The sequence below is a fragment of the Pseudonaja textilis genome, chromosome 2 (assembly GCF_049901715.1).
Source record: "Pseudonaja textilis isolate UNSWEBS1 chromosome 2, rPseTex1.2, whole genome shotgun sequence".
In the NCBI taxonomy this organism is placed as follows: Eukaryota; Metazoa; Chordata; class Lepidosauria; order Squamata; family Elapidae; genus Pseudonaja; species Pseudonaja textilis.
Genome location: NC_141991.1, coordinates 228520161 through 228808518, shown reverse-complemented (window position 1 = coordinate 228808518; position 288358 = coordinate 228520161). Strand labels below are relative to the sequence as shown.

The 288358-nt window shown below is 36.9% G+C and overlaps 2 protein-coding genes, 2 long non-coding RNA genes and 2 pseudogenes across 10 annotated transcripts in view; 4 read left to right on the top strand and 2 right to left on the bottom strand.

The window, feature by feature from the left end:
* The window catches only part of CWC27 (CWC27 spliceosome associated cyclophilin), a 104024-nt gene extending 13526 nt beyond the window's left edge, over positions 1-90498 (top strand). The window contains exons 10-14 of one of the 2 annotated variants that reach the window (XM_026717199.2): positions 3485-3639; positions 61697-61800; positions 67261-67367; positions 69505-69608; positions 89307-90498. In XM_026717199.2, coding sequence (XP_026572984.1) covers positions 3485-3639; positions 61697-61800; positions 67261-67367; positions 69505-69608; positions 89307-89469 — 633 coding nt within the window. In that variant the 3' untranslated portion in view covers positions 89470-90498. Of the gene's footprint in view, positions 1-3484; positions 3640-61696; positions 61801-67257; positions 67368-69504; positions 69609-89306 lie in introns of both variants that reach the window. The other variant, XM_026717192.2, reaches the window with a different exon arrangement.
* Positions 90499-122502: 32004 nt separating this feature from the next.
* On the bottom strand, positions 122503-124831 carry LOC148127405 (uncharacterized). The gene is made up of 3 exons (XR_015742346.1): positions 124808-124831; positions 123354-123429; positions 122503-122603 (listed from the first exon to the last, which is right to left on the bottom strand). It is a non-coding gene; the product is annotated as an uncharacterized LOC148127405 (long non-coding RNA).
* A 2845-nt stretch (positions 124832-127676) lies between these two features.
* Positions 127677-138093, top strand: LOC148127404 (uncharacterized). Of its 3 annotated transcripts, none has more exons than XR_015742345.1 (3): positions 127677-128074; positions 135676-135839; positions 136952-138093. It is a non-coding gene; the product is annotated as an uncharacterized LOC148127404 (long non-coding RNA). The 3 variants fall into 3 exon arrangements; XR_015742343.1 differs by having other exon boundaries at positions 127677-128078; XR_015742344.1 differs by having other exon boundaries at positions 127677-128078; positions 136948-138093.
* Positions 135017-279827, bottom strand: ADAMTS6 (ADAM metallopeptidase with thrombospondin type 1 motif 6). Of its 4 annotated transcripts, XM_087927232.1 has the most exons (28): positions 273939-275169; positions 269193-269245; positions 268719-268855; positions 267545-267664; positions 254805-255146; positions 253677-254044; positions 243931-244099; positions 242146-242363; positions 240097-240180; positions 239375-239520; positions 223353-223396; positions 216869-216974; positions 212534-212680; positions 208613-208754; positions 195471-195578; positions 180583-180728; positions 177815-177878; positions 170690-170792; positions 169205-169338; positions 166957-167080; positions 166318-166398; positions 158236-158399; positions 156100-156238; positions 144087-144216; positions 142643-142847; positions 140787-140963; positions 139632-139788; positions 135017-137999 (listed from the first exon to the last, which is right to left on the bottom strand). In XM_087927232.1, exons 5-28 carry the CDS (start codon positions 254899-254901, stop codon positions 137890-137892), a joined length of 3363 nt encoding a protein of 1120 aa, XP_087783358.1. In that variant the 5' UTR covers positions 254902-255146; positions 267545-267664; positions 268719-268855; positions 269193-269245; positions 273939-275169; the 3' UTR covers positions 135017-137889. The 4 variants fall into 4 exon arrangements, with proteins under 4 accessions (XP_087783358.1, XP_087783359.1, XP_026573016.2 ...); XM_087927233.1 differs by lacking the exons at positions 267545-267664; positions 268719-268855; positions 273939-275169 and adding an exon at positions 278431-278987; XM_026717231.2 differs by lacking the exons at positions 267545-267664; positions 268719-268855; positions 269193-269245; positions 273939-275169 and adding an exon at positions 279786-279827 and having other exon boundaries at positions 254805-255042.
* LOC148127403 (E3 SUMO-protein ligase KIAA1586-like) lies at positions 152262-152970 on the top strand (annotated as a pseudogene).
* LOC148127402 (E3 SUMO-protein ligase KIAA1586 pseudogene) lies at positions 153008-154244 on the top strand (annotated as a pseudogene).
* Positions 279828-288358: the final 8531 nt, after the last annotated feature.

The window sequence follows — 288358 nt, the reverse complement described above, 5'->3', positions numbered from 1 at the left end:
GCTGAACTACCTTGTGTAAAAGCTTCAGTATCATTCTGGTAGTAGTTGTCCTCTAAGGTAACCCATTTCATTTCCTGTCATGGAATGTAAGATTGATGTTAGCCTTCCAGGATAGATAGACAGGAAACAGGACCGGCTGGATTAATTCTACTTTATTGTAAACTTATATTAATAGAATCTTGCAAGTCGGATAGTACTAATCTCCCACCACCTCTTTTACAGCCTTATAAGTTGGGGAAGTTCCTTTGTAACTTACTTTCTCAGTAGTTGTGCAGCTGTGGGCTATGTCCTCTTATCTGATCATTCCTTAGGCACCACTGCTTCCACCTTTCCTCCCATGTGAGATCATTCCCACAAAGCGTTACAGTGCTTCCACTTAGACATTGCTGTTTCCGGATTTCCAGATGCTGTATTCATTATTGCAGGAGATTTTAATCATGTAGATCTTCGTGTGGTCCTCCCTAAATTCTATCAACATATAAGGTGTGCAACTAGGGGATCGAACACCTTGGATAAGGTCTACACGAATATTGTAAATGGATACAGGGTATTACAACTACCACATCTGGGCCAGTCAGATCACTTGTCTCTGCTTTTAGCCCTGGAGTATATTCCTCTGAGAAAACAGGCGGGGTCGGTAGTCAAGACGGTGAAAAGCTGGCCAGAGGGAGCAATGGAGCAGCTAAAGGACTGCTTCGAACGCACAAACTGGGAAGTTTTTGATCATCCTGATCTCAACGAACACACGGCTGCAGTGCTAGGGTATATGGCACACTGTATTGATACTGTCACGGTGGATAAACGAATCCGGGTGTATCCTAATCAAAAACCTTGGATGACCGGGAAGGTTAGACGCTTGTTGTACGCAAGAAATAAGGCTTTTAAGTCTGGGAATGATCTAGATTATAGTGCTGCAAGAACAAACTTGAAGAGAGGTATTAAGCAAGCTAAGGCCGAATATAAGAGGAGAATTGAAGACTGCTTTCTCAGTAATAACATGAGGCAGGTTTGGCAGGGGGTTCAACAACTAACGAACTATAAAGGAAAAAAGGTCTCTTTGGATGGTAGTGCGGCGGTGGTTGAGGAGTTGAACAATTTTTTTGCTCGATTTGAGATCCATCAAACTGAAACTGTCCCTTTGCCATCATTTACTCAGCAGAGCCTCCCCTTCATTGTGAATGAGCAGGATGTGAGGCAGACAATGAAGGCAGTTAATTCCAGAAAGTCAGCTGGGCCCGACTCAATTCCTGGTCGTGTGGTAAAAGATTGTGCTGATCAGCTAGCTGGGGTGTGGACTGAAATTTTTAATCGATCCTTGACACAAAGTGTGGTTCCTGTGTGTCTCAAGGCTTCCACCATCGTTTCACTGCCTAAAAAGTTGCCCACAAATGGTCCTAGCGACTATAGGCTGGTGGCACTAACTTCTATCTTAATGAAGTGCTTTGAGAAGCTAGTTCGAAATTATATTATCTCCTGCCTTCCTGATTCCTTTGATGGGCTTCAGTTTGCTTACAAAGAAAACAGATCAATCGAGGATGCAATTATTACTGTGCTTCACATGGCCTTATCCCATTTGGAAACACCGGGGAATTATGTAAGAATGTTGTTCGCAGATTTTAGTTCTGCTTTCAATACCATCATACCGCACAGATTAATAGCCAAGCTCAAAGATCTAGATTTTCCAGATTCTATTTGTTTATGGATATTGGATTTTTAACAAATCGTCCACAAAGAGTTAAACTGAATGATTATATTTCTACTGTCAAGACACTTAGCATTGGCACTCCAAGGTTGTGTCCTTAGTCCACTACTGTTCTCCATTTATTCATCTGATTGCACAAATAAACATCCCAACAATAAGATAATAAAATTTGCAGACGATACTACGCTTGTAGGACTTATTTCTGGGGATGATGAGTCTGCATATCGGGATGAGGTATTACAGCTATCCCACTGGTGCAAAAATAATAATCTTCTATTTAACATTAAGAAGACCAAGGAGGTTATAGTGGACTATAGGAAAAAAAAGAGCAGATATTCAGCCACTGTATATAGAGGGAGTTCGTGTGGAACAGGTGGTTGAATGTAAGTATCTCGGGACCATCATTACAAATGACCTGACCTGGAGTACAAACACCGCTGCTTTAATTAAGAAGGCACAACAACGGTTGTATTTACTAAGGATTCTTAGGAAACAACAACTGGCTGAGAGTCTACTGACTATCTTCTATCAGAGTTCAATTGAGAGTATATTATCCTACTGTCTCTGTGTATGGTTCTCGAGCTGCACAGTGGCAGAGAAAAAGGCAATTCAGAGGGTGATTAAGATGGCCCAAAACATCATTGGCTGCTCACTCCCCTCTTTGGAAGAACGGTATAGGAATAGATGTAAGAGGAAGATATTTAATATATTGAATGACTCCTCTCATCCGGGACATCAGCTCTTTGAACTATTACCATTGAGAAGGAGATTCAGGGTATTAAGAACAAGGACGACTAGATTTAAGAACAGTTTTTATCCAAGTGCAGTTTTGAGTTTGAAAGCAGAGTCATAAGATTTTGTGGAATTTAATGGTTGAGAGTAATGGGGTATTTACATTTTTAAATTGTATAGAGATTATTGTATGGTCTGTTGTGTTTAATTTTATTTTTCTTTCAATGGTGTTGTCCAGTTTTACTTGTGGAAGAGCACCTCATTTCGTTGCACCCGCTTGCGAGTGTAATGACAAATAAATTCTTATGTCTTATGTCTTATGTTTGAGACTAGATGCCTTCCAGGATCAGGAATTTTAAGTTGCCAACCAAAAATGTTTTTATTTTACATTTGGAGATAAAATATATTTGCATCACTTGTTTTTGCACTGAATAATGTTTGGTATTAAATTTTAAAATGTCCTTGGTGGTAAATTCATATATACTTTACAGAGATGATAAGTATTTAAGGATATAAATAACATTTAGATTTGTTAACTTCTAGTGAAAAGTATAGAATACTTTGTTTTAGCTTCTGTATGGATCTCAGCAAGCAAATTCACTTGGCTTTCTTGCCGTTTGAGAACCCACAAGCAAAGAAACATAATTTCTTTTGGAAATGATAGCTCTTTGGATACATGCATCTTTTGGAGCTGAGAGTGTTGCAGTTTTTACTTGCCCACAGCATAATAACTGTGCAGGAAAGCTATGCTGTGGCATAGTTTTTAGAGATTGCTTGTGACAGTGACACACAATATCTTGAGCATTTTTATCAATGGTACCAAAAATATATTTCATTTATGTACAAACCTAATTATTTGAGAGGAAAAAAGCTTTAAAAGGGTTCCCCATTTTTATATTTTGGGGACTTTCATATCTCTATAAATAACTTACTCTTTTAGAAATATGCTTTTCTAACACAGTGGTCACCAGAAATAATATTTTTTGAATTGAAACCAAGCAGTTCAGTCGTATAAACTAAAATGTATGAATGTCTTAACAACCTGCCCAGGATGAAGAGGAGGGATATTGTGATGAAGATGATGGTCTTGATAATGAAGAAAAGAATCAGATGAAAAAACGAGTTGTGGAGAAGTTAAAGAAAAATACTGATGTACCTGTTAAAAAAATAACAGAAGGAGAGCAAAAGCAGAAGAGTAGCCGTAGGTGAGTAATGCATATCTTTTTTTAAAAAAAACACCATTTTTTTTATCTTTTAGACAAACATACACAAACACAACATAAAAACATCAAGCCATCTTCCACTTCCATACAGTGTGTCGGTTGGTTGCAAATTGTTTTGTGCATCCACTCCATAGTCCTCACTTACAATTACTTGTATATATTCTCATATTATCAATCAAATATTCCTAAATACATTATTATCATTGTTACTCAATCATTTGACTATACTATATCTATTCATATTATGCAAGATACTCCATATTTTTAAATTGATTTATCTTATAGTAATTCATATTATCATCCTAAATCCATCCCATAATTATAATATGATAATACATCTTTATATATTCTATATAGTTCTATTCTAAAGTTCTACATATTTCATTACCATATTTTATTTTCTAACCATTGATAAAACAAATCCCAAATCTTATAAAATTGTTTATTTTCTTGTTCTCTAATTTCAAATGTCAATTTACTCATTTCAGCACATTCTATTATTTTCTTGATAACTTCGTCTTCTGGTTTGGTATTTTCTCATTTTTCCAATTTTTGGCAAATACAATCCTAGCCTCTGTTAATACATTTACAATCAAATATTTCAATTCCCTACTATATATTTCAGGTAAAATTCCCAATAAAAATATATCTGGTTTCAAGTCTATGTGTTTTTTTGTCATTTTTTCCAACCATGTGTGGATTTTAGTCCAATATCTTTTAGCATCCGCACACATCCACCACATATGGTAATATGAACCAGGTGTCTGATGACATTTCAACATTTTTCAGATTTGTTCTTGAATATTCCTGCTATTCTTATTGGGGGTAAATGCCACCTGTAAAACATCTTATACAAGTTTTCTTTATATGCTGTTCACATTGTCATTTTATAATTTTGAGACCACATTTTTTGCCATTTCTCTAAGTCAATCCCATATCCAAAAATTTTCCCCCAGGCAATCATTGTTTCTTTAACTTGTTCTTCTAGCTTAATTTCTAATAAATATCCATACAGTTTTTTAATCACCTTATCATCAGTACCTGTCAAAATCTTATCTAAGTCAGTCAGTTTATCATAAAAACCTTCTGTTTTGGAATCTTTATCATATCTAGAACATATTTGTGCATATGAAAACCAATTCATCTTTATACCTTGTTCTAGTTTTTACCTAGATTTAAGTTCACCCTTTTCATTCAATATTTCACCATATCTGTTTGTTCCTTTTTATATGTTATAGGATAAGAAAATGTTTCAATAGTTGGTAGCCAGACTGGAATTTTCAAATAGCATTGCCTTTTAGTCTTCTCCCAGTTTAACAACAAAGCCTCTCGTATATAATGTCTTCTAAAATACCCCTGTACTTTAGCTCCCTTGTACCATAAGAAGGCGTGCCAACCTAGCAACAAATCATGTCCTTCTAATGTCAACAATCTAGTGTTTCTTAATGTTATCCATTCCTTAACCCACATCAGATTTGTAGCTTGATAGTATAACTCCCAATTAGGCAGGCCAAATCTTCCTCTTATTCTAGCTTCTTGCAACAGTTTTAATTTTATTCTCGTTTCCTTTCCCTGCCATATATACTTCAGCACTATTTCATTTAAAACTTCAAAATAGTCTTTCCCTACCCTCATTTGAATTGTTTGAAACAGATATAAACTTCTAGGTAATATATTCATATTATTAATGATAACTGTAAATTTTCCCATTTCGCCAAGTCTGTCGCAATCTGTTGTTTGCATTTAATATACTTATTCTCTTTAAGTGTGCTACACCTCACTGTCAAATGCATCCCCAAGTACTTAGCCTTATTTGTGACCTGGATTTTCAAAACATCCGCCAATTTTTCCTTTTGTCTTAATAACATATTCTTTGTCAAAATCTTCATTTTATCTTTATTTATTTTCAAACCAGCTACTTTTCCATATGCCTCTATATTTTCTATCAGTTTAAATGCTGTTACAGTCTACTCAATAATTGTGAGACATGGGAAATGGAAAAAACAATTTCAAGATAAAATCAAAACACTTGTGAATGGCATGTTATCAAGAGATGGCTTTGGAAAAGCTGATTCAATTTTTTATTAATTTCAGTGAATCAAAGCATGTGACAAAAGAAAGTATGAATAGAACTTCGGTGGGAGATTCTGCTGAAATTTTGTCAAATGTCAGAGCTATCAAAAGTTTTAAAGTTAAACAATCAAAGACAATTTTGAAAGTTAAATACATTATTGGAGTAAGACTTCATATGTGAAATAATATTTTATAGTAATTTTGATATAATTTTTATGTTCATTTGCCAAAATTGCTCATTTAGTGCTATACATATGAGTCTTGTTTATTGAGAATTGGGATTCTAGTGAGACAGCAAAACTTGCTTTTTACCTAATAGAAGAGAATACCACAATAAATCATAAGTATCTGGCCATTTAATTTTATATACACTGTTCTGCAAAGAAACAGACTGAATGGCTTTTTCCCCAGGAGGATGCTTTGGTTGCATTCTAGATTGAAGAGATTGAACTTTCATGACGTTGCATTGGACTTTGATTAATCTTTACAAAATAAATAATTTCTTTTTAAGATCCTGTTTCAAATCTACCTCTTGGTATCCCTCTTATATGTGATGTCATAGAATTATAGCATTGGAAGGGACCTTGAAGATCTTCTGGTCCAAACCCTTGCCAAAGACAGAATTCCTCAACTCCATCTTGGATAAATCTTTGGTTGTCCAGTCTTTTCTCCTCAATTAAGGGATCACATGTTCAAAAAGAATGTGGCAAAGATCATTTTGTTTCCTGTCACACACATTTCTTTTTAATTGTAGAAGCCTAAAGTAAAATAGATTTTTCCAATCATAAAACAAATGTTGTAGATATTCATAAAATATATTTAAAATGTTGTGATTGTGAAACAAATATTAGAACATGTAATTAGAATCTTCCTTTTTAAATAATCACCTATCAAAGCTTTTAGTTGGATTGTTGACCTGTAGATGGAGCTCACGTGTCGTATATTTATGGACAGCCACTGGCTTCATTTTTTTAAATTTGGTTTAATTTAATTTAAATTAATTTTACTGATTGTTGATATAACAGTCTCAACTTTAAGGATATAACAGTAGAGGTGTGCTAATTATGAGCCATAGATGGCAAATAAAGAATAAATCTTTTTTATAGTATAGAAACTGTAAAGATATAGTCTTTCTACAGAGAAAAATAAAATTCAGAAAACATATGAACATTAATTATGGCATAACCAAACTGTAATGATTAAAACTAATTAATAAGCTTTAGTTGATAGTAGATGATAATTAGTTTTTAATTAAACCGAGACAGCAGATTATATAGAAGCTATTTTCATTTGCATGTCTCAGTAAAAGAAGCCTTTGCATAATTATTGTTACTTCTTTCTTTAGTATTTCCAAAAGTCACATTTTGAAATAAATTATTTAAAAATCGTAATTTGTATTTCTAGAACTTGATTGAAAATAGTAGGGAAAAATCCACTGTAATAGTTTTACTTCATTTCCTCAAGATGACAAGCAGTAACTTGCTTTGCAGTAATGCCTCTCCGTAATGGCATAAATTTTTGGTCCTTTCCACAAGAGAAGCAGTGAATAACAGTGTTTTGTCTCATCTCACAGAATCCATCATACCAAATTCAGTGGAAGTTGATTTTTTTAGATCATTTTAATTTGAAATGGCAGTCTTATGCACCAGCCATTCTTCTGGTAACAGAGTCTATATGCTAACATGTTTTGTGTAAATCAGTATATTCTTTTATCTCTTCTCACTGCCCATTTTAGGGAGAAAAATGTTTGCTTTCCTTTTTTATATATTATGCATCATTTTATTTGTCTCGTTCATGTTTTTATTTATTTGCTATTTTGTAAACTAAAAAGACCTAATGTTTATAGCCATTACCCACATGACTTTGATCACATGTGCTGCTCCTTTCTGTACCTTTTTCATTTGTGGTATTCTTGTTGAGATTATTTGAACTATGGAAATTTAAGCAAAAGATTTCTCCCTTACAAAATCGTTACAAAAACAATTAAGGGTAAAGTCTCTAGCAAAAATCTTCCTATAGCAAAGTTCACTATTTTTGCTTGAACTTTTTACGTTTTGCAACATAGTATAAATCCAACTTTCTAACTATATATTAAAACAAAAAATAATAGGTAATTTATTTGTTATATTTCATGTTTTCAAATTAAAATCCTTCCACAGCAGTTTACAACCAAATTTAAACACTATAAAATAACAAGCTATTTCAAAATGTTAAAGATTTAAGTATGTCAAGATAGAATATAAAATCAGCATACTTTTGATGAAACAATTTTGTAAGGGAGAAATCCTTTGCTTAAATTTCCATAGTTCAAATAATGTTGGATCCATCCTTTGTTTTGAATAATCAATATCCCTCTCTGTGTTTTAGAGATTAGAGGAAAAGTTCATTTTTTTAATTTGATGTAATTAGATTTTGGGCAGAAATGTAGACCAAAAGCAGTTCTTCCCATGTCATACCCCTTCAACATTTAACAATTCTCATGAGATGCTAAAATATAATATTCTAAAATATGAATTTATTTAGTTATTCATTCATTCATTTATTCACTCATTTATGTATCAAATGTAATTGTTTATCAAATTTCTACACTGAGATTCTCATCCTAAAGTCAATATCTTCTTTAGGTGGAATAAGCAAAAGCATTATATTTGCACTTACGTTACTTTAAGTCTTGTCTCATAATTCTAGGCCATGCAAGATTTAACATGTAAAATATCATTTTTTTCCATATTAATGCCTGTCCAAATCACCCAAGGGCTCGATTGACTACATCAAATGCTTTGTTTGTGGCATAGATATTCTGAGACAATCTACTTGAAAATGTCCCTGATTAGGAGTTCTAGTTTAAGATAGTCTTCTTTGTCTTCATCTCAATATCTTCATTTGCTTGGAAATGAAATGGAAATGATTTTCCATTTATTGGAAAATGGTATACATTTTATCAAAGTGTAGTGGGAAAGTGCTTGGAGTTGAACTTTTATGTAGTTTTGCATGCAAATGAGACCTGTAAAGTTACTTGACTTTATTACTCTTTATTGCTCTTTTTTTACAATGAATTGTCAGACCTTGATTTCAGTCAGCATTTTAATTCACATTAAGCAGAAAAGCCTTGGCCTGAGCTCTCCATCATATAATAAAGTCATATTTTCTACTGTAGTCAGTAATCTCTTTCAGGGTTTTGATTTATACATGCCATAAATCTTCAAATGAGATGCTTAGAAATTTATCAGTATATATATAAAATGTCTCTTTTTGAACTGTTAAAAGATTCATTTCTTTTTTCTAGGATTGAATGGTTTCTTAAGGAGTAATACAAATCTGTAAAAGAGCACAGCTACTTTAATGCTTAAAAAGAGGTCCTATTTATGTACTCAAAGCACCTTTTTGGAAAATTTTGCACAGCCATATCAGTTGTACTTGTGTTTTTACAGAACAGTTTATTGTGGGAAACTTCTTAAACAAATTAAGTGATTTATATATTTAGACATACGTGTTGATGAGTTAAGAATAAGTTCATTAATTTCAAAAGCAGCTGTTGTGTACTTGATTTGCTGGATATGTCTGCCAGGATATGCTATTGCCAAAGTCAAAAGATCCCTAAACATGTGTTTCAGAATATGGTTTGAATTCAATAAAATGAATTCAACTAATTCAATTCCAGACATATGTCTTAATGTTTTTTTAATGTATGCTTCTTTGAGTTCAGTAGAAGCAAGACATGGATGTGCTTTTACAAAATATATAACTAGTTTATTTTGTTTGATGCCCATTCTTCCCCTGGGTCTTGGTTATTTATAGGTGACTTAATTCCTAGGCAATTTCTTGGCTGGAGTATCCTTTTATTTCCAACTCTTTATTGACTGATAACAGGGCCTCAGTAATTCTGTTTTATTATCTCCTACAGTTTTCCTGTCCTGATTTGTTTGCCTAGACTTTATGCCTCTTATTGCAGTCTTTAGATCTTTAAATAAAGCAAAACAAACAAAATCCTAGCTTAATAGAAAAGTTCCATTTACACTGACCTATACTATTGCAGGACATTCTGAGGGGAAGAAATCATCATTCACCATAATTGCTGATCCATAAAAAGGAATCTTTTGATACATTTTCTTTCTTTTTAGTTTATATATTTTCTTTAATTTTAATCATCAAGCTTTTCCTATCTTATTTTATAATTTTTCCAGTACATTGCTTTTCCATATATTTCCATACATTTTACTAAGCTATGAAACATGTTTCAAACAACAGTTATGAAACGGCTGTTTCTTCTAATGATTAATCTATTTTTTTTTTACCCAGTGTTCTATATTGTTTGGAGTGAAATCCCTGTACGGGAATTTCAGAGAGAAAATATTCTGCAGACATGTCTTGTTGATAGCTAAACTCACTCAGGCTGTAATTGATATAAACAAATGTATGAGCAATTTGTCCATTGAGTTGAAACAATTCATACACATGAACAAAATGGACTATGGAGATTTATACTGTGTGCTTCAATATTATTTAGATATGTTGTACTTTTGAAAATAGAAAAGTATTGAAATACAACAAGCCTTTGTAAACTGCAAAGATTAGAAGGTGTTAAGAGATTGGTTAGTGAACTGTAAGAATCTGGAGTTAAGGGTCCTTTTGTCTACAAACGATTACACAATTTCCGAGTTTGAAAATTGTCTTCTCAGTACAATGTATTATAATATCTAGAGAAGAAATGTTGAAATGCTCAGAAGAATTCTGGGTGCCCCATATATAGAAGTGGTAGGAAGAGGAGAATTATTTCCTGAATAATCATAAATGTTGGCAGGTTTAGTCTAGTGGTTAAGCACCAAGCTAGAAAACAGGAGACTGTAAATTCTAATCCTGCTTTCAGTATGAAAGCTGGCTGAGTGATTTTGGGCCAGCTACTCTTTCTCCCAGTTGTTATGGAGAAAATAGAAGGAAGAAGGAACATCAGGTTTCCATTAATACTTTTATTTAAAAATTTCCATGAATACTTTAATTTAGAAAAACTAGGTTGTTTTATAGAAGGTTTTATCATATTGCCCAATTCCACTATTAATTTCCAGTGGTCATTTCCATTTCAAAACATTTGATCAAGCATAAATAGACACAAAAACAGGACAGCCCTATATATTTAATCTATAGGATTATCAACCTACTTTGTTTGGTTTAAGTTTGGGAATATTTAACAAATTCATGTTTGTGGGCTGATTACATTTACAAAACAGGACAGTGTTGTTTTTTCATTTTTACTCTGTAAAGTCACTAGCTATGTTTTTGAGATGTTTATTATTTCAATTTATTTAAAAATCTGAGCTAGGTACTTATTGCTACAACAATATGTGATACTTTTGCTAGATCTATAGTAGGCCGATTGCTAATTTGTTAAAAAATGATTGACATTTGATCATAAACTCATTTTGGAATAGTCCTTTCAAACACACACAACTTTGGGAGGGACATACATGGGGAGAGGGGAGAAGAATGGGACACCCAACCAGTAACCCTGATGATTAATGGGCTGATAGATGCTACGAGTAGATTGCTTTCACATCCACTGCCATAAATCTGTATATGTCATAATCCTATGCACATAATAATGACTTAATTCTATTATCCTTTCAATATATAAAAAGGAAAATAGGTACATCCTCATTAATTATTGCCCAATGTTCTCTCAGTAATTGGCAAATTATATGTCAAATTTGTATGTTATAAAATTCTGGATTGTTTCATTCTGAGTACCTAGTTGCCCCATGCATTGTTCCTACTATTACGGTATATTAGCAATATTGTTAAGTATTTTGCTCTTAGACTTTCAGCCATGATCTTTTGCTCATTACCTCATATCTTTTCTTTTATATGCAAATGCTACAGCCATTCTCTATTACCATTAAATGCTGAACTGTATAGTTGCTTAGTGAGCAATCATCCTATTGCAATAGAAAATACGTTGAAATAAATTATTAAAAACACACAAAAATTTGGGTATTTTCCAGAAAGCTCCCAATCCCTCAGCTAGGGGATGATTAATGGAAAAATGATCTAGTAGATAAAAGCCTTCAAATAATTAAGCATTTATTTTTGAGTACTACCTGCTGGGGAAATCAAGTCAGAGAATTATCTGTAAGGGCCCAAGAAGCATCTCTAGCTATTACCAAATTTACAACTTGGCAGGGGAATTATTTTGTCTCGGCTGCCATTAAATTATTCAAGGTCAAAGTTTTTGGCTATGTTACATTATAGAACTGAATTTGCATATCTAAGAACAAGTCAACCTTGAATTCCATACAGTCTAAATTTTTAATAACAATAGCATGCATCCTGAATTTAGCGTCTAGTGTTCTAATATTCTTAGAATTGGGCTGCATTTTTTGAGGATCACACAAGATTATGCTGCCGGGCAAGTCCTTTGGAAGTGGGCTCTTTGGTTCATCTTATCTCGAACAAAAGATTTGAATCCACTCAATGAAGACAAATTGACCAAGGTCTATTGTACTTGGTCAAAATCACCCTAACTTAGCCTAAGCTCCAATAATTCTTTAGCAGACTTTAAGCAGGGGGTCTTGGACTTAGACATTCTGGTGGATATCGGTAACCTTTTCTATTGTTGTTATAGTAGAATTAAATACCCCCCCTTTTTGGGGGGGGGGGGGGGTGTTTCTCCCTAATTATTTTTTTCAAGATCATACATGCTCTGCCCCAAGAGGCTTTTTGTATGACCCAAGTCGACGCCTTATCCATCAGTATGACAACTGGAAGTTTTTATAATCTTCCATATGAAAATCATACTTGTATATGTTCATGCATAGCGGTTGTATCTAATATTGTCTTATTAAAATTGCTACTATATTTACATTGGCAATCAGAATTCATAACCCAAATTATTAGAAAATTTTAATTTCCCTCATGATGATGAAATAATTGTTTTTCTTTTAAATTACTAATTTTTAGATGTGTGAATGGCAATGACAAAATTTCTATCTGTAGCATTAGGCTATAGAAATCAACTGGTGTCTCCCTCACTAGTATTATTGATTTGGGTTTATGTTATTTTTATGCATGTATTTTAATTGCATATGCTTTAATGGATGTTGGTTTGGACTGTAAAGCAATACATTAAATCAATTGTTTGTGATAAGTGCTTGGCTCAATCAAATATAATCCTAGGTTGATGCTTGTCCCTTTTTGTACAGAGTCAATGTTTGCCTTCGTAAATACACAGTCTAGGTTTTAAGGTGTAATCTCCCACAGTAGACATTGTTCAACAGAGGAATAAACTGGTAGAATCTCTCTTCTTTTGAGATTTTGAAAAATATGTTTAGATATCGGTTAGAAATACTTTAGTTAGAGGATGCCCATGATTGAGAAGATCAAGTAGGTTCTTTCCTACAGTAATTCAAATAACAGAAATATTGGGTCGATGGTTTATACTTGATTTATTTATATAAATTGTATTCCTTTATTGTTTTTACAAATAACTCAAGACAGTGAACATATTCCCCACACATCCTTCTCCTATTTTCCTCACCCAGCTGACTTTCATGGCTAAGGCAGGACTTGAACTCTCCCGTTTTCTAGTTTGGTGGCTTAATTACTATAACAGTCATATTTTTAAAAGTCTGTTATAGTAGTTTTAACTATGTCAAATAGTGGATTCTCTGATAGCCTTTACAGGTTGGCTTACTGCTGTAAAGGGTTAGTCTTGAGGCTTTTCCAGTTATCTCCTGGGATATTGTTTTAAGTATTTGGCTATTCACTTGCTTGTCCAGTATCCAGTAGGTGGTGAGAGAAGCAGTGTTGACACAGTGCCAAGAGCTGATACTCTTATCAAATGGACACAAAAGTTTTCAAGAAAACATCTCAGGCCAATAGTAGCCTCAATTAAATGCCATAAAATGTTTGTACTATCCTGTTTTGTAAGTATGCTGCAGATTTTTAGAGATTTTAGAATATTAAACCAGATTTAAGTAATGCTTTAAGCCATTGTTTGCTTAAGCATGATTTATTGAATAGACAAGCTGGTTGGCTCATTCAGCACACTAAGCCAAAATGAAACAAGCCACAGTATGACTCAGTGTACCATGTGACCTGAGTCTTATTCTTTGAGTAAAGTGCTGCATACAAGATTTCTGACATAGCTGTTGTTTTGATGTTGGAAATCCCTGAAGTAAATCACAGAATAAACATACACAAACATATGTCACTTAGATGTTCAAGAAATTTACGGCTAGCTGTGCGTTCTCTGTCTGAAACACTGTGAAATATCAGTTAATTGCAAGTTACTGCATGTAGAGATGTTTCTTAAATAGACATAACTTAAACAGGCAGACAATTTGTGTGACAAGCAATATCATTTTTTCCTTGGTGCACCAATCACTGCTGCATAATATATTTAATTTTAATGTTTCTAACTTTATTCAAAATATAATGGAAATCCTATTTATTCTATTATAGGAGTTCTTAGAGGTCTATTATTGCTTGCAGTTATGATTAATTTTATTTGCATGTAGGCACTTGTCTTTAGTTATCAGTGTGGGAACACATGAAAAGTAGGAAACTTTCTGAGAGGTAACAAACATCTGAAAAGCATTGTCAAATACGATTTTATGCATGTTTACTAGAAATAGAGGACTGCTATGCTCAGTTGAGCAAGAACAAACCACTTCTAAATTTTATATATAATGGAATCACACATAATGACAGTTTTGCTGAAGCATGTGTCTCCTTCTGAAAACAAAGTATTTAGCATCAACTGTATTCAAAATCATTATTATAATAATGATGTTATTTCTATGCATCTTAAAACCCAGAAATCTTGGTCAGCCTGTATAATTGCTTGTACAGCACACTTCTTTTCTATTTTTTTCTTAGCAAGTAGGCAAGGTAGCTTAAAATAGAATTTAAAAGATTTTTTTTGTAAATTCATATTCTCATATAGTGCAAAACACAATGGTAACATTATTATATAAAGCTATTATTATTGCTCACTGGTTATTTAATCAAGCCAGGCTCTATGGAATATGTTATAAAGAAACAGCTCAGTAATTCAAGATGGGAAAAACTGAAACAAACTGAACATCAAAAGTAATTGTAAAAGTTTTTTTATATTTTACCTATTAAATTTCTATTAATATTTATATTCTGTTATTTCATTGACTTATATATTTCTGAGAAAGAAGAACCTTCCTTGGATTATGAATATTTGAAGAATATTTTCCTATTTTGCATCTTTAAATAATTTTCTCTGGGCCGTCTCTTAATCATCAAGAATATTGTATATGTCATTATTCAGAGAAACATATATTCTGACTTAAAAGTTCTTGTTACATTGTGTATGCTTTAGCTGCAGGATAATCTGGAAGCTATTTGTTATTTGAAATTCATGGTAACATGTAATCAAATGTTAAACTTTACATTGTGTGAACCTAAGCCATTGCAAAGACTAAGACTTATTCTGAACTAAACTGTTGTTTTTTTCCCTTTTGTTTTTGGAAGTGGCTCTGTTCTGGGACATGTTTCCTCTGCATCCTTCAGAATCAATTAGCTGCAGCCTGGGGCTAAAGGCCATATTGTTTTGTAGTCACTGTACAAATACAGGCCTGTGGGATAATCCCAGTTAAGCACTAATTAATAAAATGGACAAAAGAAAAGGGAGGAAAGATTAGCATACAACTAAAGTAAATAAAAAGAAAGGATGGTTAAGTATTTAAGTTCCAGGTTCCCTGAAACACATTCTGTCCTTTTTCTTTTTTAAAAATTTTTCTCAGTGTTTCAAATTTTCTTTCTGTATTTTATTTTCAGTCAAGGTCAATTGAACAGGAGTCCAACAAAGCAATTTCTAAATAGCCTTGGGAGATTAAAAAGTAGTGCTGAAAAATTCTATATTGTGCACTAGGAGAACACTCAAATACAGGGTGCTATAATTGAACAGTCTTTGATTTGGTTGCCATTCACTTAATCAATTCTATTAACTAAGAAAGGATAGCTATTGATCTTTTATAGCTGGCTTTAAAGTGTGCAAATAGTTCTGTGTATCTAATAGTGTTTAGGACATGCATGTATTCATTCATCAGATTTGTAGGCTGACCCAGTCTGGTATTACTTTGATCAGCTTAAAGCATACAATAATAAAATATTAAATACAAATAATTCATGGAAAAACCTGTTGAGAAAAACAATTTTGTATGCTGTGGGAAGTTTAAAAAAAATAGTTTCAGGAGGAGGCAGTGTCAAAAAATTTTTTGACATTGTTGAAGATAAAAAAAACTATGTGGACATGTCCATGAAGTCTCCAGGGCTAATAGTAGGCTCAAAGAACACTTTATTATGTTGTATAAAGCGTCTTTTTGTAAAAAAGGAAGTTTTCCCAACTGATTGATTTAATGAGGAGCCCTTCTGTTTGTGGAATAACAACATATGGATGAGCTTTACTGAATCAAGACCAATATTTTGCTAGTAACTACCAGGATTTCCTGGAGGTGTAAGGCATATATTTTCCAGCAGTCACAGATTTCATAACCAGTAGCCAGTGATAAATCTAACATTACGAAATTGTTAAATCAAATGTTAAAGTTAGATAGTTAAATAATGATGATCACTGCATCTAATTAATACATTCTGTAAAGATATGTTTTTTATCCAACTGATTTTGTTGGCTGACTCAAAGATCTAGTGTTCTGAGAAATGGAGAAAAACTTATTTCCATCCCATGTATATTTTTTATAATATATTTTCCTTATAAACTGTGTTTTTACCTTTTCAAAAAGCACCATGATGATTGCTGTTTTGAATTGAGTATCCAGAACTGTATGCATTCCAAATGGGATTCCCGTATGGGTTTGCATATGGGCAGTGCAATATATCAGCCTTGTTTATAACCCATTTTTAAAATAATTCCATATAAAAAAGGAGTAAATCCTTGTCTAGTGATTGTTGTGATTGTTACCTTGAAATTGTAGAATGATTTGGAGGATAAATGTGATTAGATCCAGACTTATACCAGTAAACCTGCTGTCCATTTCTTCTAATAGTGTAGCACCCCTTTGAAATACTATACACTGTGTCAGACAGTGAAGTGGAATAGATTGTTATATGAAGAAAAAGATTTCTTAAATCAGAAGGGAAGCAATTTCTTTTAACAGAACTAAACTCACAGAAAATTATTTTCCCTAATTTTCGGGAATTGATTCTTTTGTTCTGCCCTGCCTTTCCTAGGGTTTATGTCTCTAGATTCTGATACCGGGTCCCAGAAAGCATTGGTACTGGTAGAGATGTTTCAAGTTAGAGTTACATCATAGGTTGACCTGTTCTGGGCACATTCAGTAGATGCCATGGTGTCAGGGATGGGATTTTACCAGTTCAGACCAGTTCTATAGAACTGGTTGTTACGATTCTACACAGTTCGGAAAACCACCAAGTCGTGTTCCTGGCTAGCCCCACGCCTTTCCCCCACCCCTCCCCTCCCTGCCCAGTCAGTCCTTATCGTGCATACGCGACATCGCTGACTGCATTCTCCCCCGCCCAGTCACTCCTTAAGGTATTTCTTTTTTCTCTCCTCCCAATGATCAGCTGTTCTGACAATCAGCTATGATGGGATCCCCGTCACTGTCTTACCGCTTCACCCAGGAGGCTTCCCTGAGGCCCAGGAGACAAAAGAGGGCATGCTGGGGGGGAGAACTGCACACACACACACCCTGTTGCTCCATTTTTTGCCTTCCTGGGTGTCAGGGAGCAAAAACACCCCCCCCCCATGAGGCTTCCCTGAGGCCCAGGAGGCAAAAAAATGAAGCATGGGAGGGTGCTACAAAAAAAAGACACACCCACCCAGGCACATAGTGACACCCACCTACCCACACCCACAGAACTGGTAGTAAAAATATTTGCATCCCACCCCTGCATAGTGTGCAACATTTTCATTAGTCTGGGCAGGCTAATATGACAAAAAAAGTTAAGTTTCTGCTTCTGCCAATCCATTAATGTATCTAAATTTAAATCCAACCTATTCTTTTTATCTTTGTAACTGTGTAATATGTTTAATGTATGCCCAGATTTTTGTAGCCAAACAACTTTATTTGACTGTCAATTTTACTATCAATTGATTGGAGCAATGAAGGTTGGTGTTCTATAAAACTGGGGTAACTTGTCAAAATATGATTTTAAGTTGATGTGGGTCCCAATTTGCCTAGATAAGAGGCAACTAGGGAATTACATACAAACAACTCTGAACTTTTTGGAAGAAAAGTGGAAAGCAAGTGCAATTAACCAATAAAATTGAAGTACTTCATACATGATTTCTTTCCCGAAAGCTTCCTTTTGTCCTTTTTTCCCTTCCAAGATCTTCCTTATGGGTCCTAATGATATTACAATTAAGCACATATTTTGTTGGTGATTTTGATTTTATGAAGGCATACAGAAAGAACACCTGCGTTTTACTGTTCAGTGAAGCATGCTTCATTATGAAAATGAAGTACTTGCAATGTTTGCTTGACCCTCCAAAATCCATCCACTTCCCCTGTAGCGTCTGGTACACATTAACTTGAATGGTCTTTGTTCCTGAACATCTGGCAGTGTAGGAGTGGCCTGAAAGTGGTGGTGGGGAGAGACATTGATTTCCAGCGGGGCAGTAAAGTTGCTTCTTTAAGACATGTTACATTGTTGAGTCAGTTCCCCTTAAAACAGTACATTGTTTCAGCAATTCCTTTTTTCAAGATATTATTGTCGATATGTTTGGAAGGATTCTTTTTTTCAGTTCAGCTGTTAGCTAAACCTGAATATATGTATATGAATATAAGGGCAATAGCACGATTCCTCCTTTACTATACATTTTTTTGATATCTCTGGATTTGCTAAAATTCTTGAGGAAAAAAAAAGTCAGTCAAGTTCTTCATGATTGACATGGCCTTGAAAATAGACTATAGTATATTAAACACAAGCACAGATTGTTTAGGCGTAAAAATTCTATCCCAGCACTGAGATTTTTATTGGCTTGGCTTCAAAGCATGTTAATAGGTATAGTCTTGGTCTCAGACAAAGATTCAATTGTTACAGTAGTGTATTTCATCCTGCTGCTACTTGGCAAAGCTGGTGTACTTTCAAGTGAAATTTGTATGTGCACTTGTCTAGTCACCTGGAAAAAAGAATATTTAGTTGACCTGTAATAATGTAGCTAGAGTACTTGTAGTTAGGAAAAAAAGTATAATCCTTATTATGTTATTCCATTTTTAATTCAGTATCATGTGGGAAATCACTACAGTACTCTTGATTGTTTAGTTATACATTCATTTTATACTTTAGCTGGAAAGATTCAACAAAGGTACTGTAATTTCTCTTCCAGTAGAAAAGTATAGGAAGTTTGTACTATTGGATATATGTATAACTTGTAAGGATGCAGTTTTGTTTATCTGGATTGAGCTTCTTGATTTTTGTTTAATTTAATTACAAAGTAAAGCATTTCATGCTCATTCAGACCTTTTCATCACTTACCTCATCCATCAGTTTTATTGTTGGCTTTTTTGTTGTAGGAGATTTAATAGTGATTTTAAGAGATTACCTAAATAAATTTTGCTCAGTTTTAGACACTATAGGTATCTAAGGCATAAGTGGAAGGTTTAGGTTGCTGTCAGTTAATGAAGAAAGTGACAACCTTAAACTGGGCCAGCTAATATTTCTATAAGACGAAGCAAAGGTTATAGTTAGCTCTAACTTTGAAAATACAAACAAGAAGCTAATGGGAATGTGTAGACCACAGTGGGCAGAGAGTGGTTTTCTGTAGGTTTGTTAGGTGGACATAGGATCTATACTGCCAGCTAAGGCTGATAGTCAAAGCAAGATTACCAGCTTTATATTGCTATGCAGTATATACCAAGACAATTAAAGCAGTAGCCACAGCTGTTTTAATGAAAAGGAAACATAATAATTTTTCTCACTGTTTATTTGGCTTCAGGAAGTTGAAATCTAGTTAGATAATACTTGCTTTAAAAAAGAATAGGTTAGATCAGGGCTGTTGAACTCTTGGCCCACGGGCCGGATGTGTCACCTGCTGGCCACGCCCAGGCCCAGTTTAGCGAAGCGGGAAAAAGTCCTGATACATCACGTGACACAGCCATGATGATGTGAGTTTGACATCCCTGGGTTAGACGGTCTCCAAGGCTTTGTAAATACATTATTCATTAGACAGGCTATTTATGCAGATAGTCCTTGACTTACAAAATAGTCCGTTTAGTAACTGTTCAAAGTAACAATGACACTTTAAAAAGTGATTTATGACCTTTTTTCACACTTACAGTGGTTGCTTGGCAACTGATTAATATTTATGATGGTTGCAGTGTTCCGGGGTCATGTGATCACCTTTTGTAGCCTTCTGACTAGGAAAGTCAATGGGGAAGCCAGATTTACTTAACAGTGGTGTCACAAATTTAACAGTAATTCACTTAATAATTTTGACAAGAAAGATCATAAAATGGGGCAAAACTCACTTAATAAATGTCTCACTTAGCAACAGAAATTTTGGTCTCAATTGTGGTCATTAAGTTGAGGGCTACTTAATGTTAAATACTTAAATATTTAATACTTAAAGTGCAAAATGCAGTGGCCCGCATGGTTTACTCAGACCCCGGTGTGCACATGTATCACCTCTCCTGCAGGAGCTGCAGTGGCTGCCAATTTGCTTCATGGCTTGGGTCTGGTTTATCTGAGGAAACATCTCTTGCCAGTGACATCTACCCGACCCATTAGAGTGAGGAGGCAGGGAATGCTGCAGGTCCCACCCCTGAGGGAGATATACCTGGTGAGACCTAGAAGAAGGGCCTTCTCTGTGGTGGCTCCATCTCTCTGGAACATCATTCCCCCAGAGATTAGAATGCCCTCCTCATTAATACTATTCCAAAAGGCACTGAAGACCTGGTTTTGCCAGCGGGCCTAGGGAACCCAGAGAGGGATGGAACCCATCAGATGGCTAGTGTGACCCGCTGTCGTCTGGATGGGGGTGGTAGGAGTTGGTTTTTGTTTTGTTTTGTTTTCCCAAATTTTTTTCTATTGTACTTTACTAATTTATTTGATTCTTTTTGTTAGTTCTTATTGTTTTTATTTTTTGTTTTAAATATGATTTTACATTGTGTAAATGAGCCGCCATGGGCGAATAGGTGGCAATATAAATCAAATAAATAAATAGATACTTGTCTATACCAATCTCTAAGAGACCAGCACTGAAAAACTTGCTAAGGTATACTAACAAAGTCTGTGTCATGCCCAACTCTGAGGAATATGACTCAGGGGAAATCGTTCCAGATGTGCCAGACAAATATCAGCCTTAGGAACTGGTAAGCAAACATATAATTGAGGTGGACATTAAGGCTACCCATAACACCGTGCCCCTGGTCAGATGATGAAGATCCCAATCTTAGTCAACTTCCCAGTCCTTAGACGCACTGTTCACTTAAGCAGCAGAACAAGAATGATCAGTGTGCCTCCTTACCAAGCAAGAGCACTACTGCCTTAATTGGTTTCCACATAGCAACGATTCTACATAAGGATGATACTGCCAACCAGCAACTTTCTATTGGGAAAAGTCGATCCTAGCTAGATTCTGCATCGGAAGCTTGAAACCAATGCATCTTCAAACTCTGATTCCAAACTGGCTGATGACTTACCTGCGACCACCTAGAATCTTGAACTGTGACTTGACAACCTTACTTTTTTGCTGACTTGAACTTTTTGCAGGCAAGTTGCTTGTAAACTCTACTGACGTATGTGTGTAATGCATGCTGTTTGTAAAGCTTTGGTAATGTTCAGTAAACTGAAACTATTGCATGGTTAGGTTCTTTCCTACGTTTGAAAAGAGCAGGATACAAGCAAGGGTTTGTGCTTTTCCCCAGTCCTCCCTGAAGCCTCTAGATGCCACTTTCATACTTGCTTCTAATTTTATCTTTTTCATTGTTGTTACTTAACTGCAACAAAGGAAACCTTTATTTCCAAACTTTAATGGCAGAAACGTAAAGATGGCAGCCAAAGTCACATAATTGAGGTCTCACCTCTTTTTATATTCAATATGCATACAAAAGAAATGGAGCTTTAATCATACAGTTATGAGCACTGTTTTTGTTTCCTTCTCCACAAAGCAACTCAGGGAGAGGAGCTATTCATTTTTGAGTAAATTTGAAAGTAAATAAGACTAGAAACCTTATGCCTTTTCTATCTTCTGTATGCTGATATTAATTATCATGTATAATTATAAATGTAATTATTCCTTATTGTATAACTGGGAAGTCCAAAAATGACTATTTGTTGCTAGCAAATCAGTGCTAGTTGGAGCACTAAATTGCTGGCAGCTAAAAACTGCTTTTAAATGGGCACAGCACAGCCAAATAGCCTGAAGAAAAGACATTTAAGCAGGAAACTTTGCTTCAATTATTATTTTGGATACAAAGAAATAACCATTAAGTAGAAGAACTCCAAACCAAAGAGTTCAAGCTAAACTTGGCACTTGAAAACTCACTATAGTCAAAAGTTTGTCCAAAGACCCTGATTAAAGTAGCTTTCAGGTAAATGAGTGAAAAAAAAGGAATTTAATAAAAGTGAGATAAGGAACAATCTTACAGTAGTAAATCACACTATTGGTTCATATAGGCCATTGTTCTTTGACTTAAAATAAGCTCCAAGATCTTGGAGGGATAATAATTCCTATAACTTGCAATTATTGTTATAGATTTAATCTTCAATTCGATTCACAGTCTGGGACTGGTAAAAACTTAACAGTCCAAGTCCTAACCAAGGACATAAGAGCTGTTAAGGGAATGTTTGGATATATAGGCAGTTCCAAATAAGGTTATTTTTTTTTGCACAGTCAGAATATTCAGGTCTAATAAGTTCAAAATTTCCATGTACTGTCCTGGGCAGTCCTTTGGGTATTGTTGCAAGGGCTCCTTTTACTACAGATACAAACATTGATTTCTTCCTCCACAATTGCTCAACTTCAATTTGCAAATTATTATTATTAGTAGTAGTAATAGTAATGGTAGTAGTAATAGTACTAGTAAATGTAAATCAGTGTAAATTATATAATTTATATAAAGACATTATTACACAAATTGCAAAGGAATTTGGCTTTCTGCATTGAAGTCTAGAAATGGTGGTTTCACTGAACTGGTATCAAACCTGTGAACATATCAAACCTGGATTGTAGAATTTAGATGAGTTCTGTATAATAGTGAAAATTGTTTCTTTGGTGCCATTTAGTATTGTCTGGATTTTTTACAACCTAGGTATGATAGCCAGAACCAAATTATTTAAACCATAGTTTAAGTTAGTGTTTTCCAGGTTAAAGGATAGCATAGGATTCCACCATCACAATTGGATAATTACATAGAAAAAGTATGCTTATATGAAAAATGCATCAGTATAGAGCTTTTGAAATTGTTAGGATTGACCGATAAGCAGCAATATTGAACTCATTGATGAGAAAGCACCATTTCCTTTATGGGTGGTGGGGGGGGGACTTCTTCCAATCTTTGGAAGATTGGAAGTCACAATTATGTCACTGCCTGGTTAATAGGTTGCACCTGTTTTTTTTTTTTTAACTATCACAATCCAATAATCTCTAAACCATTCATTAAAAGGTCAAACGGATCAGGAAAGACCTCTGTTTACTATGGAAAATGATTGGATATTATAGCTTGGTGACCCTTTATGCTTGTTAAGTTTAAGCATAAAGTCCTTTTTTAAATTATAATGTGTTCTTATAATGTGTTTCTCATTCAAAAGCATTGCAAAATTATACAGGTTAAATATTTTTTGTTTAGTTAACAGTTAACATACCATTCTTCTCATTTATGTATTCCTGTATTTACTTACTAATAATTATTTAATTTTTGAGTTTTATCTTGTGCTAAATGAAGAAAAGTTAGACTGGTGCTCGGTATATGTTTTCTTGCTACTAAGGTGGCTAAATTGTTAAACTTAATGTCTGCAATACTTAAAAGAGTTTTCATGCAAACTGGGCATTTTGAAGTGGCAAAGGAAGGCAGTCTCTTCAGACCTTACACATGGTGTAAGGGAAACAGAGTTTCAAAAGAGTTCTCACACATATATGGTAAAGGATCCCATTGAGAAAATGGGCTGTCTCATCAGTTGCAGGTTCCACACCAAACATAGGAGTAGCCACATAGATACATTACAGTAATCAAAAGATAAAGTTAACACTGTGTGACCTGAAATAGCTGGATATCTGGACTTGGTGTAATATAGGAGATGATCAGGTTGAGCCTGACAAAGTGGTCCAATGTGTCATGAGTCCCTTCATGCCCACAAGAGATCTAAGTCCAGCCCACCTTGAATTCCTTTGACTCTTATCTACTGCCAAATTGTTTTGACTGTTAGTAATTCAGATTCTTGTAGAGAGCTTAAGCTTGCAATAAACCTTTATACTCATTTGAACTGCCTGGATCTTCTGGTTTCCCTGATGCTTGACATGTACCTATTGAAGTAGATAATAAACATCCCATGTCGCATGTGGGTAAACTTGCACAATATGCAACCCGCAGGGCACATGCAGCTCCATCAAACACTTTGTGAGACCCACAGTCTCTTTAAAAAAAAATCAGTAAATTCACTGCCAACATATGTTGCCACCACTACCCTGAAGAGATGCTGCTGAGCTCTCCTAATAGCTCCATGCGTCACAAAAACACCAGCTTCAACATTGGTGCCACTCCAGTAGCCAAACAGCTATACTCTTGAAATCTGTGCCTATATTTTTGAAGAAGTGCACCCCATTTGCAACAGATGGATGCCCAATTCCTGTACACAAGAACTGTCTTTCTCACAGAGACCCTATGTTGTCAAGGGTCACCTTTATATTGGCCTTTATCATGCCTTGCCTATGGATGTGTAGCCAGAATCCTAACTTCTGTCAATTTTGACCTTTTATGACACTAAATATATTAATGAAAAATAAGCATTCTGTATGTGTAACAACAAAAAATAGCAAGTCACCATTTGGGGGGGCCATTTTATAATTGTTCTCTTTTTGGACATGCTTATTTTAATTATTTAAATTGTCCAGTTTGTGGATGTATTTGATATGAATGCTGTTGAATTATTCTAATATTGAATTGTTTCTGTAATGAAAAAAATAGTAATGAAAGATGTCCTATTGAAATTGCTATTCCTGTATTATTTAATTTTAGTCACAAAATAGAGAAAACTAGTCTAATGTGATGATGTCAGCTATGCTGTGATTTTTTTTTCTTCAAATAAGATATTCTCATTTTCCCTCTCAAATATTCAAGATTCAAGAGAGACATAATGTTTTCCTCCACAAAATTCTTCTGGAACTACTTTAGTTTCTAGGATGAGAGAATCACACGAATCTTTCACTTTGTTGCTTAATTTATTACTAAAGTAGCATTTGCTATTCATTCATCTATTAATTGACCTTCAAAGTAATTAAACAAACAGAAGAACAATTAATGTTGTGGCATTTCAATATGTCCTAAATGATAAATATGGTATCATGAATAACTCTCCTGGTTTTCATGTCATGGCAGTGTTGGTTCAGCAAATATTTTTAATTTACAATGAGGACCAGGTTTTTTGATCTAAGTATTTATTTCTTCAGGGAATAATTAATATTGTTTCTTATTCTATGTTGAATATCTTATAACAGAAAGTATGCAGTTCTTAAACATCTTTATGGCATCTAATTCATTCTAATCAGTTGATTAACTTGTCTTGTATTTCATGTTTAATTTATTGGCATAGAAACCTTGGTTTGGTGGCTTCATGTTTTTCGAGACAACTAGAATGGTTGACCTTTTATAAAAATAAGCACTTCAAAGTAATGGCTCCTACACTTGGTTTTAATTATAAATATTCAAGTTGATACGAATAAATATGTGCTACATGCAGTGCAAGTATAGTCTGATACTATATCTGAGATACGTTAATGATAATTTTAACAAGATTTAAGGCTTTCCAAAAGATATCATTGTTAACATTTTTTCTGAAACTTATATATCACTTTTCTACAAAGGAACTAGGCCCAAATTGGTGATAGGCATTATTTTGTAATAAAATTATAACCATGTAAAATGAGAAGCTGACAATATTCAGAACTTCAACCAAATCAAAAACATAACCTTTCCTTGCCAACTTCTAAACAGTTACACAACTGTTTATATAATTGGCTTGACCTATCAGGTCATCTATGGAAAAATTCCTAATGCCCCATGTTTGAGAAGCTAAGAGAGCTGTAGCCAGGAAATGCTGCTTCTCAGTTGCTCAAGAGAATATTCAAAGGGGTTCGGGGGTTATCTTTGTTTCACATATCTTGAGGTTTTGAGTTTAATTATAACTGAGCTTTCTTATGTTTTTTATGAATACTGTTTTACATTTTCTATGAACTGCTAAGAATCAAAGTGATTATGATGGTATGTAAATTGAATAAACAAATAAATATATTTTAGCAATACATTTGTGACTTATAGACCAGAAATATTTTAAAAATTTGCCTAAGTAGGACTTTTTCAGGATCAGCATAAAGTTGATAACATGATTTATTATTTCCTTTGGCCACCCATTAATTCTATATTATTCAAAAAGAAATGTTCCAAATGTACTACAATATTTTGTTCCTTGAACAGGATTTTTAAGATTAATATTAGGTGTACAGTTGTATCTATTAGTACACACAAAATGAATTTTAAAAATCTATGTCCCAATTATGGTAACTTTCTACATTTCAGACCTTGGGTATTTTTGTAAATTCTACTTTCTGTATACATTATTTAGTATGATCAGTATGTATGTATATACATATTTATATATTTATCATACATATTTATACATATCATACATATTTATCAGCTATTCATACTAATTTAGGGAAATATATGAATGTTTAGTCTCAATAAATAGCAGTGATTGGCCAGCTTTCTTTGGTTTGGAAGCTAAACATGGTCAAGCCTGATTAGTAATTATATGTGCTGGAAGCTACACTAGAAAATCAAAAACAAATCCTGGGAAAAAAGCAGTGTTAAACTATTCTTACATTGCTGCCAGAAAACTCCGTAGACCTGTCCATAAAGTCATCAATACAGTAACTGAGATCAATTTGAAGGCAATTTTAATTATATGAATATTTAAATCATATAGTTAAATGGGTATCTATCTGGTGAGATAGCGGAGAAAGCAGCTTTGGAGCCGCTCTGTTGGTGATTTTATGTAATATTTTGTTGTGTGTGAGATGCCTATCTGATACTCACCAGTAGGAAGGCTGGACTGTGGATTTTGGGATTTCACTTCTTAGCCCAATCTAGACTTCCACTGGCTGAAGAGCTTGAGACAGAGGGTGACAATGTTTGCAGTTCTGTGGCATTGATCACACTTCCATGATGAATGGCCACTATTGAAAATTAGGTGGTTTTTTAAAATCTGGCGATGGGACTCAGAACGACCCTGACTGTCATTGTTGGTCTGCTGCTGGAGATTGTCTAAATCACTAAGGGCTGTTTGGGCTACTTCTTGGAATAGCTGTTTCCAGGTGAAGGAGGAGGCTGAGGACCAGGTCAGGAAATGCCAGGCTTTGTTTGCAATCATAATGAATTAGATAGCTTTGTCAGTTTTGTACCTCTACAAACGGAGCTGCTTTTGTACCTGCCCCCTTTTGTGGCAGCTGTTAGTTGTGAATGGTGTAGCTTCTGGTTTTGCCAGTCCCATGAGGGTCTGCTGCTGAAAAGACTTGCTTGGACCTGTTTGGTCTCAATGGTACAGAAGCCTCCATCCTTTTGCATGCCGTTTTCCAGTGGGACACTGGGGGTTGGTGGGGCGAGTGGTGACTGGGTGGGGGACAGGTTGAACTTCTGCAGTGGACCATCTTTCCCTATGGTAGACTTTCTGCCTTCTTTCCTTTGGCTCTGCAGGAGCCTTTCCTGACTGATGGTAGCAGGAAAAGGATGTCATGGATATGAGTGGGTGTGAGTGAATTTGGTGAGAGAAAGAAAGGCAAGAGTGGGGAAGGGAGCAGGTGAAACTGTCAGGGTTTTGTCAGCAGTTTTCCTTGTTTGCAGTGGGTCTGAATATGTTGTATTGATATGGGGGAAGAATTGCTTGGTATCTTTTGGTGTTGAGAATTGGCAAAGCTAAAGTGCTTGTGAATGTCTGGCTTTTCTCTTCCAAGAATGTTTGGTGAGGACAACCAACTGTGTTAGCCCACCTGCCTGAGTTCCTTGGTACCATTTCCAGGCTGGCAGTAGAGTTCCTCAGTATTCTGATTCCGGAGGACTTTGATCACCCTTCCCTGGGAATGAGATAAGGTGGCTCAGGATTTCTTGGTCACCTATCCTGGATCATCCATAACCCAACTTGGGACAGTGGTCACACTATGAACTTGGTATTCCTATTTCAGAAGTAGCATGGTAATCTGTAATTGGGGGAGCTTCAGTGTCCTCTCTATCATGATCAGCTTACTCACTAATTTCTGTTGGTTCTCCAGTGCCACTTAACCCACTGCACAGAAGTTGGATACGTTTGGCTGATCTGCCTCCAGTGGCTGATTTCAGAGAGAATTGGGGGTTGTCCCTGTTACTCTGCTGCATGGTCCATCTGAAGCCTTAGTTGCCACTTGGAATGAGAAAGCAATGGAGGCTTTGGATCAGATTGCACCCATGTGACTCTCCCCACTCAACCACTCTCCATGGTTTACAGAGGAACTGAGGGAGATGAATCAAGATGTCTGGAGGGCTACTGGCTCTCAACAAAGGATGATCTCCACCAAACATGGATAAGAACTGCTATTAAGGTCTACCTTATAGTAGAAAGGGTGGTGAAGAACAGTTTGCCGCCCTTGTTGCATCCATAGATTGCTGTCCTACAACACTATTTTGAATGATCCAGACTCTCCTGGGTAATGGATGACATAAAGATCACCTTACAGGGCATGCAGAGGTAGTGGCTCAATATCTGTTATTCAGAGTTATAGTCTTGTCATAAGTTCAGAAGAGATGCCTAGGGAAGAGTTATCTGTGAGTGATTTGAACCTGTTGGAACTGAGGAAATGGAGAAGGCCCTCAGAATTGTGAGTGTGGCCAACTGCTCCTTAAATCCATACATAGCTGGTTAAAGCAGCTTTGGGGTGTCCTGCGAGTAGGTCCTGGCAGTGGTTCATTCTTTTTTGAGTGCGGGAGTTGAATTTGCCCCTTTCTCACGAAGTCATTGCTGAACCCCATTATACTGGACAGTTTTCATCCAATTTCCCTTTGGGAGGAAGGTGATTGCATAACAGCTTCAGAGTGAGATTATCTAGATCCTTTCCAGGATATGGATATAGAATGGAAATGGCATTGGTCACAGTTATGGATGATCTCTGGTGTGGGCAGAATGGGGCTAGTGCAACTACCTTTGCCCTGTTTGACCTCTTGATGGCTTTCAATACCATGGGATTCTTTTGGATCAGCTCAGAAGACTAGAGGTTTTTTGCTGGTTTGCCTCCTTTTTTCAGGCTGGGCTATCTCAGAGACTGCCACTTACATCATCCTGCCCATCATATTTCCCAGGAAAGGCACACACTGCAGGTACCTTTTGCTAGAGATCCACATTTGGAAGGTCCCAGGAGACATGCCTTATCTCCTGCGGTGCCAGCCTTATGGAATGTTCTTCCCCTGAAATTAGATTAATGGCATCCCTTTGAATATTCTAGAAAGTCCTTAAAATCTGATTATGTGATCAGGCCTGATGCTCCCATATGGACTTACTTAGATGGCTCTATTGTTGAGGGGGGCATTTTTATTTTTTCCACAATTTCTTATGTTTCTGATATTTTTAAAGATATTTATTATTATGGTCTTTTATATTTTCACTGTTAATATCTTGTATGCTGTCCAGAGTCACCTTGGGTGAGATGGGTTGCTATATAAATTTGACTAGATAGACAGACAGACAGACAGACAGACAGACAGATAGTGTTCAGCCTTTCCCAGTCTGATACCTTAAAAACTGTTGAACTAACTTTTATCATCTTAGTCAGGCTGATTGATTGTGGGCCATTAGGTTACTGTCAACAGTTAGAGACTATATAGATCAATTTTCTCTGATGATGGTCTGTCCCTAAGGTGCTCATTCAGGTTTTCCAATGATGTACTTAAAGGTTAGGAGGAACAATACTTTTAGAGAGCATTATATAGGAAATACTAAAATACATTGTATATTCTTAGATGTGCTTTTGTCCTTTGGATGCATAGAGAAAACTATTTAAAAAAGAAAGAAAGCAATGATAATCATTTACATATCATTATTGCCAAGAAATTTATGTACGTACATGCTCCTAAAGTCACTAAGAATGAAGCCCAGTTTGAGTCTTCAATCTACACCTTTTTTGGAACAAGAGGTTGGACTTGACAATTTAAAGAACTTCCAATTCTATGATTCAAGCATACACACATTTTTAATAGTTTGGAGAAAGATAACAGATCAGCATTCCACAACCCTGGTGCCTTCCAGATGTGTTTGGACTACAGTTCCCAGCTGGCTGGGAACCAGGGGGTTACAATTCCAACCCATCTGGAGGGTATCATGCTGGAAAGCTGTGGTAGATTATATTCATTTTATAATGATAGCTATCTGTGGAGCAAAAGCAGAGGGGAAAAAAAGACATAATGAGCTAATCCAACATTGCACACAACATTGCACACAAGGCTATTTTCTTTTTCCCTCTCTAGCCGTAGCATGGTCTGGAGGTCAGCAGAAATCTGTAGGGAAAGGGGAAATACGATCTACGAATGCTATCCTTTTGTTTGATAGAAAAATACCATTGCATTTTTAGGACATCTGTTCTTATCATTTGCTATGGAATTGGTCAAGTAATCATGGTTAATTTATAAGGAGGATTTGGATTACTATGCTCTAGCTGCAGGACTTGTAAAATAATACAGTTGTATGATTGTCTGATAAATTAGCCAGTGGTAAAACTGTTTAAGAGAACATACTGAAATAAGATGCAACAGGTAGAAACCAAATGCTTTTCACTATGCCTGAGTCCTACTTCTGTAAAACTCATGCTACGTACTGCATTTAGTTTCATATGAAATATTGAATTACTTTCTACTATATACATCCCCAGAGCCCATCAGCTGATTATTTGATTATTTACAGTGTATATACTAGTTCTATTGATGGATGATAAGGTGGAAATATTTTCTGTGGGATTTGGAAAAGGATATGGACAAACCAATGTTATCATTGAATACTGTAACCAACAAATGATGCTGACTAGATGTCTGATTTTAAGATGGGCGGCTTCACTGGAGTCATTGGATAAGGAGAAAAGACACAACAAATTTAAGTGATGCATTGGTTCTTTGGCCACAGTCCAGGAAGATGTGTCATGTGAGACTTTGCTTTAATGTGATAGAGGAGACTTCTATAGTTCTGTGAATGGCAAATATGTGCCCATGACATTAACTCAAAGCATAACTTTTTTTTGAAGACATAATTCCGTATGTCTCCTGAAAATCTTTTAGCTTGAGACCCTTGGGAACAATATAGAAATTGATGCAGAGAGCATCAGGCAACAGTAGAAGTTAGTAAAACATGCATTTATAAAGCTGTGTAGTTGACACAGAGAGCAACAAGTGACTATTATAGCTCTGTTAAAATAGACAATATAATTTTGGTATTGTAGCATCCTAGATGGTTGAAATATTATTTGCATACATTTTTGTTTCTCTAGTGTATATGAAATCCTGCTTTTGGTCCTAATACAGCAACCTCAATGTGGGCTTTAGAATCTTCCAAATTGAATAATCTTAGATAATACTAAGCCATCCATAAAATTCCATAGACAAAACAGAAAGGAGGCAGCAAAATCTTTACATTTTCCCAGTAATACAACTTCAGCTAAATGATGCATTATTGGTTGGAACCAGTGGCGGTATGCTACCGGTTCGGCCTGGTTCAGGCGAACTGGTAGTAAAAAAAAAAAAAAAAGCCTCCAATCACCTGAGAGGAGGGGGAAAAGCCTCCAATCAGTTGAGAGTATAAAAGACCAAAAAGCACATGGGAGGCTGGGAGGGTTGCTCCTAGCTTTTTATTTCTTCATCCTCTCAGCTGATTGGCTTGTTAGGGGCGCACGCGTTAAGAGCGCACGCGTTAGGGGCACACTCACGAACGTGCAATTACCACCGAACCAGTAACGACTAAAGTAAGATCCCACTACTGGTTGGAACAACTGATCAGCAAGAGAAAGACTACTTAGAGGCTGTCATCACTCTGCCTCCTTGCCTTGTAAACTGGGCTGATTAGACTAGGAGTGATGACCTCACCTTCAAATCTCTGTGTTGCACGCAGTTCTACATTTTCATTCTCAGTACTGAATGCAGAGTGATGTACCAAGCACTAATTCCACAATAAAAAGTCTTTAGGTGAGGAGACCACATTTATTGACTCCTACATGTTAAGTAAAAACTCTAATGAGTTGTTCTTCCCTTCTTCCCTGCAGCAGATAAGTTGAAATCTCTCATAGTAGTGAGCCCTGGTTGTAACTGCATCAGCAGTCAGTGTCAGTCTGTTCACTGTTTCCTTGTTCTCAGATTCATTTCTTAAAACCAGATTCCAATCAAAACAGACATTTAAGTATATTATCCAATAAAAGCTTTCCTTCCTTTAGCATACTTACAAATAAGCTTGCGTATTGGCCAAGCTGCTGTTTGGACAGACAATGATCTTTTCCCCTCCTTTGAGATAGGTCCAGGCTGCTCTTGACTAGAGTCTGGCTAGCAACCATTTGAAGATGCAGAGTTTCAAAACCTGTTTTCTGTGTATGGTATCAAATAGCAAGTTAAACTCCTTTAAGAAACCAAATTGAAAATCGTCTTATGCCTGTCTTTATGTATTTAAGTGTATGCGCTAATCATGGATTTGTAGCACTGAGAAACTTCAAAGGAAGGAATGACTGGCCAGATGAGGTGTCAGCAATCTTTTCATGTGTCAAGTACTTTTAAGATAAATTTGCCAAAACCTCTCAAGATTTTAGTCCTTTTAAAAATAAAATCATTTTTAATTAATGCCATGCAGATTGACATCCTTAACCTCCTTAAATCCTTAAGCTGCCAACTTCTTGGCTAAATGCTGAGGAATGCTTCCTGGGCAGAAGTATTAGAAAGCATACTACAAAGGCTTTCCCATTTTCTTTTGTCGTTGGAAGCATCTACCACACCACACAGCATATTTCATAATGAAACCAATTGCCTTTTTAAAAAATCAAAATGCTTCCTTTCACAGGTTTATCAGATATCAATCCTATTATTAAAAAATATAGAGGGCATAGTGGTAGACAACTAATTATCTGTCAGGCAGATAATATACTGAAGATGTGCCAAATTTGATATCTAAAAAATTAACATGTTACCGTGTAGCATTTTAAACAAATACTTCCTTATCATGAAGGGCAAATATATATATTTTTATTCAGTTAGTGAATTTCTAAGAAATAAAAATTAAAGCCCTGATCACATTGCACTCATGTCAGGAGCACCAAGGCGCTACCAGGTTGAAAGGATTAGCTGGTGACATTACCATTATCCAGGGGCTTCTTTCATATTTATTTTATTTGGTTTGTCAATTGCTTACAAGATCATAGGTATAAGTGAAAACATAGTTATGAATACATATAAGAAAAATAAAAGAAACAATAGGACAGGGACGGTAGGCACGTTGGTCCGCTTATGCACGCCCCCTACAGACCTCTTAGGAAAGGGGTGAGGTCAATAGTAGACAGTTTAAGGTTAAAGTTTTGGGGGTTTGGGGAAGAAACCACAGAGTCAGGTAGAGTATTCCAGACATTGACCACTCTGTTGCTGAAGTCGTATTTCCTGCACTCAAGTTTAGTGCGATTAACCTTGAGTTTGTATATATTGTTCGCTCTTGTATTGTTATGGTTGAAGCTGAAGTATTCATTGACAGGTAGGACATTGCAATGTATGATTTTATATACTATTCTTAGATCGGACCGAATAGCCCCTGTAGGAGCTTCAGCAAAGGACAGGAGCTCACTTTGCCCCGTGGCAGCACTCGGGTCTCAAAAGCAAGCTTGCTGCTTGTCAAGCCAGTATCTTAACTATGTGAGCCACCATGCTCCCTGATGTGATTCTATCATAATATAGTTATGTGATGCGGTGCTGTAACTACAGTTTGTTGTCAGATAGATGTTAAATCTTCTATTGTTCTGAGATTACTCTGAAACCAGTTTTAGTTGAAGGCTGAAGCACCAAATGGTGATGCTTGCATGCAGAACAATAAATGAAAATAATTTTACAATATTTTCAAGAAATGTTATGATGTGAAATAAGTGTGGAACTACTACTGTATATTGTACTTATATTTTATATGAAAAGCATCTCAGTTTTTACTTTGTTTAAATATTTATATTTATTTGACAGTCCTAAAATTTCAGGACTCAAGGACATTTATATAAATATTCCATCTTGGTTAGTGTTTCTTAATATGGGATAAAATTCCTTCTTTAAAAAAAGGAACAACATTGATTCCATCCAATTTTCTATTAGTGGAATGTAAAATCCTTTTAACACCACCTAAACCCTATAATCTTTTGTTCAACATATGCACATTTATCAAGATTTCAGTGTAATGTGCAAAAAATGTACACAGCATAAATAAATGTACTAATACTGTACTGTCAAACTATAGACATTTGCCATTGTTTGCTTAGCTTGGAGTGAAGTCTATTGACCGAAATTCAGATCCATTTCGTCAAAAATCCCCTAAACTGAGGTGCGTTAAATTGAGGTTTTATATCATAGAGGAATTCTGACTAAAAAAGAGAATTTATGTGGATTCATGTTGGATCCAAGGTTTAGATGAGTAGTTAATCTAAAGGTGTTGTTTCTCTTGCAAGATTTGATGAATGGGAACCAATAGTGAAAAATAAAAAATTCATGTTTGTTAAATGTTTGGTCTAGGTCTAGGAAGTGGTGGAGTTGTGCATAGTAATGTGAAGAAGAATTGATGATCTGGGAAAACAAATGGTTGTTCACCTAAATCAAAACTGTATGACTGGACGGTTAAATATGAAATTGAATTTGTGTCTGTATGGAGAAGTGATAACCCAGGACCATGCCATTCTCAAAAAAATAAATTTTACTTGTATTATGTTTTGTGAAAACCCAAATAAAATTTTATTAAAAAAAAAACACTGTATGACTGGACAAAAGAAGCATTGATGGTCACTTGAAAAGTTGCCCTTTTACTTTCTCAAATAAAAAATTATCCGCTTTATTTTTGTTTATATTTTTATATCATTTGGGTGGTGGGGCAACAAAAAGGTATGGAACTAATATATTTTGTATATGGTCCACAATAATAAGGAAATAGGTTAAGAGGGTACTTTTCTTTCTCTTCCCAGTGAATTGTAATATAAATGCAATTTATGTCTGTGAACATAGTTTGATCCTAAGTTATAACTGGCTAGGTTTGCATGTTACACAAAACAATAACTTTGGTTTATAAATCTCAATGGCTGAGTTTGCACCACATGATAAGCCAAAGCAGATCACATTTTCGCTTAGCATAATGCACACAGCAGGCTAGAGATTGAAATTTTCAAATGCTACTTGGAAAAATGCCTAGGATTAGTTCTTAGTCCTGGAAAACATCTTTCAGAGTCTGCCTCTCTCTGGAGGTTTGATGTGGACAGTGGAATTTGCTGTTTATCAAAGTGAAGCTGTATGTTTGGACAGGTTTAGGGAACTACCCTTAATGAGTACATTTGTAAGTAAATTCAGTATTATAAAACACTTCTAGTAATTGTTCCTTTAAATTATAACATTACAATTGCTCAACCACTTGGGGATGATTTATTTGCTGGAATAATTTGGGCATTTCCAATTGCATAGTTTCTTTTTGTGCTTGTTGTCTAATAGTAATTGCAGTTTGGTCCAACTATGTGGCAGAGATGTATGTATTACCTGATTTTATATTGTGAGGAATTGTTATTTTTAAAGAAAAAGTATGCTTGTCTTATTAACTGTAATAAATTATCTGTCTACTCAACTATGGAAGATTATTTTTCTGTGCCAGAAGTCCATTCAATCCCATTTGCTATCTTATTATGTACCTTCTTAACTGATGCTGAGAAGATTAAATTATTCCTAAAGCTGGCAGCATTACCAAAAGGGTGATTAAAATTATTTAGGAAAGAAAAAATAATGATCAATGCACCTAAATATACATATCTGTTTGAAGGAGAATGCTTTTTAGTAATATACGGACATCTGGGAAAAACAATATTTTTGGTTGCTATTATAGAAAATTAATCTGTGGCTTTTGTATCTTGATACTTTTTTCCTCTGGAGTACTAAGGTTATTTTTTAACCTAATTTGCAGTTTTTCACTTGTAAAGGCTTTTGGAATATTTCCAATCTACTTAGAAGTTATTGCTATTCCTTATTATTTTCCCACCCGATTATAGACATTCTTTTTTTTTTTAACTAGAAGCTTACAAAATGTTTGCTTTGTTTTCAAAAAAAAAAAAAGAAAGGTAGTGGTAGAGCCTGGCAGAGAGATCAGTGGCTATATTTATTTATATATATATATATATATATATATAAATATATATATAGTGTGCTACTGGGAAGAAGGGGATCTGAAATTGTTCCCCTCTTCTTCTTCTTTTTTTTTTTTGCAAAGCTAGTCATAACAAAATGTTAAGTTATGCCATTCCTCTAAAATATTCCCAAATAAGAGGTTTTCCTGTATGGTGGACCAGAGCTTTATATTTCAACTTCTTTTTTATACTTTTTTCATTGGAAGTAGTTGCCCAAGCACTATGCCCAAGCAGCTTTGTTTTTTTTTTTCCTTAGAAAATATTCCATACTTCTTTATGATATTAGGAAGGTATTTTATCCATCTAAGGTAGATAAACCAGTCTGCTAAAAGTTCACTGAACAAATCTTATTGCAAATACCTATTGATGAAGATTGTTGTTACATACAAGAGGAGAGAAGATAAAGCTCTGTCTGGGTAACAGCGCCCTTAGAACATGGGTGTAAACTTGGAGCGTCATGTTGCTGTCACGTGACATTTTGTGACATTTTTCCCATTTGTGGAGTTGGGGTGGGTGTGGCATCACACACATCTGGCCCACAGGCCACCAGCTTCACATCCCTGTCTTAGAATTATAAAATACATTATCATTTTAAGCAAGTAGGTATAAAATTGGTACAAAATTATTTTGGGGATGATCAAATAAGATAATTTGATCCTGGTAATTTTTGCCTTAAAAATGAGAGCATGTTTGATGATCCATCTGTTTGTTTTCTTGGCTGTCAACAGTATTCTCAAGAGTTTTCTTCAACAGATATAAAAGGAAGAAATCTTTATTTAATGATGCTGCCAATTATTTTGAATATGAAATTGTACCTTAAGAATGTAAATATGCGTTCCTGGGTTTTTTATTTGGAAAATGATGATCCAACTTGACTGGGCAATTTTAATAGTTGGAAATTCCATGGGCAATTTACTCATCACAATAGGATGTCCTGCCGTAGTGCCTCAGTGATGTCACAGAATCTTTTTCTTTTAATTCAAGCATTGATCTAAAAGCTCACAAGAAGACTAAATGTTGGGTTTCACATTGGGGATGGTTGATAGACTAACAAAAGATCCCACCCTGTCCCCTTCTCATCCTACTCCTACCCTCCCCATCTTTTAGCTAGGTTGACTATCTGGATTTTTATAGTATCTTTTAATAGGGTAAGCTATTATAAAAAAATGGTTTTCAAGATGGCTGCACACATGGATGCTGCGGCTGACCGCTCCTTCTTTCAGTGTATGTTGTGTATGATTCTCTGTGTGTTTTGGATCCTTTCCTTGATTGAATCCTGTGGGGCAAGGAGCATCTATAGTTGGCAAGCCTTGTTACAAATTGGACTGAAATGTGAAAAGGCTATTACAGACGAATTTATACATTCTCATAACTTACCGAAGGAGGCAGCTAGCTAGGCCTCTGGGGGAGCCATGGATCACTATCACTGTAGGAAGGAGGAAGAGGAAGAGAGGATGCCATGCTGGGGTTTTCTTTAGGCTGAGTAAGTTTCCACACAAGCCTTCAATTCCAAGTATATTTCTTACCAATGCAAATCTCTGACTAACAAAATGGATGAATTAAGGCTACAGATTGCAAAGACTAAATTCCTCAAGAACTGCTGTGTTTTGCTAATCACAGAAACTTGGCTTCATTCACTCATTCCAGATACAGCTGTTGAGCTGGAAGGCTACATAGCTCACCGGCAGGACAGGAGTAGAGATTCTGGCAAGATCAAAGGGGGAGGTTTAAAACTTTATGTGAACAAAAGCTGGTGTATCAATACAAAGACTGTAGACAGCCACTGCTCCATAGATCTGGAGTATATGACTCAAAATGTAGACCCATATATCTTCCGCGGGAATTCAGCGTGGTTTTGATTACTGCAGTCTATGTCCCACCTGTTGCCAATACTACCATAGCTTTGGGATTCTTGTATAACATTGTTAGTAATCAGCAGAATAATTATCCTAATGCTGTGCATATCATAGCGGGGGACTTTAATCAAGCTGATTTAAAAGAAGCGCTCCCTAAATTCTATCAGCATGTTAAGTGTGCTACTAGAGGAGCAAACATATTGGACAAAGTATATACCAACATCAAACATGGCTATAAGGTTATACAGTTACCACATTTGGGACAATCAGACCATATGTCACTGCTTTTAGCACCAGCGTACATACTTCTTAGGAGACGGGCTCTGAATTATAATAAAGACAGTGAAATCTTGGCCAGAAGATGCTTCCCAACAACTTCAGGATTGTTTTGAGAACACAAATTGGGACATCTTTTACCACCCTGACCTAGAGGTTCACACTGCAACTGTTCTGTGCTGTATCAAACACTGCACAGATACTATCACTGTGGATAAACGTATTAGGATCTATCCCAATCAGAAACCCTGGATGACCAAGGAAGTCCAGAACCTCTTGCGTGACAGGACCAAGGCCTTTAGGTCCAGTGATGGGGCAAGATACAGTGTTACCAGAGCTAATCTGAAGAAAGGTATTCGGAAGGCCAAGACTGATTATAAGAGGAAGATTGAGATTAATTTTTATAACAATAACATGAGGCAGGTGTGGCAAGGGATTCAACAAATTACAAACCATCAACCGATCAATGTCATCCCTGCTGAGGGGGATGCTTCATTGGCAGAGGAACTGAATCATTTCTTTGCTCACTTTGAAGTGGAGACATCAGAGACAAATAAAACACAACTCCAGCCAATTGTAGCCCCCAACTCATTGTGGAGGAACAGGAGATGAGGAGCATTCTGAGGGCTGTGGACCCTAGAAAGGCTGCCGGTCCTGACAGTATCTCTGGCTGAGTGCTTAAAGACTGTGCTGATCAGTTGGCTGGAGTCTTTACTAGGATCTTCCATAGGTCTTTATCCCAGTCCACTATTCCATCTTGTTTGAAGGCTTCCACCATTGTTCCACTGCCAAAGAAGTTCCCTATCAATAATAACCTCAACAATTACAGACCAGTGGCATCACTCCTATCATCATGAAGTGCTTTGTGAAATTGGTCTGGTGGCACATCATTTCTGGTCTTCCGCAAACATTTGATAAACACCAGTTTGCTTGCAAAAAAATAAAACTACAATGGACACTATAGCCATCACTCTTCACACTGCTCTGACTCATCTAGAACTGGGGGGCTATGTGAGGATACTTTTTGTGGATTTTAGTTCCGCGTTTAACACAATTCTTCCACATAGATGACTGTCTCAACTTCTGGACCTTGGGCTTTCTAATTCAATCTGCCTTTGGATTATGGATTTCCTATCTGGCCCCTCATAGAGGGTCAGATTAGGTAATCATACTCTTCAGCCCTTATTCTTAATACTGGTACACCACAGGGTTTTGTGTTGAGTACCTTACTCTATACTGTTTATGTGCATGACTGCATTCCCACTCATGCTAGTAATACTATTGCTAAATTTGCAGATGATACAACAGTGGTGGGACTTATCTCCGGGGGGGATGAGTCTGCCTACCGAGATGAGGTTGACCAGTTGCTTTCGTGGTGTGGAGACAATAATTTGGTCCTCAACACCAATAAGACCAAGGAGCTTATAGTGGATTTTAGAAGGAACAGATCAGACATCCAGCCCTTACTTATCAATGGAGACCGAGTGGAGCAAGTGGGCAGTTTTAAATTCCTGGGTGTTACCCTAAAAGAGAACCTGACCTGGAGTACCCACATTGCAACCCAGGTCAAAAAGGCCCAGCAGAGATTATAGTACCTGAGACTTCTTAGAAAACAACAACTGAATGAAAAACTGCTGGTGACCTTCTACCACTGTACCATAGAGAGCATTTTAACATACTGCACCTCTGTATGGTTTGCTAGTTGCACAGTGGCAGATAGGAAAGCACTCCAGAGGGTTAATGTCATTGCCCAGAAGTTCATTGGTTGCCCTCTCCCCTCTTTGGAAGAGCATTATAGCTCCCGCTGCCTTAAGGAAGTTCAAAACATTCTCAAAGATCCATCTCATCCTGGGAATCCTTTTTTTGAACTATTACTATCTGGCAGATGGTACAGAAGAATAAAAACAAGCACAAATAGGCTGAAAAACAGCTTCTATCCCAGGGCAGTAGCTCTTTTGAATTCTGCTGTATAGTGCAGTGTTGGTGTGGTGTTGGGGTTTTCGGTTCAATGTGTGGACGGTGAAGGATGTGTGTTCATGTTTATTTTCATGGTCATGATGTGCACTGAAGATGGTGTTTGATTTCGTTGTACAAGGTGCAATGGCAATAAAGTAAACTAAAAAAAACTATACTGTCCAGAGTTGCCTTGTGGTAAGATGAGTGGCTAATAAATTTCACTATAAACAAATGATAAATCAAGAACATTAAAGACAAACCAGAAAAAGAGAAATATCCAGCTAGTAGGAATCTGACACATGAGATAAACTGGTTCAAGACTTGCTTGGGACAGTCAGGATACTGTAGCTTTTAATGCTGAATAACAAATCTTGCTACTGAACTGTTTGTAATCATCATTATGTATTCCCACAAATATTGTGCGGAAGCAGAGATTTACATTGTTCCGGGCTCTGTGCAGAATGCTGAATGGAGGACATATTTTGAAAACTCATATACATTATCATATACCTTCAGATACTCCAGAAAAAGTTATTTGGCCAGAATTCAGTTAGGAAATTTTTTTTTTACATCTAACCAATTACAATCCTTTCTGCAACTTAGACTTTTATTTTCTGCTAGTTAATTTCTTATTGGGACTCTTGATAATCTGTTTACCATGTGCATTAAGTTTGGGCACAAATCAAAAAATGTATTGTCTAAAATTGATTATAATGTCCTACTGTAAGAAAATTACAAGAGATTTGGTTATTACTACTTTTGTAAAATGTTGTACCTGCAAAAATGTGAGGCTTCTTATGCTTGTTTTTGTATGTATGTATTTTAAGTTTAATTTAAGAATTTTACCAGACCTCCTGTGAGTACTCTCCAGTGCTTTATTAAATTGAAAGGGCGTAGCCTTTGGCAGTGCTTTACATCTGCAGTGGTCACTCATTACCTGTACTGAAATACTTGTAACAGTGAATTAAAATAAAATTTCTTCAGGTAATATTTATCTAGACCAGGATTTTCCCTCCAGATTAAATGCCAACAATAATAACTGCCTTTCTTCTGTGTTTTATTCCAGATGTATTTATTTAAAACCAAATTCTATTATGGCTCTGGACTGTTGATGAATTCTGAAATTACAGACACATAGTTTAGAGATGTGACTTGATGCCAGAATCTTTTCTCTTGAGGGGCAGTTCTTTTTCATGGTTTTGGGCCACCTGGGACAACACTACTACAGATTTTTCTCCCCAGTGTGCATTGTTTTCACCCAATTTGCAAGTCTGGAGCATCCTTACTCCATTTCCTGGTCCAGTCTATAATCTTTATCAATCCTAGATTCATTGTCTATAAACTTGTCAATAGAATCATCTCTGGATGATTTGGAAAGTAAACGGTGCCAGTTTATTTGCACACATTTCTTTCTTCCCAATTTTGAATTAATCTGGCATTTCATTTTAGCTCTTAAAAGATTGCTGAGATTCCCTTGAGAAAACTGCTTTTCATTTACCCCATGGAAAGACAGTTTGATTTCCAGAAATTCCGTAAGGAATTGTTTTCATTCAGACATATGTAACAGCAAGCATAAAAGCTGTTGCAGGGGACCTTTGTTGGTGGATGTGTATAAATCTGTGAAATTCCCAGAGTATGTTAAATTCAAAGTGGTGATAATCTGTAACAATCTCATGTGGAAATACGTGTGTGTGTGTGTGTGTGTGTGTGTGTGTGTGTGTGTATGTATGTATGTATGTATGTGGTATGTGTGTTTACTCTTGTATATATCTCTACTCTTGCTATCTTTTTCAAGCCCCAGGTCACTCAGAGCCTGCAGAAATGTGAAAACATGTGAGTCCATCTAAAATATTTTAGAAATGATGATAATCTATTTCCTTTTTTAAAATTACTGGACCGAGAACTTCACCTGGCTGAAAAACGATGTCTTCTTCTGCAGAAGAATATATACTGTAAGCTTTGCAGACCATTTTTGTTTTAGTGGCCCAGAGGGACACTTTGGGAGAAATTGGAACAATACTCGATGGACTGGAAATTGTTTCTGTGGATCCACTGACTGTATGAAAACATAGATTACCCTTGATTTTCGTTTAAAATTACAACCCTTGATTTATGTTTAAAATTACAACAGACTTGAAAAAAGTTCCTTATGGCCCATCCTTGAAGTTACAACTACTGCATCACCCTCTGTCACACCACACAATTACATTTCAGGCACTTAGCAATCGATTCTCATTTATGACTGAGTACCGTGTCCTGTAGACATGTCATTGTATGCTTATATAATAAGCATTGTATGTAATGCTTATTGAATAAACTGCATTCAGATTTACAACTTATGATTCACTTAATGACAGTGAAGACTCACGTAACAACCATTGTAAAAACAGTCATAAAATTGAGTGCAGTTTACTTACACTCAAAATTTCAGACTCAGTTGTGGTTGTAACTCAACCCAAAGTTTTATCTTTTCATTTGAGAATAATAGTGATCTTCAGGAGCAATGAGGTGATGACTAGTATGAGAGAGGTTAAAGCAGAAGTGCATTTTAGCAAACCTGTTCTTTAAAAAAAAATATATATACCATATTTAATATTTCTCTGGTGACTTATTTCCTCTGGAGTAATATGGAGGGTACATTTAACATTTGAGGGGCGGGTCTTTTAGTATGTTAAGTCAATTTTGTGTATAATCTTAGGGATTTATGGAGCAAATTTAATTCAAACATTACAGATTTTTACAGAGCTTTTTGAAATTTCCAAGCGAGGTTCCCCCACTTTTGAACCATCAATTCTGTAGGTCAAATGCCACAAGTGACTGTAGCATTTTTTAGTAAAAGATATATACATTGTCATCTAAATTGTTAACAAATCACATTTTATAATTGATTGAAAAGTAAAATTTTTTATATTATTTCCCAAGAGTAAAAATTACTGGATGACAGTTTACCATTAGAGCTTCTGGAGGTTTTGTTTTCTCACATGGAAGAAACAATGTTGACTGAAGTCCTACTGTTTGTTATAATACTCCTCAGTATTGTGTGGAAGAGATGATTTACATCAGGGATTGCCAACCTTTTGGACCGCAGGGACCACCAAACTCATAATTTTAAATCCCGCGGACCACTAATATGAATTTTGACTGACAGTGCTTGCTGACATTGGTGGGAAAATCGGTCCCATATTCGAGAGCTGCAGTAGTCAAAGACTGGCCCATTGGTCATCCCAGAGCAGGTCCTCCATTCCATGGCAGGCGGTGCACCCGGGTGGAGGAGCAGCTTCGGGATGCCCAAAGGGCCAGTCCTGTGATTACTGCAGCTCTGGAATATGGGACCGACTTTCCCACCAATGTCAGCAAGCCACCCTGGGGTGGATTTTTCTCCCCCACCGTTGGTCTTACCTTTCAGTTCCAGCTCACATGGCTCTACTCAAAGTAAGGTTTGCGCTCGGCTGAAGGGTAGGGCCAGTGGATGGGCGGGCCATGTGGGCGGTGTAGCCTTATGTTCCTGTGCAGCCTGGATTAATTGCTTTGGTGGGAGGGGAGGGGACATTTCTCTGCAGACCACCAAAAATTTTTCATGGATCACCAGTGGTCCCCAGCCCACTACTTGGCGACCACTGATTTACATGATTAAATTAATCAAATACTATTACTGTATATCTCTTGTTTTACATACTTGTCTCCTATCTTCTATAGGCTGTTAAATACACTGCTCAAAAAAATAAAGGGAACAGAAGAATAAGACATCCTAGATCTGAATGAATGAAATATTCTTATTAAATACTTTGTTCATTACATAGTTGAATGTGCTGACAACAAAATCACACAAAAATTATCAATGGAAATCAAATTTAGCAACCCATGAAAGTGTGGATTTGGAGTTACACTCAAAATTAAAGTGGAAAAAAACACTACAGGCTGATCCAACTTTGATGTAATGTCCTTAAAACAAGTCAAAATGAGGCTCAGTAGTGTGTGTGGCCTCCACGTGCCTGTATGACCTCCCTACAACACCTGGGCATGCTCCTGATGAGGTGGCAGATGGTCTCCTGAGGGATCTCCTCCCACACCTGGACTAAAGCATCCCCCAACTCCTGGACAGTCTGTGGTGTAAAGTGGCGTTGGTGGATGGAGCAAGACATGATGTCCCAGATGTGCTCAATTGGATTCAGGTCTGGGGAACGGGCGGGCCAGTCCATAGCATCAATGCCTTTGTCTTGCAGGAACTGCTGACACACTCCAGCCACATGAGGTCTAGCATTGTCGTGCATTAGGAGGAACCCAGGGCCAACCGCACCAGCATATGGTCTCACAAGGGGTCTGAGGATCTCATCTCGGTACCTAATGGCAGTTAGGCTACCTCTGGCGAGTACATGGAGTGCTGTGCGGCCCCCTAAAGAAATGCCATCCCACACCATTACTGACCCACTGCCAAACCGGTCATGCTGGAGGATTTTGCAGGCAGCAGAACATTCTCCACGGCATCTGCAGACCCTGTCATGTCTGTCACATGTGCTCAGTATGAACTTGCTTTCATCTGTGAAGAGCACAGGGCGCTGGTGGCAAATTTTCCAATCTTGGTGTTCTCTGGCAAATGCCAAACGTCCTGCACAGTGTTGGGCTGTAAGCACAACCCCCACCTGTGGACGTCAGGCCCTCATACCACCCTCGTGGAGTCTGTTTCTGACCATTTGAGCAGCCACATGCACATTTGTGGCCCGCTGGAGGTCATTTTGCAAGGCTGTGGCAGTGCTTCTCTTGTCCCTCCTTGCACAAAGGTGGAGGTAGCGGTCCTAATGCTGGGTTGTTGCACTCCTATGGCCTCCTTCACGTCTCCTGATGTACTGACCTGTCTCCTGGTTGCGCCTCCATGCTCTGGACACTACGCTGAAAGACACAGCAAACCTTCTTGCCACAGCCCTCATTGATGTGCCATCCTGGATGAGCTGCACTACCTGTAACCCACTACACTTGTGTGGGTTGTAGACTCCGTCTCATGCTACCACTAGAGTGAAAGCACCACCAGCATTCAAAAGTGACCAAACCATCAGCCAGAAAGCATAGGAACTGAAAAGTGGTCTGTGGTCACCACCTGCAGAACCACTCCTTTATTGGGGATGTCTTGCTAACTGCCTATGCTTTCCACCTGTTGTCTATTCCATTTGTACAACAGCATGTGACATTGATTGTCAATCAGTGTTGCTCCCTAAGTGGACAGTTTGATTTCACAGAAGCGTGATTGACTTGGAGTTACATTGTGTTGTTTAAATATTTTTTTGAGCAGTGTACATTGGATGCATACTGTGAGATCTTTACCAAATCTACTAATGAATGAAAAGGCAAACCTGTAGACAGTAGCTTTGATGAATATCCAGTGTAAACTCTAGTGGTTTCTTCTTATTAGTTAACATTAATAATATATCATTAATATACAAGGCTTCTTGTTGTTTCTTTTTTTCATTTATTCTGGGAAGCATTTTGAAAATATTAAAGAAAGGGGTGTTGGTCCTACCTGAACGCTTCTTCTCAGGGAACCAAAGGGAGAATCCAGGATGGGTAGTCTCTAGTCTCATAGCTCTGCAGACCGAGTTGAAAAATTGAGGACACACCCCCTGGTAACAGTCCCCAGTTCTGAATGATGTCAAAGAGAATCCAGCTGCTCCTCGTCCTCTAACAGATAGCCTATTCGATACTGCGAGAAAAAAACATTTCCTCCCTACTCCAACCAGACAGAATACAGTGTAGGACTGGATTCTCCCTTCGGCTCCCCAAGAAGAAGCGTTCAGGTAGGACCAGCACCCCTTCTCCACTGAGCTGAAGGGAGAATCCAGGATGGGACATACCAAAGCTCGCTGATGGCTGTCCTATGGGAGGGAACTGGATTGGTCGGAGGTCCCCACTTCTACATGAATGCCCTGCAGGACTCGTCTTCCAAAGGACACCTCTGCTGAGGCAAAGGAGTCAATTTTATAATGTCTTATGAATGGGGTCACAAATGACCAAGTTGCAGCTCTACAAAAGCCCAGAACCGAAGCCTGCATTGTCCAGGTTGCAGTGGTCGCTGCACTCCTGGTTGAGTGCGCAGTGATTCTCCTGGGCACAGGAAGAGCCAGTAACTCATAGGCCTTCGCAATACAGGCTCTAAGCGTTAGATGGTGTCATCCTGTGACCCAAAGTTGATGGCTGAAAGGAAACAAACAGGGCTTCAGTCCTCCTAAAAGAGGATGTCCTTTTGGTGTATATGCGGAGGGCCCTCCTAACGTCCAAGGTGTCCCATTTTCTCTCCAGTGCATGGGTAGGCCCTGGACGGAAGTCAGGAAAAATCAACTCCTGTGAGCGATGGAATAAGGAGTTCACTCTGGGCAGAAAGGTAAGGTACAACCACAGAACCACCCTGTCTGCATGGAAAACACACAGGTCCTTTCTGATGGATAAGGCCGTCAACTCCAAGATACACCTGGCCAAAATAATGCCCACTAAGAATGACACCTTGCACGTGAGTAGGCGAAGACTGACTTCATGCAAGGATTCAAAAGGGGGAGAAGTCAGTGCCTGCAGGACCCTAGGCAAATCCCAGGTGGGGAAACGGTGGACCACCGGTGGCTTCAAATTAGTGGCTCCCCTAAGGAAGGCTTTTACCCTGGGTGTTGGGCCAGAGTGGTTGAGTCCTTGACTGAAAAAACCGAGGCCAAGGCAGCCACCTGTCTCTTCAAGGTACTGGGGGCGAGACCTCTGTCCAGCCTGTCCTGCAGCAACTCTTAACACATTTGCCACAGACATAGCAGTAGGTTCCAATAGGTGACTGGCACACCAGCCACAGAAAATCCTCCACGATGCGTCGTATATCCTGGTCGTGGAAGGTCTTCTGGCCGCCTGGATGGTCTGAATGACCCTTCTGGAAAACGACTCCTGTTTCAGGAGCACCCGCTCAAGCGCCAGACAGTCAACCAAAACCAGGCTGGATCTGGGTGCTCAATTGGGCCCTGGCTGAGGGAGATCCTGTGCAGGGGAATTCTCCAGGGTCTGGCAACCGACAGGCCCACCAGGTAGGTGGACCATGGGTGCCTGGGCCAGTAAGGGCTACCAACAGAACCTCCGCCCTCTGTCAGTACTTTTCTTTTTTTTAATAAAAGTTTTCACAAAACATACAAATACAAATAAAGAATCTTTTTTTGAGAACAGCGTGCCCCCGGGTTATCAATTCTCCATACAGACATAAACTCAATACATATTTATCTTATACATTCTAATACATATCTTACAACTATTTTCACAATTTTTTCAATAGCTTTTCCCTTTCTTTACTTCCTATAGCCTTATTTTAAATTAACTCATTCCTTTCTAAATTCAATTACATATCTTTTTCTAATTTTTAAAATCTTTCTAATCAATGTTTTTATACTTTCACCTGTCCTGTTTGCAATTTCATACTATCTTTTATCATAAAATAAATTTTCCCTGGAATTACTCGACTGGAGTGTAACACCTTTATATCTTTTTTCAAATCTTATTTAAAAATTTAAGTTACATCTTTACAGTTATAACATTCATTTTCTAACCTCTTTTATAACACATACCTATTTTCAATCGAATTCTGCTTGGTACATTCCCTTAAAATACACACTAAATTCTTAAAAGAAAAAAGTATATCTGTGTATATATGTATAACAATAGTAAATGGAATAATTACTCTATTCAAGTACAGCTCTGCCATTAATGTTAATAACAATCTTTTACATTTCTATTTTTTTTAACAAACATTACCTAGTAATATCAGTTGTCTTTCACTTTCATCTATATTTCATATTTTACTTATTACTGTCTTTAAATAAAAAAACCAAACAATAGTTATTAACAGTAGTCAATAAAGTTATTATTCTTATTCAAGTTCATCTTATCAACTGATAAAAATCTTCCATGTTTCTTTTCAGGTTTTTTAAAATGTTCTTTTTAAATCATTGAGAGCCTTATTCTCTTTACAAACACATATTCCACTACACATCAGTTGAATTTTTTTCTATCACTTTAATCATCTAACATATTATATAACAATGCTATCCCATGCACCCTTGCAGAATCCTCTCCTTAAATTAAATTTTAACCATTGTCTCTGTGTCTTTTAAATAGGTTTATACCTTTAATTCTTGTACGTTTTTCCTGTACCTCTATATCTTGTTTCAGTCTTTTGTAGCTTCTTTTCCTTTCCCCTTTCCCTCTCTTCTTCTCCCTCCCCTTTTTATTCCCTTTTCTATCTGATTCTCCCTTCTGTGATCCTCCCTTCTGCTTTTTCCTGATATTATGATTACTTTTCAAATTACTCTTTTTTTGGTTGTTGCTTCAGTGCTTAAGTTTTTAACTCCCTTTCCCCTCTTTCCCTTTTTTATCCCGCTTAAAATTGCTTGATCATTAAAGATGGCTTCTTTGTTGGCCCGCTCTTCTTGTTCTGCCAGCGTTTCTTGTTGTTTTTCATAGTTCAAGATCTCCATTTCTAAAAATTGAAATATGAAGCCAAAAGATCCTCTTCCGTCTTGTGCTTCTTCTTTTTGTTCTTTCAGTCTCATTTTTAACTCTTCAAGGAGTGATGCCATTTTAAAAAAATTACATAACCCCCAATTGATTTTATTTTATTTCATTAGGATCCTCCATCCAAAGTTCCAAGAATCATCCAATAATCCAAAGCTGTTTCTTGCTTCTTTTCTCACTTTCTCTTTCCAGGGGCTTTGTTATCTTGTAACAAAGTTTCAGTTATAATGTATCTTTTGCAAGCCTTGTTAAAATTCCACTATCAAATTTTTTTTTAAGTTCCAGGTGGTCTCCATTTTCCAGATTTCACCCTCTTTTTTCCTTTTTCCCTCCGCTGCTTTCTTTTTTTAAAGAAAGTTTTTAAATTATCCAAGAATCTTTTATCCCTTTGACACTTTATTTTCAGCTAGAAATAGCCTATTAATGTCAAAGTGGATTAGTATCAATTTCTTATTTGAATCTCTTCTTCTTAATGTTCCAAGTCAGTTAAAATTGTCGATGTTAGAGGAAAAAAAGCCAATTCGTTTCCTTTTCCTTTCTCTTTCGCAGCTTAAAATCTTTTTTAGGAATAGTATTAGTCTTTAAAATTCAGGTTCCAGGTACCTTAAATAGATGTTCTCCATGCAGCCCAGTGAGTCAAACTTTCTCCTTTAAACTTCCTCCTGCACAATCTTGTCCGGTCAGGTTCTTCCTTGAGGTGGCCATTTCTGACCATCGCTGCAACCCCTTTGGGAAAGGGAGTGATGGCCAGCTGAGGAGGAGAGATGAGGCTCTTCTCAACCCCGCTGATGGCTCCCCCTTCTTCACCACCTCTACGGGGTGGCTTCAGCCCTGAATCCAGGCAGCTCGGGGCGCTCACCAGCGAGCACGGATCAAAACCATGGACTATCACGATTTCGGTCCGTCACTGAAGAAGCCCAAACCGGAAGTCTGTCAGTACCTTTCTGATTGTTCCTGGAATCAAGGGAAGGGGAAAAGGCATAGAATAACCCTTGGGGCCACCTGCACCGGAAAGCGTTGACATCTTCTGCTCCCGGTGCTGGTGGAAAGAACCTTGGGAGCTGTGAGTTCTCTGGAGATGCAAAGAAAACCAGAATCGGATGGCTGAACCGTTCCGGCATCTCCTGGAACAGACTGGGATGCAGTTGCCATTCTGACTGGTTGTCTGTGGGCCTGCTCAACCAGTCTGCTTGCACATTGGAAACTCCCGAGATATTTTCTGCTCGTAGGGCAACAGGTGTCTCTCCGCCCACCTGCACAACCGAGTCTCCTCCTGCATTAGAGATCTGAAGCGAGTGCCCTCCTGCCGGTTTATGTGGGCCTTGGTGGCCACATTGTGAGAAAAATCTGTCCCCCCCCCTCACCTCCTGCCTTAGATCCTTGAGAGTTAAGCAGGCAGCCCTGAGCTCTAGCCAGTTTATGTTGTGTGTGAGCTCCTCCCGTGACCACCTAACCTGGACTCCAGGTGGGCCCTCCAACCATACAGTCTGGCATCAGTGGTGATGGTAATCCTCTGGGGCTCCCTGTACAAGCAACCCTGATCCATGGCTCGGGACTGCCACCAATGGAGAGAATGAAGAACCAGCAAAGGGACGTGAACCCTCCTTGGCGAGTCGTCCCTGCCCGCCTTTTGGTAGGGGAGCAGGAACCACTGCAGGATTCAGGCAGGAAGCGGGCCCTGGGATGATCCTGATGCATGATATCATCTTGCTGAGAAGTTGAGACAGCACGATGATAGGCGCTTCTCTGTCAGACAGGATCTGTGATGTGACGTCCCTTATACTGTCTCGACGCTGCTGTGAGAGAAAGACCTGGCCAGTTAAGGTGTCCCCAAATGCAAGAGATGGTTCGATGGTACTAGGTGGCATTTGTCCAGGTTTATCGAGAACCCATGCTCTCGAAGGATCCTGATTGTCAACATCATATCCTCCTATGCCTGAGGTCTGGAAGAAGATGCTATCAGGATGTCGTCCAAATAGCATAGAATCCTTATGGGTAAGGATCTGAGGTTTGCCGCTATGGCCGTCAGGAGCTTGGTAAAAGTCCGTGGGGCTGATGACAGGCTGAACGGGAGAGCCCTGTATTGAAAATGGTGGCCCCCATAGCAAAACCTCAGGAACTGACGGTGGTTGGGGTCTATGGGCACATGGAGGTAGGCCTCTGTTAGGTCTACTGAAGCCCCCCCCAAATCTCCCTCCCGCAGGCCCTGTAGGATAGAGTGGGAGGAGTGCACCTTGAATCTTTGATAGATTAGATGCCTGTTGAGCCCTTTCAAGTTGAGGATTGCTCGCCACCACCACCACCCGGCCTTTGGAATCACAAACCAAATTGAATAGAACCTCTGTCTCTCCGTGTCTCCAGGAACCGGCTGGATGGCCGAATGTCCAGCAGATGGTAGATCATCGATTCCATGAGATCCCTCTTTGAGGGGTCCCTTAAGATGGGGCAGCACACAACGGCACTGGGGGGGAGGAAATAAACTCCTGAGAGACACCTAACCATAAAGTTGTCAGGATCCAAGCATCCGTCGTGATCTGTTCCCAGAACAGTCCCAGACGGCCCCCTGTGGGAGGGGAGGCTTGGGTGTCACTTGTCACAAAGGTCTGTTGGAACCCCGAAAGGACTTTCTGTCATCTTGCCTCTGATGCCCTCTGATGGCAAGGGCTGGTCTATTGGCCTGAAATGAGGATCTTTGGAAGAAGGGCCTACTTTGATGGGGAAAGCTTGCCCCAGCTTCCCCCTGTTTAAAGGAGGGCTTTCTGTAGTAGGGTGGAGACCTGTAATCAAAACGCCTCCCCTGGGAGAGTAGGATCTTTCACTTGTCCCTGGTTTCCATCAAAGAAAGGGATCCAGGGCCTTTCCAAAAAGCCTCTCTCCCTTGAAGGGAGCAAACACCAGCTTCCATTTGTTTCTGGCGTCCATCTGCCAATTTCTTAGCCAGGTGAGCCTACATGCTGTTACAGATGAGGCCATGGCTCTGGAAGAAGTTTTGGCTGATGTGAGGGTGGCATTAGCTGTCGATTGAGCTGCAGCTAATATCTTATTTAAGTCCTGATGAATCCTGAGGTCCTCAGGTGGGATTCTACCATGCAGCTGCCGCAGTCATCCATTAAATAAGGTAGACTCAGACCCACTGGGGTGAGTGTACCCCCCAGGGACTCCCACTGCTTATTTTCTCCAGACAAACCTAATTCATTATAGAAAGAAAAAAGAAAGCACAGGTTCTATCTTTCTTAACGCTGTTGAAATGTGGGTAGTGCTTCATTTCCAAGAGGTTGTTTGATATTAATGGAAGCTTTACTATGTACCCCAAAAGGAAAGTCTACTTCTGAATTGTAGGTAAGTGAGGCGAGTTTGGAGCTATTCATGGATGAGGAAAATGCATTCTGCATATACTTGGGGGTATGTTTAACAAGACTTTGGCATTAATTTTATTATTAATATTGTTACAGCACAGATATACAGTAAATAGCAGAACTTTAGAAGATGTAGTTATAGAGAACAGGTGTATCTTATAGAGCCGTGGTAGCGCAATGTTTAGAATGCAGTACTGCAGGGCTCATTGCTCGCTCCAAGAGTTCAATACTGAGCAACTCAAGGTTGGCTCAATCTTCCATCCTTTCAAGGTTGGTAATATGAGGATCCAAATTGTTGGGGGAAATATGCTGATTCTGTAAACTGCTTAAAGAGGGCTGTAAAGCACTGTGAAGCAGTATATAAGTAAGTGCTATGCTATTACTATTGACCTTCCATAAAGTTTAGGATGGGTGGGTAGATCATTGTAGCTGAATATCTTGACTGTAACATATTTATGGGCAAGATGTTCAAAAATACCTTAAACATTCACTTTTCAGTGTTAAGTTATAGTGTTGCATCCCGTGAAGCAACATTTGAAAGAACAAAATAAAACCACAAGAAATGATTACCCACATGATTTAGCATACCTCTGAGAATAAATGCTCCAGTCTGGTTTACTGTGGCTGACTAAAGTACTGCAAGTCAATCTTGATATGAAACGAAAACCATTTTACGTAACTCTTATTTAGTCTGCCCCAAAAGAATTTATTTTGTTGAAGTTCAGCACGACTCTTAACAAGTTTGGTAAACCAACAAAATGATTTCATTTTGAAGAATTCTGCTAGCAGACTGCTGCATTCAACAAAGGCTGGCTTGTTTCACAGTGCGATTCTTCAAAACTTCTGGGCATCAGGCCCAGGCTTGGCCATTTACCTGTGTAATATATGACCAGGCAATCAGAAAAACAATGGAAGTAGGTTTGCCAATGTATAAAACTGGTTATCATGTATCTAACAGTTGAAAAACTGCAATTAAGGCATGTTATGTTTATTAAAGTGATAAAGATTTTATTTTTCCCTTTTTTTTGCCACTGTGCCTGACATTCCGTTGTTTTCCCCCCAAAAATGAATTCTTTCTTGTTTTTAATTAAATGCAGAAAAATAATGGGGTTCAGCATTTCTGGAGTAAAGAATATTAACTGATTCATAATATGGTGAAACCATATTATATAGATGAGCTTTACTTTGCAAATTAGCTATATCCCTCTTCAATCTACAGCATTCTACATTTTGTAAAGAATTGCCATTAAAAGAAATAAATTGTGTAGATTAGTTCTGAAATTAGCTCTTGGGGATGACTTTGCATTGAAACTGAGTAGTTCATTCAATTAATTTATACCTGCACCCTACTTTAATTATTTTAGGGTTGCTTTTATTGTCTTATTTCTGTAGGATACACTGAATGTGGAACATTTTTTCTGTGAAAAAAGATGCAGCAAGCCATTCACTAAGGAGGACTATAGGATAGGGTCAATTGGTGGTTGGTTAGACAACTTTGAATTTCTCTGTCTGTGTGCTTTACATTGTCTACAGAGGATGTGGTGACCTGTTGGACACCTGTATGACAGTTGTGAATAAATAAAAGTTGCTACCATTGTAAGGATAGAAGACATGAGAAGATAGTAATGACAGATGTTGCTTTTAGAAGGGAAAGTGAATGAGCACTCATTTTCCTTGCTTTCTAGCGTGTCTGTTTTTCAAATTCTTAGAGGTTCTGAGGAGAAATCAAATATTAGCTTAGTGTGAAGGAAGAATATGACATTTAGTTCTTAATACTGTGAAAGAAAGTTGGTTACTTGAGTAGCTCTATGAACTTTGCAACTTTAGTAGTAATTGCAGCTCCCCTATTCCAACTTCGCAAACTGGGAAGAATACAAGAACTTATCTTCAATAATAATATATGTGTCATAATAAGCCATGGTTTGAAGAATAAATGAGAAATGCTAGGTTCACACAACAAGCTTAGTTAAACCCAAACATTGTGTTATAGCTTTATGCGATATATGAATCCAGCTAAGTTTTAGAAGACAAATCCCAGTTATTTTGCACTTGGAATGCTTCTACTAAGATGAGAACACTTCCTGCAAGGCCAGAATGGCCCATTTTAATGTTGAGGCATTTTGAATATGAAATGTTTTGCACACCACTGCTGTGTATTCCCTGCTGAACTCTTGGAGAAAAGGAAGAATAAATCTAACAAATAATTACACACTTAGCATATTAAGCACACTTAGAATTTACAATAAATCAGATATGGACTATCTGTAGCCCTGTGGTTTTGAGCCTGCCTTGTAAATTTCAATGGCCAGAATTTTTTCCCATTTTGAGGCAAGAAACACATAAAACTTGGTGGAATTCCTAAAATTGTTTAAAGAAAGAAGAATGAGAAAACATATTTACTTTCTCTCTTAACAAGGGAAAAAATGAACTTTTTAAATAACAATGTTCATACCACTCTGTCTAATGTACCTTCCAAATGATTAATTTGGCCTTTCTTGCCTAATACTAGATACCAAAAGATGCAGAATAGCTCCAACATATATTTGGTAGATGACATTTAAAAGTGTCAGATCTGAGGTCGTGTTTTTATTCTCTCTTTTGGGTCTGATTAATGAATATTGAGCTGAAAAGTAGTAATTAGCTTACACTATCCAGCTACTTTTGTAATATAGCTGTGTATGAAAATTCTCTATGAATTGACTGAATAGTTGATTTGAGAATCAAGAAATCTCCTTTAAGTATTTGCATGTATTTGGTAGCGATAGATTGCACCTTTTTGCTATAGAACAAGGATGCCAAACTGGTGGCCCACGAGCCAGATGCATCAGGTGCAGGCCATGCCCATCCCTGCTTCATGAATGGAAACAATGTCGTGATAAATCACGTGATGGCAACGTGACGTGGTGAGTTTGACACCCGTACTATAGAAAAGTTTCCTGTATTGATATATGTGTAACTAAATTTTGAATAACATTCGTTTTATCACCTATGTCAGATTACCATTATCTTTCTGCCATTATTTCTAACATTGTGCTATGAAAAAAAGCTTTCATTGCATTACTTCAGTTGGATAAAGTAGATGAAAAGATGGGTGCCTAACCCCCTTTTTGTGCCTCATAGTGCAGAATATCTGGAATTAGACTCTAATGTGGGTTGACATAAAACCATGATGTTCATGGCAGCAGTGAAGATCTAGTGTCTTTTCCATTATTGCAGGCCCACAAAAAGGCTGAGCCTATACCCATCTACCCTTTCCAAGGCTATTGTTTAAGCAGATTTGGTATGTTTGTTATTAAGTCTGCAGACTGGAGAACATGAAGGGTATGCTGTTCAACACAGAATCATTTCCATCTGTTGTAAATTCTTGTCAGATGTTGGAAAACAGCAGGCAAAAGCTAATAGCAAGTGTTCTAACCAAGTACCAAGGAGAAGGTCTTTATTGTATAGATTCATATACTGCTGGAAATTAAGATGATTTTTTTCAAGAATGCTTGCCTAGTTTATTATATATTTATTTTAAAATGTTTGGATCATCTTTTAAAAAGAGAATCTATTCCATGGAACGAACTGCGCAACTAATTTCACATACTGCAAGGTTTAGGGCTTTGTCTTGCCAAATGGCTTCCAATCCATGAAATAGCTCCCAGCAAGGCATTTTTTGAAATTTGAACGGTTTTGAAAAGTAGTCTGCAGTATTGTCCTGGAGGTATAAGACTTCATTTCCCTTCTGCACCCTGAAAAGACAGGAAAAAATCGGAGTGCTAGAAATAGTTGCAATATTACTTCAGAAAACTAGGCAATAATTATTATTCAAAGCCATAATTGCTGGAATAATAATTGCAGTGCTTTAAAAAAACTATCAGACATTTTAAAAACCTGAACACAAATTTTAAATGGCGAAATTAGAGATACTTTCATCAATACAAAATATTCTTTGAACAGGACCTATGTTTGACTGTAAAATGATAATGTAAGATGGTGAAGGGAAAATTGGTGCCCTCTAGATGTTTCAGGCTCTTGCCAATGAATCTTTATTATTTGCCATGCAAGTTAGGAGTATGATGAGCTGGGACAAAATATTAGGCACCAGGTTCCCTCATCCAAAAGAACCGGCATTCAGTATAGGTTTAGGAAGAAGGCTGTTGTGTCACAAACGTTTGCCTGGTTAAATTAGCCTTTGTTCCAAGCAGTGAATGTAGAATTGGATGAAAAACCCTAAATTCTTGACTTAGGCACAAAATAGCAATACATTAAGACTGTGTGCAATGACTGCATACAGACCTAATTTATTTTTATTTCTGCTATTAGCTCTCTTAAAAATTGGCTTCCTGAAAAAGTGGCCCAACAATGGATTTTGGAAAAGTAGTGTATTCTATAAAATTACAGGGAAATGGTACATTTATACCAGCAGTCAGATTACAGGTATTGTTAGTAGATAACACCTGCAAAAGTAATTTATATTGCTTTTGTTTTACATTGGCTTCCTAATTTCAGTAGAAAGAAGACTTGCCTCCAAGGATCGTTCTGAATCTTTGTTAATAAAACACTTAATGATGAAAAGCAAATAAAAGAAGTAATATTTATTTGCCAAATAGCAAAGACAAATACAATCTTCAAGTTCTAAAGTAAATCTTCTTAGCCTGCCAGTGAATCTGAACTAGTCAAAGGTGAGACCTGTTGAGTAAGACATTCTGTCAGCAGACAGCTAGTAGAGATAATAAAGTCTGAAGCTATGAATATTAGGAGGATTGGGTTAGGGAGAGGTTTCATGCCCCAATCTGCTGAAGTCAGCCAAATGCACAACCTTGGTGGCAAATCTCTGTTAAGTGTGATAGGCAGGTAATGTAAAATGTTCAGCAACTTTTGCGGGATTTTGGTGTGAAATCTTAGCAATCCAGTTTCTGGGTTTATATTTTTGCTCACTTTAGTGTAGAATTTATTTGTGGGATCTCTTTGAGACAAATCTAGTTTTGGAGTGGCATAAGCTTTGCTCTACAATCTCTGTACCCATTTGGTAGTCGTGTTGGTTGGATATGGCTATTTGAAACTCAGGAAAACTTGGAGAGGGATATATTTTATATATACTATATACTATTTTTGTTTTGTTATGTTTTCTGCATGAGTCGTGTCAAGAAAAAACATTAAAATATGCAGTAACAGCACTTTTTGAATAATCCAAAATACTTATACTGTGGGAAATAAATAAGGTCTGTTTTGTAAAAATGTAAAAGCAATATACACAATAAGCAAGAATTTGCTGTGGCACTTTTCTTAGAAACTTCACAAGATGCATACAAGGAAAGGATTTGGCAATTTTTATTCTTAGATAATGGTAAGGGTTTAATCTTGAATTCATTACAATAATCCAGAAAATAGTGAACAGTAGACATTACAAATGTATCAACACACATATTACAGCTCAAACACTATTTTTTACACTTAAACAAAATATTCGCAAATAAATAGCAATATAATATGCTTCTTTTTCCCCAGGTAAAAGCCTCTGTCAATGGATGAGTTTTTATTAAAATAACAAATAAGATATTAAGATAGCCAGTGTGGTGTGGTAATTAAGATGTTGGATGGTACTGGTGAGACCCAGCTTTAAGTTTGCTGTCAGTCGTGTTTGTTGGTTAACTCTGAGCAAATTGTACTCTTTCAGCCCAATCGATATCAAAGAGCTTTTATCAATGAAAAATGGGAGAAAAAAGCACTGCGTACAAGAGTTCCTGATAAAAAGACAGCAGAGGTAGTATTCCACAAGTTCTGACCAGTTCTGGAGAACCGGTAGTGGAAATTTTGAGTAGTTCGGAGAAGTTGATTAAATCAATCATTTAAAACTCTACTGAACAATAGTTTAGTTTCACAACAGACACAAGTTTTCCAGTTAATTAATAATTATTTCTGCTATGTTTTAACTAGTAAGAAATGATTGCCTCCATTATTAAATTCTTATTATCATTTTATTTTCATATAATTATCAGTCTGTGAACTATATTTTCACGTGATTAATTTGTTCAGGGTAGAGGACATTATCTTTTAATTTTTGCACGTGCTGATGACTATAAAGAAAAAAGTCCAAGCTTTTCTTTCATGACATTTATCCTAAAATATTCACCTCTTAATCATGATTCCCTTTGCTTTAGTATTTCCAATAATAAAACAGTTCCGAGGAAAATACAATGAAATGTATAATGCTCAGAAGTTCCTGACTACATTTTTCCAATGTTTGTGCATTTAATGAAATATAGTTGAACTGGAATGATATATCCGATATATTGGTTTTGTACATTATGTTTGAGAGTGGTAAGTTAAATTTTTATGTATATACCTATACATTCTCAGTACAGAGGTTAATTTTTATAATCAACAGTCCCTGACTACCATCTCTGCTACTGGAGCAGGAATATACAAATCAAGTAGGTTCTTGAAAGGGGAAATGGGATAATAGTTAAGAAATTATTCTCTTCCAACATCTCAGCCCAGGAACACACTTGACTGGGGTATTTGTACAGTTAACAATCTATTCATCTTCCCAACATCTACATTTAGTTAAATAATTTTTAAAGGAAAGTATTTGTAGAGTTAATAATCAGTTTCCTGTACACCAGGTATGATTTTGATAGGGGAAATGAGTTAATAGTTAAGTGGCTTCTCTTACAACATCCCAAATTGAGAACACACTTGACTTAATTGTTTGTGCAGTTAATAACTGCTTCATCTTCCCAGGATCTATATTTACTTAATTAAATTAAAAGAAGAAAATATATTTGTATAGCTGATAATCAATATGAACTTTCTCTCCTAGTTAAACTATGAGTCCTATTGAAGGTATACTTGAAATAATAATAACCAAATATTCTTATTGTCTCAGAAACATCAAGCTTCAAAAGAGTGTACTAAACCCACTGATTAAATCAAGTAACATTTAATTGTTCTGCACAAAATATTAATTGCATGACAAATCATGAAGAACAGTCCCCCAAAATAAAAACACAACATTGTCAATAGCTACAATTTCAATTTTGGATAATTTTCAGGAAGAATTTAAGCAGGTAATTAACATTACAGTCCAATCAATGACATCTTAACATACAGGTAGTCTTTGACTTATAACAATTCATTTAATGACAATTCAAAGTTATAATGGCTCTGACTTATGACCATTTTTCAGTTACAATCTTTGCAGTAACCCCATGATCATGTGATCAAAATTTGACACTTAGCAACTGACTCATATTTATGACTGCTGTGTCCCAAGGTCATGTGATCATCTTTTGTGACCTGACAAGGAAAAACAAGGGGAAAGCCAGATTCACTTAAAAAATGGACTACTGACTTAACAATTGCAGTGATTCACGTAACAACTGAGGCAAGAAAGGTGGTAAAAACAGGGCAAAACTCATTTAACAAATGTCTCACTTAGCAGTACCAATTTTGGGCTCCATCATAGTCATAAGTCAAGGAGTTACCTGTACTTAATTGAGGTTGGTGCAAGCAGAATGAATTGAAAAATCACCATTTTCTATTTGAGTTGTGCTGTAAATACTTAATAAGAGTAAATCTACACTAATCTACAATATTTTCAAATCTATAATATTTGTAGATATGCAAATGTTGCAGTCAGCATTCTAAGAAAGAATGTTGGGAGTGCTGACATTTTGTTGAGATATTGGGACCTCCTCAGAGAAATGCAATTTCAGTGATTTCCTGTGGCTGGGGAGTGAGTGGTTTAAAGTCTGTGTCAATAAATCCACAGTGCTGTTTCACACCCACAAAGAAAAAGCAATGTTATCATGCATATGCAGTCACATGTATGCTTATTCAGAAGAAAAACCCATTTGAGTTCAGTTTGGCTTATTCCCCTAGTAAAATACACATAGAGCTTGCAGCATTAGATTTCTACCCAGCATTTTTTTCTTTTTGCCTAGACTGCTTAGTGACATCTCTTTTTATTCCTGAAAGTTATTATTTTGCCTCTTTGGTAATTAATAAAATATGCCCCTGATGTCATCTAAGGATAACATAACTTCTTATAAGTATTAAGTTTCAAATAAAATAAGAAATGCAAATCTTTTGTTTAAGTCTCATTTTGTCATTGTTGCTTTTATTTATTAAAATGAAGTTGAATTACCATTATGAAAACTTAGAGCAAATAGTTACAGTCAGAGCTAATCCTGGAATGTGCTGTGTTAGCTTAACCCCAGAGCACTGACAATGCCCTTTAATGCATCTATTATTTCAGATTTGGCTGCCTGCTCTTGAGTAATGCTCTTTAACTCTATAGTGGTAAATTCTGAATGAAATATCCCTGGATGTGAGGTCATTAGTTTACCTATAGAAGATCCCAGCATAGAATAGAGGACAATACAGAAGCCTCTCTATTGTATCCAACAAAATACCCTGGGGTTAACAGGATAGCTTCCCCATCATACCTGTATCCCTTCACTTTATAGCTTTTGTTGATTTTTTAAAATTGACTTTAAATACTGCTTTCTGTCAGATTTCATAGACTAGTTTGTAAATTCAAATATGTATACATACTGAAACCTTGGAGAACTTTGCACTAGAAAACAACTCTTAGTATTGGAAAGTAAAAGAGAGAACAAAATGATCACATAGTTTAAACATACATAAAATTTAAACTAAAAACATGACAGGTGATGATGAAGTGAAGACAATTTATTAAATGTATATGCCACCTGAGATTGCTGTTGCTATTTTTTTATTTGGTGCTAAAAGTTCATCTTTATTTATGAAAAACAAAGGCCTTTTCCTTTGGTTTTCTTGGTAATCACTAGGAAATTTTACTTCTCAATTTGGTTATTTGTAAATGAATTTTGGAATTGGAGTGCCAGACCATTTTATAAAAAAATCTTTGGAGCTATTGCAACCTATAATCCAAGGTTATCTTTCTAGGGGCAGATGTAAGAGGCATTCAGAGTATCCACTGGGAAATACTTATTAGTGTGTTTGATGATAATCCTATATTTAAGTAATGTGTTAAGTAGTCAATTCATAGGGATCAAAATGAAAGGTGTTCTAATGGTGATTGTAATCTACCAGAACAGTTGCTTGGTTGCTTCAGTTTAAAGAAGCAGCTGAAAAATTTTACTGTCTGGGATTTAGTGAAGTTCAGAACCTTTTATAATGTCCAGTTAAGATGTTTTCTTTAATTAATAGTTTGATTTACTGTTATATTGGAGTTTCTGCCTATACAATTTTTGAAATTGTGTAGGATGAAGACAGTTGACTTCAGTCAAACCTGACAGAATCTAATTATGATTATCATGTCTGAATACAGATTCATCAACTATTAATTTTGTGTCTATTTTCCTCTAACTTTATTTTTTTAAAGAAAATTGAATTTAACTAAATATTGTTCTGTGCAGTGAGGAACTACGGAAGGAAGTTCGCCAGTTGAAACGTGAACTAATAAAGGCAAAGCAAAAGAAAGAAGAAAATCCCTCAAAAGTGAAAGAGGATCAGTTTGAAGGTAATGATGAAGCAAAGTATCACTTCTTGCAATAGTATTCTAATAAATAGAATATATTTTTCTATAAAGCATGATGTTAAGCTATTAAGAAATATTGTTCAACTTTGTCTAATAAAAGCTAATTTTAATGCTGGTTTTCCCAACAGCTTATTCTATATGAGTTAGGTAAACTGAGTTTTGCCTGCCTAGAATTGTAGGTTTCAACAAACATGTATTAGCAGGGGAAGAGGAGAAAATTCTGTTAATTAAGTAATGATAGCTATCACTATGCTTTCAAACCCCTTAGGAGAGCATAACATTCTCATTTCTACTTAATCTGACTTCTTGTTCATCAGTAGCATGCTGGTACAGATAAGCCCAATTGTTTCCACTTTGCTTATTCCTTCATGCAGAAAGTAAAAACAGCAGGCCAGTTTTATACTAGTTTTTACAGGTTTACATATTTTGATCTGTTGCATCAAGAATATAGATCCTGGATATTATAGTAATAATTATGATAATGTATCTCTTCCTGATTTTGTTTGAGTAAAAAGAAAACTATAAGAATAAGCTCTACGCATTTTCACAGGGGAAACCTTTACCTTTATGTTCACAGTAAACCTAAAGAAGCCATTAACATTGTTATTATAGTTATATGTCTAACACATTGACATTATACAAGTAAACAATAAAGACTGGTGATCTTGTGCTATAGGAGGCAAGAAAAAAGGGGTATTCCAGCAGATACACATAGACTATAGTGTCTACCAAATCCAATGGAAATAGATACATGAAAAAGATAGAAACACTTCTATCATTTGAATTCTTAAGAAGCTAAAAAGGGACATTTCTGGCAACCAGCGGAAGAGAATGCCCAAAAGCACCGTATTGGATTATAAGCAAGAGAAATAAGGTTTAGTAAAGTAGTGGTGGTTCCAGGGTTCATGAGGGATTCTTCTCCAGTTATTTTGGCAATTCAGCTGGAATATCTGTTAACACTGGGCACAAATTCAATAGCACAGCCTTTTCCCATTTATGTACAGTAGTGAGGATATACTTGTTTTATTCTGTTTTTTTCTTCTTGTAATGGCTTGCCATAAATTAGTCTCAACTGCTTTGTTGACCTGGTTGATCCAAAATATGGTAGATTTATTTGTTTGCTTAGAAACCCCTCTAAATTATATTCCTAAACCATTCTTCTTGTGGCTTAGAATACAAGTGTTTGATTCAAATTAGCATCCAATAAAGCTGAATCCTATACAAATGAAGCTTTAAACAAATGTTCTATTCCTTAGTCAATTCCCCTTTTTTGTGCATTATCAAAACAACATCTCTGTGATGAATTGCAAAAATGTAGGGCAAAAGCAATTTGAGTTTTGGGAATAAAGACAAAGAGTAAAATTCAGCATTTGTAAAATCATCAGTTTTCATAACCTACTCTAGGCTGTGTGTGGGAGTGTGGGTGTATAGGTGTGTTGTGTGTATGGACCTGTGTTTATTCCAAGCTTCTCTCATATATACTTTTTTTTTCTGCCATCCATTTTCTATGTTTCAACAAAATCTGAGGAGAACTACCAACAGGTTTGAATATTGAGCAACATTTTCAGTTATTGTGTCTTACTATATTATGTCCATGAAAGACATAGAATGCTGTCTGTACAATTTATTGAAAGATAAAGTCAGAGATGCGGTGTCTTTTGGAGATGATCAAAGATAGGTGAGAAAGACAGAGAGGTCCCTCAACAAATTTTATTGATACTATTAAAAAAAGCTTGCCTTTTATCTCATACATATTTACAACGTTGGCTCCTGGCCACTTTTCTTGGTTTGCACCAAAATCAGAGCTGACTTGTTTATTCAAGCACAACCCCTGAAATTTGGGGAAATATTCCATAATCCATTAGATTGTGGAATAAAGCCCTGCAAATTGCATTTTTGTGTTCCCCGTATTCATATTACTTATAAGAATGTTTCAATGCCATCTTTAACCAGAACAAAGCATTCAGAATAATCTTTGTTAGCTGCGAGACTGTTTGTTATTCATACATTGGATTACTGCAATAATAGCAATAATCATTGCTATAGTTATAGAATGATAAATATCTGGATGCAAGTCTAATTTCATGCCAAATAACTGAAATGCTGCTTTCTTATTTTACAGCTTCCTTCCCCAAGCTCTGTTTTTATGGTAAAACCATTGTCCTGGTTTAAACATGCCAATTAATATATGGCGATCTATGCAGTTGCACAACCATCTACAAATATTTTAATGTAATAAGATGACTTACTCTTTTCAGTTATATATATTTTATGACTGCACATCCTGATACATTGTCTAAGTTTCTGCCATTAATTCTGCTATTGAGTTTGCATTTTATGAGTCCCTCGACTTCAAAGTCACTGTGATACATTTTAAAACTAAACATAATAGTATTTTTCCTAACAATCATGGTGTATTATTTCTTTGTTGTTGTTTTTTAAAGAAAATATTCTTGGGCCAGCAATAATTTCAGATTTTCTTTGTGGAAAAGAGTTGGCACTGCTTCACTACTTGTCAGCACTGTCCAATTAAATTATTACATATATGATGTGTATGTGAGGAAAACAAGTGCCTGAGGGCAGATCACAATCTGTCTATTAGATGCAAGCATATAGTACATGTTGTTACTGCTACTTGGTTACCATATTTTAGCCCATCAATAATGTCCTTCCTTTGAAATATGTCTGTTGTATAGAACACGGTTGCATTCTTACCCATAAAACTAGGAAGTAACAATGTTGTTAATTTTTTTAAAATATCTTAGGCAGTGCAAATATTTTAGAAGCAGCTTTAATTTCTACATTTCCATAGCAGTTAACTTAGAGATCAGAGCAGCAGAAATTCAAGTGCCAACAGTTTTTAAATATTTTGACACCTAATTTTATATTAGGAGGAGGAACTGTACTTCTCACTGTTGTATTCATTTTTGGTTTTCTCAGGTAAAATAACAGGATTAAACAGGAAAGCTGTCAATAGTTATTACTGAACATTAGATTGCAATAGTCTGTAGCTAAAAAGGCAAGCCCTGAAGGCAGCATCATTCAACAACCTGTAGACTAATCTTGGGCACTAAATAAAAGACTAATTTAGCTTAAGATAAAGTATCACTAAAAGCAGGAAATCTCATCTTGCAGATAAAGGAAGAAGGAAACATTTGTTTCTTATATGCATGATCTAGTGCTGGTTTTAATGTAACCATGTGATTTCCTTTTAAGTACTTATCACCCTTTTTAAATGAATTGCATTATATTACATTTGCATTTTTCTTATTTTTTTTAAATTTAGTTCCTGTGTGTGTATTATTGAACAATGACCTGTAGAGTGTACTAGATTAGAGAACTTTATCTTAAATATAATCATCACTTAGGGGACTCTTATTCAACCTTTAATTTAAGGTCTTTACATATTATCTCATTGATTTTGTTTGTACTGATAGTATCTAGCTGACAGACTACGTTAAACTTTTGTTACTATCTTTTCTTGCTTAGCAACTCCAATTTGGTAATTTCTGCTAACTGGCTGGCGAAGGGAACATTCTGTCTGCTGTTTAGAAATATTTAGACTATTTTCTCTAATAAGTCAAAACAACCTCTATTTAAGAAAAAAAAGAAAAAAAATGATTCAGCTAAAACAGCGAAAACAATTTCATAGCACCAGAACAAAGTCATTAAAACATTTGTCAATACTTCTTTAAATAAAAGTGCTTTTGAGGCTCATGAAAAATTGGCAAGTAGAGCATATAAAAGAATAGAGGATGGATTCTAAAATCTTCATAAGTGGAATGTACTTCAATTTGGATTAAAACCTGTTTTAGGATAGAAATACATTTGGAAACAAAAGTTAGCCTGTTAGATCAACACCATTGACTGAGTAGCTGCGTTTAAAAAAAACTTCTATACTGCCTCCCTGACTGGAGTTTGGATGATTCTTAGTTACAGAAGGTATTATTATACCAAGCTGGTAGCATTGGGAGATTTTACTAAGCTTCATTATTTGACTGCCTTGGGAGTGGTCTTAAGGGCAAATAGAAGTCTTAAGTCATTATTTATTCTCTTCATAACCATCCAACTCAATGAGCAAAAAATATTACTAGTAATATTACATAGTGCATATATTCCCTTCATTCCACCATGTATATCTATGTATATATTTCTATCTTGATAAAACATGAATGTAAAACTCATATGTGGAAATTTGGGGCCGGTTTATTAGCTGAAATTGTACTCAAGTCAGACAATCTGTACCACAGTTTGGCTGTTTGGCAAAGTTTTAGTGAAGTGTATCTCGTCCTCCAGTTTCCCTTTCCTTTTGAGCAGCACATATTTATCTTGGTGTGTAAATAGCATGTGAAAAAGATCTTGAAAGTAGGGCAAAAAAATATTTCCTAGGGAACTCAACCTGCAGCTACATAATAGACCGAGAAAGAAGCTCAGAAGGGACTCTCCCTAGCTTCTCAGGCTAGAAAGAAAATAGTAGGAGATTTGGAGTGTCAGACTTGTGAGATTCTGTTAATGTAGATAATATAATAAAGTATTACACTTTATTATATTAGCAACAGTTGGATGTGTTTCCTCTTTGGCTGGGAGAGAGAGTGAGTATATATGTGTGTGTCTGTCTGCCTGCCTGCCGTCTCTGGATAATATTGTCCACAGAACATTAATGGTTGAATTATTCTAGAAGTTCTAAATCAATAATGACTGTCTTTACCCTGATTGCATTCATTTGTTAATTGCCTGGATTTCAGTTTGTCAGATGCTTGTCCACCCCAAGGATAAAACACCCAGACACAAACTGATCAATATGTTATATGCAGTTCAGTGCTTTGAGACATGTACAGGTCTGTGCATTGGAGAAACAAAACAACCTCTTCATAAAAATGTATGGCACAATATAGGAGATCAAATCCATCAGGACAAGATTCGGCAGTCAATCTGCATTTGAAAGACAAAGGTCACTCTTTTGAAGGCAGCAAAGATGATATTTTGGACAGGGAGGACTGTTGTTTTGAAAGAGGGATCAAAGGTGCCATCTACATTAAGATTGAACAACTCTCTTTCAACAGAAGGAGAAAGATCTGATAGCATCTATCTCCTATTTACAAAACAATCCTTTCAACAGTTCCAAGAAGGTCCCACACCCATTGGCATTATTCAGGTGACCCTGAGTACACAGATAAACCTCCAAGTGGCCTCTAAGACTTTCAGAAAGAATGCAAATGAGTAGATAAGGAGTATAAATCCTATCATCCTCCACCATTTGATCAGATCTGAAGAAGCTTCTTGGATAAGAAGCTAAACATCTTCAGGAAAAAAAAGTCCAATTGCCTTTTGAAAAAGCACCTTTGGGACTAAGATGTATATGTAAAATGACTAATGTAAACTTAAGTATCACAATTATGTTTGAATAAAATGTGTGTTTTCTTTGGTTTCTAAATGGAGAAGAGGAAGCTGCTCCAAACAGCATTGTTGCAGAATATCTTGAAGAAAAGAAGAAATATGAAGAATTGAGGAAGCAGCAACCAAAGAAAGGAACTTCTCGTGAAGAACAGGTAAGTGCTATAGTTACTCAAAAAGAACAAAGACGTTCATTTAAGATCATATTCCATCTTCAAAAAAAGAATAGACAGAACCAAATTATTTAACTCCATTTCTACATTCACAGAAATATCTAAGACAAGTTTGTTATTTTACATTATGGAGGAGGGGGAAAGAGGGGTTTAGTTTTATTTCATCTTTTTCTTTAGAATTTAATTTGTGTGCTGAATGCTTACATTAATTTTAAAGCATATTAACAAATCTATAGGCTTGACGCCAAGCAGAATAGTGAGAGCAGAAGGCTGGAATTATTTGTTATACTTTTTAAACAGTATACTGCATCTTCACAGAGCTATATTCAAAACTTGTTTTATAGCTAGTGAAGGTGTTTTAGTAGAAGTCTACCTCTTTCAAAGCACACTCTAATGATTGCTGGTTTATAGACTCACGCTCAGTTCCTTCTTTTTGGATGTGTTTTGTTTGTGGTAATAAATTATCTTTCAGTGACAGACACAGTCACTTTCATCTCTGCAGCAGTGAGGGGCACCTTCTGAATACATGAGCCCTTGCTGGGAATATTTCAGTAGGCAAATATATGAAAACTTCTTTTCTTAGTTACAGATACTTTACAACTTACTTGTACCTGATTCAACACATGCTGCTGTTTATAGAGGAGAATATTTCATCAGACTAATAAATAAGCCATTGACAAACTCTCTCTGTTGGTATGTCCAACCTCTATGATAGGTCCATAGACACAGTCTCCAACAACCGCTGAATCCTCTGCGGACTTTCTGTAGTATGGTGAACAGATGCAGATATATATAGTAGTTAAATCCTACATATTGGATTTTTGTACACTTAATATGATTGTCGTTGGATGCTTTGTCACCAAGTACCAACTGCATTTCTTTTAAGATTTTTGCACATTGATAGCAATCACCAAGAAAACAAGGTGCTATTTATTTTTATTTTTATAATTATCACTATTTTGTCAGTTTAGTGATGTGCCAGTCTTTTAGGAATCAAGCAGGAATGCAGTTTTTCTCGCTGGGGAGGTCAGTAATGTCACACTAAAGTCATTCTGCCAGTGCTATTCATCTTTTCTGACAATATGTGGCCAGAGTATTTTAAATAATTGCAGTGGATAAGTTCTTTATGATTAGTACCTGTATACATTGATTGAATGAAATGATTATTCCTTTTGGAACATAATCAGGTGTTCCCTACCAACATAATTCAATGGGCAAATAATTCTGTCATAAATGATTTTGGGGGGGAACATTCCATTACTTAAAGATGTATACAAACCTAAGCTACACCGTATAGTATGTTTGTATTGTAAGGTATAGTTATAAGAAAACTATATAATCCTGTATAGACAGTGAACCTCTATGTGGCCTCAACGACGTTCATTGGAACTACATTCATTGAAGAATAATAGAGAAAAATTTATTTGATAAAATAAATACATTAAAAAATATAGTTCAGTATTTTTTTCAAAAATACAACACTTTACAAATTTTGTATTGTGAACACTAATACTAAGTAAGGCACAAAGTCTGTGTAGATTCTTAGTCATCCAGGTCATGGTTGTTCCAAAGGTGCTTTTTCAAAAGGCAACTGGACTTTTTTTTGTTTTTCCTTGAAGCTGTTTTGCTCCTCATCCAAGAAGCTTGTTTAGTTCTGACTGAATGGTGGAGAATGGAAGGATTTATATTCCTCATAGTCATCTGGTTGTTAGCACTCTTTCTGAGAGTCATTGAGGCCACTTGAAGGTTTATGTGTGCCGTCAGGGTCACCTGGATAGTACAAATGGGTGTGGAACCTTTTTGGAACTGCTGAAAGGACTTGTTGTAAACAGGAATTTGTGGTGTTGTATAACTCTCCCTCTGTTGAGAGAAGGCTGTTCTATATTAATGTAGACAGCCTCTTTGACCCCTCTTTCAAACCTGGTTGTATAAATTATATATAATTATATAAATATAAATCCTTCCATTCTTCACTCAGTTAGAACTAAAGAAGCTTCTTGGATGAGTAACAAAATATTTTCAAGGAGGAACAAAGAAAATCCAGTTGCCTTTTGAAAGAGCACCTTTGTGTAAGGCACAGTGTATAGGGCTTGTGCTAAGCATCATATTTCAATTTCAGACACTGGCATTACTGGATCGATTCAAATCAAAGCTAAACCAGGCAATATCAGAAACACCTGAAGATGAAGTACCTGAACCTGAAGTGGAGAACGATGAAGGATGGTGAGAAACTTATGAATTCAAAATAACCTTTAAGTATAAAATACGGAATAGAATTTTTTCCCCAAAATATCTTCAGGGTTTTAATTTTCTCCTGAATAACCCTAGCCTAATCATAAACAAATTTGTTTTATACAAGGATATTTTTCCTTAACAAAAAGAAAAAACTCCTCTGCTAAGGGATAGATTTCATCTCTACCTCCACTCTCAATAAACCTAAATAAGATTGCCATTCCCTTACTACAATTCCTTAATAGAATAGAAAAAACTAACTTTCCTGCATCAGAACTAGTGAAGCTTCTAAGCAAGTTTACCCTTCACACACTCCAATTAACTGTTACAAACTTAATCATACAAGTTGAATGATAAGGTTAAAATCTATCTTCTCCCAGTGGACTCCAGCAGAAACCAGGAGTCTGTGAATTCTAGTCCTTGCTTAGGCACAAAGCCAACTGGGTGACTTGAACAACTGAATCATTTCTTTGCTCGCTTTGAAGCGGAGACATCAGAGACAAATAAAATACAACTACCAGCCAATTGTAGCCCAAATCTCATTCTGGAGGAACAGGAAGTGAGGAGCATTCTGAGGGCTGTGGACCCTAGAAAGGCTGCCGGTCCTGACAGTATCTCTGGCTGAGTGCTTAAAGACTGTGCTGATCAGTTGGCTGGAGTCTTTACCAGGATCTGCAATAGATCTTTATCCCAGTCCACTATTCCATCTTGTTTGAAGGCTTCCACCATTGTTCCGCTGCCAAAGAAGTTCCTTATCAATAACCTCAATGATTACAGACAGTGGCACTCACTCCTGTCATCATGAAGTGCTTTGAGAAATTGGTCTGCCGACACATCATTTCTGGTCTTCCACAAACATTTGATAAACACCAGTTTGCTTGCAAAAAAATAGATCTACAGTGGACACTATAGCCATCACTCTTTACACTGCTCTGACTCATCTAGAACTGGGGGGGTGGGCTATGTGAGGATACTTTTTGTGGATTTTAGTTCCGCGTTTAACACAATTCTTCCACATAGACGACTGTCTCAACTTCTGGACCTTGGGCTTTCTAATTCAATCTGCCTTTGGATTATGGATTTCCTATCTGGCCCCTCATAGAGGGTCAGATTAGGTAATCATACTCTTCAGCCCTTATTCTTAATACTGGTATACCACAGGGTTGTGTGTTGAGTCCCTTACTCTATACTGTTTATGTGCATGACTGCATTCCCACTCATGCTAGTAATACTATTGCTAAATTTGCAGATGATACAACAGTGGTGGGACTTATCTCCGGGGGGGATGAATCTGCCTACTGAGATGAGGTTGACCAGTTGCTTTCGTGGTGTGGAGACAATAATTTGGTCCTCAACACCAATAAGACCAAGGAGCTTATAGTGGATTTTAGAAGGAACAGATCAGACATCCAGCCCTTACTTATCAATGGAGACCGAGTGGAGCAAATGGGCAGTTTTAAATTTCTAAAAGAGAACCTGACCTGGAGTGCCCACATTGCAGCCCTGGTCAAAAGGGCCCAGCAGAGATTATAGTACCTGAGACTTCTTAGAAAACAACAACTGAATGAGAAACTGCTGGTGACCTCCTACCACTGTACCATAGAGAGCATTTTAACATACTGCACCTCTGTATAGTTTGCCAGTTGCACAGTGGCAGATAGGAAAGCACTCCAGAGGGTTAATGTCATTGCCCAGAAGTTCATTGGTTGCCCTCTCCCCTCTTTGGAAGAGCATTATAGCTCCCGCTGCCTTAAGGAAGTTCAAAACATTCTCAAAGATCCATCTCATCCTGGGAACCCCTTTTTTGAACTATTACCATCTGGCAGATGGTACAGAAGAATAAAAACAAGCACAAATAGGCTGAAAAACAGCTTCTATCCCAGGGCAGTAGCTCTTTTGAATTCTGCTGTATAGCGCAGTATTGATGTGGTGTTGGGGGTTTCCGGTTCAATGTGTGGACGGTGAAGGATGTGTGTTTGTGTTTATTGCCATGGTCATGATGTGCACTGAAGATGGTGTTTGATTTCGTTGTACAAGGTGCAATGGCAATAAAGTAAACTAAAGTAAACTTGTGCTTGTCATTTTTTTTTCAGCCTAGAAGGCAAGCCAATTCTGAAAATACTGCCATGAAAGCAGTAGTCAAGGCTAGTGCGCCCAGGCACCCCTCCCACACACCCATCCATACACACATCACTACCAGTAACAATAGCGCCATCCCTCCTCCAGGTAAAATTGTGTATATCAGACCCAGACCATGGTTTATTTTCAAGAATATAGTAAGCCTAAAATAGGACAGGGACTCTTTTTCTGTTTGAGAGACATGATGCATTATAGAAAATATAGGAATTGGGAGTGCTTCCCATCAGTGGGTGAGATCATTTCTTTTTGTTTCCTTAAAAAAAAATCTCCCCTCACATACACATTCGTGCACCACTCATATAGTCAATTCTCTTTCCGGCTCCACCCCCACCCCCCACCCCCAACCATTGCTGATTTCTAAGCCATAGAAGGAATATTCCAGTGGACAAGAGGAAGAAGAAAACAGACAAAGCAAGGATTCTTACCATGGGCACATTCATTTAGCAACATATTAATCCTAGGGCTTAATCAGAGTTAGCCTGCTGCTGACAACATGCATACAAATAAAAGTTTGTTTTGTATACTCCAGATTAAGTTGCTTCAGGATTGTGTCTTTTGGAATTTCACTAACCTAAAAACTGTAATAAGCATGAAGAATATTTTGGTTGAGAGATTGGTTTGGGAAGAAAAAAATATTTTTGGATTCAAATTGTTCCTCCCCCCCACCCCCCCCTTCAGTGCCCTTAACTAGGTTGAGTGGCTGGATCCAATTGTGGCAACTTTGAAGGAATTTTTTAGTGTAGACTTCCAACCCACTCCTCAAAAACTACAGCAGTATGCTTTGAGATGATTTACTGAAATTGTGTGTGCATTAGAGAGAGAGAGGAAGAGAGAGAGAGAGAGAGAGATGCATAAATTATATGATTGTAAACCATTTTGTAGGGTATGGTTGCTGCTTTTATGGAAAGTGAAATCAAGCCAGCAGGCCTTGCACAACTGTCAGGGCATGTTATCTGAAATAAAATGATTGCCTGTAAGACATTCTTTTGTGTCCACATGAGTGGCCACACATTGAGGTATAATTTTCATTTTCTGTCAAGATAGAAGCCATTATCAATTTATTATATTTTCTTTTATTTGGCAATCTTCTCTTTCTGCATTTTTGGCTGAATTGTCCTGTTGGCATAGAATACAGCAGACATTTGGGTACTTTTCAGACGTATTTGACTTCTCGGTACAAAAACATTTTTTTAAATATTACAACTCTACTGTAAACAGTGTGTATGGTGTTTGATAATTACTACCAGACATTACTATTTTACAAGGCATTTGAGGAAACATTGTGAACAGATCTAAAGCAAATTTGATAGGGTAGAGTTTCATTCTAAAGCTTAAAATCTCTTGTTGGGACATACCACTGTCATCTGAAACTCAACAGTGCTTCTGTCTGCTTGTCTCCACATAACGGCGATACAATGTAAAATGCATATAAAACACAGGTCATAAATGCCAATGTGACATTTGTAGGACTGTTGATGGAGCCCTGTGAAAACCTATATGACCCTCTGCTACATGACACCTCTGGATTTGGCACAGCAATGGCATTTACACCATTTACTCATCATTTCTTGGCATTGGCTGACACTGAGGTGTCTAATGCTGATAAGTATAACAACAGCTAGTTTCATGACCATTATTAACAAGGTGCTCATGACACCTTCGGATTTCATTCATTTTTTAAAAAAAAATGTTTATAGCTTCAGTTATCCTCCTTTAATGTAAAGAGTTGCTTAATTTCTCAAAGAATTTTTAATGAAGGCATTTGCTCATTCACTGATGCTTAGCATATTTCCTGAAGGAGTATTGATTTAAGAGGTTTACATACAGATATAAGGACCTTGGAGTCCTAGTGGATGATCACTTTAACATGAGCCAGCATTATGCGGCAGCAGTCAAAAAAGCTAGTAAATCCATGGTTGTATAAACAGACATAGAATCAAAATCACATGAAATATTAGTACCTGGAAATACGGCTGGCATGGTTAATTGGCAGCGATATTATAAGTGCAGGACTATTTGGTAAAGAGTGCTTATGGGGACTATTGAAGGCTAATTTTTTAACCTCTGTTTCTAGTAACACCAATATCTGAAATGGAAATCTTACCACCTCTTAATGGTATTCCTGGATGATGATTTGATCCCACAGAATGTATTAAGGAACACTGAACATTGAGGCCGAGCTTAGCTGTACAAATTCAGATCTCTTGTGTTAGACGTAATCAAAGGATGTGCCTTGCAACATGCATTTCAGAATGGCAATAACTTTTTTCCTAAAAAGGGAAGAAATGGCTCTCAGTCTTTCCACTATTAACAAAAAACAACTATGAAGCAGAAAGCAGTTTAGTCTTGTGCCTTTTCTACTGCATCTTGTATCACTGGCATCATACAATCAATCAGAATAGAGCTGGAAGGGACTTCAGAGATCTTCTAGTCAAGCAGGAGATCCTATACCATTTCAGATAGGTAGCTGTCCAGTCTTTTCTTAAAAACCTCCAGCACCCACAACTGTTCCAGTTGTCCTCTCTGTTCAGAAGTTTCTCCTTAACCCCAAGTTGCTTCTCTCCTTGATTAGTTTCCATCCATTGTTTCTTGTCTTGCCTTCTGGTGCTTTAGAAAATAAATTGACCCCCTCATCTTTGTGGTCAAATAGTGAAGTAGTGCTAGCGTGTCATCTCTAGTCCTTTTCCCTAGACTAGCCATACCAAATTCTTGCAACTGTTCTTGGTATATTTTTGTCTCCAGGCGTTCAGTCACCTTAGTTGCTCTTCTTTGAACTTTCCCCCAAAAATCTCAACATCTTTTTTGTAATGTGGTGACCAAAACTGGATGCAGTAATTTCAGCGCCTGCCTTTCAGGGTAGGTCAAATCAGGAAATAGGAAATCTTTAAAAAAAATACCAGAACTCTGTAGATACAGGCTATAGTAACAGAATCTTGAAAGCCTGACATGATTTTCCCTCCCTCCCTCTTATACCAGAGAGTTAAAATGGAATCACTTTAAGCTTCCCTTTAGTATGTTCTACTTCCAAGCTTAAATCATGCTTTATTTATTTATTTTTCTATTTTACTTATTTTATTTGGTTTGACAATTGCTTACAAGATAATAGGTATAAGTAAAAACATAGTTATGAATACATATAAGAAAAATAAAAGAAACAATAGGACAGGGACGGTAGGCACGTTGGTGCGCTTATGCACGTCCCCTACAGACCTCTTAGGGAAGGGGTGAGGTCAATAGTAGACAGTCTAAGGTTAAAGTTTTTGGGGTTTGGGGAAGAAACCACAGAGTCAGGTAGAGTATTCTAGACATTGACTACTCTGTTGCTGAAGTCGTATTTCCTGCAATTTGGTGCGGTTAACCTTGAGTTTGTATCTATTGTTTGCTTTGCTAATCGTAGCATTCTTTTTCCAGTTCTCTGTACTCATCTTGTTTCAACAATGACCTCAGAAGGAAGATAGAACACACATGCATGTACATCCATGCCTCTCACTATTATCAAATATGTTGCACACATTCACAATGCTAAGTTGGTATTTTTAGCCATGTTTGTTGAAGGAACCATGATGATCTGGTTTGTATGCAGTATAGACAAGGTCACACACCACAGTATGCCCCCCCAAAAAGAAATATTTGGCTTAGTTCAGTGGATGAGCCCAATCACTGTGTACATATATATGTGAGATAAAGAGAAGGTAGGGGGAAGATATGTGGGCTCCTTTTTGCATGTCAGTTTTCACATCAAATCAGACTTCTGGGACATGAGCTGGGGCAAAAAGACATGCTTTGGTAGCTGCAGATCCTTGCTTCTGCTTTTGACTATGTTTAGCAGAACTATATAATAAAGAGTTTAGAAATTCTACAGATCAGAAAGGTCCAGAGTTAACATATTCCAGATTGGCAAAATAAGCTTCACAATTGTCTGGTATATGGAATGAGAATGTGTATTTTTTTAAAAAGTTGCAAACAAAGATACATTCGTTAATCCAAAATATCCTAGTCTGCTATCTTGAGACTCATGAGATGAAGAATGTGGGAAGTTTTTCACAACAAATGAAATAAGAATATCATGCAGCAGGAAATAGATATCAGTTTTTTCCTTCTTTCTCAATTATAGGGAGAGAACCTACCTTTTAACCAGCATATTTTCACCTGAATTTGGCAGTTTCATGCAATTGTCTGCTAGATGATTGAACATTTTTGATTATGAGGGTTTAATTTTTCTGTTTGGACCAAGATTGAGTTTGTTTGAGAGACTGTTATATAAACATATTCCACTCTGGAAGTGATTAAGCCAGGAGTTATAAAACCATGCACAACTTGATGTTTAAAAGCATTTTCTGGCTTTTCTCATAGTGGATAGTATCAAGTTGTTAAATATCTGCATTCCAAACTTAGATGTGCTTGATTGTTGAACATATCCTAAATCATTTACATGCTAAACAACCTGCTGCTGATTAGAATAAAATGTTCCAGGGGTTGACAAATGCTCTTATAATTATGAAGTAAACTTTTAAAAGCTGCCTTGATATTGTGTTGTTAACTCTGATAGTAACTTTGTCAGAGGGTGTCAAATGAAGTGTATTCTTTCCCACTTTAGAACTTCAAATCACAAGGCATAATTTGCAATAAAATAATTGGCTCCATTACTCAAGCAATTAGTAAATTGACAATTTTTATTTTGATCTCTCTAGCATACAAGCATCACAAAATAAATTCTTAATTTCTTAAAGAGTTTGCCAATCCCAGGAGGTCACCCAGGATCTACAGGAAAGGTCCTTTCTTATGTGGTATACCATAGTAAGTCTAGTGATTAAACAATATATCACAAGTCAATTATTCAAAATTGAAGAAGTTCTCAGCTTTAGGAATCAAATGTACTTAATGGTGTGTCCAATAAGAAGGCTGAATAACATGTCACTTCAAATTGTACCATCTAACATTGCTTCAAAGAGATTCCTTCAGGCCCAAAGGGTGGAAAAACCCAGATTAGCCAACACAATTTTCAAAGACATACGTTTTTAATGGGCACCATGTGTCAGGGTAATGATGATTTAATAGCTGACCAGCTGCTGTAATGCTGTAATGATGCAATGGTAGGAATGAGTCAGCAAGGTTATTTGACTGTTACCACTTTAAGAGTCTGTATTATAAGAGAGGCCCTGTTGGGGCATATCTCTCTCTCCATGTGTTCTTCCCTGCTGTAGCTACTGATTGATTGTTTGACCTTTGGTCTAGTAAGTGTATGTATATTCTTTTGTAGAGATAAACCACTATTTATTATTACAAACCTCTGCTTGATGTTACTGCTCCTGGTTGTCTCACATCGTCATACTGTGCATACTCTGACATCTTGGTTTAATCTTTCCAGATTCTCTGGCTGGTTCTCTGGCCTCACTTATATAATGCGTAAATTGCACTAATATCCATGTGGGTTTGGTCCCATTTGTACATGTAGTTAAGTCAATTTGTTAAGTCAAGGACTACCTGTAAAAGTTGGACATATATAATCCACCTGGACATTAGTGCAACTTTATATTATATAAGTGGTTCATTTAGTGACCAGTCAAATTACCATAGCACTGAAAAAAGTGACTTAAGACCATTTTCATGCTTATGACTGTTGCTTTCTCAGAGATCAGCCAGAATTAAAACTATAGCTCCAAAGCTATTACAACAGCACATATGTATCAAATTTATATCCACTGCAATCATGAGACTCTGCAGCTTGTAGTAATTAAGTATGTATATTAAACATCTACTGTAGGAGTAAAATCATAAAATGGAATTCAAAACATGCTACTCACCATACCATCAACACAGTGAGTTGGGACTATACCAGTATTTTTTTTTTCTTGAATCAGAACATAAAATGAGTTTTCCAGCTTTAATGCTATTATGGCCTTTTCCTCTTGTAAAAAAATCAACAAAACAAAAACAACTCATCACAAACTCTCTGACTCTGAATTTTATTTTGGGTTTTTAAAATACTTTTGAGCCTTGTTGGCTGAACATGGATAATACAATGCCTGGCTGGCCAAACAGTGGAAAAGTGTATAATTTGTGTTCTGAAACAAAAGCATAGACCTTATGCAATGTAGATAACTTTGTACAAATATGCTGATGATGTGCCCAAGTCTGAGGATAGTAATGCAGTTTAATGTGAGATAATGTGATATTTAAGAGCCCCTACAGAAATATAATAATTCTTATCAGTTTTTGATAGTTGGTGTGACAAATGCATCCTTATGGTTATTCTTTTTCAAAATGGCAAATCACAACTTTGAACATGTTTAATATACAATATATATCTATAAGCTTGCCTTTTATTACGTTACTCTAGAAAAATGTATCAATATACAATGAAACTCAAAGATCATAGGAATATACTGTAGTTTTTGCAATGCACTTATCTGTAGGATTAATCTGTTAGTGTTTCCTGTATTTTAGACCAATTCCAATGGAAAAACCCCTATTTTTCACTTTGCTTTCTTAAAATGGAAGCCAAACTTAGACAAAAGTTATATTGCTCTGCAATAATATGCAAAGTTAATTAATCAGCTACATTTCTATATGAACACAATCATTAAACTCACTAATTCACTTTATTTGAATTTAATCATAGGTATAAATCTATTTCTATAATTAAGTTTATTGTTCCCTTTTCCTATAGACTAAACATAGCCAGATCTTTTATCTTTGTTTTATAAGTCTAGCATTCTAAATCTTGTGTCCACTCAGTTCAATCTTGTACATTTTGTGATTTTTCCTTTAAAGATTTAAAATCCTCAAGTATGTGTAGTTATTAATAGGTTGGAACAGAGTAACGGTTTTAATCATAAGTTTTATATTACTGTATCTGGTCAGCCTTTTTCTTTTAAAATATTTACTTAAAACATTATTATACTGTTTTTCATTATATCTGATTTCAAAATGGTATACTGTAAAAAAATATATAATTCTGCATGAAAAAGTCCAAGCTCCTTTACTTAAACCATTAAAACCACTTGAAATTCCCAGATCAATAAAATATCTTATAATTGTATTGTATAACAATGAGGTCTTCTTGTTGTTGGTTTTTTTTTTAATAATGATTGTCATGCCCTCCCCCCCCAGTTGGAGGAAAACGAACAGCTGAAAAGGAGCAGGAGAGTGACTCTGTTGGCTGTGGAGGAAACTGGGGAGGGGCAAAGTCATGCTGGGCAGACCAGGGGAGAAATAGGACAAGGGAGAAGGGGGTTCAGAGGAAGACCAAGGCCCACCCCCTCTTCATCCTAGGGCACGCAGGGAAGAACAGAGAAAAACATGGGTTGTCTGGCTTATGAGGGAGGAAAGGGCCCTGATTCCCTTCATGAGGCATACCTGGGGAGGGAGTTTAAAGGAGAGGAAGATGGGTGGGGTGGTTGTCGGAAACAATTGTTGAGTTAATCTAGTGTTGGCTGCTGTTACGTGAGTTCCTGGCATCCTCCCAACTGGTTTGATTTACTGTTGTGTTACTTCACTTCTGGAACTCCATATCTTGCCTGCCGAAGTTATTACCTTATTTTGCCTTGTTGGATTTATAATCTAAAGTTTTCCATTTACAACCTTTGGATTGGAATATCTGCAGGTTCGTGGGAGAGTTTTTTTCTCTAGATCAGAAGGTAACTGGGACATTGGGGGCAAAGTTGGAGCTAATAAAGGGACCTCTACTTATTATCTGGGTGGGTGGCCTTTGTGCCACGCCCTGGGTCATCACAAATGATTATAGCAAAAGTTAATTATTACTATCATTTGCTTATTAGAATATTTTTAATGTGATTAAACATCATCAACTTAGGAATAATGGGAGTGTAGTTCAGCCTAGACAGCTCCAGTTTACTATCCCTACTCTAGGCCAATCTTATAGAGAAGCAATTTCATTCGTCTCTTCCACGTTATGATGTAATGATTATAATATTATTGGCTGGAATATTAACATATGCAATAAGAAGCTTCCTGTACTACAATTCCAGTACAACACTGACTGCTATAAGAAGCAAAGTGTTCTTCCAGAGAGAGAAAGAGACATAGAATGTTGCATAACATGGAACTCTTCTGCCAGAGCTGTAATTTTTATTATTTAAATACATTTCATGAGTCAGAAAAAGAGTTGTTTTTCTTGCATTTTGCCCAATCTGTGTTTTTTTAAAAATGGATTTTAAAATAGACTTTTTAAAAAAAATCTAACTTTTAATATTCTAGTTGTTTATTATATGGCAAAGATGAAGCACCATGGACATCTATAACATGTATACCAATTTATGCACAAGCTAGTAATCTTAAATATTTGTTTCTGAGACAATAATAAAGGCACATTGTCTTTATAATCCTCAGGGTGAATCTAACAGATTTTTAATTGTGTGCAAGAATTGAGAGCATTCAGTGAGCATAAATGAAATATTCTAGTGTCAGACAGATGTTTTTATTACAAAGCATGCCAGCCCATAGAACCAAGTTAAGTATGAGAACTTTATAACCAGGAGGAAAAACTGTTCCAACTGGAACAGAAACAGTGCTAGTGGATTGCACCTCAACCATAACAACTCTCTTTAGAGAGAACTGGGCCATATCACAACTCTAACATTGTATAGAAACACTGCTTGAGCTCTATCAATTTTGTTCTATAAAGAATTCCTTTGGGTAGTTATAGGCATTTCTTTAAAAATGTAGACCTCAGCATCACATATCTGGGCACTTCCTTCCCCTGACATCAAGGATTTTCCAGCTTCTGATCATAAAAGCCAGAACTGGCTACACTTAATAAGATTTGAGTAAAGGTCTCACTTCTTATTAATTGTCTGGGCCTGTTTATGGAAAGCTTTGCAACCCTCTATACTAATTCTGGCATTGTTCAAGTTTTGCCAGGTTCTCTGATCGCTAAGTTGTTTGCTACCATAAGCCTGTTCAGAGCTCTTGGGCCAGTGAAACAGCATAGCTAGGGTATTAGACTAATTGAATTATTGACCTACTCCAGTCCGAAAGTCCCTGTATCTTATAAGACGTATTTTGTAACTCTGTGTACATCATTCTGCTGTCTGGGATGACATCTGGCCTTCGCATTATCATGTCTCATATCCATTTGCACTACTGGCATGTACTTTTGAAAGCACTTGATTAATCTTCTTTATCAAAACATTTGAAGTATGTTTCTGTAGCAGTTTTGGGAAATGCTTTAAATATAGTGTATGTGTGAACTGTTCCTGTAAATGATAGAACAAAGGCATCATGTCCTCTGCTTCCCCAGTGGAAATACTGGAAGCATAAATCATAATGGTTTTATATACCTCTGTCCTGATGCTGTTGCAAAACCCAGTTGCTTTTTTATGGAGCAGGGTTGTGAGTTCTGATAGCCTGCTTTTTTGTAGACACATTAATATCCCACCAGACAGATTTTTCAGAATGTTCTAAGAGCAGAATGACCAATCTGGGGCCTTTAAAATTAGGAGGGGGGATTAAACTGTGACAGCAGTTTTACAAAGTAGAATGTATATTAGCAACTAGATTTCTGCAAAGAATGAAAGTTTTGCCTTGAGAATGCTGGGTGAGTGGGATTGCCAGTTGTTTATTCCCATTCGTCATTGGGGTTGTAGCACAGTAAATGTGCATCTGTACACATGAAAACACATGCAAATTGAATTAACACTGTTGAATACTGGCATTTTGAAGCTTACTCTCAGGTTCTATTCCTGAGGATCCAGATTATTGGGGGTAATATGCTGACTCTGTAAATCTCTTAGAAAGGGCTGTAAAGCACTGTGGGCAGTATATAAGTCAAAGTCCCATTGCTATTGCTATTAAATAAAGCAATAGTCTTTCTTACCTATAAGCAGCACTGGAGAAAGGGAAAAGAGTAATGGGTTATAATCAGAGCACATATTCTGCCTTTGATCTATTTCTTTATTTTTCTTGGGATATAAAAGCATCCTAAATAAAATTTGAATTATCTATGCCTCCATTGTAATTACATTTCATTTTTTTTACTAAAACACTGAATTATAATTACAGTAGAAGTCTTGTATTGTGTATACTGAAGGTCTTGGTCCAAACTGAATCGAAGTCTGGATGAACTTTGAAGTGCAGATAAAAGTGCCAGATAAAAATATAGACAATATTATTACACTATCTAAAAACTTCGATGAAATGTTTTAATACAGAGATTTTAAAGCAATCCTATCAAAATAATCTGTTCCCCATTATGATAGAAACAAAAAAATGTGATTTTCTCCCCCGCTGAGAAGGGCATTTTACTTGCTCACATGCAGTCCTTTAAGGAGTTTTCATTGGGCTATTTGTTAACCTTGCAACTTGGAAGGCATACAAATTTGGCAGCTTGAGCAATATAAAATAGGTTGGGGAAAGGCAGGCAAAGCCACTGGTAGGCAGTCAGTAAACAAATGAATGCAGAATAGCACAGTTGCCCCTGTTGGCCACTGTGTCCAAAAGTAGGACTTCCCAGGTCTTTCTTGCAAGGTTGATGTCTTTTGCTGAGTGAGAATTAGCTACATTCTAATTGTCATGTACATGTTCATGCACTCACATTTACTTTTCTGCTCTTGTATGTGCAGTTGCCTCCTTTTTCCTACAAGGAGAAGCATTTTAAGAAGCTGTCTCCCAAATGTTGCCATCTCTTTCTGATAGTTCTCATTTTGTTGCAGTTGGCAAGAGTGGTTGCATGCCACTTGACTGCCTCTGCGTACCACCCGTTGAGAAATATTGTTCTAATAGTCTTGGAAGTCTGGAATTTATTCATCCAGTTTCATTTCTTCAGAATTAAAGAAATGTGTAACCTTCTAGAGACCTCATTTAGACCTCAAGAGATTTGTGTGCAAATTCTCTTTAGAAATTAATTTTGCTGTTTTGAGTTTGGAGGCAGTACATCCATCTTTCTTCCATTGCTCCTGCTAATTAGACTTTTTATCACAATTTTGGTTTTGGACCAAAGTCTCTCTCTCTCTCTCTCTCTCTCTCTCTCTCTCTCTCTCTCTCTCTCTCTCTCTCTCTCTCTCTCTTTCTCTCTCTCTCGTGATTGATTAAGTACTCCCACTACACTTTAAAGTACATTTTAAGATTTGCAGGTCTTGTCTCTGAAGATTATGTTTGCAATCCACCAAGTACTGCCTCTGCAGGATCTTCATTTATTTCAATGAGATTTATTTTAAACAGAGGCTGCTCTGTGCAAAGGATAGGTGGAAGAACAAAAGAAGTAAGTGCATTCATAGCAGAAGTGATGTATTACTCAGGCCCTACTCATCTAATGCCTTTTAGCCCTAATAAAATAAGTTGCATACAAAGAGCTAGATCAAGGCCTTAATTGAAATATCTTGCAGGAGGTACCAATTTAGTAATGATATTTTTCAATTTAATTTCTACAGGTGTTTGTCCAAACTGGTGCACGCTTATGTATTTTTAAACCTCTTGATTCCAATGGAAATAGAAACACATAATTTTGCATAGAAACTATGGGAAACTTTAGACGTCTTGCCATGATTTCATTTCAATATTTATTGGGGGGAAGGGGGTGTTTCATGGTTTTCTTTTTATTCAGCTTTTCTTTGCAATTTGATAGTCAACATTTTGTCAGTTGTCTCTCTGTCAATCTTGCCTTCTCGGTCCCTGCTTGTTCTTTCATTCTTTACATGTCTTCCTTGATTTATTTTTCTTCTGGGTTACTTCTGTTTCTCATTTGTCCTTCCTTTTCTTATGCCACCCACTACACTGCTGGTAATGAAAAGAATGCCAGGGAGTTCATTCTTCCAGAACAGCTAACACTTCTTTTTTAGGTAACAAAATGTTAGTTTTGATCTGTGGAATCACTTAGCTGTTTTGTCTGTCTGCCTATTTTTGCATGCTGCAGCTTTAGCGTAAATAGAAAAAGAAGTGTTGCAATCTTTTCTTCTTGTCATTTGCACTTCTAACGTTACAAATAACATTGTTTGTGCTTTTCTTGGAAATATCCAAGTTTTAAAGGCATACCTTCTCACTGACTAGTATGCTTGAGAGGCCATGGCAAAGCCAAAACCTAATTTCTGTTGCTTTCTTTATAGACAAGCCCATGCCACAATCCTAGACACAATTGACTGCCTGGCCTCAACGAAGTGCTGACAAGAACCGAAAACTAGGGAGCAGGCAGATAATATGCAGCTAGTCGTTTCTTCTGGAGATGCAGAAAGAGGCAGTCTAGCAAATATCCTGAGTGTTGGCACCCATGGACTGGTGTGGGGTGTGTGCAAAAGAAAGCCATGTTTGCAGTCCTCTGCAGGATCGTACCTCATTGGAAGCTGTCTGGATCTCTCTCATCTGACTTGTACTTTTCATTGATCTAGGGAGATTAATAAATCTCCTGTTATGCTTGGGACTTTAAATCCACACACTTCTTATATGCCAGTGATGACTAACCTAAAAGTCCTTGCGTGCCAAAAGTGCATGCGTGTCTGCACCCATAATGCAATGCGCATGCAACCCCCCCCGTGCCACATGCCGCATGCCTCTGTGCATGCACTCACGTCTCCCCATGTGTTTCCCACCCCTGCGCATGCACGGCAGATACCCAACAATCAACAGGCTGGTGAAAGGCAGGAGCGCATGCGCAGTGGACCTGACCTGAGGCGATGGCTCATGTGCCGGCAGAAGTGACTCTGCGTGCCACAGGTTCGCCATCACCGTTATATGCCATACTTGAAGAAGAGAACATTGCAGGGAAATCGGCAGAAGTCCCCCCTTCCCCATCACCACAACATTCTTAGGACCTAGATTCTATGTAAGAAATACAGCTTTAAAGTCAAAACTTTAATAAACATTTTTTAAACTTTAAGAGATCCTCTTAATATATGCATTTTGGAAGCCCTGACAAAGGCTGACATAACGTTTTAAAAGCCATCTGTTTTTTTCATTATGCCTCATTGTCAGGGTGAATCTAACATACTACATGAAATATAGAGCTGATTATTTACAATAGTCATCTTTGGTGTACTTTGCAATATAATTAATCTTGCTAAACTAATTTGATTTTAAATATGGAAGTGATTTGTAGGTTTTCTCTGTTATCTGTTGCTTTGTGTTGTTTATCCTGGCATTGCACAAGGGGCACAGTTCTAACCAGCCTTTGTTTTATGGGTGTGTCTGTTTAGGCAATGCTTATGGTTGTGTCTCCAACTTTAATATACTTTGCGGGCACAAAACCTTTCTTGTTTATTGTATGGTCTTTGTAGTTTCTGTAGAGCAGCATGTTGACTAAAGTTATGCATCCTCCTGGCACTACAGTTATCATATCATCCAAAGGCAGACAATATTGGGAGGGTGGTTGCCTTGTATACACGCCCAGGCCATGTGACAAGAAATGAAATTCTTCCCTTCCTCCTCCCTCCTTTTAAATACCTCAATATTTGGCCAAATAAGGGTATTCACTAACTCTCTTTGAGAAAGGCAGACTTCTTCTGCTAGGCTTGAAATACACAATAATACAATTAACTTGATGATGTCACTTATATATTTTTAATGTTCTGGAAGACCCAGAAGAGCTTTGGTGAGAACCAGTGGTGGGATTCAAATTGTTTTACCACCAGTTTGGTGGGCGTGGTTTGGTGGGTGTGCTTTGCCTAACGCTGGCACGCAGCTTTCTCCACAGCAGCTGAGATCTGCAGCGCCAATCAGCTGAGAGGAAACAGAAGAGAAAAGCGCAGGGGTGGGTGAAAGGGCCGATCCTGCGCTTTTCTGTTTCCTCTCAGCTGATTGTCCAGCTGATCGTTGGCTTTTTTTTTTTTAACTACCAGTTTGGCCGAAGTGGGCCGAACCAGTTGCATACCACTTAGAGAGGGCTGTAAAGCACTATAAAACGGTATATAAGTCTAAGTGCTATTGCTATACCACTGGTGAGAAGGTACCAAGTTGAGGGAGTGAGGAGACTTGGGGGCTGTTCAGATCAACAGCTTCCAGCAGTTATAACAAGTTTCAGTTAAGTTGCCTATCCCTATTGTTATGTTTAAAATAATACAGCATTGTATTTGGCCTTAGTGTTTTTCCCTTTCTAGCATTATGCTGTCTTGGTATCTTACTTTCAGCCGAGGCAAATAGGGTATTATATTTCTTGAATTATAAGAGAGTATTAATAATGAAAACCATGGTAGAATTTTTAGAGATGTCAGCTCATCTTGTCAGTGATGAGCGTGTAAAGGATTTGGGGCATATTTGGCTTTATCATTTTGGGTTGATTGTTTTGTATCAGCAGAATGTATTTTGGGATGGTTTCTTCCTCTTTTCTTTCTTCTCTTTCTTCTCTATGCCTCTGCATTATTGTACAATCTTCATTTGATTGTTCCATCAGGTAAACTACCTGTTCAGGTTCTCACTCATTTAAGAGTTGTTTAATAGGTTAGGCTAGAATCACAAACCCTTGTCTTAAAATAATTTGTCACATATATATATATATATATATATATATATATATATATATATATAATTACTGATTTTATATTTCTTATTTATATTAACATATGGAGGAGGAGCTCGGATTTTAGTTACTCTAACTATTGCTGTTAAAAGTGAAAAAGCGATGCTTATTCTAAGTTGCTAAGATTTTAGCAAGACATATTTGGGGGAAAAATACTGCAGGTAACTTCTTTGTAAATTGTTATAAGTTGTACTTCTTGAAAAGTACAAAATGGAATTTTCTAAAAATCCTAACAAAATAAAATGACTAACCTATTTTGTAACTTTCAGTTTTATGTGTTGCAAAATTGGAACATGACCTGATGTAAACTTCTGGAGATAAGCCCCAGCTGCACAGTAATGTTTCTTGAAGTTGTACAAGTTCAAAAAATAAACATATGAAATGTCAGCATACTGACAGTGGATAAATACTGTAAAAGTGCCTTAAATACTCTGAAGATATATAGAAAATCTAGATTAAAAAAAAAAGATTTTGAGCTGAGTCTTCTCAGCCCTTGTTGAAGAGGAATGTTGCTGGAATGGTTACTGCTTAATAACTAAAGATGTTACTTAGCTATGCCAGGAAAGCTTGATTCTGTAGGCTTCGTTCTTCTGTTGAAAAAGTAATGATCTCAGCAAGAGTCCTGCTTTCTGCTTTAAACAGCTGTTCATTAGGAGATAAAGCTTCCTCAAGCATGCAGTGTTACCTGCAGAGTTTTCTGTATCTGGTTGAATACCCCGTCTTAGGCTGTCCTTCTCCAACCATGTGGCTTGCAGATACCCTGTGCTCAAATTCCCCTAATGGTCGGTCATGCTGGCGAAGGAACTAGAGAGGATGAACTCAAAAGCCTGTGGTGGGTACCTAGAGTTGGGAGAGGGTACTTTAGAAGGTAATTAAAAACAGATATAGAGAGCAATTCCCTCTTCTGGTTTTTCTCTCAGATTGCAACCAACATGATGGAGGTGCCTGAATCCTTACTCAATTGGTAATTTTTTTCTTTGTGCAAGCAGTTTTGCTTTTCATGCTTATATCCCTTCATTTTAAAAACCTTGTTTGCTTGAGCCCAACTCCAGTGGAAAGATTTTTATGTATGCATATGTTTCACCTACTAATAAAACGAGAGTTTATATGTTAATTTATTCCAGGTTTTCATGCATCTTGGAGCCAAAAAAGATAGGGAATACTCCCAGCAAGCTTATAGCCTTTATATCTTTGAAACTTGATTAAGTAGAGTTAATGCAAACATGGTAAAGATGGTTACGGAAATACTTGTATTAAGAAGCAATGTTATATTTAATTTTGTATTTCTAGACTACTCAATTAATCTGGATTTATATACTCATTGTATAATTGATTGTAAGGAATGTGCTCTAGGAGGTTTCTTTACCAGCTACAGAAGTCATGGCTTTCATTGGAGCATTCATGAGAAATGATAGAACAAAGCAATGTGATTAATAAGAGAAGCTGAAAGACATTCCTAACTGGTAACAGCTTCATTATTTTTAAGGCCTTTCTGAGAGACTTGGTGTCTTGTTATGGACGTGGCAGGGAAAGGATACTGTAAAATCCCCATACCCTCCCCACTCCTGGGGGAAGGTTACTGCAAAATCCCATTCCCTCCCCACCCCACTAACCTGCTTTCTAGCTCCGTTCTCCTGTGCAGGGCAACAAAAGGAGACCCAGCTGATCAGCTGGACTCAATGGGAGGCAGACAATAGATGGGGGCGGGGCCAGTCAGAGGTGGTATTTGCCAGTTCTCCGAACTGCTTAAAATTTCCACCACCGGTTCTGCAAAACTGGTCAGAACCTGCTGAATATCATCTCTGTTCACACTAAAAGTGATTTGCAAATAACCTCTGTGGCATGATTTATGCAGCCCTGTAAACTCTGTGAAATCATCATATAAAATTTGGCCTAATATAGGCAAGTATGAGTTATAACTTCCATCATTTTGTTAAGGCTAAAGATCGACTGTGAGGAGCCAACATTTCAATGAAAATTTCTTAAATGGGATGGCAGAGACAGGCATAATTCTATGCAAATTTTTCTGTTTCCAAAATTATACAATCCTCTCCGGTAATTGAGATTTAAAGCCTGAAGGACCACCAAAATATAAACTGATGTGGGGGACAAGCATAATTATCAAAAGCCATAAAAATGTTATGGTCACAGTCTAAATGCATTTAGATTATATACATTTGAGAATTGATTGTGACTCTCTTCTCATATATATTTGCTCAGGCAGACTTGGCCCTAAGAATAAAATCAAGCGGTCTGTGGGGGAACTTGGTTGAGATCAGGGAGAGAAAGTAATGGGAGGTGAATCGGCCATTGAGTACGCAGTCATAAATAGGGCTAGATGTCAAAGCAAAACAAAACAAAACACCAACAATACTGGATGGATATTCTGAAGCCAACAAAAATGGATATGGTGGTTTTTCATAGCAATTCCAGTTAATTGCTTGGAGCTTTTAAAATGGAATCTCCATTCATTTGATCTGGACTTTAACATATTTGGCTATCTTAACCTGTGTATGTATAGTAGACCTTGCAATGCTTCTGTGCCACCTCAAGAAAGCACTTTGTAACCTAAAGGGCCACACAGGCAGCTTCTTGTCTTCAGCACCTTAGCAGGAGCCTTTTCCTTAGTAAATCCTCCGGCTACCCTTCTATAGCTGATAATGCAATTCCAGGAAAAGCCATGGCTCCTTCAAGAGATTTTGGACAGGTACTACATTCAAGAGCCTGTGCACCTGGAATATGCTGCACAACCCCAGGATAAAGGTGAAACAAATTGGATGTATTCTTAGTTGGTGTTTTGTTCTATTTATTGACAAAAGAGAGAGAGAGAGAAAGGTGGCAGCGGCAAGGTGGAAGTGTGGTTTCCAAAAGAAAAAGGAATGAAATTCCTGAGTTGTTTTTGGTAGAAATTGTTGCAGGAGACACAAGAATTCAAATGTCTAATAAGGCAACTATGTTCCTAATTTTTACTTTCATTGTTAGCAAAAAAAATTTGTAAGATCGTTTATGATGTTCTGTGTGGAAATAAATTTGCTTTCAGTATCTAAAATTTATCCAGCTACTATGTTTTTTTTTTAATCTTATAGGATGTCACATGTGCTCCACTTTGAGGAGAAAACCAGAAAAGTAAAAGATGCAAGTGTGCAAGATGAAGACACATTTGAAATTTATGATCCTCGTAACCCTGTTAATAAGAGGAGGAGGGAAGAAAGCAAAAAGATTCTGAGAGAAAAAAAGGCAAGGAGATGAAATGAGTGGTAAAACTCACCAGATTCAGCTTGGAAAAGTACATCATGCACTTTCTGTCTCTGCAGAAGTTGGTGTCCCAAAATATATCACTTACAAGGTGTGAAAAGGAATCTGGGGTCTAATTTGGAAGCAGTGCTATCACCTCTGTTTTGTGAATTCTGATGTAAAATAAGCAAGTCTTCTCAGTAAAGTCCTTAGAGTCTATTTTTAGTCATTATTGTTAATAAATAGTTCATTTTCCATACTCTGTTCCTTTTTTATATATTTGCACTGTTAAATAGAGGATTTTATATTTACAATCTTCTTGGAACACTGAAAACTTTTTCCAGAATGTAGAACAAAAGGATTTGGCATTGGAAAAATAATGTTATCACTCCTGGTAACAAACTTGGACATTTAATGCTTGTAGACTTGGAGAGAACCAGCGGAGAGTATCAGCATGCTCAGGAAAACCCCAAAATTGGAGAATAATGGCAACAACTAAAACCTTCATGGAAGTAATAGACGACAAAACAAAAGTTAAAAATATCTAGGGTGATAAAAGATTGACCATGCTCTTTTGTCAGAACTGTACTTTGAAAGAAGTGTAGGAGAGAGGCACAGAGAGTATAGGATGACCAGTACTAATTAATAGAAGAGACTATTTGTAGCTCAGGGTTGAACTGTGAGGTCCTTGCTGCTCTCTTGGTCTCACAGATGTTTCATGATGTTCACTGTGCACTGCTGATGTTACCTAGTTGGATAATAAAGATCTGCAAAAAAATAACCAGACTCAGAGAGCACCAAGGACCCTGAAGAAAGACTAGTTCTAATTACATAACTTGCAAGGCTCTTGCAACTCATTCTGTAACTGCAATTTCATTTACTGTTCTTATTTCTGATGCCAAACATAATCTGTAGTACAGTGTGTGAAAAGGATCACAATCTTCATTTACATCTGTTGTCTCATATATTTGGAATCAGTGGCTTACCGTTTTGATCTTAATCACTTTGGAAGCAAGCTTCCTCACTAATAAAAAATTTCTAATATGCATGTGTGTGCAGAAGTATTCTTGAAAAGAATCTCCTCATGTCTTCATTATTTAAACTGCAATCTATGATATTGTTAGCAATTCCACTTTAACTTCAGAACTATTTGTATGCCTTGAAATGAAGACACTGCATTAGAACAAAATTAAAGTGTAACAAAATTAATAATCTGGAAGCAAAGGACCAAGAATGGAGGAATACAAAGATTCAGCAATATTTGCATTGATGCTTCATATATTGTGAACTTTGTGAACTTTGGCATAATTAAAACAATGAGCAGCAATCCAATCAATCTCGTTCATAACAAAAGTCCAAGAAAAGTCCTTTATTAAATTCAGTTTTAAAGATGTTAAGAAATTATTGCCTAATAATTATAATACTGAATTCCTGAATTATTTATTGAATTATTAAGACTCTGAGCACATCAGAACACTTACAGTGAAAAATATGAGTGGTCTTGAGTAGTTTCTGATCATTTTAAATGAAGACTTCCAGTTTGTTGTTCTCAGTATAACTTAAAACAAATGAAGTCCAGGAGTAAGTGGGACAACTTTAATGGAGGAAGCAACCAAGGTCATTTTAAAAGCCCAATTGCAACACTGCTGATGTTGTTTTTAGAATGAGTTCAATAAGGTATAGTAACTTTATCAGGCTATGATAACTAAGTTTCTTGATAGGGTCTGACGTGTCACAAACATAAAACTGTCTCATCATGTTAATATGGCCCAAGTGGCATGGGTTAGTTTAGTGCTGAATATTGTTAAAATATGCTATATAATCTCGCTAAGATAACACACCAAAAGAATGGAGGTGTGAAGAGAGTCCTTGTAAGAGGTTGTCATTGTCCCCAGCTTACATGTGAGAGTACAGAACAGTTAACAAGCGATATGTTCTTAAATTGTCATTCACAATAAGACAAACTTCTCATGCTTCTAATTTGCTATTAAGGTGCAGTTACAACAGACTTTCTTAAAAACAGCTTTCCATCTACCACTCCACATTAATGTGTAGTTAAATTATTCTTATAAATGAAAATAGAGCACCACTGTTTATATAAAAATCCAATATCAGATTATTCTCTTCTACAGGGGGATGCTTCTGGTTCTAAATGTATCTACTTAGAGATTAACTTCATTGATACTCTTCCAAATTATAGATAGAAGATAAGGCTACCATGACTTCCTTGGCTAGCAATTAAGCAAATGAGGCCATTTTTTAAGTCACTCGATAGTGAGATGGGTGGCATATAATTTTAGTAAACAAATATTTTTGTATAAAATTTAAGATCATAGCCACACAGATCTATCTCTTTCTGGATATTGCTAGTGGGTTGGCAGGGCTGAAAGTCTAGAAGATTTATCCACAAGATTTAATAACTACTGTGAGAATGAACAGTTCTGGTGCATTAGCTGGATCATTTCTGGATTTTGTTGCTTGTTTTTTTTTATTCTCAGAAACCAACAATCCAACAGAGCAAAGTGCAAAAAATACATGTTTAGGATTAAAGGATTAACTTTCTTGCAAGCATATTTCGAGTACAGAAATGTGCAGAATCTGAACTGAAATAATCTCGCTCAAGAATTCCCCCCTTCTTATTTTCAATTATTAATTTAATTTTAGAAAGAAATGTTTACTTTTGGTTGCCACTGGAAACTTTAAGAGATCCAATATATTCCAAAATGTCAACATCCTTTGAGTGAGGAAAGGTAAGTCCATGGCAGCTTACTTTACAGGCAGATATACCCATAAAATATGTAATCCTTAGCTGACATGCACAGCCTGTCCTAAAATCTATACCAGATCTCTTTACAAGGCAACCACATTTATCAGAAGGACATCCAGGATTTATACTTTCTAAACTAGGTTTTTGTTCAGTCATTTCCCCATTTCTAAGAATCAAACTTTTAATGCCAGTACATATATTGCTATTTCAAATAGAACCAGGCTCATCTGAAAGATTTTAAAAAATAATTTTCTACTCTTAACATGATTCAGATCTCTCTCTCCCCCACCCCACAACATCATCGGCTAAAGAAAAGAAGAATTGGGGTGACCTGATAGCAGTTTTCCAGTATTTGAGGGCTACCACAAAGAAGAGGGGGTCAAATTATTCTACAAAGCACCAGAAGGCAGGACAAGAAACAACGAATGGAAACCGATTAAAGAGAGAAGCAACCTAGAATGAAGGAGAAACTTCATAACAGTGAGGACAATTAACCAGTGGAACCAGTTGCCTTCAGAAATCATGGGCACTCCATCATTGGAGGTTTTAAAGAAGAGGCTAGACAGTCACTTATCTAAAATAGTATAGGTTCTCCTGCTTGAGCAGGGGGCTAGACTAGAAGACCTCCAAGCTCCCTGCCAACTCATCATTTTCAGTGCCTTGGTTTTTGTAACATCTTCCCCAAAGACACGTTCTGGAAAACATGAAATTTTGTGCTGAAGGACGAATGCTATGTTAGTTTTTGGTATCTAAAAATCCGGAGGAGCCCGCTAGCTCCTTTTCAAACTATCCCATTTTATGAAACAGCATAAGCTTTCCTGGTTCACAAAAACTTGTGCCTTTTGTAATTGTTAGCCCGAAACGGTGCTGCTACCAGTCTTGCAATGAACAGATGAGAATTATTTCATTTGGGCTGTCCTTCTGACACAATATTTTTTTTCTGATGGAAGTCATAACAAGGACCAGGGGGTTATTTTATTTATTTTTTAAGTTCCACAAGACATTCTCTTGCTGAGGCGACCCCGTGTGCATACGAGACTGAAGACAGTAACACCCCCAAACCCCATCTGTTTCAGGGAAGCATAACTCTAAAATCTGGCAGCCTGACCAATTTCCTACTAAGTGTGGAATGAGCTCTTGCAGAAAAGCAGTCTAACAGAAGTGCATTTCAAGAGTTTCTTCTCTTGCAGCTGACAAATAATGTTTATTGGGATTCAGGGTGTAATGAACATTTACTGCATCACTTTTAGCATCACACTAGAAGCCTAAAATGTGGTCTATAATTACAGCCAGATTAGTTGGATCTGAGATGAAAAAAATATAGAACAGTTTGTAGGCTCAATTCTTGACTGTTAGAGAAAGAAATTTTTCCAGACAGCTTGGCAATTCTTAGCTTTCATGGAATGGACAGGAAGAAGTGCTGTGTGAGTGTGCGTTGTGTTGTTGGTTTTTTTCAAATGCTCATAAGGTATATTGGTACCATTTCTTACTATCTGAAATAGAAGAAAGAAAATATGTTCCAGTTTGGCAAAGGAGTCACATGCTCAAAGACTAAGTGATAAAAATGACTGCCCACTGTTTTTTATTTATTTGGTGCCCCTGAATTTTTGGCAATAGGCTGAAATATTTGAAACTATTTGAACTTTGAAACTAGTCTGAAAATCCTGTAGTAAAAGTTCTTGTCTCTCATTGGGGTGGGAGAAAGAAATAAAAAGTATAAGCTCCAGACAATTTGGCACCATAAGAATAAAGAATAATGCAAAAGTCCTGCTTTACTAGAAACCTTTACGATAAGCAATTTGAAAAACAAACCATTAATAAAAAATATTTAGGATTGTTTTCTATTCTGCTGTAACTTTGCAGATAGTTCCTTCATAGGTCAATATGTTAGCAATTACTCAGTAGTTCTATCCTCACTGTCACATTGGAGTATTCTGTGTCTCTGAATTATTCAATTATTCTTATCTAAATGTACGTTCAATATTATTTTCAGATGTGTAGTCAAGATGCACAAGCACATTCCCTTAACTGTTACCCTAGCTCTGTCCACTCTTAAGCACAGGGTGAATTATGTATAGCTATGCTTTCCCAGATTGCTAATAGTTTAGATTAACAAAGATCTAATAGTTTAGGTTTATACATTGTACAGTGCAGTGTGATGATTAATCATAGTTTATTGAATTAATCCTATTCACTTGGGTTGACATTGAGTGATTCATTGATGTGCTATCAGTCATTTTTGACTCCTAGTAACTACCTAAATAAATAGATTACAGTGTGATTTATAGATAGATTCATCAATTGATAAGTAGATATGTGATGGTAGGTACGTAGGGATAGATGATAGATAGGTAAATGGATGAGATAGATAGATGCATAGATAGACGATAAAAGATGTAAGTTAAAATCAAACTATTTTATGACTTAGCAGAGCATAGTCATACTGTTTTAATGACTCAAAAAATATTAATAGAATGGAATTGCAATGCTCATATAATAAATACGTAATGCTCAAGTAAACAACTCAAGCATATCATAGCTTACTATAATTGCCTAGATTGATTTATCCAGGTTGGCTGACCTAACACTAGCACTAGCACTAGCACTTAGATGTATATACCGCTGCACAGTGCTTTACAGCCCTCTCTAAGCAGTTTATAAAGTTAGCATATTGCCCCCAACAATGTGGGTCCTCATTGCACCAACCTCAGAAGGATGGAAAGCTGAGTCAACCTGAGCCACTCAGAATTGAACTCCCGGAGTAGGGGTGGGATGCAAATATTTTTACTATCGGTTCTGTGGGCGTGGCTATGTGACTGGGCGGCCGTGGCTTCTTTTTTTGCAGCACCCCCTGCACTCCATTTTTTTTTTTTTTTTGGCCTCCTGGGCCTCTGGGAAGTCTCCAGGGAGGCCATTTTTACTCCCAGGAGGCTTTCCTGAGGCCCAGGAGGCAAAAAAATGGAGTGGGGGGGCACCCCTCTACACTCTGTTTTTTTGCCTTCTGGGCCTCAGGGAAGCCTCCTGGGCAAAGCAGTAAAACGGTGAGGGGGATCCCAGCACAGCTGATCATCAGAACAGTTGATCATCGGGACAAAAAAGAAAAAAGAAAGAAATACCGGTTCGGCCGAACCAGTATCTGTTTTTTACTACCAGTTCGGCTGAACGGTAACATTTTTACTACCGGTTTGCCCGAACCTGGCTGAATCAGTAGAATACCACCACTGTCCTGGAGTGAGCAGCGAGTTAGTCCTGCAGTACTGTATTCTAACCACTGTGCCACCACAGCTCTACACCACCACTAGTTAAAAAAATGAGATTAGGTAGTTTTTACTTTAGCATGTTGTGAGACAATAGATATTGTTTCACATGATCGTCACAGTGAACCAGTTTGTAGACAGTTGATCTTTGGAGTAAGGGCCTGAACCAATCTGAACCGGCAGAATCCCACCCCCGCTATTATCTTTAAAGGTTCTATAAGATCAGCATCCAAAGTATTATGATACCAACACATACACACACACACATCAATGTGATCCAAAGAGCTTTGCCTACAGTGCTAAAGATTCACTCACAGTCCCAGTGTAGCTATTATGCTTTCTGGATTGCCAGCTCAATTGAGGGACTGATCATTTTGTTGGCTTTTCAAAAGTCTCCTTCTGAACAGACTAGTAATATTGAAGATTATAGTTTTTTAGTAAGAGTAGTAATATGTCATCATCCTAGGCATCTTGTAGAAGCTAGAATGACATCATGTGATCAAATGTCATCATCATGTACTTCAATTACTCTGCCTCTCCCCAAAGATGCTCACATCCTTGCACACTTTTCAAAATGATGCTTCCTAGACATTTTGGGGCCAATTCCCAGAATATCACATCAGCAAGCTTGACTCCATAGAAATTTTAGGAGCTGTAGTCTCAAAACAGCTCAGTTTGGTAAGGTAGCTTCTTCATTTCAGACATTCCACATTTCAATGCATTCAATTTGCCTTGAAAACAGGTTGTTTTTCATGATCGCAATTTATCCAGGGTCTACATCTCATATCTCTCTGCTAAAAGCAGCAACAGCTTTGAAAAAAAAAATCTGCTCAGACCATACACTTGATCCTTTGGTTTCTTAATGTTTTCTTTGACTTCTTTATCACTATGTAGTAAGTTAAACTAACCAGGAACATCTGCAGAGGGCTTCATTGTAAATGTACAAGACACCACTGACAGGTCAGTCTTTGTAATTGGCATGTGTGTATCTTAAATGAGGTGCCACTGACTAAATATTTTTTTCTGAAAAAAGACATGACATGGGAATGATATTTTGCAGAAAGGACCATATCTGCCATTAACCACTAAATAAGATGGATGTGAGGTACCTTGAAGTATGGAATTCCTATGAATTTGGTGATAGCTCTTTGATTCCCTCCTTCTAATTAGGAATGCACAGAATGTATCAAAACTTGAAACTGATTAAATCTGTGACAGAGAAATCGATGTGCTTCTCCCCGTATGCCTGACCTTCAACATGCACACCGTCTGCCAGTTTCTCTACATGTCAAGTATTCTCATGGAGGACATGTATATGTAATGGCATCAACGATATGCCTGTAACAACATCACAATTCCAAAACACTCTCTTAAAAAAATGTGTAAGGTTCAATAACTATTTTCTTTTGACTTATGATGCAAATACGGATGTTTGCATCACTTGTTGCAATAAGTTTATTGTTTTTTAATTTAATAAATTTGTTTGCCACCCTTCTCACTACAAGTGACTCTGAGCAGCTTACAATATTAAAGTTGACTGACATGCTGTACCTAAAGTTTGAAATAATATTATGCCCAAGCCTGTCCCCCAGTCCTTTTCTCATAAAGGAAACTTCTATTTATTTTGCCCCATTCTGGGATCTTCTAGAATTTCTTCAGAATTTCTTTATGCATGATTTCTGAGCTAACTTTCTTAAATGGAAAGGGCCGTTGCTGTTCATTTCTGTTATGTGTATCCAATAACCCAGAGGCGCTCCTAGCTAGCTCCTGCATGCATGATCTGAACAAGTCTCATAGGAAGAGGGTCCATGCAAAGTCTTTTCTTGATATTAAGTGAAGCATGAAAACTGGAAGGCTGCAGAGATATAGAGACACTTGTACATTGAAAGGCCCTCACATAGATTTCTCAGCTACTTGGTAACCAAATCTTGTGTAAAATAATCTTGCACAGACACTTAAGACAAATTCATCAAATTATTCTTTTGCAATGAAACAAAAAAAGGCAATTTATTTTCTAACAGACTCAATAAAAGTGGTTGAAAGAATGTAAAAGAAAAATTAAGAACCCTTTTAATTGTTAACACTTTGCTCCTTTATTTCATTAATGACATTTTGGCTCCAAAGAATTTCCAAGGTAACTTACAATCAATCAATCAGTCATCAATCAACAGATATAGATAAACTTAGAGTATTTTTAGATGATATTTCAAAGTTATTAGGAATCCTTAAATAAAAATATTTCCCAGTCAACAGATCCAGGCTGAATGATTTTGCAAGGCCACTAGAAGGCAGCAAAGAAGTAGCTTTTTCTGTATTTTTCTTCTGCCATCTAGTGCAGAGTTTGCCAACCTTTCTGGAGTGGGGGGGAAGGGAGGAAAGAGGGTATGATTTTGTGAAGGGGCACATGCATGTGTGCATGCATGGATGTGCACCTGAGAGTACGTGTGATGGTCATGCCGCCTGTGATGAGGTTGTGTGAGTGGGACTGCGACTGCCCATGACAAAAGTTGGGTCACGAGTGCCCACAGCAACACTCACCTGAGTGGGGCTGTATATGCACATAGAGGCACGTGGCCCAGTAGTGATTAGCCTGGTAGTAGCCTGTGACCCATAGGTTGAGGACCCCTGACCTAGAGATGATATGTGCATATTTTTGGAATAGATTTAGTTCATAGAAGCTACTGTGGGGAACACAACATCACGGATGGAAAGTTTATAACCCTAACCCATACTACCACCTCTTACAATAATAGACAACACAGTATCAACAGTAGAGACCTTCAAATTTCTAGGTTCTACTGTATCACATGACCTAAAATGGACACCTAACATCAAAAAGTCATCAATAAAGCACAACAAAGAATGTTCTTTCTGCGCCAACTCAGAAAGCTCAAACTGCCCAGGGAGCTGATCCAGTTCTAAAGAGGAATGATTGAGTCTGTCATCTACACCTCTATAACTGTCTGGTTTGGTTCTGCAACCCAACAGGACAGACACAGACTTCAGAGAGTAATTAGGACTGCAGAAAAAACAGTTACTACCAACCTGCCTTCAATCGAGGACCTGTATACTGCACAAGTCAAAAAGAGGGCTGTGAAAATATTTACAGACCCCTCACATCCTAGACATAAACTGTTCAACTCCTTCCCTCAAAATGATGCTATAGATAGAGCACTGCACACCACAACAACTAGACACAAGAACAGTTTTTTTCCCCGAAAGCCATCACTCTGCCAAACAAATAATTCCCTCAACCCTGTTCAACCATTACAAAATCTGCACTACTATTACTATTAATCTTCTCCTCACTCCTTACCACCCATCCCTTCCCACTTGTAACTGTATGACTGTAACTTTGTCACTTGTAACCTTACGATTTATATGGACTGTTTCCTAGTATGATTGATTGCTTATTGTACCCTATGACTATCATTAAGTGTTGTACATTTTGATTCTTGATTCTTAATGAATGTATCTTTTCTTTTATGTATACTGAGAGTATTTACACCAAGACAAATTCCTTGTGTGCCCAATCACACTTGGCCAATAAAGTATTCTATTCTATTCTATTCTATTCTATTCTATTCTATTCTATTCTATTCTATTCTATTCATTACAGGACACACAACAGGAAACCTGAACATTGAAACTAAGCCAGCCAACCGTTGCTTGGGTTTGAATCAATCTAAAATTATAGCAATGGATAAATGCATTGGCCAGTCTTATTAGTTGTCAGAACTGTATTCAGCCAATCATGTGCTGTAGGTGTTCTAGTCCTCTGGAAAGTTCCAGCCTAAATCTAACAGCTCTAAATAAGCAATTTTCTATGTTGGTGTTTCATATTCTACTGGTCCCATTGTATTACTGATCATCTACTTCTTAAGTTCTTCTAAACCAACTTAATTCAGATAAAGTTCTCAGTAATGTATTTCTAGTCAGCTACCCTAGCTAGTGTAAAAGAGATTGTTGGTTTCAAATGTATATTTCATGTTGCCATTTCTCTCAACTATTATTCTCTGGCTTCAATCATGTAGAAAGTCATTATATTATAAAGCTTCCACTACTTCCAAATCAGACTCTACAGACATGTGGAGTCTGATTTGGAAGTAGTTCTCCTAAATGCAGCAGATAGAATGGGAATATTTAAGACTTTAATTGACAGGCTTGGAGTAGGAAACAAAAATTAGTTTGCCAGAGATTGAATACATTATGCGGGAATACATTATGTCCAGATACTAGCCAAGAAGACATTTTAGAAGGCACTAACTATAAATGCAAAGATGTTCAAAACTGCTGTTATTTATCTGCAGTTTATTTCATCTTTCAAAATCAAAATTTTTCACTCACTCCTTTAACTTTTACCATAGTGCTGGGAAAAGGTTTGGCCTGGGCATCTGCTGTCCCCCAAATTCAATGAGATTGCAGGCCCTTGTAAGAGGATGCTTGTCCTGACCTAAAAAGCACAAAGCCAAAAGCACAAAGCTGGCTCCATGTCCCAGTAAAACCCCTTTTATTTAGTTTACAGTGAATTCCTCTCCAGCAAAGTCCTGGCCAATAGTCTTTCAAGATATTTCACAATTACAGACCTTTATCAGGCTTGGAGAACTGCCAGGCCAATATATTTCACATGCCACACTGTAGCAGACAAAACTTGGCAAGAATGTGGGAACAGATCTTCACCCAAATGAACCAATCATCTCCTGCAAAACCCCACTCCTCTTTCGCTCCTCTTTTATTCCCTAATGGAGGGGCCATACACTGCCCACCTGTGGCTTTACTCCCAAGTCGACCCTTGTTCCTTAACTGCTCTCTTCTTCTGTCAGCTCTGTCCATGTGCACACTGGGAACAGGCTCCAGCTATTCTTCTGCCTCACTGATGTCCAACTCTGAAGGCAGCTGATAACTGTCGGATGGCCCTGGCACCATCTCTGCCTCTGATGCAGACCATTCATCAGAGCCTACCCCACACTCCAGGACTGGCCCATGTTCCTTCCCAACCTGTTCACTGTCCAAATCTGTTGCCAGCTCTGCTGGCCACTGGTGGGCCACAACAATGCTGAAAACTTTTAAAGTTTAGTATTACTTACTGAACATCTCATAGTAAAATCATTGAGATTATAGGTAATTTCAATTTTTTGGAGAGAAGGGTTCATCACATGATGATGCTGAGCCTGAAAAGCTTCCTACCAACGTGAGACCATGAAAAAGAAAGGAACCCATGGCAGAATGAGAATTTGAATTTGCACCTTGCCTACCCTAATCCATCACTCTGGTCATTATACCAAATTTGCTGCCTGAAACAAAGGATTTCATTGAATAGCTTTAACTCTAAGGCTGAAGGTTCTTTGGGTGCCATTTTTTTTTCAGCACTAAGCAGTTACCTTTTTATTTTCTCAAGGGATCTTATTTTGTTTTGTGCTCAAATTAATTGTATCTCTTCTAAAATAGTGGAGACTACTTTCATTTTTATGGAAATTTTAAAGGATTTACATTATGTTGTTGAATGCTGCATAATCTGAAAACCTGCTGAATAAAATAGACACTCAAATCAATTAAAATAACATCATCAAACATATGGCTTATCATCATGTATCTCACTTACAAGCAAGAGAAATCTTGCTACAGTTGAGCACTTCTGAAAATTCAAGCTTTTTCCAGCCTAAAGATTTAATGCCTCCCCAACCCACCATTTGCTTTTAAACTCATTCTACGGACAGGGGGTTGGACTATACATGTTCCTTTTAAAATGCTACTGTTCATGAAAATGCATGGGCAGATAAAACAGGTATTTTTATTGCTACTGAAAATATCCCAGATTCCAGTCTACCTATATGCATGCATAATTAATTTGGCATACTGGGATTGCGGAGGGATGATATTAAAAAACATTCCCTCTTTATAAGAATATTTCACGCTAAAAGTTGACATTGGATCTATCATTACCAAATCAACAGGTTATAGATGGAATATCTCAAGAAACAAGCAACAAAAGGAAAACCAGCAAGTTTCCAACCAAATGAGGATAGCAAATCTGGAGAAGGGTATTCTCAGCCAGTCCTTGAGTACTGAAGATTTGTCTTTAAATGAATCCAAACTCCAGCTCCTCTTTAGGACAATGATGGTTTATTCAATATAGTATCAAACAACAAATACTCCAATCAGGCAAGAATGGCTAAAAGCCAGACAAGGTCAGAGTTGGGTTTGCTCCCTTTCCTTTTATCACCATTATCATGAGACATACTCTACCACACCCAGGCCTATAAGCAGTTCTAATTCTGTCCACCCCTAACCCATTATCCCTAAATGCTATTAACCCTATAACATGTCTACATCCCTACCCTACTCTGACCCTCACTAATTGATCCCCACCTGGTGCCACCTTCACCATTTTTTAACCTGTCCTAATTACCACCTATATGTGCTCCAACCCACTTTAACAATATGCACCATATCAATAGCCAGTTTCAGCAGCCCTGTAGTTGTTGCAGAATCCATCCTGCAGCCCCACAGTTGTTGCAGAATCCATCCTCAGCTCTGCTGAGCCATTCCAAAGCCATCTGCCAGCACACAAGCAGAAATACAGATCTGGCAGCAGCAGAGATAAGGTGACATGGCCAGCTGACTTGCTGCGAGGCATATTTGGAGCTGATGAGCTGTGGGTGAATTGGGAGCCCAACAGGTATAGTGTTCAAGAGACTGGAAGAGGTCAGCATACATATAACCAACACACACAAAAAGATGACTTAACAGTGTGTACGAACCATCATTGCTGATTCATGATTGATCATTGAGAAAATTTTAAAAAAAACACCAAAAGAAGTCAGTCTGTGCTTCATTGATGATAGAAAAGCCTTTGGTTGTATTGATAAAATCAAGCTGTGCAATATTCTTAGGAAAATGGGAGTCTCAGAGTACTTAGTGAGAAACCTAAGAAAACTGGGGAGGAAACTATAGTCATGAAAGAACATTTCCTTGGCTACCCAAGTCTGGCTCCAGGGTAGCAAAGGAAGGACACAAAGCTATATATTCCCTTCTATTTATTCAACGTCTGTACTAAATGAGGGAGACTGAATTGGAAAATGAGTATGGTTTAAAAACTGAAGGAAGAATATCCAATAACCTGCAGTGTGCTAATGGCATTATTTCTAAGAGTTGAAGATGTGAATGATCTGGAACCTGTAGTAATGAAAATGGAGGAACAAAATGGGAAAAAATGGGACTAAGCTTAAGATGAAAAAGATCAAATCAATAACACCAGGTATGGTAATCATCCTTAGAAATGACAGTGAAAACAAAGATTAGTAAAGGAACTAGCAGACAAGAAGTGCACAAAGACTAGTATTGGTTAGGATAGGAATGAAAGCCCTGAATGATGCTAGGCATAATGTGTCTATTCCTATGAAGATCAGAACTATGCAGCCAATTGTTTTCCCTATAGAAAGCAAAAATTGGACTTCAAAGGAACAAAATAAACTTTTTAAAATGTTACTATTGGATAAAATTCCTGAGAGCACCACACATAGTGAAGAACACAAATGGATCATAGAACAAATCACTTCAACATTCTCACTCAAAGGGGAAATGACCAAGCTCAAAGGTTTTGGACACATAACTCATCAATACTCATTAATTCTAATATTCTAATATGATAAATACAACTGTAAACATATTTACAGTTGTTTCTGATCCCTTCGTCTTAAAGCATTAATCACTTTAATTATATCTACCATTCACCATGTGCTATTAATTTCTTACCAAGAGATTAATTTTCTTCCAAATGTTTTTTTTTTTTTTGGTAGGAACCTGCAATTATTTTTTAATCTTTAAAAATTTAAAAGAATTCATATCCCCAAAATTAAGAAAAAAATCTCAAACTATTTAAAACAGGCCTTAGGAAATATACTCTGGAAACTTCCATGCAGATAAGAATGACAAATAAGATAACCTAGCAGGCATAGCTGATAACATGACCTTACATTTTCTTTCTGAAATTCAGGAATGAATGTCTCAGATGAATCAAACACCATTCACATGAATTGGCAAAAGGGAAAGTTTCAGGAAAGAGAGGATTTCAGAATAGGCCCATAAGGAAATAGTACAGAGGTCCCCAAACTTGGCAACTTTAAGACTTGTGGACTTCAACTCCCAGAATTCTCCAGCCAGCTGGAGTCCACAAGTCTTAAAGTTGTCAAGTTTGGGGACCCCTGACATTGAACATGATTATGGTACATCTTTAATAAGCAAGACACAGCTAAATTTAAACCTCAGATTAAATGTTGTACCTAATTTATGGGCAAAGAAATAAGTATTGACTTTTCTAGGGAAAGGAGGAATTCTCCAACAAATTCCCCAGACATTCTTATGGAGAGGTTCCTCCCTCCACAGAGAGGGATTGTCACCTCTGAAAAAGCTCAGGAGAAGGAAAACTCCTATGACGTCATCTCTTGGGCTTTAGTGAGATTGTGGGAAGCCAGGGAGAGTATAAACTACATGAGTGTTGTATGTTGTAATCAGTGGTGGGATTCAAAAAAAATTACTACCAGTTCTGTGGGGGTGGCTTGGTGGGCTTGGCTTGGCTTGGTGGGCATGGCTTGGTGGACGTGGCAAGAGAAGGATACTGCAAAATCTCCATTCCTTCCCCACCCCACTAACCTGCTTTCCAGCTCTGTTCTCCTGTGCAGGGCAACAAAAGAAGATCCAGCCAATCAGCTGGGACTTGGGAGGCAGAGAATAGATGGTGGTGGGGCTAGTCAGAGGTGGTATTTGCCAGTTCTCCGAACTACTCAAAATTTCTGTTACTGGTTTTCCAGAACTGGTCAGAACCTGCTGAATACCACCTCTGGTTGTAATGATATCTTGCACAGTCATGGTCATCTTGTAAGCCAACACTGCAACAGTACCTTACTAATCTATATTTTTTCCCCTGAGATTCTCTTTGCCTTTAAAAGGATTCCAAAAAGAAATGATCTTTTATCACAGCAACTGAAATCTGAAATTGGTTGGGAAAAACATATAAAACATTCCAGTCTAGGATTGACTAAACTGGAGAAATGACTGCTATTCAAGGCGGTGAAAGCTGAAGGTTCAGATGATCGTGGCAAGTGGCAAGATGAATGCACTGCGTTTAGGGTTATCTATGGGTATATAAAAATATGCTGTTCCAGTGGGATCCTGGATTAACATCTCATTATAACTAATGACAATCTGGCTGGAATTTAAAAATTTGCTATTATTATCAAATTTACTGGTATTTTGATGTCCTGGAATGTTTTCATGTTAAGTATCTTGTGGGTTTTTGTAAATGTGGAAAGGCAGGATATATAAATATGGTGCTGAATAAATAAAATTGATTATGTAAATCTGGGTTCATGGTGGGCTCTTCACATGAGAAAACAGGCTGAAAACTACAAATAGGCTGTCAAAGATATAAATCCCCATCAACTGCATACTTTTAAAAAATGACATTGTCTCTCATAAGATGGTGAATGAAACAATTGTTGATTGACTAATGATAAGTAAAAAAGCTACTTGGAGAGCCAATAATAATACAAAACAAGAAATAATGTGTAGCCTATCACAAGTATTCCCTTTTCACTCATTGATTATTGTATAGGGAGAAAAAAAGCAACAGATTTAATTAGAAAAGTGCTGTGTCCTTTTTCTGTCTCCATATCTGGAATAAATTGAAATGTGATCCAGATCAGAGTTAAATAAAAAGTAAAACTAAAATTAAAAAAAATACATCTATAATGCAAATGGACAAAAGTTATACAGCAGCAGCTATAATTCAAAATTTGTTTTAAGAAAGTTTCCATTTCAAAATTTCTCTTAGTTTTCTTTTTAAAAAAAATCATTGGGATTATTTTAAACTTTTGAATCAGCAGTGGTCTTGATAAGACTATTTTTTTTTACATTGTTTCATGATGAAACCCAAATGCATTGTTTGGTGAAATTGAATGATTATATTGAATAATGAGACAGAGAAAGAGACAGTGTTAAAAGGAAGTGTGGCAAGCCAGAGAGAAACTTACCGCTTGTCTGAATCATAAATGCCTTTGATACACTGAATAATCCTTGACTTTATTTTCCTTTAACCTCTTTTGTAAGCGGAGCGCCAAATATTAAGAACAATGCATGAACTCTAAACAGACGCCTTTGGGCATTATGTGAAGATAGCGCCTCTATTTTTAAAGAAAAAATGTGTTCTGAAATATGTTCATTAAAGTTGTTTTTAAAAGAGGATTTTGCATGCACATTTTCTTTCTGATGTTTATTATTATTTTTTTATTGTCTTCTATTCAATTGTGTCTGATTCTTAGATACTGCCTGGACAAATCCCTGAAGTTGTCTTGGCAAATTTTTCTTCTTCTTCTTCTTCTTCTTCTTCTTCTTCTTCTTCTTCTTCTTCTTCTTCTTCTTCTTCTTCTTCTTCTTCTTCTTCTTCTTCTTCTTCTTCTTCTTCTTCTTCTTCTTCTTCTTCTTCTTCTTCTTCTTCTTCTTCTTCTTCTTCTTCTCCTTCTCCTTCTCCTTCTCCTTCTCCTTCTCCTTCTCCTTCTCCTTCTCCTTCTCCTTCTCCTTCTCCTTCTCCTTCTCCTTCTCCTTCTTTTTTTCTTTTTCAGAAGGGATTTGCCATTTCCTCATTCCTAGAACTAAGAAAAAGTGATTAGCCAAGGTCACTTAGCTGGCTTTGAGGTCCAAAGTGGAACTAGAATTTGATTTATTGCACTTCAAACTCTACAATTCCTTGTTCTGAACAGTATATGTGATGATCCGGGGCATGGCACAAAGGCAACAAAGTGGATAATCAGTAGGAATCCCTTTATTAGCTCCAACTTTGCCCCCAATGTCCTGGTTACCTTCTTGGCTGGAGAAAAACTCTCCCAGGAACAGCCTTGGGCTGCAGAAAATCAAGTCCAAAACGTGGTCAACACAAACTGTAACTGTAAGTCCAATCAAGGCAAAATGAGGTAATTAGTCCGGCACGGTAGGAGCAAGAATTCCAGATGTGAAGACTTGGCAATAACTTCACATAGTTAGGAAGATGCCAGGAACCGAGATAACCAAAGTCAACACAAGATAAACTCATGCTTGCTCCCAGCAGCTGCCTCACTCAGCATGCATTTCTTTTAAACTCTCTTCCCAGCTGTGGCTAATGAAGGGAATCAGGGCCCTTTCCTCCCCCGTAAGCCATGCAACCCATGTTGCTCTCTTCTCCATTCCTCTCTGGGTGCCCTAGGATGAAGATGGGGTGGGCCTAGGTCTTCCTCTGAACTCCCTCTCCCTTGTTCTACCTCTCCCCTGCTCTGTCCTTTGCCTTTCCCTAGTTTCCTCCATAGCCAATGGAGCCACACTCCTACTCCCTGTCAGCTGTTCATCTTCCTCGTCAGATTCAGACTCAGACAGGGGCATAGCAGTATATCTCTTAATTTTCTTCCCTTGCATTTTCTGTCCATTTCAAGGTAGATTGTTGTAAGCAGAGGTGGGCTGCACTTTTGTTGACAAGAGGCTTACTGGTCACTCACGCATGTTTGCTTCACTCACATTTGCCACTTTGGGGCTGAAACTCAGCTTCAAACAGGCAGCTAATCAATTCAGGCAGCTCTGATGAGAACAGCAGGGTGGCGTGGAACTCACCTGGGCAACCTGGGTGGGGAAAAATTAGTTATTTAGGGAAAGCATAGAATAATGCGGGTGGGTGGGCCCAGCCAGAGATCACAGCTAGGGGCTCGCTCCTACCTAGCTGACCATCCAGCAGCCCACCACTGGTTGTAAGATAAGTACCTTAGTTTGCAATTTGTTGCTTATCTAACTGTAACTGTTGAATAAAGATAATAATTAGCTGGGTCTTTGCAATAACAATCAAACCACTTTATACCTTAGGACGGGGGGTCAAACTCATGCATCATGCACTGTCCACGCTCACCCCCCATTTAAGCAAAGGGGAAAAAAGTTTCAATACATTACGTGCTGACAATGTGTCGTCACAAGTTTGACATCCCTGCTTTAGGAAGTTGTATGAACTGTTAGTGATTTATCTAGTCATCAAGTTAGTTTTGTGGCTGAGTGAAGGATTTGAAATAGGACTGAAATGGACAGAGGGACCACCATTTTTGGAAATAGCATATAGAGAGAATAACAGAATAGACAATAGCATTTGCAGCATTTTTAAAAAATCTGATGAGATAGGAGTTTTGGAGGACATCAAAAAAGGTATCCAGGGACACGCTGATGTTGACAGTATACTCTACTCATTTATTGTAAAAACCTAGAACCTCACATTTCTGGTTTAGAAGTTTGATCTTCCTCAGCCTATAACTAGAAACAGAGGGCAAGTGATATGACATCATTTATCTCCAGTCTACAACAGAGTCCTTTCAACAGTTCCAAAAAGGCTCCACACCCATTTGCTCTACTCAGGTGACCCTGTCTGCAGCTGTCTGCAAGGAATATAAATCCTTCCATTCCTCACCATCCAGTCAGAGCCGAAGAAGCTTCTTGGATGAGAAGCAAAATGTCTTCAAAGAAAAACCAGAAAGTCCCGTTGCCTCTTGAAAAAGCACCTTTGGGGCAACCATAACCTGGATGATTGAGAATCTCCATAGACACATTCAAAACAGATCATGTCATCTCAATTTGGGAACCGTTTTCAAAAAACCTCAATTTTAACAATTTTCTTAAATAAAGTCAAGAAGGGTCTTGTTTAGGTATCTAGAATTTGCAGTCCCAATAAACTGAAGTCTACCTGCTGATTAATGGTAACATGGTTAGGATGCAAATATTTTACACTATTTTTTAACTCCACTATTAGCCAGGAACTACAAGGAAGGATCACATTTCAGAAATTTTGTTGAGTTTAGATGGATCAAAATAACATTAAGATGCATGCTTTAAAAAACAAAAAGATGGTATGGTTTTGATTATGCAGGCACAGCCATCACCCTGACTTTTATTATCTTTCCTACAGATAGCTCTGATAGCAAGTGCTATGTGTATCCAAGAAGACAAAAAGGTCTCTCCACTGCACAAAATCTGCTATGCTCTACCTTTTATTATCTTACAAAGCAAGGCAAAAGTCAACTGAAAAATTATCACCTATGCCTTCTGTTTAAAGGTTGACTGTCTCTAAACAACATATGAATCATATTTTAATAAGCTTTCTCTTACCTACTAAATAAGAGGTTGGGATGTTTTCAATGGCATCATGCTCAAATAATGTGTTTGCTTTCTTCTTTTAAATAGATATAAATTTTGTACCTGTATGCTCTGTAGAGAGTGCAAGCTGCTATGAATAATTCCAGTGTTTTACTGTTTCTGGTGTTCAGCCTTGGTTTTCTGATATGAAAGATACCAAGGAAATCTTTAGACTAGGTCAGCGTTTCTCAACCTCAAAAACTTTAAAATGTGTAAAAGTCTGTAGCGATTCTCAGTCATCCTGGTCATGGTTGTCCCAAAGATGCTTTTTCAGGAGGCAACTTGTTTTTTCTTTTGAAGACTTTTTGCTTCTCATCCAAGAAGCTTCTTCAGCTTTGACAGGGTAGTGGGGAATGGAAAGATTTATATTCCTTGCAGACAGCTGGTAAGTGATTCGAAGGCCCTCTAAAAGGATGCAAATTACCAGCTGTCTGCAAGGAATATAAATCCTTCCCCACTATCCTGTCAGAGCTGAAGAATCTCCTTGGGTGAGAAGCAAAAGGTCTTCAAAAGAAAAAAAACAAGTAAGTCCAGTTCCCTCCTGATAAAGCACCTTTGGGACATTTAAGATGTGTGGACTCCAGCTCCGAGAATTGCCCAGCTGTCTAGACAACGGAGCCACATTTTGCTCCTCCACATTCTTTGAATCTGTATAAAGCCCCCCAAAGAAAAGGTTGTAGGCCTTGACAAGAGGTAGTGCTGTCGTGGGTTTCTTTTCTGAAACCTGGAGAAGGTTGTTAAACTCTTTTGGGCATCTGACTACGTGATTTCTGACCTTGCAAATTATTCCATTGAAGGGGACTTAACTGACTGTCATACAATTTAGCCTCAGTTGTACTTCAGATAATATTTTTATAGGGTCACTTTGCCAAAGTATGTCTAGCTTTCCCAAATGACAATATTTTTTAAGCCAAAGGTTTCTCTTTGGGGATGGAAATGTTTCAGCTACTGTACAGTTTAATGGGCAAAATAGTCGAGCTAAGAAAACATCATTTGTAGCCGAAACTGTTATATATATAGTGCATAATTAAGGAGCACAGACTGATTATTGGAAATGTGGCCTAACAGAGGCCCCAACCAGAAAAGCCACAGAAGCAATCAGCTCCTGGATTTCTCTAGCCAATATTATTTTTGGAAGATTTCATCTTAACCAGAAATATGAATGCACAACTGAGAAACGCTTCTGAATATGATGGATTTCTGGATATTAAAACATAGAGGCCAAGACCCCAAGATTGGGTTGCCTATTTAAAATCAATATAAAAAATACATTACTTTGGCTTCTCTCCATGCTCCCAGGAAGGAAGGCAATGCAGCAGAAAATAGGCAGGTTGACAAAATTAAAGCGCCTCTCCTCCTGCTTCTCCAGTCTCAATTACTCAATTACTTCCTCTAGAAAAATGCTTGATAGTATACAGTTGGACAAATTGGTGTTCAGTGCATAAGCAAGGGGAAACATCCAATTTCAGCAGCAGAACAGCACAGGATCGATTCAAGATTGAATCTATCTGGCTCTTAAAATAATTATTTTACTTGGCTAAAGCCTAAGGATTTGTTGTTATCTACCTGTTGCTCTAAAGTGAAGATGGCTACTATCTGTGATCATGTCACAAAGCTTTGTGATGTCTCTAAAGAAGCTAGCTGGCTGTTGTAGATTCGGTTGTGATGAGATGCTCATCTCATGGACAGGATAAACAGGGAAGGAATATGTGGTGGTTGGAGCAGGAAGTATGATTTCTGGAAACATAACCTGTGTGAGATTGGATGTCTATAGAAATTCTCGGTCATCTATAGTGGTGAATAGCTCATGAGGGTAAAGGTTCATTCTCTGAGCTTGTGGGTTGGTTTCTGAACATTTCATTATCAGGCTAGATCACATCTTCAGCAAAGTTTAGGGGATGTCAGTGTTCTGTTTATAAGGACTTAGGTCAGGGTGTGTCAAGTGAGGGTCTTGTGACAGGTTTTGTGATGAGTGAGCTGTGAGTCTTTTGATGGGTCTTGTGATAAGGGTTAGGGTTAATTCTCAGTCATCCAGGTCATGGTTGTCCCAAAAGGCAACTGGACTTTGTTTTTTTTCCCTTGAAGACATTTCACTTCTCATCTAAGAAACTTCTTGGAGCTTCTGAAGAAGCTTCTGGAATGAGATGAGAAACATTTTCAAGGAAAAAACATGGGATTGGGATTGATGACTCAATATAGAGCAACACACTGAGGGAAAAGGTAAGTCTGTTTCTTGAGATCCACCAAACCAGCAAAACATGTTTATAATAGAATAAAATAACAAAAGTTGGAAGAAACCTTGGAGGTCTTCTAGTCCAATCTCCTGAGGATGGACTCCAGAATGAGTCTGAAAACTAAGAAGACTCAATCTCTGGTCCCTGTGACTGATCCAGATCAGATCCTGCAACCTTTATCCTGGGACACATACATCTGCCTTCATTCATGAGTAGCTAAATTACTCTTTCAGCAATAGCCCAGGAAGACTGAGGCAGAAGATACACTGCAAGGAAGGAAGGAAGATTAGCTATCTCTCCCTCAGCCGCCTTGCTCCCTCCAAAGGCAAAGACACCCTACTATTAGACATAGTAGTTATGGCTAATTGAAGTCCAAATATTCTGGAGGAAAATATAAGAACTCACTCAAACTCTTATTTATTAGGATAAGCCAAAGAGGAAAGGGTGGATTCCAGTCACAATGTTGCTATGATTCCAGTGTTCATACAGGAGCAAAACACTCCTATATGCTGCAGGATGTGGCTGTTCTCAGGGGCATGTTTTGAAAATCAAGAGTTTCAAGTGTTCCCAGTGTCTACAGATTTATTGGGTTACTGCAAACAAGATGTGATGAACCTATTTTTCTATATTTCCTAGGTTATATGATTAAAAGCTGTTGCATTTTAGGGGAGGCTGCCTAAATTATAACCTAATGCTTTTATCACTACAACTGACTGTCACCCTTGTGAGTGATTGATTCCAGAAGACCTATGAGGCAATACCTGTAGATAGCCAATTCTGTGAAGAACTTACATGAGAAGCAGAATGTTAGACTGAAAGTTATTTTGATGACTTCAGCATGTAGACATGATGTTGTTGGAAAACAATGTGCTTACGATGTTGTTGGGAAAACATCTATGTGGATTGAGGTTACATCTCCTGGAAATTCTTTTGATCCACACATATTTATAAGATCCTCTGTACAGCTTGTGTACAAGTTCAACATGAGCTGTATCATTCCACCAAACAGCTAACATTAGCTTTAGGCTGGAGAATTTAAACAAAGAAAAGCTTGTGTGGAGTAAAAGAATTAAACACTTTCATCCATAGCTTCAGTACTAGGGAGCATTTAAGGTTACATTTGAATACAAATATTTGGACATCCAATAACAGATCAATATTCAATTGCAATGTATACTTAAGTATTTTCAGACAGCAAATATTAGTTTTGATTTCATCATCTGAAATCAAAGGTTATTTAACTTTTCAGACTGAACTTTAACTTTGGTATAGCTACTATTGATTTTGGCTAGATTGTATTCACAGGTTTATATCTAAATTATGTTGGTTGCATTTAGTTTTTACTGAAATCAGTAGACAGGTTAATTCATAATTAATCTGTTCTGCTGATTTCATTGGGACCAGCATTCAACTAATTTGCTACAACTCATTAACTGTGACTTCATGAGATTATCAATAGGATTATTCCTGAATTTTCTGGAGCAAAAAAAGAAACAAAACCCAAAGGACAGAGAGGGAAGGGTAAAAACCTGATTTTTTTTTAAATACTTTTTTTTTCTCAGATCCATTTTTGATCATTCAAATTTTTGGGGCTTGAATTATGGAGTAGTATTTTAAGGCAACTTTAAGTCTTGTGGACTTCAACTTCCAGAATTAACCAGCCAGCATGTTTTAAAGTCTATGTCTCATTTTAGTTTACAATAAATCACAGTCAGATGATTTTGAATTTTAAACCAACCCCACAATATTTTTCCATCTCTCACTGAAATCTCTTTTACAATATGAAGGTTAGTAGTAAGTTTGAAAGCTTATCAACTTTTCTTCTTCTTCCTTCTTTTATTATTATTTGGTAGTTATTCCATTAAATCATTACACTGTTCCTTTTGGATTTTCTTTAATAGACCAAGATGACAACTTTCAAATTTTGGCCAGAAGAAATAATCATCTTATTGAGTTACATATTGTGGATAGTTGTGCAATTATAAAGATAAATGAAATTTGGGGATGAGAAAGTGGTATTTTGACGAAGACAGTAAAACTGGAAAATAGTCACCGTTACAATAATATAGATATAGATATATATTCCAAAAATAAAGGGCTAATATACAGACAAAGGTGCGGAGAATTTAAGAGCATAGAAAATGAGCTGACAGCACAGAAAGAAAATTCACAGAGAAGCTACCTCAAAGGCAAGGATGCAGTAGGGGAGAGATCAAAGTGGAAGTTGACTTAGTGATAGATGGGTATTTTGTTGAGAGTCTGAATGATTTCCTCATGTCAGAGCACACAAAAGGAACAAAGATAAGAGGCCTAGTAACTCAGGCTTGTTTTCCTAAGCTTTGGGGAGTGAATTGTTGAAAGGATTTTCCTTCCTCCTACAGTAGATAAGGAGGTAATTAGAACTACTGAAAGCTAACAAAGTACCAGAACCAGGATATTGAAATACCAAATCACAAGTAGCAGCCAGAGACAAAATATATTATGCATGAAATAGTTGTAACCACAGAATGTACATGTGTGTATGTGTGTAGTTAAGGTTAAGCAAAACAATGCTAATAAGGGACTTTGCAAGTTTTACATCAAGAGTGGACAAATCTTCAGTAGGAAAGAGTTTGAAGGCAGGAAAAAATGGCCAAGGGCAGTAAGATATTAGGGTTCCTAGCTTGTTCAGGATGGTTGAGTGTTTTAGTCATTTGGGTGTGTTAATATTTCACAAAGGTTACACATCTATTTTGCTTTATTTTCTGCTGTAAACTAGTAGGAAATTGTGCCCTTGGGTTTTAGTGTTTTTCAGCTGCTGAAATATAGGAGTGAAATTCTTGATGGCCTTGTGATTTGGCAGATCCAGGAGTTAAGATCAAGAAATAATTTTTCAATTCCCACCCCCCTCGTTAGAACACTGACAAGAAACTCCCCCAGAGCTGCTTCAGGCAGACATAAATAAAAGTGTAGATGAAGACACTTTCAAATCCACCAACACAAGACAAAGCCTGAATTGTTTAGTTTTAATCCCATCTTTTATCTAGGATGGACCACAACATGGCTTATAATAAAAATAGACTCAACACGAAAGTCACAATAAAATGTTATAAAATAACAAAGAATGATTAAGCTTGCTGCATTGAATTTGTCAGCGCAGAAAACATTTCCCCAACAGGCCTGATCCCTCTGTGTCCTGGCCAAGTGGACAGGCTCCAAAAAAGAGAGCCACCACTGAAAAAAAGGCAGATTAACTCGGTGGAGAACAAACTGCACATGTGTAACTCTGTGTCTATTAGAGTAAGTAATAAAACATAAAAATAAATATTTAAACACAAAATATTTAATCTTCCCTCTTTTTTTCAGCTGCTCTGTGGGGAATAAAAGTCTATTTTGTTGGAGCACTATTTTTAATACTGTTTTCATTGGTTTTAAAATAATAACAGTTCTTTGAAAGAAATGGAAGTCGTGGGCATTTAGACCAGGGATGGGATTCAAATTTTTAACAACCGGTTCTGTGGGCGTGGCTTAGGTGGTGGGCGTGGCTTGCTGGTCATGTTATTGGCTGGGTGTGGCTAACTCAATATCACTCACATCGAGGCACTCATTTCCTCCCCTGGCCTCTCATGATTGTGGGGATGCTGCAACAGTCGTAAGTGTGAAAAATGGTCATAAGTCATTTTTTTCAGGGCCACTGTAACTTTGAATGGTCACTCCACACAAGCAAATTACCAGCAAAGGAGGAGAAAAACACTCCAGATATGTTCTTGAGACAGGAAGTCTAGTCCTGCCAAGAATGTGATAAGGGTTAATGGAGAGGCAGTTTCTGTAAGCAACACCAGAGTGTTTTCTTCCTGCCTTCCTTACAGAATTAGGCCAGTAATTTCTTCTAACAACCGGTTCTCTGAACTGCTTAGAATGTTAACAACCAGTTCTAGAGAATAGGTGCGAACTGGTAGAATCCTACCCCTGATTTAGACCCTGTTACCCACGTCACCTCCAAAACCATCAGCAACATTTTTGTCCTGCTTAATCTGCCAAAGTCTGCACCACTGTCATCCTTAAAATTCTCAAGAACCAATCCCTATCCCTCTAGCTAACCAATGGAAGAACACATCAATTACTTCCAGCCAGTATCTTACTCAGTTTTGCAAGAAGGAAAAATACAGAACCTAAAAGCTAATAGCACTTCAATTTCAGCAGAGGGTGGAGAGATTTGAGAGGTGGTAAGGCAAGTGTTCTTGCCAGGGCTTATCCCTCTGGGAGTTCAGGATGCAGAACTATTCTCAGATAGGTCTTTCCGTTTCTGCAGTTGAGACAAAAAATAATAATAATCAGCTCCAGCAGAAAAGAACTGCAGAAGGCTGGGGGCATCTGCAGGTCAGGGTCAACCATGTCAAGATGCAGCTTGCAACTGGACAATGGAAGCTTCACCTACTTTTTGTGGGCCTTGTCCGTATTAAAGACAACATTGGGAGAATCAAGCAGAATAGGATCAGCACACACTCTGTCTAATAAAAAGGCCCTCAAATCTAGATTCAAACGTTTTAAAAATAATGTTTGACTTCATTTCTGTCTCACTCAAAAGAAAAATGGAGGCATTCCAGAAGTTGGCAAGCTGTCATTCAAAGAAGCTCCAGCCAGCAGGACTGATTGCTAGCCAGTCTGAAAGTTGTGTTCATTGGTTTCTGAAGAAAAATGGGATTGCTGTCCACGTCCTCCTTTAATTGCATCTTTAAAAGATGCAAACCTTGGCTGCCTAATTTGGTAAATGAGCACATTCCTTGGCATTTTCCCTGCTCCCTGCTGCCCTACCTTCATCTGTTCAGATTCTTTTAATTAAAGTCTCACTGGGAAACTAGCATAACAAGCAAGCTATTAATTTTGAAGAATAATTTCAAGTTTGAAGATCTCTCTCTCTCTCTCTCTCTCTCTCTCTCTCTCTCTCTCTCTCTCTCTCTCTCTCTCTCTATATATATATATATATATATATATATATATATATATATATATATATATATATATATATATTTCAGGTAAGGAGAATGGCTTTAGGACAATATTGTTGTCTTGGTCTCCTGATATATTAGTATTTTGTAATTAATCATCTGAATCTGAAGTTCAAGTACTTTGGCCACCAAATGAGAAGAGAAAAGTCATTAGAAAAGACACTGGTTTTAGGAAAGATTGAGGGCAAAAAGAGAAGGGAAGATGAGATGGCTAGATAATGTGATTGATGTGGTAGGCATGGGTTTGGATGAACTCCAGGAGACAGTGGAGGAGGTGGGGTCTGGTGTGTTGTGATCCATGGGATCATCGAAAGCTGGGCATAGTGACTGAGCAATAATTAGCTATGGCTTAGTAGGACTTTGCATTCAGATCAGTATGATGATGCTCTGGGATGCAACATGATGAGAGCATCTACCTGCAACTTATTAAGGAAGCTGTGTCTGAATATGACTGAATCTGATGGAAAAAAGGCCTAAAGGAACTATTTTATAATAACACTAAAAAGATACTTGAAATTCTAAATTTGCCTGTTAGCAACAAATCAAAATAATCACCAGCACTATCATCCTCATCATAGCCAGTCCCATTCCACCATTATTATTGTTGTTGTTGTTGTTCTTGTTGTTTTGTTATCTGTATCAGTACAGGTATTTTATTGTCTGGTAGATTTAGATAATTTTTTTGAAAAATGGGTAGAAGAAAACTAAACCGGAGCTAGCTACTGGACAGCAAAAACTACAGGTAAATATATTTTAGATTGTATCAAGGCAGAACAGGGCTGTCAAACTCCCAGCCCATGGGCCGGATGTGTCACGTGCTGGCCATGCCCACACCCAGAGGGGGAAAAAGTCCCGATACATCGCATGATGATGCTGTGATACCATGAGTTTGATACCTCTGGGCCAGAATGTCGTTGGAAACAATAGTATGCAGTTAAGGCTGTTTTATTTTCATCAAGTTCAAATTCATTCGAAAAATCTGTTACGCGAGGAATGGCTGATGGTACTAGAAAACAAAAGTGGCAAAGAACAAGCTGGATTAAAGAAGTTACTGATTTAAATCTAGAAATCTTAAATGAAATTGCAAAACAGAATTGAGAGAGCCTTTGAAAATCAGATGCAATTGAGCAATGAAGACAGAAAAATTCATACTGCTATGTTGCAGAGTGACATTTGGGCAAAGAGCACACAGCTCAGCAGAATGCTTGATCTTATCTTTAAATTCATTTCAGTAATAACTCTTGTTTTGTTCTGTTCTCCTTTGGGAGGGTTCTGGCTCATCACATTCTCCAAGGCCAGGTCAAGTCATCCCGAGGTCATCTTAGCCTAGGGGAAAAGGTGGAGGAAAAAGGACATCGAAACAACCCTTAGAAGGTCTACACACAGACAGGTGTGGAATGTTTCAATAGCTAAGGCTAAAAACAGGCCTATAATCTACCCATTGCTTGAGGCTGCAAAGCTATAAGGAGAGTCTTGCCAATTATAAATGGGGAGGGAGCGGGAGAGGAATCAGTTTCTTCTACTTTAAAAAATGAATTAATTTGTGTACTGACCCACCATTATTATTTTTTTTCAAAGTAAAAGCAGCATGCATGCCTGATTGACGGCACAGATAACTGGAGGAAGGGGGAAGAAAACATCAAAAGCTAAGTGATTAAAAATGTCACCTCTCCACACGATGCAGTTGCTGTAGCTAATACAATTTTCTATATAGACAACGCTAAGTCTTCAATTATATGTATTCTGTTTAAAAAGTGGCCTTAGGGTGTAATAAGATGGAATTAGAATTTAATATTTAAAGATTTACATTAGGATTAAATTGAGAACAGCTTTTGGCTGTCTGTTGGCTTTATTATATTACCGAGCTGCTATAGTAAGGCTCAAATTATCCTACTGAAGACCCACTGTGCGAAGACATAGCTTTCTGGCGAGGACTTGAATGCTGGCTAAGGTGGAATGAAAGAGGATAACCAGCAGCAAAGTGGATGGATGGACTCGGTTACACCTGCAATGGGAGACTTGAAAGATCCAGTTAAAGATTGTTGTGGGAAAATCCCTAGAAGCAAACTAGGTGGCACATAATTACACAAAAACCACTATGGTGCAGATTTATTATTAATAATGTCTCTCTCATAGACAAACTCAGCATCAAATTATTTCAGTGGATATAGCTCTGCAGATAACAAACAAATCTGAAACAGGAAAATAAATTATGGCAATTACATTTTTTACTTTGCTTTTTTTAAGTCGACCATGTGCCTCATGAAAGCTCACTAACAGTCTGTATAAGGTCATATCCTTATAAAGTTGTCATCTCATTGCCAGCCTGCAGCTGAGGCAGCCTAGAGTTAGTTTCAGAAATGTTTTCCTGGAAGTGGTTTTCCCTCTTATTCTACCCCAAGACCTTTCCTATGGGCAAAGTAGAGCACCTTGTGATGGCTCCATCTGCATTGGCAAGCTCATTTTCAATGGGCCCATCAGGTCTGCTCTAGGAAAGCCCTCTCCCCTCTGAATGTTGGGCAATGCACCTCATTGTTGTTTTGGTCTGTGGAGAACTGAAATTCCAACTGAATTTTAACAGAACTATCAAGCCACAAACCTACAGAGTATTTCTGCCTTGGAATAAGAATACATATGCATACTCACACATATTTTTCTTGAGAAACATCTCTTTCATTTATACATACCAAAACCACTCTCTCATATTTCAACTCTTCAGTAACAGCTTCATCTAACTTGCATAAATTTGGATAACCACTGATGGATAGCCCTCACCCCAAAAATGCAACTCTTGGTTGCCACATAATAGTAAATAGGTTGATTATCCTTTGGCAAAAAAAGAAAAAAAAACAATTGATTGGGTGGAGCACCCAGAGTATACAAGCTTTGCCCCACACATGTTTTGTAGGATGATTAGTGGTGCCATTTCTGAGAGTTGGTGAAATTGAAGGTTCAGCTGGGTAAAACCACCAACTCCTGCCCTTACAGTATAGATGTTGGACAGCAGCATAGCAGACACTGTTTTGATTACACTCTAAAGGCATATTATAATCAGAAGATGTGCTACTGGATTCCTTTTTTTCAGTGTATAAAATTATAATGGACAAGAAACATTCTATAAAATAAAAAAATAGCTAAACATCAGTGGTTAGCTTACCTAGATGTGCTAGAATTTTTCAAGGAGATTGTAAAATGAAATCAAGAGAAGATTTGATAACAGAAGGATATCCTTGTCAATGGTTTTCTTCAATACAATTAATAGAAAAGTTTGAAATGAATAAAAGTCTTATGGTTTTGGACAAAGGAAGAAATAGAATTATGTACTAAAATGACCATGTTATTGCTAAGAAGTACACACTTTTACTGAAATCCGAGACAGAAGAACAAGTGAAAGAATGTATGATAAAATGGACTAAAAATTTTGGCCATAATATACAAGTGGACTAATGGGAAAATAAGGGAAATGTGAACAACTTGAAGGGACAATTTATCATGTTTGCTGGACATGTAAAAAAAGCCAGAACATTTTGGATAGAAGTCCATGCACTAATTCAGAAGATTTTAAAGGTTAAAGTATAACTGAAACCAGAGACTTTCCTCTTGAGACTAATGGACAGACAACTAGAAAAAAGTTACAGAATTTTGTTTTTATATATGATAACTGCAGCAACAATATTATATGCTCAAAAGTGGACTGTCTGGACACTATCTACAACAGAGAAATGGTTGGTGAAGATGATGGAACTTGCAGAGATGGCAAAATTAACCTCTTTAATTAGAGAAAAAACAATATCTACATTTATGGTCAACTAGAAACCCCTTATACACTATTTGCATGAAACAAAAAAATGCACTGAAGATTTATGGTTTTGATGATATAAAAAAATAGAGAATAGAAACAGTGAGGATTTTTTATATTCAGATTTAGAAATAGTTTTGTAAATGTAGTTATGTATGCTGCAAAAAAAATTGGAAGCTTCTATTTTTTTTCTTTTTGATTCTTTCTGCACTTCTTCCTTCCTTCTTTTTTCTTTCTTTCTTTTTCTCCTTCCTACTGCACTTTCTTAATTTTTGTTAGACTGATGTGTTCTCTAAAACTTTAAAATTATTATTATTTAAATATATAATGTATCACTTTTTGGTCTGCAAAAATCAAAGAGCAATGTAATGAAATATAGGCAAATATTGGAAAAACAGCTTATGTAAACCACATATGCAACAGTTGATTTGATCTTGCTGTAGCTTCTTGAAACTCACTCTTAATGTGCTGATTGTAATCAGGAAGTCAAGATTTAACTTGTGTGGCCAAATGTGATGAATATACCCTAAGGTTATGGTTCCACAGGTGATTATTTGCTCATGGAACAACTGTCTCCTTGTCTACTATTGGTTGTTAAAAATATAACTACAGGATTAAGCAAACACTGGTTACTAAAAGGAAGAATTAAGGAGTATCCCTCTGGGGAAGACAGGTCAAACTTCTAAGAGCAAACTATTTCTCTTTGTTAGATTTTACTCCTTGAAGCTTCATCTGCTAAGTAGCCACATTTAGATTCATTCAATACTGCTCCATTGAAGTCAGAGAGAGGGACTCTACCATCTTATAAGTCTCTTGTCATAAAAAGCCTTCCCAGCTTGTTTCTTCACTAGTTATCCTGAGAATTGTAGTTCACAACACATCTGGAGGTGCCAGATTGAGTAAGGCAACATGGGACAGAATCAGGCATTGGCAACAATGAACAAATATGGGCAGCATCCTATTGCCTTATGAGCAACCTAATGTTTGCCAATAGTAAGTAAGTGTAATAGTAGGTATTACAGAGAGTCTATTTTGTGTTGTAGTTAATGACAGATAACTAGAACAGACAGATAACTTTAGCAAGACAGCTAACTGGGTTACTTTTCCCTATCTGCCTAAGAAAATGGTTGCAAATGAGATCTGAAAATATTGCCAAGAAAATTGCAAGCATCTGTCCATGTTTGGAGTCAAGATTGATTTGGAGGCAGAGAGGGGGGAAGGGAGGGGGGGAAGAAGAGAGGAGAGTGGAGAGAAGAGGAGGAGGAGAAGAGGAAGAGGAAGAGGAAGAAGGAAGATGGAAGGAGAAGAAAGAAGTAGTATTACACCAAGCACCACTATGGATCTACTTTGCTCTGGTCTGTGGGTTTGCGAATATGTTATAGCTGCATATAAGCTTTTGGTCTTGTACATTTATGCATAAATAAGTAGTTTATTCAACCAAATGTTCTTGCACAACACACTCAGCACAGGTTAATTTAAGGCTCCACATGTCATACAAACTTAGCCTTTAACTTTGGTGTTAAAATAAAATAGGACAATGTGCTTTGTGCTCAAGACATAACCAATTGATCTATTTCCCACCAGAAAGAAGAAATATTCCCTCAGGTCATAGAACTGCTGAGAGTATTTTAACATCAATACTCACTTAAGCACTTCAGGTCCCATTGTCCTGTTCCAGAGTTGCCAATAGCAAGGGAAGCTGTAGCCCAAACATGTAGTGTGTCAAGGTAATCTATCTCTCTGGGGTATTTTGCTCTTTTGTTCTTTTGCTCTGATATAATCACCTTCTTATATAGTAAGCTAGTGCAGAAAATCTTGTGTCCTTCCTGCTTATTGTATATGACTTGGGAGAAGCAGCTATGATTTTCTATTAAATATAGGAACATACATTAAGATTGCAGAAAATGTATCAACTATAGATAATGTTTGGGAATAATTATTATCCCGAGTTATCTTTCTTTCCAACACATTTGGGCTAAGAATCTTTGTAATCTTTAGCAATTTCGACTCCACTCTCATCTTCGCTCAGATGCGCTAATCAGAGCCTTGAGATTGTACACATACTTTTAGCCTCTATTATTTTCCTTGGAAATTATCCACACTCATATCATGTCCAAAAAAATGTTTAAATGGCTGTTACATGCCCCTTGGTGATGTTCCTCTCCTTTCTTCCCTTATTATGACTTATTATGACTATCACTAAGTGTGGCATCTTATGATTCTTGATGAATATATTTTATTTTTTCTTTATGTACACTGAGAGCATAAGACAAATTTCTTGTGTGTCCAATCACATTTGGCCAATAAAGAATTCTATTCTACTAATTAAAGGTTTTTTTTTCCCTTCAGGTGTTTTTTCATGCTAATTTTCTTTTCAGCTGAAGGGCAAAGATTCAAAGATTCACCCTTGCTCTTCTACCACCGTATTTGGCCATGTAATATTTCCTTTAAAAGAAGAAAAAACTTCAAGTCAAACAGAAAACCATCGTCGAAATAGCTCATGCTGCAGTTGCAGTTTCTTCTTGCTGGGTGATAACACATCTTGAAACAGGATATTTATAATTTGTTAAGTTTTGCATTTATCCTCCCAATCCTAAAGTATAATGGCTATCAGCTAAGAAAACAGTGAAGTAACTTGAAGCATCATGGAGAGATAAAGAAATAATTGGAAACAGGAAGGAACTTCATCTTCCAAACATCCTGATACAATTCTACTTTGCCAAACAGCTTCCTGGAATCCAGGAATTCACAGGGGAGCCTAATTCAAGCACTCTTTGGATTCTGCTGTTTTTCCCAAATTTTCCTGCAAAGCTTACCTTAGATTTCTACACAGATATTCTGCCTGGTATACTAACATTAAGGAAATGCTGTTGTTGGATGCAGCCAGTTAATGTGGACAAAACGTGTCTCTGCCTAGTGGGAAGGAGATACAGAGGTACAAATGAAGTTTTCCCTTATTTATTTTGTTTCTGCAATTTACAGCGCACCAAGTCTCTTGACATCTGAAGAGAGATAAAGCCTTGATTTTTATCTTCACCACATCAACTGCTCTGTTAGGTTGAGCTGAGAGACAGGAAAGAGTCAGTGGCCTAAAGGCATCCAACAAACTCCGTAGTTGGGTGGAAAGTTGAAGCCAGGTCAACCCAACTAGTTTTTTTCTCCCCCGGCTAAACATATATATGGTTTTTCCCCCAAAAATATCATGGATTAATCATATATTCATGCTTTTAATTGTTGAGGTTTTTTTAATATTGCAATTTTATATTAATATATCAGTTATTATAAGGAAATCAAGTAGGTCATGTTTTAATTTTTTCCTTTAAGTGTAAGAAGTAAATAACACTTAATTGGGAATGAGACCCAGTTTGTTCATTAGGTTGTAGAACTACGCTCCTGTTTGAAAATGGAACTTCCCAGTACCATTTTTAGGGCTATAACCTAACTGCATGTAAAAATTACATCAGGCAATGAAAACACATTAGACACGTGCTATTGGACTGGGATATTTTTAATTCATTTTCTTTCCATTTAGAAATGTTTGTCCCTCCTTCCATGCTTCCAGGAGCCCAATGTTGCACGAACCGCTTAGATTTGTTTCAGGAAATAGGGATTGCATTTAAGCTTCCCTGCCCCTCTGTCACTTTCCTATAGTCATAACTTTACCTGCATAGCTGCACCCAGATGGGCTGCTTAGGAATTCTTCCAGGACATTGACAACTCCTTTCTATTATTCCCCATTCTGTAAATGAGGTGACAGTAAGATAGGCAGTGAATAAATGTAAGAAATGAAATATTTTTATAAGTCCTATTCAATCATATCAAAAACAAATGGTAAAACATTGGATTGTGATAATTTGGAGGGAAACATGCAAAATAAATATTTGTAGAACTGCTTTGATAGGCAACCATAGTTCAGACATTCATCTTGAGCTCATGCTTTGGTTCATATATGATAGAAATCTTCTTTGAGGGTTTCCTCCCTGAAAGCCTCAAATGACCTCCCCATCGATTGGAATAAAAAAAATCAACAACAGTTCTTTTCTTTTTAATTTGGGGCCTGGGTCAGCTAATGTTAAGAGGTGCAATAGCACTTTAGAGAAGTAGTTGCAGAAGTTGTGGAAAAAATGCATAATTGATAAGGTAGTCTGAGAAGGCTATGTTCTTTGGCTGATAAATTCACTACTATTTAGCACAGAGAGGGCCATCATATATATGTTTACAGCATTGTACTATGCAGTACATTGCTGCAAAAGTGTCCTTCCTTCTTATAAAAAATTTAGAAACTAAATCCTTTATTTTAGTTAGTGTAGGGGATTGGATATTTTTTCAAAAAAATTTGCTTCACATCAGAGGTTAGAGGTAATTTATTAGGGTACATTTAAAAAGTTGACTAACTGAAGCACTGTCTGAAATATAAATGTCTCCAATTTTGCAAACATATTAATTTAAAACAATACATTATTAAAAATTCTGCACAAAATTATGATATATGCATGATTTAAAAATATTTCCATCTGTTATTTCAAGGGAATTGCAAAAGTTGCTTGATAGGAAGCAAAATTGTATGGTTTAGAGTCCTAATCACAAAAAGCATAAAACAATAATGCATTTGTAAAAAAACCTGATGGTATGAACTGAAACTGAAGAAAAGAAAGAAAAAAAGGAAAGAAGGAAGGGAGGGAGGGAGGAGAAAGAAGAGAGGAAAGAAGAGGAGACGAGAGGAGAGGAGAGGAGAGAAGAGAAGAGAAGAGGCTTCGTAAAGCCCTCGGTTGACTCCTTTTCACTCACAGACTTTTTCAAAGAAGGAAGAAGATATTCCAGTATGATGAAAATGAAATTTATTCCAGAATAAACATGTTTGAAAAAAAATCCCTCTTCAAGAGGCATGTCTGTAACAGCAGTTCTCAATTCCAAGTGACACTGTAGTGATTTTCACTCCTAACGGGGAAACAATATTTCTAAAATGTCTTGAGCTTGGAATAAATTTAATTGTCAGCATCTGGATTTCCCCTCTTTGTCTGTTAGTGGTTATATCTTATATTTGCGGTTTGTTTTCCAATTATGGAAAAGTTTCAAGTATGTATCAAATTGGCTAGAAAGAGGAAAAACACCATTACAAGGATCGAGAATGTTTCTGAAGCTTTGGAATCTGTTGACTTTGGTTTGGAATGCAGTGGACTCCTGTAATAGCATAAGTGGCAGACTCACTCAGTATCTCTGAAGTCAACCCACTTTGGCCTGGATTACTACGTAGTCTGAGCTGAAGGCAGAACTAGTTCTCAGAGAATGTTGCCCTTGGTTTTCTGTGCAATATGTATGAATACAGGATGGTAATTCGGGGGGGGGGAGGGATTGTGAGTGTGAAAGAGCTGAAGTCAGGTGTGGATGTGGTACAAATGATTGGGTTGCTCAAAAAAACTGAAAGAAGCATTTGTAAGTGTAATAAGTACATGTAACAATATTTCAATCACTATGCAGTGCTAAATAGACTAAGCAACAGCTCCCACAGAAATACAGGGATAGAATCCATTTTGTTCCCTTTTCATTCATTTCAGTCAAGAGAAAGTATATCAATGTTGTAACTTCTGCCAGATTTTCCCACTGAGTTTCCAGACCTTAGAATAGCATTGTATATGGCACACATCATTAACCCCGCTAAACCAACCTATCACCCTCAAAATAATACCAAATTGTCAGTTTTGAAATAAATTTCAGGTGAAAGCTGCATGGTGTCTTAAATGTTTTCCTAACTAGGAAGAAGCAAAACAGAGTGGAAAAAGAAAAGAAAAAAAGGCAAGTCTGCTTCTTGTGCACATTTTAGATTTTTTTAAGTGACTTCCTTCTCCTTCCCTCCTTTCCACTCCATGTATTCCTTGTGGAATTCATACTGTCTGAACAGAGTTGGAAAAAGGCACTCGGCTTTATTTGCAGAGAATGAAGACGTCAGTAGATCTATAGTCTATTAGACTGACCCCTAATTAGAGCAAGAAAGTGGTGATGCTGGTTAAATGACACTGTGTGTTTATCGGTTTATTAAATTATGCAGTGTGTTACTATTCTACACCACTAATCCTTGCAGACCAAGTGGTGTTTCTTCTTGGACTGAAATTGCAGCAATGGCACAAAATGTTTATGCTGACATAGAATCATAGATGTCCAGGGTGAGAAGTGATGTTGGAATCCACATGTCATCAAGAAAAAAAATCTGTGCAACCTTTGCTTAAACCCTCTCCCACCTTGTATCTTTAGGAAGCAAGGTATTTTAGATTTGTGACTAATAGTATTATTTGTAACATCCCATTATTAGAAATAGCATTATTTAAAACAGGTATTTATTCAGCCAACTGAAGCAGTTTTCAGACTTAAATGAAATTTTTAAGAGTGCCAGAATCTGTACTGAAGAGATATTCTTCTATCTTTGTTGAGGTTTCTCATCTTCCAGAATCCTTGACCATGCTGAGCATCTCCAAAATCCAAAGAGACAATCTTTCATATAGATGTTCACCCTTTACATTTGGAGGACTGCAACATCTATAAACTAGAATTTCCCCTCCCCCTCCAAAAAAACACTTATTTTCCAAATAAAACAAAAATTATTTAACATCTGAACTATGACATTAGACTGGCCAATCAATTCCATCTTGTACATACTATTTCACATTGTATTAAGTTGATTCATTCAAGGACTAAGTTATGTTCTGAATACGTATTGTGCTTCTCTTTGTCAGCTAGTCTGAGCAATGTTTTCATGATGTGGCTTGGTGACTATAAAACCCTTGTTTTATAGGGCTCCTTGTTTTCAAATGTAATACTCTGTGCTTTTTATTTATTTATTTAATTTTATTTATTTAGTTTGTCAAGCATGTATAAGAAAACAAGCATAAGTATGGCCATAACATACAAACTTATAAGTATAAACAGGTATAAGTATATACATAATAAATGAGTACGAATAAATGGGAACAGTAGGACAGGGACGGTAGGCATGCTGGCGTGCTTATACAGCATTTTCTAATTAAAAAGTGCCAGCTTTTAAAAGCAAAATACGATGCTTGAGGACACGTCTCTTACGTGTTATTTTTCAGGTTGTTATATATGTTGTATGTGAGAGCTAAAGGAAAAATCCTAGAGAGGTAGAAAAAAGCCTCCAATAATTTGCAATGAGTAAAGGAAGTATGAGAGTGTAAGCGTTTGAGGCTGATCCTTGGTCAGTAAAACCTGGCTGTGCCTGACTTAACTTACAGTATTTTAAACTGGTAGAAAGGTACTAACATTTGTGCTGATATGATTGGGGGGGAAATGGAATGACATCTGTTTTTATGCTTCTTTCTGAAGATACTGTTTTCTTCTGACATATGATTTTTCGAAACAATTTTAGAAAAGTAAAGGAGAAAAATGAAATAGCTTCTAGAGAGTTGAGATCTCTAGTAGTTTATATGGCAGCTTGAGATTAAAAAGCAGCATATGCAGGAAAGCATTTCAAGAACCAGGCACACATTTAAATATACTGGAAAAAAGCTTCTTTCAGAGAGGACATCAGAAAGAGAAGAAATGTATTCCCTTTCACTTTTATGCATCATTTTGCCGTCAATATTTCTCTTTCCACACAAGAGTCCAAATACTAGCCCACCATAAAGGTTTATTTCTCTCAACTGCACAGCAGTGTGATTCTTGAAATACACCATACTGTAAGAAGTGTGTATATACCCCATACCGTCATTCCTTCATTGTAAGAGTGAGCCACTAAAGCCATACCTAGCCAAAATAAGCCTCAACTATATGAACATGCTTTATGCCTGCAATGCAGTTAAAAAAGAGGCAGGACATTAATCATGCAGTCCCAGTGGTGGGATTCAATTTTTTTTACTACCGGTTCTATGGGCATGGTGTGGCTTGGTGGGCGTGGCTTGGTGGGCGTGGCAGCAGAAGGATACTGCAGCAGAAAGATACTGCAAAATCTCCATTCCCTCCCCACTCCTGGAGGAAGGTTACTGCAAAACCCCATTCCCTTCCCCACCCCACTAACCTGCTTTCCAGCTCCATTCTCCTGTGCAGGGCAACAAAAGAAGACCCAGCCGATCAGCTGGGACTCGGAAAGCAGAGAATAGATGGGGGCGGGGCCAGTCAGAGGTGGTATTTGCCAGTTCTCCGAACTACTTAAAATTTCCACCACCGGTTCTCCAAAACTGGTCAGAACCTGCTGAATACCACCTCTTTGCAGTCCCATATACCATCTCGAGTTATTTGACACTCTCCTGGGATCATCTCAGCTTCATGACCTTGCTATATTCCTTTACTAGAATCCCCGACAATATTGTCTTCAAGTGATTGCTTAGATTATTTGGGCAGCCAAGAAGTGAGATTGACAGCCCTAAACTGATTAGGTTGGTAAGTCTTTGATTTGTTTTATCCCATTTCCTTCTAAACTTCTCCACAGCTGCTTCCTTTAATTCATTGGTAAAACCATCCAGGATATCACCCAGAAATAAGATCCAGGGCTAATCCCATGGTTATCTAAGAAATTGGAGTCAGCAATCCTCTTTCCAGAATGAGGTCTGGGTTGCTAGAGATAAGCCTAGAGATAAACTCAGAAGTAAACATACTGTAGTTTTAGCTCATAGGGGTATCAAATAGGTCAGAAAGAAATGTAAGTTACTCAAGAGATATTCTAAAATGGGGTGTCCAACCGTGGCAACTTTTAAGGCTTGTGGACTTCCACTCCCAGAGTTCTTCAGCCAGCTTTATCTTAAAGTTGTCAAGATTGGAGACCCCTGTTCTAAAACACCCGTAGTACAAAGGAATCAGAGATTTCTCACTTTGATTGGATTTCTCAGGACATTTCTAGAATAGGCCAAGTTTCCATCTGCCCTAACAAGTTAAAGGCTAGGTCGCATTTAATGCAAACTGGGTATTAAATGGGAGTCGTGTTGTGGTCCCAGTAATTCCTGATCTTTTCACATTTGAATGAATGTGAGAACAACTCCCTGCATGATTATGATGGTCATAATAAAGCAGGGTCCCAGCTCTCGTTGATAGTAGATTCTTATATATAGAAGGACACAGAATAGGTCAGAGGGAGCACATAATACATTTGAAGATTGGCTGAGACTACTGGGAGTTGCAGACCCTCAAATTGGGGGAAAGCTGCTCTAAATTACATTTCTTTCTTTTTTCTTTTTCAGGGGGCAGGGGAACCTGAGGTATTTTGAAATCTTTGGCTACAGCCATTAGTCAGTTTCCAAAGCAGTAGCAAAGAATTATAGACAATGCCTTTGGTAAAGCAATGTTTCTCAACCTTGGCAGCTTTAAGAAGTGTTAACTTCAACACCCAGAATTCCCCACCATTTAGTTAGCTGGGGAATTCTGGGGATTGGAGTCCACTTAAAGTTGGGAAGGATGAGAGACCCTGTTTTAAAGGGTTCCAGAAGATTCTGTTGGAGTGTTTGCTGATCAGTTGTGTCTCAGCTAATGATGTTGGGAGGAAATGATAGATAACGAGGCCCACACAAAGTTTTCCTAAGGTTATTTGTATGTTTGTTTTAGCACTGTATGTACATATAAGGAATTGTTAAACTTGCAGTGTTTTCCCAATTTGGCCATAACATAAGTCACCTATTACTGACCACATCCAGCCAAAGAATAAACAAACATTTTACTGCCGATAAACTCCTTTCCTTTAGCTTTTGAGTCTGTGAGACCAGGAGTTCATTTGGATCATGTATACAAACTGGGTAACTGCATTCCTGACTCTGTTCGGTGCCATGATGCTTGCTAATTTCCAAAACAGCACTGTAAACAATGACAATTACTGTCCAGACATTTTCAAACACAGCAGGGTACTGGCTCAGAAAGTGATGGAAACCCTGAAATAATATATAAATATTTTGAAATATACTGTAAATCAAATATGTGCACTGCAAAATAGGAGTGGAATATTTAGTCAGCCAAAATACTTTAATTAGGAGACCTTTTCAGTGCTTATTCACCAGAGAATTAATCAAGCTGTATACCATTTATTACTGAAATGATAAAATATGCTTCAAGTGTTTACAGTAGTTATATAACATATGTTCACAAATAGCAAATAGTTCACAAATTTCATTTTATAGAACTTGGATTCTAGTCCCCTGATAATTCCTGTTGCTCATCTTTGGACTTATTCCATTTTGGCTGGATACTTTTAAAATCATGTTGTCCAGAACTGCAGATATAACTTGACCAAAGTACAATAAAGTAGAACTATTACTTCTTTCAATTTGAAAACAATTAACTTATGTCATTCATAAGCCCATGCTTAACTAACTTGCTAAATGTACAAACATGCCATATTTTATACATTTATCATTTGTAACAGGGCAAAGTAACCTGGCTACCCAAATGTCATTTCTTTTATTCATCAGTTTTACAGAAAAATGCTTACAAGCATGATTGGTAGCAGCTGAAGTGCTGAAGAGGGCACAATTAGTTCAAAATTAAAAGCACATTTGCTGAAGGAGCTGGTACCTGTTGTAAGGACATTTGCACACCATGTTTCGTTCCAAAATCATTTCACTTAACTCCCTTGACACAGAAGAGGAAGGATTTTTTTTTAAAAAGAGCAACCAACCTTTCTGATGCTTTGTATGCCTTACCCAACAGAAATGGGAAATAGAATTCTTCTCAATTTCATGCACACAAAATCCAGCCAGCATTCTCCCTAAGATACCAGGAGAAGTCAAGCAAGAATGCTTGCCAGTGAGGAATGAGAACATCACAAGCTTGGCAGTGTTTCACTACTGCAAAAGAAAAAGTGTTTTTGTGTTTTTTTTGGCAATTTGGTTTACACCTCAATTCAACTGGAAATGAATGGACTCAACTGCCAAATTCATCTAACACTATTATATTACAGCGGAGCTGTATTTCAACAGGTATTGAGTCCTGGGATCACATGAAATCAGCTGATCAGCTACATTATTTTTATAAGTAGTGAGAAAAATTCTGCTTTTCCATTTCTTATCATGTATCCAATTGAGCAGTGGAGTGATAAGACTCTTCGATTAGCATAATGGTGCATTGCATCAATTTATAAAATGCTTGAATATCAGCTTTATTCATATAGTACAGTAGCTAGTTAACAGGTAGGATGTGTACCAAATACTGAAGCCAGATACAGCAAGTCTTTATAATCACAAATAGAGTTATTGGCTTTGGGTCAAAAACAACCATCAGAAAGTAGACAGAAATTCATCTCATAGCTCACTGGTAGCACTACTTCCAAAATCCCATCCCTGGAATCTCTAGTTAAAATGATAACTTAAATTCATAAATCCAGATTAAAGTGGGTTTTGAAGTATTTGATGAATAATCTCGTTCTTATGGTTCCTAGTAACATTAAGGCAGTTCTCTTCTAATTCACCATCCTATTATAGAATTAATATGAACCTTTATCTTTCTAGCTTCCCCTCCTCCTCCTCCCAGGATGGCTTAGAATTTCAAAAATATCACATCACATTTTAGGAATCCCTGCTAATAGAGATAGGTGCTTAGATAAATATCTAATCTGATTGCTGGATTTATGGCTGGATTTAATGGAAGTGAATGCATACAAGGATTTCATTCACTACAGTCAATCTGAATAATGATTTTTCAAAACACATTTGTCTTCATAACATGACAGCTGCATGAAACTGCTGCTGCGGGACACACAAGTTTGCTTTAAAACGTTTTCACATCAAGGGCCTTGAACATTTTTGTATATAAATACTAATAAGTTCTTTCTACTTCATAAATGGAAAAAATATAGCAAAAGTAAAATAATCCAGGCCTTCTGGTTTAAGGCTGTTTTTCCTAACATGGTATTTGCCAAAGATGATGTGGCTCTAATTCTCAACAGTTTTGTTGTCTGTGAATTCTAGTTATAGTTTTAATGAATCTAAAGAGCACCATATTAGAGAAGTTGTGGCTAAAAACAAATAGCTTTGAGACATCGATCATTATAATTAAAATGTTTGGAAAGATAAAAGCAATGCCATGTCTGTATAGATATATATTTCACCATCTACTTTACTTTATAGTCCAGATATATAGCTAGACAGTTTTACAGCCATAGAGAAAATACAGATAGTCCAATTAAGATCTATTTTGCTTACTCACTATTTGAAAGTATCACTTTGATTTGGAATGCTCAACTTCACATATCAATGTTACAATTATTACTGGTACTAAGGAAGCGCAATAGAAAAATAAAGTAAATTACAAGAGTGCCCCCAATACCAACAAAACTGGTAACCAAATGCCACATGTTGATAGGATAGTTTGAAAGAGATCAGCTTTGTTCAAGGAAGCTATTCTCTAAAGTAGAGATGACCAAAAACAAAAGCAACCAAACAAGAACATTGTATCTCTTCTAAAAAAATTATACAAAAGAATTTAAATATGCCATGCAAGTCTGAATGTAGATGTACATTTCGCAAATGTACATATAAAAATATTGACTGTTTCTCTCTCCTTTTTTCCTGTTTAAAAATACTTGTTGATTAAAGATTATTATTTTATATTAGCTTTTGTGTCACAGCCAACTAAAAATGGGAAACCAAGCTTATTAAAAAAAAATCTGCCCACTGTATATTGTGTAATTCGGGCCAACTTTACACAGAATAAGTTTGAGTCACGATTTACTATAGAGAAGTTTAAAAATGTAAATGTGTTGTAATTACAACTGATCTTCATGTGTTATATTGGTGCTTATTTCTTATTTGTCTTCAACCCATTTTCACTTATATGTGGGATCCTTGGTGCTCTCTGAGCTTAATTGTTTTCTTGCAGATGTTCCATTACACAAACTAGATATATATCATCAGCACTGAAGTTGTTACCTAGTTTGGGTAATGAAATGTCTGCAAGCAACCAACCAAGCCCAAATATAAAAGCCCTCCTTTTATATTTTGTTTTAAAATAACAATCTGATCTGCAGATGAATAGTCTGTAGTTACTGTCAGAAGTCACTCCAGTGAATTTTAGCAGTAAGAGAGGGGGATTGTTGTGACAGTATTGACCTAGATTTAACACTTCACCAACCTATTCAGAGATGACCTCTACATAAAGATTTGCCACTCATTTTGGACTTGGTACAATATCATTGCCCTGCTACCATCATTGGCCTCCAAAGATCTTCCTAACTAAATTGGAGCTTCCAACCAATAAAGATGACACATCTCCTGATTTAAACATTTGTTAAAGAAGAATCAAGAATTTTCTATTAGAAGATGTCAAAGAAACATAAGAACATCTTAAAATATCTGTAGTAGTGCCCCTGCCTTCTGGAATAAGGTCCTCCCTAAGATCTGTATGGATCCCACCTTGATGGATAGTTACTCAAATCTTTGGGTAGAAGGGATGACATTCCACTGTTTGCAATATTTTTTGTTTTGCTTTGTTGTTTGGATTGCCATTTTGTACTTATTTATACTTATTCCAGTTATTGTTCAAAATTTTGTTGTTTTTATGTTACTCTCATTGTTGTGAGACATCCAGCAATGTGTGGAGTTGGGTGACATCCAAGCTGAATAAATAAATAATAAAATATAATTCTAGGAAGGGAAAAACATTATGAAGAATAAACTGGTTATATGGTTTTGCAATTTGTTTTTAAAACTACCAATTTAAATAATTTGTTAAATAATATAGGCAAATTCTATGCAGGTTTACTCAGACTAATGTCCCAATTGTAGGAGATGACCAGGCTGAGCTTGAGGGAGGGGACAAATCAGTGGTAGTATTCAAATAAAATTGCCACCGGTTTGCTGGGTGTGGCTTGGTGGGCGCTTTGCGCATGTGCACACACTTTGTGTGCACATGCACACCAAATGTGCACTTTGCACAGGTGCAGAAGCATTTGCGCAGGCACAGAGGCGTTCTAACTCATCTCCTGCAAGCCTGCACGATGCTGGTTGCTGCAGCAGCTGCCACGCGGCGCTATTCTGCACTGCGCAAAGCAGCTGCACTTTGAATTCTGGCCATAAAAGTGAATATGGGAATCCAGGCAGGCAGGTGGGTCAAACACAGAGCAGTGGAAAGAACCAGTTCTGTCTCTGCTGCTCATCCCCGCTACCAGGTCTCCAGAACTGGGCAGAACCGGTCGAATACCACCACTGGGTCAAATGCATCATCAGTCATGAGTTCCAGGGCACCTGCCAAGAGATCTAAGTCCAGCACACCTTGAATTCCTTTCTATTCTTAACTCCAACTAATTTCTCTTGACTGCTAATAATTCAGATTAATATCAAGCACTAAGGAAATTAGGAGATCCAGTAGTTCAAATAAGTAGTTCAGATCTTTATAAAAAGCTTAAGCTTACAATAAATCTTTATATACATTTGAACTGCCTGGTCTCCTGATTTACCTGGTGCTTGACACCAATGTTATCAGTATGCATTCAGATCCTATCTTAGCAAAGAAAACTTTAAAAATCAAACTGGTAAGGTTAAAAATGTCAGGGGTTGTATCTGTAATCTAATAACTACAGTAATAGAAATAGAATTGAGGAAGCAATAGAATCAGGCAAGATAAGATTTTCAACACAATGCTTCAGTATTTTTGCTTTGTGTAATATTCACTAATAATAGGAAGCACCAGCAGTCAACAGAAAATAAATGGAAAAAGAAACAAAATGAAACTTATTTTAGTAAAGTGAAAGTTAGAAATTAATATGCTCTTCAACTATTTCAATCTGTATTTAGTGAAAAGATAAGACAACTTTAGAAATAATAATATCTCTACGCCAACATTACAGGCATCTCATGGGTGGAAGTAGGGGAATGTTCAATCACCCAAATTTCTTCTCCACAGTACCATCTGTCTCCGATCCCATCATTCTCCTGACAGTTTAATTACCATTTACACCAATGTTTCTCAACCTTAACCAAATTGCTGTGGAATTCTAGGAGCTGAAGTCCACACATCTTAAAAGTTATTGAGGCTAAGGAATGCTGGTTTAGACTGCTAAATAACTAACCAAACAAACCAACAAACAAAATCTCCTGAAAGCAATGTGATCAGAGTCCAGAAAATGTTTCTAATATGAATTAACTATAGTCTACATGGGAGTCTTTTTGAAATAGATTGGAAGGAGCAATAGTTGGTAGTTTAGTTTACTGCATTGCATTTCCATATCACACCCAAAGACAATCATAGCCAAGTACTGAGACAGCATAGAAACATTACTTGATGTATCTTTAACCAAAAAGTAAATATACTTTCAGAAGTGCTTTCAACAATGTAAATATTTGTGCTTGCAAAATTCTTGCACAGACATGTCAGTGAACAGATTGTTACCATAAGGCTCATTCTTAAAAGTTGCATTTTTTATTTTACTAAATTATCTGTGTTAAAAACAAATCTGTGCCTGGTGTGGATTTTACTGCATTAAGTATTACAAGTAGCAGAATGCATGACATGTAAGAACATGTGTTAGACAACACAGAAATAAATTAGCATATAATTTACAAAAGCAAAAACAATTATAACAATGTAACAGTGTACCACATAATACTGAATATAAAACAAGAAGCAAATAATCACAATAAAATAATTCATTTTCATTCTGAATTGTTAAGGAAAATTTTGTTATCCATAGCATCAATGAACCCTTCTAAAAAAAACCCTGGATGTATACTTTGACTGAATTGTACTGAGTCAGATAGTTTTAACTGGTGGCATTGCTCAATGGAAAAACCAACAGCACATTGTGTTTAATATCTGCCCCAGAACTGTTAGTCTTCCCATCTTGATGCAGCCTATACGAACATCATATTCTCATTATTTATGAATATAATACTTGGTCTATTTCATCATAATTACATAAATGGCTGTTGTGTAGTAGCCACAATGGCCTGTGCTGTCAGAACAAATGATTTTTTATTCAGAATTTTACTGGGATGAGACATTATATATATATATATTGGTCCATTCATAATTCAAATACATTCTGTGTTTTTTTTCCTTTTAGCAATGCAAGTCAAAATTGCTCCAAGGAAAGAGTTTCTTAAATTCCAACTCATTGCTCTTTTTACACTTCAAAGTAAACATTGGACTCCCTGGTCATCTAGCACCAATGAAAGAGCAAAATATGCTTGCAAAAGCAGTCTTTGCAAAGGCAATGTCCTAAATGAGGTAAGAATAAATTCCACCATTTCTTGCTAGTTGAAAAGTCACATTAAGTAATAAATATATTGATGTTTCAGAGGAACCAGAGGATGTTATATTGTGGTATCTTACCTGGAAAATGTCCTCATGACAGCTATCTCTTCTATTATACCTTTGCATAATCAAGGCATATTGGCACCAATATATTTTCTTAATGAACAAATATACAAAGTAATTTACCCACTTATTATGTTGCTCTCATGCCTACATATTAACTCCTAAATGTATATAGTTTTCCTTCCTCAGTATTCATTCCACTAACAGTTGTGTGCATTGCAACTGAGCAGTAAATGGCTCCGGGTAAGGCATGATGCCAAAAAGAAATTCTGCTCACGTGTATGTGGAGATGACTGTCAAGAGGTAGCAACTGACAGGAGCTTGGTGGTTATGGTCTACAGAAAACCCTACAGAAGGATTGTCAAGATTTCTGCATAGCACAATTCTCTCCCCCCTCGCTCTCTTTCTCTTTCTCTATTTCCTGTTAATTCACATTAGTTAAGCATCATTCAACACATTTGGCTTACTGCAGTTCATTAAATATATTGACACATTTAGATACCATAACATGTTAAAAAACTTGTCTCATTAAGAATATTATTTTATAAAAGTGCCATTTAACTTCTAGTATTAATACAAGGTGGTGTTGGTGTTCACATCATCATCTCAATTGCACTACAACAAAGGAGGCAAACTGGTCACAAAAGCACATTCATCAAGGACCTGCTGCAAACTGCAAGTGTTCAAGTACAATATAATAATATAAACAAGTACCCACTTTCCTTATCTCTTTGTTGTGTCACTGACAAAGAAGGGAATAGGAGTGGGGGAAGTATGGCCTTCAGGCTTAGCTCACAATGGATTTTGGAATCTGTTTAATCCAAGGAGCTTGGCTTCACATTTAAGTACATTTCAGAATATTATTAGACTGATATAGTGAATATAAGAGTTATGGCACTCCAACTTAAAATATTTTATCAGTTATGTGTTTTTGGGTTGTTTATTTTGTAACTGTCCAAAAGTGAAAAAACTCATATTTTCTATTCTTTGTATTTTCTCGTTCTATTGTTTCATTGAGGAAGAAAATGAACACCCAGAAGAGTTTCAGCATGATTATTAGAAGAGACTATTCTCCGCTATGCAGCCAGTTCATCATTGATAATTACACAGTAATTAGTTGCTACAGAGATGCCTTTCTGTAACTGAAGGGAGAAATGGTGAATTTGAGAAGATTTGTTTTAAGCATTCTCTACATAAGTACTGAAATAGTAGTAAATATGTTCTTCACAATTGGAGTATGAATACATTCCCTTTAGTAAAAATCCTGATTTATTTGTAAAATGGCAAAATGGCTATAAACCTGCAGCACATATTTATTGTTTGATGCAATTAGGTAATAAATACCTGATGCATTTTTCATAGCTTTATATATGGCTCACTGCAATCCTCTGGAAATATGGATTATCCTTTAAAGAATTAGATGAAACAAAGGAAAATACGTTCGTTTTACTTTGGATTTATAATTGCTTCTAAAATAATATTCCCAAGCCCACTTCTTTACCATAAGTTGTGGTGCTATATAGTAAGATAAAATAATTATTAATTATAAGCTATGATAGGGTTTTTAAAATTCTTCTTTACTTCTATAGATGACCAAATCATAAGAACAATATTAAATACAAATGGATTCAGTGTCACTGCTAGGTCCATAATAACAATTATTTTAATGGTCCAAGGAGGTAAACGGGATTTAGCTGAAAGTACACATATGTTCGCTATGTACTGGGTATAGTTTTCCGTTTTGGCATTGCCTCCTTATACTGTGTCCAGCACTTTGGATGAATAAATCCCACTTCACGGAAGTTAAAATAACTTTGCAATTCTGTCAGCTGGAGCTGACCAGTGGTTATATTTTCCACAGGGTGATGAATGTAGACTATCTGACTGGTTGCACTGTGCAGAAATCTTAGATGGACACATTTGCACAATGAAGCAACAAGGCACTTTCAGTTTCTGTGGGTCAATGTCCTTGGCAGGTCTTGCAGCACATCTGTCTGAAGTACGCTCGACTGCAGAATTTGAACTTCAGCACCAGTGGGCAATAAGCCACTTTGTTCACATCTTTGCATTCTATTTGAGATACACAATGATTATATTGTTACATAAATTTAAAAGATGCACATTGAAAAACAAATATCATTGAATAAAATGCTTCTTATACTTATTCTACTAAGCTTACGGTCTACAAAATAATGTCAACATTCAGAAAGGGGTTTGGTCAAAAGTTTATTTTCTTCAAAATCCATTCCAAAATGAATATTTCCACATGGCTTATGGTCACAATCTTTGAATCAGATTGAAACAAAGCTTAAATATATATACAACTGCATTTGCTGAAACTCATATTTTGTAAACTGGCTCCATTCAGACTTTTTTGCTTTTTTCCCTACTGAGACTGCAAGGTCTTCTGTGCAAGGCCCAGCCTCTTGCGTATGTTTCTTTGTAGCACTTTATATACTCTTATACTATTAAATAAGTAAATAAATAAATCTCGAACTAGATTTAAAGAATAGGTAGTCATCACTAAAGAAGCTTTGGATTCATGCCACCAGAGAGAACCTGCCATTCAAAAGAAGAAAACATCCTATTTTCAATTCGGTACATCAAAGCACACCAGAAATATCTTGTTGGATCTCAGCCAAAATATATCAAGCCCATTTTTATAGTTCTGTCATAACAAGACATAGAATGAAGGGCAGGTGCATGAAAAATGAGCCAGCATACTGAGAAAGGAGACAATAAGCTAAAGGTAGGATATAGCTAAGGGTGGGTAAATAATTTGAATCTGATTGCAAATATATTCTTCAGTCTTGGTTAAAACCAATACAGAAAAAAGAAGCTGAGGGAAGACACTGTTCTGGCTAGCAGGTGGACTGAAATGTCTTCTATTTAATTATGACCCACAGTTATCCTGAAGCAGATGGAAGAACATTTGTAGAACATATTGTTATACTGGAAAGAATGTTTCTAACAAAGTCCACACATTCTTATTCCCTTTCTGATCAAAGTGATTTTCAATTGACTTCTGTGAAATAATTAAATCTGAAAAACCAATTTTCAGCTACTAAAATATTTTAAAAGACAAAGCAACCAAAAAATTAACTTCTGTACAAAGACCAATAAAAGAACAGCAAAGCTATCTTGATTTTATGAATGCCTGTTTTAGAAATTTATAATATTTTAAAGTATTAGATATACTACACAAAATACACACCGGTAACATCTCACTTTGAAAAACAAAAGTAATGTCTGATTATTTAAAGCACTGTCTGCTCCCTAGGGCTAAGAGACAGTGATTGGCCCAAGCACTAGAATTCATAGTCTTTCAGTTTCTCATCTGGCCCTTAACCACTGATATTAAAATGCTGTAATTTTCCAGTTAAATGTTTAACAAGAGTTATAACGGATATTAAATGTGATGAGTTGTCATTGTTAGATAACCAGATATTTTGTTTATATTCATTTATGAGCTAAACTTGCCAAAGATGAAACTGATAATTTCCTCTGTTTCAAAATAGCCTATCATTTAAACTTAAATTTAAAAAAAATCTTTAAAAGAAATTAAGTCAACTGGAGCATGGATTCCAATGGGAATCAAAGAAAATTCTAGGGCACCAACCATGCTAGGTAATAAAATTCATTCTGAATATTATGATTTATATTAATATTTTAAAATGATAACATTAGCAAAAACAACTTTACCTTCTGCATTAGAGACAGGGGTACTGTCACATTTGCTCTCACACTGCTGCATTGATGGAGGCCGAAGAGTATCAGGGCAATCACTGGAGCCTTGTCCAGTATATGAGAGACATTGCACAGTTCTCATCTGTTGTCCAAGACCACACTGTGCAGAACACTATGTCAGAAAAAAAACGAAAAGGAGGGAGGGGGAACAAATGTCAAAATAACTTTAAAAAAGCAGTAAGATCCTAAACTTACTTACAATGCTTGTGGAAACACTATATAGGACAGTGGTAGAAGTCTGATTAGAGCTACATTGCACAATGTAATTCAGCCAGTGTAAAGGTAGTTCTTAGTTAACAACACAATTGGGATTGACATTTCTGTTGCAAACGATGCTGTCATAAAGCATAATATTGCATAACTGCACTCACTTCCAACACTTCTGGCTGCCATCATTAAGAGAATTCCATGCTTTTCTTAAGCAAGGACATCGCATAGCTACCATTTGCAACCAAAGCTAGCTATGGTGGGCAAACACAACTGTTCTTATTAAAAAGGGTAATGACTGGAAATAAGGAAATGGAACCTCCTGCATTACTGGTTGATAAGAGAAGTATCCATTTAACAGGCAGAGTTGTTTTTTGAATTTTTTTTTACTATATACTGGCTAATAGCTGTCACTGAAAACAGAGTCATGCAATTTTGCTACTTTATTTTGTTGACATAAGAGAGGCAAATGAGATGGGAAATGTGCTGTTTGTTAGTAGATACATCATAGACACAATTTAATGGATTTTTGAAAAATGTTCTTTCCATTGCAAACAAAAATGATCTATTGTACCAACTATTGTACTATGGGTGCAAGCAACAGTTATATACTTATTTCACATGGTGACCATTTGGAAGCCTCAAAGAATATCCTTTGAATATGGCAATGTGAAATAAAAGGAGGCTTTTCTTCTTAAATCTATTCCTGAGGTCTGTGAAGTCATACCCAAGTTTTTTCACCTAAAGTCATTTGAGGGAACCATTATAGAAGCCGATGAACATATATATCAGTGTAAATTTATTCGTAAGTGTTGTATGTTAGTTATTGTTGCAGAAGACTCACAGATCTAGTCCTTGAACTTCAGTACCACTTTAGACATTCAAGAAGCCTGCCTACATTACCTGTCCCCAGTCTCCTGTGACCCATCGTGGTGGAGGACACCTGCCCAAGCTACAGCGCATGCGGACAGGAGGCTTGTTTTCTTCTTGGCAATGTGCAACTGGAAATGTTCTTGAAAGATCGCTGCTTTTGCAGAGAACAATACGATGCTTAAAACCAGGTCCACATTTTGGAGTACACTATAAGCCAAACACACACATGATTTTTAGAATCAAATACTTTCAATTATGAAAAGCTGAAAACATTAACAACATAGCTCTATTAAAAAGGAAAAACTACAGTATATATTCTAAAGTTTGCAAACAAATTGTAATATTAAAAGTATTCATTATCACTAACATTTTGGATATTGTGTCATAATTGCACATACTGTAAACTTGAAAAATATTTTAGAAGTTTTACATCAAATGAAATGGTTAATTCACTTGTAAGGCACAATAACATATCAACAACTCTGTACACTGAAGTATGTTATTTAATAGGTAAAATTAAAACTTTAAATCTAGATTGACACATACCATTTTCATTGGTTTTATTATCTATAAAAATGTTGTAAATCATACAAGCAAAGCAAAGTGTCTGTTCTATGGATTAAAGAGTAAAGAATGGTGAATGACATTGCTTTGCATCAGTTTCAACTTATTTCATGATAAATTGAGATTTTGGGAAAGGGAAATGGAGAAGTACCAATACTTTAGGTCATATCTGTGTTTTTTATAGATGGAGAGTTTAGAATTTTAAGTATTCTTTAAAACCATAACTTTATGTACTAATCTGTCTGCTGATAGAAACTTGGAAAGGTTTGAATAAGGATAAAATATGTGGGGTAGATGGGGTCTCATTTCCAGTTAAATAAGGAAAGAATTACTAGTTGGGAATAAAAAAAAATTCTTGCACTTCATTGCCCTGCACTTCCTATTCTCATAATTCTAACTCAATATGCAAAACAGACACTGAAAAATAAATTAACACAAATGTAATGTTACTATAAATTGCTCAAGAAATGTTCAGTAAAAGAATAATATGGAATTAAATAAATATGTTAATTCAAATTCATTAAATGTACTATTTAACACTGTGCACAGAATCAGCTCTTTTGAATTAATATTAATATCGAATTTAGAATTTGGATTATCAAGTTAAAAGAATCCATTTTTTTCAGTATGGAATAACAAGCTTCTCAATTTTTGTTTGAATACTAAAGGAATATAGCTGAAAGAGTATTGGCTAGTAAGACTCCTCATAAAATGCCAGCTACAAACTACATACAGGAAGTCCTTGTCAGGACCAGAAATTCTGCTGACAGGTGAAGCAGTTGCCTATCAGTGAGTGATGCCTGATTTTACTACTTTTTTGCCATGGTTGTTAAAATTATTGCAGTTATTAAATGAATCACAGGGCCGCTAAGTAAATTTAAATTCCACCCCCCCCGCATTGTCTTTTCTTATCAGAAGCTAACTGGAAGGTTGCAAATGGTAATCACATGACTCCAGGATGCTGTAATTGTCATAAATAGATGATACTGGTTGCCAAGCACCCACATTTTGATCTCATGGGGTTGCTGTGACAGGTTTAAGTACAAGGACTGGTTGTAAGTTGTTTTTTCCAATATTATTGTAACTATGAACAGTTACTAAATGAACGATTGTAACTTGAGGACTATCTGTAGTTCCATTTTAGTTTTACATTAGGATATTGTGCAATCCCAGACTATGCATGATTTACAGAAGACAGAAATGTGCTGGAAGATAATCACATTTAGTAAGTTAGAGTAGCAAGTTAGATACATTGTAATATATCCTGTTGCAGTATTGATAAGTGTAAAGTGGATACTTAAGGAGTTTTCAAGATCACTCACTTCTGACCAATCTAAAGGAACCCACTGTGGGGGGCAAGATTGATTGTTACAGGACTCTTTTTCAACTGGGTGATGTGTTAAACAATGAGTACTCTCCAATGTCTCTTCTTCAGAAGGTCCAATCTTCCTGATACATAGAACAGTTCGTGATCTCGTTCCTCCATCACAGGTCTTACTGCATTCTGACCAATCGCCTATAAACCATCTATCAAAAGAATATTAGAAAAAAATTATTAATTCAAGAAATGAATTTATTACTCCATACAACTTGAATGTGTATAACTGAAACGATGAGAGAACTACATACTGCATAAAAATACTGTATATAACAGTTCTGATTCAATAAATCAGAATTTTTGCAGTTTTAGTCTCAATTATATAATGCTGGCAAATACAACTGAGGAAGAAATTAATATATTTTACATAATATAGCTTCCCAAGATTTATTCTAGTGCTTCCTATCCTGCATTAAATTTATTAAAACAAGAAAAGATCTGTCCTAGATGGTTATTCTAGTAGTGTGCTAGAAGATATATCTCTGTCTCTGCCTCTGCCTCTGCCTCTATCTCTATCTGTCTGTCTGTCTGTCTATCTATCTATCATAATCATCATCATTTTAGCCATTGTCTATTGACTGCAGGATGAAGTCTTCTTCTGTATGTTTCCAACCAATATGGTCCTGAGCTTTCTTTTGCCAATTGGGCTCGCAGTACTTGCTGATGTTACTGATCCATGTTGTTTTAGGTTTTTTCATGGATGCTTTTTATCAAGTGGGATCCATTATGTGACTGGTCTTCAAAGACAATCCTACAAACTATATCCTGCAACAGTCTCATGTGGAATTTAGATAAGCATATTACTGTTCCAGAATGGATCACAGAAGTTGCTAGTAACGAAATCCACCTAGCTGACTTTCTAGAGTATTTGCAAGGAGATAAGCTGTGGGGAACAGTGAATTCTCAAAAGTTATTTTAAAAAGTGCTAATTAAATTAGCATTAAGTTATTTATATTTTATTTATGACTAATAAAATGGCAGGTCACTTGCATTAGCAAGCCACAAAAATGCATAATTTCATTCATTCACTGAAAAGTTATATTCAGAGCTGTGGTGGTACAATGATTAGAATGCAGTATTGCAGGCTAATTCTGCCAACTGCCAGCAGTTAGAATCTCACCAGCTCAAGGTTAACTCAGTCTTCCATCCTTCTGAGGTGGGTAAAATAAGGACCCAGATTGTTGGCGGTAATATGCTGACTTTGTAAACCGCTTAGAAAGGGTTGTAAAGCACTATGAAGCAATATATGTTTAAATGCTATTGCTATATATATAATAATTGTTGGTTGGATTCTTAATTCAATTTTGTACTAATTTCCCTGTGGTCCCATTGCAGTAGTTTCAGTCTGGATATATAAATAGCATGGAATAGAACAAAGAAGTACTTACTCAGGTGGACAAGGCTCAGTGTTGCAGGCTCTTTGATTTTCTGGTAGTTTACTATCAGGATCACAGTAATTGTTCTGGACTACAGAGCTGTCATCTAACCTTTTGCATACTATTTCTTGTTTCTGCATACCTTAGGAAGGAGTAGAATGATATTGGTTTTATTTTCCCCCTGATTTTAAACCAAGCAAATCTGAGACCCTGTAGCTCAGTTAAATCATAGATTATAATCTACCCTGGATTCTCTGGCTTTCATGATTTTACTTTCTTGAAGGTATACAAAAGGAAAAATTCAAGTATCTGCTAGATGGTTGTCAGCAACATTCAGTTCTAGAGATGCCCTTTCCTGTTTTATCAGTTAAATTGTAAATTCAATAGAGGTGCAGCTTCTATACCTTCCTTTCCACAGGTGGGGTTTCTTTTCTTTTTTTGCAATTTAAAGTTGATTTCAGATATCTAATTCTTACACATTCGTCAGTAATTTTATTTTTTATTTTCTTTAATATGATTTTGATTAATTGATTAACTGATATAGATGTCACCAATTACCATGACTTGTCTCGAAGGATATTTCAACACAATGTGTATTGGTACATATATTTCTGAGATAATGATTTCTTAATCAATATCACTATAGGAAGATATTTTCATTTGTAAAAGTAAAAAAATAAAATAGAAAAACTAAAACAATATTTATCTTAAAACTTGAGTTTCTATTAATGTCAATTAAATGGTTGGATTGAAAAATATCAAAATCTATCTTTAAAATAATTATGTTTAAATGAAAAAATAGTCTTTCAATACATGAGATCAATTAATAGAAAATGGAACTGGGAGAATCTGAAATAGGTTTTTTGGGAGAATCTGAAATAGTTTTTTTGATAAAATATTTATCCGTCTTTGCTTTGCCAAATAATAATGTAACTCTATTATTACAAGTTCTTATTTTAATATTGTGCCAATATATTCTTAGTATTACTTCTAATATCTAAAACTATCTGAAATAATAAGAAATCACATTACTTCATGAATTTGTTTTGGGATAATTCTTTTGAGTGTCTTAAAAAACTAAATGGATAGTTTTCAGCAGAGGAATTACACAATGTTAATATTTTAAATATTCTTATTTTTCCTAACGTTATTTGCTAATATTTCAATAATCACAGCAGGTGGCAGTATCTAGCTGGCCAATATTGAAAAGCTAAGCAAGGTCAGACCTGATTAGAACAGTTATTTTTCATATAGGAGCTATTTATATAACACAGATTTGTTCCTAATAATTAATAGAGAAATGATGTCTATATACCACAAAGCACAAGGATGTCAGGCAAAATTAAAGATGTCAGCCACAATAATGGATGTCAGCCACTTAGAAAGAGTTGTTGTACTACTTGTCAAGTATGATACTGGTTCTTTGGATGATAACTATGAACGGGTAAGAGTGTGTCTGTTAAAACTAACATTAATACTTGGGGTACGATGACTGATACCAGTGGCTCAGCATGCTTCCAAGAATGTAATAGTCATTTTAGAAAAACAGCCAGATCAATAATGGGAGCCATATATCAAGCAGTGAAACAACTCAGAATTTAGACTTTTGCGCCAGTACTAAAACAACCAATAAAAAGGAGACCAATTTTGGATCCAAAATCTATCATCCGTTAGAATGGCCAATAAAATAAAGCACTAGATATTGTTTTAATTTCTTTAATCCAGACTTCTGTGAATTTCACCTTCAAAACAGAATCCCAAGTAGTAATTGTTTTTTCAAGTACAATACTTAGCTGAGAGGGCAGCAATAGCAGTTGAGAAGGGTTGATTAATTCAAAATTTCAATATCAGTAGTTTTATGATATTGGTAGCAAATGGGACTTATCCTTAATATAAATGCCAGATCTTATAATGGGATTCACCATTGCAAAGCCAAACACTGTATATTTTATTGAAATATATTCCCTCTTTAGATTCTTGAAAATGAATTAGTTGGTATTGATAGGACTGATAATATTGAAGCTAAAGTTATCAGTGCAAATGGTTAATTTAATAGTGGCTTTGGTGTTTTTAAGGAAGTATTATATGTAGATGCTATCTTTGTAATGGTTAATATTTGAGCACAGAAGTATCAGACTTAATGCTTAAAGCATTCTTCCCACAGCAGATTCCACCAATGGGTGAATTTATTATGCCATGTCTGTTTGGTGAAAGGTCTGGCAACTGACTCAAGTGTTTACAATTAAGCTCAAACACAGTACCATAAAAAGTATCCCTCTGGTGGAATTAATTTTCATATCTATGAAGTAGGCATTAGAAGCATATATGATAAAGCACAGGGAGGGATCCAATACTCCACTACATAGTCCTGTGATTCTATCATACAAAAATTTTATCACATAATTGCTATTATGTTGCTCTCAGAAATATGCTAGGACTTCTGAAATATAAAATCAGATTATGGAACATAATTTCTAAATTAAATTGTTGCCCTTCTCAGAAACGAATGGAATATATCATACCAGACCTCTAAACTTGTACAATCTTGCCCAAATAAATATATGATGGTGTATAGTTAAACAAGACACTCAGCCCCAAAGTTTGGATATGTCATTGTGGCTGGATATACAGCTTCAGTTCCCACATGGAGTATCATTCTGGAAAATATCTTGCATCACAAATTGTTTGATTGGAAGCAATCTTTTCACATCTTATTTATCCAATTTATATTTAATTTTATATTTAATATTTATATTTAATGATTTGTGTGTAAAAATATTTTTCTCAATCTTTGAAATTTTAAGATGTATGAACTTCACCTCCCCAACCAGCATGCTGGCTGCAGAATTTTGAGAGTTGAAGTCTACACATCTTAAAATTATCAAGAATAAAAAACACTGAAAAATCTATCCATCTATCAATTTCTTGTTTTGTCTCCACAAGAATATTGTTTTGTGGGGGACCAACGACTAGTTACAAACCATTTCTGAAACCATTGCCTCCTTCCCAAGGCAAAGAAAGTGACTAGCCCAAGGTCATCAGCAGGCTTTGTTCCTAAAATGGAACTAGAACTCGTGGTCTCATGATTTCTGTCCTGATACTGTATCTACACCAAAGTTGCTTTCATGTAGTATAGGTAAATGTGTAACTATTTTATAATTTAATCTACAATGTTTTATTATATAACTACAATAAAGCCAACAAAGAATAAATTTTAAGAGCAAATTGCTAACAAAATATCTTTAGGTTTGTTAGAAATAGCAAACAGATTAAAGGTCTTGTGGCCCGCTGACAGCTAGTAGATCTGGCAGCAGAGTCGGACAGTGAGGAGGTTGGGGAGGAACATGGCCGAGACCTGGAAGCTGAGGAAGGCTCAGACGAGGGCTCTGCGTCAGAGGCAGAGATGGGGCTAGGGCAGCCTGGCAGTCATCAGCTGCCTTCAGAGTCAGACAGCAGTGAGGTTGGGGAGCAGCTGGAGCCAGTTTCCAGCCTGCACATATGAGCTGCCAAAAGAAAAAAAAAACAATTACAAACTAAGGGTTGACATGGGAGTAAGGCCACAGTGGGTGGATGGTGAATGTACCCTCCCATAGGGATTAAAAGAGGAGCAAAAGGGGAGGAGGCTTTTGCGGGAAACAATTCATTTGTTGCAGCAGTGTGAAGATCTGTCTGTGCCAAGCCTTTCCTTGTCAGCACTGCGTTTGAAAATATTTACTTGGCAGCTCTTCAGGCTAGATAAGGTCTGTGCTCCTAATTAGACCCTTGAAAGACTGTTTGCCAGGCCTTTGGCTGAATGTGTATGCAAAAAATTCACCTTTGTTTAATAAAAGGAGGGTTGCCAGGACAAAAAGTCTGCTTAGTGCTTTTGGGGGAAGCCTAGGTCAGAACAAAAGGATTGCTCAGATTAATATCAAAGTGGCAGAGTAGTAAAAAGAAAGACAAGCAGCTTACAGAGAATCTGAATCAATTACTTTAACATATACTGAAGAAGAAACTGAACTCAGTCCCAAAACCTAGATAATAACCACATAATAGTTATTGTAGTATACTCTTGAATTTAAAACAATCTAGATTTGTCAACTTGCACTAAAACCGATCCCTCAAGCAATGTATATACTATTTATTATTTAGCATATGGCATACAATGTCAGGAAAATCTACATATGCTAGACACAATGCAGTCCTGACAGCCTAGATTGCCAGTTCATTTTGTTCAGGGCTTGTGAGCCTATTGCATGAGGTGGTGGGGGGAAGTGAAGTAGCTTTACACCAATTAACTGGCTTAGTACTCAGGTTGTTGGCTCTTCCAGGCACCTCTACTGGTCTTTTCCTCACCTTGTCTTGTGCCACGATGCATCATGTCCACCACTGGCTTCCATTTTCTGCACATGTGAATGCAGCTAAGTTTTCCCCACTAAAGTGGTACCAATTTATCTAGTCACAATACTGCATGCTTTTCAACTGCTGGGTGGGCAGGAGCTAAGGATCAAGAGAAGGAGCTCACTCCATCTCATGGAGCCAGAGTGCAGACCATTTCTTCCCAGCAGTTCCAGTGTCATTAAGTCACTGTGTCACCGTGTCCCCTATATATACTTTGTGTGTCTGTCTATCTGTCTGTCTTTCTGTCTACATACTGGCCAGAACTGTGACCCAAAGCTAATATTAATGTACCTACTTTCAATTACTCTTATTCTCAAGTAATTATTCAAAAGGGCTGCTCTACCTAATCCAGTGGGTCTTCTAAATCCAGTCCTTTCATGCAAACTGAGATACAAGCTACAAAAGAAATCATTTAAGTAACAAAGAAATGAATCAATGGATTTCTTAATGCTAGTTCAAGCAGAAAGAAGCATCTGTATGGTCATTCCACGGTAAGTATTAATCAGCTTTGTAGCTGTTATTCTGAAATCAATATATTTAAGATTTCATCTCCTCTTCACTTTCATCAGGGTTATCCTATTACCATGCTTTCAGGAAATATAAGCTCAACACTTCAACAGGGAAAACAAATAAAACAAAACTCTTCTCTTCCTTTTATGTAAATACTTGCATAAAACAGAATGACAAATGGTTCGATTTTAAGACAGAAAAATAAAAACAAAAATAAAAAACACTTGATAGAAAACCCACAGCTATTAGCACCTACACAGATAGAGGAGTAAGAACCAGACAGCAATCCTTATTGATTTATGCATTTATTTAAAATAACTTTTCACTTCAGCTTACTAGAAAAGATAATACAATTTATAAATTTAAAAATACAATACCTAGATGAAAATACTTATTAAAAATAAGGAACAAACAGAAATCGGGAGATAATTAGTGATTCTTGGCAGAGAAAACAAGGAGGGAACATTGTTATTGCTACTGGAAAGGACTAAGGGAAATGGTTCAGGCAACAGACTAATCTCTTCAACTCTTAATATAGCATAGACACAAACACATGGTGGTATAATTGGAAGGACTAAAAGGACATGTGTTGACCTTTTTCCTCACTCTCCCAATTTCTCCCTGGCAGCTTATTCCCTTCAATATTCATTTTCTGTTGTTTGGTTTAAGAAAAGATGAGAGAAACAGCTTTTTGAAGTGAAAGTATATTAAAAAGAGATAGTAACCAGGGGAACCATTAAACCCTAGAGGGAACTTGATTTCTAATTCATATTTCTATTTCCATTAAAAAGATATTATATATATTATAATATTTAATGTAATGTATATTACATTAAAAGGCATTAAGAAGATGACATGCTTAACAATAAACACGTTCTATTATGCCAGGCTTAACAGTTACTTACCTGTACATAGGATAAATGAAGACATTTTTTATAAAATCAGTGTAAGAATTGGCTGACAGGAGGAATCCTAAAGCCAAATAAAGCAGACAATCCACAACTGCAACAGCCACTACTTAGGACCAACGGTCAGAAGACTGGTAGAATGCATCCATGAACACCAACCAGCAGTCAGAAGACATGATGAAGACTCTTTATTTCACAACATATTGACAGACTTAACCATAGATTCACTTGGGAAATTGCGACCATCCTAGACCAAGCCAATTCCAAAAATGCTTAGGGAATTTCTAGAAGCCTGGTACTTTGACAAATTAGTCTTTAATAGATACATAGATATAAACAATATCTATATCAGAGGTGCTATTCAACCGGTTCACACCGGTTCAAATGACCCGGTAGCAAGAATTTGGCGTGGGTCACCGAAGTGGTAGCAACTTCTGGCTGGCCACGCCCCCAAATCAGTCCAGTTGCTCGACGGTCACTGCTCACTTGCTTGCCCCACCTGCCCTCTTCTTGCTTGCCCCAGCCACAGGATGCTCACCGGCCCATCCCAGGCCCACCCTATAAAAAGGCTTTGCCATGTGATCCTATCGCTTGCGCATGCTAGTTTGCTCTGTGGCTTGCCTGCCTAAGCTGATTTGAGTCTACTCTGAATTGAGTCTACTCTACTCTTCCGCAATGGAACTTCCAGCCTCCTCCTGTCTACAGGACCAGGTAAGCACTGACTCGCTAGCCTCCGCCACATGGCACCGGCCCTGGCCCTGGGCTTCCCAAACCCCTGGCTCCTTTCCACTGCCTGGTCTCAGCCCTGGGCTTCTGAAACCTGGGACTGCTCCTTCCTGCCACCCAGCCTCGCTCAGGGCTTCTGGCAGCCTTGGTGACTGTGGCCAACATGCTGGGCCCCAACATAGGTGGCCAAGCTGCGGTGATTGCTTGTGCCCTGCTGCTGAAGCCCCAGAATTCCTTCCTGCTGCCTGGCCTCACCCCAGGCTTCTGGCAGCCTCCGCCAACCATGGCCAACAGTCCAGGACCTCGTGTAGCCAGCCAAGCCACTGCAATTGCTTGTGCCCTGCTGTCGAAGCCCCAGCGCTCCCTCCTGCTGCCTGGCCTCGCCACGGGCTTCTGGGAGCTTCCGTCAGCCATGGCCAACAGCCCAGGACCTCACATAGCTGGCTAAGCCACAGCGATCACTTGTGCAGTGGCCACTACCCGTTGCGGCCTCCCCCAAGAGCTCCTAAAAATCCTCAGAGGTCCTTGCCAGCCACAGCCACAATCCACGGCCTGGCATAGCTCCCGAAGCTGCCATGGGTCCCTTGTGGGGCAGCCGCTACCCATTGCAGCTGCCTGCCCCCACTGCTGGGCTTCAAAATGCCCCTGGAGCTCCTTTCTGGCCACAGCCTCAATTCGCAGCCTGGTGTAGCTCCCCAAGCCACCACAGGTCCCTTGTGGGGAGGCCGCTACCCGCTGTGGCTGCCTGCTCCCACCACCGGGCTTCAAAATGCCTTGGAGCTCCTTGACAGCCAGCCAGGGCCGATAGGTCTTGGTCTAAAGTAACCCACCTCCCTCCCTCCCCCAGCCTCAAGCAAGCACCTACTTGTTCAGACTCCTTCTCCTGATTCCTGAATGGCTGCTGCTGACCTGCCTCCTGCCTTGCTTGTACTGCTTGTCTCTGCATCCAGCTCATTGGCAAGCAACTGATTCTGCCTGCCTGCTTTCTTCAATTGGGTAAGTGGCTTTTTTTTTCATGATTTAAACCAAGGGTGTCCAAACTTGGCAAGTTTAAGACTTATGGACTTCAACTCCCAGAATTCCTAAGCTAACATGATTGGAGTAGGAATTCTGGGAATTGAAGTCTACAAGTCTTAAAGCTGTCAAGTTTGAAGTCCCCTGATTTAAAAAAAACAGTGTGTTAATTTTTTTTTTAAGGAAATAGTCATATAAATTTAGCTGCTTTTCTATTTTTAGAAAGCAGCTGCTTTGTGAGATTGTCATTGTGTGTATATGGAAGTTCTTTTAAATTGTGTGCAATGTTATCTGCCTATAAATTAAAGCTATATTGTTAGATTTTTTTCAGATGTATCTGCTTTTTGAGTGTGTGTGTGTAGTTTTCAGTTGTGTAGGGAGTTTTGTGGGTCTGCTTCCAATCCAGTCATGTTTCAGTGTGACTTTTCAGTTGTGTAGTTGTGATAACATGTCCTAGCATTTTTTGATGTTGATGCTTGCAGCATGCAGGAGACATTTTACATGAAGTCCAGCTGCTTTTATGAGACAAGCAACTTTAGTTTCTGAGATAATTAGTAACAGAGATCCCTTCTGTTACCTTAGTCCTCAGCTTTCAGCCACAATCGAGTCCAATCAAAGCACAGTATTGTTTTATGTCTTTTGCAGTAGGATGAAAAGACAACAGAGTTTGACTGCTTTCTTTGCCAAGAAACCAAGAATGGAACAATCAGAATTAGACACAACAAATCCACAACCGTCAGGGTCACAAACAGCACTGCCACCAATTGAACGTGGAGAAAACAGCAAGTCAATTTCCGAAACTGAAAGCCTTCCTGATCTTCCAAATTGCTGGACATTGCAGCAATATAGAAGTTATCAAGAGACGTATGAGGGGCTGGTAGTTTCAAAGAAAAAAATAGGTTGTAAGTACTGTGCAAACAAAACATGACTTTGCAGTACAGAAAGGTGTTCATGTGTCCAAGGAGTGGAAACATTTCAAGATTGAGGTGGCAGGGACAATTAAAGAAGTTCAGCAAGCTTCTCTTAGGAAAAAAATGAAAGAACACTTTACATCTAAAGCTGATGCCATTTGTAGTGATAACTTAAAACAAGGGGAGCAGGATGCTATAATGAAATCAGTAGATAAGATGTCTGACAAATATTTATCTACTACTTGTAGATTATTTTTGACAGTTTACAGTCTGGCACAAAGATGTAAATCATTTTCAGACATAGAAGGACAGGTAGAATCGCAAACTGTAATGGGTGTAGATCTTGGAGTAGGATTGCATTCACGGTGAACTGCAGTGAAAATAGTTGATTTCATTGCAAAAGAAATTAAACCAAAATGTTTACTAGCATTATTGAACAGAACCTGAAAATATGTTTAATTATTGATGAAGCCTCAGTGCTATCATGCAAATCAATTGTGATAGTTTTCGTAAAAGTTGAGGATTCAGATAATCCACCAACAATTTTTGTTTAGCTTGTTGAATTGGAAAAACAAGATGCATAGATAATATGTTCTTCAGTTTTGGAAAGTTTACATAATGTTGGATTTACTACAGACTATCTGCAAAAAAATTAATAGCATTTTGCTCTGATGGTGCCAGTATTATGCTTGGAAGAAAATCTGGAGTGAGCAATTTGCAAAACATCATAACATCATAATATGGCACTGCTTAAACCATCACCTGCAACTTGTTTTAGGTGTCTCCATAAAGGACATTAAGCAACTGAATCATTTCAAAATATTTCTTGACAAGATACACAGTATTTTCCATAAATCCTGTATGAGCCAAAATGAACTGTTTGAAATATCTAAACAACTTGGAATTGAAACTGTAAAGATTGGTAGAGTTTTGGGACCAAGATGGGCGGCCTGTAGTTTAAGGTCAATCCTAGCTGTATAGCATGCTTATCCAGTGCTATATCAGTACTTTCATGCAAATGAAAAATACTCTGGTATGGCTGCCCATCTTGAAAATATATATTTTAAAAATGATTTGGCATTGATGATTGATATTCTCAATGAAATATCTCTTCTGTCAAATGCACTGCAAGGAAGAAATACTGGCATCATAAAGGCTGAAAAACTTGTGCGGAGATCAATTAAACCATTTGAAATGCTCAGACAGTGAAAGGGTCCCTATGAAAAAAAAAGGTTGATGGATTAATTACTTCAGAAACCTTCAAAAATATAAAATTTGTACAAAATCATCGATTTGTTGGACTTCCTTGGGAAAGACTTTTGGAAAGCATCATAATAAACTTGAAGAAAAGACTAATGGATTGTCAACATTTAGAAACAGATAGCCAATTACAAGACACCACAGATAAATTATGATTTCTCCATTTTTTGGAGACAGATTACTGGAACATTGAAGAAATTGTAGTTCCATGGCCAGAAGCTGAAGAGCAATTGCTTACCTTTAATGAAATCTTTAATTATAAAATTAATATCAACAATTATAGAGATTTCATGGAAAATGTTTTAAAAGATTCAAAGAACTATGCAATTCCTGACAATATTAAAAAAGCTAAATATATTGTCAGAACAATTGCTGTAAGTTCAGCAGAAGCAGAAAAGGGTTTCTCAAAAATGAACCTCGTATGTTCAGAACAGAGAAGTCGCCTAACTATTCTGACATAACCAACCTGATGACCATTATTGTGATTAGCCTACCTCTAAAAGAATGGAACCCTCTTCCTACTGTCACAAAATGGTTACGAGCACATCATCACACACCCAATGATCCGAAGGTGAAAACTAAGAAAAGTGCAAGCGAGGAGGGCACTAAACACTTTTATGTAAGTATTTGTGTGTACCTCCTTTACTGTTTGTGTGTACTGGTTTTATTCTTATTTAAGTAGTAAGTGCACAAAATTAAACACTTAACAAAATATCTTCTTTCTGCAGATCATTCATTGGGGCAAAGAAGTTGGTGACATAGAAGACACACAGCACTTTTATTATTCTTATGTAAGTGTACCTCCTTCATTGTTTGTGTGTACCTGTTTTATTCTTATTTAAGTAGTAAGTGCACAAAATAATAAACTACCTTTTTTATATCTTCTTTTTGTAGGTCATTCATTAGGGCAGGGGTTCCCAAACTTGGCAACTTTAAGACTTGTGGACTCTGGGAGTTGTAGTCCACAAGTCTTAAAGTTGCCAAGTTTGGGGACCTCTGCATTAGGGCAAAAGAAGTTGGTGACATAAAAGACACACCATACTTTTATCCTTCTTATGTAAGTACTTGTGTGTATCTCCTTCATTGTTTTGTGTATTTGTTTTATTCTTTTTTAAGTAGTAAGCACACAAAATTAAAAACTTAACAAAATATCTTCTTTCTGCAGGTCATTCATTAAGGCAAAAAAGTCAGTGACATAAGAAGACACGCAGCACTTTTATCATTCTTATGTAAGTACTTGTGTGTACCTCCTTCATTGTTTGTGTACTTGTTTTATTCTTATTTAAGTAGTAAGTGCATGAAATAATAAACTACCTTTTTGTATATCTTCTTTTTGTAGGTCATTAGGGCAAAGAAGTCAGTGACGTCGACTTGGCCATGCCCAGCCAGTCACATGACTGCCAAGCACGCCACCAAATAAGCCACACACACCCAATCACATGGCCCCTAAGCCACATCCACAAAATAAGCCACATCCACTGAACTGGTAGTAAAAAAAATTAAATCCCACCACTGATCTATATATTATGTAAAAGAGTCTATCAACAAGGGAACAAAAAGACCAAAATTAGCAACCAGCAATCAGACGAGCATAGATTAACATCAGACTAGCAATCAAGTAAACAATATCCCAGTCAAGGAACTGCTAAACAAGCCAACAATAAACAGCCCAACCAAAAAATCTCTAAGACCACCCAAAGGTAAGTCACTAGAATATAAACTGAGAGCAAACTCCACCCCTTACTACTACTGATGATCTTACCTAGTTTGGGTAATGAAATGTCTGCAAGAAAACAACCAATTTCAGAGAACACCAAGTACCCTTCATTTCAACCCTGAGTTACAAATATTCCCCAAAGCTTCTTGGATGAGAAACAAAACGTCTTCAAAGAAAAACCAGAAAGTCCAGTTGTCACTTGAAAAAAAGCACCTTTGGGACAACCATGACCTGGATGACTGAGAATCTCCATAGACATTTCCCTTTATTATTACAGACAACCCACTTATGAACCGACTAACTCCAGTACATACTGATAGTTAAAACTATAGAGTTTTACTTACAGTATTGGTGGGCTTATTTTATGGTACAATAATAGTATATTAGGATGGGCTTATTTATATTTTTGGGTTAACAAAGAAATAAACATTGTGCCCCTCTCCAAAACTCAAGAAGTAAGAATGTGGGTTGTACCCCATTTTTTGTTAACAATAATGTTTCTGTTAACATAAATAACATATGTTTCCCTTTATTATATTATAAATATTTCATATATTTCTACTTAGCTAATATTTCAAGATGGTTAGAAGCTAACTTACCTCCAGCGCAAGTAGCAGAGCACTCTGACCAAGGGAGGTGATTCCATGTGAAGCCAACTTCATTGTCACCACTGCCAGTACGAGAGATGGGAACATTGAATTTATACCTTATCCCCAGATTTTGCTCCTGTAGTAAAATCTGCAGTTGAAAATAACTGGTTTTATCATTAAAACACTTTGGTATATTAATACTGTATATTAACAATTAGTTACTTTCAGTTTGACTTTTGAGAAAAACTCAAACGCATTCAGCCTGGGGCCGTGTGTTTGACACCCCTGCTTTTTGCTTGCCTGGGCTGCATTGAGTGAAGAAAACTTATATTGGGCTGCATATAAAATATAACACATGATATTACTTATAAAAAAATCATAATAATTTTTAAAGTTTATAATCTTGTGGGGCGACATTATTAGCTGTCCAGGACTGTATGTGACCCACAGGCTATGGGTTGGATATGACTGCCTTAAAGAGTGGCAGAAAAAGAAACAACTAGTATATACATACAGTATGTTTATTGCATAGTACCTAAACTTGACAATAGAATAGAACAGAACAGAACAGAAGAGAACAGAACAGAACAGAACAGAACAGAACAGAACAGAACAGAACAGAACAGAATAGAATAGAATAGAATAGAATAGAATAGAGTAGAACAGACAGAGTTGGACGGAACCTTGAAGGTCTCCTAGTCCAACTGCTCAGCAGGAAACCCTATACCATTTCAGATAAATGGTTGCCCAATCTCTTCTTAAAAACTTCCAGTGTTGGAGCATTCACAAGTTCTGGAGGCAAATTGTTCCACTTATTAATTGTTCTGTCAGGAATTTTTCTAGTTCCAGTTCTAGGCTGGAACATAATAATGTTCCAGCAATGTCTTGAATAACATATACCATATAAAAATATTTGTATTTTCTACTTATGTTACCATAGAATTATACTAGGTTTTAAAAGATAATCAAATCCTAATTGATAAAGTATATAGTAGCCCTTGTTTAACAATGGTAACTGGAGCCAGAATTTATGTTGCTAAGCAATGCAGTCTTTGAGCACAACATCATGTGACTACATTGCTTAGCAACAGCAATCCTGGAAACCTTCATTGCTATTGTTAAGCTAAGATTGGGAGTCATTGGGAGTTCAGGTGGCTTGCAAGCAGGCCAGCAGGCAGGTAAGGCTTGGCAAGTCCAGGAGTGGATTTTGCTGGGTGAGGGATGGTGTGCAAGTGGCCAGCATGATGTGGCGAGGCCTGAAGTGACTGTTGCTCGACACAGGAGAATGTGCAAGTGGCCTGCGAGGTGCACAGGCAGGACACTAGGCTGGATTGCTGCTGAGACAAGTGACTTACCAAAGTGATTTGAAACTTTCTCTGATGGCTTTCCCCTTGACTTTGTGGGAAATGTGGAAAAGGTGTTACATGACTACGGGATGTTGGAATGGTTGTGAGAACCAGTTGCCATGTGTCCAGATTGCAATCATGTGACTATGAGGGATGCTGTGATGACAGAACTTTTAGGATCAGTTGTAATTTTCCTTTTTTATCACTGTCATAATTTTGAGCAATGGTTGAAAAAATTGTCAGTATGCAAAGACTACTGTGTTCAATATTTCTTTTATTTATATTGAAAACAAAACTAGATTATATTTCTAATACTCTGGGATTTTTCAATTTTAATTTAAGTGATATGATTCTTATCTTCCTGAAAATGAGATGGTATTCATTTCTGTCAGCTCTGTAGCAAAAGAAAGTGATATATTATGTTATTCCCCAATTATATCCAAATTGCTTAACAGATTAGCAGAGACTAACTGGAGACTATTGATAGGAGTGAGTGACAATACGGTTAATTTCAAAACAATATTAACACTTAATATAAATTTGACAATACCAGATAAAAATGATTATATTTATATTTTAGAAACCTCAGTTGGCTTAGAATTAGATGGATACATTTCAAAACAGCATAAGTCTATTATCTAGGAAACACTATTCAAAAGCTAGAGATAATGCAATGATTATAATACAAACAATATTTTCTGAATGAGGTTCTAAGTGGAAAAGACTCTCATGAGCAACACAGAAGGCTAGATTACCTCTTCGATACACAAACAATAACATGAAATAGTTTATACTTTACCATGACTATAAGGTTTTCTGAAGTAGGGCCCAAAGCTTCCAAAGATTCTGCTTCATCAGCTGGTCTTTTGTAATGGAAAGCTGTTCCAGCAACATCAAATTTTCTAGGCCAATCAATAGTCCAGGCTCCATTAATATAATAATCATCATCCTCAGTTTTCAAAGCTTAAAAGAGTATAAATGGCATGAAGATAGAAATAATGTATAAGAACATTCATTAAATATCAAAGTAATATGAAGGAAAATGGAATTATATCATAGAAACCATAACTTAAGAAGTTGCTTGCTTGTTGTGACCTTGTTGGAAAATGAAATGTACTTTATTAAAGTTCTTTTTTTAAAAAGGAAATCCTCTACAATGGAAACCAATGGCTTCACTTAAGGGGTCTGATGGAGGAACCAAGAGTGGTATACAAACCATCCTAAATTTAAATTGTTTACAATTCAAAATAACTGCATTTGAAGGAGTTGCATTTTGCTTTAAGCAGAATGTTTTGATCATTCTGGAAGTGTTTCAAGGTTAATACTAAATTTTCTGCTATTTATTGTAATATTTTAAAAATTGAATCAAATTTGTAAATTAATCAGTATTGTAATTTTGACTACTAAATATCTTAAGAAAATATGCTATAATCAGCTAACTAGTTCTAGTTTTTATAATGCAGAATACTCAAATCATATGGATGAGGAAGAGATGACTGCCTACTCCACATTTCAATGCTTTTTTAATGAACAATTGCCTTCTGACACTGCAAAAGGATTTGACCAATAAATGATTCAAAATATAGATTTTTTAATCCTTATATTTAACATAAACAGTAGAACCTCTTGTCACGACCATAATTTATTCCATAACTTTGGTGATTTCTTCATCTTCTAATGTTTCATCTTCAGGAATTTCTGGGTCAGGGGTCATGTTTGATCACCACCTGAGTATGTGTTCCTGACCAGATTCAAACATTTTGTGAATATTTTGGTTGGAACCGATTTGGTCATGGTCAGAAGTGTTCATGATTAGAGGTTCTGCTATATGCTAAAATAATTAGTTCAACAGGAAAATAAAATTATAAAATTAGTTTACAATCAGCAATGTCAATAGAATCAGACCATCAATTAGAGAAATATATGTGTGGCCAGTGGGTACATCTGAGCAACTTCAAGATTGCTTTAGGAGCATTGAATGGGCACTGTTTGAGGAGGACAATATTGATACTTACACCTCAACAGTACTGTTTTATATCAAAAGCTGCATTGATGTTGTCACTACCACCAGACAAGTACAGGTGATTTCTAACAACAAGCCCTGGATAAATAGAGAAGTGTATCTTTTATTAAGAGCTAGAAATGCTGCTTTCCATTCTGGTGATGCGCTACAGTACAGCGAGGCAAGAGCTAAATTAAAAAAGGGCATCAGGAACACTAAAGCTACATACAGACAGAGGACTGAACATCATTTTGAGACTTAGGACTCTCGTTGAGTATGGCAAGGTCTGTGACAAATTATGGGGCAGAGAAACAAAAATAGTTTGTCTAGGACTTCCGGTTGTCTTCCTGTCACGTCAGAGTGAAATCCGCGATCACGCGAGGTTTCTTTCTGTGCTCCCTTGTTGAACCAGAACCACCCTGGAGGGGTGGTGAAGAAAGGAGGATCCATTGGAGGGTTGAGGGGAGCCACATCTCCCCTCGTCAACAAGAAAAAAAAACCTCTGAATACGAGCTGCAGCGGTGACTAAAAATGGCCACCATGAAGACAGGAGGCAGTCCGGGAAAATAAGATTGTGCTGGAGCGGAGAAGTCATGAGCGAAGTGTGAACCAGGTGCAATTTATGGACATTAAGGTACCCCGGAGTTAAGAAATAAATTGTTAAAAAAGACTGCAAAAGTAGCGACCAGAGAGAGAGAGAAGGAAATTGGAAATAGGTGAAAGTGGCTTAGCACTTTGAAAAGAACTAAATTGAAAGAGGAAGTTAGAAGAAAAAATATTAACTATAAAAGACTTGCAATTAAACTGGCTAAATATATGATTTTGGCACTAAACAGGCATAACTAAATGCTGAAATTGAATGTGTTAAAAAGAAATAATAGCTAATAATTGGAATTACTGAATTATTGGAATTTAAAAGCCTAAAAAGGGAAAGATAGTGAAAAGAAAGGGTGGAACTTGAACATAACAGAAAGCACCACCTAATGGTAAAGAAAAAAATTCAGTGACTCTTTGAAAAGTGCTTGGTCCTTTTTAAATTGAAACTTGATAATAAAATAAGAGGAACTTGTTATAATAATATAGAAACCCTGAAAACTGGAAAAAAAACCAGAATATTATAAAGATAAAAAAGAAGTGCGAAGAAATTACCCTGGAATTATTTGGTGACTTTGGAAAAAATTGAAAGCGGAATTAATGGAAGGAACCTGGAAATAAAGATTTATGGACATTATTGTTGGAAATAAATAAATATTAAAGACGCTGGTTGAAATAAATTACTGGACAATTGGATCAGACTTAAACATTAAAGAAAGGGAAAAATTAAAATTAAAAGAAGTGAACAAAAATGGCAGAACTTTGTGTGGAAATAAAATTGGAATTAAGAAGCATAAAGGAAATGATGCATGAAAGAATGGATATGTGCAGTATTCTATTACAAAAATTAGAAATGGCGATGCTGAAGAACAAAGAAGAACAAAAAGAATCAGAAGGGAAGGAGTTGAACAAAGAAGAAGCCAGCCTAAACAAAAAATGGAACAACGAGCATTAAAAACAAAGGAAAAAAAGAATAAAAATTAAAGTTTGGAGGTTTGAAGGAATAATTAAAGAGGAATTATTTGGAAAGTCAAACAAAGAAAAAGGAAACAGCAGAAAAGGGAATTACAGAAGAAAGCTCAAGAGAGGGAGGGGGATAAAAACTGGAATAACAAATGGAGGGGAAAAATAAAGGAAAAAAAGGGGGAATAAGAGAAAGGACCAGAAAATAAGGGGATGTAGAAAGCGAATAAAAGGAAATGAAATTATACAGTTAGGAGAACTAGAGATAATGGGTAGATAAAGAATAGGAAAGGGGATTCTGCAAGGTAATGTGTTGTGATATACAAGAATATAGATTTTAAAATTGAAAAGATTGGAACTGATATTTTTATTTGATTTTTTTTAAGGATTACTGTTAAATCATATGTAGACATACCTGGAATAAATGTGAAAATGGGAGATTATGATAAGAATACTAATTATACTTAATAAAATGAAGAATAAAGTTAAAATGAGGATTGTAATAGAAAGATTAATATTAATTATGAGGATTGTAATAGAAAGATTAATATCAGTTTCTATAATTAATTGAATAGATTAATACATTTGAAATAATTGACTTAGAATGTAATTGATGGAAAGAATACTGTGCGAATCTGACTTAATATACAGTATATATGCATATGTGATATGTAGTAGTTAGGAAATTATTGTTATTAACCCAGAATGTGATAATTAAAAAGTGATTATATTGTGGTAAATTTTTACTATGAATTAAAGGGGAGTAAATTGAAGAATGTATAAGACATAAGGGTGGTACACTAGAATTGATAATTAAAGGGGGGTAGTTATTGAAGTATTAGAATTAAGATGAAACTTACTGAATAATGAAATAAAAGTATGTAATAAAATTACAAATGTGACAGATAAAAGTATAATGAATATCAAAACAAAATTAGAATTTTAGGTAATATTAAAAAATAAGACATGAGAATACCTAAAAAAATGAAATAAGATATGAATTGAAAATGGGTAAAATAAGTGTGATGAATATAAGAATATTTGAGAAAATTAACAGGAAAATGGGAAAAGTAATGATATGATATAAAATTGAATATGAAAGATAAATATGTAACTAAGGTCATGTTTGTATTGAAATGTAAAAACCTGGAACCACATTGTTCACCAAAAGAGATGGTTTTGAAATATAAAAATAAAAAAATTATTAAAAAAAAAATAGTGTGTCTAGCTGTAGTGATTCTTTGGCTGAGCAGCTAAATCAATTCTTCAGCCATTTTGAGGTGGAAACAGGAACGACTATCATTCCAGCATCTATCACTGATAGTATACCACTAACATCTACCATTGATAGACAACACTTCTACTGCAGATTTCTGATGTGAGACATGCTTTCCAAAATATTAACACCTGAAAGGCACCTGGGCTAGATGGAATTATGGGATGAGTTGTTAGAGACTGCGCTGCAGAGTTAGCTGGAGTGTTCACAGATATTTTCAATCTATCCCTGTCACAGTGCTCTATCCTTACCTGCCTGAAGACATTCATTATAGTGCCAGTCCCTAAGCAGACAGTAGTGGTATCTCTCAATGATTATAGACCAGTAGCTTTAACATCTGTGTCATTAAATGTTTTGAGAGACTGGTGTTGAACTACATTAAGGCTAGTCTTCCATCTACTTTGGACCCATACCAATTTGCATATAAGAGTAACAGATCAACTAATGATGCTATGTCTATTGTTGTCCATACTGTATTGAATCATTTGGAACAACAGGGAACTTACACAAGGCTGTTATTTGTGGGTTATAGTTCTGTCTTTAACACCATTCTACCCAACAGGTTGTTTCTTAAAATGTCCAATTTGGGTATAAATCAGAAGATTTGTTTGTGGATAAAGGATTTTCTGACAGATAGGCTTCATCAGTAAGGATGGGATCTCACCATTCTTCTACTCTGATACTAAGCACAGGAAACCCCCACCCCAGGATTGTGTGCTAAGCCTCTTCCTTTATTCCTTGTACACACATGACTGCACCCCATTGTATAACACCAACACAATTGTTAAATTTGCGGATGACACACAGTGATGGGACTCATTTATAAGAACAATGAGTCTGCTTACAGAAAGGAAGTACAAGGGCTGACACTGTGGTGTAAAGAAAATAATCTTACACTTAACACCAAAAAAACCTAAAGAACTTATTTCTCCTGAATTGACATCAGGAGGAAGAGAGATGTACATTTACCATTGTACATAAAATAGTGAGGAGAAGGAGAGGCTTGGTAATTTTAAATTTCTGGGCACTTATACCTCGGAGGAACTCTCATGGACTATGAATGCTAACATGCTTGTAAAGAAGGCACAGAAGAGGCTGTACTCTCTGAGAATGCTCAGGAAGATAAATCTATCTCAGCATCTACTTCTGTCCTACTACCACAGCACCATTGAGAGTGTCCTGACATATAGCATTCTTGTATGGTATGGGAGCAGCTCTGTAGCGGACAAAAAAGCTCTATAGAGAATCTTTAAAATTGCCCAGAATATCATTGGGCTCCAGCTACCAGCCCTGGATGACATCCTCGCATCTCACTGTTTGAGGAACATTCTCAGAGACTCTTCCCATCCTGCTTACAATCTTTATGAACTGTTGCCTTCTGGCAGAAGATACAGAACAGTTAAGACTTGGACCATACATTTTCTGAATAGTTTTTATCCCAGAGCTATAATTGCACTTAACAATGAACTTAAGGACCACCATCAGTAAGCTGCTGGACAGTATTACTTGGCCTGTTGTGTGGATGCTTGTGTGTTTTTAGGAGGTGACAATTTTGTTGAGTGGGGAGGTGTTTGGGGATTGTCATATGTGTGCACATGTTGAGTCTGGTCTCTGGATGTTATGTGAATTTCATTGTATGTATACTGTCTATATACGTACAATGACAATAAAGAATTCAATTCAATTCATAAATTTATACATTTAATTGTTTTAAATTCAGTATCAAGTTTACAAATGACTCTGCACCAATGTTAGTTTTAACTTGCTGGAAATATTTCACAATAATAGCAGAATGCAATGCATGTTTTCTCAAAAGTGTATGTTGAATGAGAGTAACTCTTGGCTAAATATACATGGTATAATGGTATACATTTATTTTTCAAATACATCTTGTTTTTAGTTATTTTGTGATAATCCAACTACAACTTTTCTAATATTTTGTTTGTTTCAGATTCTTTCTATAATGAAATAACTATAGACACTAAAATAATCAGTGGGCTTCTTTCTCCTCAAAAGTGTCATCGCGTTACATGATTCTAATTAACAAACTACTATATCCAGGGGTGGGATTCAAAAATGTTAGCAACCTACCTGGTTGCTGGGTGGGTGTGGCCATGGTGGGTGTGGCCTAGTCGACCTCCTGCACCTCGGTGCAGAGCCTGTTTTCACTCTCCCCTGGCTCTGAAAGCTTTCATTGTGCTTCTGGGAGGGTGAAAACGGCCTCCCCGGGCTCCGGAGGCTCTCTGGAGGCCAGAAATGGACCCGTTTCCAGCCTTCCGGGAGGCCCATTTTTCACCCTCTGTGCAGGCTCTGTACTTATCTGGGATCCAAAATGGACCATGTGGGGTGGGGTGCAATTTGCCGGTTCCCTGAACTGGTCATAAAACAGCCATAAAATTAGCTACTGGTTCACCCAAACCAGGGCGAACCGGTAGCAGCCCACCCCGACTATATTACTTGGCAAAATAACTTTGTGGAGGGTGTTTGTATGTGAGCAGTATTTCAGTATTTCAAAAGGAGGGAGGGAAGGGACAGCAAATCTCAGGAGGTTTTCTCTTTTTTTTCTTGATATCCTTGATATCACTCCAGTAATAAGATAAGACGCTTTATCTGCTGTCATATTTATATTGGATATGAGCCAAAATGCCTGTACTGAACTTGTTATTTTCCTCTTCAAACAAGAATTTATTCTTGTTTATTCTTGGCTTTATGATTATGGCTTATGGGAAAATTAGCAAGTTAAATACAATGTTTGAGAAATCATAGATAGAAGTTTTAGTTTTCTGAATTCCTTAGTAACTTTCACTAATATCAGAAACCAGGTAGAAGTAATTAAACAGAATTTCCATCTACAATATATACTTTCTTACTCCTAATACACCAAACAAGGTCATAGAGCACTGTTTCTCAACCTGAGGAACTCTAAGATGTGTCTTCAACTTCCAGAATTTTCCAGTCAGCATCAAATCTACTTATATGTTTGCTATCCAAAAACACTAGAAATAAATTAATTAAAATAATAACTTCCAGAAACCTCTGGAAGCAAGAAAGTAATACAAAGTTTGTCTAGATTTACTAACATTACTAGCTCTTAGTTTTAAAACACTGACAAAATGCTCCAGAGAAATCATTATTTCATTCCTACAAAGAGGAATTCCATTCCATTTGAAATAGAAAGAGACTTATAACTAATCCATATCAATGTAGCAAATAGCAATGATTCCAAAGCAATAACATATTTCAATATATCATCAAACACAAAATCATCTGGCTAAATACATAAATGACATTTGTATTACGATATTGTAATGCATGTTTCATAATTTAGCCCACTCCTATCTGATTCTATTTCTGCTATAATGATGGAAACAAATGCAAGTTAAAGACCTTGCGGTAGTTTGTTTTTTAATAATAAAAGCCAGTTAGAAATTTTATGAATAAAACTGTGTGTGTGTGTGTGTGTGTGTGTGTGAGTGTGTATTTAATGTATGTAGTTTTTGTCTTCAGAACGATAGGTATATACAATTTGGATTGAGAACATGGACATAGAGATGAAAGTGGATATAGATGTGTTTCTTCCCCTTTACAGTGGCACTAATGGAAGTTATTTTCCAAGTTTAACACAAGCTTTCAATATAAATGTTATCAGAGCCACAGCAAGAAGAATGTTAACCCCTGTCTTCAATAATATGTCTCAATCAGGTTTTCATAGTGTCTCTTAAAACAATAACAACAAAAAACTCCAGCCATTTATATATTAAACCACTTTGCTGTAGTGGTTAAGGCATCAGGCTAAAAACTAGGACAGCGTAAGTGCTAGACTCTCCTTGGACAGCATTGGGCTAGTCACTTTTTCTGAGCTCTATGAAAATGTCAAACCACTTCCAAAAGAAACCAGTCGCCAGGTGACAACAGTGACTTGAAGGATTAAAAAAAAAAGTCAGTGCAGCCAGTGCAACACTATTTATATGGAATCTATCTGAGAGCTATTTAAACCCGGCAACATTTATGAGATTTTGCATTAAATCATGAGATCGTTAACTTACCAATATAGTTTTTTGACACTGCCACTTCTTTGATTTCAATATGAACAGAACCTTTAGGAATTTGAACCACTTCCATGTAGCCTATAAGGTAATCAGGACAATTTTTTCACTGATAAAAGCAACAGTTTACACTTTTAATTTTTTTTAATAACTAACGCAATTAGATAGCAAGAATTCAAAAGATCTTAACATTATTTCTTGTTGCAGTCAAGACAAAGAGACCTATAATTCCATTACAATGATGTAAATATAAGAAACAAAAACAAAACACTTTACATATTGCTTTCATTTGTATGAGGAGTAGTTATTGCATTACAATTTTACAATGCATCAGAGAACAATAGATAATGGACCTGGGAATTATATAAGTAAATGTATCTAGTAAGTACTCTAGAAAGAGTGTACAAGAGTAAAATGGCAGCATCCAGGTGGCTATTACCTGATCTATTTTTAAATAGTTGTCAAATAATAGTAATACAGTTTGTGACAATATCCTAACACCATCAAACAACAATATCTGCCTATTCCAGGTTCTTGAGGAGGATTCATTGTGGGTAAAAATCCCAAATCCAGTTTAAGCATGTGGTTGACTGTACAATCAACAACAGCAACAACAACAATATAACCTTTGAGACTTACCACCTCTGGGCAGTGTATCATTGAAAAAACCTTCAATAGCTTCACATGTACTCCCATCACCACCACATACCCGACACCTGTCTTCTTTAGCGTCAGATCCCAAAATATTGTCACATCCAACACGCTGAAAATAGGTACAGACAGAATAACTATACAATAAGGGAATTTCTTGTCTCTTCAGTTAAGTTGTAAATGTTCAAATTAACAGCATTCTTAATTTATTAAAATCATTGCTGAAGTTCTTCCTTCTTTGTTGAAAGCAATTTTATTCATTCAGCTAGAAGTACCATTCTTTATTTCTCTGCTCTGTTGTCCATATATTCAAATCTAAACAGTTTCTCACAATATTTGGAAGGGCTATTTAATATCACACTAGTATGAATTAGGTAGGCTAGGTAGGTAGAATTGCCTCTTAAATGTCTAGTTGACATGATCACAAAAATAGTTCACAAAAATATTCTTTTTCTAGTCTCTTCTTACACGTTTTTATAACCAGTTAACCTTAGGATTGATAAGACTTTTTGTCATATAATCCCTGAAATACTTTTAACATATTGTTTGCAATTCTCTTTCATCTAAAATGAATTAAAATTAAATTCCTTACAATTAGGCAAATTATCCCTGTTGCATTTTTATAATCTGTCATAATTTTTTTTTTCATTTTCTGGTTCTGCTAGTAGGTGATTTTGCAAGATGCTGCCAGCTAATTGGCTTCTCAAAGCTTTTCCATTTTAAAGGACAAAGATCAAATTCAGGGATTTCCAGTTTCTGAGTTGTCTGAGATGGCTGTTTCCATTTAGAATGTTGTTTGCTTTTCCTCCCAATTGTCTAAATCATGTAAGCAGTTTTATAACACATTTATAGAGAAACTTGAGATAACTCTGGTTGGAAATCTCATTCACTGCAGTCCATATTTAGCAGAGAACATATATGAGTATAAATAAGAGTATTTAGAGATAGATGCTTAAAATATAATGTAACAAGGACATTTATTAAGGAAATTGCATGATCTAATAGAAAGATTGGACCTTTAAGTTTTCTATCTTCATGGCAAAAGAAATGAGAAGGGAAAAACTATTTTCCTGTAAAAAGTAAGCCGAAGGGCAAAGTTCAGGAGTATAAATCAGATTTCTAACAGGGGTGGGATTCAAATTTCTTACCAACCGGTGCTAATTTGTGAGTGTGGCTTGGTAGTCCTATGACTGGCTGGCCATGGCTTGCTGACTGGGCATGGCTTGGTGGTCATGTGATTGGCTGGGCATGGCTTGTATGTAAATATTATAAATATTTATGTAAATATTGATTTTTTTATAAAAAAGAGCAACTTTTATCCAAAATCAGGCAAAGCAGACAGCCAGATTGAGTTGCTCATGGAATCACAGATTCATCCAGAGATCTATCTTTCTGCAATCAGCTCCCTGAGTCTGTCACATAAAATTTGCTTGTAAACAAACTCACAAAATTAACTCAAAACACACCATGTATGCAAATCCAACCATTTCCTGCTTTCTAGCTAATCTAAATCCCCTGGCACAGCAGAACAGCTGATGGCCGAGGGGAAAAAAAGGAAAAATAGCAACTTAGCAGGCAAGTTTGATGGCCGCATGCCAAGTAAGGAGTGAGTGGGCAGGGCGGGTCCAGCCAGTGGCGTGATTTGCCGGTTCTCCAGCAGGTAGAATCCCACCCCTGGTGAGAGTGCGTTTTGCATGTGTGTGTAGACCATTTCCTAAAAACCTCAGCTGTGCTGCCCGGACAGCTGACAAGCCCTGTGCAAGGGTGTGCAGCATTTGAAAATCCTCTTCTTTCCTGCTTTTTCAACCTCAGCTGTGTTGTGCAAACAGTGTCGTGCAGACAGCCAAGAACCCAGGTAGGTGGGTAGGCCAAACAGAGCAGCAGACACCGAATTGGTTCATTGTCTGCTGCTCTTCAGAGCTACCAGTTCTATAGAACGGGGCCAAACCGGTAGCACCCCATCACTGCTTTCTAATCAGGAAAGAATAAAGCAGAGAGAAATAATTAAGAAGCAGTTGCTTCCTTGTTATTTCTTGTCCTATTGGCTCTAAGTTTTCTATAAAACAAATGAAGTAAAATGTCAGTGCTTCTGGAACTGTAGTTCCAATAGATTAATAAAGGAATTTTCTTGACAGCTGTTTCATTAGAGGATGTTGCGGTATAGAAATATTTTAAATTACTTTTATGTAATGTTTGAAATATTTTATTTTACTTGTGTAATGTTTATGTATTTTACCTTGCATTCTCCATTGATACAAATATCCAGGGAATCTGCATTGCACTGTGTTCCATCTATCACTGCAGGAGCACGTTCAGTATAGAAGTTATAACCTTCTGCTAAACAGTTTAATGCACATGGCTTAACCCCACCTAGACAAAAAAACATTTTAAAAGATCAAATTCCAAAGTTTGAAGTATTATATACAATTTAATATTAATCTCTTTTTTTTCAAAAATCCAGTTGATTTTTTTCAACAGTTTTTCAACAGATTAATGAAGCTGTAGGATCAAGACTAATAAACAGATTTCATTAATAGAACAAGACCTAAATATTTAACAAGTTATTAAACAGTACTAAATATTGCCTTTATGGCATGGACTTTTCAGATAGATTACTGAGTTCCAATAACAATACTATGCTTCGTTTGTTTTACAGCTTATCCAGACAATTGTTTTAACATGTTTTCCTCAGTCTGTGTTGTGATACAAAAAAAAATGTACTCTATCTTGACAGCCTCAGTTACAAGGCTGATAAGTGGTATTGGCAGCCCTTGACTTATAGCCAGTCACTGTCTAACTTACGCTGAGCTCTCCAAAAAATTTATTTCACTTGATTTGATATGTAGATGCTGATCTTCCAGAAACTCTAGGCAGCTCCCATTCAAAGATTAAAAGATCCAAGTGAAAATTATCTGCATGCATGATTCAGTCCTATGTGAAGTTCAGCAAGAGTGGCCTTTGCCTCTCCAACGCCAACAAATCTAGCATTGCACAATCAGATATGACAATCTGCAATAGGACAGTTCAGGGTTATGCAGTACTTCAGAAATAATTTGAAAAAGGATCTTCAAAGTACATGGAGGGGATGTTATTAGAACATGACACATGCCTTCAACTCTTTAAAGCAACTTCATCTTTTCTGATATCAAATAACTACCTTCTGAAATTGCTACAGCAGTGACAGCTAACCTTTTCAGCACTGAATGCCCAATGCCCGCATGCGCGCATCCCCAAAATGCAATGCACGCACGTCCCCCGTGCATGTGCCCCACCCCATGCATGTGCGCATCTCCCTGACATGCACCCCATCCCATGCAGGTGCCCCGCCCGCTTGCACATGTGCCCCGTCCCCCACACATGCATGGCAGAGACCTGAAGACTAGCTAGCCAGCAGGAGACACACACACATGCACGATGGAGCTGAGCTGGGGCGACAGCTCACATGCCCACAGAGAGGCTCTGCATGCCACCTCTGGCATACATGCCATAAGTTCGCCATCATGGTGCTATAGGATCCAAGGAAAAGAAACAACTATTTTAAAGTTCTGCTCATGCCCTTCAGCATTCTGAAACAGCTTTCTCATATCAAAGCTAAAAGCCCTTTAAAACCCTGGTACATATATCCATATTCTCAAGGTCCTCTTGGGAGAAATTAATATCCTGCCATCCCTGGGCAGGACCTACAGCCTGATCATAGCTAAGATTACAGAACTTCACATACCTCCTGTATATGGTTTCCAGTTGTAATATTTTCCTCGAAATGGCATATTATCAAAGTCTGCACACTGTTTTTCTCGAAAATCACGGACTCCAAGAGGACATGGCTAAATAAAAACAAAAATGAAAAAATGATGAACTTGAAATTTAAATATATACATGAAGTGCATTTTAATTAAATATAAAACAGTTATCATAGATGCAAAATTAACAGCCTTTTTAAGCAGACTGAATGTCTTGCAAGCTATCACTAACTTATAAAATCAGTGATGTGATCTATTTTTCATTTTAAATAAGGGTATGGTTTCACATAGTCTTTTTTATAAATTAGTCTAAAATATCAATGAATATACTACTTTAAAAATACAGCTGAGTCGTTAAGAACTCAGGATCTCGTTGTAAAAACACATGTAAAATGTTATACCTTTCATCCATTATGCATGTATCCTGCATAAACGAAAGCCATGGTGAATTTAGTGGGTTTACTCAATATAAAATAGTAACAAATAGCATGTTTATTTCATATAAGAAAAGTACTGTATCTAGTAAATATGGACTAATCCATATATGAATATCTATAGAAATTCAGCAAAAGTGTCTACTCTTATGAATAACTTTGTTAATGTGAAATCTGCTGTATCTAAATATATCAAGGAAAAAAACAACATTAAATTTGAGCAGCTTAATACTTCTGATTCTGTGAGTGTGATGACCCGTAGTCTCTCAAAATAACCCCAAATCCAAAACATACATTAAAGTCTGGTAATGCCTTCAATTTAACTTCACTGTTTTATTAGGCACAGTTTAAAGTCACAAAAGTAAATAATGAGGCAAAAGGAAAACCAAAACAAACCGCATTGACGAGAGTTCCGAAGCAAGCCAAGATGATTAATCATACATTCTAGGAAGATAACCAAGGAGAGTCCATGGGAAGAATGCCAGCAAAGATAAACCTCTTTCAAAGAAAACAGTAAACTTTGACTCCAGAAATTCTGGCTACACAGTTACAAACTTATATACATAGCTCCCAGCTGCAAGCCACGAGGAGGATCATGATAATCTCCTCCTGAGTAGACCTCGCTTTTCCCTGATACTCTCCTCCCTGTGTGACCTAGGATGGATAGGGGATGGGCCTGGATCCTCCTCTGATTGCTCAGCTGGCCTCTGCCCTTCCCCAGCCTCCTCCACCACTTCTGGAGCCACACTCCCACTCCCTGTTGGCTGTTCCTCCTCTTCCTCAGAGTCAGTCTCCACCAGGGGCATGACATTATCGCCCCCCCATGGCCCCCTCCCCCAGGAGCAGGCAGACGAGGATGTTGAGGAAACCAAGTGTGAAAGTCCTGGACAAAATGAGGAGCATGAACATCAGTGGCATCGACCCAGGTGAAGTCCTCTGGTCCATAATCTTTCCATGCCACCAATTACTGAAATTGGCCTCGCAACTGGTGTGAATCTCAGATTCTATCCACTTCGTACTCTTCCTCTCCCAGAGGGGCTACTGGGGTCGGCTGTGATGGAGCCGGTCTATGCAGACTGTCGGCCGAGGCAGGGACTAACAGGGAATGATGAAAAATAGGATGGATACGCATGGTCCGTGGCAGGGAGAGATGATAAGCCAAAGGATTGATCACCGCCTCAACCGGAAAGGGTCCCAAGTAACGGTGATCGAGCTTTTTCGATGGTCACGTCGTTGGTAAGTATTCAGTAGAGAGCCAAACCCAATCACCTACCACTAAAGGCAGAACATCACAACGATGTTGGTCTGCAAACCATTTATAGTCCTCCTTGGCTCTCTCTAGTTGATCGTGGACTATGTGGTGCACAGCTTTTAACTCCTGCAAGAACGTATCCACTGCCAGAACTGGGGAATCAGACGGGGCTAAAGAAAAAAGTCATGGATGAAACCCATAGTTAGCAAAGAAAGGGGGCACATGGGTGGATGCATGTTGAGCATTGTTATACGTGAATTCTGCCACCAGCAGCACTTCCACCCAATTGTCTTGTTGAGTATTGCTGAAACACTGGAGGTACTGCTCCAAAATAGCATTCACTCTCTCTGTCCCCCCATCAGTTTTGGGGTGATGAGCAGAAGACAGACACGTCTGAACCTGCAGTTTCACAAGTAGGGTCTGCCAGAAGCAAGCTGTAAATTGTACCCCCAGATCTGATACCATGCAGTCTGGTAACCCATGCAACTGGAAAACATGGGAGATAAACAATTGAGCCGTTATCTTGGCCGATGGAAGACCTGCACATGGAATAAAGTGAGCCATTTTAGTCAACATATCCACCACCACCAAAATGGTTGTGGCACCATTCGATGGTGGTAACTCAGTGATGAAATCCAATGAAACTGCCCCCCACGGTCGTTCTGGTGTGGGCAAAGGCTGCAAGAAACCAGGGGGCACAGCAGGAGCATACTTGGCTTGGCGACAGATCACACAGGACGCCACATATCCCGACACATCATGTTTAAGTCTCGGCCACCAAAATGTCCTAGAGATGAGGTGCAGTGTTTTGAACACCCCAAAGTGTCCCGCCGCCGGACTATCATGACATTGACGTAGGATAAGGCCACAAAGAGGACCTCCAGGCATGTAAATGCGATCACGGAACCGCAGCAGGTCCCCAATATATGCCCAAGGAGTCTTTTGTCTCCTATTCTCGTCCAATTCTTGACATCGAGCTGCCACAAATGGGTCCTAACACTGTGCCTCCTGAATCCTCACTCGGAGGTCCACAGGTTCCTTGGTGGCCACAAACCGTTCCAACGGAATCACCATCCAGGGCAAGATTTTATCCTCCCTTCGGGTATACTCGGGCTTCTGAGATAGGGCATTGGCACGTTGATTCCCTCCACCTGGAACATAGGCCACCCTGAAATCAAATTGAGCAAAGAATAAGGACCATCTCACCTGACGCTGGTTCAATGTCCGAGCTGTACAGAGGTGTTCCAAATTGTGATGATCCGTCCAAACCTTGATTTGGTGATGAGTCCCCTCCAGATGGTGCCGCCATGTCTCAAAAGAGACTTTAACTGCCAATAGCTCCTAGTCCAAATCGTATAGTTGCGCTCTGGAGCCGACAACTTCCGGGGATAATAAGCGCACAGAACAAGGTGCCTGCGGGATCATAGGCCTGGAGGAGTACCACACCAACAGCCACATCGAAAGCATCTGTTTCCACCACAAATGGCTGGCCTGGATCAGGGTGTTTGAGGATAGGCTCGGAAGCAAAGGCGACTTTCAACGCCTCGAAAGTTGCCTGCTCCTCAGCACCCCAATGGAACTTCTCCCCCTTCTTGAGCAAATTAGAAAGGGGAGCAGTCAAGGCAGCAAAGCGGGGAATAAATGTGCGGTAGTAGTTTGCGAACCCCAACAGTCATTGCACATCCTTAACCCACTGTGGAGGTTCCCACATCTGCAATGATTGTATCTTTTCCGGGTCCATTTCCACCCTGGCAGGTGAAATACTAAGAAGTCAATCGTGGTTTGTACAAACTGACACTTCTCACACTTAGCAAACAGGTGGTTATCACGCAAACATTGCAACACCAGCCGCACATGTTGCCAGTGTTCCTGCAGGGAGTCTGAGTAAATTAAAATGTCATCTAAATAAATGACATGAATTGATCCAACAAATCATGGAAAACATCATGCATGAAATGCATGAACACAGCTGGGGCATTGGTTAATCCAAAAGGCATCATGGTATACTCAAAATGCCCGTACCTCGTCCGGAAAGCTGTTTTCCACTCGTCCCCTGCACAAATGCAAACCAGATTGTAGGCCCCATGCAAGACCAACTTCGTAAAGATCTTAGCTTGACGAAGCCGCTCAATCAGTTCAGGGATGAGGGGAAGCGGGTACCGATTCCTCACTGTGATTGCATTCAACTTGTGGTAATCACAACACAAACGTAGCTCCCCCGATTTCTTTTTTACAAAAGCACTGGTGCAGCCAATGGGGAGGTAGAAGGCTGGATAAACCTTTCCAGAGGTTCTTGTCAATATAATCCTGCAACACGGCCAACTCTGGTTCCAACAGGGAATATATCCGACACACCGGCAATTTTGCATTGGGCAACGAGTCGATTGGACAGTCATACGCCTGATGCAGAGGCAACTGGTCCACCTCCTTCTCCCCAAACGCATCAGCAATGTCCACTAACTCCGCAGGTAGATCCAGGTGCATGGGCGTAGCCACACTTCCTGCACAGGAGCGCAAGCAATGGTTGGTGCACTTCCTATCAAGGAACTGCACAGCTCCAGACGACCAGACAATCTGTGGATCATGGGCCTGTAATCACTCCAGACAATCTGTGGATCATGGGACTGTAAAACCCAGCACCACCAGAAAATGAGGCACTGCGGTAACGTAGAACACGGTTTCCTCTACATGCTGCCCAATATGCATGCAAAGGGTTTGGTTGCAGGAACCACAGGTCCCAAACAAAGGGGCCGACCATCAATCGTCTCTACCATTACTGGTGGGGACACTTGTTGCTGAGGAACGAACCACTGCTCTACAAAATGAGCATCCATGAAATTGGCTGTGGCCCCTGAGTTTGTGGCCCCTGAGTCGACCAAGGCTTGGATCTACACTGTTCCCACACCAGGCATGAGCACACTTGCTGTCAGCACAAGATGCTTCACCAATAACAATTGTGGTGGAGATGTCAAAGGTGGCGAGGATGGCAAGGTTGGTTAAGATGGTGGGCCTAAGGACTTTACACCCTGACCTACAGACCCCCATAGGCCAAGCGATGCTCATTTTCTGCCACCGCAGGCGTCGCTGCTGCGGATGTCTTAACAGGACACTTGGCCTCAAAATGGCCTCAATTGCCACAATAGAGGCATAAACCATCACAACGACGTCTATCCTTTTCTAATTGAGTCAGGCGAGGGCAGCCAGCCCCCAACTGCATGGGTTCCTCCAAAGGCACTTCCACCAAGAGTGCCGTCTTGCTGGAAACAGATACAGTCTCTGTCCATCATCGCACCCGTCACTGCTGAAGTCTAGCATCGATACGAAGACACAGATGCATGAGCTCCTGAAGGGTGCGAGGGCATTCAGTGTGTGCCAACTCATCTAGGAGCTCCAATGACAAACCCTCCTGGAAATGGTCTAATAGTGCTGCCTCATTCCACTGTACATCCTGAGCAACCATCCAAAAACTAGCAATATAATCCATGAGTGAGCCACACCCCTGCTTCAACTCTCTCAAATGTCTGTTTGCTGTTTGGCTTCAAACAGGGTCCTCAAACATGGCCTGAAACTGACAGCAAAAATCGGCATAATTGTCCAAAACCTGGTTGGGCTGGGTCAACAGAGGCATCGCCCAACATGCTGCAGAGCCTGACAACAAACTAATCAAAAACCCGACCTTATCCTGGTCAGTGGGAAAGTCCTCAGGCCGAAGGCTCATGTAAAGCTGGCACTGCCCCAAAAATGCTGGAAATTGGGCCAGCGAACCATCAAATTTATCTGGCACTGCCACTGGGCATTTTCGGCATGGTCGGGCAGCTTGCATTTGTGCCACCTGTGCAGTCAAAAGAGCCACTTGCTGGCTTAATTGGGCAATCTCTGCTCTGAGCTGATCCATGGTCACCCCACAAAAAACAAAAATAAGTTGAAGGGGTGGCTGGAGTCAAAATGTGATGACCTGTAGTCTCTCAAAATAACCCCAAATCCAAAACATACATTAAAGTCCGGTAATGCCTTCAACTTAACTTCACTGTTTTATTAGGCACAGTTTAAAGTCACAAAAGTAAATAATGAGGCAAAAAGAAAACCAAAACAAACCGCATTGACGAGAGTTCCGAAGCAAGCTAAGATAATTAATCATACATTCTAGGAAGATAACCAAGGAGAGTCCATGGGAAGAATGCCAGCAAAGATAAACCTCTTTCAAAGAAAACAGTAAACTTTGACTCCAGAAATTCTGGCTACACAGTTACAAACTTGGAGGAGGATCATGGTAATCTCCTCCTGAGTAGACTTCGCTTTTCCCTGATCCTCTCCTCCCTGCGTGACCTAGGATGGATAGGGGATGGGCCTGGATCCTCCTCTGCCTTTCCCCAGCCTCCTCCACCACCTCTGGAGCCACACTCCTACTCCCTGTTCTTCCGCTTCCTCAGAGTCAGTCTCCACCAGGGGCATGACACTTAGTGATCAATATATGTGATAGAGTACTGGTATTATATTGACTTGGCTCCAACAACAAGCTGCTATGCTCTTGTCAGTTGAAGCTTTATCAATTTCCCATCTCAGGGTTATATAGATGACGGCTGTATCCATATGTATTCAGGATTTCCAAGATCTCTCTGGACTACTTGAGGGAGATAGGAAAACTATCATTTGTTTATTTATGGCGTTTTAGCTTAAATTTCTTTTATGTTTCATATAGTTTTGTTGTTGTTGTTAAATTAAACTCTGAGGCAGTCCAAAAGCCGATTGCTAGGAACTGGAACAAAGCACTTTACTGCAATTGAATATTTTTCCATCTAATAGATATCAGGTCTTCTGTTTTAATAAATGATTCTGCTTCTCTCAGTTTTAATAACAAATATGTAATCCATCAAAACAGCAAATAAAAAATCTACACAGTAGAATTTATTTACATGAGGCCCCAAAATGAAAAGAGTCAAAGGAGGGAGAAAGAAAATTACTTTGTTTTTGAGGTAAATATGTAACCAATAAGATTCTGTTTATGAATATTTAGAATTTTAGGGAGTAATGCATTTTAAATTACAAAAAGAATAGTGAATGCTGATACATGGCTAATTTATTTCAAGTAAATCATTTCACTTTAGAACACCCAAATATAAGAGTTTGATATAAGATGGGTTGCTATATAAACATTTTAAATAAATAGGCAAATATCTTGGTCTTCAAATGACTTTCACTTCCCCATTGGGAACCAGGGCAATGGTGATGTCATTGACTAATACCCCTCAAGCTAGAAGTGCCTTGGTGGCTACCTCCGGGTCCCATCAGCTGCCAAACATCTATTGTTTCTGATACAGCAGAGGCTTTCTGTAAATCACCATATGCTAAATAAATAACAGAATTCTTACCAATATACAGGTACATTTGATTAGATTTCAAGTTAATTTTGATCTACTCACATCAATGTTACAAGAGCGATATCGTTTCCTTTCTCCAAGGCAATATTTTCCTCCACCAGAAGGTCTGGAAGAAAGTGTTTAAATTTTATGAATATACAAAATATATGTATACATAGCCACACACACACACACACACACACACACATATAATATTTTTCAAGAACTTTAGACTGGACCACTATTAATATAGATGGCAAAAATATTCATAAATGATTTTAAACTTAAAATATTTTATTCAATATTTGTTTCTGGGTTTATCACTATTTTAAAAATGTAGAGATACTTATTTTTCTTCTAATTAGTTAAATTATAAACACCTGAATTCAGCACCAGTAAAAGTCTGTAATATTGACAAAGAAATATAGTTTATAATGTTCCATTTCAACAAGTTGTTTCATTTAGACCTATTTACTTGCTACTTCAGGAAATGTTTAAAATTAATCATTTTTAAAAAAATATTTTCTATTAAACAGCACTGCTATTAAAATAAATAAGAGGTTATGTATATGAGCTAAATGCCTTATACATTGATATTGCAGTCTCTGAAGACCTCAGTTATATATCAAGAAGAAAGATACATTTTATTTAAAAAGATGATTTACAAATACATTCTCTGACTGGGTATCGGTATACTGAATATAACTCCTAACTGTTAGGCTATGGGCATTAGTAAGTGGGTTTGAAAAATTATACAATGGTGCAATGGTATGTAAGAATAAACTTGGGAGACAGGAATAAGAGCCACAATCAGGACAATGGTCAGAAAAGTGGCAGCCTAGCCTGCCGAAGGAATGTTGGTGGGTCAAATGTCTCAGAAGAGACCTGTCCTAGTTTTTTGGACTGTAAAAGTAATGGGGGGTACACTTGCAAGATTCGTTTACTGTAACTTTGTAATAAACTAGAGCAAACTTCTTGGTGTGCTTCTTCTCTAGACTACTTGAAAGTTTTTTTCTTCCCTGCCATCTACACACAAAGTCAATGGAGAAACCAGCAGGAAGTCAGAACTTTCAGTCACATGTGGTCTTCACTTAATGATCCATATGACTCACTTAATGACAGTAACTGGGACTTGCCAAAACTGCTCTTGCTAAACAAGTCATATGATATTGTGGTTTATGACTGAATCACTTAGTGATAGAAATTCTGATCCCTCATTAATCAAGGATTACCTGTATTCAAGAACAATGGCACCCAATGTTTGATATCAGAGACTGGTTTAGGAGGAAAACAATTTTTCTTAATTTTATAATATTTTATTAGATTATAGAATAAAATACAAAAATACAAAAGCGAATAGTAGGACACAGTGTGGAGGAAAGAAAAGTGAGGAGGGGAGGGGGAAAAGAATAAAAAAGTGTTGACTTCTGACTTTAACATCAAACCTCAACTTTTTACTTTTCTATAATAGTATGAACTAGCCATTTCTATAACAATAAATCTATCTAATCAGAAAAATCAAAGTTTCAGCTGACAGAAAGCATGTAAGGCACACAATATTTGTATATTTATTGTCAATATAAATAGCCTATCTATATAAATCCTTTTTAAATTCTCGTTTTCAGCATTTTGTGCTCTGTAACCTCCTGGTCTGAGTTAAATTGCCAACGACTAAGTTTCACATTTTATAATTACCTCACAAGTGTGGTATGGAGAAACATGGGAATTACTGTAATATTTGTATTATATAATTATACATTCTGGGCATAACCAGAATTTCCCAATTATTGCAATTACTGGAATTTAACAACGCAGTTTGCAAAATAGTTTCCCTATTAAAATAAATCTAGAAATGATTATAAAAGATGTGAGTAAAAGAAACATGTTATATGAATTAGCTCAGTAAATAAAGTTATTTCACATAACATTTTGGCTAGTTTTTGAGGAATCACAAAAAAATATGGAAAGAAAACTTTTTAATGAAATGATAAGAATAAAACAGAAGATATAAACATAAAGTTGGTAAATAGCAAAGGTGCTGAACAGAAACAAAAATGCATGAAGATAGCAAGCTTTGCACATAATTATGTAAAATTCAATAAATAATTATCAGCTCAGTCTGGCAATTGGTGCAAGGCAACCTCATGTAGAGGCCAGCTGCAAAGTTCCCATAATTCTTTCCATACTAAGAAAAAGTAGGAAAAGATGTTGGTCTGAAAAGGTTTGTCAAATACTGTATTTATCTTTTTATTCTTTCCAAGTCCACAGAAAGTTTGAAATTAATTAAGTATTCTGCTTTAGGATAATTCTCTAAAAACTGATTAGAAACGGATCAAATTGTATGGCAGGAGAAGCTAGGAGTTGAGGAATCAGCCAGATGCACCAGGGGTCTAATAAGCCTCTTAGATGAGAAGCGAAACATTTTCAAAGAAAAAAAAACAAGAAAGTCCAGTTGCGGTTTAGAAAAATCATCTTTGGGACAATCCAGATTTCTCCAATTCTTTGCAATGGGAGAGGCTGTTGGGTAATGTTGATGTTTAATATTTGAGAGAATCTACATTAAAAGGAATTAATTAACTCTGAGATTTAAAAAATGGAGAAATAAATTATCTGTTAAGTATAACATGTAAAATCTATTTGTACTACATATAATCAAACATCAAACATTTGAAAGTATGTAAAGAGTAATATTTTTCTACGTGTTTGATATGAGTTTTTGTTTTAAAAGTAGATTGATATAGCACAGAAGCATTTTGACATTTTTAATCCACATTTAAAATAATTTCCAAATATGTCTCTTTTGCTGGCGATGGCTTACTTTAGCTACTTACGCTGGACTGTCACAGTGCCTTATGGATGATGAGACTCCTCCCCCACAGGTCCTACTGCATTCTCCCCAAATGGACCAGGGACCCCAATCTCCATCTATGCTCTGAGGCCAAGTGCCAAAAGGGACACATTCTCCCTGATAACACCACTGAAAAGATATCATAAAAAACAAAGAATTAGCTTTTGATTAATAAAATATTCAAGACAATTTAATGTATGTATGTATGTATGTATGTATGTATGTATGTCATTCAGCTTTGTTCGGGTATTTTCCCACATCATTGTAGTTGTGCTTTTAAAGTTGTAGCAACGTTTCGGCAGAATCTCATCTGCCATCATCAGGCTTCTGTTCTGATGGCAGATGAGATTCTGCCAAACGCTGCTACAACTTTAAAAGCACAACTACAATGACGGGAAAATACCCGAACAAAGCTGAATGCCATACATGTAAGTACCGCGAAAACTTAAAAAACATATATATATATATGTATATATATATATATATATATATATATATATATATATATATATATATATATATATGGATCTTTGGTTGTTCGGTTTTCTCCAGCGTAAGATTCAAGTATCTAGGCAACGTTTCGATGAAGTCTCATTCATCATCTTCAGGCTTCTGTCTCCGGCTCTGTGCTTCTCAGAGTAATGTGAGATTGCAGCTGCTTCCTCCTTTTAACTGCCAGTGGGGTGGGACTTGATTGGGTGGGGGCTTGGCTGTGTTCTGATTGGGTGGGGTGTGTTCTCATTGGTAGGGGTTTGGCTGTGTTCTGATTGGTTGGGGGTTAGCCGTGTTCTGATTGGTTGGAGGCGTGTTCTGTTCAGGTGGGGGCTTGGTTGTGTTCAGGTTAGTCTTAGTTGCTGGGGGATTAGAGCTGGTGGGTTGTGATCTTGCTGTTTGGCTTCTAGTTCGTGGTCCTGCTGCATCTTCATAGTGGGTGTCGGTTTGCTTCATGTATGGCTCAGAGGGGTTTGAAGTGGGTAGTGATGCAGCTGCAGTGCAGCTTCTGGTCCATGGTCGTGTCTCATTTTCTGAATGGGTGGGAGTCTGTTTTCTATATGGAAGTGTGGTGGTGGCATCTTGTGTGGCTCTCATGGGTGTGGGTCTGGTGTCCTTCTTCATGTTAGGTACTTGTCTGTTCATGAGGGCGGGTTTCCAAATGGCTGGAAGGCGGGAGGTGTCATCTCGTTTGTTCATGCTGTGTGGGCGTTTTTCTATCTCTATGGCTTCTCTGATTATTCTGCTGTTGAAGTGTTCGGTTTTGGCGATAGTTCTGGTATTTTTAAAATCAATTTCATGTCCTGTGGCTTTGAGGTGTTGGACCAGGGAAGAGGTCGTTTCTTCTTTTTGATTGAGTTCTTATGTTCTTCAATGCGTGCACTTATTCTTCTGTTAGTTTGTCCAATGTATGTGGTAGGGCAGGCAGTGCAGGGGATTTCGTATACTCCTTGGTTTTCTAATTCGATTTTGTCTTTGGGGTTTCTTAGGATGGTGGATATTTTTCTGTTTGTGCAGAATGCTGTTTCGATGTTGTGTTTTTGGAGGATCTTGCTAATTTTGTCTGTAGTGCCTTTTATATATGGGAGGAGGGCTTTGCCGTTTTCTTGTTCTCTGTCTTGGATTTTGGTTGGGGTTTCTTTTGGATTAGGTGGGTAATCTTCTTTCTTTGAATCCATTGGCTGTAAGTACGTTGGTGAGAGTGTGTAGTTCGGTTTTTTGGTGTTGTTCATCGGCTAAGCATTTTGTTCTGGAGATGAGTGTCTTGGCTACGGAATTGATCTGTGCTGGGTGGTGGTGTGAGAGTGCATGTAGATAGCGGTTAGTATGTGTTTTCTTCTGGTAGATGGTGTGTCCTAGGGAGCCATTGGATCTTTTGTATACCAAGACATCTAGGAAGGGAAGTTGATTGTTGGCTTCTGTTTCCATGGTGAATTGTATTTTGGGGTGTAGGCTGTTGAGGTATGTGAGGAAGTTGTTCAGTTTTTCTTTCCCGTGTGGCCAGATTATGAAGGTGTCATCTACGTATCTGAGCCAGAGTTTGGGTTTGTGGTCGTATTTTTCTAGAGCTTGTGTTTCAAAGTGTTCCATGTAGAGGAATTTGGCCAGACCCCACCACCTACCTAGAAAAAACTACCAAATCCAAAATAAAAGCCTCCCCCATCAGTGAAGAAATCCAGCAAGGAATCATGCCCAGAGAAAAATCATCCAGATGCCCCAAGCTTTATGGTCTCCCCAAAATACACAAAGAAGGAACCCCACTCAGACCAATAGTCAGCTCCATAGGCTCACCTCTACAAAACCTGGCCAAATTCCTCGCCAAACAACTACAACCCTATGCAGAATCCATCAACTCACACGTAAGAAACTCATTCCAGTTCATCGAGATCATAAAGAAACAAAACTTACAACCTAGCGACCTACTAGTAAGCTTCGATGTCATATCCCTCTTCACCCAAGTGCCAATAAAAGAAGCCTTGACAGCCATCCAAAACAAATACAACCCCCCCAAGCACATCCTAGATCTAACCAACCACTGCCTATCCAATACATACTTCACCTACAATGGACAAAAATACAAACAAATAGAAGGAGCACCCATGGGATCACCCCTCTCACCTGTCATCGCAAACCTCTACATGGAACACTTTGAAACACAAGCTCTAGAAAAATACGACCACAAACCCAAACTCTGGCTCAGATACGTAGATGACACCTTCATAATCTGGCCATATGGGAAAGAAAAACTGAACAACTTCCTCACATACCTCAACAGCCTACACCCCAAAATACAATTCACCATGGAAACAGAAGCCAACAATCAACTTCCCTTCCTAGATGTCTTGGTATACAAAAGATCCAATGGCTCCCTAGGACACACCATCTACCAGAAGAAAACACATACTAACCGCTATCTACATGCACTCTCACACCACCACCCAGCACAGATCAATTCCGTAGCCAAGACACTCATCTCCAGAACAAAATGCTTAGCCGATGAACAACACCAAAAACCGAACTACACACTCTCACCAACGTACTTACAGCCAATGGATTCCAAAGAAAGAAGATTACCCACCTAATCCAAAAAGAAACCCCAACCAAAATCCAAGACAGAGAACAAGAAAACGGCAAAGCCCTCCTCCCATATATAAAAGGCACTACAGACAAAATTAGCAAGATCCTCCAAAAACACAACATCAAAACAGCATTCTGCACAAACAGAAAAATATCCACCATCCTAAGAAACCCCAAAGACAAAATCGAATTAGAAAACCAAGGAGTATACGAAATCCCCTGCACTGCCTGCCCTACCACATACATTGGACAAACTAACAGAAGAATAAGTGCACGCATTGAAGAACATAAGAACTCAATCAAAAAAGAAGAAACGACCTCTTCCCTGGTCCAACACCTCAAAGCCACAGGACATGAAATTGATTTTAAAAATACCAGAACTATCGCCAAAACCGAACACTTCAACAGCAGAATAATCAGAGAAGCCATAGAGATAGAAAAATGCCCACACAGCATGAACAAACGAGATGACACCTCCCGCCTTCCAGCCATTTGGAAACCCGCCCTCATGAACAGACAAGTACCTAACATGAAGAAGGACACCAGACCCACACCCATGAGAGCCACACAAGATGCCACCACCACACTTCCATATAGAAAACAGACTCCCACCCATTCAGAAAATGAGACACGACCATGGACCAGAAGCTGCACTGCAGCTGCATCACTACCCACTTCAAACCCCTCTGAGCCATACATGAAGCAAACCGACACCCACTATGAAGATGCAGCAGGACCACGAACTAGAAGCCAAACAGCAAGATCACAACCCACCAGCTCTAATCCCCCAGCAACTAAGACTAACCTGAGCACAACCAAGCCCCCACCTGAACAGAACACGCCTCCAACCAATCAGAACACGGCTAACCCCCAACCAATCAGAACACAGCCAAACCCCTACCAATGAGAACACACCCCCACCCAATCAGAACACAGCCAAGCCCCACCCAATCAAGTCCCACCCCACTGGCAGTTAAAAGGAGGAAGCAGCTGCAATCTCACATTACTCTGAGAAGCACAGAGCCGGAGACAGAAGCCTGAAGATGATGAATGAGACTTCATCGAAACGTTGCCTAGATACTTCGAATCTTACGCGGGAGAAAACCCGAACAACCAAAGATCCACATACAAATACCCGCGAGAACCTCAGAAAACAAATATATATATATATATATATATTGATATATATATATATATATATCAACTCCGCATATGATGGTTTCTGTGGGGATGTATTTGGGAGCGACAGCAAAGTTGAATCCTTTTGAAAGGACCTTGGTTTCAGCTTCAGTGAGGATCTTGTCTGAGATGTTGTGCAATGTTTGTTTCATGTGTGGCTGTGGGGGAGGGGGAGTTGGTTTCTGGCATTGTTGTAGTTTCCTGAGTTTGTTGGTGTGTGTGTCTGTCTTGAGGGTGGCCTGTGTTTCGGCTCTCCAGATAGCGAGTTGCACTGCAGCTGCATCACTACCCACTTCAAACCCCTCTGAGCCATACATGAAGCAAACCGACACCCACTATGAAGATGCAGCAGGACCACGAACTAGAAGCCAAACAGCAAGATCACAGCTCACCAGCTCAAATCCCCCAGCAACTAAGACTAACCTGAGCACAACCAAGCCCCCACCTGAACAGAACACGTCTCCAACCAATCAGAACACGGCTAACCCCCCAACCAATCAGAACACAGCCAAACCCCCTACCAATGAGAACACACCCCCACCCAATCAGAACACAGCCAAGCCCCCACCCAACCAAGTCCCACCCCCACTGGCAGTTAAAAGGAGGAAGCAGCTGCAATCTCACATTACTCTGAGAAGCACAGAGCCGGAGACAGAAGCCTGAAGATGATGAATGAGACTTCATCGAAACGCTTGCCTAGATACTTCGAATCTTACGCGGGAGAAAACCCGAACAACCAAAGATCCATATATATATATATATATATATATATATATATATATATATATATATATATATATATGAGACCAACATTAGGCATCAACATTCGTTGCACTGCTAACATATATAAGTTTTATTTGATTTAACCCTGTTTAGTTATAAGTGCAGGGAAATGTTATTTGTTTTAATTTTTCTCCAACACTGAATCATAAAGTCCTAACATATGTAAAAAATTAATAAGCTAGCATTTTTCAGTTCATAAACAGCCTTACTATCTCTTGTTAAAATAAACTCCAACAGATTTAAAATCATATTTAAACATTAAGATTCATTCTAAGAGTGTTAAAACACACCTGTATTCAGGCTGCATTATTTAACACAGGGCTGTCAAACTCCCGGCCTGTGGGCTGGATGTGTCATGTGCTGGCCACACCCATACCCGGTTTAGTGAAGGGGGAAAGTCCCAATACATCACACGACGCCACCATGACAATATGAGTTTGACACCCGGCTTAACAGAACAACAAAGAAAGCTTTTCAGTTAAGAATCTTTGTAAGAGCTCTTTACTATAGGTTCTCCATTAAAAAAAAGCATACTGAAATAGAAGTGATGTTACAATGGAAGATAAACTATTTCATTAACACTTATTTTGGGAACATAATAAAAATAATGCCAAGACACTAGAAGCAATCCAAATCTTTATATATACTAACTGGCCAAATTTTCACAGTGTACATGATTATCTGGAGTGAAATATTAAAACAAATATCATCAAAGTTTTAAATCTGATTTTTGTTATTAAAATTATGAGACATTAGGTTACATAAATATATTACTTAAACTAAATAACTTATTCACATATTAAGCAAAATAATAAAGTCCTAATTTAAAACAAAAATCTACCTGTTTTATTTTGCTTAATAAAATTGAAGGCATATGCATAAAATTAAACATATCTTTTTCCTATGAAAACAGTATTTTGCATTATTTGTCATACCTATATGCATACATACATTACACAATTCACCTTTTGAATAATTTATAAGCATAAAAAAGAAGAAAACAATAAAATAAGTGTATAAACAAGAAAAGGAAATGTAGGTGAATCTAACGTCATTCACTATATCTCGACATATGTTTTTGTTTTTGCAAACCACTTTTGCCATATATATCCATCATGTAATGATATTATGCAGTGTATTATAGTGTCATTATAATGTCACTGAACAAAGAAGACAGGGAGAAATCCCAAATGCCAGTAAAAAAAAGTTTTTATTTGTCTGAAACATTTTGAAAAATGCATTTCCGCCCCAAAGATCTATACGAATATCATAATACAAAAAGGACACTAAAATGATTGGTGACAAACATAAAATATCTTGAAACAGAAAATTCTCATGTATATTTAAAACAATTCATATATATCTAAAACAGATACAAGAAGCCATATTAGAATATTTGTAAAAATTATGTTAAATTATAGAAATAATATATTAAAGGTAGAGGATCAGTAAGATTATTCTATCTCTTCTTATATTCAAGATGCTGGTGATATCATTAAAAAAACAGATATACTGGAAACTTTCCATGACCTGAGCCATCTAGTGCTTTAAAGTGATAATCGAATTGCACTTTCTAGTGCTTGGAGCTAAGAGAGAAGCAAGAATACCAGAAATCATTAATTGATTCCTGATTTTCACATCATATCTCAATTGTTCCAAATTAAAAAAAAAAATAGTTCCAATATGTGGCATCCTATATATGCAGGGCCCCAGAAACCTTTGGGTAATCCTGGCTGTTATGATAATCATAAATTCTTGTTCTGCTTCCTCAATTGAAATCTCCAAGTACCACAACATTCGGGAACTCCAACAATAGTTCTGCGATGAGGTGCAGCAAACACGGATACGGCTGTGAAGCAGGCACAATCTCCACTTATTTTACACATCCACATTCGTTATCTTCAGCCTTCACATCCACATCCCTTATCTGCGAAACTGTGCCACTGGCAGCTGCAGGGTCTTGTGCATGCCAATCATCATTCTACCAACTTTATTGTGGGGCTGAAGCTGACCGAATGCCTGCTCTTAAAAGAGTACATTTCTCTTTAATGAGGACTGATCTCTATTAATTAGGATCTCTATTAATTTTTATTAATTAGAGTCTGCCATTCCCCAGATTCACAATTTCCTTTTGAAATTTGTCTCTTCCACATTCTTTTATTATTTTTTATTATTTGAATCTTTCATAAAAATTCATATTTCTTAATATAAGCTATTAATGAAAATATTGAAGAATACTGGAATCTGATCTGCAGCATTTCAATTGATACCTTATTCAGTGTTGATAAGGAAATGTTGAAGAGTATAATTCAAACTAGATGTAGACCCTCTCAAATCAATATGACATTTTTCCTATGGGTCAAGCTATTTTCTAAAGCTCCTGTAGGTCAGACAAGGAATAATGGATGGAAACTGAACAAGGAGAGATTTAACCTAGAAACAAGGAGAAACTTTCTGACAGTGAGAACAATCAACCAATGGAACAGCTTGGCCTCGGAAGTTGTGGGAGCACCATCACTTGAGACTTTCAAGAAGAGATTGGACTGCCATTTGTCAGAAATGGTGTAGGATCTCCCGCTTGGGCAGGGGGTTAGACTAGATGATCTACAAGGTCTCTTCCAACTCTGATTATCTGTATCTGTATCTGTATCTGTATCTGTATCTGTGTAACTGTCTTGTTTGATAGAATGTCCTCAAATGGTATTCAGGAACGCCAATGGTGTTCCTGAAGTTAAAATAGGTCTACAGCACTAAAGGAGTTAGCTGATGGAAAAATGAAATAAAATTAGTATTTCAAAATCTGATCTTAATGCATTCATGTTGACTTTGTGTAAATATTAAGAGTTGTCCAACATGGTAACAGATGGGTCACCTTATGGTATGATCCAGAAACTTCTGAGATGTCAGATCACAATGACTGATCAATCATTTCCCCCTTTTTTCTTTTAAAGATTAGAGCAATATTTGCTTTGCCTTCCTTTCACTGTCTAATAATTGAAAAGTTTTCAGGGTTCACCATCATTTGCAACTATGATTCAATAGTCATCAAAGACTAGTCCAAATCACAGGCTACAATTTGCTCTGCTGCTGTATAAGCAGAGAATGCTGATCAAAACCGCAAGTGCAATCTCATACCCAAAGCAAAAGTAAAATTGTCATACTATAGCATGATATCCAGATGTGCTGAATAATATTTGGCTAATATCCTATACTTGCTTTGGCTGAGAGGATCCAAGTGTCACAGAAGAGGGGAACAAATTACACATTTAACAATATTTCTGAAATACGAAATAAGGTATCAAGTAACCATTAAATAATGCCAGTCCAAATATTTGAATCAAGTTATATACTCTCCTTTTAAAATAATGCATCAAATCAAACCATTTTAAAAAGATGTACATTTCAATCAAACGATCACCATAATAACTTAGAAATATGGGAGTGGGGGGAAATTTTCAACGATCTATACATACACATTGGCCATTTTAATCCTCTTACTAATCCTTAATAGTTGTTTCTTTTCTCCTTATAATTATGTGATGTGAGAACATCCAGTGCTCTTTGATTCCCTGAAGGGTGATAAGGATTAGCGTAGACTTAGTTCTGCTGTCTAGTCTCAGGACTATCACTAATTGAAGATGAATGTATTTTTTCCAAGTTGATCTTGATTTTGCTAAAGTTTTACTAAAGAATTTAAACTGTCTAGTTTACAAGTATGGTCAAATGTCTGGTTTCTTTAGTAAGCAATTTGAATTTAATTCAAGACAAATAAACAAGAATAATCAGAAAGTTGTGGGATTCAGGGATGGAATTAGCTATCTCCAAATGACTCATATTTAAGCAACTGGCTCTAAAGTAAATGGAAATGTGTCATAGGATGCATAGAATAATGAGGTAACTCAGATTGCTCTTTTGTCAGTTGAATTAAGTCAGAATATATATAGCACAGAAGATGTATTCGTGTCTTATACTATTGCAATTAATATTTTTTTAAAATAACTAAGCTACAACTTATCTGCTTGAATTTTTTTCAACTTTGAGAGAAGTATCTAGTGCTCCGGTTTCTGTCCTGGGTCCCTGTGCTGTCCAACATTATCAATGACTTGAATGAAAGAGTTGAGGGAACACTTAAACATTTTGCAGATTACACAAAATTGGGATAGTAGCTAATTCTTTAGATGAAAGAGAGAAGATTCATAAAAGTCCAGACAGGCTGAAATGAATATGATGGAAAACCTCCAGGGGAAATGTAAACTGCATTTTTGTAGGAAAAATGTAAGTCACAAGTATAGGATGAGATAAGCCAGGTTTGGCAGTATTTCATATGAAAGGATCTGGTTTTCCTTGTTAATCACAAGTTAAACATGAGCCAGTACTATGATGCAACCAGTAAAAACCAGTGATATATGGGGGCAGGGTCATTAATATGAAAACAGAATTCAGGTCATAGGAAATAATTATTCTGCTCTAGTCTACCCTGCACAGCCTCCATTTGGTATACTGTGTCCAGTTAAGCATATCTTCCATCACGATCTATTAAACAACTAATTTTACAAAAAGAGGAGTTGAATTGAATATGACATAATTTGCTCATGACAAATTTATGTTCACTCTTGTTAACTATTGCATTCCTATCCAAGTGCTAATAAATATTCTGCTTAATGATCTGTTTGGGGACCTTGCTCAACTGACAGGATTTTATTTTGCCAAGTTGTTGTCCTTCTCTTTTTTGAAGATAGGGATAATGTTTGCTTTCCTTCAATCCTCTGGGATTTTCCTGTTCATCATGAATTTTCAGAGATTACCCTTAGTGATTTACAATAATTTCCATTAGTTTCTTCAGTAACCTATTCATTCAAATTAGCTAAGTAATCTTTTACCTTTTCCTTGTCTATCCTGAGCTGCAGCTCTTCCTTCCATTAGTGGCACAATGATGGCCAGCTAAGGCTTCCTTTCTCTTCTGAGAGAAAACAGATGTAGAATATAAGTTAAGACATTCTGCCTTACTGCCATCACCGTTACTAGTTCGCTCTTGCTACTGTATAGACTTTCTCCTTTTTCTTTTATTCCTGACATATATGAAAAGTGCTTTTTGTTTTTTTGTTTTTGGGGGGGCATTTCTCACAAGCTTCAGCTCTTTCCTCATTAGGTTTTCTATCACAATCTACAATTTCTGGCAACTGTTTTGTATCACTTTTTTGGCCGTAGTGCCTGACTTCATTTTCTATATATATATCCCTGTTTCCTTTTATCATTTTAGAAAGTTCTGTGTATATCTCCACTGTTTTCTTTAAATATACTCCATTTTTCCTTTTAGTATGAATTGTTTGAAGTATACCATCAGTATCTTGCTTTGCTCTTCTGAATCCAAATATGTATCTGCTCCCCTGTACAGTATACAGGTGAAACTTGAAAAATTAGAATATCGTGCAAAAGTTCATTTATTTCAGTAATGCAACTTAAAAGTTGAAACTAATATATGAGATAGACTCATTACATGCAAAGCAAGATAGTTCAAGCCGTGATTTGTCATAATTGTGATGATTATGGTTTACAGCTCATGAAAACCCCAAATCCACAATCTCAGAAAATTAGAATATTGTGAAAAGGTTCCATATTCTAGGCTCAAAGTGTCCCACTCTAATGAGCTAATTAAGCCATAACACCTGCAAAGGGTTCCTGAGCCTTTAAATGGTCTCTCAGTCTGGTTCAGTAGGAATCGCAATCATGGGAAAGACTGCTGACCTGAAAGTTGTGCAGAAAACCATCATTGACACCCTCCATAAGGAGGGAAAGCCTCAAAAGGTAATTGCAAAAGAAGTTGGATGTTCCCAAAGTGCTGTATCAAAGCACATTAAGAGAAAGTTATGTGGAAGGGAAAAGTGTGGAAGAAAAGGTGCACAAGCAGCAGGGATGACCACAGACTGGAGAGGATTGTCAAGAAAAGGCTATTCAAAAGTGTTAGGGACTTTCCGAAGGAGTGGACTGAGGATGGAGTCAGTGCATCAGGAACCACCACACACAGATGGATCTTGGGCATGGGCTTCAAATGTTGTATTCCTCTTGTCAAGCCGCTCCTGAACAACAAACGTCAGAAGTGTCTTACCTGGGCTAAAGAAAAACAGAATTGGTCTGCTGCTCAGTGGTCCAAAGTCCTCTTTTCTGATGAGAGCAACTTTTGCATCCCATTTGGAAACCAAGAACCCAGAGTCTGGAGGAAGAATAGAGAGGCACACATTGCAAGATGCTTGAAGTCCAGTGTGAAGTTTCCACAGTCTGTATTGATTTGGGGAACCATGTCATCTGCTGGTGTTGGTCCACTGTGCTTCATTAAGTCCAGGGTCAACACAACCCTCTACCAGGAGATTTTGGAGCACTTCATGCTTCCTTCCGCAGAATGAGCTTTATGGAGATGCTGACTTCATTTTCCAGCAGGACTTGGCACCTGCCCACATTGCCAAAAGCACCAAAACCTGGTTCAATGACTGTGGGATTACTGTGCTTGATGGGCAGCAAACTCGCCTGACCTGAACCCCATAGAGAATCTATGGGGCATTGCCAAGAGAAAGATGAGAGACATGAGACCGAACAATGCAGAAGATCTGAAAGCCATTATTGAAGCATCCTGGTTTTCCATAACACCTCAGCAGTGTCACAGCCTGATAGCTTCCATGCCATGCCGCATTGAGGCAGTAATTGCTGCAGAAGGGCCCCAAACCAAGTACTGAGTATACACGCATGCTTATACATTTCAGAGGTCCAATGTTCTCTGTACAATCCTTGTTTTATTGATTGCATGTAATATTCTAATTTTCTGAGATTGTGGATTTGGGGTTTTCATGAGCTGTAAGCCATCAATTATGACAAATCACAGCTTGAACTATCTTGCTTTGCATGAAATGAGTCTATCTCATATATTAGTTTTACCTTTTAAGTTGCATTACTGAAATAAATGAACCTTTGCACGTTATTCTAATGTTTCGAGTTTCACCTGTATTATGAATAACATGGTCCCTTTCTTCCAATGTTCAAGGCACCTTCACTTTTTCAACCATTACCTCCCAGTCAATAAGGATTAGGTGATTTCTTCCATCTTAAGAAGAAATTTCAAATGAAATTGTCAACAATATTTTCAAAGTTTTTTCACAGTGTCATTAATTCTCATGTAAATATTTAGAAAGTATGAGTAACAGTAGATTAACATACTATCTGCAGTGTCATACCAGGTCTGTGTATACTAGTCTCAAACTGTCTGAGCAGGGAATCACATGTCACAACATCTTTTTCCCAGAGTGGTTCTTGGTTTGTTTGATCCACTGGGGCCGGTATATTTTCCATTTTGTTACATGAAGCCAGAACTGGCATGCTCAGGTAGTCATGAACTCTCTTCAAAAGCAGCAGCTGAATATCAATAGTTGAATTCCAGTATTATCAAATGCCTTTTGAACTTGTTTCTTTGGGCTACATATTGTACTTCCACCAGCCTTCTTTTTTTATGTTTTCTGGTATTTTCCTTCTCTGCCTTTCCTGTGAAATTTTACATCTCCTGGCCAAGAATTTATCACTTTCCATGATGTGTTTTAATTAAAAATTAAGACCTTTTACTTTTTTCCTTTAGCAAGGACACAAGTTAGTACTTCCAGAATATGTCATCTTGGATTTCTTCAAACAGTACATACCTTGTAGATCATCACTAATCTTCCTTTGTTTTCCACGTTGATTGATAATTGGCAATTCCTTGCATAATTCCACATAAAACTCCCCAATTTGCTAATTCAGGGATCTTACTCTCTGGGGAACTGGTTTCCTTATATGTCCTTTGAAACGTCTTCAACTAGGTCAGCAGCAAGTAATCTCCAGTCACACACAGCCAGCAGCAGCAATCAGTCAGCCATTGTAGAGAAAAAGGAAAATGTATACATGCAAGCCCCTTTTGCCTAGGCAATGGAGCCTACATATGTCCATCAAGTTCATCTTCCTTGCTCAATAGAGTATAGTCTCTATTTCTTTGGTTCTTCAACTTTCTTCTTCCACTTGCCCTCTTTCCTTTGACTTGAACTCCTACCTAAAACTCTCTTTTTTTCTCTGCTTTTACCTACACTCAGTGACTTAAAGACATTATCTTCTTCAACATGGTAGGAAACAATTATTATTTTTATTTAAATAACTATATAATCCAAAAGAACAATAGCATCTTTGAAACTAGATTTGTTTTAAAAATCTGAAAAGGTATGTAATATTTTAGCAAAGCCCCAGGATTGCCCTTGCATACATTTCCTAAAGTCTAGGCATGAGAAAATGCTAGCACCTTACTCTCATTCATGTGTTACATATATTGTATAACATAGAAACACATAAAGTCAGGATTGTCTTGCTCAGCTTTTTATTTGAACATCTACCACAAGTTAATCATATAACAATAGAATGTACGAATTCCTTGACAAAACCCTCAAATGAGAGTGAATAATGTTTCCTCATATAATAGTTGATATTGCTTCACTGGAGTCTAAGATTATATCATATATAGGTACTCTGGTTTTTACCTCATCTGAATTCAACATGCAAAGCATGCTTTTTAATTAATAGATGTCATTGCACATATTTGTTCCATAGAATCAGACCAACAGAATCAGTATACTGAGAACACTTCCATCTTTGTAGAAGTCTACTCTTTTAAATGAATGGATGTTTACACAAATGCTTCAAAGGAAACCAAGTGCTTTAGCTCACTTCTGCAAATATGTGGAGTGCAAATATCAAGTAATAATTCTGGATGCTCTAAGATTTTCCTCATATTATTTAGAAACAAATATTCTGACCTACCCAAACCTGCCAACATTCCCTCTGCCTACTTAGAAAAAATAAGCAACACTCAAGAAAGCTTGATGCATTAAAAAATAGAGAAAAACTGCAAAATTGTGGGAGTCAAATTTATAACAAGATATATTGCGGTTAAGAATCAACAGACAAAATAGAAATGCATGTTCATGCCTTACTACTACCAGAGTAGTTGAAACTTGTACATGCATAATAATGGAAACACAGTGTTGTTACAAAGGGCTAGCAGTCACTGCATTTCAAAATATCAGTTTGATACCTTCTTCTGCATACAGTTTCTATTCATTTTCTTCAATAAATTCAATAGGAATTTGATGATTTTCAAGGTTCTGTTAGAGAAAAATGTGATGGTGTGTCTGTGTATGTTTTGCTATTTAGTTAAATACCATGGATTGGTATTTAAATTACATTAAATTAAATCCAAATTACAAGGGAGATAAATTGTTCTGGACCATTTCATTTGAATTACTTAATTTTTTCCCCCCATAGCATCACACATATTGGAAGAACATTATAAGGATTATGCTTTCAGAACAAAAGCATGGAAACAAGCCCCAGCTGAGAATTCCTAGATAGTATTATCTGTTTAGCAATAGCAAGCAATAGGACTTAGACATATATTGCTTTACAGTGCTTTACAGTCCCAACAATTTGGGTCCTCATTTTACCCATCCTGGAAGGATGGAAGGCTGAATGAACCTTGAGTCTTGAGAGATTTGAACTGCCAAATTGCAGGCAGCCAGCAGTCAGTAGAAGTAGCCTGCAGTATTGTACTCTAATACTTCGCCACCGTGGCTCAATAAAAATCACATAATGAGACCACATCAAAATATAAAAAAAATTATTTAAGATATATATAATTAAAAAGTGAATGAAAATGAACATTCCATTTTGTTGGTGCTCTATTTATGCTTATTATTTCTTACATAACATTTAATAATCCTCTTTGGCCTTCTGAAACTTTCTGTGCCCTAAAGAAAATTAAGAGACATTTAAACTTACCCCCTTTTCAATGCTCCCAGTTTGGCAAAGAGTACCTTCAGCTGCTGGAATACTGTTGGTAACACAGCGATTACTTTTGCTGAGACACCAAAGCTCTCTACACACTTCCTGGGAAAGAAGGCAGAAGCAAGTTGTTCAGAATAACTGAATAATAATGCTCCTTAAAATATATTTGTGTTGAAAGTCCAAGATAGTGTTCTAGATGCATATAAAAAAGAAAAGAAAAACAAATTGAAATGAATTTTAGAATATTTATTAGAATGGAATAACTCACATTTTAAAAAACCAAATTATATTTTTTCTGAATTCTCACATAATAAAATTGTGGAATTGTTCCCTATAACCCTTATTAGTAGTGCTATACATTACTTTTTAGCCATGTGCAGAAAATCCTCCACAGAATAATCTCACAGTGTAAATGTTTCATTCATCACACACAAATCCCAAAATTGGTTGTGTGATTTGGCCCTGGATCCACAATATTCTACAAACAAATGTAATATTATGAACATAAATCTTCAAGTTTATACAAAAATAACTTTTCTTCTAGGAGATTATTTGCATGATTCACCACCACTTGTAGGAACAGGAAACTTCCAGGACTAGAATAATTAATTGCCAATGGGATTGAATATTGCTTTGTCAGATAATAACTTAATTTTTTTTACTATATTAGATGTAGAAACCACAAATAATTTCTTAGCCAGGCAGAACCACTTCATCTCTTCTCTAAAGGTGAAATTTAAATCAATCTTATTTGACTGAATAGGGATTATTTTAGCCTCACAAAATGAAGAACATTCTTTCATTCTTCTGGATACAAGTCTTCTTAATTCATCATCCCTAAGTATAATAGGATACTTGGGAAACCCAGCTCTGATAATGGAAGTGAAGTAATCCACATAACAGTTTTGAAGATAGGAAAGCATTGCAAGATTCATATCTGGTCAGAATCAATCCTACTGACCATTTCCTGCAGATTTTCCCAAACAAATTTAAAAGTACTTCAGAATCTTGGTGCACTAGTAAATTTGAAAAAAAAAAAGCCATTTTCTATTGTGGAGGTTCACTATTTATTATTTCATTTCCAGTAGTAAAGCTTTTGGGTAAAAACTACCATTGAGGCCTTTTTTTCATGATGAGTGAAACTGGAATAGCAGCTCTTCTATTCATTTCAATCCTAATTTAGTCACACAGAATTCAAAAGGTATTGAGTAATATACAACAACATCAAGGGTTCCTAACTAAGGTTACCATGTTACAATTGTTTGATCCTCTCCCAAGCTGGCACCTCCTCTAGGATGGCATAAAGTGGTGGTGAAAATTTCTGGGAAAGTACCATTTAGCTATTGTATAGGAAGGCCACCCAGGAGATTGGCTGCCTCTTCTTGCCCAAGGCAATCTCCAGAAAAGATAAATGAAGCAAGATATGATGAAGGGGAGGAGGTTGGAGTGGGAAATAGGCCTGTGGTCTGCATGGAACCTGCAGATTAGGCATCGGTCCAAGGATTCCAGCAGAGTTAGAAGAGGGGGAAGGTGAGGAGGGTTGTTACAGCATCCTTGCAATTAGCCATAAGAGCTGGGGGATTGCCAAGTGCCTGGATTTTGTTCACATGGCTGCAGGGTGCTGCAGTGGCCATAACTTCAAATACAGATCATAATTCCCTTTTTTCAGTGCCACTTTAACTTTGAACAGTCACTGTATGAACTATTAGCAATAGCACTTAGACTTATATACTGCTTTACAGTGCTTTATATCCCTCTCTAAGTAGTATATAGAGTCAGCATATTGCCCCCAACAATTGGGTCCCCATTTTTACCCATCTTGGAAGGATGGAAGAATGATTCAACCTTGAGCCTGGTAAGATTTGAACTGCCAAATTGCAAGCAGCTAGCAGTCAGTAGAAGTAGCCTATTATTGACTATTGTAAATCAAGGACAACTGAACATACTGTTCAGCTTGCTTAATATCATATTGATAATTTATTCATGAAATTCAGCATGATGCTCTAGATTTATTTAAAACACTCTACTGAATATTTTATTCAGTGCAAATAAAAGAGGTAATAATGATTAATGAAAGCATATTTCACTGTATAATTTGTGTCATTAAAAGGAAAATGGGGATATAATTATGCCCTGACTCTCAAGCTAGTACTATCACTGATATCACTTTTTGATAACGTGACTGACGAGAGAGTAAAATGTGTCGTTAGCACTCATAATGTAAATATATATGGTAACCTACCACATAATATACAATTGCTGATAATTATTACACCAATGTTGTATGGCCTTATGACTAAGACTATTAATTTGCAGAAAGTGATAAATTAGTGCAGTATTCCCAATTAATTAACAGCACAATCTAATTCAAGCTAAGTTAAATCTTTCATTTCCTACCAATGTACTCAATTCAAAGGGCAACACTATCGTCAAGACAAGTGAAGTTCAAAGGATAAAGTAGAAACATGGTCAGTATGAAACAACAGATTAAGGATTCCAGCAGTCAAGTGCAATACAGTTTGACGCTCATGAGGCTTTAATGGAAAGCTTTTTTCCTGCACTTAATAGCATTTGAATGACATCTTAAATGGACATGATCTCAGCTTTTGACCAAGCATAGACAGTGTCTTATCAGCCCTAATTACTGAGACTGAAACTTCAAGATCACATATCCCTATGAGATTATCCTTGCAGATAGTGGATTTTTCCTTTCTGTGTTCTTGCCTCCTATCTGAACTCAATTATGTTTTTATAGGATAGATGGTTCAGTATCACATTCAAAGTCAGAATTTATGGGAATTGGGAATGAAGTAATGCTATCTGAATAAGTCTTTCAATGGTGTCAAGATTCGTTCCATTTCTATTAGCATGCTGTTAACAGTGATCATGCAGCAGATATTGGTTGTATCAGTTTGAAACTACAATATTATAGAAGTCCTTCTCTATTCATTTTTTACATTCTTTTTGACAGCATATGCTAAATCATTACATAATATTCCAAAAATTGGCCCTATATCAGATATTTAAACTACCACTATAGAAATAAATTATAATATTTGATGGATATGACATGGTTAACCTGAAAAACAAAAATTGTATACAACACACATTAAAGGTACTAAGAACTGCAGAAAATGATATATTTAATGACATTGCCATTTTGGTTTTTTATTTATATTACAAACAAGATAACTTCTGGCAAATCATCCACCCATCTATATTTCTGCTTATGCACTCAAAATATTTTTTACATCATCATATAATCCAGTGCATCAGAAAATAAGCAGATAATTGGGAAAGACACTCAATTTATTAACATTTTTGCTGCTCTTGCAGATATTAGTCAATATATTTCTTTGTTATTTATGCACAGGACATTAGCTGAATATTATGCATATTTATTCATATGACAATAATTATTTTAAAACAGTAGCTAATTGAATGCAAATATGTATAAAATAAGCTTAATTACTTTACAACAGTTTGATGTAGTGGTTAAGACATCAGATTGGAAACCAGGAGACCACGAGTTCTAGTCCCACTTTAGGCATAAAGCCAGCTGGGAGATCCTAGGGCCAGTTATTTTCTCTCAATCCTAGGAAGGAGGCAATGGAAAACCATTTCTGAAACTTCATGCCAAGGAAACTGTGTGGACTTATCCATCTCTGAGAATCGAACAAGATTGAACAGAAGAAGAAAAAAATCTATATCTACTGTTCCAAAACAAAAAAATTCTCAGTTTTCTATCTCATCTATCCAGCAAAATGGATGAGATTTTAGCCTGCATGGGGCAGAATGGAGCTGCATCCTGCTTCATCTGAATGATTGAGGTTTTCCCAAATAGCTTAACTTGCAAGTTAGATAGCACAGACTGAATCTTTTCACTAAAAGCCTTCATTTCTCATTTATTTCTATCTTGCCTCTTGCAGTCGCTTGCATTTGCAAATTGGTCTGTGAAGATGCCTATAACTGCAAATGAAGAAATTCACTATATTCTATAATAATGTTTCTTGTTCTTTTATGACTGCAAAAGCAGAATTCGTAATAAATAAAAGATATAAAAAGAAATATTTTAGAATATTTCAGATGAAAATACTAAAGAATTTCTGTTGAAAAAAACTGATATTTGGTATCAAAATATTGAGAACTATGGTACATGTTCAACTTGGCAATACTGAGTACAATAAGCAAGATTGGTTAACTTATTATATTAAAATAGTGTTTGCTCACAAAAGCATCTATGTAACTTGTAAGATTTTAATTGTCAAATGTTAACATCCAATTATATTTCTTGCATTGTCTGAAATATTATATTTGATTAAAAAGACCAATAATTACAGTTATTTCATTTTTCCAGTTGTCTTACTATTGGCTATGTTTTAGTATAATCAGACTTGACTGAACTCAGAAGTGGGAAAAGTGGCTGCAGATACCAAAATATGAATTGTTGAAATAGAATTTGGTTAAAATAATTACTTTCTGATTCAAATCAGTGCTATTATTTCTCAGGATGGTGGTCCTTGGTAAAATAGAATAGATGAGATGTTTAATAATCTATTTGGGAAGTCAATCAGATTTTAAAACATCTATCAGGTTTTTTTTTACTACTCTAGTATTAGTTTAATTTGCACATAAGAAGATGGATTACATTATATTGTTATATTAAATAAAGGGGGACTTTATTTAAGGACACAGAAAAGATAATTCTTGCTATGACATATTTTAGCTTTTAAATTCAAGTATGTAAATAATATTACAAATATCCTAAAAATTCAATTCAGTTGAAATCAATATTAAATATTACATTTACTCCATTTTGATATCTGATTTGAGAAAAACAAAAAGTTTTAAAATTTATATTTACATTAACCGATAAAAGTAAACATTAAAATAGTTATTATTAGATGCAACTTTTAATATTTTTGTATTTTCTTTAATTGGTAAGAGAAATACAGGATAATCAAGTATCTGCATTGTATGAGAAAATAAAGCATTACCTGTTTTTATTTATTTTAGCTATTATAATTTTTAACAATTAAATTGCTGATTTACATACATGTAAGATACAATTCTAACTTCAAGTAACTTCAAGTGGTCATTAAGTGACCAGTCATAAGTTGAGGACTCTCTGGAGAATAGGAATACCTTCATAGTTAGGTCATTCAATAGGATTTTTTTGCCTGCAAATTATTTATACAATCTGTATTGTAACACATGCTTGTATTAACAATAACAATTAACAATAAATTATTAAGTTTGTATCTCAATTACATACTTTCATTCAAAACTATACTATTTAGATTTATTCCAAAATGAGATTTAAAAGGTTACTTTTGTGCTGACTTTGCCACAGATATATTGCATTGCATTATTAAAGACATAACATTCTTGAATATTATTCTTTCTCACTTTTTGCCCTTCCTAGGTATTTTTTTTTAAATAATGCATCTGCTTGTTAAGTCATACATTCAGTTCTAAAACATTTGGAAGCACGAAAATGAATTTAAGGATTACTTCAAACATCCTAATTGATTCGCCGTTTCTGTTTTCCTTGACCTTAGATCTGAAAATTATGTAGCTGCAAATTTTTATGTAATGATAAGTTGAATAACCATGGGAAACAGGGAGAAGAGACACTGCCAAGAGGTCAGATAAAAGGCAATTTAGCCTGCAGCAGGAATGTGGGCAGGGTAAGTAAGCAACTCAGAAGGAACTCTCCCAGGTTCCTTAGGCTGTAAAAGGAGGGGAAGAAATGTATTTTTGACTTGCAAGGTTGGTGTCAGTCTTGCAAGGTAAATCAGACAGGAAATACAGTTGAGCAAATTCTACTTTATTGTAAGTTTACATTAACAAAATCTTAGAACTGGAGAAGGTTCCTTCTGAGCTGTTTGCCCTGCCCTTATTCCTGGTATGGACTAAATTGCTTTTTATCTGATTGTTTCCTTGGCCAATCTCTTCTCACCATCTCACAAGGTCATTCCCATATACCATTACATTTTATATAGTAATCAGTTTTTAAATCTTTTAAATTTGTACTGAGACATCTTGAGCATGCTAGAGATGGGAAAGTAGGACACAAAATAAATAATAAAGAAGTAAAAAAAAAATATCCTGCCTTAAAATGTGTAATTTAAAAATATTATCTTCTATATGTTATATTCTGAGAATAAAGGTTCTTTTAAAAAAAATCTGAATAAATCTATTAAAATCATGAATTAGTTAAAAAAAAAAATCCTTCCAAATATTCCTTGGAAAATCTCTTCAGAGTGAGTTGGGTTCCATTCCTGTAAGCCTTATTAGAATTTCAGAAAATTAATATTTTTCTAGTATTTTTTGTGTCAACAAAAAGGCTATTCCAACACTAATGAAATTATCAGTTAGTCATCTATAAATAAAATAAATTTGTGTTTTGCATCAACTCTTGGTCATTGCTCAGTAGATATTGTAAGAATATTATAGAATAATTAATTGGAAGCAAAATGTAAGTCAGAATTCATTAAATGGTACAAAGAATATATATTCTTTAACATATGAAACCAATACTCACTAGGATATTTTCATTTTATAGCAATATTAACAATTTTATGCACATTTTTTAGGAAAAGACAAGTTTAGAGATGTTTAAAATAATCATTGTGATTTTGTGTTCATGAATTTGTATTATTCCCTAAATTTAAAACCCTAACTTTGATTACATATTACTTTACCAATAACAATTCAATAGGACTTTGTTTAATAATCTACCATGGAAAAATTTGAGTAGCCTAGAAAGATGAGACCCAGAATGAAAATGATCAAGAAATCTTACATTTTCAAATTAAAATTTTGATTCACTACTGCCATTCTAAGTAATTTTAGCCTTTGTTATTTCCAATTTCTAGTAGAAATTAACTCACTGTCTTCAAATGGATTTTAATCCTATTCTCTAAGGAATTTAGTTAAAAATTATTGTCTTGAAGAAAGCAAAATTTGAAATCTAGAAAATCAGCTCAAAATCAGAACCTGCATTTGTGCATGTAAAAACAAACATTTCTCTGAGAAATATGGGCAATTGTAGTCAAAACATAAACTGAAGTTGTAGCCTTTCACAAGATCAAGACAAGATAGATCACAACCTGTAACGGTGTATCTTAGGGCTCCATGACTTCAGTTTGGAATTCGGAAGCTTGTATTTGCAGTAAATTAAAGAAAGCTGAACCCATCTAGAGAAAAAAAACAGCAAATCAAATTATCTTCTTTTTGCTTTTATGTTATATATTGTGGAGCCTCTTTCCATAAGTCATGCAGAATTTTACAAGTAGGTATATTAAATAATTTCTAAAGCTCCTGAATAATATAAATAATATAACAAGACCCCTCCATTTATCATTATTTGTATGATGAACAACATGCTGTATTATTTCCCATATGTAAAGTTTTAGCATAAGAGAAAAAGATGTACAAATGTTTTATTCACAATATTAAGAAAATAAGAAGAGAAATAAATGATAAAAACATAATATCATTGGAAAATTATTGCAGTTTACTTTTAAAATATCTCAAAATATTCCTTCAGTATATGCTAATATTTAATATGCTGCACCTCTTGATGAGCATTTGTTAAAACAGAGCATTAAAAAAAATACTTGGATATTATATTTCCAATTCAGAGCTGCAAAAATATCCAGCTAGTATTTTTCCACCCTCAGTTGTTTCATGCTGTTAATTGTGTTTTATATATATGAGGGTGAATATTAAAGATATATGAACCTCAGTTAGATTCAGATAAGCACCCAAAAATCACAAATCTTAATGCTCCATTTTCATAAATGCTCATTATGAAGCGATGCAGCATGTTGTCAATTCATACATGCTGAAGGTTTTATAGTATCTAATTTAAAATTCCAACTAAAAAGAAAATCATATTCTCATCTTATTTTCCTATATATTGGGTGCTTATCTGAACCTTAGCAAATCTGTGAATCTCTCAGCTTTTCTTTCTAGGCCCTGACTTATTATAACCTTCATCAACTTGTCAACTACCATCTGAGACCTAGCCTGCATTATAAGCAACCAATCTTGCTATTGTAATCCAAACTGATGTGATCATTATCAAAATTCTTTTTCTGACCCTCAAATATCTATGCAGTGTATCAGTAGACCTGATTGGTCCTTTCAAAGATAGCTAAGAGAGGAGCAGTAGTGTAGACTGAAATTCTTTAGTGCAATCCTAAAGTTTAGAGACAGGAAATAGAAGATAAATAGGAAAAACTACTAGGTATCGTCAAAGAGAAGTCAAGACATAATTTTAATTAATACAATAATTTTAGTAGAAATAGACTTCAAAAATGGATCTATAATTATTTAACTATGTAGAACTGACAACAATTTTCCCAAGGAATTGAAAGCACTAGCCAGAAGCAAACAATGCCAAAATCTAGGCTCTCCATACCATTTGTAGGGGAAGAGGCAAAGGAAACCTAAAGAAGTCATATGACAATTTGTTCAGAGGGTGTGGCCTCAACTTTATTGGTTACAGCTAAAATGAAATGTTGGTACAGCATCCAAATATCTGCATTATCAATTTCCCTGTTGATTGGGTAACTTCTACTGTCCAAAAGCCAATAATCAGAGTAGCAATATAATATAAATTTTTCAGCTGCTCATTTGTCATTGATCAGTGGAAAGAGTCTGTCTTTTATGTTTCCTTTATTTTCTAGAACCATTTGGCTTTCCTCTGTCTTAGACCCTTGCTAGAAATCCCTAGTCCAGAATCACAAGGTCTTCATAATTCTATATCACCACCGAAAATCTGGCCCAATATCCCAGATATCAGCACTGATTTCATCAAAGAAAATAATGTCACCATCAATTATCAATTCATTTAAAAGGTACCAAGCATGCTCTAGCAAGAATGGGAGTTACTAAAAATACTTTGTTCCTTCTTCTAGTTATGAAAATGATTCAGTGGTAGATTGGATACAACCCTTTGTTTTATTTTAGAATACATCCCTGTCTATCTACTAGGGTTTGTGGATGCAAAATCCATAATGTTCTCACTACGTTTAGCAACTGAGGCAAGAAATATTGGCCAATGATATCATATTGTACTCTGACAATAAAAGTAATAACAACTTCCCTTTTGACCATTGAATTAAAAATATATAAAGCTGTTGTGTTCTAGATTTCTGTGTGATCATTTCTCCTTTTCTAAATATTTGATACATGTAGGACTTTATAAGAAAACTAAAATCCAGAGGCCAGGAATGTTTCTATCTATCAGCTCTAGTTTAGAGAAACATTAAAAGTCTTTGAAGAAAAGATATAGCAATCAGTACAAAACCACTGGCTTAGCTATGAAAGGAAAGAGGAAGAAATTCAAATCTAACCTATCTCGATTCTCTTGGGTATATAAGGAAAGGAAAGGGAAACTCTTGTCAATTTTCCAATAAACAATTCAATGGTAAAGTAAGCTATAGTAGTTCGTTTGGAGAGTGTTTCCTCACCTGATCTATCTCAAATGGCTAAGAAGTATTCAGCAGTTTTCAGAATATTTTTACTCATGTTAATTATGTAGAGAAGAATGCTTTCAGGGATAGCATGCATCTCCATTAATAAGTTTCATAATTTCCCTTGCTTAGGTGGCACTATTGTACTGAAATTACAAACAATAACAAACATATATAAAACATCTGACATTTATAGATCGTTACAGGATTAGACTGTATTTCTGATTTCACTACAAATAAATGTATGTTTATAAAAATATATATCTGAATAATATATGGAGGTACACACACACAACCTGCCAATGGTCTATGAAAAGTACCATGAAAGAATTGTGAAATAGAAATACCCAAACTCTATTGTCAACTTCAGTACTAATTGCAAAGATTTTACAGATAGTCAAAAGTACAATAAGAAGTCAACCATATGCATAAAGTACTTAGTTCTAAAAATATATTTCACATCTCAGCTTTAAGTCTGTAAATGTAAAGCAAGCAAAAACAAACACATTTGTTATGAGCTGATAATTCTGAACCCAATTTTTCTACCTTTCACTTCAACCTTACCAGGTCTATAAAAAGGATGCTGTTTAACCAACAGCACCACGTGCAAAATCGGGCCAAGGTTCATCTCATTTAAAAAGCAGCAAAATGCTTGTATAAAATCTGGAGTAATTCTTTCATTTTGTTTCTGAAGTGTGCATGAACAGGCCTAATGAATAAAATGATATACTAGCATAGATGGGCTACAGTTTTTTATTTTTATATTTTGTTACATTGAAGTTATTAATTGCATTCCTCAAGATCATATCATTTCATGTATTTTTTAGAAATTTATTTTTTAGAAATTTAAAATCAGTAAATAACAGTTATAGCAGCAGTGCTGAAAGTACTGGTTGCTCCTCAAATCTCCAAATCCTGCATCACTATGGAGTAATCCAACAAAAAGCAAAAAGAAATCATGAATATTAGCTATAGTACAGGTAAATTACGTTATGTATTCAACTATTATTCCTGGGGGGGAAAACTAACTATGTGGTTGTTAAGAGACAAAAACAAAGTGATTATGCAATCAATCAACTGTTCTCTATGACGTTTTCATGGAGATTTTACAAGGAGTGAAGAAGTTCTTGTTATTCTCAGAAATTATGTCTAAATAACACAATCCCTGGCAAGTTATATGATACAGTATTTTTAATTTCTATATTTCTGAAATAAACTAAGTTCGTATGCTTGTCAAAATCATTTAATTAAAATAGAAGCTGAAGCAATAACAATAAGAAAAAAGACTCAGCAAGTAAATATTTAGTTTAAATGTTCATCAGTAAATTCTAGTACACAAAAAGGGCTTATTTATTTTAAATTGCATCAGATGGATAATACAGATTTTGTCTGGGACTAAAAAACTATGAAGCTGAAGCGGAAAATGCCTTCTCAAGGAAGATTGCATAGCTGAGAAAATACTGCCAGTACAACCTCCTCTATTATTCATATAAGCAATATTTCAGATGGAGACAATGACATTTAAATGTACCAATTAATCTTTGGCCTTAATTTGTGGACAGGAATATACCTAGATACCAAGTCATTTAGATATCAACATATGCAATTTGCATTGGGCATATACTGTAAATGAATAAACAGCTATTAAAATCCTTTTAAGATGAGCAAGATATGTTATGAGGGAGCTGTTCCAGTGCAAATTTTAATCATTGTGGTTTGTGCTGAAACTTCCCAATTCATTTAAAAAAATAATGTAATGTCATTTCAAAATAATGAATAATGTCAAAACACGAAGAACTCCAGGAACTGACCACTAGTCTCCATCCTAAGTATTACTTCTACGTTTCAGACAGTTGGCAGAAAACCTTGAATAGAAAGGTAGAAAACAATAGCTGAAGAAAAATGGCATTGGTCCTTGCCACATAAAACTCTGCAAAAAAGAATATAATCTTTTCTATCCAACTATAGAGAAACTATAAATCTCTTGGAAGAAGGTAACTATATCAGCCTGCAAATATCCAATCAAGACAAGTTACCATTCTAATGTGAGTTGTTTTTGTACCAACATCAGTTAAGGATTATTTTTTAATCTCTTATTAGTTTAAAATTAGTTAAGAAGGGAAGGTGGTATAGAATTCAGAGCCAAGATAGTGCAATACTTAACAGGGTCAATCTAGAACCTGGAATATCTAGTTTAGATCACACACTATGCATGTTATTGGGTGATCTTGTACCAACTATGAATTTTAAAATCTTACCTATCTACCAAATTGTTGAAACGATAAAATCAGATAAATGCACTATTTGAGAAGCTAATAAAAAGTCTATTTCAAAAAGATAATAGATATACTGCTGATTTTTCAATGTCAAACATATCTCATGTTGATATTTCATGAAATAAAGTCAAATGACTGCACCTTTCTATTATTAAATATACCTAAAATGGGATAGCTAAGCGAAAAGAGTTTATGAAAGTATGTGGACATTAAAAGAAGAAAAACAGAAACAGAAGCAGAAGAAAGAAGAAACTTAAACAGAAACAATACAGGCTTTTTGTTGAAAAATCAAAAACTAACAGTTAGTCAGCCAACCACAAAAAAACTTTTAAATCCATTGCTATATGAATTGCCAAAATTCATCCCAAGAATAATATTGTACTTATCACCCTAGGGATATTAAAAATGAATTCCTTTTGTACTGTGGTTCTAAAAGAAGTGATTATTGCAAATGATTAGGTAAATTATTATATGTAGTTTTTAGACCTGTCAAAACACTATCGTTCAAAAAACATTTTATTTAAAAAGTATATAAAATAATATGTAACTTGGCAACAAATCTACAAAATGCCATTTTAATACTATTTTCATATTTAAAACCTACTGGTGACAGAATCATTGTAAATGATGTTTTAGCTTATAAAAACCACTAGATGCTATTTCAAGCTGTTCTTAAGTATTAGTAAAATAATACTTTGCATTGATGATTTTTAATAACCTAACTGTATTTGGATGTTGGTTTTTAATGCATGTGGAAGAGACTCAGAATTTTTGAATGGCATTTTCAAAATAAATAAAATAAACAATTCTTTTATTAAAGAATGAGATGGAATACATTCACAACCCAACTCAATGATAATAACTGTAATAATGAGTTCAATAAACTAATTATTGCAGTGGTTAACTAATAATGGTAATCACACAATCACTAATAATAATGCCATGACAGAAAGCAAAAAAGGATAATACATAACATAATTAAAACTGTTTACTATACAAAATTGTTTCATATTAAAGAAAGATGTATCCTGAGGTTTGTATTTAAACATTGTCATTAAACCTTATTATTAGCAGCATTTCTACAGGTAACTGAGTGTTCTGAGTTAGCTAGAACTCTACGATTACCCAACTGATTTTGAGGAAAAATGCTCAGTTCAAACATTTAGGTATAGAATATATACAAACAACTCAAGCAAAAGATGCAGCATAAAAAACTGATGTGTCTTATTTGAAATAACACAATCAAATTACTAGCAGAAAACTAGTATGTGTTAATAAACTTTATGTGTTAATAAACCTTTATGTCAGGATGAAATATATATAAGTGACTACTTGGGACAGTTAATATAGTATAAGGATTTAGAGCTCTTACCCCGTATTTACACTGGCGTGATGTAGCTCCATATTGGAAGCGACACTGTTCATCAGCATCATACACCTGACCTGGGGCCACCACAGGATAAAGAAAATCACGCTTGGGAGGTTCATTATCAAGGCAAGTACCACGGCCTGAACTGTGCAACATAAAAAAAAAAATCCAGGAATACTATTCTTTAGTAAAAAGGTGAAATATTTATATGATCTGAAGAAAAATAAATGTCCTAACCACATTTACACCTATGTAAATACATGTGTATTATAGATAGAAGAAATGCCTTCCTATTATGGATCATTAATTCATAACTTCTCATTTGCAAGTTATTCATGAAATGCTATTTTGTGTACCCATCAAGCATGTCATGTATGTCAATGATTAGTAGTTCACAGGATATCTATGGAAATTCTCAGTCATCCAGGTCATGGTTGTCCCAAAGGTGCTTTTTCAAGAGGCAACTGGACTTTCTAGTTTTTCTTTGAAGACGTTCCCTTCTCATCCAAGAAGCTTCTTCAGTTCTGACTGGATAGAGGGGAATGGAAGGATTTATATCCTTGCAGACAGCTGGTCATTTGCATTCTTTTAGTGAGTTGTTAAGGTCACCTGGAGGTTTATCTGTGCCATCAGGGTCACTTGAGTGGTGCAAATGTGTGTGGAGCCTTCTTGGAACTGTTGAAAAGACTGAGATAGATGATACCATATCCCTCCCCCTCTGAAGAAAGAGATCTGTTCAATTTTGACTTAGATAGCCTCTTTGACCCCTCTTCCAAACCAGGAGTCCTCACTGTCCAAAATGTGGACTTTACTGTCTTCAAAAGAGTGGAGATAGAGAGCTGAATCTAGTCCCGATGTGTTTGTTTTCCTATTGTACTGCACATACCACATTGCTCATTTTTTTCTGGGTATTTTATCTTTGGGATGGACAAGCTTCTGCTTTAGGGTATTCTTGGGTTTGAAGTGTTCACATATGTTATGTTGGCTGAAAATTCTCCTGAGCTTTTTCAATATACCTGAAACATATGGAATGACTACATTATCTGTTATGGAGGAACTCCTGTAGGGTCTTGAGATTTGATGAAGCCCACTTGGGATTTCCACATGTTCTGAGGGCTTCCTTGATATGTTTTTGTTCTTTATCATCTTTGCTGGTAGGCAAGTTTTCAGTTTGGTGATGTAGAGTTCTGATGACTCCTATTTTGTGTTCCAGTAGGTGGTGGGAATCAAAATGTAAATATTGATCTCTGTAAGTGGGTTTTCTCTAAATGTCAATGTTAAGACTTCGGTCTTACTTAATGTGTACCTCACACTCCAGGAAGGTGAGACTATTTTCCTTAACATCTTTCTGTGTGAATTTGATGTATCTGTTCACAGAATTGATATGTTTGGTGGATGCTTCCAATTCCTATGTTTTGATCTTGATCCAAGTATCATCCACATACCTATACCAGTGAGTGGGTGGAATTCCCATCATCCAGTCAGAGCTGAAGAAGCTTCTTGGATGTGAAGCAAAACGTCTTGAAAGGAAAACTGGAAAGTCCAGTTGCCTCTTGAAAAAGTACCTTTGGGATAGTTCACAGGATTTTTTCTCTTTGTAGATAATGTCAAATAAAATTTATTTGTTGAAGACCATCAGTGAATTCATGATCAAACTTTGAACCCTAACTTAAATTCCACATTTCCTCCAAACTTTATGCACGCTAAGAAAAGAAGTGTTTAAAATTCATTCATAAGTGCAGATTAATACTTTTTAAAAACTTTCAATGTTAACATTACTTTTGTGAACATTTGAGTAACTTCAAGAGTTATTCATGTGTATATTTATAGTAGTTAATTAGGTAAAATTACTCAGCATGTAGATGAGCTCAATAGATGACTGACATAATTCCTACTTATTAGCTCTAGTTAAATGAAGGTTTATTTTGTGAACTTATATTTTAAAGACCATTTTAAGCATAAATGGGATAAAATACATATAAGGAACAAATCTTTTTGAAGAATGCAGATATTTTTCTACATAACTCAGTTAAAAAACTATTTCATTTGAGGCTCAAAACTAAACCCTTAAAGAGAAACATCTTGTCCATATATTTATGCAGAAACAACTTGTGGCCACAATCAAATACACGTAATGTACAAAGTAATTAAGGAAGTTCTGAATGATTGACAATCATCCATCTGACCCCAAAATCTTGCCATAACAACATAAATGGAAATAAGAATAGTTCTCAACCTATAAATCATATATAACAGAAATGAATAATAAACAAAACTAACCATTATAATTAGCTCTTCAAATAATCTAACATTTGCAGATGTCTCATTACCCAACTGGGTAATATAAGATGTTAGGTAATGAAATCTCTGTAAGCAAGTAACCAAGCTTAGAGAACACCAAGGACTTCTCAGTTCAACTTATTGGACCTATTAAATATTCTCTTCTGTTGGAATATAACATTTCTACAATAATTCTTTCAGGTGAATTTATTTGACTGCAAAAGGTAAAAACGAAGAAGTAGTGATAAACCGGGTTCAAGTACACATATAACATATTACTCAACTAACCAGGGATCTGATACAACAATCTACTTTGAGTTACAGAAATTGGAGCCAGGGTATATTTTGTTAGGTAGCAAGACTAAATGAAACTAATGATATTCCACTCCCAAAAGGATTTTCTTTACAATAACATAAGTTATAGCAAGTAGGGGAAAGTTACATGTTGTTGCTACTATTATTAAAGAATCATAAATCCATAATGGTCTATAAAAAGGATCTAAAATAGATATAAATTTATCATTTACCGTATTTATCGGCGTATAACACGCACAGGCGTATAACACGCATTCCCTTTAAGAGGGAAATTTCAGGAAAAAAATATGCGGCGGGCGCAGCGCTGACATCACGTCACGACGCTGCGCCGCCGCTAGGCACTATTGGGAACGGGATCCCTTAAAGAGGATTCCGCTCCCTGGACATCGGCGTATAACACGCATACATCATTTGCCCCCTATTTTCAGGGGGAAAAAGTGCGTGTTATACGCCGATAAATACGGTAATTAATTTCTATTATTACCAAAGGTCAAAACATACCTAGCCATTACTTTTTTAAAAAAATGAGTTCCTGGGTGTTCTTTTCTGTTTTTCTCACTATGTTGTCTTCAGCTCTATTTCATGCTTTCCTGTCTGCCCTGCCTCCTTCAGCCTTCTCCTCCGTCTGTTTTCTTTTATTATTTTATTAAACATTTATTAATAATAAATGTTTAAGGAAAAATTATATTTTCTAATGATGTAATTTGGACTACTTATCTCAAAGTACACAACACCTTTTCTATTCTATTAATAAATTCAATTCTGTCCCCAAAATCAATGCTAAATTAGAAATAAATTTTACTAAAATTTTCTCCACATGCATCTTTTATCAAACCTTACAGAAGAGAAGACACTACACACATTTGCTCTGGTCAAATAATAATGATCATATAAAACGCTAAAGTCAAATGTCATTTAATCATATGAATGAAGTAACCATGTTAAATAAAGAGGCAAAACAAGTTTTTCACAACATGACATATGATGTCTATATATAGTGAGGGCAGAATAAAAGTACAATGACATCCAAGACCTGAAGATGGAGTTCTTGCATTATGATGGGTAGCACTGTCAGTATTAACATTTAATATGTTTATCCTAAATGATATCTTGTAGTGATTCCTGTTTTCTACTCCATTCTATTTTCTGATTTTGTACAGCTAAATAGTATGAGCAAATCTTGACAGTGCTGATCATCCACTCTGCATACTTTTCTGGATTGGGTCTTATGACTACACATTGTCTAGCATTGTTATTCCCACTAGCAAGGTATAAATATGGGTGAATTCCCCTCCTCCAAATGTATAATTGCTATGAGAGAATACTTACTCTAAAAAACTGGTGATATAATCCCTACTGCAGGTTGACCATGAGAAGGGGTTGGTGTTTGCTGTAATGTGAGCTGCCATAAGTTTTGCTGCTTCATGACCTTTGGTCCCACAAGAATTTCCAATTCCATCATGGTTCATACCAAAACTATCAGAAAGAATAAGGAGGGAAGAGAAACTATATTTTTATATGAAACAGCAAATGTAACAATATAGTATAAAATTTCATATCAACTGAATACTGAAAAATGTTTTGAGAGAACGAGAAGTAAATAAAGGACCATCTATAAATTACATATGAGAATTATTAGCACAAAATTATTAGCATGTCTATACAGTTCATTTCACTGTACAAATTTCACTATATTTACAGCATAATCCTATCTGATTTAGTGCCAATGAAGATTACCATTTTAGAACCTTCACATAAGGGCAAAACAAATCAAGAGATATAAAGTGGTTAAAAGAAGTTTTTTAAAAAAACTAGATATTTCATACTAATTGAAACAATATATATCATCTGAAATTATTCAGAAGTACCTTTCTTTTTTTAAACGTAGAAAAATAGTCTCATCCACTAGAAAAGGTAGCGGGAAAATACTCATCAGTTCTAACAAAAACGTGAGTATGTATTTTTTTACTGCTATTTGCTGAATGAAGGGAAATTTTTCAAGATTGCATTCCCAGACATAACAGTCCCAAATGCATATTGGCTTCCAAAACACTTGACTTTAACTTTTTTAAAAAAATAAAACCTAGCCTGGCAGTATATTGAATGTCATATGTATTATTTGATTTCTTCTTTTGTTTCAGATGCACTGAAGCAAATTGGACTACAGCAATATAAATAACCCAAGAATGTCTTCCTTTAACAATTTGTCATCTTGTTCTAATATTTGAGATACTTTAACACAGTCATTAATCATCAAGTTACAAATATTTCTGCTACAGGTTATTCCACTCTCATAAGTGTTATTCAAAATTGGCTGAATTTAAACTTCATAGAAAACAATGGTTTTGTAATAGAAACCATAGTTAAATCCTTTCCTTCTACTATGTTTTATTGCTGAACATTTGGCTTGAAACACCAGAAAGTAAAATGGGAGTATGACTTTTCTAGTTCTCCTTGTCAGCTTTTACTTCCATTGCCCATAGTCACCTCATGGGCTTTTTGGCAAAACTGTGATTTGAGCTCATCTGGTCTTTGGAACAGATGCCACCAGTATACTGAGGATACCAAATCTAGGGCTCTCTGCCTTCTAATGTCAAGGCAATCAGTACCCTTGAATATCAATAATGGGCTGGATAAAGTATAATGTCAAATTCAATGGTTAAAGTAAAGCTTGATCTGGATAAGTGGTTCTCCCCCAGGAAGATGTTCTTTTGAATTGGAAGAGCACTTTTCCACAAGCTACCATTGGATTTATAGATGGCAGCTCTGGCAAGGAGCATATTTTAACTATTGTGACTAAGATGCTGTGAGCCTTCCTGGTCAGATGTAGTGATAATCACTCATGTCTTGATCACAGTCTTTTCAGCTACCACAATGTGCTTTATGCACCTTTGACAATGTCTACAAATAGTAATTGGTGAAAAATGCAGAAGACTGCTGACTAATGTAAGACAGGAGTTACATTAAAATATCTGCGCTAGCTAGCAATTGCTTAATTGGTTAAAAGGATTGGTGCTAGTCTTATATAGTTAAAAGGATTGGTGCTAGTCTTATGATTCTAAATGACTTAAAGCCTGTGGTACTGCATCTTCATTTATGAAAATGCTCTGGAACTTAGAGCAACAGTCTTGTCCATTCTTTTAGAAGCTTGACCATCATATATATGAGAAAGGGTCTTATTCTTTGGGTCTCTCTAGTAATGAGATATTCTCCCTAAAAGAGTTGTGTTTGGCTCTTAGATAAATAAAACAAAGTATGTCTTTCACCAAGCTTCTAATTGTTGGTTGTTTTAATTTTATTGTATTATTTTGTTATTATTAGAGTCTGTAAGTTATCAAAAATGTTGGAATAACCAGAAATAAGGGACATAAATTCATTAAATAAAGATCCTCCATATATTTAAATAAATACTTTTTCCAGCCATAAAATACATATGTATATATTGGAAAGATTAGGAAGGACAAAAATAGAGACTAAAATGTATCTCTGTGCTAGATGATCTGATTCAAAATAATTCCAAACAATTTATCCTTGTCACACTGCTATAACTCTCATCTTTTCCATTTTCCTTCTCTTGGTTTGTTGTTGTTGCTCCCTTAGAATAGTACATTAATTCCAACCTTCAACATATCTGAAACTGGAACAACTATTCTGTTCCATAATGATGCATGGGAAATGTGCACAATAAAGATTTCCACTTGAAATCCTTCATTCTCACTCTCTCTTCATGGTTCCTTTTCAGCACCAACTTATGTTCCCTTATGTCAGAACTGAAAGGATATAGAATTGGAATTGAACTTTGCTCTCAATACCAGATATCAAAGTCTTGCTTTGCACTTTCTGAGATGAATTATCAGTATAGAGAAAAAACTATTAAAAATACTATTTTTATTCATTATACCTCCTTATTCCAGTCCTGCATATGTTCTTCTGACATTTTAAGAAATCCTTACACTGTATGTCAAATTACTTGTAATAAATAAAGAGCTAAAATAAAATGTATTACAAATTTGAAAGACATCTAGCATATAATTCCCTAAAGCAGTTTGCAACAACTCCTGAAAACTATTTAGTTTCATCATCTAAAAGATAGTAATACCTTTTAGCTTTGTAAAAAGAAGAAAAGAAAGACATGACAAAGATTTATTACTTTTATCAAAATAGTGAGGAAAGAGAAATGGAGATAGAATTCTAATATATATCACAGAAAAAAGAACTGAATACTCTAGATGAGTTTCAATTGTAATTTCTACATGTATAATTAATTCTACTAAATTCAATGACACTTATTCCTCTCTAAATGTGTATTAGATTATAACTGTCATTTTGCCTTTAGTATTAAATGTAACAATAGAATAGTAAGCTACTAGGAATGGCTGTAGTGACTTGTTTCTTTATGCCAAGATGACTTCTAAAGTGTAAAAAAATAATGTCACAAAATTTGGCTTCAGTTGACTTTTCTTCCTAAAACATTAGCTAAAATTAAACTATCATTGCTGATCTAAAAACTGCAAGATTTCTCTTTATTTTATTTTCTGTGTAGTTAGCAAGCTGTATGTTTTATATATGGTAACATACAGATTTCTTAAAAGCCATTGCTTCTTTGTTCCTGAATTTTAGGTATTAGCAAGATGTTGGTATCAAATACTAGCAACAGTAAATCTGGCTGCAATTCCCATTTCTGGACTGATCAAAATGAACCTTGCAACAGAATTCTCAAACTATGGATCATGCCCTCCCAGATTAAGCATCTGGTACAAACCATAATGACAAAGATAATGACAAAATTAACACTTTGCACTTGCATTATTTGCATTGGGTTTCATTTTGGATTAGACTAGTGTATCACATGATTAAGGTCATTCTGTTACAGGACATATTTTGACATCCCCTATCTACACATTACTCATTGGTAATATTGGTAATATGACTATGCTAGCAGGAAGTTTCAAGTGAATTGAAACATCTAATCAGGTTTGTGCAGATCAAGGGTGAGTACTATCAAAACTTCATCTAAGCTCTGTTCATTTTGACTGCACATGTCTACAATAAATAGAGAGTATCAACATTCAAAAAGTCCAATGATATTTATTAAATTTTACTATAAGTGGTCTATTTATTTGTAAACTTTAGTTTCATTCATTTTTAGGAGATCCTGGTATTGCAACAGTGAGGACCAACAGTGAAAATGATCAGTTAAAAATAATGTGATTAAATCATGTAAATTAAACATGGTTAAAGCAGTTTTCAATGTGTTTCCAATTAAAACTCTGTGTTATAAGCTATATACTTATAATCTCATTCTGAAATGAAAAAGTAAGCAACAATTTTTGAGTTCAGTCTCAAAACATATATCCTGAACTCTACTGTTTTTACAGCATAGTTGTACATGTATTTTACAGCATAGTTGCATAGTATTACTCCATGCTTATATGATTTACTTTGTGCTATTATACTGTAACAGTGATTTTATGCTAAACTGACACAACTAGAAGCAATTTCACATCAATGATATATGTGTGCTGCAGTAATAACTCTTTCAAGATCAAATGGCTGATGAAATCAAACAACAAAAATAATCAGGAAACAGAAAAGGCAGCCAAGATAAGAGTGCAAATTAAGATAATTAAACTAAATGTATTGAAAGTTTAAAAATATACGCACTTGTGACCAATTTCATGGGCTATGGTAAAAGCAGAGCCAAGGCCAATGTCTTCATTAATACTACAGCTCCTTTCAGGCTCACACATTCCAGCAACAGAGGCCAAGCCTGAACAAACAAAAGGAGACACAAAAGGTCATGCCAACGTGTTTCAGTCTTTAAAAGCCTTAGTTATAAATGCCTCGATTCTTTTTAATAACCTCCATGCCTAAAAGCAGCAGTTGGCAAAAGGTTAACTTTTTAGTCCTTACAAAATCACTGGGGGGAACTTCACTTTGCCAGCTAGACATTAATATTTTTTGAACTGCAGTCATTGCTGGAAAATGTCTAGACTAGGGGTTAGATTTATAAATTTTACTTCTGGTAACTTGGGACCACCTAGTAACTTGAGCCAAGAGTGGGAATTCAAGCAAGCATTTCTATTTTAACATTTTTGAGGTTGCAGAAAGCAAAATGTGTCCATGTTACTTTTCCAAAAAGAATGGTTTTAAGTTTAGTGGGTCCATAAAACATACAAGTAACATTTTAGCTACCCCAAAATCCCCAAGAGGTATATTCTAGAGAAATTTTATGAGAGAAAAATAACCCTCAGTACATCAATTGAAGAGAAAGAAACATTAATTTGTATTCACTATCATGTTTTTCTTTTATTACAGCATGAAACACGTGCCTTTAAAAATGTAAAATGAATGAAAAGCTTCAGATATTTACATATGGAGTACTGTACATGATATACTTTAATGCAGGACTAATCAATTATCACTACTGATAATGGATCTTTTGCAGCCTTAGTGATACATTTCTCAGAATACTGCATGCTTATCTGGAAAAAACATTAACGTACATCCCTAAGGATATATATGCTGAAAAAATATTGTTACAGAAAAGTATAAAAAGAATACTTTTAGAACTCAATTGTGTTTGAAAAGGAAAAAAAGAAAAATAATTTTGGACTCCTCTTTTCTATAAGAATAAATTGCAAGTATTTCATGGCTTCACTTTAGCTTTATATCTTTTCTGCCCTCAAGGCAGATTATTATAATTCAGGATTCCAACTGATCTCCCCAGATGTTCTGCACTCTGTCTCCTATCTGCTTCAACTAGCATGCTCAGTTATAGAAGCTATGGTATATAAAATACCAAGAAATACCTAGTCTGAGAATAACTGGTATAAAACAAGTTAGAAAATATTTTTACTTCAACCATACATATATCCTCTCTGCTAGCCATTTCTAACCCCTTAGTTATCTTGATTATAATTACAGTATGCAAAAAGCTGTTAACTGGATACATGTATGGCATTATTATCTATAGCTGACCTAATTTTGTGTGTTTTTAAGAATTTTATATGTATAGATAATTTCTATTAGCTTCCAGGCAATTAGGTATGGATAAGAAATGATGGTAGTCTGATGTTTTATCCTCAAGTATATGTTTAGTTTACATAACAGTTACTGGCTCCTGAGTAGAGCAAAATAAAAGTAATCAAAACAAGCTTTGCTAAAATAGATGGAAATTATTTTCAACCAACTGTAATTTCTGATAGAAAAAGGGTACAATCATGTTTTCCTTCCAGTAATTTTAAAGATAACAACATGATAGCATTCCATTTTCTAAATTCTACCCGTTGTGACAAAAGTATGTATTGATGCCTTTTGCTTCTACAGAGCAAATAATATTGTTAACACTTTTAGAATATAATGAACACAATTCACATTTATAGCTGAGGACTAGAATAATTCCTATAATCATGCTTAAAACAACCCCAACAAACCCAACAAATGATCAGTTTTAAACCACTTTATTCAGACTATTGTTTTATCTTTCCTTTTAGGTCTATTTTTTTCTCTGTTTGGGCTGCGCTGCAAAGTTCTGAACTTTGCCACTGTAACTGTTATTCTATTTCTTCCCTCTTTTTGCTTTATGTACTTTTTTCCTTGGGACTGTGATTTTTTTTCTTAGAATATGTAATTTTTCTTTCACAGAGGGACATCTTTGGCAATTAGGAGTCTGTAATTCCTGTTCAATGCCATGGAAAAGCTTCCAACTCTAGGTGGTGATCCTGTCTAATTCCCAGGCCATCATTTATGCAGTCTTATCCCGCTGTTTTTCATAGTACAAAAATTCCAGAAACCATAAAATACATGGAATAAGTTTTTAAAAACCCCATGATGTACTTTTTAAAAACTACACTAACGGTTGGGTTCTACTAAAGACTGCTGTAGTATGGAGGGAGACTGCTGCAGTATGCTGTAAGTCTCCTGATTTCACTTGTTGCTATAATGTGGGAGATGTCATCAGAGCTGGTAGATATAGCTAGACTAGAAAGGCTGTGTGAAAAGTTACTTGATTCTTGGTTTGAGCAATTATATATAGAAATTAGGCAGGGAAGATGAAGAATTCAATGCATCAAGATTCAATATCATCTAAAGTCAATCAGTCCTATGCTGCATCAACAGGGAGACAGTATCAAGATCAAGGGGACTGATAGCACCACTCTGTACTGCACTATTATAGCTGCATTTGGAATACTGAATCCAGTTCTGGTCATACAAATACCAAAAGGGCCTCAGAAAGAGTGTAGAGAAGTGTCAGGCAAACTGTCAGGCAAAAGCAAACAAACCCACTCATGAAGAGTCTCAACAGTAGCTTATTGCTAGTCAACTAGGTTACAAAAATATCGCCAGAGTGGTTGCATTTCCTTAGGAACAGCAAGTTAAGGTTTCAAGGATTCTAATTCTTACTACTTAGTGCAGTACAATGACTCTAAACTTAGCTCCCTCTTGATCCCTCCTCCCAGCCTAGTTGGAGATTTCACCAGAGCAACAATGGTAAGAGGTCTGGAAGCTAAATTTTATGAAGAACAGTTAAATAAACTAAAGACTGAGGGAGACATTATAGCAATTATCTACTACTTGAAGGGCCGCATGCAGGAGGATATTGTTTCATTCTTCATAGCACCTGAATATAAGACAAGAAGCAATGTGTTGGAGGGTGCTCCAACTTGGAAATAAGGAGGAATTTCCTGATAGTGAAAACTATGGAGCAGTGGAAGAGCTTGTATTCTGAAGCTTTGGATGCTCGATTGGAGGAGATTTTCAAAAAGATTGGACAACCATTTGTCCAAGATTGCATGATGATTCCTGCTTTGGGCAGAGAGTTGGATTAGAAGACCATCAAACACTTTTCCAGTCCTATAATTCTAACACATACACTGAGGAAGTGGACCGACTGATCTGTAAAACAGATATCTTGTACGTCTTCTGGCTACAAAACAAAGGGTTTGAGATACATTTTTGAACTTTTATATTATCAGGAAGAAGGGATATATCATTTTTAGATGAGAGCCAGTAAACCCCAGTAGTTTGCAAGAAAGAGGAATAAAACAAAGAAGAATGAAGTAGAAATATTTCACACACAAACAAGAGGAGACATTTGTGTGCCTGAAATTAAAGAACAAACATAAATCTTCTTTTCAGGGGAGAAACAGGACAGGAAGATTCTTAGACTCAAATGAATAGGAAGGAATGATTTAGCAGCAACTCAAGAGGAAGGCATATGCTTGTACAAAACAAAAAAATATTTAGACTACCTATTTCATTTCAAGAGCTGTTGGAATTCCATAAGCATATATTCATGATGAGACAAAATACTGAGACTCATCAACTTAGTTACAACCTCAACTGCTTAGAAATTATGTCTAATAAAAAAAGCATTGGATAAATTTAGGACTGAAAACCAGATGTTATTGTTGTAGTAAACTAAAGGCTATCCAGCAAAAGTTAAATAATACAGACTTTCTCTTAATTGAACTTTCTCTGCTATTGAATGGAAAACAAACTCTGCTGATAAAGGAATAACTAATTAATTCTTGCCTTGCTTGTATTGTATTATCCAAGTTGAGATTTTATTAGTGACCTAGATAAAATAATAGACAGATTGTTCATCAAAACCAGATAACATGGTCAATAGCATAGAAGGAATCAAAATTCAGTTAACTATTTTGGATCAAGACAATAGCATGAAATACAATAGCATGAGAAAATGTGACCCTTATATAAAAATATTGGATGCAAATATAAAATGAGGCAACTTGGCTAGACAGCAGTATTATGTAACATATTCAATGTCTTAATGGATTGCAAGGAATTATAAGAAGCCCTTAAAATTTATTTATTTATTTATTTATTGAATTTATATTGACGCCTATTCGCCCATGGCAACTCAAGGTGGCTTACAGAATGTAAAACCATATTTAAAACAAAAAACAATTAAAACAACAAAAAGAATCAAATAAATTAATAAAGTACAATAGAACAAAATTTTGGGGAAAAATAAATACAAAATCACACCCCAACTCCCACCACCCCCCACCCCAGCAACAGCAGTTCATCCGAGCCATTTGATGGACTCCATCAAAAATAACTAAAGAAATCTGCATTAGCAGATAATGTGGAACTATGAAATGTAAAGCAAATATAATACAAAACAAGTGAAATGTGCACTGAGAACTGAAATATTCACACATATTTTGTTAAGTAGTACATTTTAGTCAGTAATAACCTGTATTTAGTCAGTGACCTGTATTATACACTTAGCTAAATCCTATTAAATTCAATAGGATTTCAGTAGGATTTCTCTATAGATTTGTGTAATATTTCTGCTGGCAAACAAAGTAATAAACATATCTATTTATCTGTATTAGTTTATGCTGCACAATATTTTACAAGAAAATGCTATAATATAATTCTAAATGTGTGCATAAACAGTCACTACTTGTGATAATGAAATAGAACATTAAATGAACAAAAGCTGATATAGTAAATGCTACTGCCAAAAATACATACATGCATGGTTCTTGAAATCCAATTCTTGAAATATCCAGTTAGTTAATATTACTACCAGGAACTGGTAGAAGATCTACTCTCATCTTTCATATACCAAACTACCTCATATTAGCTAGCATTTAACAATATATGCATATATAAAGCTCTGCCCTCTCTCTTACCAGTGCAAAGAAACAAAATAGTAAAGGTGTGATGCTAAGCAGTTTATTTAATGTTGCATATACTTTTTATAGTTATCCTTTAAGTCTGTTAATATATGGTTTAAACACTGGTAAATGATGAAGTAAATGAAAAATTAATCCTGGCTGCTGGGAATGAAGTATAGTTTAATTTATCCCTAGGTTCATTACAGTGGGATTTAATATAGAATTCTTACGTCAAGATGAAATAGGAAGACAGGTGTCTCTGGAACAAAGCATGAAGTCATCAACAAAATAATATTCCAGTGCCAAACTTGAGAGTTAATCAAAGGAACATGCATGTTTTTATGTATCTGGCAGAATATTACCTTCTTTCTGCTGACTTTGGACAATTGCTGCTACTGCTGACCCACTGTTTTTATTGAAGCCTGCAGACTCCTCTTCCCTTTTCTACCCAGTTTCAATATGGGAATTCCTGCCACTTGCAAACTAGTTGCCACATGCTCCAAATGACAAGGAGAAGGGATAACAATTTTGTGAAGGTGGAGGACTCATGTCCTAATCATCAACTGAGAAAGAATGTAACTCCTGCACTCAGATGATAGTAATAATGCAGCTCTCTGAACATAGTGGAATCATGCAGAGATTGAATTTGTGAACTCCTTTCCATATACCAGAAGGAGTTGGTTTTTCATATGTATTTAAGTGACTCTTAGAAAATTCTGGACAAAGATTTTAGGTTTGAATGCAGAGTTCAAATTCAGGTCACACCACCTGGCCCAGGTATTTTGCCAGGCATGGCTTCCCAAGTAAGGAATTGGGGAGAGACAGAGACAAAAATCTGTCCAGGAACAGATTATTTTATCTTGCCCACGTATACTTAAGCTCACTTAACAGTGAAACAAGAATATAAACATTAGTGAAATTTCAGCATCATTCAGTCATTAGGGGTGGCAAATTATAATTTAAAAGCAGAGCAAAGTGACTTAAATGTACAATGCATACAAGTTTTCTGAATACTTTATGAATGCTAGCAGGTTAGCGAAAGTTTGACACCACAGCAATCATCAGCTGTTCATATGTTCTAAAACAACAATTTTACAATGTACATTTTGATTTCTCACTGTCTTTCCTAAGGGTTCATTTTCTATTATGTGGAATATATCAGATAATCTTCATGATGAAGAAAGCAGTATAAGTTTCCTTTTCCCCTTAATGTTGCTTTGATTACTTCTAAACCAGTGTTTCTCAACCATTGCAGGCTGGGGAATTTTGAAAGCATTAGTCATCTTAAAGTTGCTGAGGTTGAGAGATACTGTTCTAGACTAAAGTAATCCAGCTATTGAAAATAACAAATAATAAAATTTAAAAATTCCCTTTTGAAAGTAAAATATATTTTGAAATCTATCCTTATATAAACAGATAAATATAGGGACACCATCTTATCTATAGAAACATTTAAAGAATAATACTCATTTAGCTTACACTATGAACCTTACCCAGAGTTCCACAAGGCTTGTTTTTATATGTGCAGATGTCATATCTGTAAAGAATAAAAATAGATATATTTATAAGAGATTCCTCTTAGCAGTGCTGTTTTTAATATTGATCACATTACCATAGTGAAATTCCGATTGCCAGACTACAATCACTATAATTATATGCAGCCAGCTGGAGTGTCAGCCCTACAATCTTGTATAAACTACAAGCTGCAGTATGGTCATAGCCTCTGGTCTCAAGCCATAGAGAGACCTTCCAGGAAGAAAAAGAGGTTAAAATGGACATTTCTCATTTCTGGCCTTAAAAAACAACTTATCATTTTGTTAGGAAGTTATAGCCATATATCTGCAAAATATTAGTATTTCAACAAGAAAAACAATCATTATTCTAAATCTATTACACCTGTTCTTTCCTAAATATTTTAGAATACTGAGTGGTAATGTTTTATCTTACTATTTCACATTTTGCTTACTTTTTAATGTATGTATTATCTAAAGCAGCACCTTATTAAATAATACCTTAAAGAGATAATGACTGGCTCCTGATTAGTATGATTCATGGGTAACAGAATATCGGTGAACCCCCTATAGTACCAGCTCATCTCCCCCTTCCTTTTATTTTAAAATATATCATATACATATAATATGGAGATTAAATATTTTAACACAAAATCATTTTTAATTTTAATAAATAACATATAGAACAAATACTATAAACATTAACTATGTATTTAATATATATGTTAAATATATTAACTATGTATTTAATATATGTATTAATATATTAATATATCAAACTATATTCAATTAATGTAGTTCAAATGTTAATATGGGTTAACATTAATAGTACAATAATACTACATTGATTAATGTAGTTGAAATGTTAGTAAGGGTTTACAAATGCAGAAATGCTTGATATAGTATTTAGTGAAAGAGATAATGAACTCAAGTAAATATGACAGAGGACTGTTGAATTTGCATGGAAATGATAGGAGAAATTTAAAAAATTATGATTGGGAAACAGGTATTCCATCTCAGAAATAAAAGAAAGTTTTTTACTGGTTTTTTTTTCAGATTCACCCTTTACTGTTATAAAAATCAATAGAAATTATATGAAACTGATGAAGAACAACACATTAAATAAAATAACAAATTGAGCAATATTTTACAGCTGAGGTTTTTATATGGGAGTTGAGAATCCAATCCAACTTCAGCTCATTCTGACCTGTTACATTCAGGCTGTTTGTTACGTGTTTGTGAATTGGTCCTACTACCTACCAAATCATAGTTAACAGGGGTGAACAAAACACCCCCAGTTTGAAAGATTCTGACCTTAATTTCATTATTATCAGTATTTCCAGCTTGAAGACAGATGAAGGTATTTTATTTTACACTTTTAGAGCAATGTTGCACAATATCAGCAACTTTAATGTGTGGACTTCAATTCTCAGAATTCCCCAGCCAACATGCTGGCCGGGGAATTCTGATAGTTGAAGTTCAAATATCTTAAAGTTGCTGAGGTTAAGAAACACTAATTTAAAGTATTGCACCATCCTCTTTCCTGGTTTTAATTTTAATTTAAAAAATAAATGAAACTTTTAGCCCTAAGTTTTCCCAATTTAAGCCAGGATGCTCTAAAACAGATTACAATTCTAAACAAACTGAACATTCAGTAATTAAAATGCATAATACTAAAATCAGAAAACAGTAGCATACCTCATATAATCAAACTATTTATAACAATAGATATATTTTAAATCAATATATTAAACAATTATTAAAAGCATTATTACATAAAAAGATTATTAAATAAAAACATGTTTACCTAGTATCAAAAACAAAAAAAAACCAACATAATTGGTATCAGGCTTTTCCCTGCCTGGAAGGGCATTGCCCCCCCACCCTCAAAAAAAACTTCCCACTGATACCTCTTCCAGTTTGGGTTTCTTCAGCGACAGACCGAAATCCGTAATCGTGCGCGGTTTTGATCTGTGCTCGCCGCTGGAGCGCCCTGATCCTTTGGATTTGGGGCTGAAGCCACCCCGTAGAGGTGGTGAAGAGGGGAGAGATTGCTAGCCAAGTGGAGCCGCATCTCTCCTCCTTGGCTGGTCTAAACTCCCCTTCCCGAAGGAGGTTGCAGCAGTGATCAGAAATGGCCATCTCAAAGAAGAACCCGACTGGATAAGATTATGCAGGAGGAAGACAAAGAGGAAAGCAGGACAGACCGGGCTAAACAACAGAGAACATCTAAGCAAGGTACCCTGAATCTAAAAGTGCACTAATTGGAGTGTGACGCCTTTAACTCTTTCCCCTAAATTTATAACAGTTAGCATATTACATAACTTCCATTGGGATTCTGTTTGGTACATTCTAAAATTACACATTATTTTTTTAAAAAAGAAAAATTTATAAGTATGTAATATAATTAAAACAATCCATGTCAATTTGAATCTAATCATTAATATTAATATTCATTTAAATCTTAAACATTTTACACATTATTTTTCAATTGAATATCATACTTTTATGGGAACACTTGTACTTTCCATAGTTATTTCCCCCTCCCCACACTTCACATCACTTATATTTTAAATCATTGTATCATTAAAATGCTCCCATTTCCTCCTACTTCAATTTCTCTCATTTATTTCATTGCCTTCCTTTTATTCACAAAAATATCACTAAGTTACACTAAATATTTTATCCCATTTTTTAATCACATGTTGTTTCCAATTTTCTAACATTATTTCTAAGTACAATATAACAATACACTTTTATGTACCTGCAGAATCCCTTTTTCAATTAAATTTTACCCATTATCTCTAAATGAATCTTGTTTCTTTACATCTTGCTCCCCACCATTGAGTCTTCTCATCCCTTCCTTCCTCCCTTGCTTCTTCTTCTCCCTGCCCTTTTTACCCCTTTGTCTCTCCACCTCCCTTTTCTTCTTCTGCATTCCCCCTTTCTGTTGTTTTCTCACATTATATCCACTTTTCACCTTATTTTTCTCTTTTTTGGTTGTTTCTTTAAATCTTAAAGTCCCCTTTTTCTTTTCCTCCTTCTCCCTTTCTTCCCCAAATAAAGTTACTTGTTCATCAAAGATGGCTTCTTCTTTATGCCAATCATCTTGTTGCGCAGTCAGTTTCTCATAGGTGCAAATTGCCATTTCTAAGAATTGAAAGAGTGCCAAGAGAGTCTTTCCCTTCTTGTTCTTCTTCATTGTATTTTTTGTATTCAATTTTCAATTCATCCACAAGTGATGCCATTGTAGAAAGGAAATTTTTTTCCAAAACAACCACCCAAGTGTTTTTAGTCCTTCAGAAATAATTTCCAAAAGTCCCAAAGTCACCAAACAGTCCAAATAAGCTGTTTCTTTTAGCTGTTTCTTCTTTCTTCACTTTCTCTTTCTGGGGTTACTGTTTAGTTGCAAAGTCCAGTTAAAATGTATCTTTTAGAAGTTTTGTAGTATTTAATGATTCTTTAAAATTCTAGGCAATCTCCTCCTTACTTCCAAATCCTGCTCCAATTCTTTTCCTTTCCCTTCCCACTTACAGCAAAAAAAAAATTTTTTTTAAATGTTCAGAAATTCTTATTATCCTTTAGCATTTAATTATCCAGTTTACCTGTTAATGCCAAAGCGGGTTTTTCCGATTTCTCATGCATTTCTGTTCGCTGTCAACGTTAGGAAGGAGAGTGGAAAAAAAAAAAGAACTTTCCCTTTTAACTTCCATTCGCTGCTTGTAAATCAATGTGAACAATGTATTTTTTGCAGATTTCAGGTTCCAGGATATCTTCGCTGTTACTTTGTCCCAGTCAGCAAAAGAACTTTCACTTCTTCTTGTTTCCCCCTGCACTTTCTTTTCCGGCTGAGCGCTTCTATGTGGCAGCCATTTCTGACCGCCACTCAGCTGCCTTCGGAAAAGGGGGTTTAGCCAGCTAGGGAAGAGAGGTGCGATTTCTCTCAACCCTGTCAGATCCCCCCTATCTTCACCACCTTCTACGGAGGTGGCTAGCCCTGAAGCCAGGTGGCTCAGAGCACTCCAGCAGCTAGTACAGGCAGAAACCGTGCAGGATCACGGATTCCTGCCTGCCCTGAAGCGCTGCAGACCGGAACTCCTGTAATTGTTTCTAAAGATTGATAAAATATTGAAAAGAAATGTGAAAGATTTATAAGGAAATTTAAACCAGTTACTAGAATAAATTTGAATAATTATTTTGCTTATTAATAGTAAATAACGTAAATAAGTATATAAGTAATAACTTAAATAAGATAAAACTGTATGATTATCCAATGGTATGCTTATTAACAGTTAAGTAATAATGAAGAAGGGAGGGAAATATTTCAACTGTTCTCAAAGATTGATAAATATTGAAAAGAACCGTGAAAGATTTACAAGGCTTATACCAGTACTAGAATGAGTTTGAATAACTATTTTGCTCACTAATGTTTATATATATATATTGTTTTTGCTATGTTTTTAGTTCTTAATTTTTTTTTTTTACATTTTTAGGGGAAGTACCAAGCAGAGTCTGAATGATGAGATTTACATTATATAAAATAGATATTAGAAATTTTAATGTTATAATTTTAGAATGCATAAATTTAATGTTTAATGAAATTTTATATGATAATAACAATAAGACTTAAAGGTATTGCACTCTGACTGGCAATCATAGAGGGAATTTTGCTTTTTAAGAATGTTGGAAGAGAGCATAATGAAATTGTAAACAAGACAGACGAAAGTATAAGTATAATAAATAAAAAGATATAGAAATTTAGGTAAAAGAAATACAATTAAATAAGAAGAAAATGAGATAATCATAAAAGAAAATTAAGAGAAGTAAAGGGAGAAATAGTGAGAAGTTGGAAAAAGAGTAATAAGATATGAATACATAAGATGAATATGTATATGAAATTGTGTCTGTATGGAAATGTGATAACCCGGAACCATGCTGTACTCAAATAAGATGTTTTATTTGTTTTGTTAAAACTCAATAAAACTTTATTTAAAAAAAAAACTTCTCACTGAAAAGACGCAAGTTCAGTCACAAAAGGCTTTATAGAGTAAAGCTAACCTGAACTGCGACCAGAAACAAATCAAGAACCAGGAAAGACTGGCAGTTCATAATGTCATATTTCAGTCAATACTATCATTTTATACTTTCCGAATCCTTCTCTAGTACAGTTACACATATAACTCAAGAAATACATCATGCATTACTGTAACAAAGATTATATTTATCTAGATAGGACTATAAGTGGTAGATCTGTCAACCTACGCTTGTAAAAGGTGCTTAATATTACAGACGACACTGATACTTATACTGACAAAGATGATTTTAGACTGTTCCAAGGTGCAAACTTAATTATTTAGAGAAATTGTTTCCATTTCCAAAAACAAAAGAAAGTTGAACACTACCCACATTGGTAGATGAATCATCCACTAACAGCACCTTTATCTTGTCCTGATTAAATGACAGTTTGTTGGCCATCATCAATCCGTTAGTATGGCCATGTACTGATTCAGTATTTTCCCTTATGACAGAAAGGAAAGACTGAGATATTGTCATCAGCTCACTTCTTCAGTTCAAATCCCCAAAAGACCTCACTTAACAATGTTGTGTAAATGTTAAACATGGGGACATAAAAGAACCCTATATTGTAACACCTTAGACTTGAGCAGAAACCTTCTGTCAACATTTGCCCAGGAATGAATGAGCAGAACCACAACCAAGGTGTTCCACCCATATTTAACTCAGATCATTTATCCACCAGGATGGCATGGTATTGAAAGTTAATGAAACCACCAAGAAAATCAACATGATACATTCCCTGATTTTCTTCAGGCAAACACAAAGGCATTTTAGTACCAAAACTAGACATGTAAAAAGAAATACATAGTCTCCTGGACCCAGGTGAACACTCCCATCTCACTAGAGTGAATAAGGCATGGGGGAGAAGGATGAAATCACTGGGAAGTTGGCTACAGTCTATCAAGCACAATGATCCTATCTTCGTTTTAAATTCCTTCAAGTCAGTTAATCAGTAAGGACAGATTCCATCTCTTTTATCACCAAATGAAAGTAGCTAAGATAGGAGGTGAAGATAAATGATATCCATCTTGTTGTCCATATATATTCTGACTGCTCTTCTTTCTTTTGGAAGAGGTTAAAAATGTACAACTACATTCACTATGCAATTGATACACATTATAGATGTTAATTATTATTTTGTGTTTTCAAATAACAAATGCAAAAAGTGTGTTAGTTTTCTTGATGATTTATTCTTCTGTAGAGAAGTATATTTTTCATTTTCCTACATTGTTCTTGGACCATGCTGAACTGAATGTCTTGCTCTTGCTTGCTACATTCCAAGCTTCAGTGCTATGATTCTGTGCATATCTATATGTTCTGGTAAATTGGGATGCAAAAAGCTTAATCGTTTTTTACTTTTTTGGTAAGAATGTAAAACAGTTTAATTTGTTTATATAATGTTCTTTGTAATTGTAAGAACCGTGTGGCAGGTAGTAGTTAGACCAGATTAAAACCCTACTTACTTTTATAGCCTTGCAATGAGAAATGAAGGAATCAATATTTCGTTTTTGAGTTCTTACTACTTCTATAAATGCATAGGTAGCAATGTATGTTACTTGTTTGGAGTATATTATTCAGGAATAATTCACTGGAAACTGTCTGACAAATATATAGTTATGGATATGGTGGAGTGGATATAGTAAAAATAAAAAATTGGTTAAAATGCCTATTGACACTCTTTCTCACACAAGCAATAAACAAGTTCATAAAGGTAGCATTTATGCGATGATAGCCTAGCATGCATGTCATTATTTTGGAATTATCATGGTTTGCTACTGTTAGTGATTGGAGGCAAACCCCCAAAACAGAATGTGCAGCAGCAGTCAAGCCAGGCAGCCAAATGAGAGAGGAAGGGCCCTAGAGTTTACACACACTGATGACAAACACTGTTTTTGTAGTTTAAATAGTTGTTTAATCCAATTAGAGTTTAAACATTGTCAATCAGTCCATATGTCATTCACAAATATATCCATTCAGTAACTTAGTCCATTCACTAGTCAGTTCTATATCCTTATCTGCTTGTAAAGATATCTTCTCCTCTGATACCTTTCCTTTTGAAGACAACGCTGAGTATTCACAGGATATCAGCACATCAATGAAATAGTCCTTTCGTTCAGGTATTCAAACAGTTGTAGCAAACAGTAGCAAACAAACAGTAGCAAGCAGACAAAACAAGCAGAGAGAGGTTACGTTTCTCTTACTGCCTTTTATTGCCGTTTGTAACCGCAACCTTAATTAGTTAATTACAAGCAGTTTGGTGCTTAAAGCTACAAGTTACAAACACCCAAACCTTGGTTTTATATATTTATTCACCCAAACTTAGTTGGTGTATCAATGTCATACCCAACATTCTCCCCTTTTGGGTGATATAAATATACAATACCCTTACAATCTAAAACCATACTTTACACAACTCTCTTGGTGCTTAATGGCACCTTGGGCTTTAGTAAAGTTATCAGCTATATTGTCCTCCAACATGCAGTACTCCAGCTGTATCATTTTACTCTTTACAGATTGTCTAACGTTTAAGTACCTTAAATCTGTATGCTTGCTCCTAGTTTTTACTGCAATATTTGTGGCCATTTGAATTGCTGCCTGATTATCTTCATGTACAATTATAGGATAATTTACAGTTAATCCCATGTCATTCATCATCTGCTTATACATGATTAATTCAGTACATAATAACGACAAACAGGAGAATTCTGCTTCCATAGTAGACAAACTTATATGCTGTTGTCTTATTGACTTCCAACCTATTAATATCTTACCCAGCATTATGGCTGTTCCTGAAGTCGACTTTCTTGTGTCTCTTTCTGATGCAAAACTAGCATCTGCATAAGCACTCAGTATTAGATCACCTTTTGGTTCTAGATACAGTGCATGGTGTAATGTTCCTTTAAGATACCTTAAAATTCTCTTTAATGCCTTCCAATGACATTGAAGTGGATCATTATTATGTCGTGCCAGTTGATTAACACCATAAGCAATATCTGGCCTTGACCAATTGCTAATGTATGATAAGCTACCAATCAAAGATTGATATATTACCTTATCAAACTTGGGACTTTGAGTATCCATTTTGCAAATATCCTGACTCATTGGAGTCTTTGCAGTCTTACAAAGTTCCATCTTATAATCTATTAGCAATTTAGATATCTTATCCTCCTGAGATATCTTAAAACCTTTCTGTGTTTTCAGTATATTCACACCTAGATATTTCTTTATCTCCCCTAATTGCTTGATTTTTATTTTCTTAGCTAATGATGCTATTATTTTGTTGGCTTCATCATTAGTTTCTGTAATCAAAGCAATATCATCTGTAAATAATAGTAATAATGATATTTTCCCATTTGTCTCCCTTTTAAATAGACATGGATCGGCTAAACCAGCTTTAAACCCTATATTGTTTAGTTCCTTTACAATATACTGGTTCCATTCATAGCCTGATTGTTTAAGACCATAGAGGCTCTTTTTTAACAACCAATAATCATTATTATTTTCACCTTTAAATCCAATAGGTTTTTTCATGTATACAGTATGTCTTAGTGGAGCGTGCAAGTAAGCAGTTTCTACATCTAGATGGTTGACTATATATTTCTTACTTGCTGCCTACACTAAAGCTGCCCTTAATGTTGCTGCTTTAAGGCTAGGTGTAAATACCTCGCCATAGTCATTGGCATTTTGTCTAAAACCTTGGGCTACTAATCGTGCCTTATAGATTATATTACCATCTTTTTCAGTTTTTAACTTAAAAATCCATTTGCAGCCAATGGGTTTTATATCAACAGGTAATCTCGCATTTTCATATACTTTCATATCCTTTAAGGATTTCAATTCCTTATTCATTGCTGCATACCAACTTTCCTTATCTTTAGTAGGATACATGTTTATTTCATCTACAGTATATGGAACTTTATTAATCTGGCACACTGTGTTAGCCTGGTATCTATCAGGCGGTCTAGATATTCGTGTAGTTCTTCTGGGAATTGCTGGGCTAGTATGAGGACTTTTTTGAATTACTACCTGTTCATGTTCCTCAGCTTGCTCAACTATTGGTACTATTTCTTCCTTTATGGGCTCTATCTCTGCCTGTATTTGTCTCTTTACTTTATTCTTAAAGTTACAGGGATAATTAATGGGATTTCTATAGGATTCAATAATTACTTCTTTATTGTTATCCTGTTCTAACTTATCCCATCCTACGTGCTCTAGAAACTGGGCATTGGCACTACATAACACCTTAGATGTGCCCTTCTCCCAAAATCTATATGCCCTATGGTTTGCTTGGTAACCAACGAAGAATAATTGTTTAGCTCTGTGTTGCCCTTTACGCCTGAGTTGTGTAGGGATATGCACCCATGCTGGTGCACCAAATGTGTGCAGGTAACTCAGATCAGGCTTCCTGCCATGCCACATGGTGAATGGTATTTCACCAGTAGTTGTATTAACAACGTTGTTCAATATGTTATTAGCACACATTGTGGCCTCCCCCCACAAAGAATCAGGTAATCCAGAATCAGTTAACATTGTTCTAACCATTGCCTGTAGTGTTTGGCCTCTTCTCTCAATAAATGCGTTGTGTTGTGGTCTGTATGGTGCAGATTTCTTGTGCTCTATTCCAGCTACCTTTAATCTATTCTGGAATTTGCTGTTGACAAATTCCATACATTATCTGTCACCAGGGTTATCAGTTGCCGCTTAGTCTTTCTTTCTGCAAATTTTAACCAGTTGAAGAAATGTTGATATGTTTCAGTTTTGCTTTTCATTAGGTAGCAAAACCCATATCTAGAATAATGGTCCATAATGCTCAGTATATATTGAGCACCCCCATACTGGGTTTCTTTGGACCTATAATGTCTGCAAATACTACTTCTAAAGGTTCTTTAGTTTTGAAACCATTTAGCCTATTTGCAGGCAATATTTTACTCTTATCTTCACAGCAGACATTACAACGCAAATATTTATCACAAGGTTTTAACCTTATTCCATCAGATAACTCTACTGTACATTTTAGCATTTTAAAATTTACATGCCCCAAACGCCTATGCAATAAATGGATACATTCATTATGAGGCTTTATATTGTTAAATACAGTCTGTGCCTCCCCTTTCTTACTATCATGTAATACATACAATGTTCCATTTAAAGCTGCAGTTACCCTTTTGTTATCTTTCTCAATTATGCAATTATTATCCTTAAATGTAATTACATAACCTAGTTTGTCTAATACCCTTACAGAAAGCAAGTTCACCTTTAACTGTGGTACATACAACATTTTTATATCCTGGTTTAAAAATGGACAGTATGCAATACCTTCTCCCTTGGCCTTGAGGTTCCAGCCATTAGCAAGTGATATATGTTGAGAGCTTGTAGACAGTTTTATAAATTTTTTCTTATCTCTCGTGATGCAGTGGGATGCACCACTGTCCACCACCCATAAATCATTCTTCACATCACAGTTGCTAAACGTGGCTAGTTCAAAAAATTTCTTTGGCTTTTTTACATTCTGGTTTTTTTCTTTTCTGCAGAATCTTGCCAAATGTCCTCTGCCTCCACAATTAAAACACCTTTTAATTGTGTATGCCGTCGAAGATAAATTCTCTTCTTCCGGGTGCTTTAATTTACTTAGTTGGTTTCTTTCAAGCTTTGAAGATAATTTCTCTTCTTTATTAGGTTTATCTTCTCTCAGCTGGTCACGTTCACACCTTCTTCTGGCTTCTTCTAATAGCCTGCCGGTAATCTCGGTTAATGATAAACTATCTTTTGGCAATACTTCTAAAGCAGTCACATAATCATCATAGCTTTGATCTAATGAAGACAGTATGATGTATACTTGTTGCAACTCATTAAATATAAGCTCTTTTTCTTGTAATTCCTGAAAAATGCTCTTCATACAATTTAAATGAGTTAACATGTCTCCATTCTTCTGAAGATGTGTTTGAAATAGTTTGCGTGTAAGATATATATTAGCTCCTACACTGTCCCGAACATATATCTTCCTGAGGTTCTCCCAGCAGTTTGCAGCATTTTCCTCTCCACAGATATGGATAAATTGCTGGTCAGAGAGAGTCAGTCCTATGATGCATAAAGCCTGCTCATTCTTTCATTTATAGTCTTGTATCTTTTTGTCATCCTCTTCAACATTAGGATCTAAGTTAGTCACATCTGGTGGGTTTGTTATTATGTCCCACAAACCTTCTCTTCGTAGAAGTAAACTACATTTCATTGACCATGAAACATAGTTCGTTCCATCTAGTCTGGATATCATGGACAGATTTGGCAAATTTACTTGTGCCATTGCTCTTCAGATATGTAGCTATTTAAAAACTACTGAAAAAAAAACAGTTTGTTTTTACAGTAATGTGCAACTCACACCAACTCTCACTGCTATATCCTCGTTAGTTAGACTGTGCGCACTGGGCCCATAACCAATGTTAGTGATTGGGGGCAAACCCCCAAAACAGAATGCGCAGCAGCAGTCAAGCCAGGCAGCCAAATGAGAGAGGAAGGGCCCTAGAGTTTACACACACTGATGACAAACACTGTTTTTGTAGTTTAAATAGTTGTTTAATCCAATTAGAGTTTAAACATTGTCAATCAGTCCATATGTCATTCACAAATATATCCATTCAGTAACTTAGTCCATTCACTAGTCAGTTCTATATCCTTATCTGCTTGTAAAGATATCTTCTCCTCTGATACCTTTCCTTTTGAAGACAACGCTGAGTATTCACAGGATATCAGCACATCAATGAAATAGTCCTTTCGTTCAGGTATTCAAACAGTTGTAGCAAACAGTAGCAAACAAACAGTAGCAAGCAGACAAAACAAGCAGAGAGAGGTTACGTTTCTCTTACTGCCTTTTATTGCCGTTTGTAACCGCAACCTTAATTAGTTAATTACAAGCAGTTTGGTGCTTAAAGCTACAAGTTACAAACACCCAAACCTTGGTTTTATATATTTATTCACCCAAACTTAGTTGGTGTATCAATGTTATACCCAACAGCTACAATGTCATGTGTATAGAATCAGTGCATCCTAGTCTACAAAGAACCATTAGAACAACTTGCATTTAGTTCAGGACAAAAATGTACTTGTATTAATTAGTTAATTCATTCTAAAACTGAGAATAGGTCTGTTTTAAGGAAATGATTTCAAATGTTAAAAATTAAAATAATAGTTCTATGTTTTAAAAAGAGCCAAGATATGTCTGTGTTAACTTAATTTATTTTGGAAGATGCTTCTTGCAGCCAAAACCGTACCTATTAATCCAATCAAAATACAGAATCTTAATTGTAAGTTCTAAAGCTGCTGGATTTTCAAATAAGTTTCATTTATTATGATTCCTTGTTGCTAAGTCTTGTCATTGCTGCAGAATATATGGAGATTTATAGCAGTAGAAAGCTTTAAAATCTTAACAGCCTATGAATTACAGGATATAGTTCATGAGATATAATGGGTGGTTGTTAAATTGAGATAGAACTATTCTGGGGAGTGGAGATGGGTGGACATAGAAATGTTTGTTTTTCCTTCCTGTATGAGACCATAATAAAATACCAGAGAAGCATTAGGGGAAAATCCTTTAAAAAGCATTGCATTTTACATTTGTTACATATGCTGCGTCACCTGTAAAGTCATGGAATCAATTATTAACCAATCCATCATCTTCCACTTAGAGACAAACAACCTACTCTCCAATTAACAATTTGGTTTCAGAAAAAAACTATCCTGTAATCTGCAACTCTTAACACTGCAAAAACATATGGACTACACAACTCGATCAGGGCAAAACAATAGACGCAATCTACACAGACTTCTGTAAAGCCTTTGATTCAGTGGTACAAAAAAACTACTCCTAAAACTAAAACCTTACGGTATTTCTGGACAATTGCATAACTGGACAGAAGCATTCCTGTCAAACAGACAACAAATGGTCAAAATTGGGAGTGTCCTATCAAATTCTGTACCTGTCAAAAGTGGTGTTGGCAGTGTTCTAGGACCAACTCTCTTCATACTCTACATAAATGATCCCTATATCTATATGTTCTGGTAAATCGGGATGCAAAAAGCTTAATTGTTTTTTACTTTTTTGGTAAGAATGTAAAACAATTTAATTTGTTTATATAATATAAGAACCGTGTGGTAGGTAGTATCATATTAAGAGCAACTGCATACTTTTTGCTGATGATGTAAAGCTGTTCAATACCACAGACAATACTGCTACCCTTCAAAAAGATCTTGACTATGTATCAGAATGGTCAAAAAAATGGCAACTTCAAATCTCAACAAATAAATGCTCTGTCTTACATATTGGCAAAAAAAATCAGAAAATAAAATACAAGCTGAATTGTCAAGATCTTGTTGACGATCCAAGCTCTATAAAGGACCTTGGAATACTCACCTCTAATGATCTAAGTGCTAGAGCCCACTGTAACTACGTAGCCAAAAAGGTATTAAGAGTTGTTAACCTAATCCTATGTAGCTTTTTCTCTGATAATATCACACTACTAACTAGAGCATACAAAACATTTGCTAGACCAATACTCAAATACAGCTCATCAGTCTGGAATCTACATTACGTATCTGATATTAGCACAGTTGAGAAAGTCCAGAAATATTTCACAAGAAGAGTTCTCCACTCCTCTACTCATTGTAGAATACCTTATGCCACCAGACTTGAAATTCTAGACCTAGAAAACCTTGGATTATGCCATCTTCGATCTGATCTAAGTATGGTATATAAAATCATACATTGCAATGACTTACCTGTCAATGAATACTTTGGCTTCAACCATAACAACACAAGAGCACACAATAGATACAAACTCAAGGTTAACCGCACCACCCTTGATTGCAGGAAATACGACTTCAGCAACAGAGTGGCCAATGTCTGGAATACTCTACCTGACTCTGTGGTTTCTGCCCCAAACCCCAAAAACTTTAACCTTAAACTGTCTACTATTGACCTCACCCCTTTTCTAAGAGGTCTGTAGGGGGCGTGCATAAGCGCACCAACGTACCTACCATCCCTGTCCTATTGTTTCTTTTATTTTTCTTATATGTACCCATTTCATGTATTCATAACTATGTATATACTTATACCTATTATCTTGTTAGTGATTGACAAATAAAATAAAATAAATAAATAAATAAATAAACAAATAGTGGTACCTTGGTACTCAACTGCTTTGAAACTCATCTAATTTGGTACTCAATGCATTTTGACACAAAATTTTTGTGATTGTTTGTTTGGTTCTCAATGCACAAGCTAGAAGTTGTTAGTATTGGCTGCCTTGTGACTCACTACATTTTTCCTTATGGAAAAATTTTGTTTGGTACACATTGTTTTTGATATGAATCCCACCTCCTAAAATCCATTAACAATGAGTACCAAGGTATCACTGTACTCTACCTATTTCATGAAATATTTGATCAGTTTTGCTGAAGAATTCTTCAATGACATTTAGGCACATAAAAATTATAGATTACATTAAATTGTATACTATAGTGAAATACCATTTAACTCTATTTTAAAAATGACATGGCTTATGATATTAGTTTGTGAGCAGCTCATTTGATGAGTATCATTAAATGCAAGATACTTATTTTTCTCCAACAATAAATTCTATATATATGCATGCATGCATGCATGCATGCATGCATGCATGTATGTATGTATGTATGGCATTCAGCTTTGTTCGGGTATTTTCCCACGTCATTGTAGTTGTGCTTTTAAAGTTGTAGCAACATTTCGGCAGAATCTCATCTGCCATCATCAGGCTTCTGTATAGTGTTCATCTGTGAGTCAGACTTCCTGTTTATACAATTTCATAAAAAACTCCTTAGCAATTTCTTTCTTTTCTTGGGTCTGCGTGCTCAAGAAACATGATCAGTAAATTAAAAAGTTATCCTGAAATTCAAGAACTAAAGACCAAAGTCTTATTTCTCTCAGCAGTTAGCCATAAACCATGTGTACAAAGCAAAAGCTATCTTCCATTGATATATACCATGATCTAAAATTTGTTTGATAGATATATCTATAAGGTGATTCCAAAAAAGATAGAAGAATGCACATCTTTCAGAATTCCATGTACAGGAACTTATTAGGTTCCTGCTCTCAATTTGTTCTAAAATAAAATATCTAAAATACTTTTAAAACCATTAAACTTACAATTATATTATTTCATTTCATATGCAGTAGGCTTTATACTTTATCTATTACTGACAAAAATGTATGATCTATTACAGTGGTCGCCAACTGGTGGGCCGGGGACCACTGGTGGTCCATGAAAATTTTTTGGTGATCTGCAGAGAAATGCCCCTTCCAAAGCCCCGCCAAGCAATTAATCCAAGCTGCGCGGGAACACAAGGCTACACACCCACATGGCTCACCCACTCTCTGGCCCTCACCCTTCGGCCAAGCGCAAACCTTACTTTGAGTAGAGCCATACAAGCTGGAACTGAAAGGTAAGACCAACAGCAGGCAAGGGAAATCTACCCCAGCATGGCTTGCTGATGATGGTGGGAAAGTCGGTCCCATATTCCAGAGCTGCAGTAGTCACAGGACTGGCCCTTTGGTCATCCCAGAGCTGCTACTCCAACCAAGTGCACCGGCCTGCCATAGACTGGAGGAGCTGCTCCGGGATAACCAGAGGGCCAGTCTTGTGACTACTTCACCAATGTCAGCAAGCCACTGTCAGTCAAAATTCATATTAGTGGTCCGCAGGATTTAAAATTATGATTTTGGTGGTCCCTGAGATCCAAAAGGTTGGCAACCCCAGATCTATTATTATATATTGTATTACTATATCAATATAAGCAATATTTTCATCTTGATGTGATTACTAAAAATACTTATACTTTAGTATTTTTAAAAACACAAATAAATGAGAAACAGAAAATAGAAAAAAATCAGTGAATCGTACCTAGTTATAAGGACTGCATTATCATGGTGGGCAATTCCATTTTCCGGAATGGTGTTTCCATCACTTTGGTGAGAGAGAACGGATTTCTGCCACTTACAGAAGCTATCAAGGGACTTGTCTGCATGGTGATTTATCTCCAAGTTTGGCTGCAATACAACATGCATACCAGAAATGTTCCAAACAAGTTACTAGGGTCAGCGGTTAAGACTTCTGAAGTCTAAATATGATCTGTAATTAGAAGCAGTGATTTCTAGGAATAATTTCTTCTTGCCAATTTTTATCTCTGTTAAATCTGCCCAGCAGTATGTTTTGTGCATGCATCTTAAAGATTCAATTTCAAACTTCAAATTGATTTTGCCAAAAGTAAGGATTATAGAATTAGTCCAATGTTTATCTTTTCCTCCCTTAACAGCAAGGAAGGAAAAGTTATGCAGAGGAAAGTGCTATTTAGGAGGTTTTTACAATATCAAAATTGAAGAACAAAGAATAAGTTATAACAACACTTTAGAACTCCAGTCTTTTACTTACGTAATTTTCTTGATATTCAATTGAACTAATATTCAATTATTTAAATAATACTTTCCTAATCTCTCCAAATTTAAAATAATGTAGATGATAATGGTAAATGTTTATCATTAAACATTTTTTCCAAACAATATTTACACATATTTTATTACATTTAATTTGCATTACTTATATTTTAGACATTTGAATTTGCTTACCTGATCTTCTGTGAGGACAATTAAACGAGTCACTATAATATTCACAACGTTTCCTAGGCTGGAATCACGGTAAAGTTTGGCAACCTGACCTCCAGAAAAGAAGAAAAGACATAAAGTCAGACAAATAAAAACCTGTTAGTTTTGAAATATATCTGATGTATATTTAGTTTTTATTTTTAAAAATATTTTTAATTTTATCATAAGGCATAGGTAATACAGTATATTATTTGGGTATAGTGATACTTATCCAGTATAAACTGCAGATTATTAACACTCTAAGAATTAGATAACTTAAATCTTGAAAAATAAGGAAAATGTTTATATTAATATTAACTATGATACTCCCCCTGAAATGTTACATTCAGTTTTGAGATATCCTTTAAAGAATCCAATGCTGCTAAGAAATATTTATTTTCAGACAGTGTTCCATTTTACTTTTGCAAGAAAAGATAAATTTAGCTACAATAAATTGTGTTTCAATCACCTCCCATACAGATTGGTATAATGTGCTCTATATCTGGCTGCCCTTGAGAAAAGCAACTAATGTAAAATGATGGGCCTAAACTGCTTTCTCACATTTGCTTTGTTTACAACATTACAGTATATTGATGTCTTAACAGATGCTATGTACATATTCTAAACACAAATTAGTCCTTATATGAAAGAATGTATGGAGGATTAGGCTAGTGTGAGTTACAGGAATCCTCTCTAAAATTCTTTGCAATATACATCTGAACAGTTAAAAGCTACCAATCCAGAAAAAGATACATAATACTGAAGGAGTAAACTGAAACTGAACCACCACACAATTTGATTTTTAAATAACTACTTTAACAACATGCCTGAAAATGGTTTTACTTGATAAAAGCCCACAAAGGAGCAGAAGCACTAGCTCAGAGGTTCAAGCAGAATTGGGCAGGTGAAGCAATTTATACAGAGGTACAAGAGATAGTTGGCATCTGTGCAGTTTATCTAGTCCTCTCCAAGAGAAAAGTACTATGGCTATTTCCCTCCTAACTACCTAGAGTGAAGTACCCTATCAAGATGAAACAAACTGACTGGTGATATGGTCCCATGTAAACAAAAGAAACATCTGTTATAAACAGAAGAAGCAAATTTATTAATTATATGGAGACTTTTGCTACTGGAAAAGTAGATACCAGTGTGGTGGTTATAGCCTTTTAACGGAACTGGTACCAAATTTTTTTTTGGGGGGGTGGGGGGTAACAGTAAGGTCAACCCTTTCTGATTTAGTCATCCAATTAATAGATACTGCCCTGGGCACAGAACTAGAATATCACTGAGAGACAGTTTTCTCTAGTGATTAAGGTGCTGGCCTAGGAACTAGGAGATTATGACTTCTAATCCCACCTTGGGCCATGAAAAACCATCTGGGTGACTTTGGACTAGTCACTTTTTCTCAGCCCATTCCAACTTATAGGGTTGTCATTGTGTGAAAAATGGGAGGAAGAAGGAGTATTAGATATCTTCACTGCCTTGATTCAAATCAATCAATCAATCAGTAAAATAAAAATTGCCTAAAAATACCTATAATTACAGGTAGCTCTTGACTTAAAGACTGTAACGGAGCCTACTCATGACACCTGTAAGTTGCGATAGTTATAAAGAGGGTTAGCCATGTGACTCAATTTTATGAGCTTTGTTGAGTGGTTGTTAAATAAAAGCCATGGTCATTAAGCAAAAGCATGGTAACTTCCAATAGTCACTAAGTGACCAGTTGTAAGTTGAGAACTACCTTTATTGTATCTGAGGGGTCCTGGATGATCTCTGAGCTTGTTTTCTTGCAAATGTTTCAATACCATAACTAGGTAACATCATCAGTGCAAGTGTACTGATTGTTTATTGCATTTAAAATATTGCATTTGATGCATTGCTAGCACACGATTGATTCATATTTTATAGACATTTTTCCAAAGAAGTAAATAATATAACACCTTTACTAATAAATCCTTATATTTTAAATTTAACAACATTACAACCTATAATGTTGAAATAAGTTACATGAATATATAGAGGGATAAAACTTACAATATTCATAACACTCAAAATATAATGTTCAATATCTTTGCGCCCATGATATCCCACCATCATTTTGTCTGCTACTACCAGCGTCTCCACAAAACGTTCAGTGCTTATTGATCTCTTCAATCGATGATGATTGTTCAAAGTCTGATTAACTGGTAGAAGAGTTGGAAAAGCAACAGTATTGTTCAAACACCAAGGTTTACCACTTCTTGTGAGTTCTTCTAGGAATCAAAATAATGAGTAACATGACTGACTGCTCTTTTAATATATATTTATATATGTTAAACATATACATGTGTGTCTGTTTTTAAATTATTTTGTTCCAATTTCTTCAACAAACTGATATTTTATTTAGCATAGGAAAAAATTAAAAATTAAATCATAACAAATTATACAAATTAGAAATTTTAAAAATTAAAAACACTAAATAACCTGATTTGGTATAAAAATCTATACTTGTCATAACTATTCTCAAATATTTTATTATAAAAGGGGAAACAGTAAATATAAATGATGATGGTGCAATGGTTATAATATTCACTCTGCCCACAGCCAGGAGTTTGATCTTGACTGACTCAAGCCTTCCATCCTTCCAAGGTCAGTAAAATGAGGACCCAGATAGTTGGGTTGATATGCTGACATTTGTAAAATACTCAGGGAGTGCTGTAAAGCAGCATTCCCCAACCTTTTCAGATCTGCAGACCAGTGGAATGATGGCAGGGAGGGAGAGGGGAGTTTTACACATATGTGCATGCTACTTTCACAAATGCAATTGCATGCACAAGTGCGCGCACATGCACTTGTCTCACCTCGAGAGAATATCCCAAAGGATAAGGGCCATAGCAAAAAAGACTCTTCTCCTCAACCTCTCCAATTGAAATCCTTTGGCAGATGGAATCCAATTAAGTATTTGGAATTCACTGAAGTGAGTGGGATGAGCTAGTCCTATTGAGATGTGATGACTCTAGAGATACTCTAGACCCATGACATAAAGGTTATGACCAATATCTTGAATTGGACCTGGAAGCAAACTGATAACCAGTGCAGCTTCCAGGTCCAGTGGTGTTACTCCAGAACCAAGCCCCTATGTTCTGTAACTGTTTTAGCTTTAAAATACTGTTCAAGGGTAGCCCCATGTAGAGCATATTTCAGTAATCCAACCAACAGGACTAGGGAATAAGTGACTGTGTGCTAGGCCTCATGATCCAGGATTCTATCAATATTTAACAACATATAAGAACATAAACATATTTTATCTTTTTCCTAAGAAGCACATAAAGGAATTAATAAAAATATAGCAACAAGATTAGTAAAATTAAATCCTCTCAAAGCCAAGACTTGCAATATTTACATTTAATTATCATAATAAAATAATCAAAATCAATTTAAAAATTAATAAAATAAACAAAGCCATAGAGAAAATTATAATCTTCATATTAAACTGGAAAGCCTATTTCTGTGGGGATCCAAATCTGGTTCTAATAAGAAAGGCTTTGATTGAGAAACTTGCAAATTGATGTACAGCTTGAACTGATAAGGACTTTCCTATTGATAACTACACAGGACTTCCTTTTGATAATAATTTAGCTGCTTTAATAGAAGCTGAATAGATAGCAGTATTTTGGATTTTTGCTCTGAGGGTCCATGATTTTCTCGAAAAAAATAGTAGCACAAAACAAACTATAACAAAATATACAATTGTATTTTTCTTTGAATTAAAAATAAAAATAGCTAGGTATTTTTTCACAATTGGTAATGAAATTATTACTGGAATTCTGACCTATTTACCTGAAATATCACAATGGGTATGATCATAGAAGAACTGATGATACAGTGAAGATTTTTTATAAATTACATGTGGATGGCCAACTTCAAAATGAAAATTATCAGACTGTTCACTTGTGTTCCTTAGGGGTTCAATAAAATATTCTTCATCTTCTGTAGCAATTATACCATGCTTAAGGAGAAAAGAAAAGATGTATCTAAAAGTTATCTAAAATATGTAAAACACTTATTTCAATGTATATAATTTAGACTCCCAGTTAAGTTAAACTTTTTAATGTCAATAAAATATTTCTATATGAAAGCAGGCATATGGAATGCTATTAATAAGCACAAAACTATAATGCATAATTAACATTCAATTTGAAGATTCATACATATTTCCCATAGACATATTCTCCTATAGAAAGAATTGTGCATTTCTACCAGTTTAGACATCCAATTTTATATAATACGCAGGTTTCAATGTTTCAATACACAAGCATGGCAAAAATTTAAATATGAACTGTGAAAATAGCAAAAAAACCAAACCTTTCCTGAAATTATATATATTATATAATTATGAATTATATAATTACTATAATATACCAAAAAGATTAAGTCTCCAAGTTGAACTCAAGTCTAGATGCAATACTTTTCTAAATGCAATACATGCAATACTTTGGAAGTGTTTTGCCATTATCTTCTTCCAAGATGCTTTCGAACTTCTCATATCTCAAACTAGCCTATAAACTAGTCTCATCCAAATACAAATCAGGCTTAACCATGTATAACTTCCAAACTCAGATAATGCCAGAGACCATCACTTATCAGAGACCATCACTTATTAAAATCACTATATTAAAATAGCTACAAGTATAATACATTCATAAGACACTATAAATATTTGAATTATAAAAGTATTCAAAACAATATATTAAAAGAAAAATGTATTCTTTTGATCTAATACCATCTAATCAACAACCACCAAAATTACTCATGTTATTTACATTGCTTAAGAAATTGTTTAAATTCCAACCACTGCTGCTGCACAATCTAGCATATTATCAAAATAGAGATGCAATCCTCAATTTCTATAATAAACTGATAATTAATTTATGCTTAGTTTCGACTATTACTGTTTGAGTGTTATAACAGGGGAAATGTTCACTGATAAACACAGAACATAAAAGTAACAGGAAAATCATGAGGGCCATGACTTCAGTCTAGGCTTTTGATGTAGAAATAAAAAGTAGAATGTTTTTGCTTGTTCAAGAATATATTTCAAAAGTCTTCTGTTTCAATTAAGGCATAGGACTAACAAATGCAGAAAACGTTAAGAATTACCAAACCAAAAAGATTAACCTCCCTGAAAGAAAGACATATGGATACTATACTAAAACCCAACAGTAGATTAAAATTGTATTTTCTTCTTTAAAAGCATAAATACATTACAAAATAAAATAAGTAGTTATGTATCTGTCAAAGGAAAATACTGAAAGAACAGAAAACTATGGTATATAACACCATTTATGCAAACAATCCTAGTTGCTTCTTTTGACAATAATTTATCTTTTATGCTGAATAATTTAGTCACCTGAATTTTTAACCAATGTTATCTTTAATAATATAATAATCTTGTATTCTGCTGTTCATTTTGGTTCTTTTTTTAATTTCTTTTTTACTTGATGTCCCAATCCTATTGTACAAGCTGCCTCAAGTTATGGCATACACATTGATAAATGAAAAAAATAAAAACCCACATTACTCCTTTAGTGATCGCTTCCTAGTCCCACTTGCGGATGCTAAATGAGGACTATCTATATAACAATTCATAGGGGAGCTTCTGATAGAAAGAGTTGCCTCTTTCTCTCAGCACTACAAGTTTCACCAATTCATGAGAGAGGGAAAAGGGGTCCCCTAAAATGAAGATTTTCTTATGCCCCTGAGAAGTCCTGTTTATTTAAAAAGAAATCCGTCTTTTTTTCCTCTCCTTAGCCTTTTCCAATTCATACAGGGAATGATTAACATTCGCTGAAGGAAAAAGTTACAGATAAATTAGCACTCTTTAATTGAATGTGTTTACGCATTAAGATATGGGGTTTTAAAATAAATTCATCCAATCTACTTACATAGATAGAAAAATAAATCCTATCTAGACAGACCTTTATTTGTTCTATTAGGATAATTAATTGAGTACTGACAGCTAAAGCTAGTACAGAACAGCTGCCCTGTACAAGAGCCACATAACTAAGCACACTGAGACCTGCTCTGGATAAAAATTCATCATGAACTACAATTTATGGGTTAAGTGTGGAATCATTGTAACAAATCTGTTTTACCTCACAGAAATGTTAGGAGGCAAGTGAGACCATTTATATTATGCCAAAATCTGAAGAGAAATTAGCCTCATTTTCTTAAAAGTAAGAGGATGTAGAAAATACTAATATCATACACTAAAACATGACTGAGAAGATTGTGATGTCTTAAGTCTGTGTTTCTCAACTTTAAAATTTTTACAATGGGTGGGCCTCAACTGCCGGCATTCTTCCAGTCAGCAAGCTTTCCCAGGGAATTCTGGGAATTGAAGTCCACACATCTTTAAAATTGTTGAGAAAGGGCGTTGGTACTTACCTGATATACCCGTTCTCTGTGAGCTGTGAAGAGCATCCAGAAGTGGGAGGTGTTTCAGTCTCTTCTGGAAAAGCTGGGCTTAAAACTCCGTGATGCTCCTCCTCCTCCACAGGACACCTCCTCAGCATTCCACAGTTTTGCGAAGACTGAGTGCCAAAGTCCGGGACTCATCACCTAATCTAGATCCCTGACAGGAATGGAACCCCACCAGATGGAAAGAAATGGGTGGGGCTGGATGCTCTTCACAGCTCACAGAGAATGGGCATATCAGGTAAGTACCAACGTCCTTTCTCCCATGAGCTGTTCAGAGCATCCAGAAGTGGGACATACCAAAGCTTGGCCTGTCCTTAGGGAGGGACTTCGTCTGGATCGAAATCCACTTCTAAACTCTGTGGACCTTCTGCAGGACTCTTCTGCCAAATAAATCATCTGCTGAGGCATAGACATCAACTTTATAATTTCTGACAAAGGAAGATGGTCAAGCCCAAGTTGTCGCTCTGCAAATTTCATCTATGAAAGCCCATATGGCCCATGCTGCTGATGTTGCCGCGCTCCTTGTTGAGTGGGCTGTAATGCCTTGAGGAACTGAGATGGACAGGCATTCATAACTTTTAGCTATGGTGGCTCTCAACCATCTACCGATGGTCGTCGATGACACCTTTTGTCCTAAAGTGGATGGATTGAAGGATAGGAATAGAGCGACAGATTTTTGAAATGCCGCCATGCGGTCTAGATAGATGCTTAAGGCCCTTTGAACGTCAAGTTGATGCCATTGATGCTCCAGTTTATGAGATGGTTTCAAACAAAAATTTGGAAGGACCAACTCCTGCACTCTGTGGAAGGCTGAATTTACTTTATGAGTAAATGATGGATCCAATCGGAGAATCACTCTGTCCGCATGAAACACGCACAGGTCCTTTCTCATTGACAATGCCGCCAATTCAGAAATTCTCCTAGCTGATGTGATTGCAATTAGGTAGGCCACCTTATATGTCAGGAATTTAAGACTAGTGGTTCTTAAAGGCTCGAACGGGCCAGTTGTAAGTACGGTTAACACCTTGTTGAGGTCCCAGGTGGGATAGCAGTGAATTACAGGAGGTCGTAAGTTTGCAGCACCCTTAAGAAAGCTGCGGACATGTGGATGGTATGCTATGGAATGGAGGCCATCCAAGCTATCACCGAGGCTAAAGCTGCCACCTGTCTGCATAAAGTATTTGGAGATAGGCCCTTGGCCAACCCCTCCTGTAAAAAGTCCAATAATTGTCCTATTGATGGGGCAGTTGGGTTGATCTTAGACCCCTGGCACCAGAGACAGAAGGCGGACCACGTGGCCTCATATATACGATTTGTTGAGGACTGTCTGGATGCTTGAATGGTGGCAATAGCATCCTCTGAAATCTGTTGGGCCCTTAAACGGCTTCACTCAACCTCCATACAGCTAGACTGAGCCATTGTGGGTCCGGGTGAAGTACCAGCCCTTGGGAGAGGGAAACCTTCAACGGTGGAATTTTCCAAGGTTGTTCTCTCGACAGGTCCTGTAAATCTGCGAACCACGTTCGCCTGGGCCAGTAAGGGGCGACCAATATCAATTCTGCTCGTTCCTCCAATAACTTCTGGATCAACCTGGGTATTACCGGGAGTGGAGGAAATGCATATAGAAGTCCAGGAGGCCACTGACATCGTAGGGCCTTGATGGCCTCTGCCCCCTGAGTCGGGTACCTTGAAATCTACTGGGGCAATTGGGCGTTGAGAGGAGAGGTAAATAGATGGATCACCGGTTGCCCAAACCTCCGCACTGCGTCCTGGAAGACAGACGGGTGTAGGCGCCACTCTGCTTCATCTATCGTGGCCCTGCTGAGCCAGTCCACTTGTGTGTTTAAGGCCCCTGTTATGTGTTCTGCCTTGAATGAAAACAGATTGGCCTCAGCCCACTTGAACAACTTGGCCGTCTCCAGCACCAGAAGTTTGGAATGGGCACCCCCATGTCTGTTTACGTGGGCCTTAGTTGTGATATTGTCTGTCAAGACCAGAACGTGGCATGATTGGAAAAGGGGTAGAAAACTGCGTAAGGCCAGATGAACTGCTCGCAGCTCCAACAGGTTGATGCTTTGTGATTGTTCGGAAATAGTCCAAATTCCCTGCGCAGTGTGGGATTGGAAGTGAGCTCCCCATCCTACCAGGCTGGCATTGGTTGTGATCATTGCCCTGTAAGGTTCCTTGAAAGGATACCCCTTGTTTATTTTTTTTTCCGACCACCAGCGGAGCGATCGGAGAACATTGTGTGGTACCTTTATCCGGACGTTGGAAGTAGCTTTTCCGGATTGCTGGAAAGGTAGCAGGAACCATTGCAACTCTCTAGAATGGAATCGAGCCCAAGGCACAATGGAAATACAAGAAATCAGTTTCCCTAACAGTTGAGACAGCACTGCCAGGGAAACCCTCTTTAAGGCTCTGATCTCTCTGGCCAAAGACTGGATACTGTTTAACCTGTCCTGAGAGAGAAAGACCTTGCCCTCCACAGTATCTATCACTGCCCCTAAATGAACTAACCTAGTTGAGGGGATCAAATGGCCTTTATCCCAATTTATGGAAAAGCCATGACCCTGAAGGGTCTCCAGAGTAATCTTGGTATCCAATTTTGCTTGGTGTCTGGAAGATGACAAAATTAAAATATCCAGATAACATTGTAAGCGAATAGATTTGATCCTGAGTGAGGCAGCCAAAGCCGCGAGGACCTTGGTAAAAGTCCTGGAGGCCGAAGCCAGACTGAATGGTAGGGTGATATATTCATAGTGCTGATCACAATAGCAAAATCTAAGATATTTCTAGTGAGCAGGTCTAATTGGTATATGTAGATAGGCCTCTGTGAGATCTATAGAGGTCAGGACATCGTTCTCTCTAATGTTGAGCAAAATGGACTGGAGAGTAGTCATCTTGAATTTTCGATAAACCAATGATCTGTTCAGACATTTGAGGTCCAGAATTGTCTCCAGCCCCCCAAACTCTTTGGGACTACGAACAATATAGAGTAACAGCCTTGACCCCGCTGCTCAGATGGGACCTTTCTAATGGCTCGAATATGTAGATGATTGATAGCCTCCTGCATTAACGCCCTCTTAATGGGGTCCGTGGACCTAGGGCTCCTAATGAAAAAGTTCGGGGGAGGATTGAAACTCTAGCGCCAAACCAAACCTAATAGTGTCCCTGACCCATGCATCAGAGGTGGAGCTGTCCCATTGATCAGCAAACAATTTTAGCCGCCCTCCAATGGGAACTGCTGTGAAGGACTCACTTGGGGTGACGAAAAAATCGGCCTCCAGTGCCTCTGGGGTTTCATCTGTTTAGGCCTCCCCGCTGACCTCTATCAGAAGATTCAGACCTATCCTGTCTAAAACTGGGCCTGTAGCCTGATGTTCTCTGAGATCTGGGAAGGTATGGGCCTTGATAGTAGGGCCGAAAGGAACCCCTTCGAAACGACTGGGGCGTTCTGTTTTCAGATCTCCGAAAAAGAGGGGGAAGCACTTTTTTCTTGTTTCTATTCTCTATAAGGAGGGGCTCCAAGACACTGTCCAATAATTTATCCCCCGATATTGGGGCTGATGCCAACTTGCATTTATGCTTGGTATCTGCCTGCCAATGCTTGAGCCATAGCAGTCTCCGTGCTGATACGTGAGATGCTATGGCACGAGAGTTTGACTGCATTAAATGTGGCGTCGGCGGAGAATTCTGCTGCTGCAATAATTTTAGCTATGTCCTGGTGGGCTCTGACATTTGACGCCAGCAATATATCCCTCAAGTGGAAGAGCCATCGTAGGGAGGCCCGTGTAAAAAAGGACGCCGCTGTAGCAGCCCTAATGGCCCAGGCATCAGAAACGTGTGCCCTATGGAGTGCCAACTCTGCTCTCTTTTCTTCCAGTCTCAGGGCTTCCTCGGCCTCGTTGGCCACTTCTGGATGCTCTGAACAGCTCATGGGAGAAACATCAGTATTTGACTGCATGTTCCAGTAATGTTAATGGGATCCAAGAATGACTATTTAGGGAATGACAGGTATGTCCTAAAACCAGTCCTGCCTCTCAAAATGGCTGCATACTATGATTAGCCACAAAATGGCCACATACATTTTACATTCACTTTTTTTAAAAAAATAAGGAAAACTATTATTTATTTATTTATTTATTTATATCCCGCATTATTTTTTACAAACAAGGTGGCGAATGTATCCAATACACCTTTCTCCTCTTATTTTCCCCACAACAACAACCCTGTGAGTGAATTGGGCTAAGAGAGAATGACTGGCCCAAAGTCACCCAGTCGTTTTTCACAACAAGGGCAGGACTAGAACCCAGAATTTCCTAGTTTCTAGCATGGAGTTTTAATCACTAGATCAAAACACTTCACTATTTAAAAAACATCAGATTATTTATTCCTCTTTTATTTCACTTCTTAAATGCATTGAGCTATAATTCTAGAAGTCCTCTTCCTTTTTTCTCCTCATGTAAAATGATTCAAACTTCATAAATACATAGTGTACCATTTGACTGGTATTTTTGTTATTAAAATAGAAAAACTAATCTTTATTACTCTTGCTGGTGTATTGTATATTCCATCCTTATTTCATGGCCCTTAGAAAGATACAGGCAACCTGTAAAGGTGCATCTTGTTCTTCAGGCTAGTGGAATTGTTGCTTTGAGAAATAATTTAAGACAAACTTAATAAAGCTACAGTTATGCTGATCACTGTTGCAAAATAATAAGGGTCAATGAAAAATAGAGATAAACCTAATTCTAATATTTTGAAATCATAATGAGCAGTTATATTTGTAGAAAATATATGAAAGTTTAAGAGACCTATATGCAAAACAGCCATGATTGTCTCATATTATGGATGATACTTAGATTTACTACAGTAATAAGCAGTATCTCATTCTCCAAACATGGTGCTCTTTTACTATTTTCTAACCAAGTGCTTTACAGTTATTTTTAGATTTGAATTATAGTACAACTGTACAAGTCTATTTCCATATAAGATTCACTCCTGAAATAACACAAAATTGTGACAGCAAATTATCACTTACAAAAAATACAGGTTATCCTTGGATTATCCCTTTGGCTGTGATTTATTACCACTAATACTGAAAAAAAACCAGTTATTTTCCTTCCCAGTTTTCATTTTTGTAGCCAAAGACTTGTGCCAACAGATTTGCTAGTATTAGGAAATTGCATTGTGAAGTTTATAAGAAGAGCTTATACTATTTTCTTCCTAAAAAGATTCTGTCCAATAAAAACATCTGTAAAATTATACAGATGTTGCCAATGTGATATAGGCATTTCAGATGTTTTCAAGGAACATCAGGCCACATCAGCAGGAAGCCAGAGTTGATCCATATAGGAAAGACCTACTAAAAACAGTGAGAGTAATTCAATCAAGACTACACCACACCAGAAATGTATGAAATTTGTAGCTACAATGGATTTTTATTTGTACAGCATTTTGAATTGCTAGGGAGTCCTAAGAGGGTCCCTACACAAATTAAAGGAATAATAGCATAGAGATTGAAATGTATATACATACATACATACATACACAATCACCACATAAAATTACATGAACTATTTTGAATTTTCAATATTTCTATATTTCTATATAAATATGACCTAAAACATGATCTGCACTCAGAACCCAGTTAAAGAAATAAGTTGAAAGCATTATGTTGGTTCATTTATTTACTTATGAAAGTCTGGTCACTCATTCATTCAATATCCATTCATTCAATAGTCATTCATTTCTGAGTCTCTCTCTTCTTGTTTACAATGGACACTCCTTCAATACCCCATTCTCAGTGCATTCAACTTACTTTTCTGTCTCCCATTAATAACCATTCTTAACATACATAGCCATTTTTGTTATTTTTGATAAATATTCATTCATTGTGTCAGTGTAATGATGATTTAATAGCTGACCAGCTGCTGTAATACTGTAATGTTGTAATGATGATGCAATGGTAGTAATGAGTCAGTGGGGTTATGTGACTGTTACCTCTTTAAGAAGCTGTACTATAAAAGAGGCCCTGTTGGGGTATCTCTCTCTCTCTCTCTCTTCATGTGCTTCTATGCTGTAAATTACTGGTTGTTGTTTGTTCAAGGCCTGTCTAAAAGTACTTGCATGTATATATGTTTTTGTAGAGATAAAACCACTATATGTAAATACAAACCTCTGTGTACTGCATTTGCTCCTGGGTTGCCTCACCTAGTCACATTGTGCATACTATGACATATTGCAACCATGTACTACTCACTATTTTTCTACCAGCATTTATAACCTTAACCTCTCTCAAAAGGGAATACCATGTGGGTGTTGAGTTTATTCCTAGATACATTGATTCATCTACTTACTCTAGGTTTTTGTTTTTTTTGGCATTTGTATATAATTTGCAAGTGTTCACTCCAAAAATCTAGTTCCTGGTCTTTGAAACATTAATTTTATACCCTGTCTAAAATTTGCTATCAGGTACTCAGCCAACAATGTGGCACCATATGCATTCAAAAAATATTTACATTCTGAACCTACAAACCTCTCTTTATCACAAGTATTATTTATATAGTTATTGATAAATATGTTAAACAACCAATAGGACATCATACATCATTAATGTACTCCCAGTTCAATGTTGAATGTGAGAATTCATTTCTTTTCACACATGCTTTACTTCCCTCATATACAGTTCTTACTACATTCCGCAACCAAATGTTTAATAATTTATTATTGCATAAAATTAAACAAATAATTTAAAGTAATCACATACATTTAAGATACAAAAAGGAAAGCAAAATATATTTCATCATTTTGCCCACCTTATTCAACAGAGTACACAGGACTATTGCCCACAACAGAAATAATAATCATAAACTTTCATACATGTATCAGTGGGGGGGCAGATAAAATATGGGGGGAGGGATAACATTAGATAAAGTAATCACTTTACTTGCTAATGTGTCACTAAAACTTTAAACTGATATAAATATTAACTTTTTTTCAGTACCATAATGATGTTAAAATACAGTATGAGTATGGACACAGAGTCTTTCTTTCTGCAAAATTAAACAATTCAGAATATTGACAAGTACATAATTTGCACTTACCAGACCATTGCAGTTGCTTATTGCTACTTTAGATGTACCATGCTGGCCACGTAAATATCCTGTATAGTGACAGTTGTCTAAAAAATCATGTTTCCATTGAGGTCCATCTTTACCCCAATATTCTACTGTGAAGTGTTTGGAGACCAAATCTGTGTTGAGACTCAAGTTTAAATGAAAGTGCTTGCCATAGGCAGAAAGTTTAAAAAATAATTTAGAAACTGCCAGTTCTCGGTCATAAAATTCAGTACTCCTCTTCTTTCTTCCGCTGGGTTTAGTATTTTTCACAGTAAAACTGAGGAAGGCTCCATTATGGTCAACCCTTATTGGGATTGTTAGTTGATAGTGTTCAAGATAAGACAGGAATTCCTCTTTCAAATCACATGGTAAACCAATCCAAGAAACAGGCATAAAAAAGAAAAAAGATATAAAAGTATACCAAAAGGAATAATACAACATTATTTATATGTTATGCTATCCAAGCAACTTCAGTTTAAGAATTAACATTTCTTTAAGAAAATATTACTTCATATTATTTAAAAAAATCTGTTTATCTATATTTGCTGCTAAGATTTGCATATTTTTGTTGGCTATAAAATAATTTGGTAAATAAATAAAGGCTAATCCAATAACAAAAATTCCCACTGATTTCATCTTCCTCCTAGGGAGTCAACATACAAACAAGCTTACTTTAATGTCTTATATTGCAGATAGGATCTTTAATGATCCTATTGCTGTAGGATCCTTAGAACTATTAACTAATCATAGTTCAATAAGCAAACAGAAAGCAAATGTTTTAAGGCATGTTTTAGACTATAATATTACTTCAAGTTACTCAGGCAATAATTGAATGCTGAGGATTTATTATTACATAACAAACTAAAATATTGGGGTTTTTTTCCTAACTAAAAGTTTTAAATGTTATTTAGATGCCCTGAGAGAAAATAACTAAAATCACAATTCATTTAAATTTTCTCTCACAATTAATATATCAATGTTTTTTAAAAAGTGGTTTGTATATATGAACACTCAGAAGTAAATTGGGGCATACTAAAAAAGAAAAGAAATTTAGGACGGCAACCAAATTAAATATGGGTCAAAAGACATTAGCTTAAAACATTCAATCCCTACCTTGAGAACTATATGAAAGCCTGTTGTCACCGTGATATTCTGATAATACCATAATTAAGAACAAAATCCAGGTCAACGTCTTCCAAAAAATTTCCATAATTTAGAAGATGTAGGCTACCTATGTGCTATAACTTTAACTCCACTCCAGAACTGCACCATAACCAGAAAATATTATATTTCTTCTGCTACTTCTTGTTCCACTTCTTGATAGATATTTTGAAATAACATAGTTTCTTTCCTATATTTGCAGACATTTTCAGTCAAAAAGGAAATATAAAAATTATTCCTTCATATTGCAGTGAGGCGTTAAAATGAATAGTCAACAAATGTCCATTTCTTTACCTGAAAAGCACAAACATTGAAAATCATTATCACACACTATCCTAATCACTGCATTCTCAACATTTTTGTTAACTGTAATAGGTCTGCAGCATTCTTTTCAGCTGAGTTTTTTTTGTGTTCATTATAATAGTTGAGTTCAATATAAAATTTCAAATTCTTCAAAGTTACAACCAAAAAGACCCTGACTAATTAGGCTTTTCCAGAAAATATGTTCCAATCTGTTTATAAATGTGTGCCAACCAATCTGGAGTTGTTAGAATGTAAAGTTTAGTATGATGTTTCCTATATCTTAATAGCAATAGCATTTAGATTTATACACTGCTTCACAGTGCTTTTGCAGTCCTCTCTAAGCTGTTTACAGAGTCAGCATATTGCCCCCAACAATCTGGGTTCTCATTTTATCCACCTCTGAAAGATGGAAGGCTGAGTCAACCTTGACCCTGGTGAGATTCAACCTGCCAAATTGCAGGCAGCCAGCAGTCAGCAGAAGTAGCCTGCAGTACTGCATTCTAACCGCTGTGCCACCGCAGCTCTTGATGTTTCATTCCTGCTGTTTGATGACATTGAAAAGGAATTCTATGCCATCAAAGAGTTCCAGTATAATTATCAACCATATTCTCTATGGAAAATGTAAACCAACATAAAATGTCAATTTAATTCTTGTTCTTAGATATTAGATTTGTTATAACAGCTTTGGGAGAGACAAAAGAATCTTTCATTGCCAAATTGTATTTAAGTGTTGTAACTTTTCCTACATGAAAAACTGAAGACGAACTGCCACAGTGAAGGGCAATTTCACTCAGATTCAGATTCCTAAATTATTATCTATATTAACTACATTTTCCCTATAAGATTACCTTATTAATTAAAATGTGGGGACAGGGCTTTCTGGGCACTAGCTAGCCCCACAGCTGTTTACTTCTGTCTGAGTCTCAAGCAAGGCTGCAGAGACATTTTTCCCACCTTTCCAGAAGCTGACCAAAGACTCCCCAAATAGATATGGCTGCTACTGGCTGTCACCATGAAGGATGTTTCAAATGTTTGCATTTCTTTCTACATTCACCTAATTATTATATAGTAAGCTTTCAGCTTAAGAGGTGAATAGGCCTATTAAACCCAAAATGTATTACATGACAAATGGAATTGTACCCATATGCAACACCATTTTTTCACATGCACTATTTTGTTCTTTACAAAGTCTATTAAACCAAGCTCTGATAAATCCTTCTAATTGCTTTTGGTTTTGTTGTTAAATTTTCTTTTTAAATGCTGTATTAAGTGGTATGGAATTCTGAGTTTCCTTTCATTTTGGAAACAAAAACCATAGCATTGTTTTAGTTATCTAATTTCATTCCTCCCAATCAACATCTTACAGGGGACAGGTGAGCATGGGTCCTCCCTGGAGAGGAAAAAGGCCTTTTTAATAGTTCATCCATACTAGATGATAACCCAATCATTAGGAATAAACTAATGTAGATTTGGAGGAAGTACAGCAGAATGTGAATTGCTTGCATTTATTCTGCCTACATTCCCTAGACTTTTCAGGGTTCCAGACATAGTCAGATATATTTTACAATTGACATACAGCTTCAACAAAGATATCAGATTCCTCCCAAAAGATATCATTGTAAATAACCTTACTCTAGAATAATTCTGCATATTGTTTGCCTGGAAAAACATCTATATCCAGAAGAGTCCAGGCTATTGGAAGTCTAATGAACAACTGACGAAGCCATTGACTTAGTATGGCTTGGCATGGCTTGATTTGGCTTGCCAGGCCAAATCAGGCCAGAACTCAAAAAATCATTCTGGGAAATATTTCATAGAACTGAGTAGGCTTTAAGAAAAAAAATACACTTATTTTTGCTGGAAATTAGTATGTCCATCACAAGCATGTCTTAAATACAAGTAGATGGATATGGATAACAAAATGATAGACCTCATTCTACAAATATCATATTTATACTTTTATTCATTAGATTTATTTGCCAACATTTCTGTATCTGCTTAAGGAAGCATAATATTTGCTTCCATTAATTTTTTTCCTCACTAAAAGCAATCTTGAGGGTTGAGCTACAAATGCAGGATTGCTGATGATCCCCCAGGGATCTTGTAAGGGTGAGACTGGCCTTGAACTTGGATGTTCTTGGTGACAATCAAGTAACCTAACCACTGTATTATATCATTTCTCATCTTAAAAGTAATGACTGTACTGTGTTCTGAAAAAAACATCCTACTTTGTCTTCAGCCTTGGTAAATTGTATTTTATATCCTTTACATATATTCTAAGGCCAAGATATTCCACATTTCCATTTAGAGTATACTTAAATTTTAAATGGTTTCAGCAATGGAGAGCAGCACTTTCTGATATTTAAAGTATTTAATGATGTTATACAAGTATTGTTTTGCATATTTTATTCACTCAAAATGCTTGTTGACATTTAGCAAGAGAAAAAAACCATTTAGTCTATTTCAAATTATACAGCCACAAATATTATCAAAAACAATATATATAAAATTTGTATATTTGCGATGTCAAGTACATATTTAACATGTTTAAGGAGCTGACTTTTTTATAAATTGTTGGCTCTTTTATAGCAAAAAAATTTCTGTAAAACAAAAATTGCAACAACAACAACAACCTCAAAATTGTAATTTTGTTTTGTTTCTTTTAAAATGCTGGTCTCCAAGTATTTTATGCTAATATACAACAGCTGTCTAAGACTTGAGAATGTGCAGCTACTTGTAGTCAAAACAAGGAAAATGTTAAATTAATATTTTAACAGAAACTCATGGTTTCAAATCAGACAATGTCAGAAACAATATATTTATCCTGGAGGAGTCTGTCTGTGCTTACAGGATGTTTTGAATTATAAACAATTCTCCAGCCTTTTAAACTCCTAAGCATGTCTCTTCACAGATCTTTCCTTCTTTCCTTCCTTCCTTCCTTCCTACCTTCCTTCCTTCCTTCCTTCTTCCCTCCCCTCCCTCTCTTTCTGCCCAGAGATTATTTTACATATGCTATCTACGAGAATGTTTTATGGAGAAATGTGAGACGCTCTTTTTAATTAATGTTTTTAACTTGGGGCAATCCCTACTCTAACAGAACCATTTGGCTCCTTCCTTCATATCTTTGTCATTGTTTAAAAAATTCTTATTCTGGCAAGCATTTTGTTTTCTAACTAAATTTCAAAATTTATTTGAGACTTGTTGTTTTTTTTAAAGTTATATTTTATACTGAATTTAACTGAGTAGACACTTTAAAAAAACACGAGGCTAAGATAAAAAGTAGATGAATAATAAAACATTTTTCATATTACTAGATTTAAAGATATGCTAATTGTATGTGCAACAGATTTTGAAATATAATTAAGGAAAATAATATATTTAATTAATTTACCCCTCATGGCATGTTACGAAGAGCATTGTAGGGAAAATGCAAAGTATTAACTTGCTTAAGTTATATTCAGTTTATTTTGCAAAGTTTGAAACGGCATTCATTTTATTCATTCAAAATTTGTTTTTACTTTTAATAAAACCTTTCTGTGTATTTCAAACTATAAGCTAAGTCCCAAAGATCTTGCCCAGATCAGCAATTCTGAATCCTTAGGGGCAGCTTAGACAATATAAAAAGTACATGCAGCCAAGTCTTAGGGATGTTATGTTCCTAATAAATTTCAGCTAAATATCTTTATTTCTAAAATCTGCTACTCAGCCTGAAGCAAGAGCATTCAGAGCACTATACAACAAAAATCCAGCCAAAAATCCATAAGGGACATAATAAACCATTCTGTTAAAATAATCAATAAAAAGTTGCTAAAAGCAGTGGACTCTATAGAGTAAAAGATAACACTAATTTGAACAACAGATGGTATCAGCAATGTAAAAAATTAAATTAAATGCCCTCAGAGTATAAAAATCTTTGGCACCAAAGACACAGCAGGGAAAAAAAAGGCCAGATGTACCTCCCTGAAAATGATATTCTGAAGTTAACACACTGTTAATGAGAAGGCCTGCTATGAACTTGCCACTTGCCATTACCTCCTTCTGTGCAAACCTTCTGCGCAGGGCCTCCAAAAATGAGCTTAGATAAGAATAGATGTGAAAAAGAGTTGTTTTACCTATTTTGGTCTCAGGCTAGAATTGGGCTGAAAGCAAACTGAAAGCCAGATAGGAAAAGTGGCATACTGTACAGTGGGTAAGCCTCTCTGTGGATAAACATCCCCCGATTGTTTTTAACCAAAGTACCATGAAAAATGCATTATGGTACCTGTAGATAAGCCAACTCTCAAACTTTTTGCATACTTTTTCCAATATATTCTAAAGGACTTCATAGTTTGTATCAATAAATATTTTACAGAACAGATTCTGTTTTAAATTTTCACAATTGATTTATTTGCAGGTGGCACATTTTTCATGGTATTTTGGCTTGGTTTATCTGCAGGCATATGAGTACTTTTTGAAGACAGCAAAGTCCAACAGGTACAAACTCAATGTAAACAGCTTCAAACTCAATTGCAGAAAGTACAACTTCAGCAACAGAATGGTCAATGCCTGGAATGCACTACCTGACTGTTGTTACATCCTCTAACTCCCACTCCTTTAACCTCAAACTATCCACTATTGACCTCACCCCATTCCTAAGAGGTCTGTAAGGGGCATGCATAAGTGCACCATTGTGCCTACTGTCCCTGTCCTATTGTCCCCATTTATTCGTACCTATTTCCTGTATTCTTACTCATGTTTATACTTATACCTATTATCTTGTAAGCATTTGACAAATAAATAAAATAAAAATAAAATAAAAATATTTTGGACAGAGAAGACTGCTGGTTTGAAAGAGAAGTTAAAGAGGCCATCTATGTCAACATTGAATAGCCCTCTCTTAACAGAGGGGAGGAGATAAGACATCATCTATCTCCAATCTACAACACAGTCCTTTCAACATTTCAAGAAGACTCCACACTCATTTGCACCACTCCAGGTGATCTTAATGACCCACTAAAACAATGCAAATGACCAGCTGTCTGCAAAGGAATACAAATTCATCCATTCCCTACTATCCAATCAGAGCTGAAGAAGCTTCTTGAATGAAAAGTGAAATGTCTTCAAAGAAAAATCAGAAAGTCCAGTTGCCTCGTGAAAAAGCACCTTTGGGACACTCTGCTGATGTATTCATTGCTAACCTTCTTCTTGACTTCAGTGTGCTTGATGTTGTCAGTTTGAACAACGCTATTTGTAGCAATTGCCTTCATCTAGGCTCTTAATATTTTTTCCATAAGGCTTCCTGATTCCTTCAGTTTTTCTTTTTTTTCTGTTAATGGTATGGGTGGCACATTGCTCCAGTCCAAACTCTATGGCAATATATTGGTTGTACATTCAATTTCATTTTCGACAGCACTTTTAACATATAGCACCAAATCAGCCATGTGAAGAAGAGGAGATAGCCTGGCAGATGTTCTTTATGTTTGATAGGCATGGCCTCACTTGTTCAATATTGTTAATTGACAAATCAATGCAATGACAAACAGTAGAGGTGACAGTAAGACTCCTTGAAAGATTTCTCTCTTGATGTTAACCTCTCCTGGTCTATCATCATTGACCAACAACTGTCTACCATTCTTCCATTGATGTTCCTACTGACTCGTTATTTTGGATTGGATTATCCAAGCATGAGGCAAAGAGTTGAATCCCTCTTTTAATCAAGATATGTTCCAGTTGATCTTCCTTTCCTAACAGTTTTCCAAAATTATGATGTCATTGGGGAGCTGGTCTTTTGTTCTTTTACTGTTTAGGAGGTTTCCTTTCTGCTTAGGTGGAAAGAGCTGGTTTTCAACTAGATGCCATTGGATTGCATCAGCTACCATACTACTTAGCAATCTGAAAGTTGTTGGTAAGCATGTAATTGGCCTTAGTTGCCTGATACTGCTTCTTTTGTTGGATCTTTCATTATCAGGTAAGTTTTACCAGATGTTAATCAATCTTCTATGTTACCTCCATGCAGTATGATGTTAAAGTGCTTGGCAATTAGTTTCTTCTTTGTCAGTTGTTGACTGGTTCACTACTGTCCTTCCATTGATGGATTCATAGAAATATTTCTAACTTGACTGACATTGGAGATTCTGCCTACAGTGTACAATTTCAGCTTCATATGTGCTGATTTTCTTGGCTATAACTATTATTTGCTGCTTTATTATTTCCAGTGCTTCCTTAAACGTCCTTGTTAATAGATGATATTTCTTGATCAGGTATTCTTTGGCTTTCTTATTATTATTCAGGAATGGTAAAGAAAACTGCTTCTTCCTCTCCATCACTTCCACAGAATAGACCTAGTAATGGATCAATTGCAATGAAACATATGCTGCACATAATTTGAGCAAGTTGATAATATTTTATATATCTACATGCTTCCCATAACATGTGATGAGAAAAACAATGTATTGCTGTTTTCCTCAATTATGTTGCCAAGTATATCATGCATATGTTTCAGAAAAAGACAATGGCAACCATTTTGTTGCCATGGAAACTACACAGATGAGTCCTTGAAATCACCAGCAGTCAAGCTCAGCTCAAAGGAGGCTTTACCTTATTAGCCACTAGTTTATGTAAAGATTTAAAAAGTCTGTTCATTTGAATATTTCCTCTATTGCTTTCCTATTAAATAACTCGTGCTGAAATTTGCTATAATTTGCTCAGTACTTTTTTCCTCCTACAATAGGGTTCTAAATTCATCATATGCAGTTTAACATTTGAAACCTCCAGATGATTATGTGACAGTACATTAGAGGTTGTATCTTTACATTACCTAAAGATCCTAGTCCAATTATATGTTTAATTGGGTGGAGTGGGAGTTAAACATGCAGGAACATCAAGAAAGGGATAATTGACCCATCCAATTAACCTCCAGAAGGGTGGATTTAATCACTAGCAAATTCCATCATGCAAAGCATTGCATTAATTCCATCAAGTCACAAGTGTCATGGAAACCACTAAACCCCTAAAACATTAGCCTACTTTGCATGCCTAGTCTTTCAAGAAAAAGATCAGGACAGAAAGAGTGGCAAAGAACGCCTCACCTGCCATTTTTAACTACAATAGTGGTACATAAGATGCCTCCCTAATGCTCACTAGAATCAGGGAAATAAAGCCATATTCTCTATCAATCTATCACAAAAACTGCTTTTGGCTACACTTTTTAAAAAGTACTTACAACCAACAGTGAAAACAGGTGGAGCCCAGTCCCTGAAAAATCTCGAACATTTCTACGTACTCCTAAAGGTTAACAAACAAACACAATATAATAGATATGTATGCTATAGCTTCTACTACCCAGATTTTCCGATATATCTCTGAAAATGGTGCCAGTGACTGTGAGCCTTGCCTAAGAGCATCGTTCCATCTTGTGATAGCGACAACTATCATTTGTCAATTGGTGATTCATCTAGAAAATAAGGGGCACTTAGTTTCCTCACCATACCCTACCCTTCATAGTTACCCTACACCATACTATACCCAAAGTACATAAAAAAATAATCACAGAAAACACCCTTCTATAGGCAAATACCCAAGAGAAGTTGCACTAATTCCTTCCCACCAAATACAACTTCAAACAACCCATTATGAGAGAGCATAGCAACAGAGATATCCCAGATCCCACAGAATACTATCATTTCAATGTCAGCCCTTTCAGGATTCCCAAGTATTATGACTATGTACATTTTAAAATGGAGTGTAAACGTGCCCATCCTGTGACATCAATTTGTCATTCTGCATTCCCCTCCCAGAAAGTGCTGTGATGTTTTCTTCCCTCCCCCAGAAATGCTTCTGATTGGTTCATATGGGGTGGGGGGGGGGGCAGAGTTCACCTAGAGCTGCTAAATATGCTATTATCCCAGTCCTGGAAGTGCCTCTTATCCATACTAAGTCTTGATTGACAGACTGAGCACATACTATCCTGGTCCCACCCTCAGAAGTACTTCTGATTGGTGCAAATCCTGATTGACAGATTGAACACATTGTACAACCCCCAGAAATGACTCTGATTGGTCACCAGCCAGCAGATATATTACATAATGCAAAGGAGGACAGTGCTTACACTAACTAGCAAGTAATAAGATAAAATCATTACTAAAATAAGTAAAGTGAATCAATGGCTTTTTTATCCCTAATGCTAGAGATTTCGTGCTTGTCCGCTTCTTTCCTATCAGCTAACACAGAACTGCCTGCAGCTGTATTTTATCATTTGTAAAAAAAAAAAAGAAAACAAAAGAAAAGGCTGTTTTACAAAATATGTTTAAGCATGCATCTTATCACAATTGTTCTGGTCCACAGTAAAGACAGGAAATAAATTAAGAGTGGAGAATCTGACAAGGATGTCACACAAACTCACAGTAAATCAAAAAATATATCTACAGCCAAAGAATCTATTATTAGTAAAATTAACTAATCTACAAGGGTGGACTATTCAGAGTATATATGTTTCTGATACGTACCTCTACATGGGAAGTACCAACATGTCAGAGCAGTGATGCTGTGCATATGTGTGCATGGTGCACAGGCATGTTTGATCAGGGTATGATTGAACTTGTTCTAGGGTTGTCATTCTGAGCAAGTGCTGTTAAGAATAGGGTCTGTTTTCAGCAGTTTAAACCCTTGCCTGCGTTTGACAATATGGCAGCCTCAGATTCTGATGCTATCAGTTAAACCTCATGGAGCCAGTAAAGACCTCTTGACAGATTGTAATAAATCCTGTTGTTGAGTTTAGTAAAGAAATAGGATACTTGAGACCGATTTTGATTGCCATCTAATGTATTGTAAACTTCATGATGTGGAGTACTTGAAAGCAAAGGACATACTTGGTAATGCTTACCAGACATCCTGTGAAATGATGAGTAGTTCTTCTTTATCCAACAGTTCAGGTAAATAAATGGTTCAGGTAAATAAATGATTTTTATATAGTAAGCAGTAAAATAGGCTGGTGGTGATAGGTAAACAGTAATAGATTAAGTTTTATATTTTGCAGTTTCAGTTTTGAGATATAACTGTGATACTGATATATCATTAACAAGATATGTCTCAAATGATGAAGAGTCCAGGAGGTGAAGGTGGTCTGGGGTCTGCAGCATGTTTTTGCAACTTATCTACTGATGATGATGATGATGAAAAGCAAAGTTTTTTGCACAGTGAATTAAACAGATACATCTTCAGATACAAGTGAAGATGATCTTTCTAAAGGATGTGCATGTGGCAGGAAGGAGTGTCTATTTGCACTTTTATCTATTGATAATAATGACGATGATGAGAGATATTTTTCCAAAGTTAAATTTAGGCCCTCTGAACTCTGAATCGCCGATAAAAAGCATGCACAAAAGAGAAAAGTGTGATTGTCAGTGGTGTTTTGACAGAATGAATATGAAAATTTTCTAAGGGAAATTTATTATACACTGATTGTATAATACCAGATAACAGCAACTTTTCCGGCTCCATGGTGAAGTTTTTAGAGCTGCAAGCTAAGAAGTACCCATTTCACGCACTTCAATTGCCATATCCCCAGGCGATAACCTGCGGACAGCACTGTGAGTTTTTTCTACTGAAGCATTTAAAGGCTTACCTTATGAAAATGTGTTAAAGCTATACTCAAGAGAACAATGTTACAAATGATCAAATGGCAAACATTTTATGAAAAATATCAAGCTGGAAAGGAGACATGGACCCTGTAACCATTATCAATGCATACAAACATGTATGGCTTATCATAAAATAAAATAAAAATAAACTTGTTGCTTATTTCTGAGTATTTTTATTCATTTTATAATTTGAACTAGTCACTAAACTTTAGGACACTTGTAGGATTGGACATTGGGGCCTCAATAAGTACAGTCATAACAGAAACAGGAATAGAGCCACATACTTTCAGCTTTTCTAATTTTTATTTAACAGCAATACAGCAATACTTTAACAGCAATACAAAACTCAGCAATACTGTTAGAATCTTTATCTTGGCCATGGCACTCATAAATTCATTCCAATCTTTAGGGTTTTGCTTCACAGTACATGTTTGGTATTGCAAAGCCCCTTTTACCAAGTCTAAAATATTGGTATCAGGAAGTGGGACTTGTATAAGATCACAACACGGTAATCTCAAGCCATAATGTCCCAATGCTGTTTCATTTTGTTCAACAAAAGTTCAGCATCTTTCCTATAACGGATGCTCACTCCATCTAGGATCTCCTGCACTGTTGGATCCTGTGGCAGTTGATGATAGTTCTCATAGTGCTGGGGTGATCAAGAGTCCTCTGGTAAGTAAATGAGATTCAGAGTATCCTTCTCAGACTCATTTTGTCTAGTCAACCTTAGAACCTCTGCTGCCCCAAACTGTAGAGCTTAATCTTTATATCGTCACTCAAATCAGATCTCTGAAGAATGGTTCAGGTGTCATTATCCAAATGGTTAGTGGCAGTAGTCCCTAAAGACTCTGCCTTGTAGTTGCTCCATCCAATGATGTGACACCAAATACATTTTCTTGGCATGCTTCATGTTTACCTGACCAATAGATTAGTTACCAGTGGTATAGCAGCTCCTACTAATGGCTCAATAAAGTCTCCTGACAGATGAATGATCTGCTTTTTCTTTTTGAGTGAGATATTTTCATCACCCAACTTTTTAATAAACTCTTTTTTTTCCTCTTTAAATTCTGGTATTGTAAAGCCTTCAGAGGCAGGTTACCTTTTAAAGGGTTCAGTCCTATTTTTGCTATTGCCCCTTCCAGCTCATTGTTAATGTTGTATAAGATAGCCTTTCTCTGTTTTGGTCCAGCCTTTACTAAGATTTTAAAAATCCCCCCATTTCCGTGTATCCACTCAGACATCCTGAATGAACTGATGCTCAGCCGTTTGAGCTACTGTTTTTCCCTTCTTTTTCATAATGTAAACTACAGGACAATCAGGTGGAAAGAAACTGTAGTATCCTGGTGTAGGGTATCCCAGATCAACTAAAAGATAATGGTGGGGTTTGCAAGTGGTATCTTGGAATGCTTCTAAAACATACCAAGTGTTACTGGGATACATCTGCCCTGACAGTGTGACAATTTGCCTCTAGTTGCAGAGGCCTCAGAATAATACCAAATATTTTGCATTCAGAGCTATTGCTCTCATCTCTTTACCTTGAAAAACAAGGTTTTGAAATATGACAATGATACTCAGATTTCTGTGACAAACGTACTGTGTAAAGGCTTTCCCTTTTTGTTTATCCCAGTTTGAGGCCATGAGGTATCTACCACTGCTAAATTGATTTGATTTGGTTGAAACAAGTCAATATCTTCAAAAGGGGCTAGAGAGCCCTTCATAAACTTAATACTGGGAAATTTATTAAGCAGTTCTTTGTGTAGAGGTTACCAACAGTTACAAAACCATGCAATGGTTTTGAGGAGTTTGAGATAATAGTCTCACCGTGTTCTAACATTTGCTTTATAAAAAAAGATTTACCATAATTGGATGGACTACTTACAGCATAATACAAGAGAAAGAGTGTACAGATTGTGCAGTTTTCCACCATACTTCATAATCATAAGGTAGCATAAAGTAATTCTCAGGTTTGACAACCCTTTTATTATAGACCACTTTTAGAGTTTTTCTGAGCACTCACGTTTCTTAATCCTAACAGTACCTGATTCTACTTTGATCTCTTTCTTCTCCTCCTCACCAGATAGACAATAATCATCAACCAAGTCTTTCAAGCTCTCAAAGTTAACCTTATCACAATTGGCCCTTTTTGGTGTAAGTCTTATCATTTTTAACACCGTCCTCCATTTAACAAACATATCCTTACATTTTGGGACCAACTACCACAAACTCAATGATCATGGTGTTTGGTGGAATCTCATTTATCAGCTGCCCTAATCATCTAAGGGGGATGTCCATACCCCCTCACTACGTATAAAAATAACAGAATCGATGTCATGGTACAGACACCTGTTCCCCAACCCATCAAACAGCCTGTATAATACCAACTGCACATAAGCATTGTAAAACTGGGAATGAATACATTGGTACATGTTGATTTGGTAGGCTGATGTTTGGCTGTTTTCCATGTGACAATACTGCTTCTATATTCACAAATTCACATGATGAAACTTCATTACAGGACATAAAAAATATTTGAATAATTCTTCAGGATCTGTCACGACAGATGTAGTCAGTTGGTGCTCTGCCAAATTTAAACCCCAGTTTTAAAAAAAAGTTTAGTAATCTGCTTTTTAGAGGAATTTCAGTATGTTCATACTTTCCTTCTTTTCTTCTTTTTATAATCACAAATATACTGTTCTTTATCCTGTTATGTTTTTCAGCAATAGGGGTAAAGCACATGCCTCCTGCTCTTGTCTGAGATACATGTTAATTCACCTTGTATTTCATGGAAGGTAGAGGGTTTTGATGTGGATGGCCTTGGCTCCATAATTTGTTGAGCCACTTGCAAAACTGTCAGCATTGGAAATTCAGCAAACAACTGATCACTTCACCATTCTGAAGGAACACAAACAAATAGCACTTAGAACATAGAATTGTTATAGTACATAGAACTTACTGACTGATGGGTGAAGGAGATTTCCTTTACATTTTTATTATTTGGAGGTTAGTTCACACTCATATTCTGAATAACTTTGTTTTCTAAAAACCTACATGTACATGAATCACATATTCTACTTTTTAATTCCTTATCCTGTGTTCCATACAATGTGGATGGCCTTGGCCCAACAATCTGATGAGCCCCTTGTGAAATAGTTGGCATTGAACATTTAGCAAGCAACTGATCATTTCACTGTTCTGAGGGAAAAAAGAACAAGGAAATAATAATTTGTCACAACTGCTACAGTAAAGTGGGTATACTGTTTTTAAACATGCTTTGTAAATACATTTTATTTGAAATTCATTGACCTGCACATAATTTTCTTGTAATTAATTTATGTGACAGTAATTACGTATCCTTTTCTTTATAGACATAGGAGTCATCATGAATCCTTGTCTGCACAGAACACATACATGCACAGCATCATGGCTCTAACATGTCTGTACCTGCCCTCTCGAGCTTCATGTCAGAAACACAAATGCTCTGAATGGCCCACCCTTGTAGATCAGTTACATAGCCTTTTTATTTTATGTTTAAGCCACCACCACCACCCATAATAAGCCTTATTATTTTATTTATATTGAGTTCTTTGGCTGCAGATATATACTGACTTATTGTCGAGATCTTTGTGTGAGATCTTTGTCAGATTCTCCACTCTGTTAATTTCTTTGTTGCCTTACTTCTGGATCAAAAGAATTGTGGTAAAAAAAAACTGAAATGAATTTTGCAAAATATGCTTTTCTTAAGTTTTCCTCCCACAAATGATAAAATACAGTTGCAGGAAGTTCTCTTTAAGTTGACTAGAAAAGAAGGGAACAAGCCCCAAATTTCTAGCATTAAAAACAAAGGCACTGGCTTGCTTATTTTAGCCATGATTTATCTGATTACTTCCTGGTTTGTTTAAATGTTGTCCCTCTTTTGGGTTACATAATGTTTCCACTGGCCACTCACCAATTAGAATAATTTCTGAGGGAAGTATTGGGCAACCATATGTTCAGTCTGCCAATCACAATTTTGCACCAATCAGAAATGCTTCTGGGGATGAGAGAATAGCATCATAGCCAGCAGCTGTCAGTCAGTGCCCCAACCTATGGATATGGACCAATCAGAAGGATTTCCAGTGAGGGAATAAGATGTCACAGCTTTTTCAGGCAGGATCCAGAAATGATACCAAGGGGTGGGTGGATATAAGCTCCATTAAGAAATGGTATGTACTTATACTACTGTCCTTGCCAGTGTTTCAAACAGAACGAAAGCAACAGACTAGAGTCCTCATCGTCAATTCTCTCAGAGCAAAATATCAGGTTGAGGTACATATTTCTCAGAGTCAATGTCCAGACAAGACTGACTCTTATTTACAACATAAATAGATCAGATAAAAACATAGGAGAGTTCATACACACCCTATCTTACCAAACTCCTCACCTGTGAAGAGATGTAGGAGACAAACCCAACCTCCACAAAGATGTCATCATGATCTGGATAACAGAGAAAGTAAAAAAAAAAAAAGGAGGACTGTCATCACTTCTACCAACAGGGAAAATCTTTTTTAAAAATCCAGGAAGGTCACAGTAAATAACAAAAGATATAGGTTTATACCAAACCCATGTCTGCTTTCTTGAAGAACAGGAAGCTACAAACCTAAAGTACAAATCTGATTGAAAAATATTGCCCTGGCAATAGACCAAGTACCACAGATAGGCTTTCATTCTGCGGGCACTGTAGAAACCTCTTACTACCCCACACCAACAATAAAGATGGCAACAGTCTCTCTCCAGTACTAGCAGAGTCACATTTTGGAGAACCACAAAGCCCCCAGAGATATACTTCTGCCCAATGATCTGGAAGCCACCACTGCCAGCAGCAGGTGAAGCAGCTAAATGCCAGGGGTATAATGTTCCCTTGAGACCAGAATTTAAACAAAACTTCCTATGAAAGAGAATTCACATCTCCAGAATCCTTCTACCTAACAACAGTCCACAACTATTACACACCCACATAGTGGCCCCAGAACACCAAAGGTGCATTCATATCAAAGAGAAAAGAAAATGGAAAATAGCACTGCAAGTATCTCCTAGAGCAGCTTTTCTCAAAGTGTAGTCAAACAGATAATAAATTGTAACATTTCACAATTTTAATTTCTAATACAGCGCATACTGGAACATATAAACCACCAATGCTCTTTGGAGTCCTCATTTGTTTTTAAGAATGTAAAGGAGTCCCAAGACTCTTTTTGAGACTCCTGTTTGAGAATCACTAGGGGATGGATTGCATGATTGCAATATGGGGACATAGGCAAGGCCTTGCTATAGAAGCCATTGGATGAGGGCTCACCCACTGGAAAGTCAGCAGCTTATGATAACAATTGAAAGTAATCCAGCCACCAAGATATATGGCATATATATGCTTGGCAGTGGGAGTAGCAGTGGGTCTTTATTTTGAAGAAAAAGGGGGACCTAGGAGGGGAAACAAGAGTCTGGGAAAATAAAATGTGGTATCCATAAATTATAAATCATTTTTCTAAAAGGTATGGGGTCTGTGCTGAAGGAAACAAGAGGAAACAAGGGATATTGGCAGAACTGGACTGCAGGAAAGAGTCTTTTTTGATCCCCGAAGAAACTGATGTTATCTAAAAAATAAATAGATATGAACACGCAAAAATGTCAATAGTTATTGTGGAGAAATTGGATAGGATCTGTGAAGCCAGAGATCTAGAGGCAACACCAAACACAAGAACTTGGATCTGGAGAGCAGGGAGATCTAAGAATGTGGAAGGACTGCAAGTTGTTCACAGGTTAGTCTACATGCCACCCTTTTCATGCAATAGTCAACTGATCATGACTTCCAGTATTGGAAGTCCATATCTTTCACCTCATACCTTCCATTGTCTGTTGTCATTGTGCATGTAAAAGCAAGCAGAAGAGTCTATGTGATTCACTGTATAGCTGACATTTTTTTTCATAGCCATCAACAAATCATGCTTGAGGATCCACCAAAGATAATTGTTTGCTTGTGGACATTAATATGAATCAGTTTTTTCCCCCAAAAAATGGCACAATGACCCATAAGATGAAAAATTAGTTGGCTCAACCTATTATGACCAGTCAAAATTACTTATGGCTAATTTGTACTCAGCAGCCCTCATAAGTCTTAAGTTTAAACTTTATATTGACATTCCAGCTTTAGATGTAAATCTAGTCATTTCCTCAATTTCCGTACTCCTCCAAACTAGAAAAATAGAAAGGCCAATGCACTTCCAACACATAAAAGGTTGCTTGGGAAAGAAGTAGGTGACATTTATATTCTGGAATTTTTCAGAATTTCAGGGATTTAACCCTTACAAAAAAAAAAACCCACCTCTGGTGGAACATAAAGAGATTTCTGGAAGTTCTTGATCATATAGAAAAAAATAGACTTTGGGTAAATGCCAATTCTGCCAGACATCTGAAGTGTGTGTGCGATTACAAATTGCCACTGATCCCCAAGACAGAAGTTTCAACAACAACTTCTTCTCCCATTTTCCCCACAAAAACAACACCGTGAAGTGGCTAAGAGAGTATGAATGGCCCAAAATCACTCAGCCATTTTTTAATGTCTAAACTGGCATTATAATTCACAGCACTTTAATCACTATACCAAATTTTGCCAACTGACTGAATTATACCTGTATTGCTGCCCTAAAAGTATGTCATTTCTTCAGATTATATATACATTTTGCATTGTGGGAGAAATATCCAAAGTATAGCAGACGCTCTAACATAGAAGGATATAGATTTCCTTTTCTCATACAGAATATTTGTCACCCATGTAACATCCCTTAAATTAGATTCCTTTCTTCAACATTTTACCTATGACAGCTCAAACAGTACAATCAGAATTAATAAATTATATAACATTTTATAAATTATCCTACAAATATTAGATTTTGATTTACCATTATACAATCTGTATTCTAGATCTACGACCATGCTTTGTAATAAAATCAGTGTAAATATGCAGCATGGCATCTGATTAAAATGAAAGCACTTGTATTTAACTACATTCAGAAGTAACAAACATCTGTGGTCCATTTAAATTATGCTCTTGAACAAGTTGAAGTTAAAAATGATATTTTTGTCTGAAAACAATACTAAATAGACAAATCTTGTATCAAAAAACTGCAAAGCCATTCAAACTATCTTTGAATCCTTTCTAATGTAGTGTACATTTCATATATTTCTCCCCTAAGTCTACAGATTTACACTGGCAGCACTAATTTTCATTCAACTTGATATGTCTAAATACTTTCCTAAATTAAAATCTGCCACATCAAGTTTACATTAATTTCATAACAGAATGAGAATTGTGACTAACTTTTTCTGGGTTAAAATCATGATAACTTGACTCAAAATATATACCAAATTCATCTCGTGTGTCACTATAACATACAGTACATTCAGAAAGTATTCATTTTGTGAATTTTGTTATACTGCAGCTTGATTCTATAGTCGCTGAAATGTATTTTTTCTCATTAATCCACACTCAATATTATCATAATGACAAAGTGAAAACAGAATTTTGGAAATGTCTGTAAATGAGCCATAGTGGCACAGTGGGTACTTCAGGCTATTTCTGCTGACTGACTGCAATTTGGCAGTTAAAATCTCACCAGGCTGAAGGTTGACTCAACCTTCCATCCTTCCGAGGTGGGTAAAATGAGGACGCAGACTGTTGGGGGCGATATGCTGAGTCTGGAAACCGCTTAGAGAGAGCTGTAAAACACTGTGAAGCGGTATATAAACAGCTACTGTTGCTATTGCTAAATTTATTAAAAAGAAAAAAACTGAAATATCATATTGGCATAAATATTCAAACCGTTTGAAACAGCACTTGAAATGTAGCTCAGGTGCCTTCCATTTTTCTTGATCATTGTTGACAAGTTTCTACACTTTGATTGGAGTCAACCTGTGGTAAATTAAATTGATTGGGCATGATTTGAAAAAGTGCACACACCCCTCTATAGAAGGCCTCACAGCAGACAATGCATACTGTAACAGAGCAAATGCCAAGAGATCAAAGGATCCTCCTGCAGAATTCAGAGACAGGATTATTGCAAGGCCCAGATCTGGGGAAGGCTACAATAAAATTTCTGTTGCACTGGAGGTTCCTTTCTTCAACATTTTACCCATGACAGCTCAAACAGTACAATCAAAATTAATAAATTCCAACAGCTGCAGCATAACAAAATTGACAAAAGGGAAGGGGGTCTGAATACTTTCTGAACGCACTGTTATCTGTATATTGAAAGGTTATTTTGCATACCATAGTTTTGCCCAAATTAAAATTTGCAGGTGTTTGGACTTAGTTGGATTTCTCAGTTTTACTCACACATTTTAATACCACAAGAGACAATTGTATTTCTTTGCAGTCTGGTTCTCTTTAGAAAAGAAGCCAGTCTATAAACACTTCTCTGTCATACTACGTTTCCAAATTATTCATACCCAAGCTTGGGTTGGAGCATCTTAAATAGATTATCAAAGACAATTAAATTCCTGATACATACAAAAATACAGGACAAGGCATGTCCCATTTATCATTCTCTTAAGGTATCTATGAAACTGACTTCTAAAAAGCAAAAAAAAAATATTTTAACGACCATTTCTTCATAGTACCAGCTAAACAACAGAGGGACTGATAAAGGAGGTGTTAGATGAAAGCAAACTCCATCCTCATCTATTTAAGTTCTTTGCACTATCATCATGCAGATCAAAGGACTCTCAAGTGCTGCTTCTACTTCAGATAGCCAACACTTAGTGCTAAGGCAAGAAACATAATCTGAAAACAAATTTTATTCTTTTGAGACTAATGTGGAGCATTCTATGGAATAATGATTTCAGCTGTCTATTATGGTTTTGCTTTAGTTGTTATGCTTAAAAAAAAAAAAAAGAGCTGCGTGCACCTGGATTAATGCAACGCCTAATGGAAAAAGGCCTCTCCTGAATAGGAGAAACTAAGTGAAGAAAAGAGGCAATAAATAATGCACAGGGGAATTCCAGGAAGGTGAAGGTGATTAGCTTAGCAGCCTTTTCCTGACTAGCACAAACCTTCCTTTTTTCTCCTTCAACATGCTACAATTAAAATGCTATAAATATATTAGTGAGGACAGCGTGATACAGTTACATTGACATTTACCTCAGTTTCCTTCTGCAGGGAATAGTTATTTTAGAAAGCTTGCCATAGCAGAGGCTGGGGAAAGGACTGTAGGCCCCTTTGCAGGGAAGCCTTAGCTGGTTGGCTCAGTACTTATTTTTGAAAAGGAGAGGTGCCAGAGCCAAAACAGCCTACCAGCCATGACATCCACTTGGAAATGGCAGGACACTGGAATGAGAAGTATCATATTTTCAGTCACTGGTATACAGTAATCTTTTCTTTTACATCTTGTCCCACAGCCAGTGAGATAAATTCAACCACATATGGGTCCACCCTATATGCCACTGATTAATTGCTAGAGGAATTAGGGTCTTTTCTCATTTTTTCCCCTTTCCCTTTTTCTAAAGGTGTTTCATTCTGATGAATGAAGGTTCAGAAAGCTTACTAAAGGCTTGGGAGGGTGTTTTACTTGTTCCAAAGGTACCCTGATAGTTATTTTAAGTTTCTACCTCTCCATTTCTACCTTCTGTGCAAGTGATCCTTGACTTATGACCACAACTGGACTGAAATCTTGGTTGTTGAGTGAAATGGTTGTTAAGTGAAACATCATTTCTTTCCAAAACACAACCCTGGTTTTCCTTGTGATCGTTAAGCAACTGCATGGGCCATTAAGCAGACAGTACGAAGGAGGCAGGCAACTCCCCTTCATGCATGGAAGGGAACTCTTGCACTAGGCTGGAGAAACAAACAAGGTCTTCAGGATCCAAGCTGTCCTTCTGCAGCCCTTCAGAGGAGTTTTCTCCTTTAAGGGGCTGCAGAAATCTTTCGGATCTGATCTGCATTTCTGCAGCCCTTTGGAAAAGTTCCTCTTCCCTCTGTGTGTTGGGCTGGAGAAACAAAGCATGGATCCAATCCGAAAGATCTCTGTTTTATTTCTCCAGCTCATTGCACAAAGCACCCCTCCCTTCCATGTGCAGGAGGCAACTCCTGCACTGGGCTGGAGAAACTAAGTGGGATCACTAAGATCCCGGCTTCATTTCTGCATCCCAATTTCTGCCCCACCCTCATTGTTTTTGAGGGGAGGGGAAATCCTTCTGCGTGCAGCAGCAGTAGCAGCTTGCAAGCTTCCCTGACAACTTCCCCACTGACTTTCTGGGGAAGCCAACAGAGAAAAGTGCAAATGGCAGTCATATGATGAAAGAGTGCTTGGCAACCAGTTGGCTGAAAGAGTGAACAGGTTGCCAAACACCGAGATCACAATCGTGTGTGTGTGTGTGTGTGTGTGTGTGTGTGTGTGTGTCTGTGTGTCTGTGTGTCTGTGTGTTTGTGTGTGTATCAGAGGTGGTATTCAGCAGGTTCTGACCAGTTCTGGAGAACCAGTAGCGGAAAATTTGAGTAGTCTGGAGAACCAGCAAATACCACCTCTGACTGGAGATTTTACAGTATCCTTCCCCTGCCACACCCACCAAGCTATGCTCACAGAACCGGTAGTAAAAAAAAATTGAATCCCATCACTGGTGTGTAGGTGTGTGTTAAGAGAGAGAGAGTTTATGATGGCTAGAGGTGCTTTACAGATGATAAAGCACCCTTCCCTGGCCATATTTTGAACTTTGGATGGTCATTAAAGGGCAAATCATGTTGAGGTCTACCAGAAGACGACAAATATAGGGTCAACTAGTGGGCAAACAGTACAACATAAAAACAGGGAACTAACCCCACACTTAACTTGCACTGATAAAGTTCCCTAGCTGGGCAATGAAAAGTCTGCAAACAACAAAAGCTCAAAGCCCCAAGGACAACCATGATTAATTTTCAACCAGGCACTGGACAGTGGAAGCCAGAGCAGGAGGGTCCCCCCCCCCCACCCCCCCCCCCTTTAAACTTCAACTCCAAGACCAAGCTCTTTAAAGTTCCTGACTCTGTCTTAGGCTTAGGATATCGTTAGGGGCCAAGCCAGCTTTCCCTCCTCCTTTAGCCAACAGGCAAGCAGCAGCGGCGGCGGCCGGGACGCCGCCCGGGTCCCTCTCCTCCGGTCCGCATCCTTTCTTCGTCCCCGCGGAGCCTTGGCCACCGTTCCGCGCACCCTCAGCTCATCAATGCCTCGCCGCCGGTCCCGGGACCGTCTCCAAAGGCAGCGGCTGGCAGCAGCCGAGCTGAGGCGAGAGAGGCTTTCCGCCGGCTGAGGCAGGCGCCTTTTGTCAATGAGCCTCATTCTCCAGCCTCAGCCTCGTCCTCTTTCTCACCGCGCGACCGCTCGCCTCCCTCCCTCCCTCCTTCCCCCGCCCCGTTACCACCTGCAGCCCGGTTAGTGCGGGGCATTTAGTCGCGCCAAATCTGGTTCCGGGCGGGGTAGGGGAGGAGGAGGAGGAAGAGGAGGGAGAGACTGACCGGATGCGGCTCTGCGCGTAAGACCAGAACGAGAGGGAAGGTCACGGCCTCGCCAGTCAGTTACGCGCTGGACCCCGGGGCCCCTCGCCTCGCCCAGGGCTTCCCTCCAGCTCCGCCGCCGCGCGGCCTTCAGGTTTCGCGCGCCTACCCGAGCTGGTGTGTCTGTCTGGCAGCAACGCCTTTGGCTACAGACGCCTCTAAGTCCTTGGCGGGCGCTCCGGTTCTCTACGGGGTGGATGCGAGAGGCGAAGCCGGCTCATTCCACACCTCCACCCCCACCCCTTTGCTCTGGCCCGCAGGCAGAGGGGGACTCGGGAGGGCTCCCTCTGGACAGGGAGGGCTGCGAGAAGCGGCCAGCCGGGGAGCCTGAGGTTGCTAAGGCGATACCCGGGCTGTGGAAGGAGGGGGCAGGCGGGGACGAGATGGGGTAATCGCTCCCAGGTAACCGCTTGGCCGCAGCCCCAGCCTGTCTGTTTTGGCGTTCCGCGGCCGGGAATTTCTACTTTCAAGAGCAGGACTCTCCAACCTTGGCAACTTGAAGCCAGGCGGACTTCAACTCCCAGAATTCCCCAGCCAGCTTTGCTGGCTGGGGAATTCTGGGAGTTGAAGTCCGCCTGGCTTCAAGTTGCCAAGGTTGGAGAGCCCTGCTCAAGAGGACGGGAGCTAAAAACCGAAAGGCGGACGCGGGAACTTATTCGCTCCGGCTTTCAATCGTCTGTAATTTTGGGAGAGAAAAAGCGAAAGGGGAAAAAAAAAAAAAAGGCTGCCGCCCGCCTACTCCGCTCGGAGGCAACTTTCACGGGATCCGATAGGGTTACTCCCAAGGCGGGCGGCGGGGGCGGGAGGGGGAAGAACCTCAGATCCGAGCAGAAAGGGGTGCCTCCTCTCGCAAGGCAGCTCCGTAGATCAACTGCCACCTGGGTTGGTGGGAGGTGGGGGTGGGGAGAGGGCAAAAAAACTGACCGGATTCGTATAACTTTGAGCCGCCCTCCTTTTCTCCCTCCCACCTACCCCCCTCTTCGCTCTCAAAGGGATCAGCTGTCATTTTTACTGCTAGACAACTCCAGACAAAACTTTTTTTAAAAAAGTCCTTCCCACCCCCCCCCCCCCACGCAGACACATAATCGTACGGCGTACAAAAGAACGTATCTCCCCCTTCAAGAGAACTAGAAAGAACAAAAGCCTGCCTCCCCGTTTCCCTCCCTCCCTCCTCCTCTGCCCCCCCCCCCCGCTTCAATCGGAGGGAAGAGTCTGGAGCTGTTCTAATGGAGCTGATCCTCAAGTTAACATTCAGCAGCCCATTTCCAGACAGCAGCGCTAAATCTATTTGGATAAAACGCGTGTAGCCCAGACACTTGGCACGAGGCCCATAGGAGTTGCAGAAGAAGCCCAGCTGCAAACAAGCAGTCTGGGACTGACTCTCCGTGCTCACAGCAGTGAAAGGAACCAGCCAATACAAGGAGTCTGGACGCAGACATTCGTCCTCCCGCGCCCACCCCCGCCCCACCACCACCTTCGTTCTCCGGTCACACACCTTTGCCGCCACCTTTTCCTCCCCAACCCCTTTGAGTAGCCCCACCGCGATTCCAGAAGCTCCGTCAAAAGGGCTGCCTGTCTTAGCAAAGCCCTCCGGATCGGCGACTTAAATCAAAGCTCCGCGCTTCCACCTCTCCCATGAGCCCCTCAAGAGTTGGAGGTCCCCTCTCCCTTCCAGTGGAGCGAGCCGGCTCGCGCGACCCCACCAACGCCAACCTTGCGCCCGGGCACAAAAACAAGCACTTGTCTTCCCCGTTTGCTATGGACACTGGCGGCCCCCTGCCAAGTAACGGGTTTAGATTAGACGCGAAGTCTCGCAGACGACCCAGTTTCACATCCGTGGCCAGATGTTTTGCTGGGCTCTCAGCGAAGCGTTTCCGCTCCTTAAGGAGCACACTTGTTAAATCCAGCTGCTTTGCCGCAGAAAGTCTTCGCGCCCCTCGTCCCCCACCCCGCCCCCGTTAAATCCTCACCTCTCTCTGAAACCATTGCAAATCCAGATCGCCTAGCCAGTGCATTTACCAACCAACCAACCCCCCCACCCCCGTATCTGTGCGGGAGACAAGAAAATTATAAGGCAAAAAAAAAAGCCCATCAAAGCTTTCCTTACCGTTCTCATCTTCAATTTCTTTGCTACAAAGTGACTTTCAGACAATGGCAATTGGACTGGACGGGTCCCGTATTCCACTCTGATTTCCCCCTCTTGGCAAAAGCCAGCCAGAGGTAAATTCTAGAGCAGAATAAAAGCCTCTAGCTTTTCCTAAACTGAGACAAACCGGACAGACTAAGCAGGAAAGAGGGATGCCATAGGCTTATCCAGCCTGTCTAAGCACCCTGCATATTGGTTTTTGTCTTTTTACAACCAAAAAAGAAAAGAAAAAGAAAAAAGAGTGGGGAGAGAAAGGAATAGGGGAAAGAGGAAACGGGGAGAGGGGTGGGAGGGGGAGACTTAACCGGGAGTTAAGGTTTGCTTCTTGGCCACCCTTTTCCAGGCAGAAATATGATGTGAATACCATTCAAAAGAAGGAGAGAGGGAAGGAAGGAGGGGAAGAGGGAGCAGGAAAGGCTGGAGAGAAAGTTTTTGTTGAAGTAGCTCGAGATCTCTGCTCACTACCGGCCTTCAGCCAAGTTTAGAGCTGCAGCAGAAGCGGACTATTTTGGCCTGGGAGGGCACGCTGACGTCAGTTTGCAAATGTGCCGCTGGCACAGCTGCGCATGTCGGGCCATTACGTGGAGGAGGAGGGGAAGGCAGAGGTACAATTAAGGGGTAATGGAGTGGGCTAGGACAATGTAAACTTAACCCCCCCCGACTGTCTGTTTCTTTTTTGAGCGCGCCGTCGCGCTCTTCCCTCTCGCCTTCTCTTCTGACCGTCCCCTCAGGCCGCGCACCTCGGCTGGTTCTTTCGGTCAGAGTCGGGCAGTTTCAAAAGTGCTCTGCAGAAATGGAGGGGGTGGGGGGGAGGCGACTTGACTCGGGATGAGCTGGTGTATCTGGAAAAATCTTCCGCTCTCGGGGAACTTAAATGACCGCTGAAACCAGGCGGCTTCCGCGCACTGCCCTGCACGGGAGTACTCAAAATTTGAGGGAGGAGGAGGAGGAACAAACGGACGGCCTCGGCGTGAGGTTTATCGGCTCCGGTTCCCTTCGGACGGCAATAAACATGCCGCGGTGTTATCCGTGCGACACAAAAGATTTAGCCGCTCGCCCCTTCAGGGGAAAAAAACAACCCCCACAAAGCATTCGATTCCTTTCCTTTGTACTAATCGTAGCCTCCTATGCAACCGAGGGTGTGAATTCATCAAGTGGTTACAAGTTGTATGGTTACATACTCCCTCCATCCAGGTTCGGTAAACCCACATAAGCGTTGCTGAAGAATAATAGATTTGATCTCCGTGGGCCGAGGTTGAGCCCATCTGGACATTTGGTTGTAGGCTAGAAAGAAAGCAGGATAGAGAAGCACCTACCTCTTATCCATAGAGCAAGTCTATTCGCTTCCAAACATGAAGAATATGAATCTTTGGAGGTAATGCCTTTGTGGCAAGCTAAGGCACAGGGGACTTTAATTGCCCAATTTAATCTGTTACGGCCACCCATTCTGTTTAAAGGCCAGGTGTGATAGCATATTCACCTTATAAAGTCTCCACCTCATTACACACGAGGTGCAAATTAAAGTCAATTTGAGCAAGCATCCACAAGGCAACACGAACAGGAGGAGGATCCACCACCAAAGAGCAAGTTTCCCTAGCCTCCAGGAAGAAGATGTAGGCAGCTGATGGTTCTTGCATGTTATATCACACCTGTAATATAGTAGTTTTTACAGTTTCTATACACTACAGTTTATTGTAGTGGTTTCCAGACATGCATTGGCCTCATTCACATCTTTGATTTTAGGTGTATGTAAACTTGTGCACGAAGCAAATCTTGGTGGTACTTAATGTCTGTACTATGCTAACAATCCCACCTTGTCTCCTAGGATGATGGGGTCACATAGTAAGATATGAGAAGAACTGACAAAGGCAACAACAAATACTCCTCCATTCTTATCCCATTTCTGTTCACTGAACTAACCCGGACTTGTGAAAGAGATTGATTTTCCTTTCTCCTTCTCACATTATTTCCAGATGGGAACCAGAAACTAGCTGACTTTGGAACTGGCAGTTGATACGGTTCTCGGGTTTGGTTTTCTCCCTCCCACCCTTTCCTCAAAACTTTCCTGCGCGGAGGATATTCATGGCCACGCTGCACCGGCCGCAGCCGGGAGGGAAAAGTTCTCCTTGCAGATGTTTAGCACAAACCGAGTTGAAATAAAAGCTACGCGTTCCGACTAAAAGTGCCAAGGCACTTTCGCTTTCATTTAAACTGCTCTTCACACCTAGGGACAGACAGACGAAAGGTTGCTTGGAGAGGATCCGAGTGGGGGGTGGGGGGCAGAAAGAGACAGTAAACTCAGGCTTCTCCCCAAAAAAGAAGAAAGCAGCAGCAAAGCTAGGCACGGTAGAAAAATGGGTGAATGGGTGAGTGAGTTGAGTCGCACAAACCACAAACCATCAGTCTTCCTCTAATGATTAGAGTCGAATCTGAAAGTGTACGAGGCTCCAGGAGGAAGCATAAGTAGCGCTTTAAGATTTCACCCAGCACGAGAGAACTCAGCTGGGCATGAGTGGGACAAGCGATCCCCTCTCCCCAAAGTACCCAGGGGTTTGTCTCGCTGGGCCCATTAATGATTCTGCGCCCGTGGAGGCGTGATCTCCTCGCGGAACCCACCAGCGCTCCTGGGTGCAAGCAGGCTGAGTTGGGGAGAAAAGCTTTCCCGACATTTAAAAGTGGAGTCTTTAAAAGCGTTTCCGAGACAATGGGCGCGGGGTGTGTGCGCGCGCGCGTGTGTGTGTGTTGGCGGGAAGGGGGGTAGTAGCAAAGCCTCTCCGTCTGCTCTTGGGTTCGTACGGGATCAGAAACTCGAGTTGTTGGGTCGGTTGCTAAATATGCCGCGCCACACAACTTACTCCGCGGCTTCCAAACCCCCAGTAAGCGTTAACAACAAAAGGGAGAGAGACTGGATGCCTCCTTTAAAAAGAAAAAAAGGAAAAAAGAAAGACACGAGCGAAGCGGAGAAATAGTTATTGCCTATTCAAGGAGCTCCATCTTGCGGCCAGCGGCGTTAAAGAGCAGCTGGATAACGATTTGAATTCGATAGTTGCTGGAACTGAGCTCAGCTACTTGTTTTAAATCTGTATATATGCCCTTGTGCCTGCTTTGCACCAGTCTTCATGTTCTAGTTTTCTCCTACTCTCCTTGGGGATCCCTGTCTGGTAATGTTTAAATAATGTCTGTCCAGCTCTGAGATTATAAAAATATATGGAAATAGTGGTACTCGGAACGATGAGCTCTTCTCCCAAGAAGCAAAATATCTGAGCCAGCATTGGATCTTGAAAAAGGGAACGATTTGGATAAAAAACCAGGGCTTAGGCCATACTATTATTTTCAATTAACCAGCAACAACCCCCTTTTCTTAGTAGGGCTAAGATCAAAAGATCAAAGACAAACACTTAGTGTTTACTTTGTTCAGCTGATGGGTATGTATCAATCGATTATATATCAAGTCAAGGTTGACTCTTAGCAATCACATCAATAAACTTTCTCCATGGCAATTGTTGCCACCATGGTATTCAGGTCTTCCAATGGTGCATCCATTGATACTCTTAATCCATCACCCTCCTGTTGGTCAGCCTCTTCCCTTCTGCATTTCCCAGCATTAGAGGCTTCTCATAACTTGCCTGAAATATGGTATAATCTGAGACTGACTGTGCTCTGAGTGAGAATTCTGGCCTCATTTGTTCAATGATCAATTTGTTGAATTTATTGGCTCTCCATGGTATTTATCTGAGGCTTTCTCCAAACTAAAATTTAAAAGCATCAGTACCTGTTTCTTCAACACCCAACTTTCACTTCCATTAAGTATCACAGATATCCTTTGATATCTTCATTGTCAATTCTAAGCCTGATTATTGTAGTTATCATTAGTTTGGTCTTTATATTTAATTGCCAGCATGATTCTGATTTTTGCAAATATAGACACATCATGGCAAGACCTCCCTGGCTACTCTACCAAGTGTTACCCTGCGTCATTTTTTCTTGGCTGTTGCCTCCTTTTGCTGTTGATGGTTAATCCTAATTAGGATGGGATATCCTTTGATATCTTCATTGTCAATTCTAAGCCTAATTATTGTAGTTATCATTAGTTTGGTCTTTATATTTAATTTTAGTCCCAGGGTTGTTTGTTTTTCATTGTGCTCCTTGACTTTTATTACTTGCTTTCTTTGCATTTTGGGCTATCAGAATTGTGCCATCTGTATAGCACAGATTATTGATGGTTTTTATTTCTCATTTTAGAACCTTACGCATCTTCTTCCAACTTTATCAAACTACCAGTAGAAAATTTCCCTCTGGAATTCTAGCCTGTAGGACTGTCTGGGGTAGGATAAGAGTAGCAGGCAAGGGTGTCCATCTCAACAAATAAATGCTCTGTCTTACATATTGGCAAAAAAAAAAAATCAGAAAATAAAATACAAGCTGAATAGTCAAGATCTTGTTGATGATCCAAGCTCTGTAAAGGACCTTGGAATACTCATCTCTAATGATCTAAGTGCTAGAGCCCACTGTAACTACATAGCCAAAAAGGCATTAAGAGTTGTTAACCTAATCCTATGTAGTTTTTTCTCTGGTAATATCACACTACTAACTAGAGCACACAAAACATTTGCTAGACCAATGCTCGAATACAGCTCATCAGTCTGAAACCCACATTACGTATCTGATATTAACACAGTTGAGAAAGTCCAGAAATATTTCACAAGAAGGGTTCTCCACTCCTCTACTCGTTGTAGAATACCTTATGCCACCAGACTTAAAATTCTAGACCTAGAAAACCTTGACTTATGCCACCTTCGATCTGATCTAAGTATGGTATATAAAATCAAACATTGCAATGTCCTACCTGTCAATAAATACTTCAGCTTCAATCATAACAACACAAGAGCACACAATAGATACAAACTCAAGGTTAACTGCACCAAACTTGATTGCAGGAAATACAACTTCAGCAACAGAGTGGCCAATGTCTGGAATACTCTACCTGACTCTGTGGTTTCTTCCCCAAACCCCCAAAACTTTAACCTTAGACTGTCTACTATTGACCTCACCCCTTTCCTAAGAGGTCTGTTGTAAGGGGTGTGCATAAGTGTGCCTACCGTCCCTGTCCTAGTGTTTTTTTTATTTTTCTTATACGTACCCATTGCATGTATTCATAACTATGTATATACTATTATCTAATATACCTATTATCTTGTAAGCGATTGACAAATCAAAGAAAGAAAGAAAGAAAGAAAAAGAAAGAAAGAAAGAAAGAAAGATTTTAAAAAACGTCCAGATGGCAGCCATGATGGTATGGCTGAAACGCTGCCTGATTTTTTTTTTTTACTTTGTAATGCATGTAAAAAGGACAGAGTTCCAATCGCACTTTTACAGCTGTCATCTGGACTTTTCTGACTACTCTGTAGACACCTCAGTAGTAGGGACAACCTTAGCTGGAAACAGGAGATTTCCTTCCTTTCCTACTGACCTCCCTTAAGTAGACACAAGATCCTATATTTAAAAAGTTAAATGAATCACGTTTTCAACATTCTGGGCACTGTGCACCTGGATTCAGCTGTTTCTGTTTCTGTTATAGCCATTAAATGATTTAAATGTGTCAATAGACAAATGATAGAAGCAGGGGGAGAAAAGATCAAATTCTCAACTTTATGAAAAGTTAATGTTGTGGTTCTATCTGACTTGCACAGCATTCAGCTACAAAATATCTGAAAGACAGCTTGAAATATTGCTTTTCAAGATGCCAGACAGAGGTTCGGGTGCAGGAGGGAGAATCACATTCCGTTTTCTACATTGTTGGATTTAACTTTCCTTTAACATTGCTACAAAGAATTCAGGCACAACTAAAGCTACAAATATTTCCCTTGCTGAGAATACACATATAGACCTTTCCCCCAAAAAATAAATGTTTATTTTTGTATAAGATAAATTCTTCACTTTGTGCCAGAAATTATGCTAGCCATAATTAGAGTTGAGATGATTCAAGGTCTTACTTAACATTTCATTGGTGATTATAACAAAGCATATGGAAAACTATGTATGAATAGAATTGTAGAGAACGCTGTTCATTTATCCATATGCTTGTTTGATTGTTTTATTTAATGCGTACTGTCTATAATCAATCTTTTTGCCAACAGATGGCACTCAAGAGGCCTAATCAACTGCGAATATCAAGTATATAAAAGATAATGAGCATAACATAAATAATTTACGTTATTCTTCTCTTGATCAAAGTTCCAGAGTTAACCTAGGAGGCAGCAATTACACCAACACCCAGGTCTCATCCTCAACTCATTGACAACTCGTAAAGCATTCCTGGCTTGCTCTCAAGTTGCCATAAGGAGGAGGAGGGACTTATGTTCTCTCCCCACCATAGGAATATCCCCTAATAATCTTTTTATAATATATGTCCTTAAAATGCTGGTGTTTAACTTTCAGCTCACAGCTGGTCTAGCTTAAAATCATCTTTGACCTCTCTAGGGTTAAAAGGTGCTGTACTTCTCTTGTAGCCATGGCCACAATCAAACACAATTCACTGATGAAAATGGTTAATGACATGGCCAGGGGATGGGGCCCTTTAGGCTCTTCAGGCATAGGTCCCCTAACCAACTGCTGGCAGAGCACAGCCTTCAGTGGCCATTTTGGCTTGGACTGGATACCTGGCTTTTACAAAACTCACTTTCCAAACTCACATGGGTCCATTTTAGATAGATAGATAGATATAGATAGATGATAAATAGATATTGTTTGAGAATGTTTCATTTCCAGCTGGATGACTTCAATAGAATTTATGTTTCTTAGATCCAATTTCCATGGCCTGCTTAATTGTGTCAATTAGTGGTACACTGTGCAATTCCCAAAAGCAGATAACTGATCCAGGGAGTTAGTTTTAGCTTTAAATAGAGCTAATGTTACACTGGCTTAAACTAATCCTTTTAGTCGGCTTCATCCTGGGTATCACAAATAGGGATTTAACCTTCTTAATTTTCTTAAGATCAAGATGAAGTCTTTTACTGGCATACTTTTACTTACATGTCTCTAAGACTGTGTTGGATTTTACCCATCCAATGAGCCCCAAAAGGATGGGAGTAATAAACCACCAGTGGTGAATGGCTATGCACTCTTCCTGAATATGTCTGTAGAGGCAAAGATCCTAGGCTATGCCATTGTGGATTTTTTTCTTATTTTCATTCCATTTTAGGAAAAGGCAAGAAGTAGCTTTCCAACTCTTCACAGGCTGTAAGAGGGGAATAATAAGGCTGTTGTCATATAGATTAAGCCATCCTCAGTTTGTGAATCTGCAAGAACACAATTGTGAATCTTTTGACTGGTGGGTTGATTGATTATGTACCATCAAGTTGGTGTTGACTTTTAACAACCATATAGTTTTTCTCCAGGACTGGCAGGTAGAGAGGATGCCTAACCTTGTGTTGCAATAATAGTTCTATTTGTTGACTTCCTGTAAATCCAAAAACATGAGCTAAAATGCATCCCAAGATACTGTTGACTTCTGACAATTGCCTAGACAAGTCCCTGCAGATTTCGGAAGTGACTTGCCATTGCCCGTTTCTAGGGCTGAGATTAAGTGACTGACTAAAGAGCATTCAAAGGTGAGACTTGAATTTAGCATGATGCCTTAACCACAACACCAAACTGGCTGTCAATCATTAGCTCTACCTAACTTTCTATGGAAGAAATGGAAGCTAAAGCTCTGCAGTGAGAAAGCTGTACATCTCTGTGCATTTTTCTCATCAGGATTTGAAGTCCAACAATATCTGAAGGGATTCAGTTCCCTAACTCAATAGCAATAACAACATTGCGGTCTGTTTCTTCCCTGTTAAATGTGCCATTGCATTAATTTCCTTTTATTTCAGGTACAGAAAAGGACACAATGGTAACTTTAAGATGGATGAAGTACAACTTCCAGAATTTCCTAGCCAGCATTGGAAATTCTGCAAGTTGAAGTCTACCCATCTTAAAGTTGCTAAGGTTGAAAAACACTGCTGAAAAGTATGTCGAGCCAGGACCCTCTTGCTCATTTGTTGTTGTTGCTATTGTTTACATATCAGAAGGAAAAATTATTATATGAATTACTGATTTGGATTGAAATATAAGTTTGTCTTCAAATATATAATTGTGGGGTTTTACAATATCAGTGCCTGCATTAATTTTATTTGGCAGCAAAAGGAGTCTTGAAATGTAGATGCTTCCCAAAAATAATTTTAAAAACCCTGTAATTTGTTATAAGAACAAATGTTGGAAGAAAATACTTTACCACAAAAAACTGCTAAGGATTGTTATGGACTTATATTTAGCCCAAATACAAATTCCAACTTTTGAAATGCCTCTCAAATTATTTTAGATTAGATTTCATCTTGCATTAGATTAATGCAAAAATATGGATCTCTGTCAAAAGCAATTATTCATAACATCTTAATTATATCTTACCCAAAGCACCTCTCTTCAAAAAAGATTTTGCAATAAAATGAGAATAATGGTTTTGCATAATTTCAAATACAACTGTGATGACCCGGGGTGGGATACAAAACAAACACAGTCACAGAAAACAGGTGAAACCCCTTTTATTCCTTCAGTTTGCTTCCAAGCTCTGAATATCTTTGACAGAAGACAAAAAAACCTCCACACAGTTACACGAAGAAGGAAAAAAGCAACACAAACCAGGCAAGATAAGGACTGGAGGATGTCCACAGATAACACACACTGGGAAGGACGCCAAACTCAGAGAGGAACTATAAACTTGAGATATTTACATGCTTTGTTTCCAGCGTTTGCCAGTATGTAGGTCCATACTCTTATTCAGTTGTCACAGCTGCAGCCCATGAAGAGGATCAAGGCCCTCTCCTCCTGAGTAGACCACATCTCTCCCTTATCCTCTCCTCCCTGTGTGCCCCAGGATGGATCAGGGATGGGCCTGGGTCCTCCTCTGACTGCTCAGCTGGCCTCTGCCCTTCCCCAGCCTCCTCCACTACCTCTGGAGCCACGCTTCCACTCCCTGTCAGCTGTTCCTCCTCTCCCTCAGAGTCAGTCTCCACCAGAGACATGACAACAACCTTCAATAGATGCTCCATCACTGGATGTTTTTAAGAAGAGACTGGACAGTGACCTATCTAGAATGGTATAGGGCAGGGGTGTCAAACTGGATTTCTTTGAGGGCTGGATTAGCATTGTAGTTTTCTTACACAGGCCAGAAAGGGTGGTGGTGGGAAGACAGGACAGATGCCTTCTGCAGTACCCTGCTGGCCAACCCAGGGCACAGGGGGCCTTGTATGTGGCCCCCAAGCCCCGTTTGGGCTGCTAGAGGCACCACGGGCCAGTCCTTTCCTATTTCCAGGCTAGCCCATGGGCCATGGTATCCCATGGCCTAGATCCGGCCTGTGGGCCTTGAGTTTGACACCCCTGGTATAGGGTCTCCTGCTTGAGCAGAACTAGCAAGCCTCCAAGGTCACTTCCAACTCTATGATTCTGTTCTGTTCTGAGTCATTGTCATTTGGCAGATAGACTCAAAATGCCTGGGCAGGATAAAGTAATGCCTTAAATCAATTCTTTGGCATCTCCCACCTGATGTTCTCGATACTGAACTATAGTTAGTAGATTCATCAGCTAGCTGGTACTGCATGAACACAGAACATAGAAAAACCTTCCATACATTTTTTAAAAAATAAAAGTAAAATACTTCCATTGTAGAACTGGAAAATGTTCCGTATTCCTACCATTAAGGCAAGTGTGGAATACATTAAATATACATTTATTGCTACATATTGTATATTATTAAAATGTATTATTTTATGAGTTTTTATGGATAAGGGACCAACTTTTTAGATGCATGAAATGGTTACTTAAACACGGGTGGGATGCTACCAGTTCTGCC

Bases quoted from the DNA above. Each gene is read 5' to 3' on its own strand.
- ADAMTS6 (XM_026717231.2), bottom strand. From the start codon at position 254,901: ATGGAAATTTTTTGGAAGACGTTGACCTGGATTTTGTTCTTAATTATG. The intron at 223,397-239,374 runs GTACGATTCACT...TATTCTTTACAG, and splicing joins AATGCAGTCCTTATAACTAG to ATATGACATCTGCACATATA. The intron at 169,339-170,689 runs GTATGTGAAGTT...TTTTTTGTCTAG, and splicing joins CTGGAAACCATATACAGGAG to GTGGGGTTAAGCCATGTGCA.